Source organism: Neopsephotus bourkii, unplaced genomic scaffold (assembly GCF_033783945.1).
Source record: "Neopsephotus bourkii isolate Nb327-2 ecotype Australia unplaced genomic scaffold, CSIRO-AGI_Nbou_v1 NB_1462, whole genome shotgun sequence".
Classification (NCBI taxonomy): domain Eukaryota; kingdom Metazoa; phylum Chordata; class Aves; order Psittaciformes; family Psittacidae; genus Neopsephotus; species Neopsephotus bourkii.
This window is the reverse complement of record NW_026901939.1, coordinates 341,129-581,613: the sequence shown is the minus strand read 5'-3', so window position 1 is coordinate 581,613 and position 240,485 is coordinate 341,129. Positions and strand designations below refer to the sequence as shown.

At 48.0% G+C, this 240,485-nt stretch overlaps 10 protein-coding genes and 1 long non-coding RNA gene across 19 annotated transcripts; 4 read left to right on the top strand and 7 right to left on the bottom strand.

Moving 5' to 3' along the window:
* Window positions 1-8,424: 8,424 nt before the first annotated feature.
* On the bottom strand, window positions 8,425-20,053 carry ADAM11 (ADAM metallopeptidase domain 11). 2 transcript variants are annotated; one of them, XM_061368912.1, is made up of 27 exons: window positions 19,862-20,053; window positions 18,517-18,698; window positions 17,287-17,363; window positions 16,967-17,033; window positions 15,549-15,634; window positions 15,400-15,466; window positions 15,213-15,261; window positions 15,059-15,126; window positions 14,666-14,740; window positions 14,511-14,582; window positions 14,164-14,330; window positions 13,993-14,077; window positions 13,818-13,908; window positions 13,679-13,730; window positions 13,464-13,563; window positions 13,161-13,232; window positions 12,173-12,265; window positions 11,996-12,076; window positions 11,868-11,918; window positions 11,492-11,555; window positions 11,313-11,412; window positions 11,112-11,231; window positions 9,919-10,087; window positions 9,711-9,825; window positions 9,472-9,562; window positions 9,161-9,178; window positions 8,425-8,827 (listed from the first exon to the last, which is right to left on the bottom strand). In XM_061368912.1, the coding sequence occupies exons 1-27, from the start codon at window positions 19,917-19,919 to the stop codon at window positions 8,812-8,814; spliced, it is 2,286 nt and encodes a 761-aa protein (XP_061224896.1). In that variant the 5' UTR covers window positions 19,920-20,053; the 3' UTR covers window positions 8,425-8,811. The 2 variants fall into 2 exon arrangements, with proteins under 2 accessions (XP_061224896.1, XP_061224895.1); XM_061368911.1 differs by having other exon boundaries at window positions 8,425-9,178; window positions 19,862-20,052.
* A 1,833-nt stretch (window positions 20,054-21,886) lies between these two features.
* DBF4B (DBF4B-CDC7 kinase regulatory subunit) lies at window positions 21,887-32,882 on the bottom strand. Its single transcript, XM_061368920.1, has 11 exons — window positions 32,733-32,882; window positions 31,511-31,702; window positions 30,311-30,361; window positions 29,620-29,689; window positions 28,546-28,616; window positions 27,836-27,872; window positions 25,886-25,928; window positions 24,899-25,015; window positions 24,548-24,674; window positions 23,780-23,889; window positions 21,887-23,225 (listed from the first exon to the last, which is right to left on the bottom strand). The coding sequence occupies exons 1-11, from the start codon at window positions 32,841-32,843 to the stop codon at window positions 21,887-21,889; spliced, it is 2,268 nt and encodes a 755-aa protein (XP_061224904.1). The 5' UTR covers window positions 32,844-32,882.
* A 77-nt stretch (window positions 32,883-32,959) lies between these two features.
* On the top strand, window positions 32,960-39,773 carry CCDC43 (coiled-coil domain containing 43). Its single transcript, XM_061368909.1, has 5 exons — window positions 32,960-33,184; window positions 34,456-34,543; window positions 36,437-36,572; window positions 37,192-37,250; window positions 38,403-39,773. Exons 1-5 carry the CDS (start codon window positions 33,002-33,004, stop codon window positions 38,588-38,590), a joined length of 654 nt encoding a protein of 217 aa, XP_061224893.1. The 5' UTR covers window positions 32,960-33,001; the 3' UTR covers window positions 38,591-39,773.
* Window positions 39,774-41,376: 1,603 nt separating this feature from the next.
* Window positions 41,377-56,546, bottom strand: MEIOC (meiosis specific with coiled-coil domain). Of its 4 annotated transcripts, none has more exons than XM_061368906.1 (9): window positions 56,394-56,521; window positions 55,093-55,199; window positions 54,851-54,976; window positions 54,147-54,304; window positions 53,912-54,016; window positions 50,567-52,421; window positions 48,802-48,936; window positions 44,867-45,047; window positions 41,377-42,597 (listed from the first exon to the last, which is right to left on the bottom strand). In XM_061368906.1, exons 3-9 carry the CDS (start codon window positions 54,890-54,892, stop codon window positions 42,374-42,376), a joined length of 2,700 nt encoding a protein of 899 aa, XP_061224890.1. In that variant the 5' UTR covers window positions 54,893-54,976; window positions 55,093-55,199; window positions 56,394-56,521; the 3' UTR covers window positions 41,377-42,373. The 4 variants fall into 4 exon arrangements, with proteins under 4 accessions (XP_061224890.1, XP_061224891.1, XP_061224889.1 ...); XM_061368907.1 differs by having other exon boundaries at window positions 55,093-55,166; window positions 56,394-56,496; XM_061368905.1 differs by lacking the exon at window positions 55,093-55,199 and having other exon boundaries at window positions 56,394-56,545.
* Window positions 56,547-58,917: 2,371 nt separating this feature from the next.
* LOC133220627 (uncharacterized) lies at window positions 58,918-59,702 on the bottom strand. The gene is made up of 2 exons (XR_009727766.1): window positions 59,482-59,702; window positions 58,918-59,337 (listed from the first exon to the last, which is right to left on the bottom strand). It is a non-coding gene; the product is annotated as an uncharacterized LOC133220627 (long non-coding RNA).
* Window positions 59,703-60,094: 392 nt separating this feature from the next.
* Window positions 60,095-122,493, top strand: NSF (N-ethylmaleimide sensitive factor, vesicle fusing ATPase). 2 transcript variants are annotated; one of them, XM_061368903.1, is made up of 21 exons: window positions 60,095-60,234; window positions 71,313-71,398; window positions 77,529-77,628; window positions 79,579-79,618; window positions 81,941-82,107; window positions 82,714-82,821; window positions 83,167-83,242; window positions 87,650-87,805; window positions 98,620-98,819; window positions 100,660-100,825; window positions 101,371-101,445; window positions 102,590-102,777; window positions 105,995-106,090; window positions 106,700-106,856; window positions 107,527-107,660; window positions 108,856-108,922; window positions 109,071-109,150; window positions 117,338-117,472; window positions 118,613-118,726; window positions 120,337-120,392; window positions 120,996-122,493. In XM_061368903.1, exons 1-21 carry the CDS (start codon window positions 60,223-60,225, stop codon window positions 121,012-121,014), a joined length of 2,232 nt encoding a protein of 743 aa, XP_061224887.1. In that variant the 5' UTR covers window positions 60,095-60,222; the 3' UTR covers window positions 121,015-122,493. The 2 variants fall into 2 exon arrangements, with proteins under 2 accessions (XP_061224887.1, XP_061224888.1); XM_061368904.1 differs by having other exon boundaries at window positions 120,803-122,493.
* Window positions 122,494-125,658: 3,165 nt separating this feature from the next.
* On the bottom strand, window positions 125,659-155,899 carry WNT3 (Wnt family member 3). Of its 2 annotated transcripts, XM_061368902.1 has the most exons (4): window positions 155,559-155,899; window positions 134,640-134,881; window positions 127,283-127,548; window positions 125,659-126,700 (listed from the first exon to the last, which is right to left on the bottom strand). In XM_061368902.1, exons 1-4 carry the CDS (start codon window positions 155,636-155,638, stop codon window positions 126,221-126,223), a joined length of 1,068 nt encoding a protein of 355 aa, XP_061224886.1. In that variant the 5' UTR covers window positions 155,639-155,899; the 3' UTR covers window positions 125,659-126,220. The 2 variants fall into 2 exon arrangements, with proteins under 2 accessions (XP_061224886.1, XP_061224885.1); XM_061368901.1 differs by lacking the exon at window positions 155,559-155,899 and having other exon boundaries at window positions 134,640-135,064.
* A 17,383-nt stretch (window positions 155,900-173,282) lies between these two features.
* WNT9B (Wnt family member 9B) lies at window positions 173,283-189,190 on the top strand. The gene is made up of 4 exons (XM_061368877.1): window positions 173,283-173,395; window positions 181,133-181,389; window positions 186,438-186,703; window positions 187,246-189,190. Exons 1-4 carry the CDS (start codon window positions 173,301-173,303, stop codon window positions 187,720-187,722), a joined length of 1,095 nt encoding a protein of 364 aa, XP_061224861.1. The 5' UTR covers window positions 173,283-173,300; the 3' UTR covers window positions 187,723-189,190.
* Window positions 189,191-211,268: 22,078 nt separating this feature from the next.
* Window positions 211,269-222,877, top strand: GOSR2 (golgi SNAP receptor complex member 2). 2 transcript variants are annotated; one of them, XM_061368894.1, is made up of 6 exons: window positions 211,269-211,326; window positions 212,280-212,344; window positions 214,717-214,825; window positions 215,860-215,992; window positions 218,739-218,879; window positions 220,812-222,877. In XM_061368894.1, exons 1-6 carry the CDS (start codon window positions 211,298-211,300, stop codon window positions 220,971-220,973), a joined length of 639 nt encoding a protein of 212 aa, XP_061224878.1. In that variant the 5' UTR covers window positions 211,269-211,297; the 3' UTR covers window positions 220,974-222,877. The 2 variants fall into 2 exon arrangements, with proteins under 2 accessions (XP_061224878.1, XP_061224879.1); XM_061368895.1 differs by lacking the exon at window positions 218,739-218,879.
* A 3,713-nt stretch (window positions 222,878-226,590) lies between these two features.
* GTSF1 (gametocyte specific factor 1) lies at window positions 226,591-235,000 on the bottom strand. 2 transcript variants are annotated; one of them, XM_061368893.1, is made up of 7 exons: window positions 234,857-235,000; window positions 232,034-232,131; window positions 229,975-230,101; window positions 229,639-229,725; window positions 229,128-229,188; window positions 228,618-228,700; window positions 226,591-227,135 (listed from the first exon to the last, which is right to left on the bottom strand). In XM_061368893.1, coding segments are annotated over exons 1-7 (480 nt in total). In that variant the 5' UTR covers window positions 234,879-235,000; the 3' UTR covers window positions 226,591-227,133. The 2 variants fall into 2 exon arrangements, with proteins under 2 accessions (XP_061224877.1, XP_061224876.1); XM_061368892.1 differs by having other exon boundaries at window positions 226,594-227,135; window positions 228,618-228,706.
* A 3,394-nt stretch (window positions 235,001-238,394) lies between these two features.
* Window positions 238,395-238,849, bottom strand: LOC133220641 (feather keratin 1-like). The gene has a single exon (XM_061368891.1). It carries the CDS (start codon window positions 238,830-238,832, stop codon window positions 238,512-238,514), a length of 321 nt encoding a protein of 106 aa, XP_061224875.1. The 5' UTR covers window positions 238,833-238,849; the 3' UTR covers window positions 238,395-238,511.
* Between the last annotated feature and the right edge of the window lie 1,636 nt (window positions 238,850-240,485).

Sequence of the window (240,485 nt, the reverse complement as noted above, 5' to 3'; positions counted from 1 at the left end):
ACTGCGCTCTGCACCCTGTGCACTTACCATGAAACAGTTCCTGAAAGATGGATCTGATTGCATGACGTACATCAGGGTTTGCTGTTAATGGTACAACCCACCTTTCAACAGCAGGGTGGAAAGGAGCTCAGGGGCTTCTTTCTGCTCCTTCAGGCCTTGCCATTCATTTTCTCTGTATCAGAGGAGACTTCAAATATCACTTCATTATTGCTTGGAAAATGACATTTTGTTTTGTGCAGCGTGACATTAGTGTTGTGTAAATTCCGTGTTGATGGCTGTAAATGCCTTGCAAGGGGGATTTCAGACCATGCTCATTGGTGGTGCATCAGAGCCATGCTCATTGGTGGTGTGGAGAGGTTTCCATACAGTTCAGATTTTGCTGTCCTTCTCCCATTTCTTTTTCTGTGGAACAGGATGTTCTGGTTACTCTTTGGCAAGGGACCTGTCTCCAGATTGTGGACGTGAGCCTGCTGCTTCCCCACGAGCAGGACAGAGTTTGTGACTTCTGCTGCCTCCTGGCCTGGGTTTCCTCTGTGTGGACACAAAGCCTGGGTGAGCAGCAGGAGCTGCAAACCCACTTTCCTTCAGGGATGGCCACAGCCTGGAGTGATGCAGACCTGTAACACATTCTGCCAGGTTAGTCTTGGTGTTCAGTTGGATGGTGGGATCCCAGTCTGGTGTTGAATTGAATTTCTGGTGTCAGGAAGAAAGCAGTGGTGTATTTCAGCTTTGCTGTGAGGATTGGAAAGCATCATGCCAACTTCTCTGCTTTCATCTTGCCCTTACTCAAGGACATGCTGTGACTTGAAGTTACTTTTCCTTTTACCCCTGAGTGCTTCTTATCCTTAGGAAATCAATATTCCCATTTACGAGTTGTTTGCCAGGGATTTTTTATCTTTTTGCCATAAACCTGAAATCCCCTGAAAATCCACTGTCAGGAATCTTGTTTAAAAGCCTGTTCCTGTGTGGAAAATGGTTTTGGTAACACATTGATATTAGCAGATGTCAGGATGCAGGTGTGTAGCCATAGTTCTGGAGCGACCTGGCTCTTATGGCCCCTGACTTCTTGTGCAAAGAAGGGGTTGCTTTCATCTTCCCATTCCACAATTCACAACACCTGAATTTAAATGTGATGGCTCTAAGCTCCGAAACAGAATTCCTCTCTCACTTTCTCCTGCTGATAGCAATATTTCTTTTCCATTCCTCTGAAGCTGGTATTATGGTATTGAGTGGATGGTGTTAACAACAGTGAGTGTGTATTCTCATGTCATATACAAAACATTGAGACTTAATGCATCCTAGACAACCTTGGGAGTGTTTGTATTAACTGGAATTACACCAGAACCCACTGTGGTGAAAAACACTTTGGAAACAGGAAGTTACAAAGAGAAGTCTGTGCCTTGTTTGGAGGCTGATGTGTTTGTGGGCATGTTGGGTGTTCTATAAGCTCTGTAGCCTCCATAAGAGGTGCAGCCCTCTGGAAGGAGCTGGTTTCCACTGAGCTGAAGGTCACTGACCCTCCAGCCCATCCAGAGCCCTTTATGTGACCTGCAAAGCACAAAGGTGGCTGATTTGTCACCCACAGTTGGTAAGAAACCTGTGAGCATTTGAAAAGGTCTTTGAGAAGTCACTGATCACATCAGCTGTGTGCTGCATTTGAGGGCTTGTGGCCCCCGGTGTGAGAGATTAACATGGAGGTGGCCCCTGGGAGTGTATTTTCCATACTGTCCATGAGAAAAGAGCTAACTTTGCTCATACCAACACATGCCACCGTGGAAATGTGCAGTGAAGGTCTCTGCAGATCAGAGCTGGATCGATCTGGTCCATTTGGTGATGAGGTGCATGATTCAGAGTTGAATGTAGATGTTGTGGACATCAGTCACTGCCGTGTTAGGGTGCCACATAACGAGCTTGGCCGGGTAAGATGGGTTATTCTCACAAGCCAGGTGAAGCACACAAGAGAGTGCTCAAGGTGAGGGGATGGTGGGAATGCAGGAGGCAGAATAGGGCATTGCCAGTGTGAACCTGGTCTGCAGACCAAGAGATCAGAATAATGTGGTTTAAATTTTTGGTATTTTTATGTTTTTATCTGTTTTTCCTCCCCTCAAATACCGAATATTCCAATGGAATGTGCAGGAGCCTGGAAGTGAGAGGTGTTCTCTGAAGGTTTGGAGACAGGAACTGCTGTTCTCGGTGCTAAGGGCCTGGCATGACCTGGTGTGCAGTATTCCCCCTCTGAGAGCAGAACGGCTTTTCAGTTCACCTTCCACTGGAGCAGCTTGCTCCAAGCCCCTGTGTCCAACCTGGCCTTGAGCACTGCCAGGGATGGGGCAGCCACAGCTTCTCTGGGCACCCTGTGCCAGCGCCTCAGCACCCTCACAGGGAAGAGCTTCTGCCTAAGAGCTCAGCTCAGTCTCCCCTCGGGCAGGTTCAAGCCATTCCCCTTGGCCTGTCCCTACAGGCCCTTGTCCCAAGCCCCTCTCCAGGTTTCCTGCAGCCCCTTTAGGCACTGGAGCTGCTCTAAGGTCTCCCCTTCAGGAGCCTTCTCTTCTCCAGGCTGCCTCAGCCCAGCTCTCTCAGCCTGGCTCCAGAGCAGAGCTGCTCCAGCCCTCGCAGCCCCTTTGTGGCCCCCTGGCAATCCCACCGGAGGGAAGTCTTTGCTGCTGCATGTGTCACAAAAGCCCTGAGATGCTTCAGGGCAGGCTGGCAACCTGTGGGTAAAAAAATAGCCCAATGTTAGAATGATGTAGGGAGACAGAGGGAAGTGGGAAAGCTTTAAACCTTGGTCACCCAGAGCATGGTGTTCCCACGCAGACTCAAGCTGCCCTGAAGTTTCCTTTGCCAGCACATCTATTAGATCCCTCTGTCACACAGGATCTCTCCCCCATGCACTGGGGGAAGGAGGGCAGCTCATTACTGGGCTGCCACAGAAGGGAGTGAGCTCAGGTAGATGCCACCAGGCTGTGAAGTGAACCCGGTGTAACTGGTGGCTCCAAAATCTGGTTCCTTATCACCTATTGCCTTTTCTTGCTGACTGGCTGCTTGCAGCAGCACTCTTGGATAATGACAAAGTGCGTTCTGATTCCCTTCAGTGTTAGGCCTTTATGCATTTCCTATTTGCATGCACATTGTGATGTCCAGTGAGGAGAGAGAAGATAGCTGTTAAGAAAGGAGGTAAAACCATCAGTAGCTGGTGTAGGGTAAGGAGATAGTTACGTAAAGTGCTCTGACCTGGTGTGCCATGGTACTGCAGATCCCCCGGAGAGGAGAGCTGAGATCTTGAGAGGCTTCAAAGCTGATTTGATAAATTGCTGTTTCGTAGCTTTGAATCTGAATGCTTCAGAAGAAGTAGGAGGAAAAGCTTAGGAGAACCAGGAAAACGGCGCCTTTTCTTTGTCAGATGCCACGTTCACTCCACAGGCTCTGATCCCCAGCTCCTGGAGTTCAGCAGAAGCTCAGGAGGGCTTCACATCGTGCTTGCAGTCCCAGTAGGGGCAGTGATGGAGCGGGAGCCTCGGCGGCTGCCTGGGCGCTGACTGCACTGACAAGGTGAAATGGGCCCACTGGGGCTTCTCAGTTCAGCTCTGCTGACCTGGATTTGAACTGCTGAGCTGTGACACAGCCTGCACCAATGCTGCACGGTGAGCAGCCATCGGGTCTGCCTCTGCCTCAAGGGGTTAAAGCTGCTGGCGGCAGGAATGGGAACTCAGGCGTTCAGGGACTGCTCGTAAAGGAATGACACAGGCTTTGGGCTGGAAAAGGCCTACAAGGCAATGCAGGCAGTGTCCTGGCAGCAGGAGGCTGCTTCTGGAAGGGCTTTTGGGAATTGGTTTGTCTTAGGCATAGCAGCCTCAAGGGATTTGGTTTCCCTCCTTTTCCCCGGGACATTTGTACTCTTCCCGCTGGAGCTGGTGATGGCAAGGCTGAGGTTAAGGCACCCCAAAGCCTTGAGTCAGGCCAGTGGCTCTCTTCTGGGCTAGCAAAAACCCTTCCCTTCCCAGAAAGCTTCATGCACCCCCAGCCCGTGGGCTTCTGTTCCAAGCGAGCTTCCCTTTGTGCAGTGCTTATGGGCAAGGTGGAAACTCAGAGCCTCCCGTTGCTCACCCATGCTGCGGCCTCTGCCACCACCATGTTCCATGGGGGGGGCCTTGAGGATCTTCTTGTGTCATCCCCCCCAAGCAAAGAGCCTCCTTCGATTCCAGTTGGAAAATCCCAGCCAGATGGTCCATCCTCAGCCTCGACAGCCAAAGGAGGGGAGATGTTTCAGGTTCGAGGGCTTCCCGCTGTGCAGGAGCTGCTTTCTTCTTTCTTTGGTTTTGCTGGTAAAGAGGGATTGATTTTCATTGCTGGGGTTTGAGGTTGGCAGGGTCCACTCTGTCTGCAGCAAAAAGAGGGGCAAATTGGAACTGATCCTTGCTAAGTGACAGAGATGCACCCCCAGACCTGCCCAAGCTGTTGCTCCTGCAGTTCCTGCTGTGTTATATGGGGATGTATCCCACTGGGATTAGGGGGAGAGCTCTGCGAGTGACCTTGAGGAACCACAAAGCCGATGCCAGCATCACTGTTGGAGCATCTTAACACCAACAAGCAGTGGGAGGCTGTGGCTGCTCCCGTGGGTGGTGTGGTTCACCTTTAGCACGTGTGAGGAGTGTGGATCGGAGCTGGGCCCGAGGACTGGTGGCTGATATAAAGCTGCTTGAGGACAGGCAGGACCGCTGCAGCACCCAGTCAGCCTGTGCTCTGGTTTGGGGCAGCTCAAGGTGGAGGAGCTGGGTGATGTGATGGAGAGAAGGAGCTGCCTGGGGCGCTGAGCACCTCCGGGCACTGCACCCTGCTGCCTTCTGTAGGTTCTGTGGGCTTTAGGTGTTGGTCAAGGAGCATCTCCTTTGTGCTGGCCATGTCCAACCCCACCGTGGGGTCCCGGTGAGCAGGACCCTGCCCTGAGCAAGCATAGATGCTGTGTGCCCCTGCGGGGTGCAGACCAGAGCTGGGCTGACTGCAGGTCATGGGTTTTGCCCTCCTGACCCTGAAGGCCCTGAATAGCTTCAGATTCAGACCCACTCTGTGCATCTGGCGTATTTCTGGCTCACTCATCGCGCTGGTATCCAGACACGAGTCCAAAATAGCTGCAGCTCCGTTGTGCCTGCTGCGAGTCTGTGGCTAAAGCCCTTGAGGGGCTCATGGTGCTGGGGGCAGAAAGGGCCCTGCTGGCTCCAAGCCTGGCTCCCTGCCACAGCCAGAGGCTCCTCCAGTGTCTTGCCCATCCCACAGCCCTTCTGGTGAGCCTGCAGCCCAGGGGCACGGAGCGAGCAGATGACAGTGATTGCTTTAATAAGAGGGGCTTGACCCTTCTGGAACCAGTAGAGAGGCTCCTGTCTGGGGCTGGGGCTGCCCCTGAGGGAGGCAGCACCCCAAGGTGCTCCTGGGCACCCCAAGTGGGGCAGAGCCAGCAGCGAGCATCCTCATCCCCCCCCTCCCAGCACCCTGCATCGTGTGCACGGGCCCTGGTGCTCAGCATCTTGCCATAAGGAATGATGCCCATCCCTGGCAGTGCTCAAGGCCAGGTTGGACACAGGCTTGGAGCAAGCTTCTCCAAGGGGCACCTTCCCCCTGCCTTATGAAATGGAATGAGCTTTAAGGTCCCTTCAACCCAAACCATTCCACGGTTCTATGGTAAGGAGCTGAACAAGTGTTTTCATGATGCCTGTGTAGGGGTGCTCTGCAGGGCCACCCCTTCCCAGTGGCTTGGTGGCGGTGTGTGCTGTCCTGCATCCCACCCCGTATCCCTGGCTGGCAGAGAAAGGATTCCCCAGGGAAGTGACCCTCCGTGGGCATGGGGATGCTGGGCTGAGGGTGCTGGTAGCAACACTCATGTGGTGCCCCCACCTGCCACCCTCTTTGCCATCAGAGGACCCCAGGCCGTGCCCGTGTCCTCGGGCTCCAAGCGGCCCTGGAGCATCAGGGATGAGCGAGCATCTCCTGCTCCAGCCGGGCATGGGCCGGGCTGGGGGAGCCCTCTCGTGGTGGCCGTGCAGAGCGGTCCGAGCGTGCGGGCTCTCCCCCATGCTCCATCCTCACGGGCCCTTCTGGGAGCTGGGGACCCATCCCCGAGTCCCCCTCTGCCAGGGGGTGCGCACCCCGCTGCAAAGCCGGCCTGAGGGTGGCCCTGGGAGGGGACAGGGACCTGCCCCCATGGTCCTGCAATGGGGTAGTGAGCAGCTTGTGTGTCCCAGAGGGGGGCAAGGGACCAGTCCCATGCTGGGACAGCGAGTGGTGCCCACGGTGGGACAGGGATGGAGCAGCGCCCTCATGCTGGGCCTCACATAGAGCTGAGCATCAATATGGTGGGATGGGGACCAGCCACGTCAGGATCCCCAGCCGGGCAAGAGCTTGGAGGGAGGGAGCTCACCATGTGCCACCGGGTCACAGTATCACAGTATGCTAGAGATTGGAAGGGACCTCAAAAGCTCATCTAGTCCAATCCCCCTGCCGGAGCAGGAACACCTAGATAAGGTTACACAGGAACGTGTCCAGGCGGGTTTTGAATGTCTCCAGAGAAGGAGACTCCACAACCTCCCTGGGCAGCCTGGTCCAGTGTTCTGTCACCTCACTGAGAAGAAGTTTAAGTGGAACCTCTTGTGTTCCAGTTTGTACCCATTGCCCCTTGTCCTATCATTGTTTGCCACTGAGAAGAGCCTGGCTCCATCCTCGGGACACTCCCCCTTTATATATTTATATGCACTAATAAGGTCACCCCTCAATCTCCTCTTCTCCAAACTATAGAGACCCAGCTCCCTCAGTCTCTCCTCATAAGGGAGATGCTCCACTCCCTTCATCATCTCAGTTGCCCTGCGCTGGACTCTCTCCAGCAGGTCCCTGTCCTTCTTAAACTGAGGGTCCATAAGATGGGACCCTGGCTCTGATGCTATGGTTGGGATGGTGCCACCCCTTGTGGATAGGCCAGGGTCGGGTGTGGGGTATGGGTGTGATGGAGAGGACCAGGTCCTGGAGCATCCTCCTGAGGAGATGTGGGGGGGCTGAGGCCCCCCTGGCCCCGTCCCTCCCGCTCCCAGCGCCGGTGCCAAGCACAGCCCCATCCTTTCCCAAACCTTTATTGTAAAGAAGCTGTGGCATCGCAGGAGGCGGCCGGGGCCGGGGCCGGGGCCGGGGCCGGGGCCGGGGCCGGGGCCGGGGCCGGGGCCGGGGCCGGGGCCGGAGCAGGGAACACGCAGCGGCTCCGGCTCCGCAGCACGTGCAAAGCAGGAGCTCGGGATGGGATGGGGGGGCTCGGGGGGGGTGGGGGGGGTGGGGGGGTGGTGTCACCACCCCGCTGTGCGTGGCCCCTGCGGGATTGGGGTGCTGGGGGGGGGTGTGGGGGGGTGTTTGCTCTCTCGGCTCTGGAGCACCGGGTGCAGCCCCTGCCCGAGCCGCTGCCGCCTCCGCGGTGGCACCGCTGGACCTCACAGCGTTCAGATCGTTAAGAAAACCCCATATCTCTCTCTATGTGTGTGTATTGATGCCCCCAAACCCAGGGACACCTGAAACAGAGGCGTCCCCTGGCAGTGGGGACATTGTGGTGACAGTGATGGAGATGGGGGTTGCTTCAGCTCCCCCCTCCCTGTGCCTGTGTTGTGAGCCCATCCCATGAGGAGCTACCCTTCTGTCCCACTGCCACCTGCCATGGCAGTGCCCTATCCCCTATCTTGTGCCACCACAGCCAAGGCACCCATGGGTGCTGAGCGGGGCTGGCACACAACACGGGGACCACCATGTGCATCGGCCATGGCTGGGCTCGGGGACACCCTTGGTCACCCTCTGCCTTCATGGCAAGGGGCCCTATGGCAGGCAGGGACACTGGCCAAGGGAGGACACGGGGGGACACCCCATTGCTATGGGCATGGGGTGTTGTCCCCATTATCCCCTTCCTGAGTGCCACCAGCCGTGTCCCCATACACACACTGTCACTAGAAGCATCCCCCTCATGCTGAGCATCACCAGTGGTTGAAGGGAGCAGTGTGGCCCCCGGTGCTCTGTGGTGCTGTGGGGTGGGTGGCCCCCCCAGAGCCCCCCCCATGCAGGGTGATGTGTGCCATGGGGATGGGGTGACACCTCCCACCCCCCTCCCGGGGGGTCAGGGACACCCAGCAAGTGCAGTGCAACCGCCTGCTATGGGGTGGGGGGGGATGCGTGCCACCCACCAAGGACCCCCGTGTGCCACCAGCCTGGGGCTCACCCTCTAATCCAAGCCCCCCCCCCTGCTGTCACCGACCCTCCCTCCAGCCCCAGTGCCACCAGTTTGGGGTTCATCTGCCTGAGCTGGGGGTGCTGAGGGGGGTCCCTGCCATAGGGGGATGCTTGTCCCCACCACGGGGGACATTGGGGTTTCAATGGCTGGGTGGGTGCAGCCATGACATTGTGGGGGACACACACACACATCTGGGGGTGCAGTCCTGGCCCCCACAGACCCAGACCTGGCACCTGGGGTGGGGGGGACACAACTTCCAGGCCTGGATACATTGGTACTGGGGGGCCACTGGGCCTGTCCTTTGGGGACCCCAGGAAGCTGCTGATGGGGGGCAGAGGAGGGAATGGGGGGCGGGGGGGTCCCTGGCTGCCCCTGCAGGTACATTCATCCCGGTGCCACCAGGCCGGGGGGGGGTGTGGGGGGGCGGTACATTCGTGGCGGTGCAGTGGGGTTCGGGGGGGGTGCTCCCGGGTGTCCCCCCCCCGCTCTCCTCCACGTGCTCCCCGTTTAATTGCTGTTAATGAGGCGCTGGGGAGGGGGGGGGGAGCGGGGCAGAGCCGCTCTGCTCAGCCCCCCCCGGACCTGCAACACAGAAGTGGGGGTGCGTTTAGTGCGGGGCTGTGACATGGGGGGGACACATGGGGGGGACACTGAGCTGAAAAGAGCCAGCAACTGGTGTAGGGGGGGGTGGCTGCTGCCAGTGTCCCCCCCCCCCCATTTCCCTCCTTCAACCCCTGTCTCTTTTCAGCTGCGGGGGGCACAGAGATGGAGACAGCAGGGCCGGACACACAGCGACACGGACAGACGGGCCCGGCCGGGGGGGCTCCCACGCCGTCAGGTGACGGTGACAGTGACGGTGAGGAGGAGGAGACGAGGGGGGGGCACGGTTACACTCCCTGCTGCGCCGGGTCGTACCTTCCGCGGCGGATGTTCCTTGGGGGGGCGGCGGGGGGGAGAGGAGAGGAAAGGAGCGTTAGTGACACCCCGGGTGTGCGGGTGCCCCCCCCCCCATTGGGTCCCTGCTCCCACAGGCAGCAATGTCCAGGCAATGGGGGCAGACAGTGCCACCCCCCCAGTGCCGCATGCAGGCAGGGGGACAGGCAGGGACAAGGAGATGAGGGAGCCCCCAGGGACCCACGGGGGGGGGGGGTGATGCCCAGGGCACGGTGGCAGCGCACAGGAGGGATGTGGCCGGTGAGGACACGAGCCATGCGGCGGCGGCTTACTTAAATCCCCAGCCTGTCCCCCCTAGGACGATGGCAGCCACCAGCACGGCCCCCGCGATGGAGCCGATAATGATATTGGTGCCACTGGGACCTGTGACAGGGAGGAGGGGACATCAGTGGGGGGGAGGATACCCCAGTGATGGAGGGATGGGGCAGGACCCAGTTGTGCCCAGCGGAGCTGCAGCACCGGGGTGAGGGGGACCCCTGGGGACACAGCGGGACGTGGGGAGCGCACGGACCCTTGTAGCGCTCCGTCTCCCCCGTCGGCTTCGGCTCGGGGATGGGGTCGTAGACGCTGCAGTCCTTCCCCGTCCACTCCGCCCGGCAGATGCACTTGCCCTCATTGCTGCAGACCTGCGAGGCGACGGCGTCACCCCCCCCCCCCACCGCCCTGTGACACCCCCGGGGGGGGTCCCCCCCTTCATCCCCCCCCCCCGTGCCCCTCACCCCGTGGTCGTAGCAGATCTTCCCATCCCAGCTCCCGGGGCAGGAGCTGAAGTTAAAGGCTGTGGCTGGAAGGCATCTGCGGTCCAGACAGAGCATCCCGGGCCCGCAGGGGGTCCCGTCCTCCACGTAGCTCAGGTCCGAGCCGTCCACCAGCTGCACGTGGCCCCCCCTGCGCCGGTACGGGGGGAGCCGGTGACCGGGGGGGGTCCCTCCGGGCCATGGGGGCTCCCTCCCTTCCATGGGGGCTCCCTCCCCTCCAAGGGGGCTCCCTCCCTTCCATGGGGGCTCCCTCCTTTCCACGGGGGCTCCCTCCCTTCCATGGGGGCTCCCTCCCCTCCACGGGGGCTCCCTCCCTTCCATGGGGGCTCCCTCCCCTCCACGGGGGCTCCCTCCCCTCCATGGGGGCTCCCTCCCCTCCATGGGGGCTCCCTCCCGGCCATGGGGGCTCCCTCCCTTCCATGGGGGCTCCCTCCCTTCCATGGGGCTCGCTCCTTCCATGCTCCCCTTCCATGGGGGCTCCCTCCCCTCCATGGGGGCTCCCTCCCCTCCATGGGGACTCCCTCCCCTCCATGGGGGCTCCCTCCCGGCCATGGGGGCTCCCTCCCTTCCATGGGGGCTCCCTCCCCTCCATGGGGGCTCCCTCCCCTCCATGGGGGCTCCCTTCCTTCCATGGGGACTCGCTCCTTCCATGGGGACTCGCTCCTTCCATGGGGGCTCCCTCCCCTCCATGGGGGCTCCCTCCTCTCCATGGGGGCTCCCTCCTCTCCATGGGGGCTCCCTCCCCTCCATGGGGGCTCCCTCCCTTCCATGGGGGCTCCCTCCTCTCCATGGGGGCTCCCTCCCCTCCATGGGGGCTCCCTTCCTTCCATGGGGACTCGCTCCTTCCATGGGGACTCGCTCCTTCCATGGGGGCTCCCTCCCCTCCATGGGGGCTCCCTCCCCTCCATGGGGGCTCCCTCCTCTCCATGGGGGCTCCCTCCCCTCCATGGGGGCTCCCTCCCTTCCATGGGGGCTCCCTCCTCTCCATGGGGGCTCCCTCCCCTCCATGGGGGCTCCCTCCTTCCATGGGGGCTCCCTTCCCTCCATGGGGGCTCCCTCCCCTCCATGGGGGCTCCCTCCTTCCATGGGGGCTCCCTCCCTTCCACGGGGGCTCCCTCCCCTCCACGGGGGCTCCCTCCGTGCCCCCTCCCCACCTGCAGTCCACGTAGCGGTTCTGATGGAAGAACGTGGTGGTGGCGACCTCTCCGCTGAGCTCCCCGAGCCGGGGGGGCCCCGAGATGTTGGCGCAGAGCAGGAACCCGCAGAGCACGTCCCTGCCAGGCCCCCCCCGTGTCAGCGGCCGGGTGGGGGGCACCGGGAGGGGACACGGGGGCCATGGGGGGGGGGTCACTCACTGCTTGTTGCACTGCAGCCAGCCCAGGCCCTCGCGCCCGCAGTTGCCCCTCTCGGTCCCCTCCACGTTGAGTTTCTCATAGCAGAAGCGCTCTGCTGAGCCTGGGGGAAGCGAGCATCACCCCCTGCCCCCCCAAACCCACCGTGGTCAAACCCCCCCCCCCCCGGGGCTGACACTCACCACGGCCCCACAGCGCGTTGCACTGCCGGTCTCTGGTCTTGCAGCGCCCGCCATAGCATCGCCCCTGCGGATATGGCCATGGAGGGGGTGCAAGGATAAGGACCCCCCCCAGTGCCAGGCACAGGGAATGGGAGGCCCGTGTGTGCAGGGGATGGGGTTGGAGGTACAGGGAGGGTTTGCTCATCCCATCACTGTGGGTGCGCACAGGAGGGATCCACTGAGGGTTCACCCACCCTGGGGACCCTGGTACCCAAACCCCGCATCCCGCACGTGTGTGGGGCTCAGTGTGGCTGCCATCACCAGCACGCACCAGCACCGGGAGGATGGAGCCCACGGGGACGTTCCCCAGCCCCATAGGGACATTGCTGCGCCTCACCTGCTCGTTCTCACAGAAGTAGCCATCCAGCTTGTGCAGGTTGGGGGGGCACTGTTGGGGGACACAGAAGGGGACGGGTGATGCCCCCCGGCCCCACGCGTGCCACCGCGCCCCCTGCTCCCGCTCACCTGGCTGGAGTCCCCGGTGCAGGTCTCGGGGATGTCGCACTCGTTGACAGCCTCCCGGCAGGACACTCCTCGCGGCTCGTACTGCACCCGGGGACGAAGCCACCGCATCAGGAGCGCACCGGATCGGATCCATCCCTGCGGGATCCGGGATCACCCCCCCTGCCCCCGGCCCCTCACCTTGCAGCCCTTGCAGCAGAGCCCATCGCTGCACATGGCGTCGTGGGTCAGCGTGCACTTCTTGCAGCAGTTCCCCCCGCTCTTGGCGCACTCCTGCCGGGACAGACACCGGGGCGTCACATCATGTCGCAACATGTCACACCATGTCATGACATGTCACATCATGCCACGACATGTCATACCACGTCACATGTCACATCATGTCATACGTCATGACATGTCACATCACGTCACAACGTCACACTACGTCACGATATGTCATGACATGCCACCCCACATCACATGTCACCCCACATCACAACATACCACATCGCATCATGACATGTCACGGCGATGTCGCATCACATCATGACGTGTCACACCACGTCACGACATGTCACACCATGTCACGGCATGTCACCCATGTCACGACATGTCACACAACGTCATGACGTTTCACACGTCACGACATGTCACGTCATGTCACGACATGTCACATCATGTCACATGTCACACCATGTCACGACATGTCATGCCACGTCACGACATGTCACATCACGTCACAACATGTCACACCACATCACGACATGTCACACCACGTCACGACATGTCACGCCACATCACAACATGTCACATCATGTCACGACATGTCATACCACGTCACGACATGTCATACCATGTCACGCCATGTCACATAACATCACAACATGTCACACCCCGTCATGACATGTCACATCATGTCACGACATGTCGCACTATGTTACGACATGTCACACCATGTCACGATATGTCATGACATGTCACCCCGCGTCACATGTCACCCCACATCACAACATGTCACATCACGTTATGACATGTCACACCATGTCACGGTGATGTCACATCATGACATGTCACGACATGTCACATCACGTCACGACATGTCACATCACGTCACGACATGTCACATCACGTCACGACATGTCACACCACATCACCAGGTAATGCTGGCAGCCCCAGGCCCGCTCACCGCCAGCGAGCCGCAGTCGCACTCCTCGCCTGCCTCCACGAAGCCATTGCCGCACTCTGGGGGGTCCAGGAGCTGTCAGAGCCGAGTTGGGGGACACAACAGACACAGGAGATGCTGGGGTTGCCCCGGAGCCCCCCCAAAAGGGCATCGTCCCCAGGGAATATTGGGACCCCCAAAACATCCCCTGCTGGGGACACCGGCTCCGGTGCTGCTGCTGTTACCTTGGACCCCGCAGGAGCCCCTGGGACCCCCAGGACATCGCCCCCCCCTCAAGGATGAGGGGGTCCGGGGGGGGGCTGTTACCTTCAGGGGCTTGTTGAAGAGGCAGCTCCCGCCGCCGTCCTGCAGGAACTGGTTGTACTCATCGATGCTGCAGCGGGAGAACTTCCGCGGGAGGTAGTACCTGTGGGGCCGGGGGCAGCATCACCCCCAGTGCCACCGCGGGGGGGGGGGCAGCACCAGGCTGGGCCCCCGGAGCAGGGCAGGACCTTCAGCAATGCCCCCCCAGGGGCACCCACCCTGTGTCCTCCATGATGCAGCCCAGCCACGAGTCCGGACACCGGCAGTCCCCTGGAGGAGAGCAGAGGGGCTGGGGGGGTGCTGCTGGGGGCACTTGGGGGTCCCCATGGAGCCGTTTGGGGGGGGGGTGCCGGGTACCTGCAGCCGTGCGGTGCTTGTTCCACATCATGCCCACGTTCTGCCCCAGTGTCTGCGCCAGCGTCACCGCCATGGCCGCCACGTTGCCGTACTGCACACGGGAGATATGCGGGGGTCACCGGGTCCCCACTTCCATCCCCCCCCCCTGCTTCCATGGGGGTCCCCCTGCACCCACCTCATTGACCCCCCCGGCACGGGCGGGCGAGCAGATGCCCCCCACGAAAGCGGTGCCGCTGCGGCTGCTCTGGAAGGTCCGGCCCCTGCGGGAGGGAGGGAGGGAGGGGACGGTGGGCACCGGGGCCAGCGGCTCCCGGCTGCGGGGATGCGGCGCGGCCGCGGCGCTCACGAGAAGAGGTGAACGGTGTCGCTGTGCTCGGCCGGGCCCTCCCGCCGGTACTTCACGAACTCCGTCAGCGTCTCCAAGGAGTCTTCCCCCATGCGGATCCGGTCCTCCGAGGCCCACGTCTCCATGGCCACCAGCACGATGCGGGTGTTGAGCTGCTCCTTGTAGATCTGCGGGGACAAGGGGGGGACCGGTGCCGCTCCCTGGGGCAAAGCCATCCGGTACCGGGGACCAACGCGGTGGGGACATCGCCCTCAGGGACAAACCCATCAGACACCAGGGATGGACCCCCTGGGGATGCGCTCCTTGGGGTCACAAACCGACCCCCCCCAGGGCAAAGGGGCTCTCACCATGTCAGCCAGGTTGACCACGGACTTGGCGAAGTTGCTGGTGAGCACCACGGACTTGCGGAGCTGCAAGAACTAAGGGGGGGTACGGACCAGGGGACAGGTTGGGATGTGTGTGTTGGGGTCACCCCGACCCCGCCAGCCCCACCAGCACTCACCAGCTGGTGGTCGTTCACCACGGCCAGCTCGATGTACTTGGTCTCGCTGTGAACCGTGTGCTGGGCTCGGCGGACCTGCCGGTGGGAGCCCGTGGCTGAGATCCCACAGATCCACCCGCCCAGCCCTGGCAATGGGGCTTTGGGATCCCGTTTGTGGCTGCCCATTGGGATGTATGGAGTGGGGAAGCCACCTGGGTCCCCCCTGCTATCGGCAGGGTCCCCAGGGCATCCCTGAGCCTGCAGCAGTGCAGCATCCTGCCAACACACCCCCAGCACCCACAAACCAGCCCGGCTGCGCCCACGGCAGGGCCAGGCTGAGGCCAAGCCAGCACCCAGAGACCAAGGGCTGAGCATCCTTGTCCCCAGCCCCACGTCCCCCCTGTCCCCCCCAACCTGCCGCCGCCGCCGTAGCTTGGGTAACCCGCCCGCGACGCGCTGGTTCCACACAGGGAAGAGGCAGCCTGGAGGGAAGGGACAGAGCCAGTGGGACCCGGGGCCACCAGCACCGCTCCCTGGGGACCGGCACCAGCGCCACGTGAAGGCTCACCCGGTTGGGAGCAGTTGGGGATGCGCTGGACCACGTGCGGTCGAAGGCCCTGCCATGGGGAGACGAGCGTCAGGGCCCCCCGTGGATGCGGCACCACCGCATCCCTGTACCCCCAGGCTGCAGCCGGGGCCGTGATGCTGCGGTGTGGGAGCCGGAGCAGGCCCATGGTGGATCCTGGGGCGCTCACCTGCCCGTGCTCGACGCCCTCCTGGGGCTCGATCAGGAAGGTGGCTCTGCCGTCTGAGAAGACCCCGCTGCAAAGAGCATTGGGGGGTAACGGGGTGCAGGGGGTGCAGCAGCCCCTGCCCCGCACACCGAGGGCTGGGGAGCACTCACCTCAGGCCCTGGCAGCTGGAGAGGGCTGCGAAGGAGTGGGGCTGCCCCCGGAGCCGGCCCTGGTAGTAGCAGTGCTCCCCTGCGCCCTGCCCGAGCAGAGAGGGGGGGGCTGAGCCGGACGGACCCTGCCCTGGTCCCATCCCGCCGGTGCTGTGTGGGGTGCTGACCCCTTCACATGCACCCACCAGCTGGCGGCTCACGGGTTCACTGCCTGCCACCCTTAGGGGTGCACGGTGCCCTGGGCATCACCCGTCACAGGCACCCACCTGGGGTGCAACTTCCCATCGCCCACTGGAGCAGCACCCCAGTGCATGGGGAACCCCAGGGGCAAGGGGGGGGCTGCCTAAGGCCACCCCAGTGGAGACGCTGAGATGCTGGTGGGCTCCTGATGGGTTTATGAGTGAGCCACCGTGACCTCAGAACTGGCACAGCAGGGCTTGGCACAGTGCGATAGAGCATGGCACAGTGTAATAGAGCATGGCACAGCATGGCATGGTATGATAGAGCATGGCACAGTGATAGAGCATGGCACAGCATGGCACAGGGTGATGATAGAGCATGGCACAGCATGGCACAGTGATAGAGCATGGCACAGTGATAGAGCATGGCACAGTGACAGGGCATGGCACAGCATGGCACGGAGTGACAGAGCATGGCACAGAATGGCACAGTGATAGAGCATGGCACAGTGATAGGGCATGGCACAGCATGGCACAGTGATAGAGCATGGCACAGTGTAATAGAGCATGGCACAGCATGGCACAGTGATAGAGCATGGCACAGCATGGCACAGTGATAGAGCATGACACAGTGATAGAGCATGGCACAGTGATAGAGCATGGCACAGCATGGCACAGTGATAGAGCATGACACAGTGATAGAGCATGGCACAGTGTAATAGAGCATGGCACAGCATGGCACAGTGATAGAGCATGGCACAGTGTAATAGAGCATGGCACAGCATGGCACAGTGATAGAGCATGGCACAGTGATAGATCATGGCACAGTGATAGAGCATGGCACAGTGATAGATCATGGCACAGTGATAGAGCATGGCACAGCATGGCACAGTGATAGATAATGGCACAGTGATAGAGCATGGCACAGTGCATGGCACAGCATGGCACAGTGATAGCATGGCACAGCATGGCACATGAAACATGGCACAGTGATAGAGCATGGCACAGTGATAGATCATGGCACAGTGATAGAGCATGGCACAGCATGGCACAGTGATAGAGCATAGCACAGTGATAGGGCATGGCACAGCATGGCACAGTGTGATAGAGCATGGCACAGCATGGCACAGGGTGATGATAGAGCATGGCACAGTGATAGATCATGGCACAGTGATAGGGCATGGCACAGCATGGCAGGGTGCAGTAGAGCACGGCAGTGTCACACGGTGTGCAGCTTACCGTGCTGTGGCTGCCGTTGCTGCCCGCCCCAACGTGCCGCTCCTCGTAGCGGGAGGCGAGGAGGTGGCTGCCGGGGGCAGGAAGGGGGTGAGAGGAGGAAGAGGAGGAAGAGGAGGAAGAGGATGAGGAGTCAGAGACAGCAGCAGCAGGGCCCTGCCTGCAGCGCCCTCATCGCGCACCCCCCCATCCACGTGGCACCACCCCGGTGCGGGACCCCCCGGGTTGGGAGGGTGCTGGCACCCCTGGACCCCTCTCCCCCCCCCCTCGGGGCTCAGCCCCCAGGTGCCCCGCACCCCACTGGGACCACCGGGGCTGCTCACTGGTTCAACCGGAGGTCCAGGGTGAAGGCTGAGCCGAAGGCACGCACCACGAAGCTCACCCGCGCCAGATGCAGCCCCTGCCAGAGAGATGGAGCCGTCACCCCCCCGACAGTTAAACCCCCATCAACCCCCAGACCCGCAGCCTGGAAAGGGCCGCTTTTACTTCTAACCCCCCCAAACCAACATAAAGGGAAACGTTGCAGTTTTGCCCCCCAAATCATGCCTGCTGCAGCGCCGGGAGGGCACCCGCTCCCCATCGCCACCTCCTCGGTGCATCCTGGAGCATCCCCCCCGCCCCGGCCCTGCGGTCCCGTCATTCCTGACCTAATTCCTGCCGGCAGCGCAGGGCTGCGCTCTGCGGCTCCCGCCCGGCACCCGCAAACCGGGCGCACGGTGAGGGTCCGCCACCGGCAGCGCAGCCCTCGGGGGCGCCGGTACCGAGGGGAAATGGCGGCCAAGGAGAACCCAAACCGGTGCCGGGGAGCCCCCTCCCGTCGCTGGGGGCGGTGACACGGGCACAAGGACACATTCGGCACCGCAGGGGGGTCGGGGGGGGATGTCCCAAGCCATGACCGTGCCCATGCGGCCGGGCAGGAGGCCACAGAGGCTCCCCAAGGAGCCAGCCCCGGGGCCCGCACACCCCCTCCAACACCTCCTCCGGTGCCGCCGGCGCCGGTGCCTTCCCTCAACTCCGGGGTTGAAGCGCGGCGGCGGCGGCTCCTCAAGGTCCCCCCCTTTATCCGGTAGGGATGCGGGGATCGATGCGCGCCGCAGCCTTGAAAGCACCGAACCCGATGGGCTCCGATGGGACGCGGGTGCCGGCACCGAACACCGACAGCACCGGGGGGGTTGGGGGGGGCACCGGCCGCAGTGAGCCCGCGGATGGGGGAACGGCTGCGGGTGGGGGTCAGCACCGGGTGGCCCCGCTCGTCCTTCCCGGAGCCGTGAGCCCGTTCACGCTGCAGGATCCCTGCCCGCTCCCATTTCATCTCTCCCAGTGCCCGCACGCGCCGGTATCCAGGTTTAATGGGATTTCATGGCACACATCCATGCAGGGGTAGGGGAAGGCACTGGTGTGGAATCCAAGGGGATGAATGCTCCGGTTTTGGATGCTGGGGGCCATGCACATGCTGGGGTGCAGCCGGGTTGGTGACAGCAGCTCCCTAAGGACCTGCCCACCCAGCGGGGACCCCAGAGGGAGCGGATGGAGAGGGGTTGTGGTTCACTTACAGGGCCTCCTCCTCCTCCAGGCTCATTCCTGACCCTGGTGTCCAGCTGATGCCGCTGGACCTCTCCTCCCGAGCTGTGCCCCACCAGCCTGCTGGGGTGGGTGATCTGGGAGGCGACCCTCCCGTCCTGCCATCCGGCCCGGGGGAGCCTCCGCTGCAGCGAGGGGGCCTGCGTGGCGGGACCTGCGGCCAGGGGACACGTTGGGGGGGTCCAGGGAGGGCTGGGGACAACGCTGGGGGCTGGGGACAGGGAGGGCTGGGGACGAGGAGGGATAGGATGGGGTCAGGGGGTGACCCAAGGGTGGCGCTGCATCCCAAAAGGGATGTCCATGTCCTGGTGGGATGCTCAGGGGACATAGAGGGGGTCGTTGGGACATGTCCCAGGCTGGAGGACCCAGGTGTGGATGCATCCCAGAAGGATGGGCTGGGGGGTGCCCAGGAGAGTGGGGGACCAATTATGGGGACACATCTGGGAGGGGAAGCTCAGGGGGCCTCAGATGTCCTGAAGGGGACACCCAGGGAACATGGGTGGCAGTGAAGTGACACAGGGCAAGCAGGGATGTAGGGGGACCCAGGGACCCGTTGCACCTGGAGGCAGGGGGGATCAGGGCACAGCAGCGCATCCTGGAGGGGACGTGCAGGGGACAGGGAAGGCCGGGACGGGGACACCTCTGAAGGTGTCCAGGGGATACGGTGGCCCAGTATAGGGACACATCCCAGGGGGAGATGGAGGCTGGTGGGGGGACATCTCATGCAGGGGACATGGGGGGGATTTGTGGGGGGGTCACCTCCTGAGGGGATGTGGAGGGCCTCGATGGAGACACCTTGCAGAGGGGACAAGGAGGGGACGGGAGGGCTGGTGCAGGGACACCTCCATAGGGGACACCAAGGGGACACCGGAGATCCGCTATGGGGGCACATCCCAAGGGGACACCGAGATCCGCTATGGGGGCACATCCCAAGGGGACACCGAGAGCCGCTATGGGGGCGTCTGTTGAGGGGCGGGCAGCCAGGGGACAGGAGCCGCTGTGGGGACACGGGGGCTGCTCTGGGGACACCTGGAGCGGGGACACCGGGGGCCGCGATGGGGACACGGGGCCGGTTCGGGGACACGTCTCGGGGAGGGGGACGAGCGGGGGCCCGGGGCTGCGGGAGCCGGGGGGGGGGGGGGGGTGTTCGGGCAAGGCCCCTCCCGGGGCGCTGCGGGGCGGCGCTGCGGAAAAATGTGTCGATGCAGCGAAAAAACCGCAGCGGCGGCGGCGGCGGGGCCGGGAGCGGAGCGGGGCCGGGAGCGGAGCGATGCCGAGGCCGGAGGGAGGATGCCGGATGCGGGGACCGGGACCTACCTGCCCGCGGGGCGGCCGAGAGGAGCAGGGCGAGCAGCCAGCCCCGCAGCGGGCTCATGGCTCCTTCATAATCCGAGCGCGGCCGCACCGGGCCCGCGGAGCCGGGGACCGTCCCGCCCGTCCGCCCGTCCCCCCGCCCCGGGCCGGGCCGGGCAGGGCAGGGAGCGGCCACCGGGCCCGGGAGCGCCGCCCCTGCCCCCCCCCCCCCCCCCCCCCCCTCCCTGCACGCGCACACAGCACCGGCCCCGGCCGCCGGCAGCGGCACCGGCAGCGCCCGCCCCGGGCCCGCCCCGCCCCGCCCGGTACCGTCCCCGTCTCCCCCCCCCCCCAACCCCGGCTGCCGCAGCGCCCCTGGCACCCCCCCGGCTTTGCAGCACCGGAGTCGGTGTCACCTCCCCCCCCCCCCCAGTACCGCGGGTGCGTGCCCCAGCACCCAGCCCTCAGCCGGTACCGGAGTGCACCGGCCCGTACCCGGCCCCCCCAGTGCAGCACAGGACCACGGGTACCGGGTACCCCCAGTCAATGCTGGACCCCGTCCCGTACATCATGCACCAGCATAAGCCCCTCCAATCAGCACAGGACCCAAGCCCCCAGCCGGTTCATGTCTCTGTAACTGGTCCTTGGCACGGGAGCCCCCACCTGGATTCTGGGTCCCCCTCCAGGAACTGAAGCTTCCAGCTGGTACCCGGCCTCCAATTGGTCCCCAGCCAGCACCAGGACCCCCAGCCCTTTGCAGACCCCCCCCCAGTGGGACTGAAGCCCCAAACGAGTACTGAGCCCCCCACAGCTGGTTTGCAGCCTCTCAGCAGCCCTGGGGCCCCAGCTGCTGCCAGTGTTGGCTGTGGGACCCATGCCCTGGATGGAGCCAGGGGTCCTGGGGCAGGATGCTGAACTGTGGGTGCTGGCACCGAAGGAATAGGTCAGTGCTGCACCATCACCCATGGGTGGGCACTGCCACCTGGGGGGTGCTGTGGGGTCACCACCAGACGTAACCCTCAGGAAATACCAAAACAAGGCCCCCTCCTCTTGAGCTGTCCTCATTTCAAGGGGATGCTGCCAGGCCACGTTCCACACCTGGGGGGTAACAGAACCATCTGGGGGCAAGAAAAGCCCCAGCAAACTCCTGTTTACTGCAGCTGTGGGATGGGGGGGAATACAGCACCACGGGAGGGTGATGCTCAGCCCCATTGGTGACCAAAGCCACCACCAGGCACAGGCTCCAGTGCCCCACAAAAGACAAAGCCCAGGTCCTAGGCTGCTTTTAGGTACCCTAAAACCTCCCTTTGGGAAGAGCAGCCAGCCCAGCTCTGATGTCAAGAGTCTCCTCCCAGCTGCTCCCCAGTTTCTCCCCATTGCTCTTTACTGGGGGCCATTCCACACATGGACACCCCTGTGCAGGGCACAAGAGCTTCCCAGAGCCTGCTGAGCACATGGCCCCCATAGCAGGATGGGGGGGATGCTACAGGACCAGAGCCAGTGCTGGTCCATGCCTGATGGCCACTGTCCCCCACCCGTCCTGTCCAGCATCACCCAGCCTCTGCTGCTTGGGCCACCGGGTAAGTCTGACCCCAGGGAGCAGAGCAGGAGCTCAGCTGCTGTTTTATTTCAAAGGTTAAAAGTCTGCTAGAAAAACAGAAATCCCCAAGGAATTCAGTACCAGTTACAGGCATGCACCAACAGGCCAGGGCATGGCAAGAACTCATCGCACCCCCATGGCCCTCTTGTCCTGTGCTTGCACCTCCAAGGACCAGGTGAAGGAAGAACAGGACCTGCCCTCAATCTGGAAGGACAAAGACCATGTGCCTGATGCAAGAGATACTTTCAGAGACCAGCTTGAAGCTGCCCATTGAAACCATCACATCACCCACCAGTTCCCACCTGAAGGTTGTCTGTGGTGTCCGGAGACCACCTCCCTCTGATGGTCTTCACTCCAGCTCACAGCAGTACCTCCTGATCCTTGTTAAATCCCTTTCCAGCCACTTCCCAGCTCCCACCAAGGGCCCATAGAGCAGCCAGGAGGTGGGTTTAGGTGGTCCAGCTGCCAAAACAGGTCTCAAACATGGGGAAAGAGGCCCCCTTGCTCTCAGTGCAGCAGTTCCGGCAGTTCTTGTCCTCTTTGCCTGCCCACACAAGCTCTGACTTCTGCTTCAGGACTGAGCAGAGCTGAGACTCAAACCCACTGTTCCTCACACTGACATGAGCCCTCTGGAGCAAATCCCGGTCCGCAGGCCGAATCCAACCATCCTGGGCACCCGTTAGTGAGGAGAGCAGGGACACTTCCCAGTGGGACTCTGGAGAACTGCTGCTGGAGTCATGCTCAGCCTGAGCGTTACATGGAGGAGGCTGGAGGCCAGGGCATGGACCCTGCTCTTCGCCACAGCCCAGGTCTGGTGCTCTTTGCTCAGCTGCTCCGACACCGAGTGAGCAGCAACATCCAGCTCTGGCCCCAAGCAGGTTTGGAGAAGGCAAGGGGCAGGCGGTCTGGCTCCTTGTGCTCTCCGCATCAGGGCTAAGCACATTTCTGGGTGTGATTCCATTCTCCCCTCGGAGCTGCTCCTCTTTGCAACCCACGTTCCCCCTGCTCCAGCCACTCTCACCAACAGCGCGAGCTGCAGCAGCCTCTGTGGCACCAAAATCCCCAGACACAGCTTCAAGGGGTGATGCAGGGTCCCTGCACAGGCCCAGGTCCAAACCAATGGAGCTACAAGGCCTGCTGAAGAGCTTTGTGCCTAGGGGCAAGCTGCCAGCCCCCACCACACCAGGCAGGCCTGGCTCAGCCGTCTGTCCTGCACCCTGCCCACCCATCCCACCATCCACTGGGCTTGTCTGCTCACATGGGGAGAGGCCACCACCATGCCCCAGCTCCAGCCTGGGCTTCTTTCCCACCTGGGTGCTCCATCTGCAGAGCTGGCGTTTCCTGGAGGCAGGCAGTGCTTGTGGAAGGTGGCTGCCAGGCCCAAGCACTTGCTGTCCATGCAGTTCAGACGAGGAAGCTGCTGTCTCTCTGACATGAGGGTCCTCTATGCAAGCCCCCCAGGCCAGGTCAGGAGCCAAGGCCAAATCTGCATCCCCCAGCACAAACTCCTCCAGGGTGCCATGAGCTGCACAGACCCTTCTGGCGAGCCCTGCTCCAACAGAGCAGGTCTTGAACTCCCCTCCTTCACTGGGGTTACTGAGCCTGTCCCTGGGCAGACGAGAGGAAACTCCCTTGGTCTTCAGGCTGTGATCATGCTCCGTACCAATGAACAGCTCCTGCTCAGGCTGCTCCCTTTCCTTTCCCAGCTCTGCTGTCAGCATCTCAATTTCTCCAGTAACTTGTGCTTGAGGCACTAAGCGTTCATCTGTCAGGCAGGACCGAAGCACCCTGAGAAGAACCATCAGTTAATGCTCACTCTCCCTAGGCCTACAACACCATCCCCGGGGGAGAGGAGGCTTTTTCTGCATTGCAGCATGTTGGAAGCCCTCGCTCAGGAGGCACTAAGAAATCATAGCCTGATGAGGCTCAGCAGTGACACTGCTGCTGGCAGAGATGGGCAGCACAAGGGGGCTCTCAGCCTTTGCACCACCCCAGGGGCTGGGCACAGGAGTGCTACACAGCAGTGGGGTTTGCATCTGACACAGGGACAGAAGAAACGGGCTCAGCTGCCCTTGTTGGTTTACAAGGCACTAGAAGGCCATGGGAGCTCTCTGAAGCCACAGGTTATCTCCCATGGCTCATCCAAACCCTGCCTGGCAGGTGCCAGGTTGAGTTTCTGCAGTCAGCAGCAGCTCTCCCTGGTGGCTGAGTCCCTGGCACAGGACATGAGCTAGGGACCAGTTCCACAGCAGCATGGAGGCTCAGGCCCCGTTCCTGCGAGCGTGCCAAGCTGCACCATGCTGCTTTCCAGCTCCACAGTTCCCAGATTCACACAGACTTACTTGGCTGAGTGCTCCACAAAGCTGCAGCTGAGCTGCGCGATGACATGGTCCACAGGGGCATACTGCGAGTCATCCAGAGCAAAGCGCTTGTGCTGGGGGCTCTGGAGATGCTGGAAGGCAACAGAGACCCTTTTAGCAACAGTTAGCCATTCCCAGGAGGGAAATGTGCTATAACAGCCACTCCCTGTAGCCTTTCCACCCCACAGAGCCATTTGGAAGCAAATTTGGGAAACCCAGGCAATGCCATTACCCCTGCTTGCTTACAGGGAGTATTCTGTTCCCCCCATAGACACCTGAGGATGAGGAGGTTGTGTCTGTATCTAACAGCAGCCTACAGCTTTCCCCAGCAGCTAGTGCAAATGCAGACTCCAAGTATGTACTGCCTATCACCAAAGGCTGGGCTCTGGAAGCCACGTTGTTTGGCACATTCCAGGAGATAAAAACCCCCTCTTCCCACGTTTTCAATCAGCCCATGCCCCCTGACTGCCATGGAATAGGGTTCCCACCTTACAGATGAGGCAATGGGATGATCCTTGAGGCTCTCCTCCCCATGTGTGCTCCAATACTCCCACTGTTTGCCCAGAGCAGGTGAGAGCACAGATATGCTATGGCTATGATCCTCCTAGATCAGCCATAAGGGCTGTGCATCCAGCAGCCTGTCTTCCTTCCAAAAGGGATCATGGTACTAATGGGCACGACATGAGTCATGAAGCTGCTGAGTGGGCCCCTTAACTTTGTCAGGGAACCAGGTCCCAGGGGAACCTTTACCTTCTGTAGCTCCTCAAAGGTCTCTTGGCAGCACTCACAGAATCCCCTCTTTTTCTTCGGCACAGCGACTGGTCTGGACTGGGGGCTCTTCTCCCCCTTGCTGCCTATTGGACAGCCTTCCACAGCCCTGCAAGGTAACAGCAAAGATCTTCCCTGCCCTCATTGACACCACCAGCAGGCACCTGGTACCACCCGAGCTACAGCTCAAGCCACAGCTTCCAGCCAACAGGAACAGGGCTCCTTTTGTCCACATGCAGAAGGGAAGGGGGTCTCTAGATGCCAGGAACCAGCAGGGCAGCAGTCACCGGGAGAGTTGGGTTAAAAACTGGCACAAAAGGAGCTACAACATACCTGGCTCTGCAAGAATTGGAGACACTTTTCAGAGGCTCAAATGGGCTGGAGCTTTTGGGTGCCAGGAAGTTCAGGTCAGGAAAGCTTTTGAACTGGTGATGGAAGGGTCGGAATTGCCTAAAACCAGCAGATCAGGACATCAGACTCCTGGCAGAGCTAGCCTGGTTAGAGCTGTCCTCCCTCAGAGGGGCTCAAGGTGCTGCCCCATGCATGGTGAGACACTGCCCATTGCTGTACTTTCACTTGCCTGTTCCAGAGACTTCTCACTCCTCACTGGAAGTACTAAATCTGATCCCCAGGAACAGCACTGATGGGGGCATCTTTTGGACAGGGGGTGGGCTTGCCTGCCCACCTACTAACCCACCTTTACCTCCAAGGCACATCAGCAGCAGGCAGTGCAGTGCAGTGCTTCCAGCTACACAGCAGCATGGGAAGGTTTTGGTTCTCAGACCACATCTCCCTCTTCATGCTTTGTTGCATGCAGCGTGTAAAACCTAGTATTTGACACTGCAGCTGCCTTAAATGTTGCCTTCAGAATAATTCATTGGCAGTCAGAATACTGTTAGAGTTACAGAGTTGTTGGGAACACCACAGAGATCAGATCCCCTCGTGCTGAATGCTGTAATCAAGTTACAGCCCCTGACTTCGTGTTTCAAACTCCTTCCTCATTTCAGAGAGCTCGAGCAGGTTAAGTGACCTGCTGAGGATCACAGATGGAATCTGAGCAAGGAAACAAACTGTTGTCAAGTCTCATTTAACACCTTCCCCGCCCCATGCCTGACACATGAGCCACCCAGATTGTTTCTCTAAACTCTATTTGCCTTCCTCTAGGAGAGGGTCAGCTTCCCAGTGCACAACAGGGTCTTCAAGGTGGCCAATGCTCTGCCTGCTTGGGCAGAATATTCACTGCTAATAAAACCAGTAAAGGATTCCCTCCCTGGCGCCCCTGAGGTTTTAAGGTGGGATAGTTAGAAAGACCTCATTTACCTGCTCTGGTCTTCAACCTTCAGAAAAGGGGGCTTCAATTTTCCTGTTAGAAAGTGAGCTGGTTAGAAGTTGCTCTGGCCAAATTCCCTACTCATTCATTCATTCATTCATTCATTCCCCAACAATACTGGGCTGCAGAGCCAAGCTCACTGGTACTTCTGCCATTGTGAATGCCAAGTGATGGCTAAAGCACAGCCAAAACAGCTCTTTAGGTAATCAACAGCAGCCCTCACCTGTAGGGTGATGAAACTCCAGAGGCAGCCCAACTGTGGGCTGTTTCCACCTTTAAAAGAACACCCTGCTAAGTTCCTTGCATCTTTCATGTCTCCCCAGTCTTATCAGCGAGTGGCCTCACCCCAAGCCTCTAATTCTGGCTCAGATTCTAAAACCTGCCATGCCTCATCCTCAATATAAAACACGCCACCAAGCATGAGACACGAATTTATGAGAACCATATTGCAGCAGCGGTTGCACAAGCACAGAGCTCGGCATCAACCCTTCCCCATTTACCTTTACACAACAGCCTGGAGTTCAGAACAGCTCAGGCCAGGGCAGTTAACTCAAAGCAGTAAGAGCTGCTGGAGACAAATCAACATGCTGCATAGCCAAGCCTAGCGTGAGAACACTGCTAAAGGGCAATATCTGGCCTCTGCTTGGTCCCTGAGGAGGGTGAACAGCAGCTATGCTTCCTAGAGAGGCATAAGATATATTAAGGGAGCAGGAGAAAGCCTCAGCAGTGCATTCAGGGAAAAGGCTTTCAGGGCCAGGCTGGGAGAAGCAGCTACCAGTTCTCCCTCACAGGTTATGTTCAACTTGCAAGTGATAACATGACACTCGGCCTGGAAATCTGAGTACAGATCTGGTTAAGAACCAAACACACATCAAGGTATTCCCACAGGACATCTGCCTGACCCTGAAACCAAGCCTCTCGTGCCTGCCTTCTGCCTCTGAAGGGCAAGGTGTCTTGTTTTCCTGTGAGCCTGGCACTCAGTGCTATTTTCTCTGAAGAAATGTGAAGCTCACCCTCCAGAAAGGCTGAGTCCACCTGCCCTCACCACTTAGTTCCTCGAGCCTCCACCTGAGCTCGCATCAAATGTGCTGTTATGTCACTAAAGTAGCTATTTAAGTGCAGGATCAATTTTTCCATGTAAATGCTGCCAAATGCTTAGCACTTCTGAGAGCAAGGCCCCATTTAGGGCCCTAGATACAACTCAGAGTGGTGTGAGGGTCCTGAGCTTATGGCAGAGTGCTGAACGGTGACAAACAGCTCAGCTGTCACAAGTCCCCACATAGGGTTTGGAGTGTGCCACAATCTGCCTTCATCCAACAGCTTTTCAAGCCTTTTTTTACCACCTTTCCCCTTCCCAACCTGGAAAATAATCTTCCAAGTGTCACAAACACAATCCAGATTGGAGCCTGCTCTGAGATATTACTGACTGTTCACTCTCTAATGAGTGAAGTCAAACAAGTCACCAAGTAACTTACGCTACTGGTGCCAATCTCAGAACCACAACTGGCTCTCTTGTCTAATTGCAGATGAGAACCTGTTTTTGCCCCCCTTCCCTCCTCGTTTGGAAGTGTTATCCCTAGACTGGTGTCTCAGCAGTACGTTTCAGCCTAACAGAAGTGAGTGGGATGCGAGGAACATGCTCTCCTCTGTAGGATGCATTATTCTTTGAAACATCATTTGAGCCAGTGGGTTCAATGTGCAGTGCCAGCAGCAGAGCTCTCAGGTGTCTTGGGATTCTGGGAGCAAATGGTTTATGGCATTTTAAAAACACTCCCTGAAATAAAAGGCTTATACATCCTTATAAATCCTCGGCTGTGTAAGGATGCTGCAGCTAGACTCAGAGCAGGCATTACAAAACCCATTCAAGAGAAACTGCCTTAACAGTTTGGCATATTTTAGATTACTGAAGCTTCAGATGGATTTTCAAATTCCATGCCTACCTTTGCACATTTTCAATCCAGTTGCAAGGCATTTCACCTGAAGGAGAGATTGAGATATTTAGTATGGGAGCCAGCACAGCCAGAACTGCAGTCACTGACCCCAGAGCAGCAAAGTGAGATTACAGGACTCTCACCCACCACTTCAGGGGCCCTACATCAGAGACTGTATCACCTTACCCTGATATTTTGCCTCCCAGGTTAACTAGATTTAGTTTAGATACAACACACAGGCTGCCACTCTGATCTTAATATTCTACCTTCTCCTTGACCTCTCCAGTGCATTAAAAAGTAGAATCATAGAATACTTAGGGTTGGAAAGGACCTCAAGATCATCAAGTTCCAACCCCCCTGCCATGGGCAGGGACACTTCGCTCTAAACCATATTACCCAAAGTAGTTCAGAAACCTTCAGAAAGCCAGTGTACAGCCACATATGAGCTTTGTTTTACCCTTAGCCCCTTATAAGTCAAAATGAGCATTTGCTGTGCTACAGACGATGCTGATAATTCATGGCTGCCTCATTCTTACCTGGTTTCACCCCCGCTTTTGCTATCTCCACCAATAAACAGAAGCATCAGATTGCCTAGTGTTGGATGAAAAACTAGGAGATGACCCTGCTTTCCAGCCTGTCAGCACTAGAGGAGCTAGGAGAATTGCTTAAAGCTACCAAGGGATCCCGAGTACCTCAAATTGGCTGCAGTTGTCAGTTACCTCTGTCTTCTGGCACTGCTTCCTTGCTTCCGAGACAGCACACAGCAGTTGTTGAGCGTATGACAACATATCTGTGCAGGTGGGATGTTAAAGAGCCACAGCTCAACCAGAGAAGCTTGTTCCCCTTCTGACTGGAGCATAAGTTTAACTCCTGATCCACACCAGGCAAAAGCACACAGCCCCTGAACCAGCCATCACCCGGCAGCATCTGGGTGAACACATGGTTCATCTGCCCAAGGAGCAGCCCAAGAGGAGTGCTGTGAAGGATGGCATCCTGGTTTGCTCTTTAGCAGAGCTGGAGGCTGGCTTTAAGCCTCTGTGGACTTGAGGCACTGTTAGGAGTTGGGCAGCACCCAGGCCAGACCCTGACGCTTGCAGCAGCACTGCGGTTCAGTAGAGCTGGCTGCTCAGGAATATACAAGCAGTGGCTGCCTCCATCACACACCCAGACAGGCTCAGCCACAGCAGTATGTCACTGTCATTAGACACTCAGGAACCTTTTACTCTAGGCCTATTATTAGAATCAGAATTTCACCATCTGTCTTTCCCATCACCCCCTCCCCATTCATCACTGAGATGGGAAGTGCCTTCTAGCACAGAACCAGGAACATCAGCACTTCCTAATTAAAAATGACCAAATCCTGCCATTAGCATGATCTGTACTTCCAGGTCAATTAGTAACAATGGTCTTTTTGGAACAAATTAATGCACTGACCAAGCCATTAACTTTTTCTAATACTACAGCTTCAGTATATTACAGCATTGGCTATTGTAAATGTGATGGTAGCATAGAATGAATCATAGAATGGTTTGGGTTGGAAAGGACCTTAAGATCAATCCACTGCCATCGGCTGGGGCACTTTCCACTGGACCATGAGCATGCTCTAAACAGATAAGTTCATTTGTTTTTTGGAGGGCAGACGTAGGCAGCCATGGTCAGGATGGCATCAGTCACGTATCAGTATTGCTTGCAATTGCTTCCTTCTGTACCACACTCCCTACATCACTTCTGCTCCACCTGCCTCCAAAATCACTCATTACCAGCAGCTAATTTCAGCCTGTAGAGAAGGATACCATCCACGTGCAGGATCTGGACTCCCCACAGGCGAGCGCTGGCGAGGATACTGCTGCCACTGCAGGTGTCCTGTACAGAGAGGTTTGGCAAGGTACAGTTCAAAGCAGAGATGCCTGTGTGAGCACAAGCAGCTCTAAATCTAGTTTAGAGATTTCCTGTTGCCCAATTGACAGACCATTGTGTAGCTGTTATTAAAATCAGCAGAAAAGGTTCAAACTCATGCTTTATCTATCCCAAATTAATAGTAGCACCTACATCAAATTTTTAATCCCTGCTATACCATAAGATTCCAAGTGAGCACCAAGATTCCTTTGGCCACTTGTGATTTCAGTGAAAGGACCTCAGGGAGCCTTTTGTCCCAGCTATATGGCTTTACTTCTTTCTAGGCTAAAAAGTCATCAAATAATGGGTCTTGTATTAATCATTCTCCCGTATGGAGCACCCAGATCACTGGGACAGGCTTTAGAAGTACTAACATGGATGGAAGACATGGCTCATGGTGAAGAACAGCAACCAGGAGCACTGCACAATATTCTGCAGGCCACAAGGAACTGCTTTGTACCTTTACCAGCCCCAGAATATGCTCCCTTCAAGAGGGCAGGGGGTCTGGAGAAGCGGCTGGCACTGGTTCCGCACTGCTCAGCAGCACTTTGAACCTACTCAGCTAAAGCCCATCCACACACAGCTCACCTGATTCTTCATGGCTTTCTGCAGCAGTTCCTTTCCCCTGCTGACCAGGACCTACAGGGAAAGAAGCCAAGTATTGTGTTAAAGCAAAGAGCTAGCAGGCAGCAGCAAGCTGAGGGCAGTGTGGCTGTCCAGCAGGAATGATTTCTAGTGATACCTGCTCTCTGCTGAGGAGAGCCTAGCCAAGACTTCATCTTAAAGGCAGCAAGACTCAGCATTTCCAGGGAGCACGGAGCACAAGCAGCAGAGGCACCACTTAGGTCTACACCAAAGGCTCTGACTGAACAGCAGTGAGTACTCCAGAACAAGCCAAGAGGAAGCAGCAACTTAGCCTGGAATGCCGGCCACATCCCAGTGTGCTTGCAGGGGTTAGGAACAGCCTTGCTAGCCCTTCCTAGGAACAAGCCAATGATTTCAGCATGCAGGTTAAGTTGTTTGTAAGACAAGTGGGTTGTGCTGTGAGCAAGGACAAGGGAACAAACAGTTTGAGGGAGTGAAAGCCAACATCAGCTCAGGCTTCCCACCTGCACGTGGTCCAGGTCCAGCTGACAGATGCCCACGACCTAGACTGGGGTAGGAGGCTCTCCTCACAGTCACAGCTTGCAGCTGACACCAGTGTTCAGCACAGGACGTTTGAGCTTTGGCCACAAGCACTAGTAACCAGAAAGCCCAGAACAGGACCCAGGAGAAATCCTCTGTTGAAGACCTCCCAGGTTACAACAGCCTTGTCCTACCTGTGTGTGTGAGCATGCACCAGACCCTGAGACAGCTTTATCTTGCCTACATGTCCCTGGCTTTTCCAGACACACCTCTGCATCAGGATGATTGCATATGCTGTTGGGAAGGCAGCCAAGCCCTCTATTTCCTCTGCCATTTGAGCAGATACCCTTGTTTACTAGCTCAAGGCTGTGATGTGTGCATTTGAGCTACGATGATGTGCACATACAAGGAACATGAGTACGAATACGAATCACCAGACCAGGGGGAGAAAAAAACCCCAACCCAAACTGAAGACCCAACATGGTTGCTCAGAGCAGGAACAACTTTATATTCCAACACTGGTCTTAGGTTCTACCCCTTCCATCTCTTGCGCCAAACTCTGGGGTTGCCTAAACCTCTATAGACACTTCTACACACTCTATAGACACTTCTACACACTCTATAGACACTTCTACACACTCTATAGACACTTACAGGTCTTACAGTGTCTGAGGGCTTCTGGTGTGGTCTGGGATGGCTCCCTTTGGAGGAAGAAGGCACTAAGCCCGTGGCTCTTGCATCCTCTGAAGCTTCATTGCTGCGCTTCTCAGGCTGAGTCCTGGCTTTGCCTCGTTTGGCTTCTTTGTTGCTGGAAACCACGTAGTTGACTTCTTTGCTAAGGAAGCTTTCGGTCACCTGCAGCAAGAGAGAGAACAGAGCAGCTCTGAGACCGTCCAACTCCGAGCTGCAAGAGACCTGCTAAACAAGAGCTGCCACCTTTAGCTTAACCCCACGCACCGTTCAGGGGCTGCTGAAAGTACCCATCTCTACAAGGAGCTGCTTTTCCCATTCTTTATGCCGTCTCCCAGGAGAGGAGACCCTCAGAGAGCACATGTGCAAATCATCAGCAGAACCTTCAGCTTGAGCCCAGCCCCCATTATCTGCTCCTCAAGCAATGGTTTCAGAGGAAGACCTGAGGAAAAGGCCCTGACATCACACATGAATGGGCAGAGCTCTGTTCTCAGGAGCAGATCCACTACCATTAGCCTTTCTGTTCTCAGGAGAGCAGGACACGGCAGGAAGGGAACTGCTGGGACAAGCAGCTCCACATAGAACAGGGTGATAGGGAATGAGGAAGCCAAAACACACAGAGAAACCTTTTCCCAGGAGCCAGAAACTGGAGGAAGAGGTGGAAACACAAGGCTTGGGATATTCACAATGCACTGAGCCCACTGCAGCCCCATGCCGCAGAGCCCTGGTTAGCACCACACAACCAGCTCCCAGCTCGTGTCCCACAGCCCATGAGGCCGTTACCACTGCCTGGACGGTGCTTCCATTGCCACACAACCAGTTAGCACCTACTGGAAAGCACCCCCACCGCTGCACAACCGGTTACCAACGCCTGGCTGGTGCCTCATGGCCAGGCACCCCGTTGGCATCTACCAGAAGGTGCTACCTGGGTCAGGCACCCAGTTACCCCCGTCCGGACCATGGCCCAGGCAGCTCCCCCGCCCCTCAGGACCAGGCCACCCGGGGGGGTGCAGGAGCCGGGCACAGCAGGAGCCAGCGGGGCTCAGAGAGGGTTGGGGGCGCACCAGGACCGGAGCCGGGACCCCACGTTCCAACCCCAACCCCAACCCCAACCCCAACCCCAACCCCAACCCCAACCCCAACCCCAACCCCAACCCCAACCCCAACCCCAACCCCAACCCCAACGCAGCCTCACCCCGCCGAGGCGCCTGATGGCCACCGCCAGCTCCCGGGCAGCGCGCTCGCTCGGCAGATCCAGGTAGAAGGACTTGCCGCGGAGGGGCCGGGGCGCTCCGGGACCCGCCATGGTGCCTGGGCCGGGAGGCGCCGCCGTTTAAACTCGGGCCCGCCCCGTTCCCAACGGCGGCCGCACAGGGATAACGCCGCGGAGCAGCAACGCCAGAAGTTTGTCCTTGTGCGGCCGCCGTCCCGCATGCGCGGTGGTGGCGGTGCCGCTGGTCCAAGATGGCGGCGCCCGGCAGGGACGAGGCGGCGGTGGGGGGGTTCGCGGCCTGGCTGGCGGCGCGGCTGGAGGCGCTGGGGCTCGACCGGGCCGTGTACGGTGCCTACATCCAGGGGCTGCTCCGAGAGGAGGAGAGCGACGAGGAGCGGCTGGAGGCGCTGCGCGGGGTCCTGGCCGCCTGCCTGGTGAGCGATGGGACGGGACGGGGGGTTCCGCTCACCCCGGAGCGAGGGGCCGGCTCCCCTCGAGGAGGTGAGGGGCAACCGCGGCCTCGCCGTGCCCGGGGAGGTCTGGTGCGGAGAACCGAGGGGACAGGCGGGCATCGCCCCCCTGAAGCCCGGGGATTTCTCCTCAGTATTCATCTACTTTGGGAGCTGTAAGGTTTCTACAGTGTCTTAATCTCAAGGTGTTTCTTGTACCTGACCCTAGCAGATAAAGCATCATCCAGGATCTGCTGTTGTTAAAGGCATGCTGACTTCTTAAGATAGATTCTGAGGTTGGGAATCACAAGCCCTTGGTCCTTCTGCTGTTCCTGTTTGCAGATCACTTCCTCTCACAGCCCCAAATACCCCACACTGGGCCTTGTAGCATCTCCTCCTTCTCCTAGTGGGTGTTCAGCCCTGAGCTGTGCTTAACTGTTGTAGGCTTGGGGCCTTGTGCTTATTGGAGCAAAAGGTGGAGACTTTTGTGTCTGCTTTTATCTCCTTGTCTGGACCCCAGCTGTGGAGAACTCAGTTTTTGCTGTGCCCCATGCAGGTGAGCTTTGCTCTGCTCAATGGGCAGTGTCCTTGGTGATGGTTTGTCCTGGAACTTGAAGGTGGTTTTTGTAGGTGCCCGGGTTTTCAGGTCTTCCTCAGTGGTGAACAATTGTGTGAAGGCACCCACTGCCCCCTCTGGAGTGTGCTCCAGGGAGGCCCAAGGATGTTCCTGCTGGTGGGAGGGGATGGTCTGTCAATCCAACCAGAGCACTTTCAGCTCCCTACCCCTGTTTTATCCAAGCCAGTTTATTTGCCTTAGTGATATTGGTTTGGAGTGGCCTTTGAGTAGCTTCTCTGCAGCCTTGCTTAGAAGAGGGATGATGCTGGGCAGTGCATTTCTAGAGTGGAGACACCCTGATGGCCTTTCCTTGGTGTCTGTGGGGCTGTTGCACCTTGAGAGCCAGTGCCACGAAACTGATGGGTGTTGTTAGAGCTGTATCATGGGACAAGGAGCTCACTGGGGGTGTGTGCCATGTCAGGGTGCTCTCTGGTCAAATAAGTAAGTGCATGGCATTACTTGTGTCGTCCCAGGTTAACCCAACCCTGTGTCTGTATTTAACAAGGAGATGGTATTTGAAAAGCTGTGATTCGAGCTTACTGTGGGGCATTCAGTTTCTTTGCAGCCGTACTTTACATACCTGGCTCATGCTCGTTTAAAGCTTTGCTCCAAGCCTGAGAAGTCTCTTTTCCCTCCCTAGGAAGAAGATCTCTTACACGATGTTTGCAGGGAAGTGGTGGAGAAATGGTCTGAATCTCAGATTGTTGATGCCACAGAGAAAAAAGCAGGTAGTGTCACTGCTCAGTGTGCCCTTCCTCGTGGTGTGAGTGCTTTGCAGGGCCTTGCCAAGATGAGAACTGTGTGCTCGTCCTGCCAGGAGTTAAAACCAACGCTGCTGCTGTGTGTGCTTTGCTTCTCATTGTTATTGCTGCTTATTTACTGTTTGGACTTGAACTGGGAAATGAGTAGTTTCACCTGTGGCTGTCCCTGGCATCCTGCTGCTCTTTGAGTTCAGAATCCTACACATGAAAAGCTCCTTGGGGTTTGTTTTTCATTCCTGAAGGATTTTTTCAGTTTCCTTTCACAAAACAGCCAGGGCTTTCCCTCTGGTCAGTGCTCACTGCAGCCACGGCAGCACTCTGCTGGGAGCTGCAGTTGTGGTGGTGTATAAAGCCTGGGCTGCTTCAGTCTGTGGCAGTTTGGAGAGCCAGTGGCTTTACCCCTGTGCACCAGCGGAGAGCTGGGCTGTCCCCTCTGCTGCTGCTCACCCCAGTACACATCAGGAAAACACCCTTATTTTCCTCTTTCACAATCTTCTAAAGCTGTCCTTTTTTTCCCCATAAATGCTTGTGGGGGATGCTCTGTGAGGCTGCTGTTGCTGTGCTAATGCTGCTCCTCTCCCAGTCACATCGGTAGCCCCACTGTTTCTTTGTGACCTCTCTGAATCCATCTTTTGACTTCAGCTGTCGGCTCAGGAGTGAAGGAAGTTCATCATGGGAGGCTTGTTCTGGTCAGTGGGCAGAGCTCTGGGGTACAATAAAGTCATATGCTGGCAAGATTTAGCTGATTTAAGCACACTCTGTGGATCAGTTAGTAATCCTCCAACTGCCCGTAGCCCGTGACCGTGTCACATCCCTTCTGGCTAAATCCTGCTTTTTGTTTGCTTTGCGTTTTTTGGTTGGTTCTGGTTGCAAGCAGAATATTGTCACTGACTGATGTCCTTCTAGAGTTCTCCCAGTGAGCCCTTATCATGGAATCACAGAATCAACCAGGCTGGAAAAGACCTTTGAGATCATCAAGTCCAGTTGTTCCCCAGCACTGCCAAGGCCACCGCTAACGCGTGGCACTGAGGGCCTCATGTACGTGCTGTGAACTCTTGCAGGGATGGTGCCTGCAGCCCTGCCCTGGGCAGCCTGTTCCAATGCCTGAGCACCCTCTGGGGCAGGAATTGTTCCTCAGCTCCATCTAAACCTGCCCTGGTGCAGCTTGAGGCCGGTTCCTCTTGTCCCATCCCTTGTTCCTTGGGAGCAGAGCCCAGCCCCTCCTGGCTCCATCCTCCTGTCAGGCAGTTGTAGGGAGCGATCAGGTCCCCCCTGAGCCTTCTCTTCTCCAGACTGAATCCCCCAGGTCCCTCAGCCATTCCCCATTACAGTCCAAGTCCTTCACCAGCTTCATGAGGCCTGTGTTTCTATAGCACTTGTCTAAACTTCAGTGTTTCACCAGTCTCGCTCAACTCCTCTGTATAGACAAGGCAGTTGAACTACACATGCAGCAGTCTGTCCCTGGCCTGACCTTGCCTTTTGCCTGGGGACAGGGACAAGTTACACTGTTCTGTGCATTCAGTAAATCCCTCTTTTGAGGACAAGTGATTGGAATTGCTGGAGCTGCTGCTGGACTCCTCCTGCTTATACTATCGGCTACCCGCAGGGCTGGTTTTTCACTTGTCACAGGAAGAAGGCAGCAGTGTGTGTCTAGCTTGTTAGAGGATTGTTGCAAGGATTTAATTACTTCACTGTGGTTCCATGAAAGGATAAATCTGCAATGGAGTCAATATCTACTTAGAATAACAGAATTCTTAGGAGAAGTTGTTAACAAGCTAAACACTTCAGTGGTAGAAGGTAGCTGTGTGTGCACATGGCACATCCTGCCGTGTCTGATGCTCTCACTCCTCTCCTTGCCAGATGAGATCCAAGCCATCGCCAGCATGATGGAGAAGCAGGCCAAGATTGTGGTGAAGCCCAAAGAGGTCTCCCAGGAGGAGAAGCAAAGGAAAGCAGCTCTCCTGGCCCAGTATGCCAATGTGACAGATGAGGAGGAATATCCTTTTCCTGACCCAGCTGAGACTCGGTGCTTTGAAGGATAATGGTTATTGGAGATTTCCTAAAGGAAAACAGTGTCTTTATTGTGAAAATGGGGGAAACTTTTCAATCTTCCTTCTCCATGATAAAATAACTTCCATGGAGAAAAGCATGGAAGCTCCTTGTTTGTGGAGGGCCATGAGTAGATGCTCCTTTGAGGATGCTTGTCTGGGTAAGGTTCCTCCAGTCCAGGTATGTTGCAGAAGAGGGGGTATCGCCTCCTGGTAACTCTGTACATGATAGTTAATGACTTGAATTAATCTATTGCTTTGTAATGAGAAATCTGCTGAAAAAATCCTTTTTAGAGTGGTATAAAGTGGGAGACTTTAAAGTTCACTCTTTGTAATGCTGAAGAACAAGTTCTTCCTTAAAGAGCAAAGTGGAATAGGAAACGGGAAGGAATGGTACCTGGTGCTTGAGCAGCTGGAGGGAGCTGAACATGTGGGGTCTGTGTCTGTGAGTGTTCAGCCGCTTCCTTGTGGCTTGACAGAAGGGTTATTTAGCATGTTTGGAGTCAAGTGTGACTGTCCAGAGGCACAAGGTCATTACTGATGTCCATATTTCCTTAATCATCTCACTGGTGAGGATGAACAGGACGGATCGACTGCAACAGCAGTAAACATGGGGTCAGAAAAATGTATCCTTTGAATTCTGGGTGACCCAGGCTTTATGGAAGGAAGGCAGCTTGCATGGTGAGTTCCCGTTTCCCATCTTTCCTTATCCCTGTTGATGCTTCCCATTGCTTTAGGGGCAACTTCTAAGTCTGGTGATTGTTTTTCTTCTCATGTAGCCTGACCTTGCTCATAATGGGGGAGTGTCACGAGGATGGAGCCAGGCTCTTCTCAGTGGCAAACAATGATAGGACAAGGGGCAATGGGTACAAATTGGAGCACAAGAGGTTCCACTTAAACCTGAGAAGAAACTTCTTCTCAGTGAGGGTGACGGAACACTGGAACAGGCTGCCCAGGGAGGTTGTGGAGTCTCCTTCTTTGGAGACATTCAAAACCCGCCTGGACACGTTCCTGTGTAACCTTATCTAGGTGTTCCTGCTCCGGCAGGGGGATTGGACTAGATGAGCTTTTGAGGTCCCTTCCAATCTCTAACATACTGTGATACTGTGATACTGTGATAATGAGAGTTAGAGTCTCACATGTGCCCTCTGCAAGTGAGACTGATCCTGTCAGTCTCTTTCCTCTGTTCCTGCCTTCCCTCTTCTGCCATCCTTGAAGCTTCATAGAACATGCTTATGAGTAAGAATAATTCTCCTATGAACACAAGCTTAACATTAGCTGGTGTCCAGAGAGGGAAATCACATTGGGAATTATTAAAAGTGCAGCAGAAACAAACCTACATACTGGTCTTAAGAATCTATAGTGACTTGATTTTTCTAGGAACAAATCCTTTCCTAGGCAGTGTGCATTGACTCTGCATGACTTTCCTATTTGGAAAAAGAACAGGTTGGATGGGGCTTGGAGCAACCTGCTCTAGTGGAGGGTGACCCTGCCTGTGGCAGGGGTTGGAGCTGGATGAGCTTTAAGGTCCCTTCCAACCCAAACCAGTCTGGGATTCTTTGAAAAACAAGCAGATTCCTTTTTTCCTTCTCTGTTCCTCATTCTGAAATTCCTTGCCTGCTTGGTGAGGAAGCAGAAGTGGGAGCCAGAAGGTGAGGGGGGAGGTAGAATAAACCACCTCATGTGCTAAAGCTTTGTCTAGTTTAGAGCCCCAAAATAGGGCTGCAGAGTGGAAGCTGCTTCAGCCAGAGCCTCGTCTGCCCTTAACACACCCCCAGCGCTGTTCCGAAACACCAACGTGGAGGATGTGGTGAATGCCAGGAAGCTGGAACGGGAGCTGCTGCGGGATGAGTTCCAGAAGAAAAAAGAGCAAGATAAAGTCCAGCGAGAGAAGGACAAGCTGGCCAAGCAGGAGCGGAAGGAAAAGGAGAAGAAAAGGACACAGAAAGGCGAGCGAAAGCGGTAGCTGTGGTTCCGCAGTCGGACTCTCAAGGGGATAAGAATACTTATGAATATGGTGTGTGTTTAAAAAGCAGCAGAAATTCTGGACACGTGGCTGGCGAGTGGCTCTTTGGAAGCATTTGGAGTTTTTTTCTTTGGTTTAGTTAGAAATTTCAAGCACCTCCTAAACTCGAAGTGTGCCATGTGCTTGTGGTGTCAGTGTCCCAGTCAGTTCTTGTGGCCAGTGTCTGTACCAAAGAACGGTGAAGTGATGATGTCTGTGGTTTTACATTGATTTGTCTTCTTACCACTTCAAGCAAAGCAAACCACAACATAGGAGAGGGCTTCCAAACCGTGTCCTCCTGCCAGCCTTGGTTTGCAGCAACAGTTAGGATTTGAGAACAGAGCAGAGCCCCTTTCTGATATGTAATCAAGGATCTGCTGCTACAGGGCAAATGTGAGTTTATTTACAGTAGCCTTGAAAAATGTATTTGCAAATACATGTATTTCTGCTGCCAAGAACAGCACTAGGTCACACTGTGCCTGTGCTGAGAGCAGGGTTGGAGCTTACCTCGGTGAGGGCAAGTGCTGTTCTGCAGTGAAAGAAAGGGAATGAGGTGAAATCCAGGTGAGCTGTGGCTATGGGATGGCATCACTCACAGGTTTTTGGTCAGGTAAAGGCTTTGGTGCAGTGGTAGCAAATTGGTCAGTTCCTTGTGCTACTTTAAGACTTGATGCCAGTAGCTGGAAAATGGTGCTCCCTGCCACTGCTCCGGCCGTTGCCAGGGTGAGTGGTTGAGCATGGCGCAGTGCTGAGTGGCTGTGAGTTGGATGCACTGGGTTTACAGGCTGGTGGCTTTTGCCAGGCACAGTTACTGCCAGGGCTGAACACTGCTCTCGCCCTCAAAGGGCTTGGTACCTGCTGTTTCCAGCCTTTTCTGTGCTGGTGTCACACGCCTCTGGAGAGGAGAACACTAACTGCTGTAACTGAGCGTGAAAGAGCTGCAGTGTTCTCGGGGTGCGGGGGGAAGTGGCATGCCCAGCGCTTTCTTCTCTGGGTGCCATGTGCTCCTGGCAGTCGCTGGCCCCATCGCCTGCTTTCAGCACCAGTCTGCCTCAATGGCCATGCCTCCTGTTTAACTCGCTGCTGCAAGTGTATCTAACTGCTTTATCTTTGGACTTGAATAATAAAACTGGTTGGCCAAAAACTGGGTTCCTCTGTTAGAATGAAAGTCGTGGCTGGTGGTTGTGTGGTTTGGGGCTCCCATCTGGCCTGTCCTGTGTCCTCACTGTCCCTCACCCAGCAGCAGTGTTTCTGAGGGCTGCCCCAGTGCTGCTTCTCCTGGAGTCACACCATCTCCCAAGGCTGCTGGAGCCCTCTGGTTGTAAACGTCCAGAAGAAAGAGCTGCCTTCACCCCCTCATAACAAGAACTGCCCCCTCTACCCACTGCAGAGCTCAGGAGCCAAGCAAGAACAAACAGCTGTGTTGTGTGTGTCAAAAGTGTACAAGTGATAAGGTCTGTACAGATCCAGGAAGGGTGCAGTCACAAGTGCACTGTGGCAGCTTTTGCAAACAAGCAGATCCCCTCTGGTTCCCCTTCCACCCTGCACCCACAGACAAGTGCAGGTTGGCAGTGGTTTGTTGTGTCTGGCTCCCTGAGACTGCATGCCACTGGTCAGAAAAGCCCTTCTAGGGACAGGGAAAGAACAACAAGGGAAGGCCCAGCCCCACAATGCCCAGCCCACAGCCTTGGGCAGAGCAGGAGCACTACAACCATGCAGCAGTACCCACCACACAGCTCCGCAAGCTTCTGCTGCTGGAAACTGAGGAGTGTGCTGCAGTCTTGTGCAAACACCAAAGCACGTGAACTGGCTGTGCCTGAAGGGTCTCAGCTGCACCCAGCAGCCCAGAACAGGCAGCAGCTCTGCCATGGAGCTGCTAGAGCCCATGGTTTTCACTGCTGACTCAGTGCCTCAAGAGAGCTAAAGGCTGATGCTTGACTGATGCTCGGGACATTCAGGAGTGTGTACTGGCATCAATACCAAGGAATGTATAGAGCAGGAATGCCCCAGACAGGCTCCTTGGATTTCTAGTGCAGACACTGAAATCATTGCATCAGATTCCCCTGGCAATACAGAGCTTGTAACTAGTGAGATACTTGCAGGGAAAATCCACCACTTTGGCTTCCCTGCACTGATATAATTCCCCCCTGGTTTGTCCTGTGTTACAGTCACTTCTCTCTACCCTAGAATAATTTCAGTATCACTATTGCTTTATACCTCCCGACACACTTCAGTAATTAACTGAAAATTACAGTCCCTGTTAATGGCTCAAGTTCTAGGAGCTGAGGCTGTGAAGACAATCACAGAACAAATGCTCTTCAACCAAAGCTAATTTATTTCTTATCAGATAGACTGAAGTCAGTGCAGTGCTGCTTTTAACATCAACATATCCTACAGTGAACCAAACCAAGCTTCATGCAGTGATGTGTGGCAGGAAGGTGGGCTTTGCTCTCTGGCCCCGATAAGCTGCTTGCTCTGGCAGTGCTTTTGGTCATTCGGTGATCAAAAGTGACTCTGGTTCCTGCTGCATCCCCAGTTTGTTTCTTTCTCCCATCATCCTGTGACAATTTATGTGGTGCAATCGCACCTTTTTGCATATCAGGATTTCCAGAAGAACAACAGAGACATGTAAAATAGCAGGGTATCTAGGCAAGGACAGCTGAACAAATCTAATCCACACATTATAAGTGCGATGCTACAAGTGTTAAAACCTCCTCAGCCACATAATACCAGCATTTTGTAATGTATCTCCTCAGCCACATAATACCAGCATTTTGTAGTGGCAAATACGTTACTTATGCTCTGTACGGGTTAAGATATGCAGATAAACAAGTACTCAGAGCTGTCAAAACCACAGAGGTCAGTTAAGAAGTTTAAAATATGACAACCAAATTTCAAGCCAAACTAGTGAAAAGAGTAACTTCAAGAAAACCTACATCTCAGAATGTTGTGATGCCTCTTCCAATTTTCAAGTGACGGTATTAAAAACAGTGCTCATTATTTTTCAGCTGCTGCACAGCTTTTAAAAGGATAATCCTGTGTGCATGCTCTCTTTTGATTAGGTTTAAATACTTTAAAACAGAGGTTTCTTTTGTTTATTCCCCAAGAGCATGCCCAAATGCTTTTGAACACGTTTACTAAATTACATGGTTTCACAACAGCAATTTTGTCATACCAGTAATTTAGTAGAACCTGGTGCATCTCCTTTCACCAACTTAGATCTAAAATCTCAAATTCATAAATATTTCTATTTTAAATATTTAATTTTACATGAATATGGGGTATTCTTCACATTTTTGTCCTCCTGTTTCCAGGTTTTAGTTCGATAAGGAAACCATTTTTACATCACAATCTCATCTGACACTGACCGGACACCCTTTAGACTACAGTCTTTAAGAATCATTATTTTAAAACCTATTTCCTAAAGCAAAACTAAAAGAAGTTATCAGAAGAGTTGTACATCAGGGGTCACCTGCAGAAGTTAAATAATGCCCTGGCTGTCAATTAAGAAATCTGATTACTTTTTAAGTTAACATTCACCTGTTTGGCTTTACAATATTCTGACGCTGCCATGTGAACAGTTTGAAGTAGAACCTGAAAGCCCTTAATGCAAATTCAACTTCTTGTCAAGATACAGCTTTAAATAGGAATATTAGTTCAAAACTTTACAAATAATTAAAAAGAATGAGTGTAGCATCTCTCACACGTACACCCTGTGGCCTGTATTTCTGGGTGCAGTGTTCCTTAGCAGTTGCTCACGTCAGCCCTCTGACTCGCGATGCTGCTGCCATCCAGGTTTTCACAGGCTTTCTCCTCAGGCTGCTCCAGCTCCCAAAGCGCTTTCTCCAGGTCTGGTTTTCCAGCTGCAGGTTTGGGTAAGGTCATGTGGAGCGCACACCACAGAGCCGTACGGGCTTTACGTGTTGTTACGCTCATTTCTTTAATTGCCAAAGCCAGAGCAAACACATCTGCAAGGAGGAAATGGCAGTTTAATCTTTCTCACATAGGTCAGCAGCAAGCACTGTTTGGGTTTGATTCACCCTGGCACTGCTAAGACATTAAAACTTTCAGGCCTTTTTTAGTGTCTGGTTTTGTCTGTCTCTTTGTAAGGTTGTAAAAGTTGAATCTGAGAAAGCACTGACTTTTGTGCCCTCATACAAGGAGGTCTACTTTGTTGCCTCATGGTCAGCTCTGCCTTTGAAAGTGTTCCATGTACACGTGTACTAAAGGCACTGCCCACCCCTTCCTGCCTGAGCGCATTGTGAACCTTCACAGCAACCCCTCCACACCCACACAGTGGATCCTTTGCCCATCTTACCCAAGAAATTATTTAGGCATGGGAAGGAACAACCCATTTACAGCATTTTACTAAAGCCTACAGATCATGTCTTGCAAACGTGTGCCAACCCCCACCACTTTAAAGCAATTGTTAAGGTGGTGCAGTGGTCCATTTATTCAACAGCAATGGCTTCATGCATAGATAATGCTCTGATTTTAATTGCAGGCTCTGTGAAGAAACAAATTCAATGCCCTCTTCTAGGCACTGGAGGTTTCAGCCAGAGTTTGCATGGGTAGGGGCACACTCACCCCCATCAGCTGGGTTGCACTGGGTGGTGTTGTGCTGCACAGAAAGCACACATGCCCTTGACCCCATGGTCAAACACTTCCATGGGATTTGGAAGCAGTGGGAGACTTGAAGTCAAAGTCTGCTTGTGCTCAGCAAGCACGACTGGTTTCATTTTACTGCATAAACCTGGCACCTCCCTTCAACCCATGTTCTTGGAGTCACCATTCCAGGTGAAAGCATGGCCCTCCTGGGGGTTCTCCTCAGAAAAGGGCAGAATTCAGAGGCCTACCCTTATTACCACACCACCCTTCTTCAGTAGCTCATCCTGCTCTCACTCCCTGGGCTGCCTTCTGCAAAACCCATTCTGAGACACTCTCCTTTCATCTGCACAGTGACCACCCATTCCTCTACAGTGAACTGCTAAAACAGCTGGAAGGAGTGGTATAGAAAACTGATTCAGGTGGCTGTGAAGAATCACCATGAAAAGCCCCTTCTCCAACACAAGTGTCAGTCACTCAAAGCATTTCAGAAGGTAGTGTTTGGAAGAGTAACTCCAGACAAATAAAGGACAGAATACAGAGTGGGAAGATGTGATTATCAGGTCCTGTATTTTCAAAATTCCAATTTCCACACCAGGCTTTGTGGAATGAGGAATTCACCACAGGAATGGTGTCATCTGGACTGCCTAGAGAAAGCTAAGAAACAGGTGACCCTCACATAAATGTGAGGCTGTTAAAGCTGTGAGATGTGGTTGCCATTCAGGTCATTACGAGGAAAGAAGGAAAAATCCCACAGTAATAAAGAAGAGTTGTTTTAAAGTCTTTGGCTGAATACAGCACCAGAGAGTTAGAGACATTAAAAGGGTCTTTTCTTCCCTCAGAAAATTACATGAAACATCTGCATCATCCTGAAAGATCCTGAAAAATAATCTGTTTACTAAACAAATTAAATCATCCTCAACCAAGGTAAAGAGAACTAAGAATGATGGTGAACAGGTAAAAAAAAACCCTGCTATATTGTATAAAAACATTCTGATGAGTATATTTTTGTGTATCCATTGAAAGTACAATTTGTATTTTACGCCTGTCTATGACAGAACATGTTTGAAGAGGAAATGCATTTGTAATGCAAGGCCAGCTTGGTCTCACTGCACAGATTCAGGGTGGAGCTACCAAGGAAGTTCTACACATAAATAATGACAGGGTGAGAGGGGTACAAACAGGTACATGAGGGACAGGGAGAAGAAAGTGGCAGTAGCTTAATATCATAATAGCTTTGAGCAACCTAGTCTACTGGAAAGTGTCCCTGCTGTGGTAGGGGTTTGGAACTGGATGAGCTTTAGGTCCTTCCCAACCCAAACCATTCTGTGGTTCTATGATTCTATGCCCATTCTCAATCCTAAACTGCATTACAAAGAAAACCCCACTACATTCTCATCTCTTGCTGATTTATTAGTTGAATAAATGCACTCCAAATTGATTTAACTCACTTATCACTACACCCCGGTTTTAGCATCCTCTCAAAACCATCATCTAAACCCCATGAAGCTGTAGACACTGAAAAATAAATCGCAAGTTTATCAAATAACCCTCACACTTAATTTTTTATACACTTGCAATATGTGCAGAACTTCTCAGCTACCTTATAAAAGTATGTAAGCATAGTTATACCTTTGTCATCCTGGCATCTGGGAGCTCCTTGCCTCTGTCGATTGGAAGCATTTACAATTTCATCTTTTCTACGGGACTGCACTACATGAATTACCTCCAGATGTTTATCAAGAGCAGTGGAAATGTTAGCATGAAGGGGAGAACTGCAAAGGCGCTCCATTTTTCCCAGTAAAGTCACAACCTAATGAACATTTTTACATGTTACAGGAATTCAAACTATACTCATCTAGACTTAAAAGAAAATTAGCTAGAATTAGAAAGAACAGATTAACAATAACCATTATTTTCTTTTGAGAACAGTTCATAAAGTTACAGCTGAACTGGTTTTAAATTCTTACCTAGAGTTTCTTCTCCAGACTTGAAGCTGTAGAATACCTGGGTGTGCACAGCACAACAGCAAAGCTAAAATAGCCAAATATTAGCACATGCAGCTTACTAGTTAATAATAGATATATACAACTTTGAGGCAAACACATGACAGAAGGTGGTTTGTTGACAATGTGCACTCCTCTGACTCAAGACCACTGTGATCCTCCTTTCTCTCAGTACTGCTGCAGTTAACTGGGTGAAAACCAATCACACAAAGGGCAGCCAGTGTTTGCCCAGATGATCTCCTTGTGCCGTTCCAGTCTTGGTTTGGATTTGCTACAGCTGCTGTGGAACCACATGTGTTGGCTGACTTTCAGAATGGATAGATATCCAATACTGAAGGAGCTCTTTTAGAGAATATTGAGCACCAGCATTCAGAAATACTTCAGTTTTGTTTAATCAATTCAAAGTCTGCCTTGGTTTATCTTAAAACAGTAACATTATTATGTATTTCCCATTAATAAGCCATTCCTAAATGATGATTCACAGGCCACTGAGGAACCTGGTTGCTGGTCTGCAGAGAGAGATAAAACTAAAAATTCCAAATTGTAATGTTCCTTGGGCAATGGTCAGCCACAGGTTAAAAAAAGAAGCGCGGTGCAAAGCAAAGTTTTTGATGTTTCCTTGCAGGAGAACAACAGTAGGCTTCTCTAGAAAAATAACTGGCATGGAGGCTTAGAAACCTAAGAAAGGGTGGCTAGAAAGCTGTTTGAAGCAGGACAATTTGCCCAATGTGCCCCAAGTATCCTCAGAGCAGGCTGTTGGCCAAGACAACTACTTTGGTAACAGCATCCACAACAGCAGACCAGAGCAGCCACTCCTTGCTAAGTGCTTTAGAGTGCTCCAGGAGCAAGCTCCCACTGCCAGACCTGTCCTGATCAATCTGAGATCTGGCAAAAGCCAGTGGGGTGGGGAAACACAGGCAGGAATAAAACGCACAAGTTACTGTGAACAACAACCAATACAATAAAAAAGTGACATTCCACATCTGTAAGGAAACTCAGAGTTTAAAAAAGTGCAGAGGGAACTTCACACAAACAGCTGAGGAATCAGTCACTTGGATAGGAAGCTAAAGCAGGTAAGATTTTTTAAAATCCCTAGATTTGTTCCTGGAGAAAAAGCCAGATTTTAAGGACTGGCACAGTAGGATTGCATAAGCAAGTGAAGCAAAGTAAGATGAACCTGACATAATTTTCCAGCCTTGCTTACTAGCACATCCACAGCCACAAAAGGACTTAGGTTCTGAAGACCAGGCTTTCAGGAACCTCAACCTGATCCAGTGGGATCCACAACTGACAGTTAGATGCCTACATTCTTTATACTAAGCCTGGGAGAAGTGCCAGGCAGTTAAAAGCAAAATCTACAGCAGTCAGCAAAGCTCAAACGCTTGCTTTCCCATCCTCTCAGGTTTTCCAGAAGTTTATCCTGCACTCCAAAGAGACCCTTCCTTCCACTCACAACTCAAAAGGAATTAACTGAACCTGCCCTCCTCTTAAAAAGCACAACCGATCCATCCCTTTTGGCTGCCTTGGGGCTTGACAATTTAGGCCCTTCACTGGGAAAAGCATAAAGCTACCAGTGATTCTGAGGCTGACTGCTGGAGGTTCCCAGCCACAGTCCCTGCAATCTGGAAGTGAGCATGCACCATGGGGTAAGGACCGACATTTCAGGCCCAACTCTGATGACTGTTTTCACAAAACTGTATTTGAAGCCGGAACTATATAATGTGCTCCCCAGCCCATAGATACTCTGACTACTAGAAATAAGCTCTGATTTCCTCTCTCTGGTAAAACTCATTTGCTAGTTGAGCATAAGAGCTTTGACACAACAAGCTGAATGTCCAGACTCCGCATCCATCAGTGTGGGACATTCTCCAATTACAATGGAGCTTGGATTTACATCTCCTCAGACACGAGAGAGATGAGATACAATCTATAGAGAGGAGATCCTGGCTTAAAGCTTGTTCTTTGACTATTAAGTGGTTGTAATAGCTACTGATGACACAGTGAAGGAAGCTACTGTCACCTCTCCATCAGCTAGGATTTGCTTTGGAAGTGAAAGCAACGGCAAGTGGAAGCCTCAAATGAGAAAACCAAAGTAAGTGCATGGCCATCAAGAGGGTTTAATTAGATGCTCCACACTACAAAGATTCAGGCAGCTCAACTTCCACTTGAACCTCTGCAGCAGTTTGTCTTTGACTGTCACTAAGTGTTTTGCTGTTAGAATCCATGTCTGACTGCCTCTCTGTGCTTTTGAACATTCTTAAAACTACTTTTCACTTGCTACCTAACAACGGTTTGAGGTTCTATGCCCTGAAGTTTGGTTCCTCAAATGGCCATATATGATTAAGTCCTTTTCAGATGCAGTTTTAAAGTACCAGGACAAGGACAAGCAAGCCTTCTGAAAGTGGAAACTTCGTAACACTGCTCTTCCGGGGTTCATGAAGCAGTAGTTTAGAGTGCACACTAAGCCTATCAGTAAGTCTTTCACCGTACTCTCTACTCAGCTGTACGACCAGAGCCAGGCAATTGCACAGAAGAGATTTCAGCAGGCAGCAAGCAGGCAGGGCTCCCTGGTGTATTTCACCTCTGTGAGATTGGTAGGGAACATGGCCCCTACCAGTGTTGCTCAGGAGCAGCCAAGCTCAGCAGTACTGGCTCCTCCAAGAACTAGCATTCCTCAGAACAACAGCTGCTGCCTTGAATCCTACATCCCCTCACAGGGGCAGGCTCCAGGACTGCGCTTTCAGCCCATGTGTCTCCTCCTCCTGCAGCATAAGCATTCTGGCTCTGGCTTCTCAGCCTCAGAAGAGGCAGATCAGACCCTTGCTGTTTTGCTGGCAGCTCAGCTCCTGCTTGCTTCCTCCCTTCAGCCTCCCTTGCAGGGTTCTGTGCAGGCTGCTGCCTCACAAAGCAGCATGATGCTGCGCACTGGCACTGTCGTTTGGCCACAGAGCCGCAGACAGCTCCAAATACATTGGTCATGTTTGCCCTACAGGTTATAGCTGTTTGGCTTGAGCAGCAAACTAGTAATGTAGAAATTCAGGCTGAAGTTGCATCAAATAACCATTCAGCATAAAAAAAAAAATACAAGACTCTCAAGCAAATATATATATCAAAGTATTATAAACATTAATTAAACTTGCTTTTTCCATCACAAATACCTAGTGTAGCACAGTGCCTACAAATCTAGGGTGACCATTTCTCTGCTGAGCTGCTCAAAACAGAAGAGCTCAAAATGCACAGCATAGAGCTGTGCAAGCAGTTTGGTTAGCCAACTGGATTGTGGCATCTCATGCATGCTCCTGTACTAGAAGCTGCAACCTCCTGGCACGTAGGGCTGTAAACGTGAGCTGCAGTCACTCCGCAGGTTCCCTGGTAACAGCAGCTGTGAACCTGGAGCTGCAGGAATTCTAGCTGGGACTGCTGAAATACTCCCTGCACAGCATTTAAGAAGAAAGCTATTTTGGGAAAAGCGGCTCTGATCATCTCACTTATCTTAAGCTGTACTTTAAGTTCTGTCTGATCAGTTAAATAGATGTTTTTAGTTTGAATCCTACAACTCACTCTGGCTCGTTCACGAAGCTGATCCACAATTAAGCGATCAACTCTTGATGGGTTTGATGTCAGCCTTGGAACTGGAGTGTTGTTAGCACTGGAAATCTTTTTCCCTTGGAAATTCTTAGCAAGAGCTGATTCAGTCTGCAGGAAAACAAAAGAATAACTCCCTAAGAATGTAAGCTGTAATTGTGCTTTTTTACAGAACCAAGAAAAAAATATCAGCTAGACAATTTCTTCCCTTAGGGGTTGGATTTTCTGTTCATTTTTGGTAGCTAAGGAGGATTCAGGCATTTGGGATTTAACCATTTGGTAAGACAATCACCTGTTTTAAGTGAACAACTGCTTTACTGAAAGCAGTTCAACTAAAGTAATGATGCCCAAAGAAGGTGTTTCGGAAGTGCTATGTCTTCTCACACTCTGTACAGCCTGTACTTTAACAAAATGGAGGCAAGTCAGAATTACAAGGCGAGAAAAGATGGAGCATACAGATGTGAACCTCACCCACAAAATTAAAAGCAAATTGTTTAAGTCAGTAATTAACCTAATTTTGGTAGATTAGTCAAGCTACAGAAAGTGTGTTCCTTGTTAAATTCTTAAAATGAAATCATATTTTATTTAGCCATCAGAAAATGACTTTGAGTCCTGACTGCCAGATTTCAGATGCCAGCCTCTCTTACCCCATTGCTCTGTGGCTCTGGAATACCTGGAACAAAACGCAGCTAGCTGAATGGAGTTTAAAACTGCATTTCTTAAGACTGTTTTGTGGTGGTCCACATAAAGCTGCTGCCTAATCATCCCCACCACATCCCCCTACCACACATACAGCAACTCTTTCTCTTTTGCACTTTTCCACCCAAGCCTAGACCCCAGGCTCTCCTCCTGAAGTCAAACTCTCCCTAAGTCTTATATTTAACAGCCAGCCTTTGTCAGGAAACACTCTGGCAACTCCCCTCCAGTGTTACAGCCCCTCACAATGATGGGTTTTTTTAGTGGACCAGCACAAGAGAGCGTCCTCCAAGCAGTCCTCAGCCAAATGCCTGGCCCACTGTTCGCAGGTGCCTTTGCTCCCGCTTCCCTCACAGTTCCAGCTGGCACCGAAATTCAAACTGAGCCGAACTGGGGACATTAAGTCAGCTTTTACATACAACAAGGGTATATGAAGCACTTCCTCTGATGACCAAGAAGGGCAATTGCTCTAAGTAGGGCTTCATATGCAGCTACATGAAACTTTAGTGTTTTAGTATTACCCTTTCTTCAGCTTCAGTTTCTGGGGGAGGGAAAAAGAGCCCCTTCAAACGTATCTTAGGTTTAAAACTTCAGGGAAACAGGAGGTGAGAACTCCTCATACAAAGAATTAAAAGGTGAGGGTCTAAGAAATTTAATCAATTAATTCTTGAAAGGATTAAAGTTTATTCCAATTCAAAATATAACTCCTGGATTTGCTTTCAAAGTTTCCAGATGCACTGTACTTACTGTGTTGCAAACATGGCTTTGTTAGTCATACACACCCCAACTCTGAGACTGAAGAAGTCCCTGAATTCCTGCTTTAAGTGCAACATTCAATACAACATTAGTTATGCTCCCAAACAGGCTACAGACCTTCAAAACTTTTCAGTCCCAAATAGACAGGGAAACAAAGCCTTTAAACTCTGAAGTCCCGTTAAACATTTCAACTCATACGAGTGAGAATTACCTGTGATCTCTAACTGGACTGAGCTGGATGAGATCAACATCAAACATGTGATATGGCATATTAATTCTTATTTCTTACCTTCTTTCTTTCTTTCTCCAAAGCTCTCCACTGCTCGTAACATTCTTCCAGTCTAACATAAAGCTCGCTGGCAGACCCACTACGGCTTTTAAATTGCTTCTGAAATCCAAATGCTGGCACAAACCCAGAGAAAGGACTCTCACCATACACCTTATCGTTAAAGTAAGGGTAGAAACGTTTTAAATCATCACGGGAGAACAGGTCAGGAGATTCCATCAGAGGGACAATGGAATGGCCAAAGAGGCGACCTGATCTCAAGGGGAAGGCACCTGAGCCCAGCTGCTGATTCCTTCTGAAGTCACCCATCATGCAATTGCTGGGAAAGCCTGGAGCCTGCAGGCACATCAGGGGATTTATGGCCTTACTGTCTCCACTCCCCTGCCTGAGATGAAACTGTGCCTGCGGCTCCATGAAATCCTGGTACACATTCTGCAACAGCCCATCTGCACGTTTCTGTCCTTCCAGATCGTAACACTCACTTGGTGGCTTCAACTGGAAACGGTGTTTGTTCATGTTTTCAATGATCCCAAACTGCTGAGGTGCATAATTGTCACAGAATCCATTTGGCTGCTTGAATCTCTTTTCACTTAAATACTCGGCGAGATTCTCTTCTCCACTCCTAATCAGTGCCTCAATGCAAGCACCAGACCGAGCTCGTTCTGCAGCGTTATAACCAAAATCAAGACTTGAAAAAACTGAAGGGTTATCTTGAAAGTACTTGTGAACTAAATTGCTATTTAAAGGGAAATTTGAAGATGGCAACTGTAAAAAATCATTAGAATAACTGGAACTTTTTGGAAAAGCAGGTAAATGATTATTCAGTCTCAGCAAAGGATTCTGAAATGGGGCAGAAGCAGTTGTTTTTGTTGGAATATTCATCCAAGGTGGCCTTACAGTGGTGCCTGCTGAAGGGTTTGCTGCGTGTGGTAACAATGGAAAGGATCTACAGTATTCAGAATTCTGAAGATCAGACTTGGAAAACTGCTGCTTTTCCACACCATTCGCATAATCACTATTCCCTGGACAAGCTGTGAAAGATTTTAGTCCATATTCAAATTTTTGTCCCAAATCAGTGCAGAATGAAGCTTCATTTGCAAATTGTTTTTCTGGGAGAAGTCCTACAGCCTTGGGAAATGTAAGGTTTTGCTGATCTAAAATGGTATCCTCTATTTTTTTCTGAGTTCCTGATTTAACTTGAAATAACTTAGTATAGGGTTCTGTGTCCAGAGGTGGTGCCTCAGTGGTTCCATTTACTAACTTTTTATTTTCTTGGAAGCTACAATTGGCACTCTTGTTAGGCTTTGCTTTACTAGCGTGAGAATATTCAGGGTACATAATATAATCTGTGTTTTCATTATATCTGTGAAGCTGTGGAAGAAATGTTTCCACCCGCTTTTGGTGCAACATGGCATCTGCTCCTTTGGGACATGCCTTCTCCCTTCCGTAAGGATAAGCATCAGCTCCTGAGTCTTTGATTACTTCTGAATACCCAGCTGGGGTTATAAAGGTGTTTTTTATGTATGGATAGTTCTGATACAAGGGTGTTGTCTTCACGTTCTCATTAGTCTGCATGTTGCAACAGTTGGCATGATCGCTCCTTGGAGGGTACAGACTCTGCTCCTCAGGGTCCAGGCCAGGAAATCCATGGTAACATTCATCTGCTTTCTGCTGTGATGCAAGGGTACCACTCTGCAAGTATTGTTTTTCAGCAGCAGATACAGATTCACTACTATAAAAACGCTGCTGTGAAGCAGCTCCAACAACTGGTCTTTTAGTTTCTGGCACAAAGTCATGGTGGTCCACGATTCTGGTTACGTTCATGGGCCATACTGACTTCAAGTTGGAAGGGCAACTCCTTGGAAAACAAGAAACACATTGTTAAATCTTATCTGTGGTGCTCCTCTCCCATTTCCAACTGCAGGAAAAGACTTAAGAACCCAATTCTCCCCTAAATACTTTCTCTCAATTGATTCAAAGACATCTTACTCCAGCTTCTATCCACTACTATCATGTTCAGAGTTACTCTTAACTAGAAGAGAAAAAGGATTCTGCCTTGTCTAAACCCATCCATATAACTTAGGAGCTATGTATGATGCCTTTGAGCTGCAAGTGATGTGTACACACTAAATTACAGCAAATCCTGTCAAGAGATTTATTATCTGTCACCACCAAAATAATCCTGGTTAAGCAACAAGATAATTCTACTTCCCAAACTACCCGCAACCTCTCAAAGCTGTGTCCTAGCAGCCCAGATAAAATGCTTCTCTGTATCATCTTATTGCTCCAGACTTGCCTGTGGCTTACACTGCCTTACACTGCTTCCTGCAGGTACATCAAGGATAAGCACATTTCCTTTCCTTCCTCTAATTACCATCATTAACACAGGACAATCAGTCACTGTCCAGGAAAACTGTAAACAGCTTAAGGAAAAAATGCAATTGTGCCTGGAAGTCATTGCAGTCAATGCCAACCCTGGCAGTACTGGAAATACAAATCCAACCTTAACTGTCTGAAGCAAAGGGATTTGTAAAGCACTCGAGCAAGACTGACTCTGTTTTCCCTCACTCCAGTTACAGAACTCAACACGTGTACAGAAGCCATTTGAATTGCTTGGGAGGACAGAAAGGAAGAGTGGTGTCTGGCTTAAGAACTGGGTTCCCTTTGTTACCTCTTACACCCAGAACACTCAGATTCAAGCAAGAGTGTGAACCCTCCAAGTATCTTGGGGATGCTGCAGCTGAATTATTCTGTGACAAGTAATTGTGACTATCTAATAGTTTCTTCTGGTGTTAGAATGCAGGCATAATAAAACTGACATTTAGATATGTAAATATTGCTTAGGTAGCACTAACACCAAGAAACATTCATTTTGCATGCATGGAATTCTTCTCTCCAGCCAGTTCAGGGAAGCATCAAAGAGTACGATTTTGTGTTTTGTATATTCCTTCTCTGAATTGAAATGAATGAAAAAAGAAACCTAAAATCTGAATTCAATCTTGATCTAAAAAAATATTAAAATAAATAGGCCAAGGCATATATTTCAGATTTATTTGAATACAGCATTTCCATGATGCTTATGAAGGACTTACTTAAAAAATGTCAATTAAAAGTTCTGTAAATACCAGAAGGCCAGAAGTTACCATGTAATTTGCGTACCTAGAGAAAAGCTTTCAAGTATCTCAAGAGAAATATTGGAAGATTAGGAGCAAAGAAAGGAAACCTTGATGAGCATGAGCACTTGCCAACAGCAGATGCAAAGATGACTAAGAGAGCACAGACTGAGATCAGTGAGGGTAGCTTTTAGGGAGAAGAATGCCAACAGTGCTTGCGTGGCAACACACTCACCCCTCAGCACAATATGGCTGCGATTTCTCTTGCTCATCCAAGATGTTAGACACAAGGCCATATAAATCTGCTTCACTGCCATAATCATTCCTTTCAGGCTGAATCCTGAAAACAAATCGCATTAAAACCATGACTTCATTGAAAATATTTCTAAGTTAAAGCAAACAAAAAAACCCCCCAAACAATCCAGCTACTCCATCAACACACACATTCTCACTCTGTCAAAGATGACTACCTGGACTTCACATTACTCTGAGCAGCAGCAGGCTGCTTAGTATCATCTCCACATGTAGACCATGGTACGTATAAAAGGGAAGAGTCCACAGGCGCGGAGTACTCTGACGTTGAAAGGGAAGAACTGTACGTCTGAGGTATCTCTACATTTTCTTCATTCTGCATTTTATATACAATAAACATATAGATTTTAATATTAAACACATCAAATTATCATTTCATCATTCTATGCGGAGTTCACTCTCAGAGTAACCACAGCACGAGGAGCAAGCAAGCCACATACTGTGACACAAGGCTGCAAGTAACTCCTGGTGCTTGTTGCCCAACACATATACACACAGGAGTGAGAATTCCCTGCCTGAAAAGCCTGCAGCAGTTTCTAGCAGATGACCACTGACAGGAATCAGGAGACTTCCCCCTCCTCCCAGTCATTACAGGAAACCTATAGCCAATAACTTTTCTAGAGGAAAGATTTTCTGCCCAGTTTTCAGTGAAAAGGAGCTTGTTTGGTTTAAATATAACATGCCTTTCTCAGCTCTTAAGTGAAAAAAAAAACCTGGTGTTTCTACAGGGTTAAATGCTAAAGATATAAAATATAGTACTTTGTGGAACAACTGCATTAGAAATGGGTTTTGGACAGTTTTGTTTACAAGCAACACAAATTCTTACACAGACATAAAAGGATTCATTTATAAGCAACGGAACCTGTGATTTGTAGCAACCATACAGCGAGGCAGAGCCTGTCATTACACTACTGAGCACATCAGTCAGCCTCCCGCCAGCTTCGGCACTACTCCAGCAGCGACTGCTGCCTCGGAACGCAACTTTAGGCTATAGAAAACAAGAAAAAGAAGTGGTAGAAGGACATAATTATGCACAGAGCTGAGAGCTGCAGATTGAAATCTGGTATGAATACCAACAGGAGCTTCTTTAACATTTTACTTTACCTGTGGATTCTGCTCCACCTGAGTTCTCCAGGAATTATTCTACATATTGACACTGGCACATTTTCATATTTACCCTTAAAATACCCCAGCAAACCACAGAAATTCACCTGGGGTTTGGAGGCAGAAGGTGCAGGTTAGAAGGAAACCAGCCCTCCGGTTACACCTGAGCTGTTCACACTGTTCAGGTGCCGGGAGGCTCCTGAGCCCCCTCAGAAGAGCAAATTACCATCCTTTCATCAGCAACAGCAGAGGAGCCAGTCTGTGCATCGCCAGACACCTCTTGTCCTCTCATCGCTGTGCCGATTCCATCCTGGATGTGCGTTTTCAGACTTCAGGAACTAGAGTTTTGCTGTACCACACATACCAGGAGCTACAGTGGAAATCTGCCCTGTTCTGCAACTATGGGAGAACCAACTTCCACTTTAGAACCACCCCTCTCCCTGTCACCAGTGGGAGCAAGGAACAGAACAGAAGCCAGGTGCCTTTTCTTCCCTTCTGCACAAGGTGAGGTGCATGAAGAAAATTTAAAGCTAAAATAAAATTGACTTGCCAAAAAATCCTTTAGCTCCCAAATTAAAAAGTGAAGTTATTTGTATAATACTTTAAACATTACCACAGCAGCCCATTGAAAATGCTTAATAAAGCCAGAAAAGGTTCAAGTTTCATAAGGACTAGTGTTCTGAAAGTATTCTTAATAAGCACTTGGCCCTAAGATGCTCTTTCACAGCTGAGGAGGAAAACACACTTTACACCTAATGTAGCTCTACAGCACTCATCTTTCTTCTCATCTAAGCTGCAGTCACTCAGATGCACTCATAGAGTTGTTTTTGGCCACGTTTTACACATATGTGAACACACAAAGTCAGAACTACGCTCATTGTGCCACATTTTCTCCTTGTTCAGTAAGGACACCTGCCACCTACATGATTTGTGATCTCAGGGTATGAGGGAACACACAGCACAGTGAGCTGGTCTGGATTCGTGACACCCCCAACCCCCCCCAACCCTTCACACTCCTTTTCCCCACACGGAAGTCTTTCAGGCCACTGGGAATTGCATTCCCGGCACTTCCGAGGTATTTCATAGCACCTCTCACCACAGGCAGGCCCGGGCCGCCCCACAGAGGAGGGCACCGCGGCACCGAGCCCGGTCGCGGCGGCGGAGCAGTGAGGGAAGCCTCCCTCAGCCCCGGTGGGTCACCCGCACCCCAGCCCAGCTCTAACCGTGCCCGCTGTGTTTCTGACAGGAAGAGCCGCACAGCCCAGCCTCTCCCCGGCCCGCGGCCCTGTCTCGCCCCTCACCTCCATGGGCGACCCCCCGGAACAGCGGCTGCACCGGCTATCACCAGCCCGCGGCCATGGCGGGCCGCCTGAGGCGACGGGCGGCCGTTAGCCTCGCGCCCAGCCAACCGTCACCCCGCCCCGCGCTCTCCAAGGGGATTGGCTAACCTCTGAGCGGCTTAACCAATCACGAGCCGCTTCTCTCCGTCACGCCTCCCCGCGCCGCATGACCCTCTGTGTTCTTCACGCGGTTGCCACACACCGAGAGCTCGGAGTCGCTCGCACGGCAACAGAGCTTTATTCCTATTGGCCCTTCTCCGATAACCCCTGGCCAATAACAAATCAACTCGCCCGTCCCTCCTGCCAATGGGGGGCCGCGGGGGCCTGGGTCACCCGGAGACAGTGCCTCCCCCCTACCCCAAACCTCGCCCGAGCCCTCCCCCTTGGGACCCCCGGGACCCCCCGGCGCTGGCGCTGGCACCGGCCCGGCTGCTGCATCGGGACCGAGCCAAGGAGCCCCGGGCCCATCTGGCAGGGCTGCCCTTAGCGCCTGTCCCGAGCCTGCCCGGGGTCCCGCTGCCCCCCGCCCTGCGGTTCTGATCGCGGTGGGCTGAGCCCGTGCGGGGGTCAGCAGTGGGGGGAGCCCCGGAGCTTAGGGCGGCCGGGCTGAAGGGGGAGCCGCAGGGAAGCGGACGGCAGAGGGAGGAGGGCAACCCTGCCGGCCCTGCTTTGTGCTTTCACCTTTGCTGCTGGTTTGGACACTCGTTGTATGAATACCGCTGTTTTCGCTGAAAAAGGAGTAAGGAAAACCCAGAAGCCCTGAAACCCAACCACTGTTTTCACTTCTTGAGATATTTTGCTTGATGCTTCCCAAGCTGTTTATGGAATTTACAGACATAATTTTGGCTGCCACCTCTGTTTGGGTGGATTCAGGCAGTACAGGGGGAACTTCATACAGTTTGTTAGGAATTGATCCATTTCCCAGTTATCCTCCAGCCTCCCTGCTCCTTTCAGCAGCTCCCATCCAGTGGGTTCACAGGGAGGTTAGTGGACAGTGAAGGCATGGGTCCTGCCCAACCTGCCTTCCCAAACCCACCTGCGGTGTGGGGCAGGCTTGCAGGCAATGTTGTGTCTGCTGGGAGCTGGAGGTTTCACTCCAGACCACAGCTGGGTTCAGTAGTGAAGGCCTTCCCCACTCTCACCCCTCATTCCTAGTCCCAGTGAAGGACTGGATGCAGGGCTGAGCTCTGGGACTGGCTGTAGGTTTGAGCTTTGTGCCCAAAGCTGTTTGAGATGCAGCCCAGTCACCAGGAGAACAAGTGGCTGAAGTTCAGGTCTGAGTGGGATGGGCTGGGCTCCCCCTTGGTTCCAGACCCCAAGAGGAACCAGGGCACCCTTGCAACTGGTTTGAGTGAACTTTGTTTTTTCCACCTCTTTGAATAGGTAAAATGTGGGGGAGTGTGACCATTCCCCCTTCCCCCCAGCCATCCCCTCAACCACCTCATTGCAAATTCAGAAGTCCCATTTCCTACATTTGTTTCTGCAGGAGACTTTCAAGGCCACAGGGCAGAGGGATCTGGGAAGCTCAGAACAGTGAGTCTCCAACATGGTGTCAGCCTGAGCCTACTGGTGGGGGTGCAGTGGCAGATGGCTCCTTCATGCCCAACACCTTTACCTGCTCAGAGGAAAACCTCTACAGCCTGGAAATAGAAGAGAAGTTCTTATCTTCTGGAGAAGTTCTGGATCTTAAAGCAGCTTCCAGTGCCTAAGAGGAAAGGGACTGGAAAGGGGTTTTGGACAAGGGCCTGTAGGGACACAAGAAGAGGGAATGGCTTTAACCTGCCAGAGGGGAAACTGAAATGAGCTCTTACGCAGAAGCTCTTCCCTGTAAGGGTGCTGAGGCACTGGCACAGGGTGCCCAGAGAAGCTGTGGCTGCCCCACCCCTGGCAGTGCTCAAGGCCAGGTTGGACACAGGGGCTTGGAGCAAGCTGCTCCAGTGGAAGGGGTCCCTGCCTGTGGCACGGGCTGGAACTGGATGAGCTTTAAGGTCCCTTGCAACACAAATCAGTCTGGGATTCCATGATGAAAACACTGTTTCAGCAGATGCAGGTTTTCACCTGTGGCTCTCACAGCCAATTTCACATGTAACAGAGGTTGGGAAGCAAATCCCCCCGAGCAAGAACCACCTGGCTGTTTCCTGCCCAAAGCTGAGGGGTTATTTGGATATTTAACAATAGCTTTTTGAGGTGTTTTCCCCTTGCAGTGATGTCTGTCCAGGAAGGGATGCAGATGGAGAAACTGCTCAGCTGCTGAGCAAGCAGGAAGAACACAGTCTCACTGTGTGAAACCGAATTTGTGCATCTTTCACATCTGCCCATGCAGCTATCAACCACACTTCTTTATCTACCAGGTCCTGTACTCATGCACTGAGCAATCCACTACTCTTGCCTCTGTGTTAAAATGCCTCCCCTAGTTTTCCATGCACTTGGCGCTCCCCTGGGTTCTAGCTGACATTGCTACCTGCTCAAGGCAGCAAACCAGCAATTAAAGTCAGTATTAATATTTTATTATGTTGCCAAAGCCCTGCGCAGGAAGCCGATGTGACAGGTTGCTAATGCATTAAAGCTTGCTCTCTCAATTGATTTCCAGGCTGTTGAGGTCAGCTTTGGAGCCAGTATCGACCCCTGCTTTGGAGCCCAACTCTTTGCTGCCTTCTTCCCTCAGTCAGGACTAAAGACCGTAATTGGAATTTCATTTTCCCGCAGAACATTACACAGGGGAACACGGCTCTGAAAACTCTGAGCATCAGGCAGCTTATCCAATATGATCCAGTGCTCTTAAGAGTGAAGCAGTGTTGCAACCAAACAACAGGAGTGGGCCCCCATAAAGATCTATATTCTCAGCCTGGCTGCTGTAAGTGCTCAAACTGGACCAGGCTTTACCAGCTCCATATAAAAGTGAGAGCTGTGATGAGCAGAAGACACCCACATCACCAGTGAAGGCTCAGCAACAGGCTTTATAAGCCCCAAGCCTTTTTACCAAAGTATTAGGTTAACTCCAGCCTCTGAAATGTGCTGACAGACAGTGGGAGGTGCAAGGTCTCATTACCTGTAATTTGTAGCACAAAGCACAAACCCATGCCATTGGTACAAACCACAGATGCTGTTGAATGGAAACAAGCAGAAAACAAGGCAAGCCATTGGACATACTACTGGAGGAGGCCACAGCACCATATCTGACATAGCTGCTCTACTGATACACTTCCTTCTGGAGCCTTTTCTCCACAAAGCACTTCAAGCCTGCTCAAGCAGCACTGTTCAGGACTCCACGCAAGGAAGGGCCCAGAGATATGAGGGCACTCCAAGCCCTGACCGACCCCTGCCACTGCCAGCCCTTCTGCTGGCCGTGGTCTGCCTGGAAGCCTGATCCCACTCAACCCTCACAGCGCAGGGCTCAGACCGCACCTTCCCTCCCGGCTAATGCCGGGCCCGTCCCGCTCCCAGGCCGGGGGTAACACCCGGTACCCCCAGCCTTGCCCGACGCCGACTCTCCGGCAGCCGGGCCCATACCCAGAGGCGCCGCAGTCCCTCGCCACCCGCCCGCCGTGAGGAAAACCTCGACTCCTCCCACCCCACCCCGCGCACGGCCCAACCGACCAATCCTAGCACCGCTACTAGCTGACGTTCGGCAGCTAGACCAATGAGAGGGCTGTATAGAGCCTGTGGCCCTCAGGGACCCGCCCAGCCGCGTCTCTGCGCCTGCGCTGCACCGCCCCCTGGTGGCCGCGGGGCGGGACCGTCGCTGCGGCGGGGCTGTCAGGCGGCGCTGCGGGCCGGGCGCAGCGGCAAGATGGCGGGGCGGGTAAGTGGGGGGGGGAGAACGGGGACGGATCCTTCTCGTCCCGCCCTGCCTGGCCCCTCTGCTATTCTCCCTTCTCTGTTTCTGCTGCCCCCTGGGCACCGGGGTGGTTCGGTGGCTTCTGGCTGCCCCCTGCCGGGGTGGTCGTTCAGCCCTGGGGGGTGTGTGGGGTCCTCTGAGAGTGCTGTGACGCTGTGTTGATTCCTCCAGTGGTGTGGGGTCCCCTGAGGGTGTTGTGAGGATGTGGTGACCCCCCCCCCAGTGATGTGGGGGAGCCCTGAGGGTGCTGTGGGGCCGGGTCTCTCTAGGGTCCATCAGGGGTGCTGCGGGGTTTGAGGTGGCTTCTTGGTGATGTGGCAGCCGGGACAGGGCTGTGGGGTTCCCTCAGGAGCGCTGTGAGGCCAGGGTGAGCGCTGTCCTGCGGATGTGAGTCAGGAGTTAGGGTTCTGTGAGGTTACAGTGGCTCTGGGGGATGCAGGGCAGGATTTTAGGGTATCCCAGGGGTGCTGTGAGGCTGTTGCACCCCCTCAGTGCAGTGGGGTGAGCTTCTAGGGCTCCCTCAGGAGCATCGTGAGGCTGGGGTGACCTCTTTCTGTATGGGGTGTGGGGCTGGATTGTGGGGTCCCCTAAGAGTGCTGTGAAGCCCCAGTGAGCTTTTGCTGCCAGGATTTAGGGTTCCCTAAGGCTGCTGTGTCCCTCAGGCCCTGTGGGGAGCAGGGCAGGATTTTAGGGTGCCTGAAGGGTGCTGTGAGGCTGTGGTCGCCCTTCTCTCTGTGGGTTATGTGGCAGGATCCTCTAAGGATGTTGTGTAGAGGGTGGGGTGACCCCTTGGTGCTGTGGGGTTCCATGAGGGGCCTCCATGAGGCTGAGGTGCTCCCTGTCTCCATGGGGGGTTGCGGCAGGATTTTGAAGTCCCCTAAGGATGCCTTGAGGCCCTGGTGACCCCTCGGTGCTGTGGGTTATGGGGCAGGTTTGTAGGGCCTCCTCTGCCCAGTGGGCACGAGCCAAGCAGCATGGTGTGATGTGGGTCCAAATTGCCTTGTGCAATGCTTTTATTCCGTATTTATTAAAAAAAAAAAAAAAAGAATCCCTTATTGGTGATTGCTTAGATAACAGCAAGCGGCCAAAAAGGCCTTAAAATGTGAAGGAACAGTTTTGTCTGTCAAATCACTCCTTGTAGTGCCCTGTATATCCCCTTTGTTTGCAGGTGTCCGTCTGCCAGTGCTGCAAGATGCAGTTGAGGTTGCTCTCATTGCAATATGCTCAGGAATACTTTGCTGCTATCAGCTTGGGCAAGTCACACATTTGATTAATGCCTGCTTCAGGCTGATACCTGCTGTCTTGGGCAAACAGTTCAGTGATTGAGGACTTGGGGAATAGGTTTTCTTATTGGTTTCTTTTCTATTATGGTTTGCCTGGTGGACCCAAGGACAGATGGTGCAGTGGTGTGGTGCAGAGCAATGGGGAGAAATTTGGTGTCACAGATGGGCAGTTCTACTAGAGAGTCACCTCTAAAATGCTGATTAATTGAGAAACCCCCCCATGTTTTGAGGTCTGGCTCTTGTGAAGACTGTCCCTGCTTCAGATGTGTAGTCTCACTTTCTTCCTTGCACCTTTTCATCTCACCCTTTGCAGTTAACCCAGGAGAAATCTGTGGGGTTTTAATAGCTTTGGTTTGGGATGCTGTCATTGTCAATTAACAACTGAACTGCCTGTTCCCTCCAGCTTGCATGTGGGATAGCAACAGCTCTCACAAGGGTGAGCAGGCAGCAGCATCTGCTTTGTATGTGACATTGAAGCTATTGTGATCCTTGTCTGTATAAACAAGGACTAGTAGGTAGGAGAGTGGAGGTGTGTGATATCTCTAGGTATAACAAGTGAGTCTAATAGTGGGACACGGATACTGTTCTGTTGTCAGCATTTTTAAAAGGTGCTTGAACTTGAGAATGAGGAGAGGAAGCTCCTGTGACTACTTCTGGCCTGAAACAATCTCCTGCAGTACAATTTGGAGCTTAATCTCTTTTATTAGACTCACGTGACTGGATTTGTATATGTATGCTTTTACAGAGAAATGAATGGCTTTCCTGAGGTAGGAGAGAGGCAAAATCTTTAATCTTCTAGTAATATTTTAAATAATTTAGACACTTCACAATCCAGCTCTCACCAATTGCTTGCTGCTGTTTCAGGTGGATTCCTCTGCTCCCTTAATTACACTGAGTTTGCTCAGTCGCAAGGAAGAGACAGTGGGTAACAGTGATTGAAGCTTACAGGAAAAGTAGTTTATGAAGATGAGAAATAATGGTTGTTTCTGTAATAATTTGCTCTGTGTCTCTCTGTGCATGGGAATCATCAGGCACACAGAGCACTAGGTCTTGCTCAGACACCAGCCAGCATCTGCTCCAGAAGCAGGAATGGGCTGAAGCTGCCTGTCTGTGTCCTGATCCCTTGGACCAAGACTGTCCCTCTGGGAGTTAACTGGTGCTGTCTGTAGCTAATTGAGTTGAACCTCATTAGGAATTAGTTCTCAAAGAGATGTAGAAAGGCCAGATGATTTCTGTGCCTTGTTCCAGCAGTGTCAAGCTCTTGATCCAGAACAAGCTGTGTCTCTGCTTGCATCAGATTGGAGACTTACACAGAGAAATGGTGTAGTAAATAAAGCAGATCTGTATGGCTGCAACTTTACTCTTGCAAGCTGCAGGAGGTCTGACTTTCCTCAGAGGAACTCTCGTGTGCTGTATGTTGGATGTTGGTGATGAGTCTGATACGTGTTTTTCTTTAAGGAAAATTAGGTTTTGTAATAGCTGCAACTTGTACAGCAGTTCATGGCGATTAGAAATAATGGCTGTTTTATATGGTACAAATGGTTTAAAACCTTGATTTTTCTTTATTTGCTGTTTGGGACTTGTGAAGTGGTATTGCCATTAGCCCAGTGATAGGAAATGCTTGCCTGTTTGCTTCTCAGGAGAGATTCCCATCTGTGTTGGGTTGGAAGTGATACTGGTTTCACTCAGGTACTTATGCTGTTTGCCTTGGGGAACTGTGCTGCATCTCCTCCAGAAGAACCTGTGTCTTGAGCAGATTTACTGTGACATCTGTTGGAATCAACTGTAAAAATTGAGAGTGTAGCAGTAGTGGGAAGGGTAGCGGAGGACAGACTGTACCCCTCGATGTTCCCATGGTGCTTGAGACATCACTGGACTCTTGTGCTCTCTTGTACTCCTTGCAGTCAATCCCAGGACAAGTTTTAGGTTGGGTGGTTTGGTACAAACTTGGAATAATAAGGATTGGCTTTTATGGTTATGGGTTAAGTCTGATTCTGCTGACATATGGAATCAGCCTTTATAGACACAGGCGTCATCAGGCAACTAAAGAAACGTCTGTGAATCAGCTTAGCTCTTCAAGCATCACTTATCTTTTTTTGGTGCTTCCTAATATGTGATATGAAGAAATAGGTATTCAGCAGCGTTTTAGGGAAATGGGAGAAAACTAAATCCAAATCTCTGTTCCTGAGATTACTTCTGCAAACGTGTACGTGTCTTGTGAAATCATCACAAACAGACTTGTATCCTTCTTGGTCACTGCAATATTATTTGGAAGGATGGGCTTCAGAGTGTAGTCTCTACCTGATACAGTCATTCACAAACCTGTCAGGATGCTGGCTCAAATTTGGGAAGTTCTGTGGCAAAGAGCAGATTTTTATGACTAAATTTCCAGATTGGCTGTCTTCAGGAGGGTTTTTGACCTCCAGGAGAAGATCTGTGAGCATTAAAAATCAAGCGAGGAGCACAGTCACTACAGTTCACAGAAATCTTTCAACACAGTATCCCATTATGCTGCATTTGAGGCAACTGGTAGTAACTGCTGCTTGTTAAACCAAGGCTGAATATATAGTTCTTGAGGCACTCTTGCTCAGCTGCTGGCCTGGTCTGCTCTTTCCTGTGTAAGCATGTCAGATACTCGGTTCAGGAAGGTCAGATGTTTGCAGCATAAAAAGATTTAACACATTTCTCTGATCTCCTGGGATGCAATAAAGCAATGACCTTCTATCAAAAAATCTGGAGTAATTTATGCCCTAGAGTTATGTCAAGTCACATGCTTTTTCTGTAGAAAATACAGAAATACTTGTAAGATACTGTGTCTTAAACACAAACTGCTTATAACTGGGTGGTGTTTGGTACATTGGTCAGTGTCCTGGAGAGGTTTGGTGTCAGATGCAGCCCAGCAGTGGTGGGATGAGCTGCAAATCTGCAGGAAAAGCAGCATCTCAGGGTTTCACAAGGCAAATTTCAGTTTAAGGGATATTTTTAACCTTGCTCCTGTTGCCATTGGGTAATTTTCTAAATAAATGGGAAGAAATTTGCATCTATTAGGTGTTCTCACACCGAATGTGTCAAAATCCTGTGACTTCCATCCTAGGCTAACGCCTTGGATGTGTCTGTGTGATGTTTCACTCCTTTTCAGCATTTTAAAAAGAGGTTTAGATGAAACACAACAAGTAGCAATTCCCTGTAATTAAATGGTGGATCATCTTGGCTCATGGCAGAAATGTGAGGCAACAGACACTCCAAAACTGGATGTGTTCATTACAAACACACATATTCTGGGTTATTAACGCTTAATTGGAAGGTGAAGTTGATGTTCTTGCTAAACTGTCAGGAAACAGCTTCCTGGTTATATGGCACAGCAGCACAGGTACAGATGTATCTTCTGAAATCACTTTACTTGATCCTATTATAAAGAACTTGTCTGGAGGATGATGTCTTTCGTGAGAACAACCTGTTTAATTAGATTATAGATGCTGTGTGATACCAGTAGCTTACAGAAGTTCTCCTTCAACACCCTTGTTTCTTCTGCTCTTTTGGATCAGGCAGACCCTTCAGTCTTGGAACTAAACTGTGGTTCTGCTAACATTGCCGAATACTGGCAATAATACAGCCAAATTCCCAAAGCTGTGAGCGTCATCCTAACTGCACTGGGTAAAACAGTGTTGGAGTTAGGAAGCTGCTGTTGGAAGAGCTGAATTGATTTGGCTGTAAAGTTTGGTTACAGACAAAGGGTAAGCAGCAGTCACCACCTGAAAAAGCAGTATCTTGTAGTTGCTAAGATAATAAAAGCCCAGACTGGTTTGGGTTGGAAGGGACCTTAAAGCTCATCCAGTTCCAACCCTTGCCACCGGCAGGGACCCCTTCCACTGGAGCAGCTTGCTCCAAGCCCCTGTGTCCAACCTGGCCTTGAGCACTGCCAGGGATGGGGCAGCCACAGCTTCCTTGGAATTTTCAGGTGGTTTTAGCTGCTGTGTCACTGGCCGCCGGTGTGGTTGTGGTGCAGGTGTGTTCACGTGGGGCCGCCTCAGCCGGCTGAACGAGCACAGGGAGGTGATTCATCCCCGTGGGAGCATCATGTGTGGGGGGCGTGGGAAGGAGGGTGGCATCTCATCCGTCCTTCTTGTCTGGGCTCTGTGTTGAGGCTGTCTCAGAGTCGGCTTGCTTAAAAGCTTTTACAAAAATCTGAATGTGAACTCTGAGATTTTAGCTTTCCCAATATGTTTCTCTTTCAGGAGGAGGAGAAAATTGGTATTTAGGAGCTTGTTATTGAGAGAGAATGCAGCTCCTTCCTGACGAGAATAAAAGGTTCCAGCAAAGTAAGCTAGAGATCAAATGGAGCTGGTGGAAAGGCTGATTCTGAGCAGCCACCCAGGGGCTGTTTGTCCCAGTGCTCAGTGGGCGCAGCAGGGTAGTCTGAGTGACTGTGCATCTGGAAAGGAGGCCTGTCTTCCCAAGCCTAATGTTACTGTAGGTGTTTGCTCTCTTCTTGTAGCCACAGAGCTCTGGGAGCTTTATTTAAGTATTTTTCTGAGATGTCCAGAAAAACCTTCAGTGAACTGGTAACTTACTTAATTTTAGAAACACAGCATTTAGGCCATCTCGGGTTGCTGAATCTGGTCCCTGGTATGGGCATCATGTTGTCAATCCTTTCCTAACTATTACTGAATGCTGCCTCTAAAGGAGTTAGGATTTTGTCTTTACTGTGGGCTATTACAGGTTAGGAACCCATTCTTAACTGCTAGTCAGTGGCTGTGTTAGCCTTCCTGTGGTTTTACATCAATTTCTACTGTCCTTTAGTATAGACTTGTTTTTCCGCTCTGTTACTCAGTTCCATGGTGCATGTGTGCGTGTAGAAAGTCATCATAATCCTCCGGCTTTCCTACGCTGGGAGAGATTGATTTGTTGTCTCCTCTGAGGCTACTGCTGACCCAGCTCTGCTACAGCTCATCTTTTTGCATGATAGTGCTGCTGTTTGTCATCTGTGTGCAGCAGGCTCCTGATATTTTCATGTTCATCAGGGATTCTGTTGCCGCTTGGTCCACTGGATCTTTAGATACAGACTGTATTGGGCAATGCTTCCATCAGGAGCATGGTCCTGAATAACGTGTGGTCTGCAGATCATCACCTCAGTTCCCTGCTTGTCTTCAGGTCTCCTTTAATATCACAATCCTTCCTTACAGTATTCCAACTTCATTTTATTTGCAGTCTCTCAGTGGTGAATGAGTGTTTGACTTGGAGCATCTGTGAGTCAGCCACAGCCACACATCTGCTCACTCCCTAGTAAACAGGGATTAAGCTGCCTTCACAAGAAAACTCCTGCACAAGTTCTTCATTGCCCAGCAACTGTTACAGCAAAGCTTGGATGCTTTTTGGAGTGGAAATCCCCATTTCTACACAGCTGGCATTGGGCTCTGCAGAGGAAACTTAAATGTCTAGTACCTGGGCTTGTCATGTTCCTAATGCTTGTCTGCCAATACCTGCATGATAGAAATCATATATATATACCTGTGCATATAATAAATGCATGTGTATGTCTGTGTCTTCTACACAAAAGAAAATCTTAAACTTTGACAATATTTGTCTTACTCAGACTCTGTAGGAACAGTGCCCAGAACAAACCTGCCTTAGCGTTAGGGCTGTTTTCTAATCTCTCTGGTAGGATTAGTACATGAGATGAGTTCAGCTCTTTCAAGTGAGGAACATCTCTGCCTTAGCATTTAATGGTTCAGCTCTTCTGCTCAGTAACAACTGACAGGTAGCAGCGCAGTTCTGTTATCTACCACCAACTTGCATCCTGTGGAATGAGTAACGGGAAACACATTTTTCTTTAGCTTCCTCCATCATCAGCCTTAACAAGTCACAAATATTAACCGTATTTTTGTACTATGTGCTCACCCGTGCAGCAGTGTAGTATAGTGAGAATGAATAGAATGAATGTGAGTATTCATTCTTTTCCCCAGGCATATTTTAAACCAGCACTGCCTTGCTGTTGCTTTGGATGCTTGTTTTGAAACTCAGAAGGAGAAAAAGTGTTGTTTATAAAAAGCTTGTATAAAAATATTCAAATAGCTTTGTGGGCTCAGCTCCCCTGATGTGCCTGAGCTGGGTTTCCGGTTCTTGTAGAGGAAGACTGGACTCAGAGACTGGAAGTCTCTGAAAGATCAGACATTATGGGGATTGTTTCTGTTATGAAGCTGTTTGGTTTTTGAAGCTCTTTGTTTTTTTGAGCAACTTCTACTACGTAAAGGTAAAATACATCAGTGGTAATGTGTTTAAACTAAACCAATGGAAGTTCAGGATAGATCTAAGGGAAGAAGTTCTTCCCTGTGAGGGTGCTGAGGCGCTGGCACAGGGTGCCCAGAGAAGCTGTGGCTGCCCCATCCCTGGCAGTGCTCAAGGCCAGGTTGGACACAGGGGCGTGGAGCAAGCTGCTCTAGTGGAAGGTGTCCCTGCCCGTGGCAGGGGGTTGGAACTGGATGATCTTAAGGTCCTTTCCAACCCAAGCCATTCCATGGTTCTGTGATCACTGAACCTCCTTGCGCTGGATTTGCTGTTGCTCAGTAGCAGAGGTTTAGAGGCAGCATTACTGCTTTGTCATAAATCCAAAGTGAGGTCCTTCACATTTGTCTTTCTGCAGAGATTTGTCAGTGCATCATGTGGTCTCATTTTGCTCTTGATTAAACAGCAGGAATATTGGAGAAGAGCTCTGCTTAGACATAGATTTAATAGAGGATGCCACAGGACCAGTGATGGATGCCTCTGGCTGAGGATCCTTTAGAGCAAAGGCACTGTCTCTGATGTGAGCTCATCTCCCAGGAACTGTTCTGTCCTTGGAGTCTTCTTGCCTAAACCAGGACAATCACTGGAGGGAGGGAAGACTTCTTTTGCTGCTTTAAGCCCAATGTTGTGGACCTGGGTGTAGCTGCAACCTGTGAAGATGTATGTGGGTCACCTTCAAGCTAGTACTGACAGCAGTGTAACTGCAGCAGATGGCATTCGCTCTCAGCTGCAAGATCTGCTTTGTTACAGCAGAGCTTTTTGTTACCTTGCCTAGTTGCTAGCAGTAACCTGCTAGTTAGCTTAAAATTAGCTTGTGTAAATATACTTGGAGGTTCCTTAGAAATACTCTTAAGGATTTGCTTCCTCTATTCCCTGAGGTGTGGTGTGCAATTGCCCGCAGTAAGAGTGCTGGATGGCAGAGAGGGGACAGGGTGCAGGGAAGCTGGAACCTAAGATGCAAGAGCTTAAATTACTCTTTTGACAGTGCTACCAGTGGCACTCGACAGTCCTCTAGGCTCTGGTGGCTTGTGCTGCAGCTCTAGACTGCTGCATTTATGCCAGAAAACCTTACTCTGGAGCAGCCAGTGCCTGTGTCTTTTCTGCCATAGCTCAGTTGCTCCACAGACAAGAATCCCTGTGAGCAAGGGATATGACTGTTGGGGTGAGGAGAGGTAAGAGAAAGCACCTGCAGTTCACCAAAATGATGTGTTCCTCCTTCCTGTCTGCTGCTTTAGTTTAAGGATCATCTCTTGCATCCAGATTTCCTCAAACAGATGCTCATGAAAACCTGTGTCCATTGAGTCCTTTGCTTGTGTGAGCTGTTAAAAACACTTCTGTATATTGATAATGTATTGAAGTTCTGCAGAATGTTGGCACCTGAGGAGGGCCTGTACTGGAGAGCTGGGAGCTCAGCACAGGTTATAGATGTGCTCTGAACGGTTACTCATTGCCAAGGGAGAAATAGGCTTCTGCCAAGCACCCCAGGAGGAAAATGAGCCAGGCCATGGGATGGTTAGTGCAGTCTGTGCTGATACTGTTATTTCACTTCTCTGATACCCAAGGTTGTTTTATTACACGTCTGTCATCTTGTGGGGCTTGCAAAAGAAGCTCTTGGTGCTGGATTTGAAATGCATTCCTTTATATTTATGCACTTCCATAAAGCAAAATTTGCACATTCCCAAATAGGGACAGGAGTAACAAGGGAGAATGGCAATTTTCACAGGCACTTGCTGTTTACATGCAGGAAGCACTCAGTCTGGAAAGATTAAAAATGCAACTGAGGACTGGTGCTGTAAAAAGGTTTAATCCAGGAGCTCTGTGTTAGTTTTCTCCAGAAATATCCTACCTAATGCGCTTTATCAGGGCATGCCCTGCCCAAAATGATCCCCTAGCAAATGGAAGGAGAAATGATGAAATAGTGAATGCTTTATTTTGTGTGAAGTGGCCAAAGATAGGGAGTCTGAAGAGGTAGGTTTCAGAAGCCCACTGATGGACATGTATTTTTTTATTACAAGAATATTTGAGTCTCTTATGACACTTCAGTTTCAGGTACATAAATCTGTTTCAAGGCTGAAAATGGAATCCTTTTCTGTTGTCACATATGTCAAGGCCAATTGAGCATTATTCAGTAAAAATAATGAATTAGTTCTTTTCTAAAGAGCAAGTACTCTTAGAAGAGTTCCATCCCCATGTGAAATGTTGATTTTGGGCTGGAGGGCAGGCTGGATTCAGACCACATGGAGATGAATGTGCTGTCCTGGCCCAGAGGAAGATTGAGCAGGATGTTAACTCCTGGGAAATGATCTAGATGTGTGTGTTGGGATCAGTGTGTTTCTTTCTCTTGTTGCTAGGATTTAAAGATATCATAAGAGAAAATCCCTTCTGAATTGCTTTTAGCAATAGGTTAACACTGACAAATAGTTTCTGTTGCATTGTCTGCGGATTTGTGTCTGAGAAAGAAAGTAGTTGTGTTTGATTCTAAAAATAACATCTGGGGGTCAAGTGTAGCTTGCCTCCAAATTCAGCCTTTAAGTCTATAGCTAACAATGGAAGCGTCTTTCCTTTTCCATCCTTTTCTCCACTTCTGGAGGCATTTTGAGCCCCAAATTCTTGTTTTGTGAAATACTTCTGTAGAAGCAAATGGGGTTCGGGGTATAGGATGGGCTGAGGTTCCTTTGCCATGCTCTTTCTATAATGCTGCGTGCTGCCTCAGCATGGGGATGCAGCAGCTTGAGCTAAGAGTGGTAGTGTTTAGTTATTTTAGTGGCTGATTCCTGAGTACTAGTGGAGGGGAAAAAATGAGCAGATACTCTTGCAATTGGATTGCTCTTTGGGCTTCTGGGGGGAAAAAAAGAGTGGGGGAGAACACCCCATAAAGTTTGTAGTACTTATTTGAATAGTGATGGGCTGGAACTGACTATTGAACTGAATTTTCTCCTGTTTGTTACTGGTCTGTGATGTTTCCTATAGAGTAGGAAATACTATTTTCATCATGATACTTCTTTTGAGAAGGTTTCTAGAGATTCTGTGGAGCTGGATAGCAGCTTGGGGAGAATTACACCTTCCTGTGGGCTCTCAGTGCTGCCATTGTACTCTGCTGTTTGAAGTATGAGTATCCAGAACGGATGTGCTCAAATTTCACTTTTCTAAGTAATGTCAGGGAAGAAGAAAGGCAACATCTTTATTCCACCCTCTTTTTCCTAGGTAATTTGAAAGTATTTTCCATAGGTATGCTAGGAAATACAAGGTAGAGCATCCTCACAAAATGCGGATCTCTTAGGTACAAATATCCATAACACATAGAAACATTTGGAGAAACCTTGAAGAGGAGCTTGTCAGTGCCAGTGGATTGTGCTTTCAGGGTATGTCAGTGCTCATGAGACCTGTTTTGTTGATTTACAGAAGCTTTGAGGCTTGGCTTATTAAAGGAAAACCAGAATTTATTTGACAGCTTTTTCTTCTCTTTCTTTCTCGTAGTCTATGCAAGCAGCAAGGTGTCCCACTGATGAACTGTCATTAACCAACTGTGTGGTGGTGAATGAGAAGGACTTCCAGTCTGGGCAGTAAGTGTGCACTGTTGCTCTTTCAGCTTTGAACCAAAAAGGAATTGTTTTCAGACTTTGGGCGGGGGTGGAATGAAGTGTCAGCTTTGAGAAGGTGAATACAGGAGGTTAATTAACAAAACCTCTGTGTCTTTAGAGACCAGAGCTTTAAATGTGCCCCTTTCTCAGAACTGAAGATAGTGAAGTGGTAAATTTGCCTCTGAAGCTTTTCTTCCTTGGGATCTGGATCTACTCAACTAATTATAATCAGTATTTTAATGAAGGGCTTCAGGCCTTGATGTGTTTTTTTGGTTTGGTTTGGTTTTAGTTTTGCTGCTGTTCCTATTACACAGCTAGAATATTTGAAGTATTTCAAGTAGACTTTTATCATTTAATAAGGGGAGCATCCTCTCACTTTCACATCATGTTGGAGTGCTGAACAGTCAGTAGAAACTCTTGTTTTTTAGTGCTTTCATGCACAAGAACAAAAGGGGAAGGCAGCCAGAGTGTGGGCACAACAGTTTGGATTCCTTAATTACAGTTTTGGGGTGACTGATAGACTCTGACTCTGGGTTTTACTTCTGTGAGAAAAGTAGAAAACACCTCATTTTTTCAGCTCAGCCCACACAGAAGTGCTTTGTATTAAAAGAAGCCAATTCAAATTAGTTTCCTTGCTTTCCTGCAGCTGTACAGTGTGTCTCTTAAAGCTTTCAATAGTGGATTGTAGACAGAATGAACTAATTGCAGGAGGGTTTGCAAAATGCAGGAAACAAGTTCAAAAACGTACTGAATGATACACTAAGACCCTTAGCATAAAGTGCTTGGCCTATGTGAATTCTGCTAAGGCTGGAGACTGTAGCAGTTCTGAACTGTGGGCATGGAGGGAGAGATGTGCTTAAAGACTTGCCTCTTTTTCTGCTACCAGTCTGCTGTGCTGCTGCCCTGGAGAGCTATCCCAGCCTTTTAGTGATTAACTGTGGATTCACAAGCACAACTTGAGTATAAAATGCCAAATGAAAACAAACCCACCTCCCCTAAAAGATCTAAACGAGCACAACTTGTAGAGTCAGTAGCAGGGAAAAGGATGTACTTGGACAGGTAATGTCCTGGTCTCTTTTAAGTGATGACACTGGGTGGAGTTTTTTTCCCAAAGTAATTGGCTTACAAGAATACCTGCACTGAGCATTGTACCTCATGTATTATTCAAATGTTAATTTCCTCAACTCTGAACATCCTGGAGCTGCCAGAGCTGCAGCACCCTCCTTTTGCTCAAAGAACCCTCATTCATGTTCGTGGAAGCAAGCAGGAAGCAACATCCCAAGGCTTGCCTGGTGAGCAAGCTGGCCATGGGTCTGTCTTTGCTGATTCTCCCTAAAAGAGTTGCCTGTTTCTAGAAATTGGGGCTCATAAAGAAAGCAGCATATGTTTGGTTGTGAGCAGATGCTATAAATTGCTTTGTAAAGCGTAAGCCTGGAGTACAGAGAAACATCACGATATTCAGCTACTACTGAGGGATGTAGTCATTCTGCTGCATTGCAGATACACTGAGCAGGACCATCCCTAGGATCTGCTGCAGTAAGGCACACACAGTCAGCAGTTTTGGTTTGTAGCATCCTAACCATGACTGGCTGCACAGAATGTTTTTTTGGTAATGCTTCCATTTGGGGCTCACAGTGTAGACCTGGGAGTTTGACCTTGGATCATCGAGGTGGTTTATCCCCATGGTGCCACTGTAGATCTTTTCATGCTTCCTTTTCTGCATCCTTGAAGTTGGACAAGTGTGAGTCACTGCTTTGTGACGTGTGAGTTCACGGGATGCAATGCATCAGTGTAGTGCTGTGGTGTTTGATAGCTTGCACCATCTGAAGTTCCTGTGACAGATTTTTTGAGGACTCCCAGTGTATTTTGGAGAGAGAAGCAAGTGCTGGGAACACCCAGGCAGTGAAGGGAAGGCAAGGGCATGTTATCTCAATGACAGTATTTTTAATGTTGAGAACTGGCTATTCTTACCTGTTATGCCTACCTTTTACATGGGAAGACCACCCCTCTTACTTCATGCCAGTTTAGTTACCTGAAGAGCCCTGAGGAGCCTTGCTGAGTAATTAACATGGGTTTCCAAACATGCACGAGAGAAATATCTGCCCATGTTGTTCAACTGCTTCCTGGCATCATTGCATAGATAAAGAGGTTGTCCTCTCCCTTACAGAAGCTATGCTCTTTCTTTACTAATACAAAACCTGATGGATGCACAGGGTCATTTTATTGTCGGTTTGCTCAGCAAACTTACCAGCAGTTTCCTGGGTCTGATCTGGAGTGCTCCTTAAGAACTGACATCACAGCCATGGTTTGGTTCTAATAATTTCAGGCAAGGCTTTACACATGAATTGGAGCAGCAGTTTCATCTCTTCAAGCTATTGGGAGATACATGGCCCTGGTGACTCACTGTTCCTTTTGTTCGTTTTGAAGCAGAGGCAGTTCTGAGGTTGAAATGTCCCTGCTCCCCAGGCTCTCCACGCTCCTTCCTGGTGAACATCAGCGTAGGAAAATGCATTCACTCTTTCCTGCTATTGCCTTATTTTGAACATTCTTAATACTTAGGTTGCTTACAGCCTGTTGGAAAATGCTTGTGCTGCTTGGAGAAGAACCATGGTTGTTCCTGTGCCTTTTGCAGAGTTTTCTCAAAAGAACCTGTCAGGATTTGATGAGATTTTCTCACTTGGCTGGAGGGTTTTTATTCAGAAAGCTGATTTATTTTTGTTTTATTTCTTTTCCTTTTTTTTTCTTTCCTGGCTTCTCTTTGCCTGCTGTCAGGCTCTGCTGTCTTTCTGGTTTGCTGGAAATGGTTTCAGTGAATAGTATGCTCCAATATAGTTAGACCAATTTATATCAAAACTTTGTGGCTACCCCAGCCCAGCAGTATTTTTACCAAGTATCCTCATTTTCTTGCATTTTTCTTTTTTGAAGTGAAAGCCAGCAGTGGTGGAGTTTGTTTTTTCCTGCAGAGATGCTGAATCTATGCACATTAAACTCACTGTTGTGTTTTGAGCCAAACTCAGTGCACTGCTCAGGATCCATCCAGTCTTAAGAAGCTTTAATCCTGGGTCATTTATACTGTCTGATGAGCTGCTTCTAATAGGATGTTATTTGTCATCAGGTGTTACTTCTTGGTGAGGTGTTCGAGTAGCATAGCAGGAACTTGTATTTTGCCTACAGGCATGCTTACCAATACTCTGCAGTGTAATACCTCGCTTTCCAGGTGCCTATGTATTGATCAGGCTTATACACTCTGTGCTGAAAATCTGATTCCAGTCCTGACTTCCTGGACAGCTTCTCTATTTTATCTACTACTCAATTGAAAATGAAACAGTCCTTGGAGCAACAAGGATCATCCTTCCTGCCCTGGTGGCAGTGCTCTTCTTAATGCAGCCAGAGATGATGCTGGCCATCTTTTCTGCAAGGGTGTGTTGCTGGCTTACGTTCAGCTTGTCCACCAGGATCCCAAGTCTTTGTCTGCAAAGCCACTTCCCAGCCAGGTGCCCTACAGCCTGTACTGGTGCACAGGATTGCTGCTCCCTAGGTGGAGAACTTTGCATTTTCCAGTATTCAGCTTGAATGGGATTTGTGTGAGCCCATGTCTCTACCCTGTCAAAGTCCCTCTGCATGGAAGCACAATTGGCAGGTGTGTCATCTGCACTCTGTCCCACCATCCTGGTCATTAGTGGGGAGTTTAAGTAGTTGTGGCTCCTATGGGTGCCTGTAGCTGAGGTTGGTGCCACTGATCACAACCCTCTGAGTGTAGTGGTTCAGGTGGTTTTGAAACCACCACAGTGCCCTTTTACCCAGTTGTATTTCATCAGTTTGTCTGTGAGGATTGTAAAAAGCACTGCAAACATTGAGGTAAACAATACCCACAGCTCTCCCTTCATCCTTAAAGCTCACCATTTCATCCTAGAAAGCTATCATACTGGTCAGGCCTGGTTTTCCTTCATAAATCCATGCTGACTACTCCCAGTCACTTTCTTGTTCTTTAATATGTTTGGCTTACAGGAGTAGTTCCACGACTGTACTAGGCTTGCATCCTCCTTGAAAAAAGGAGTGGCACTTGCTTTCTCCCAGTCCCCAGTACTTCCCTCATCACCACGAAGCACCAGTAAAGGTCTTGCTCTGCCTCTGTAAGATTTACAGGGAACCATACCGCTTGTAACAGGTTTCTGGATTTATGCCTAGGACAGGAGGAGATGGAGAAGGAAGGGGGCCCATCCCTGCAGCTCAGTTTTTAGGCATCTAATGGGTGATTTAAGGCCACAATCAGTGAAGAATCACTGGTCCACCTACCAGAGGATGTATGTATTGCTCTGATGTGTTTAAAATGCTTTGTTATCCTGCTGTGCCATTAAGAGCTAGCAGTTCCTGGCAAGGTTTGCAAGCTTCCCTGCCTGTTTGGGCTAAAGCTGGTATTGTCTAGTGGTTTTAGCTATCCAGGCCACGCATTTCCTCTGGTCTCAAAGAGCCTTATGTTCCTTCCCACCGTGTGGCTGAAGCTGTTATGCACACACGATGTAGCCAGTGATCTGCTTTTGGATGGTGCTGGGTTTGCTGTGCATATGCAAATGGGAATGTATGGAGCATATGTGCCTGTAATGTATTCACTGCCAACGAGGGGGGATGGCCAGGAGCGTGGGCCTTGCCTTTTGGCATAGTTCATCTGGCCTTCAGTTTCTGGCTATGGATAAGAGAGGAACACCACATGAGTTGGTGGGTTCACATATCCTATGAGAAGACAAAGTGCAGGCAGATGTGAAGATGAGGTGAAACCTGATTCAACCATCAACCTTGCCACCAGTGCACACAAATACCATCTTCCTTTTGGTTTGCTTTCTTATGCCAAAAAGAAGTCTGCCTATCAGATGATAACACCTATCAGGCATAGCCTGAGGATAACTATAAGCAGCTTTTGAGTATCTTTGTTCCTGACAGCTTAGATTCTGAGAGTGAGAGACAGACGCATGCAATGGCTGCTGCTCTGTCTGCTCCTGACTGTTTGTATTGTTTTGTTTTTATAGCAGCATTCCTGGTCTTCAAATGCTGTCTCAGATGGAGGTTTGTTGGTCGCTATCAAACAGGAGGAGCAGCCTCCGCAGCCATGTGATTTTACTTTTTGTACAGAAATTCCTTCCATTTTTTCTGCAGTCAAACTTCTAAACAATATATGAAGATCCTTGAATAGGCTTTGCATCTGTTTATTGTTGAAATCACAACTGACGGGTACTGTTTGTATTGGGGTAAAATGTTCATAGGTTCACAGACTGCTTTGAGTTGGAAGGGACCTTAAGATCATCCAGTTCCAACCCCTGCCACAGGCAGGGACCCCTTCCACTGGAGCAGCTTGCTCCAAGCCCTGTCCAGCCTGGCCTTGGACACTGCTAGGGATGGGGCAGCCACAAACCCATTTTGCTTGTAATTAGTCCAGCAAGCAACACTAATGCAAGTGTTCGTGATACGGTTTTGATGCTGTTATTTCTGGAGGAGTTTGGCCTGTGAGAGTGTATTTCTCACCTTTCCAAGGCAGTTTATCCCCAGATCACTGCTCTGCCAAAGCACGATGAAATCCCTGGCTGCCTACTTCCCCTGTGCGTGGAGATCTGTCAGTTTAACACATAGGTGTTTAATTCCAGACTACTGAGTGATCTGATAGTGATACTTTGGTGTTAGATGCTTGAGTTGTGAAACTGATGTTGATTTTTAGATACATCAGCCCTGGTCTTTGTGGTTATAGCTTGATTCTCTTACATTTGTATGGGACAGTTCCTGAAGTAAAGGGCTACTGGGGGGTGGGGGGGAATATAAATAGTAGTTATTAGTACCATGTCTTGCAGTTGGGCTTAGAGATCGTGTTATATCACTGAAGGTGACGGACTGAAAGACTGCTGTATAGACCTGCATCATGGTATAGGTTTGAAGCTTTTGTTTTCTCCTTTAAAGGACCAGAAATAAGCTGGCTGGTTTCTTTTGAGTTCTCAAAAGAGCTCAATGAATGCAAAGTCTTCCTGGCTGTATAGAACCATAGAATAGTTTGGGTTGGAAAGGACCATATGGTGTATATATAATATGCTTCCAATATAGTGAAGTAAAATACTGTTCTCTCTTCTAGACATGTTGTTGTGAAGACTTCTCCCAACCACAAATACATTTTCACACTGAGAACCCACCCCTCAGTTGTTCCTGGCAGCATCGCATTCAGCTTGCCCCAGGTACTGTATAGTTTGACTTACCACTTTGCTATAGAACAGATCTCTTTTGAGATTAGGATTGAAGGTAACTTGTAATTGGAGGGAGATGTCTGCCTAAATGTGTGCTGCAGATTTGATTTCTGACAGCAGAAGTTCAAGAAGACTTTTACTATAACTGATGAAAACTTGCTTGTACTATGTTGATCTACTTTTAGCGCATGGTGGGCTAAAGATACTGAAAAAGGTGTGATTTAACCTTTTAAAAACCCACCAGAAACAAGCTATTTCCAAAAGAAACACCTAAACAATAGCTGCTGTTCCTTGTGAATTTTTATTTTTTCTGATTTTCACTGACTTTAATGGATTTCTTTTGTGGTGTTGATCTTTTAAAGATCTGCTGGAAGTTTTTGACTATATTTAGTCATTGTTAGTATTTTCAGCTGAAAAGTCCAATGGAATGCATAAAATAGATTTAACTTGTTTCCTTAATTAAGTCAAGTTATCACATGTTAAATGATGGTTAGAGTAAATAATCAATACTATCCACTTCTAAATAGAAAATGAATCTTGTAGCTTGTAACTGGCTCACACAGTGAGTCGCATAACACAAAAGTACAACAATGATGGTCACTGATTTAGTGCTTTCTTAGCAGTTACTGCTAGTAACTGGTCTAGAAGCTGAGTCCATGCTGCAAACACAAGACTTCTTTTCCTCAACATATGTCTTGGCATATGCCCCAAAAGGACTTTCTGTTTTTTGATGTGTTGTTCAAACTCAGACTTGTCCGGATGAGTGGGTGAAGAGGATGTTGTGTTGAGCATATGTCTAGCTATGATTTGTGATGCCCAAACTGAAAAGCAGACATCAGTAGAAGATGTTTGCATCACAGGTTTAAAGTAGATGCACTCCTGGTCTAGGGTTGATTTTTGTGGATTCCAGTCATTGTTGTAGAAGCGGGAGAGCTCCCCTGCTAAGGAATGAGGTAGGTTGGTTACCTCTAAAAAGTGACTATGGTTGTGTTATAGCTACTGGTAGATGAATGTTTTAGTTGGATATTCCTGATGCTGGGCTTTAATTTCCAGTATTTCCTGAAGCCTTGGAACTAGTGTTACACAAAATGTGTGCGTACCTTATGTATTCATGGGTGGTCATGTAGTAGACACAGGCTCTGAGATCTCCAAAAGTCTGTTTGTTGTGCATTTAGTATGCATGTAAACTTCCTAAGCACCTTTACTCTATAATAATATTAATTCCTAGGGTTAAAACCCAAAAGCTGTGAAAAGCTTTGTATACTGAAGATCCCAAAAGATGAAGAGCTGCACATTTTGCAATTAGCAAGCCGGAACTGTTGGCACAGTAAAGCTTGTAGGTTGTTGTATTACATAATTATCAAACCATTTCCCACCTGACATGCAGTTCTGTGCTGCACAAATCTTTTACAAGGAATTTGAAGAGACCTAGAGGATTTGAACAGTTTCGTTCTTACTAGTTCTCTAAACAAGTGTTTTAGGTAATATCATTCATTAAAGCACATTACAACCATTTCCTGCAACTAATGTATACAGGTAAGCTTTTAAAATGATCATGGAGCGTGTAACAGCCTTTCTTGCCTCTTGCACTAGCTATTGTGTGATCAGCACCTGAGCTTTGGTAGGAAATGAGCAGAATGACAAAAGCCCTATCCAGGATGTTATCTTCTGCCTTTGAGACAGGGGTGACCAATAGTATGAAGGAGGTTGAACTGAATCAATTCTTAAGGTCAGAAAATAGAATTATTAATAGAAATGATACCATGTTTTCAACTTTTCTCTTAAATTGGGGATTGTTTCTAAGATCCCATTCTGCCCTTTTTTGCTGCTTCTTAAGGTTCTCATGGAGGAGCTGCTTTTCTGAGTAAGGATGCTGTCTCTGAGGGGGTGTTTGTTCTACCAAATGTCAGGATTTGTGAAATTGTTGTCTTGTTTTGACAGAGAAAATGGGCTGGACTCGCCATCGGGCAAGAGATAGATGGTAAGTCAGTCAGCAGCATGATGGTGACCTACCTTTATAAAAGCTGAATTCTCTGTTTCCATACTGAAGCGAAACTGAATTGGAAACATGCTCAGATCTTCAGCCTTTCTTCAGGTAATATGAGGCCTTTGTTAGTGAAAGGGAGTTGCTTTTGTGTCTGCAGGCTTTCTGCTTCTCCATGTTTTCCAGACCTGGAGGGCTGTTTTGACTGATTTTTGTCAGACATTTGCCAGTAGGGGAATCTCACTCCTTGGCTATTTTCCCAGCTCCTTTGGGTTCAGCAAGCTCATGGGCATGGATCTTGACCTTTAAGTCTGATGTCTTTGTCTAGAGTGGATCTTTTTGCTCTTCTACACAAGTAGATGCCTCACAGATCTTGCTTGGAAGCCAGTTCTTTTTGCTAGCTGATTTGGTTTGATTTTTTTATACTGAGGAATAACCCGTAATGAAGTGGGGAGAGCCATATATTTGTTTCTCACCCTTGTTTGTTTACTGGTCAGTAACGTGCCAGCTGCCTTACAGATAAGTGCTGTCTAGTACTGAAGTTATTTGAGGAAGGAAACACTAGTATTCAGCACCATTAGCTGAATACTAAGAGCATTTTAGTGATTGTACTTGTACCAGACCTTGCTATAAACTTACCAACTATGTGGGAACATGTATTCAGAAAAATAATGCAGTAATGTTATGCAGTGACTAAATGTCATATGACTCCCTGCTGAGTGTAAAGGATTTGTAAAGCTATTCTACAGGTAGGGAGAAGTATTCATAAAAGTAGTGATTTACTGGGGCTCTTTCTTTGTCTCGTTCCCTTAATAATGGGAAAACTATGTTTTAAGTGTCAGTTTTAAATGGAGTCCAGTGCTTAGTGGTACAGTGAAGCTGAGTCCCCTTGAGCCTCTAATAACATGGTAAAGGTTTTCCAGGTGAGTGGATAGTGTTAGTTTGCCTTTGTGAAAAGGTTGAGTGCCTGGAGTGGATGTCGTTGTCTTGCCCTGGGGGTGGTTCAGCTTCATCAGGTCCCGTGTTGCAGTTAGAGGTGCACATCTGGAGAAGGGTGCTGACTGCTTCAGCTGCATTCTCCACACTGGGAGGTCACTGGTACCTCCTCAGCATGCCCTTCTGTTTCTAGGATGTTACAGGTTTTTGAGGCTGGTGCTTTCTATTGCTTTCTGTTCTGCATCCCCAGTGGTGCATCACTGCTCTGCTCTGTACCAGACACCCTCAGCATTCAGTGCTTGATGTCAGGACTACTCGTATTCAGTTGGCACCTCCAGTTCTGTTGTTGTGACCAGATTCAAGCAAGAGACAGGCTCTCCCTGTTCTCTTACTTTGAATGAAACGTGTCATAGCATGGTGGATGCGTGTTTTGACATCACATCTTCCCAGGCATCTGCAGGTTTGTTCTGGAACCATTTTACTGCCAAGAGCTTGATAGGAAATATTAATTTCCCTTATTCACTTCATACTGCTTACACTTAACTGTGACTTCTGCATCAGATCAGGCTTTAGACTCAAAGCAGATCTCCTGTAATGTGCCTTAACCTTCTGGAGAAGCATCCCTGTCTGTCCTTTGCTGCAGCAACAGCCCTAAGTGGCCTCTTGTTTTGACTGATGTAGCCGATCACCTCTGTGGGTTAGGTACAGTTGGCAATGTCTTCCATGCCACTTTGCTTTCTGCCCCCTTTCAAGGGCTGTTCAGTTGATTCTGCATTACTGAAGGAAACCTGGGGCACGTTAGGATAGGCCCAAGTGCACCTCTGGGCTAGGGGTTGTTTCCTTTGTGTCAGAGATGAGGGGTAACTGATGCTTTGTTCTGGGCTGTAGAAGCCTGATAGATTATATTACTGTGCTCCTCTGGAGAAGAGCTGGTCAGTGTGTTGCTACAGAAAGCGAGTTTTGACCTCTTGTCATTGATTTTTTTGACAAGACTACTCTTAACACTTTCTTTTAAGCTTTCTAAAGACAGGTACATACAGCTTAGGTGTAGATACTGTAGATACTGTGGTACTACAGCATGTGTGAATTGGCTTTCATTGTCCTCATCCTCCAAAGCTTGTGTGGTGTTTGAGCTGTTTTAAAGGAGACTATTAGAAGTTTTACAGAAATGCAGGGATTTTCAGTGGAGGTACATTGCTGTATTTTTTATCTAATAATAGAACATGAACGTAAGAGGAATAAGGGTCAGAAATAATATATTCAGTTTTATTAAGTGCTCATTCTGAGTGGAAGAACGTGTACTGCCCAACTTAAGAGTATGTTTAATATATTGAAAGGGGGCTGTCCTGTTCTGAAACATGCTGTTTCTTCTTTCTTTAACAGTTTCCTTATACACTTTTGACAAGACTAAGCAGTGTATTGGCACAATGACCATTGAGATCGATTTCCTGCAGAAGAAGAACATTGACTCTAACCCCTATGACACAGACAAGATGGCTGCTGAATTCATCCAGCAGTTCAACAGCCAGGCCTTCTCTGTAGGGCAGCAGGTAGGGGATTGCCTTTGCTTTGGAAGTCTAACATGGTCTTCAATGACATGCACATGCTTTTGTGCTACAGTGATGGAACATATTGGAGAGTGCCTGGGTACCATCTCTGTGCTGCAGAGGACAGCTCATAGGCAGAGATGGTTTGTTGTGGGAATGGTTTCTTTGTAGGAAGTTGAACCAGGATGGCTTTCACTGAGAGCATGAGCAGAGTAGTTTAAAATCTGCCCTTTCCTCATCTAAAGAAATCTGTCTTTGTGAGGAAGATTCCCAAGGCTTGAGCCAGCTGGATTCTCTCTGGTGTGGCCTGGTTGGATATAATCTTGGCAGCTCCTGGAATCTTTCTTGGAAAGAGAATTTTTGTTTGAATTTTTCCTATTGACTTGATCTCCTGCTGCTTTTGGTCTGTTACTCTTAAGTACAAGACATGAATAGCACATGTTCAGTACACCAGAGCTTTACAGGGTAAAATCTACATGGAATCTGTTGGGTGGTAAACTTAGTCTTCAGGCTTTTTTCTCTTCAGAAATCCTTTGTTCTTTTCTCTTGTCAAAATCCTTTTTAGCTTTTGAAAGAATGAAACTCCCCTTCTGTTTTTATTTTCCACAGCTTGTGTTCAGCTTTAATGACAAACTGTTTGGCATGGTGGTAAAGGACATGGAAGCTATGGACCCCAGCATTCTCAAAGGAGAGTCTGGAACAAGCAAAAAGCAAAAGGTAGGCTTACAGGAATTGGTGTTCATTCCCTAGGGACTGCAGAGATCCAGGTACTGATCAGATCTTGCTACCAGGAGGAATTTAGGTTACTTGCCTTTGGAGAAGTTGCACATCTATTTCATCTGGCTGTGCCATTTGCCTCAGAGAAGACAAGGAGCTTCTGCTTTCAGTGATGTTATTTTAGAGAAGGTGGTGCTGGTATTTCACATTCTTCACAGTGGCTTTTGTAATGAAGCCTTTGCTGCTGTTTCTTGCCTTCTGAGATGTGCTTGGAGACACCTAAGGAGCAATCAGAAATTGAGGCTAAGAATTTAATAGAATTATTTGTTTCGCTCCCTTTGGCAGATTGAGGTTGGTTTGATTCTTGGGAACAGTCAAGTTGCCTTTGAGAAAGCTGAGAACTCCTCTCTCAATCTGATTGGTAAGTGCCCCTCTAAATATTGCTTGTAAATATTGCTTGAAAATTGCTGCTTTTCAGGCCTCAAAGACTTGTATGCCTCAAAGTTTGTTTTTCTGGTTATAGCAGGTGACCAAATCCATTGAAAACTGCATCTCAAAATGTCTCCTAAGCATCTGTATGAACTAGCAGGCCATAAATCATAGAATGGTGAAGAAGATGACTGGATTTGATCCTGTAGGAACCGGTCACACTTTTAGAAAGCAGTTTGTAGGTGCTCAGGATTCTCCTGAAAACCACTGCACTGAGGAGACACCACCTCTGCAGCAGACTGGTGCTTCTAAACAATGGCTTGATAAATGTCATTGTCTCCCAGTATAAGCTCCACAAGTGACCAGCATACTAGAACAGTTCCACACATATCACTGTGGGGTATCTAAAACAGAGACAGAGATAGGAGGAAAAATGGTGAGTGTGACTTTTAAGAGGTCCCAACAGTACCAAATTGAGTTGAGTGTGTAGAGAAGTTAACCTGCACTCCTGGGCCTAGAGTAGAAGGGCACAATGGACCAATAGGTCCAGCAGAAGACAGCAGCTAGTTGAAATAGTTTAACTCTTTAAACATCTGAGAACGCTGTTTCTCAGGGACACCAACAAGCCAGCACTGCTCTCATTACATTTAATTAAACCAGCAGGGAAATAGGGAATGAAGAACTTGTTTGGATGTGTAGCCCAAATTTCAAAGTGAGTGCAAAACTGCAATTGCCATCTCTAATGAGATCTCTTCGTCAAGGCAAGGGGCAGCTTCTGAAGAGCACTTGGCTTTTCTTCACTTCTGAAAGTACTGCTCTTCAGAAGCTGGTGGCAGCTGCAAAACACAGCGCAGTGGGTTCATGGGGTGTTTAACTGGCTGTGCAGCAGGATTATGAACAAACCTGAACTTTTTCTACAGAGGCAGTTTCTAAAGCCTCAACAAAACAAACCATGTACCATTTCAGACTTCACTAGCAAAGAAATGGTGGAATAATTGCAGAGTCCTCCACACATTCAATTAGAAGCTGGTGTAGGGCTAGGGAGGGATCTGGTTTGTTCCCATAGAGCCACCGGCTTCGATGATGGGGACCTGGGCCACAGAGTGGGCAGTGGGGGCCCCTTCCCTGGAGTTGGCTTTGTGTGTGCCTGGTGGCTGTCCTGAAGGACTGGTGGATGCCCAGCCAGACTAAATGTTCTCCTAGTCTTGCAGTTCCTTATCAGTGTTGAAAAGGAGGATAGTAACCAAGCATACAGTTGCAAATACCTCCCTTGCTGGTAATATGTCTCTAGGGATTCTTTCCTGGGTGTGATTCAAGTCCTGTACCTGAATCACACTCTTCTTTTTCTTTTTTATGTTGCTCATTTCCTTTCCTATTTTATTCTCTCTTTCTATAATCCATGAGCCAAGAAACTTCTTTTGCTGCTGCTCTTCCACAGATAAGAAGTGGTAGGTGGAGGTTGCCCTAAGGTCCATAGGTTGCATTGTAGATGACTGTAATTAAGCATATTAACCGGCAGGGACACCTTCCACTGGAGCAGCTTGCTCCAAGCCCCTGTGTCCAACCTGGCCTTGAGCACTGCCAGGGATGGGGCAGCCACAGCTTCTCTGGGCACCCTGTGCCAGCGCCTCAGCACCCTCACAGGGAAGAGCTTCTGCCTAAGAGCTCAGCTCAGTCTCCCCTCGGGCAGGTTCAAGCCATTCCCCTTGGCCTGTCCCTACAGGCCCTTGTCCCAAGCCCCTCTCCAGGTTTCTTGCAGCCCCTTTAGGCACTGGAGCTGCTCTAAGGTCTCCCCTTCAGGAGCCTTCTCTTCTCCAGGCTGCCCCAGCCCAGCTCTCTCAGCCTGGCTCCAGAGCAGAGCTGCTCCAGCCCTCGCAGCATCTCCGTGGCCTCCTCTGGACTCGCTGCAGCAGCTCCACATATTTTACTTGGTTGATATTCAAAGTCATATAATGACCTGTGATGTTCCTCCTAGCATGTATAGGTGTGAAGAGTGGTCCTGTGGGAGAGCTGAAAGATTGGAAATAGGAATCCTTCTTGGTGATTCAGTTTCAGTATCTGCAGACAAGACAAGTTTTTCTTATGCCTCAATTTACTTCTGTCAGTTTGGTACTTTATTTAATCTTCTCATTGATCTGAGGCAGAGGTACTTAATGTGCTTTGTTAGTCTCTAGAGAATTGTAAAGCTCTGAATAATTAAATTCTGAGAGAGGAGATAAAAGTCAAGTAAGTGTCATGGAGCACTGCCTTCAATAAAGGGCTTTTCTTTTTTTTTCAATAGAAACGAATTGTAATAATTAAAAGCAAGCCAATTCTATTTCTCCTACTTAGCATGAAATGCTGTGTTCTAAACCCAATGGCTGATGTTTGAATTCAGTCTGCAAGAACTTCATTGTGAACAGATGCAGCCAGAAGGGGGGAGTGTAGGCTAAGCTCCATGGGAAAAGGAACATCCCTGGCCCAGTGGTCTGATCTAAAAGCTGTAGTGCAGCAATGAGGTAATAAACACACAGTAATCAGTGAATTAAATGCTCACTGCTGCCCTGCACAGTGCTGTGTATAGGTGCTGTATGTTATATGTACTACAAAGTTGTCCCTAAGCTGTTAGTAAAAGGCATGTTCTTGTTTGATTTGCTGCACTTTGAACTGAAATACTGATTCCAGGTGTGTTCAGTCTGAGATTAACAGCAGTGTAATTCAGCTAAACCCAAACTTTGGTTTAGTGTAGTTACTGGACTAACTCGTGCTAAACTGTGATCTGCATCAACCTGAAGTATCTGTGGATGAGATTATGGAACAAATCAGCAAAATGCACAGTTGTAATTTGCGCCTACTGGCTTTTTAGGGGAGATAATGTCCATTTTCAAAGCGGTGATCAGAGAGCTACAGATGTTTGAGCCTGAAATCTGTACCGAAGGAATCAATAGAAGCTGTAATAAAGAATTTAACTTGTGAATACCTGAAGGTGCTACACTGGGAATGTCAGCCTTGCCTCATGGTCTGACCAGAGTTCATTATGGAAATCAGAAAGCGCAGGCATAAGGGTTGACACAGGCTGCTTGTTTTGCAAGGCTTTTCCAGCACAGTTCTTTATCAAAGTTTCTTTAACAAGAATCTGAACAAAGATCTGAGAGAGAAGGTCTTGGCATGAGTAGATGAGTGATGAAAGGGTAGAAGTAAATAGCTAGGGCCAGTGGAGTTCAGCATGAATCTCTGCTGGGGCCTTTGCTTTTCCTTATAATTATTGAATAAACTGGAACAGAGAGTGAGTAATGAGGTGACAAAGTTTGCTCTTATGGATCTTGGTGACTAAGAAATCAGATGGCAGAGGGTATTCAATATAAATAAGTATAAAGGGATGTGTGGGAGGAAAAACACTTCTAACCTCGGTCAAAAATGATTGCTGTTTTGGGCCAAGATCCCAGGTCTGGTAGTTTCAAGGAGATGCTGGACCCATGCTCAGTAGCAGCCTGAGCCCTGTTGTCAAGAATTATTACTCACGATTAATAAAAGAACATGAACAAAGCAGAATATAGTTTTTTACCTGTATTTAATTTACAATCAGAGCCCAGTGCTTGCAGTTCCTGTCTGTCAAAGGATGTAGTGGAAATAGAGGGGACTTGAAAGGAGAACAACGGCATGCAAGTATGGAGCAGCTGCTGTGTAAGGAAGGAAGAACAAGTGAGGACTGCTCTGCCTGCAAAAGGCATGACAGAGGAGAACACAGGACAAAGCTGGTATCCTCCCAGGTAGCCTGAAAGAGAGTGGAGGCTGATGTAGAGAAATTGTGGCTGCCCCATCCCTGGCAGTGTTCAAGGCCAGGTTGGACACAGGGGCTTGGAGCAAGCTGCTCTAGTGGAAGGTGTCTCTGCCTGTGACAGCGCTTGAAACTGGATGAGCTTTAAGGTCCCTTCCAACCCAAACCATTCTAGAATTAGTTACTGCCTTTTCAGATACAGGACTTGGGAAATGAAGCTGGTAGGAGCTGGTTCAGAAACATGAAAGGAGGTGTTTGGTTGTGCAGGCAGTGGCAGGCATGGTGAGGTGCTATAGGGCACTCTGGGTTCCAAGTTTACATGGTTCCAAGGGCACCTAGGTGAATTTGTGGCAGAAAAACCTACCATGGATCCTTAAATACATAGGAGCAATACCTGGCTTGTGGAATTCCTGATGTGGACAATTGAAAGGCTGGAAAAACAGTTGACTGACTAAGCAGGAGTCTCTGGTATATTGCCCTTGCATCCTTGTCATAGTGCATCCTCCTGGCTAACATCTGCTAGGACCAGACTTCAAGTTAGCTGGACGTGGGTCTGATCTGGTAGAACTGGTTTGCTGTTTGTACTTCTGTTTGCTGTATTCTGCTGTGCTCTGGGTTTGGACTGATTTCTTGGTTTTGCAGGTAAATCAAAGACCAAGGAGAACCGCCAGTCTATCATCAACCCAGACTGGAACTTTGAGAAAATGGGCATCGGGGGCCTGGACAAAGAATTCTCCGATATTTTCCGGCGAGCTTTTGCTTCTCGAGTTTTTCCACCTGAAATTGTGGAGCAAATGGGTGAGTGTAATCCAGAGAAGTATGGCTGGGTTACACGGTACAGCCTGCTTCTGGTCTGTAAAGACTGGGTATCAACTAACAGCCTTATGATGCTATAACATAGCAGTTTCTTAGGGATCTAGTAGACTGACAATGCCTGTTCTTCCCCTCTTGCTGCTGAATATTTCTTATTCTTGTTTCTTGGCTAGGGAAGGGGACAAAGAAACAACATGAATACTCAACACTGAAGGATTGAGATACATAGTTTAAGTGAATACTTTTCTGTTGGAACTTAAATTCCTTTGGATGCTGCATTTATTTGTAGCAGTGAGACTGAATGCTCCTATTCCTGACTTACTGAGCTGTCCATATAGGTCAAAGGAAATTCTGTCTTATTGATCCTGCTCTCTGTATTAAATATCTGTTGTCCTGGATTGTGTGTCCAGTTGCATTGTAAATCTGTGTCCTTCTCACCTGGGAAGTAGAGCATCTTGTGTGACCTATGCTTGGTCAGATTTGAAGTGCTGGAGAGGATGCACAAGCCGTGGCGTGCCTTGGGGTTTGTGAAATAAAAGCTGAGGTTCTAAATATAACTTTTTGAGGGGGAGGGCTGGGGGAAGGAAAGGCAGTCCCATGACTTTGTAAACATGTGCTGGCAGGTGGCTAAATGGTGCTGGTTTTGATTTGTAGTAAGCAGTATGCAGCTGCAGGTGTCTTATTTTGTCCCATAAAGTGGCTGGGGCTGTTGTAGCTGGTCCTTGTTCTCTGAATATAATCTCTGTGGGTTCATATTTAAACTTGGAACCTGTAGCTGTGCAATTCCTGTGTATGTTTATATTTCTTGATCCCCCTTCCCTCTCCCCACAAACAAAGCAATTGAGCTTTTGATTACAGAGCTGATTTTCATCAGAAGATGGGTCCTGTTTGTGTGTGGCTATTTCCAGTGCTTGTGGAATCGATGTTAAACTTCCCTGTGAAGTGAGTTAGGTCTTTTCTTAGTGATCTGAACACCTGGGGAGAAACCCTGGAGAAACCCTGCAGGCCAAGTCCAGCTGGTGCACAATTCTCTCCTGCCTTTTCACTTCACATTCATCTGATAGCAAAGGCTTTCCAAGGTCTGATCTTGGGTTGCTGGGTTTCTGCAGCTGGAAGCAAGTCATAACTTCTCTGTCTGTGCTTGACAGCATCAATACTTGAATTTCTTGAATATTTATGCAGAGAGAGGAAATGAGAGAAATGGTGTTGGCTGTGGAAAGAAAAGCTTTTACCTAGATATTCTGTTGTGCCCAGTTCAGAAATGCTTCTGACAGCTGGCCTTTGGAAAGAGCAGCATCCCTGGCTTGAAGTATTCTTACCTTTTGAAGCAGTTATCGTATATATTCATGGTAAGTACAGAGTCCTTAGGTGTGACCATATGTTAAGGTAAAAGATGCACACTTTGCTAATTCTCATCAATGTCACTGGGCTGTGATGAGGAAATGTGAGTAGGTTAGAGATAATTAGACCTTGTTTTCATTTTCTGTGGCAGGGTTGGAACTAGGTGATCTCTAAGGTTACTTCCAACCCAAACCATTCTGTGATTCTCTGCTTTGATGGTAGCTTCTCCTGTTCAGCTTCTCTGTCTGTGTGCAATCTGGCAGTACAGCAAGCAGTCATGTGTCAGACTACGATTGCATTCCCTTGGTATTATCATTAGCTGAACTAACCTGTCAGCTGGGCGCTCCTTGGGAGTGATGTGCAGCGGCTACCTTTGCCATGGAGGACCTACATCTCCACCAGGTACCTGTGGAGAAGGTTGGAATCCTCGCTGACAGCAGGTTGTGGAGCTGCTTTGCAGGGTGTGCTGCTCGGATGGTTCCTCCTCTTCATTGGTGTTGCTTAATACAGGAAGACAAAGATTCTCTGAAGGACCACTTGTATTTTGATTACCCTGGGCAATGAATTAAAGGTGTGCCATAGTATTTATATAAATACACAGACCCTTACGTGTGCGTGTTTACACACATACTCCACAAAGCAGCATTTTTCTGGTAAGAAGGTAGGCTCCCAGCAGAGCTCTCAGCTCTGTGATGAACCCCAGGGCTAAAAAGCTTATCTGAAATGTGAAAAAACAAAGCTTTCTGACATTCATTTGCTTTGCCTTGGTTGTAACTTGCTCTTAACTATATTTCAGATCTGAAATGTCAGTGTGACAGCTGTTCACCTTTGTATGTAATTTATTGGGAAAGGAAAAGAAGGAATTTGCTTGCTGTCTGGTGCTCCTCTAGTGCTCACCCAGAGCTGGGTTTTGCCCGGTGCTCACAGACTGCAACTCCCATGCCAAATGCAATAAATATTTCTGTCCCGTAACTACACAGAGGCTCTGTAGACCCTTCAGAGATTACTTACAATTTGTGTGTGGTGTATCTAACTTCCAAGGAATGTGCTGGGTTTGGAGTATGTAAATCAACAGTAGTTAACCAGATCATCCAAGGGTGTAAATGCTACTCTGATGCTACAATCTTTGGTTTATCCAAGCCTTAGCTCAGCTTCAGCTGGTCATTAAACCTTGCCATGGCTCCCTGCTGCCTAAGGGGCAATTTACTTTTCCATACCCACGCTTTTCCCAGCAGAAATGGAAATAAATACATCTGGATGAGGATTGAGGAAGGTGTCTTGAGACAAAAGGGGCTCTTCTGTCTTAGTGCCCTCTGAGGCCTCCCTAGCAGTGATACTTGAACTGAAGGAACTTCACACTTGCAGGGCACTTTCAGCTGGGAAGTGATTTTTCTGATTTGTGGCACATTAGTTGTTGTAAAGGCCACTGGAAAAGCAGATTCTGGATGTACATACCGTTACAGTTCATTAACAGGTATAGAAATCTTTGGTGGTACAGTCCTAAGAGACTGAAATAGAACCAGAAAGCGCCCAAATTCCCCACCCTCTCCTGTTACCATCACTAAGTAGGCTAAGTCAGGCTTTTCCAAGGTGATTTCTGTTTCCTCATAGCCTTTGTGACGTGTCCTCTGATCATTTGGGATCAATTGGTTTCAGAGCTCTGTATTTTTGAGTACAGATCACTGTATAAAAATGAAGTATTGACAAAACACAAGATGAACATTCACTTCAGCAGGTAGTCAGGTATTATTTTCTTCTTGGATTCTGCCTGTGAGGTGGAGGCTTGTCTTTTAAGCTACCTTAAAAATGGGTACATTAATGTTCTTGAAGTAGTCGGATATTATAAGAGAGGAATAATAATGGAAAGGATCTCATGCAGTCTGGTCTTAAAATAGGATCATTTTAATGAAATAATGGGTGTCAGACATGTCTAACCTGTAGCTGAGGTGACAGAAATGGCAGAGGGTCCCAAGGAGGCCTATTGCATTGCTTCCAGGGTCTTCACCATCAGCAGTTTTCAGGTGTCTGTTCTCAGGCTCGCAGCAGTTCATACATTGCTTGTTTCTGTTATGCTTTTGAACGAGGCTTTTATGTATTTGTCTGTGTTTCTCTTCAGTATTCTCAAGGCTGAGATCTCAGATTCTTAAACCATTCTCATAACCTCTGGATCACCAGTCATTGTTGCTTCTGTTCCCTTAGTCATTTCTTCACTGCTTAGAAGCGTGATGACCGAAACAGGGCACAGTAGTTGAAGTGCTCATCATTTCCAGCTCAGTTGGTGGCTTTTGCCTGTGCCTCAGTATATATGCCTCTTTACAATCCTCAGGAGGGTGATTTTTCAGTTTTGCAACATGTATGTAATTATTCCTACCCCAATTTAGAAACTGGTGCATCAAGTTACATTGGTTTTAAGTGAATTTAATCCTGCCCATCAGTTTATTTGTAGATCTTGGTTTTGTAATGTGCAAATGTAACAAGTGTATTCTCTTCCATCTTCCAGGCTATTAATAAAAGCACTGCATACCAGTAAATTCAGGATGGATCCTTTCTCGTTGTGCTTTAAAGTCTGTAGGCTTTTTTCCCATTAACTGTGTTCTTCTTTCAGCTTATGTGTTTCCTACATGCTTACGAAGATTTATAAGACCTATTTATACCTCTTACGAAAGTCTAAATCTCCCTCTATTGCTTTGTTTCCTCATAGAATGGTTAGGGTTGGAAAGGACCTGAAGATCATCTAGTTCCAACCCCTCTGTGTGTGACCTCCTACCCTTTCCTAGAGGGAAGTTGTCTCAGTCTGATCTAAGAAATTCCTTTTGGCTATTTCTTGTATCCTTGTTCTTTTTCTACCTACTTTAAGCAATACTGTGGCAGAATTTTCTAGTAAGTAAGTTAGTGATAAGACCAGATCACACAATCAGTAAATAGTTGAGACTGAAAGGGATCTCTCAAGATTTAGTCCAAGCCCGTGCCTCCCTTCCTTTTCCCTTTATAACATAATGGATGACATCCACTTTCTTCTCCCCCAGTGTCTCACTCACCCTGTCCAAGTCTCAGTGACTTTGAGATGATTTGGCCCACTCTGAGTGCTCTTGGGTGAAGTTCATGTTCAGGTAATCTGCAGATATCTAATATGCTTGAGGGCTGCCTCCTGTTCTTTTCCTACTCCTGTTTCCTATTCCTGGCTGTTTGTCAGTGATCTTCGTAATAGCTGCCACATAACACATGAAGTCTTCATTTGTGCAAAGAAGTATTTAGCAATTTGAACTTAGTATTTTCTTTTGTTAGCTTTCCTTAATTGAGAAGTGTATCAATGCTTCCTCCTGATGAGGTGTTAAAATGAAGTGCTCTACTCACACTGAAGCACATGGCTCCCTGTGGCCAGTGAGGCTGAATCTGGTCACTTAACTCTTCCTCCACATATCTAAAGACCTCTGTGTGCACTTTCTTTGTGGAGGACTGCTGGGCCCACTGTGTAAATCTGTAATCTGTTCACATATTGAATTGCTGAATGCAGTCTTGGCCTTTGTATCAGAAAGTATGCAGTAAAACTGGAAGCGCTTTGGAGGAAGTCATCATGATGGTTGGACCAGAAAAGCTGTGGACTGGCTTGAAGATCTTCAGCCTTGGGAAGAGACCAGTGGGAGAGATATGAGAGAGAGGACTTCAAAACTCTGCATGGCCAGGAAAGAGCAATGTTTGCTCTTTTGACATAGGAAGGTGGAAATGTGTAGGTCTCAGATGGCAGGCTTGGGAGGAAGGGAAGGGGCTTGATACGAAGCGTGCTGCAAGGAATTTCTGTGTTGATGGCCATAGTCAGGTACTGAGAAGACTTTTGCTCTTACTTCACCTGGCTGCAGTTATGGTGTTAGTTAGCAGGCAACATCACTAGTTGGCAATCGCAGTTTTAGTCCAGCTGGAAAACCAGGCCTTGAGACATCCCAGTCACCTTGTTATGTTGGTACTTGTTTATGCTGTAATACTATGTGGGTAAGTGTTCCATAAGGCATTTACCTTGTGGACTTTCTAAGTAGACAGAAGTGATGCAGCTTTATTCCAAAAAGGAGAAAATGCTGGTAAGATTTATGGCTATTAACATCCAGGTGGGAAATGCCTGCAAACATCAGCTGCTATGTTCAGCAATCCATCCAACAGCTCTGCATAATCTTCAGCTTAAAGTAGCTGCATTCTTGTAGCTTCTCTGTTAAGAGGCAGAGGCATTTACTCTTCTGCTACAGTGATGACTTCTTTCAATGATGGGTTTTTTTAGTAGATGCTTTTGTCAGAATCCCCTTTTCTGAGAGTCCTGATTTTGTTTGTGTAGCCAAAGGCATTCAGTTGGGAGCTTCTCTAAAGCTGATTTATTTTCATTTTTATCAGATTCCATCAGAAATTGATAAATGTCCTGCCATTGTCATAAATCTAGTTATTATTTCCTTATATATGCGTGCATTAAACTTCTCACAGCCAAAGCAAGTATCCTGAGAAAGCTATAGGAAGACCTTACTGACTTGGTTGTCTTCTCTTTGCAGTGACAAATGATTTGATAGATCAAGAAACTGGCTATTGAGAGTCCTTTTAAAATAAACCCTTCTGGTTTAGGTATAGCCTTTGCCCTGTCTCAGCTTTGAATTAAAAACACAAACAAGTTACTTGAGTCTTGCTACTTGTCGGTAGCACATAAATCCAACAGGAAGATTAACTGGAGGCTGGAGTAGTTCTGGGTTTACAGGATGAGAGGAGGGGAAAACCCCAATCAGCTATATTTTTGGGGAAATTTTGCCTGTGTGGCAGGTGAAGTCTGGGAACCCTGATCTGACTCAAACCTGCTTGAAGATGAATGTGCAAAGATAAGCATCTCTCCCTGATCTGTGCAGGATCGGTACTTCACATCCCAGCAGTTTCCCCAATAGGTTCATCTCAATGATACAATCACACCAGAATGCTTTGATTTTAATTAAAAGGGGAATTACACTCCCAAGGAGAAAATCCCTGTTATACTAAAACATTCTTCTGATCTCCCCAAGGAAGTGACTAGTGAGAGCTGAACAAATAAACTTGATCCTGTCTTTGGGTAAGTGACATTCTGGTTCAAAATAGCATTTGACTTCTCTGCCCAGGGAGGTTGTGAATGCTCCATCCCTGGCAGTGTTCAAGACTAGGTTGGACGAAGCCTTGGGTGAGGTGGTTTAGTGTGAGGTGTCCCTGCCCATGGCAGGGGGCTTGGAACTAGGTGGTTTTAAGGTCCTTTCCAACCCTAACTATTCTATGATTCTCTTGGTAACACAGGTAACTTTCCCATTCATACCAGGTTTTATGATTTTTTCCCTAATGTTTTGTGCAGAATGTTTCCCATGTTGGTATATTTTAGTTTCTGTTAACGTGTATTCAGCCTCTAACGGTATGTCATTAAATTTCATTATTAAGTATCACATTACAGGAATGACCTTTGATTTGGAGGCCTAAAGGTAAGCTGAAGGAGTTAGAGATGTCTGCACTGCTAATCATTCGTGTTTGGAAGATTCTCATAATAGTATTGACATTTGGGCTGCATTGGTGAAAACAGCAAAGGGGAGATAAACTTAATCAAAATTCCTTTGTGGTGCCCAGGATCCCACTGTGATCTGAGACATCACATTTGTAGTTTGTCATCACCTGCCTATTTTAACAAAGTCCTGCTTGTGTTTAGAACTTATTTAGGCAGGTAAACGCAGCTCTGCAGGGAAATTTCTACTGTAGTGGCTAGTGGCAATTTTATTGGAAGAGGAACGAATTGCCTTCGTTTCAGGAATGTTCTTCCACTTGGCTAAGACCCGGCTCTCAATGTTGCTCATTCAGTGGCGACCAAGTCGTGGAGCAGATGGTCAGTAATGTCCTTGATGTTCAGATGTGGGGGAACTAAAGCCTGAGTGTGAAATACCCAGTGCTGGCTGAGCCAGCAGGTCGAAGGAAGTGATCCTGCCCCTCTACTCTGCTCTTGTGAGACCTCACTTGGAGTATTGTGTGCAGTTCTGGTGTCCTCGACATAAAAAGGACATGGAGCTGTTGGAACAAGTCCAGAGGAGGCCACGAGGGTGATCAGGGGCTGGAGCAGCTCCTGTATGGAGCCAGGCTGAGAAAGTTGGGGCTGTTCAGCCTGGAGAAGAGAAGGCTGCGTGGAGACCTCAGAGCAGCTTCCAGTGTCTGAAGGGGACATACAAGGATGCTGGGGATGGACTCTTCATTAGGGACTGGAGTGATAGGACAAGGGGTAAGGGGTTAAAACTGAAACAGGGGAAGTTTAGATTGGATATAAGGAGGAAATTCTTTCCTGTGAGGGTGGTGAGGCACTGGAATAGGTTGCCCAGGGAGGTTGTGAATGCCCCATCCCTGGCAGTGTTCAAGGCCAGGTTGGATGAGGCCTTGGGTGATATGGTTTAGTGCGAGGTGTCCCTGCCCATGGTTGGAACTGGATGATCTTAAGGTCCTTTCCAACCCAAACTATTCTATGATTCTATGATTTGGTAGCTGTTGAGTTGTCTCTGGGCACCTACTGTGTCCCAGAGCTGGTATTTGTGCTCTGGAGGGGTGAATAGCAAATGGCATTAGAGTATAGATGAAGGCTTGGGCGGCCAGCTGAAGCAGCAGCCAGCCTTTGACCAGCCTTCTTTCTTCCTCCAACAGCTTCTGTCCTTTATTAGGTAAGAGATGATGCTTTCTCATGGTAAGCAAATTTGAATAGGAAGAGGGTGAAAATCCTAAGAGGCTTTCTAAGCAAGTTTATCCAAAGGCCAGGGTGCTCCTGCTGGAACTGCTGCTTTTGCCTTTTACTTGCTATATGCTCCCAATGTGGGACATGAGACAGCCGTAGCCCTTTGCTAAAGCTGTGTTAGCTTGGGTAGAGGAAGGGAATATTGGAGCTTTTCAAGAATTTCATGTTTATGGGGCTGTAGAAGTGAAGCTTCTAGTGGATATAACTGGGTTGTACGTCCTCCTAGAAGAGACAGTGTGGACTGCAGGAGAACTAGGGAAAAAGAAGTAGGGCCAGACTGTGCTTTGTGTTTCTTCTTTGAAAGCATAATAGAGAAAACTAATCCTGCACAGCACGATTTCCCTGCCTCTCTCTAGATGCTCCCAGGCCTGTTTGCATATATGTGCCCTGACTTGCCAGTAGCCTTTTGATAGCCTCTCTGGTTGAGCCCAGCGGAGCTGTCTGAGCATCAGTTTGCTTGGGATTTCCCTTCAAAGCATCACTCATCATCGAAATCCTGCTTTGTGCTGTTTGGCTACAGAGGTGATCATGTTCCCTCACGAAACACGTTAACAATACCTTTCGTGACATTGATTTGACAGGAAGAGCTTTTAATTTATCTACGCCTTGGTCGTTCCTGTGCGAAATTCATCTTTACTGACAGTCCATGGTGTTTATGTACTTGACTCGTAGATGCCTGAACGCTGACTAAGGAATTCTTCTTAGCTGAAGCTCTTGAATTTTGTCTTTTGTAGTAAATATTTTATCTGCAGAGAAGCCCAGAAAAACCTTTCAGCTTTATTCCTGTGCTCATTCAATGCAGCACTAGTGCTCTGTGGGACTTTGGTAGGGATCAGACCCTCCTGATAGCAATGTTCTCATGAATCTTCATGCCAGTGTACAGACGACCTGAAAGTGAGCAGTGCATGTGGGTAATAGAAATTGTTGTGTGTTGAGCAGTTATTCAGGTTGAAGTTAATTCTTTATTGCTTTAATATTCAGGAGTAAATGAAATCACAGTTGAGTATCGGTAAGGTAATACAGGATTAAAGTACTTGTTCTGTAAAGGCAGAAGCTTGCTGTGAGGTCTGTGTAGTTGTGAGGACTCGTGTGCGGTGGACTCTTCATTAGGGACTGTAGTGATAGGACAAGGGGTACCCGGTTAAAACTTAAACAGGGGAAGTTTAGATTGGATCTAAGGAAGAAGTTCTTTACTGTTAGGGTGGTGAGGCACTGGAATGGGTTGCCCAAGGAAGTTGTGATGTTCAAGTCCAGGTTGGACAGAGCCTTGGGTGCCATGGTTTAGTGAGAGGTGTCCCTGCCCATGGCAGGGGGTTGCAACTTGATCTTAAGCTCCTTTCCAACCCTAACTGTTCTATGATTCTAACTTACCACATAGCTGAGACAAGCCAGAAACCAGAAGGGAAGTTATCCTATGTGGGTGACAAGTAACTTCTTGTGCCCAAGCTTGCTGAAGTTTTGATGATGGTAGAAGCTGAACTTGCTTCCTCTAAGGCTGAGCTCTGTGCCATCAGTTTGCTACTTTGTTGGGCTTTGCTTTTAGTGTGTGTCTTAAGCGCTGCAGGACTCTTGTTGGATGGTTTGCATCCTTAACAAAGTCAGACTCCAAGAATGTGGTGTAAAATGAATGCATTGTGAATGTCATCTACAGCATGAAACAGTTTCTACTGATGAAGGTCTTGCTTTCTACCTCAGGCACTTAATACCTCGAGATTTCTAAGGTTTAGGTAAATTTTCTTGAAACAAAATAGGTGGGGTTTTATCTTCAAATAAGCTCCTGTGTTTCCCTAGAGGACAGAACTTAAATGGCAGTGCTCCTGCATAGTGTTCAAAGTCCTGTTATTTGAATGAATGCTTCAGGTCTTCCTGGTTACAGGTCAGGCTTTTGGGGCTGATGGTTCTAGTGGTTCTTAGAAGCCTTTTTGTTTTCTTAGTATTTCTCCTATGAATTTGCAATTATAACTAGGTGTATTGCAGGGAACTCATTAAAGCCCAATAGAGGGGTAAAAAGTTAGGCCATTATTAGATGATACTTCTTGTTTTCCCTTTCAAGAATCAGATTAATGTGTTTGATCCATGTCTACACTAGGAGCTCCCAGTCTGTTGAGTAACTTTGAGAGTCTCATGCTTTGGTTTCCTTACATATGTGAAAATTAAACCCAGTTGGAGCTCCTCTGTGAAGAAAGGCTTCCTTTGTAGGCACTTCTTCCTCTGGAAGAGAGAAACCAACCAGGTGCAATGTATGCCTTTCCTAAATTGCTGGTACACCTTGGCTTGGTATTCAGGGCATGTGGTGATAAAAAGAAGTGTCTGCAGCCCCTCAGCATCCCTAGAGTTGGGTTTTGTTGAACTGAAAAGTTATTCACATGTTTACCAAGTGGTCTCTATTGCTTTGGATTCCTAACCAGAAGTTATAATTCAGGCTTTCAGTCCTTAGCTGTTAACTTTGTGTGCCTAATGCATGCAAGAGCATTCGTACTCTTCTACGGAGTATTTTTCCTGGCCCTTGCCACATCATTGGAACGATTCTGACCCAACTTGGCAGTTCCGTGTTTGAATTTCACTGATAAAGGCACTGAGTAGAGCTAGGACTAATGTATGTTGTAGCCTGATCCCTGTAATAGCACTACTGTAAGCAGCAATTCCCTCTTCCCTATACTGCTCTTTCCATCGTAACCCTACTTTCTAAACATGTGCTCTCTTGTTCTAGGCTGCAAGCATGTGAAAGGCATCCTCTTGTATGGACCTCCAGGCTGTGGTAAAACACTTATGGCGAGACAGATTGGCAAGATGCTGAATGCCAGAGAACCAAAGGTGGTCAATGGGCCAGAAATCCTCAATAAATATGTGGGCGAGTCCGAGGCCAACATCCGCAAGCTGTTTGCTGATGCAGAAGAAGAACAAAGAAGGGTAATGCAAACATAGATAAATGGCATGGTCAGGATGAATGTGCCTAAAGAATGGCCGGAAAAGAGGTTTATAATCAGAAAATTACTGCTTGCATTAAAAGCTTGAGTCACTCCTTAGATTATAGTTATTCCCTGCAAGTCAAGTCAGGGAATATTAGTGTTCTACAGATGGACACACTGGCCGTTGGAAAAGCAGTCTCGGAACCTGACAAGGTAGCTGGTTTTCTAGCTAGCTATGCTGAGGATGGACAGTTAGCTTCAATTCCATGCAGGGTTATTTTCAAGTAATACAGTAGGGCCCATCACGCTGTGCTTTGTATTATGGGATGTCACCCTCTCAAAAAGTGCTGAAAATTTGGATTGCACAAATTTTGCTCTTTTCTCTTTGTTTTGGTGGGGGACACGTAATGTACTTGGGTTTTTTGCTACTAAATTCAGATGGCAGATATCATAGGCTGAATTTCAAATAAGCTTTCGTGGTTCAAGTTTTTGGTTTACAGCCTTATAGGTATATTATAAGCCTTAAAGTGCTGTATCCAATACATCGTTATTTGTCCTCAGCAGAACACTAATGGATGGGGTAATGTCTCAAAACCAGAGAGGACAGATCTTTTAAACTGAAAGTGGAGATGAAGATTCTGTTTTTCTCAAGCTTGGTTTTTTTCTTATAAATTACTTTAATCAGCTGTCAAAAGCCCCATCTTTAGTTTAAGGGTGTAAATACTTATTTCATTTGTGCTATAGTAATTTTTCTGCTGTGGATCACTTCATCTTGATAGATCTTTCTGATAAAGAAAGTACAATGTCAGGCAAGTCACAGTTGAATACAGGGAGGGCTTTTCAGAAGACACTAGCAAAGGACATTGTATCCCTTAATTTTATTTGCACCTAAGAAGGCTGCAGGTTCTGACAGTGGCTTGAAATAACTTCATTTTCTTCTGCAGAAGATGTATTAATCAGTAAGTCAGCTTTGCATGGTGACCCATCCCAATGGGAACAGTCTCTTTTCTCTCTGCTTATTGCAGTCTGACTGAAAGCTGCGAGCTGCTTTTCCTTTGCAATAACACACCTGTTAAAATAGGCTTTATAATGGCTGGAGGGAATGGTCTTGATGACAAGTTGCAAGATTAAAAAGGTCTCGAAAAGGTTGGTATTGTAATGACTTGTGTCTGGGGCAGATTGCCAGGGACAGCACATTTACCCAGCGTTAATATGGTCTCCACTGGCCACAAAAGATGTTTGAGAGGTGGAATTTGAAGGGAAGAAGCTTCATAATACAGTCACAAAAAGTATCCTGTTCTCTTACCAGCTGCAACTGCTTCACCTTTGAGTGAACCTGGAAACAAGCAGTTCTGTTCCTGATTGGCACCGAACAAGTGGGCTCCTTAAAAGTGTTCATAACAAAGCTACTCTGGCAAGGCCTGTATTTACGAACTTTAGTGCAACCAGGAGTATTTCCCACACTGGGTGCATGCCTCCACAGATGTGCTTCGTTCTCCATCTCCCTTTTGGATGGCTTTCCCAGATAGTCAGCACTGTGACACTGTGTCTGAGCTGTGTGTTCCAGCTTTGGGCTTGTGCTTTTCCCATTCAGCCTAGTCCTCTTCCTTGGATGTCAGCTGTGAAGCCGTATGTTTGGGCAAAGCCTGCCAACCGTCCCATTTTGGAGGATGGCACGATGTCATTCTGGGAAGGGGTCACACATAACGTGATACTAAAAGCCCTTAGAGGTATCGATGTTCTGTACCTGTGGGGCTGAGCTTGTTGAGAAGTTACTGTTTTGTTTGGATGGCTTTCAGTGATGACATGTGGCATTCCTGACATGTTTTTCTCTCCACTAGCTTGGAGCAAACAGCGGTGTGCATATCATCATTTTTGATGAGATTGATGCAATCTGCAAGCAGAGAGGAAGCATGGCGGGGAGCACTGGAGTTCATGATACTGTTGTAAACCAGTTGCTGTCTAAAATTGATGGCGTAGAACAGCTCAATAACATCCTAGTGATTGGTATGATGGTGCTTACTTTTCTCTGTTACAGTGTTCTGGTTGAAAACTGCTGATACTTTCCTCATTGCAAGTCAACTAAATTATCATTAGTGGTATTAGATCTGTTTAGACTAATCCAGACTGAATGGCTGCTATTTGCCAAGCATCAGGAGCAGATTTAAAGGGAGATAGCACTCAAATTGGCTGATACTGCTGCTTTCAAAAACTTCCTTCTTTTGCTTTTGATAACAAGTGATTCATAGTCTAAGAAAACTTGCAAGGAATGATATGTATTGGCATATGAAGGACTGGGGCTTCTCTAGCTGTGTTGTCTAGTTGACCTGGTGCCAAGAGCCTTGCAGATACAGTCACAAGTACAGGCTTGATTCCTATTGACTCTGCTTCAGGGCATGACTTTTCCTGTATTTCTGAAGATGGGGATGTTTTGCCTGTTTACTTGAGATTCTTTGGGGTATCTTCTTAACTCTGTGGGCTGTGTTCAGGAGTTGGAGACCCTCTTAGTAAGCTCAAGTAATGCTGATTTTGGTTTTTAACTTTGAATTTAGGAATGACCAACAGACCTGACCTGATTGATGAGGCTTTGCTGAGACCAGGGAGGCTGGAGGTGAAAATGGAGATTGGTAAGCAAGTTAGCATAGTGCAATGCATAAGCTCACATGTACTTAATAATAAAGCAAATATTTATCATAATGTGAACAGTTAACCAGGATGGAAGAGGTGCTAAATTTCATGCAGCTCCCTCCATAGCATTACAGGTTTAGTACCTGCATCTTTAGTTGGCAAAACTAAGCAAGGCATTAGGAGAAATGATGGGATGATGAGGACTGACCACTGCTGGGGACTATGGACAGTTTAAAATGTCTTTCACATACCCTCAGCACAAATAGTAATCAGTGCAAATTATCAGACCATTGGACCCAACAAGATGCATCCCAGGATGATGTAGTCACTGAGCTGCTCTCCACTGTATTTGAAAGGTCATAGCAGGAAGACAAAGTCCACAGACTGGAGAAAAGGGAATGTTGCACGTGCTTGATAAAAGAGGAGTAAGGTGCCTCCTAGGAGCTCCTGACCAGTTAGCCTCACCTCAGTGCCCAGCAGGATCATAGAACATCCTCCTGGAAGATATGCTGAAACACATGGAGGACAAGGAGGTGATTAGAGACTGCAGACATGGCTTTACAAAGGGTAAATTGTGCCTGACTAATCTAGTGGCCTTTTATAGTGGAGTAACTGCGCTGGTGGATAAATTGATGAGCTACATTCACATCTGTAGGGCCTTTGATAAGGTGCCCCACAGCATTACTGCCCCTGAATAGGAGAAATTGGAGTTTGATGGATGAAGCGTTAGATGAGGAATCGGCTGGATGCCATGTCCAAAGAGTTGTAGTCGACGGCTCAATGGCAGGGCAGTTCCCAACATCAGCCTGGAGGGCAGATGCATGAATTGATGGCAGCCCTGTGGAGAAAGACTTTGGGATACTGGGGGTTGAAAAATTGGACATGAAGCAGCACTGTGCAGTTACAGTTCAGAAAGCCAATTGTACCCAGGGCCTCATCCAAAGCAGCATGGCCAGCAGGTCGAGGGAGGTGATTCTGCAATTAGTGTAATTGAATGTTCTCAAACAAAAAGCACTGTCGAATACTCTGCTTGTAAGGTTGAATTGCTCATGGTGAGAAAGAGCCTGTTGAGGAGCAGGAAGGGCTTTGCTGCAGTTGCTGTGCTGAGGTGCTGATTGACATGTGTTGTCTTTAAAATCTCAGGCTTGCCGGATGAGAAGGGTCGATTTCAGATTCTTCATATCCACACGGTTCGGATGCGGGAGCACCAGCTGCTGGCTGAAGACGTGGACATTGCAGAACTGGCAGTGGAGACTAAAAACTTCAGTGGTGCTGAATTGGAAGGGTTAGTTCGAGCTGCTCAGTCTACTGCTATGAACAGACACATTAAGGTCAGTCCTGTCATCTCTCACTGGGGCAGAAAAGGGGAAAATAATTATGGTTGGGATCTTTTCTTGAGTGTTTACTTCCAAATGGTATCTCAGCCTACCTTAGGAGAGGGAATTCATACAGACACTAATATCTCATTGTGCTTCTACGTGGTTCTGAATTACCTCTTTCATCTAAGCCCCTTTCATTAAGCCACTTGACCTCCGAGAAGCTCTTGCATAGCTCAGTAGGGATGGAAGGTGATTGTCCATATATTTTGATAAAAACTGAAAGTAAAGTCTTGAGTTCAGTGATATGGATTGGACCCAGGAGTCAAGAGATGGAAGTGAGAACAGCCAGTCATATAGGAAAGATCTCTGCTGGACCCTGTCTTCCATTTCAAATAAGTATTCACTTGATGATATCCATAAGAGACTTATAATATTCACAGCTCCTTCCATTCCAGAGGAACATTGCCTTGCTTCCCCGTGCTTGCTGATTATCTGAGGTCAGTGTATCTTTAACTAGAAAGCAGTTAAAGACCGTGAAATGTCAGGTTTTATTAATCCAGATGCAAACCACAGTATTTGATGGTGTTGAAATATGAGATGATTAGTTCGTGAAGAAGGCAGCTGAAGGGCACAGCCCCTTTGCTTTAGTGGCCAAGAACGGGGGTTACTGCAGAGAAAAGCCTTTGACAGCAATTCCACAGCACTGGTCTAGGATTTTTAACTGAAAAGTCGTCCAAACTTGAATGTGAGGGAAGTACATCATGCTTTTATTTAAGTGAGAGAAATCATTTGGTTATTTAGACGTTTGTGTCTCGTGGGAGCATTCTCTAAAGGAAAAGTGGTTCTTTCTGCTCATTTTTCTTGTGTAGCCATAATACTTGAAAAGTTACTGTTTCCTGTAGCAAAACCCCACAAACACCAACAGTTTCTCATTTTCTTGTGTTCTGTCTCAAAACAAAAATAAAAATCAGGCCTTCTCATGCAAAACATTTTCCTGAAAGAAGTAATTTTACTTATAGCTGCTGTTTTTTCCAAGTGCTTGAATTTTGTGTGGCTTTGGGGACTGTAAGTGTTTTGATATATTCCCTGTTGTACCAGAATGTGACAGTGGAAGCAGAGAAAATGGCAACACATAAATGTAAGAGTGCAGTCCCCTCCTTTAGGTTCATATGTGATTGACGTCTTTATGTATGTGGGTATATTCCAAATGGGAAGTGGCCACACTTTGGTTTTCTTTTCAAACACTTGGATATAGTATTTTTGGCTAATCTGATTGTTTGTTCTGAAGCTGTCTTCAGGCAGGTGATCCACTAAAAAGCCAGAAATACACTAAAGTGTTTTGTTCTCTCCTACAAGTACTGCAAAATTTCAAATCTCCATCAAAAGCCTGACCTAGTTTTCAGAAGCAAGAGCACAAATTGAAAATCAAGGGGTATTATTCTTCTAAATCATTTAAACTCTGCTGATAAACTCTCAAAGTATGTGTGTGTGTCTCTAACTCATTTAAGGCTAGGAAAGAAAGACACCAAACACCCCCATCCCCAGCCCCCTGGTTTTTAAGTATACAAACAACTTCAGGAATATATTAATAGAGTTTTAAGTACTTTCATTTCTGTCTGCAAAGTAGACTAGTGATCAACTTGTACTAAAGATCCACTCAGTTGGTATGTTTGGCATCCTGTATTGCTGCTTGGTGGGTGCTTTTGGGGGAAGGGACTCTCAGCCATCCTTTGGTTAACGTTATTTCTTTGGCACAGTGGGGGTTCCTGAGGTTGCTGTCTAGAGGCTGCATTTGCTACTCTACAAGGCAAGCATAATGTGGTTATTTTTATTCCTTTTTTTTCCTTCCCATGCTCAAGTGCACTCCCTGTTCTTGTAGAGCACAGAATCATAGAATAGTTTGGGTTGGAAAGGACCTTAAGGTCATCCAGTTCCAACACCCTGCCATGGGCAGGGATGCCTCAGAGTAGACAGTGTTGCCCAAGATTATGTCCAGCCTGGCCTTGAACGCTGCCAGGGATGGAACATTTAGAGGATGCCTCTGAGACACATCTGTAAAGGTTAAAGTTATTTTACTCATCCATCACCTTGGTCTTAGGCAAAGGTGATAGAGGTTGCTTCCAAGAACCCCCTTGAAATCCCCTATTTCTGAGCTATCAGATCATGTAGGGCTGTTCAGTTCTCGGGTAGAAGCAGGTGGTATTCTACAGACTCATGCTTTGGAATCTGGAGCAATTAGTTATGGTGGAACATCTGCTGTGGTACCCAGGAACACATCTCCAACTGGCTTTAAAGGCTGCAGGCGTCAGAGTAAAGTTTTCAGCTTTAAAGGCTGCTCACAAGTTGTTTTCAAGAATTAAAACCCCTTCTGGCTCCAGTGTGAGCAGCTTTGGGTCACCTCCTAGGTGGTACCTTCAGCTGAGAAATGGTTGACAAGAGAAGGTCATGGTAGTGCTGTTTCTACTCTGTGTGTTTGCTTCCAGTCTTCAGCTTTTAAATGTTGCTGGCTGGTTTGGGAATGGCAGAAGGGGAAAAAGGTGATGCTTTTCATTTAGAAAGGCGTGCAGTGTGAGCTGAGTTAACTGCACCCTATTTATTCCAAGTAGTACTGATAGCACTGCCTTGGGAAGATTCATGGCTTTGGTCGAACTGAAGCAAATAAAGGCAAAGCAGAAAGAAATCTAATATTTACCAATCCCCTTAAAAACTTTCTTGTGTGGAGAGGAAAGTACATGGCTTGAATAGAGAACGCAAACCTCCTGAAATAGATGTGTGTGAAGAATACTTATTTTTGGCTTAGTTGCCAAAGATGGGGTGGGTAGATTGAGACTTGGGTTAAACCAAACTGTGTCTTTCTGAGAAAAATCACACAGTGGGGGAGGCTTCATCCCCTTCTAATCCAGCACCCAGAACATAATGAAGAGTTTTTTCTACAGCTTCTAAATGGAATGGTTAGTTCCCTACTCTGCAGGGTTATGGCCATACTCTCCACTTCAGCTTTCCACCCAGTGGAGTGGAACAGCTACTACTTTGTGAGGCTGGAACATGGATGTGGCTGTGTGAAGATGATGATGGCTCCACTGGTGTTCAGCATATGTCCAACAAATGTCCTGTTAAGAAGCATTTTTCTTATTGACATAGACCATCTACAGGATTAGGTCCATGGATGGAAGTTGATAAGGGTTTGTGTGTGGTACTGCTGTACCTCAGTGTCTTTTGCATTTATTAGGCCAGCAACAAAGTGGAGGTGGATATGGAGAAGGCAGAGAGCTTGCGTGTGACAAGAGGAGACTTCTTTGCATCCTTGGAGAACGACATCAAACCAGTAAGTAGGCAGTGAGTAACTCCTGTAATAGTCACACAGTGCAATTAATGACATGAGGTAACAACTTCCTTCTGGGATCAGACAGACAGTAGTGCACCATGGGCTGACATACTGTGTCCTGTGTTGTCAGAATGAAATTAGGGAGTCTCTTTCTGCTAAGGCTGTTTTGTACCATTTGTTTGCGTGCAAGAATCATACAAAGGGATAGAAGAAATAAAGAGAGCAGCTTGGAATTTCTTCTTGCTGTATGTACGCTCCCTAATTTTGGCTACTTCAGTCAATGGATGCCAGCTTCACTGTGGTCTGTAGTGGGAGGTTTAAGCCTCGTTTTTGAGAATTGCATTTAAAGGGTGTGGATTCAGAACCCACGGACAACTTGCACTGATTGGAATTTGTTTTGAGGGTGCATGAAAAATATGTTTTTACATGTGCACTGTCTCCATCAGTGTTCAGTTCCTTGAACTGGAATGTTGTGTGTCACCAATGGGTCTCACTTAAGCATCTTCCAGAGTCTTGGTTCGGGTCACTTTGGTGATGTGTAATTGTTTCTTGGTTTTCTGATGTGATGCAAAACTGCTCACTAAATAAATGTTCCTTCTTTTAATACAGGCGTTTGGAACCAACCAGGAAGACTATGCAAGCTACATCATGAATGGTATTATTAAGTGGGGTGATCCAGTAACGAGGGTATTGGATGATGGGGAGCTGCTTGTTCAACAGACGAAGAACAGTGACCGCACTCCTTTGGTCAGCGTTCTTCTAGAAGGTAAATTTAAGGAAAAAAGCCCAAAAGAACCCCAAAACCCTCGAGTGAATTTTGCAAACTATTCCTGTCAGTTGCCCAAGTGGTCGTCTGGTACATCCTGCAACTGGACATAAAAGAAACGCATGAGAGGAAAAACAGAACTGTAAAAAACTGAGAAAAAGAATTATGTGGCCATGTATATGCAATCCCTTCTGCCTCTCTGTAACTGAATTGTATTGGATGTATAGACTACGATGTGTCTTTGTCTCTGAATTGGTCTGGTTCAGGCAAATAACAAGCTATCTTTGTCAGTATTTACTTGGCATTCATGGTATTGACATGTTATTTGTCACAGTACCTGCAGAAATCATATTTAGAAGAGGCATACATATGTTTCAAGAAGTGTCTCCAAATACAAGCACATGGTGGCTTTGGTGCCAGTCCTATAAAATGTGTGGCATACTCTTTTGTGTTTGTTTTGTGGCAAATCACTCTGCATGTTCTCAAACAGCTGCATCCATTTCCTTCATGTGGGGGACTGCACTGTACTGGGAGTTAGTGTGTTCCTTCTGCAAGTAGAAGAAAAGGTCATTTGGGGATGACAGTCTAAACACACTGAAGAGATCCATGCTGGGCCTTACCAAAGCTGTTTTCTCCCTTGTTTTTTCATGACGTTTGTCCTGTGTTTCAGGTCCCCCCCACAGTGGGAAGACTGCTTTAGCAGCAAAAATAGCAGAAGAATCCAGCTTTCCCTTTATCAAGATCTGTTCTCCTGATAAGATGATTGGATTTTCTGAAACTGCCAAGTGCCAAGCTATGAAGAAGGTACTCGTGCCCTACTCCTTTGCTTGATTACAGTCCAGTTCTATGTTCTCTGGTGGATAGAAAAAGGAATTATCCTTGTGATTGTGTTTTCTACTCTCTGTGGGTCCTAAATTCCTGTGCATATGTTTATTTATGAAGTTCAGTGAATGTTTTCGTGGTACTGACACTAAGTGACTTGGAGAATTTCAGGGTTCTGTCCAAATTGGGTCTGATACGTAATTGTGACTGACAGTGGAACAAAACACCTGATCTGTGGTGAACTAGAGCTCTGCCTGCAACGATGAAGGCAAGGAAGGGCTTAGGGTTGCACTGAGAATAGATTCTGACTGAATGAGACTAAGAGCAGTTTGGAGGGGGCAATGTTAAGAGTTTTAGCAACTTGGGAAGCTGGGGGAATGCAGATAAGTTGTACAGCATAAATCACTTCAAGTAGCCAGGTGGAAGGAAGGAAGATTTCATTCACTGAAGCAAGCCAGCACTTACTCTTCTAGCTGAATGGTACTGAATGAAGCATTTAAGTGGAACGTTGCTCTAAGGTCAGTTTGTTGCAGGATTGGATAGTTTCTAAGAGAAGCAATGTGCTCATAGCTGGAAGCCCAGTTTGTAATTGAGATTCAAAAAGGAGTTTTCTGGACTTCACTTGAATCAGTGGATGCTGGAGGCAGGCTTGCAGCACCACTGGTGTCCTTAGTGCAACTTAGTGTTTAAATCCAAAGCTTTGCAGGACACTGGTTTGCTGCTCTAAAGGGTGATGTGGAGTCTTAATCCATACCTGAGCAGGTCTGTTCTCCCTGCAGTGTGCTCTAAGGAAAAGTAACCAGTATCCAGCTTGGGTAGGAATCTTCATAATTGCATTGCAGTTGTGGGGGATTTGTGTAGTTTTATATGATCAGTATTGTTCCAGCTCCATAAAACAGAGGAAATGTGCTCAATTTTGTCCATTCTTACAATGAAACACAGAGCAGCTAGCTTTTTTGTGTATGGGGTAAGCAAAACTGAGCTTTGAATTGGTTGACATGGCAGTGTTCTATTAAATGAAGGTAGAGTCTAGTCTCTTGGTCCTTGACTTTTCCATTCTTTGTTTATTCCTCTGCATACTGTTGTGTTTGGCTACAAACAGGTCATTGGCTTCTGTCGTGACTGTTGTAGTTTTGGTGCTGAGATGTAACAATGGGTCATTTTGCTGTTTTTTTAGATCTTTGATGATGCATACAAGTCCCAGCTCAGCTGCGTTGTTGTGGATGACATTGAGAGACTGCTGGGTAAGTTCAAATAACAGAAATGTTGAAATATGGCAAACTGGGAATGATCAGGAACTGCTTCCTTTGAGAGCCTTGAACTGGCTCACACATTGACGTGGCTTAAATGTGCATCTGCTTAGTGAGCATTAAAATGCATTTTTCCTTTCAGATTATGTCCCAATTGGACCACGATTCTCTAATCTGGTGTTGCAAGCCCTTCTTGTGCTGCTAAAGAAGCCCCCCCCTCAGGTAAGACAGTAATTGAGGGGCGAGATGCCCTGTTCCTGTAATAATTTTGACAGTGGAGAGCTTTGTGTCTTGCTGATAGCTGCTGTGCTGCCAGTGGTATTAGTGCTATTGTCTCTTGATTCAGTCAAGTTAATCCTAGCCTGCTGCTGCTCATTCAGTGAGACATTTCTAGGATAACCTCAAAGGATTCAACTTCAATTATCTAATTACTTAAGGCTGAATCTTCTGCAGTTAGCCCCAGAAATACTGACTAAGGAAACAAGTTTAACCTTCACCATGTAAAACTTAAACATGCAAGCTGTCTGCTTGCTGATTGAGGAACTGCTCAGTCCAAATCAATCCCTGGCTCAACCACGTGTGCCCTTCTTATTTAGAAATCAATTTCTAAGTAACGTATGATTGTGGGTGTCAGGGTTTTAATTTGTTCTTAACTTGAAATTATCAGGTGTTAATTACAATGGGTAAGGAAAGCTTAAGATCTTACATCTCATGCTGATCCTGTCTGTTTGCACTTTCTGGCTTGATGAGATTTAAGACCATCACAAGTGATAACGTTTCTGAAACTTGTGCTGAAAAAGGCAGGCAGGGACCCTTCTCTTTTCCTGTTTGCCATTTTTCCTGTCGTTTGCTGGAATTCTGCTGTGTGTGTGAAAGGATCTGCATGAACAAATAACATACCAACAGGAAAATGTTCAAAGGTGGTGTCAGGAAAAGGCACAGTAGCACTGCCTTGGTGAACTCAATTTTCTGTCATTTTTAAGATGCTGGAAACAGTGATGTATGCGTGAGTATTGTTTTCATTAGAGAGTTTGGTGAAAAGACCTTTCAAATACAGAACTTTGAACTAAACTCTAATGCCACAGGCCCTGAAATTCCTCTCATGACTGTCAACCTGGGAGAACAAAGATTTTTCCCCAGTGAGCTTTCTAGGACACATGAAGTCACTAATGTAAAACTGGGATTCTGTTATCACATACATCGGGTCAGAAAGGCTTGCAACAGTACAACCAGTTTTGATCATCATATTCTCATGTAATCATTGACCTATTGCTGGGTATTTGCACAGCACAAGGACATGTTTATTCCCATAAATCAGTAGGGCAAAATAGACCAGGATTTGGCTCAGTTGTCAAAAGAACTCAAAATATTAAATTCTGCAGTTTATCATTGCATCCTCTGAATGTGTTTTGCTGCATAAATGCACTTTTGTTGGCATCTGAGTCTCTCAGAAAACAGGATGCAGGGCTTGAAGCTCTCAGATATTTGCCAAGTTTATGCATGTTACTGGAGATTTGTACTTTGCAATGTTTGAAATGCCCTTGAGGCTGGAAGACTTTGGGTTGACAGCCAATATTATGGTGACTTAAGCCATAAATTGTTGGAGGGTAGAGAGAGTGTTTTCTGAGGAAATGTCACCATTTGATTGATGATGTGTGTGTGGTTTTTTGTTTCCTAAGTGTCCACTATTGGCTACTGTGGAAATCAGGACACTGGGTTAGATGGCCCCTTTGGGCTGTGACCTACTTTGGCTGTTCCGATGATACGGTTCTTCAGAGTGGTTTTTTTTCCTTGTGAGTTCCCTGTGATAGTCATGGCATATGGGGATTTTTATCATTAAAAAAAGCAAAACAGCATATAAGAGGTTGTGTTATGCAGGAAGAGGCCTTTTCTGCTGTGTTTACTATGAAAGGGATTGAATTTGGGCTTGGAGACTCTTGGGGTTTTTCAGCTCAAGTGAGAAACCCACAAGGGTGATAATAACACCGGTTAATCCACACCCTTCCAATTTCCCTCTGAGATGACTAGTTCCCTTGGGGGGCAATTTATTTGGAACTAATGGCTGGTTTCAGGGGGTTGTTGTAATTTGAGATGCAGATACATGCTTTAAATGTTCATGAGTAGCATCAGTGGTACTAACCTGCTCCATGAGGTCAAACCAGAATGAATGTCAGTGGGATTAGGATCATGGGTTTAGGTTCATTCCTTGTAAAAGTGGAGTGTTCCGGGACACACCAGGCATATCCTTGTGCTGAGAGAAATCATTGACAAGATGCCGGGGTGACAATGTCTGTTACTGCTCTCAGATAGGCTCTTTATTGTGCCACGAGTCAGAGGGGCCCAAAATACAGAGCTGATTTGAAAAGCTTCCAACCAAGAACATTGAAGCAGTTGAAACTGCAGGCAAGGAATGAGTGGGAAGCACATTTCAGCAGCACAGCTCTGCTGCTCCCATCTCTGTGGCCCAGATTATGTATTCACACGGTGTTGTCACATCACTTGCAGGGAGTATACTTAATGTGCAGGCAGCTTCCTACAATCACTGTAGGCTATGTGTGCAAGAGGAGCATTTCTGGGATGAAATCTTATTAATTATGCATTGAGGTATATGTCTCTGTTGAACTGGCTTATGAAAGCTGCCTCCCAGACTCCCCTCTTCCTATTGAGGCTGTTATTTTAACATGGTGTGGGAAGGACAAATCATTCAAGCTTCTCGTTTTGTGGGCTTCCTGGCTCCTTTTGTCCTTTGCAGAAGTTTTGAGGGTAAACACATTAGACTTTAAAGAAACTAGAAACATCTCTGAGTTTGCTTTAAATTCCTGCTCACAGCCCATGCTTGCTTGTTCCACTCACCAATGCTTAAATAGTGGTATCTGTTTCTACCAGTTCAAGACGACTCAGAACCATGATGTTTCGTTTAGCATCTTTTTTTTAGCCAACTAAAAATCTTTTCTAAAACAGATTGAAGAGAAGAAAATAAACCATGTTCTCTTGGGTCTTTATTTCAATCGAGTTTCCCTGTGTTGTGCAGGAGAGGAGACTGGGGAGGGGCGGGGGGGGGGGATAGAAAGACTGAAAAGGGCTGTCGCAGCAGGGAGCCAAGCGGGAGAAAAGGACTTCTCTGAGAACTAAGCAGCAGCAGCTCCGAAAGCCGAAGCTGCTTCATCTACATGCAGAGTCACACAAGGCATGGAGAGACTCACCAGCCCCACAGAGGTTTCACATGTGCTTCCCTGCTGGTTCCTGTGAAAAGCTAACAATTGGCTCAAAGGGTGAAAGACCATTGCAGCATCCCTGCGCTAAGCTGGACGTACAATCTGTGCAGTGTTAGGAAATGGCTGGCTTAGCAAGATGCTCTCCACCACTCTTGTGGATGCCCTTCCACTGCTCCCAGAGGCCCCCAACCCCTTTCCTCTCCAGGACACTGGATGGGAAGAAAAGGGGGAATAATCTCCTTGTTTGATATAATCCCAGATGCATTCCTGATTCCATAGCACTTGGTGTGAATTGGAACTCCAGTCAACAGTGAGGTTACTTTTGTACTTGCAAACCTGGGGAATTATGTTTTGTCCCTTTATAGAAGAATTGTTGATTTCCCAAAACCAGATATAGGGTCCAAAGTTGAGTGAAGAGCTGGTGAGTGAACTTGACAGAGGCACTTCAGTGTCCACCAGTATTTTGTTATAGCAAAGCTTGAGTTCCCTTCAGCTCCCCTTGCCTAGGGCTGGCTAGATCTGCTGACATTTGAGACTCCCCTGACGTGATGAGACTCCATTTGCTTGTAGCAGAGTCCATGTGATTCTTTTATGTTCTGGTTTGTCTTGCATAGTCAATGCAATAATATGGTGCCCCTTAGGAAGTGAATAATGGGGTAGAAAAATCAATCTCATAATGCTTGAAAATATGATTGTTTAAAATTGCTTCTCATTTGATCTTTGGGTCCCAGCACTCTGCATGATGATACCCTTTATTCAGGTGAAGTCCCACAGGGAGGTGAAGTCTGGGATTATCCCACTTCTAGAAGGCACGGGGGCAAGACATGCACCTTTGTTGGGTATCCACCGATCAGCATAGAGGGACCTTGGGCTCCAACGGGGGAACTTTTGTTGCCTAAAAACGGGCAAGGTGAGTCTAGACTTTAGTGACGTACCCATATCTTGTCCCTTTTGATGGAAGAACTGGGTCCAGAATGGCCCTGGTAATGAGTCTGACACCAAATGATCTTCAGCTGTTGAAAATCCAAGTTCCTTCTTACTTGGTGCTTACTCTCTTGTTATGGCTGATTTTTGGAAGTTCAGCTGGAGCCCTGCTCTCCTGTGGGCTCAGTATGGGGCACGTTGCTTTTGCAAGGGCTTCTGTGGAAATTAAGGATCAAAAATGTGAGTAGTTCTGAAAATGGGGGCCATGAACAGTACGTTTCCCAAGAGCAGGAATAAACCCAGTGATGTCCTGTGGTGGGTGTCACTGCGGAGTAGTTGGATGAGGGCAGCTTTTCCAGCTCGGCTTTTGATGGCTTTTCATGCTTTTGTGGTAAAGCCTGGGGCAAACCATTCCTGACTCTGGAGGTTTTCCCCTTGTTTGCTGAGCAAGTTGCCTGAAACTTTGAGAAGTACAAGGGACTCCTGACAGTTCATTCTCTTTTAGTAACTGATCCAGCAGAGATGATGCTTGTTTTAAGGCAGCGGGTTTTCCAGTGGGTCAGGTTTAACGGGAGCAAGCTTAGGCACATAGCTTCTTTTGAAGAAAGCAGGGAAAGAATCAGAATGTTTTAAGGGGGAGCTGTGAAAACGTTTTAAACAGTGTTTTGCAGCATAGCCATCTGTTCTTAGGAGGTTTCAACCCTTCAGGGTCCTGACCATGGGTCCTAACAGAGATATCTAAAAGCTGCTGATGGATCTGACCTCTACTAACTTTTCCTGTTGCTTTGAGTCTTGTTAAGCTTTTGCCAGTCATAGTGTGGTGCTTGCTTGAGTTCAGCTGAGCTGTCTGGTGAAAGCAAGCACCCTTTTGTTCATTTAAAACTGATACTGATCATTTCAGGTCATGCTCTCTAGCATTTCTTTTGAAAAACAGCTTTCCCCCTCATCTCCTCTCCTAACAGACCATGAATCTATTTCGGAACAGATTCATGTGTCCCCACCCCCCCGACAGACCATGAACCTATTTTGGGAAGTCATTTCATATATCTGACCACCCCCAGTGCTTTCCTCTGATTTCTCCAACTCTGTTGGATTTGAAATGGTGTTTGAAATGGCTGGGGTTGCCTACTGAGAGCACCCTGGGTTCATCCTTTAGGATACTGACTTTTGTTATACTCTTTTCCACTCTAAAAATGCCTGAGTGTTTGCATTTTGGGTGAGGTTTAGCATCGAGCTGGTGTTTTCACAGAACTAGCCACAATGACCCATTCCAGTGGCTTTCCTAAATGGCAATAAGGCCCTGAGAGTCATTTCTGTGTGTGTAGTAATTGCCCGCTGGCCTGATTTACAGCAAGTTTGGGATTCATCTGACTAAATGTGGCTGTCAGCGGTTTGGTTTTGTACAACTGTTTAGAAACTAGTTTGCTGAGTCCGCAGTGTAGGCAGCTTCTCTGGGAGGAGGTTCGTGTCAGCTGGGCTCCATTAGCAAAGGAGGAAGTTAAGGGAATGAGACCATCCCTGGACACCTGAAGTTGCAGGAGGTAAAACTCAACCCCACTCATTCCATTTCTGTGCTGCTTGCCTCCTGTCCTAGTGAGACCTTTTAGTCTGGGGCGAAATCCCAAATGAGACTGCATTTTTATTGCAGTCAGGCATGGACTTCTCCCATGTGGAACCTGTTCAGGTGGCATCCTTCAAGGCTGCAGGTTGTTATTCCCTTGATTGATGTCTTTGCTGCTGGGCCAGACACTGTATACATACTGTTAGGTGTATTTTGGGAACACTTCCTGCCTCGTCGGCTGCATTTGAGTGGGGTTTTTTCCCCTAAAATCCTCATAATTCGTAGGAAAACATCATTATCCCAACCCCTTACCCAGGTGGCCTGGATTTTGAGTGTTACATACAGTAACAATGAACAGTTTAAAAGAATTGCATTAGCTTGTGAAGCAGATCAGGCTTGGTGGTGTGGCATGGCATGGATTTGTGCTTGCAGGAGGGTTGGTTTGGAGGGCTCAGTCCTGTTCAAGAGTCTTTGGCTTCCTTTGTACCCTAGCACCTTACCTGTATAACGAGAAAACTCTTTGAAGGGGCCTAACAGCATGTACCTGACTTGTTCAAATGTTGTGAATAAGGCAGCAGAAGTTCTTACAGGGCTTATACTTTTTCCTGAGTTAGAGCATGTATAACATCAGGTACATCAGTGTTACTATTGAATTGAACAAAAGGCCACCGAGGACAATGTGTTGAAGAAATAGAGAGCAGCTATGAAAGCGAAGTGAATCAGAATCCAGATGAAATTTTCTCAATCAGATCTGCTGATAATCCCTGTCTCTGCCTTCTGAAGGCTTTGAGCACGCATCAGCTCTGCTCTCACGTGTGCTGTTATCCTAGCTTTATCTTGGCAAGTTGAAGGCACCTTTTAACCTTGTCCTTGGGTGGTAACTTCAGAGCAGAGGTATTTGTAGCAGACTTCTGTGGCTCATGAGCAGGTGATGGGTCAAGTGTTCTTGGGGAACTCATTTCACACAGCTTGCAAGCCTGCGTTTCAGTCTGTTTTACCACCCCCTCCCAAAGATGAAGACCACTGAAAGTTTGTCTTTAGGCAGGCAAAAAGCTTTTGTGTTGCTGAGCATCACTGAGTTCTCTTGGTCTATGAAGTGCTTTAGCTGAAAATGAGCACCTGAGGGAGCTTTCTGAATTCCTTGTAGGCGTGAGGATCAAATGCTCTTCACTTACTCTGAGCGCATTGGTTTTTCCTCTTTACCTGCAAGATCTTACCGAATTGTTCAGATTTAGCTCAGACTCATAAAATGAGAAAATATTTTCCTGGCCTTGCTACACAGTGACCTGATGGTCAGAAAGGAAATGAATAACGTGCAGTGGGCATGCAGAGCACAGTGGAAGCAGCAGCCTACGGAGTAGTTGTATTTAGGTGGACAGTGCATGCCCTTCTCAGGGCTACTAAAGGCATTTGTAGACGCTCAGACCTTTTTCAGCTTGCTGTGGGCTGCCAGTAAGTGAGTTTTGTCTAGGAATAAAGCATTCCCACTCCCACTGCGGTGCTAAACCTGGCATTCCTGTCATCAGTTTGGGAATTGACTGCTTCCCATTCAATTGTCTACTAGGTTTCTGGGGATTTGCCCCTCTAAAGAGGTGATGGAGGTCCTGAGTGTGGTGCCTCCTGAGGTGCAGGCAGTGATAAATACACAGGAGGGTCAGCACATCGTTGCCTTTGGGTGAAGCTCATGACCTGGGGCATGTTCTGGTTCCAGCCTGCTAGGCATCACCTCCTTGTGCTGTTTTATGCTAAAACCAAACCTGAAGTGAGCCCTCGAGTGTGTTACCAGCTCTGGTGCTTTTTCATTGTCCATCACCCAAAGCAGGAGTATGATCTGTTCAAACACAGGCTGTGGAGGAATACGATGGCACTTGGGAAATGGAAACAAATACTGTGAAGACACAGCATCTTCATCAAAGACTTACTAAGTTTAAATAGGTTTTCATCCTTTGTCAGAGGAATGCAAAGCACTTCAATGAATTCTGGCTGCTCTGGGGATAGATTTTTGTTTGTTTTATCATCATTATTAAAGAAATAAACCAAGTTTAGTTTCACGAAGTTGAAGTTTAGAACGTTACTCTTTGAGCATCAGCTAAACCTCTGTACAGCAAATGAGGAGGACACAGAAGCCAGGCTTCTGGTCAACCCATGGCCTCCTTGTCCCTTGCATTGGAAAAGGGACTGATCGCAGCTGGTAAACCCAAGAGCTCTTTTGATGTAGCCACCAGCCAGCATTGATGAGTGTCTGAACACTGCAAGTGACATACAACTACGACTGAAATAGCATTTGCAACATGAACTAAAAGTTGATTTTCACTGGCAGTTGATGTTTTCCATTCATTGCTGTGTTATTTACAAACCCTGTTATTGCTCAGGTCAACTCAGAATTGGTGTATGTGCACTGTTGGTTTGAACTCAGAGACTGCCAGACGTGGTACTGTCCTTGTACACAACCACACTGACAATGGGAACTCTTAGAGACTTACAAGAACCTCTGCTCTTCAAATGTGACCTGTAAAACCATTGCAACTGTCTGCACAGTGGCAGAGAATTCTCTAGATGACTTCAGTTACTGACAGATTGAATCCTATTAGTTCTACTTTAAGTCATGTTTTTACATGGCCATTTTTCATATGTAGATAGCTGAAACTTCCCAAAGCTGATTCCTCTCTTGTTTTGCCTTTCTTGACACTTCCTCCATTGTGTGGACAGGGTCGCAAGCTTCTCATCATTGGAACCACCAGTCGCAAAGATGTCCTGCAGGAAATGGAAATGCTGAATGCTTTCAGCACTACAATTCACGTGCCCAACATTGCAACAGGGGAGCAGCTGATGGAGGCTTTGGAGGTAAGAAAAGGTTCAATGATGACAAACAAGCTCAAAATGTGTTGGAAAGGAGTAATTTTGCAGTAGGTCTGTGTTTGGGAGCACTGTTCCACTTTATGTCATAATCTAACAGTTCTACGGCTTCTTTGAATTACTTTTTCATACACTTAAATTAAGGGAGAATGAGAGAATAGTAGGTTTAGGGGAAAAGTTTGTGGAGCGGATTGAAGGATTCCAAGGGCATGGAATTGGGTAATGAATATAGCTAGGACACTTAAAATTGATGTTCCTTGAGGGTGCCAAGCTCTAGGAATAACACTGGATGAAGGTGTTTGGTGCTGAAGAGATTATAGGTTCTGTATAAATGCATGCACTTAATGGCTTCTTATTCTGTGTCATAGTGGAAATTGTAGTGAATATTGAAAGCTGTTAAAATAAATTGCAGACAGATCTCTCATGCCAACTTGCAGAATTGTCACAGTGATAATAGAATCATAGAATCCCAGACTGGTTTGGGTTGGAAAGGACCTTAAGATCATCCTGTTCCAACCCCCCTGCCATGGGCAGGGATGTCACACACTAAACCATGTTGCCCAAGGCTCTGTCCAGCCTGGCCTGGAACACTGCCAGGGATGGAGCATTTACCACTTCTTCAGGTAACCTGTGCCAGTACCTCAGCACCCTCACAGGGAAGAGCTTCTTCCTTGTATCTAACCTGAACTTCCCCTGTTTTACTTTAAACCCATCACCCCTTGTCCTATTGCTGCAGTCCCTGATGAAGAGTCCCTCTCCAGCATCCTTTTAGGCCCCCTTCAGACAGTAGCACCAAAGCCTGAAAAACACAGATGCTCTAGCAGCTGTTTTGAAAACTCACTTTAGCTTGAGCCACTGTGTTCCTTCTACAGTCTAATCTGGATAAAAACTGAAATGCATCATAAAAGAGACTGACTGTTTGATTGGAGATGTTATGAGAAGAACTATTATCAAATAAAATGTGTTTTGCCTTGTCTAGATGTATTGCAACAAATTTTCTTTCCAAGCTAGAAAATGCTTTCTAGCTTCTCATTTTCTTTTTCCTGAGTTAGGTAGGATGCGTTATTCCTACTGACAATCTCCTCTTGTTGATTATTTGTTTTACTGTATTTTATTCCCCCCTCCCAGCTCCTGGGTAACTTCAAAGACAAGGAACGCAGCACTATTGCACAGAATGTCAAAGGAAAGCCGGTTTGGATTGGTATCAAGAAGCTGCTGATGCTGATAGAAATGTCATTACAAGTAAGAATGTTTCTGGTCCAGGAAGGACTGGGGTAAATGGGAGCAGTCTTAGAGGTTCCCACTTCTCTGCCGACCCCTGCTTTAGCTGTGTGTGGGGAGCCTTTGAATTGGTTTGAGAAAAGAGCTACAGTGAGAACAAATGTTCTGAACAAAGAAATCACCAGGTCTTGGTCCATGGAGAGGTCTTTAAAACCCACAGTGCCTATAAGCTGTTCAGAGCTGCACTTCAGAGAAGAGCATCTGGCAACTGGCGGGATTGGATTAACTTACCTTTCATGGAATGTCTTCTCTACACCCAGCATGTTAAGATTGCAGATAGCAATCACTTAGGATCCTTCTATTTTTCTTTTCAAGACGAAGGTGCCTGTGCAGGTGTATGTGCTCTCTCCCTGAAGAAGATAAATCTGTCAGGCTGTTCAGCTGCTCTTCTCTTGATTTTCCACTTTCAGCACTTTAAAGAAAATAATTGCAGAGGGTAGAAATATGTAGCTCTTAACCCTCCCCCGCAGCCATCATCCATGCCTGCGAGCAGCCATCAAGCTTGTGCTCGACAGTGTATGCACGCTAAAAATGAGAGGGTGTAACGTGCAGCCCTAATCCTCCACGCTGACATCCCAGCGCCCTTCGGAGTCCTTCCCCCCTTCACACACACACTCTCTTTTCACATCAAATGGATTTAGTGCAGCTGAGTGAACTGTCCTTAGATCTTCCTAGGAGAGGCTGAGCATAAGCTAAGAGGCATGTAGTTTAGCAGCATATAAGTCATGTATCCCTCCGTTCACTATTCACAATTCTGTTAAAACTTGCACAGCACTAAGGATATGCTCTGACTGGATGTCACCTCAGGGAATAAAGTCATTTATCTAGATTACTTTTTCCTCTTCTTCCTTGGCTTTTAATTCCATACCTACAGGCAAGTCAGTAAGTCATTGCTCACATGTATTAAATGTATTTAAAGGGTGCAGGCCTTCGGGGACTGCCTGGCTCTGTTGCAGTCCATTTCACTCAGTCTTGACAATGGATTCCTTCTTCTGACACAGGACATTTTCTGCTTTAACCTTCAGCATTGGTTCTTTTCAAACCTGAAGGCAAAGGTTATGTAAATCATGGGCAGTTCTGAATCTGGAGGTGGGTGGAAATGCTCACCCTTGCCTTGTTCACAACATCGCCCCGTGGCTGCACACCTATGATGCTGTAGACAGGGGGGCTTCATGCTGCCCTAAACTGTGCAGACAGATAAACGTGTGTGTTGTTTTGTTGGGGTTTTTGAAACAGAACACTGGGGAGAGGCAGGACTGATCTTTAGGGGATGTTCCTGGTGGATGGAGCCAAACCACACATTGGTGCTGCTGGTTCTGGAAGCCTTGTGCTGAGATTCAGCTTTCCCTTATGTGCTAACCCACCACGTGCAGCTCCTCTCCTGCGCTACTGCAGCTGTACAGGAGGTGAGGAAGACGGAGGATGTATGAGGACATACTTAGTCAGGCTGATCCCTGGCTAGGCCAATGTATGGGCAAAGCAAACACACATCTCCAGCTATCTCTGTGACTTCATTTTCCTGCTGTAAGATTGCATCACGTTAATGGAGATCTGTTTTGTTTGATGTTTAGATGGATCCTGAGTACCGGGTGAAAAAGTTCTTGGCTCTTCTGAGAGAAGAAGGAACGTAAGTACTTTTATTTTAAAGCATTGCTTAAAATCCTTTTCTCTGCTCAGAAACAAGCATCTCCTTGAGGGGAAGCTGCAGTGCAGTGTAACTGATCTCAGTGGTGGCCTCTCCTCTGTTTATAGAGCTCTATACCAGCTCAGGTCTCCTTGCAGCTATGTGCCAGTTGATCTGGGAGGGGGGAGGTCCTGACAACTTTTTGAGAACCTGCATGCCTGAGTTCTCTGCATTTCTTAATTTACCTGTGCCTTTAAATGAGATGTTGGACCACGATTTAGCATTCTTGAGCTAAAGTAAATCAGAGGAGGCTCTGCTAGAGTGAAAATCCAGCTGTTTGTCTAAAATCTGGAACGTTGATTTGTTGTGTTTCTCCTGTCTGAGAAAAGGATGTCGTACTCTTTCCCCTGTAGGTATCACAGGGAATAGTTGAGCCCAGTCTTGACAGTGGCATCTCCTAGAAAATGACTAATACCTGTAGGGCAGTACCTGTGCTGGGGAAACACACCAGTAACTATCCTGGCTCCATGTGAGTGGGTTCCAGTGTGTGCTTGATGCTTTCATACATGTGCATGCTTTCTTGACGGGTTTGGCTTCTTTTGCAAGAGTTCCTTGCCTAGACTGAAGGTGGACCAAGTGCAAGATCAACAGCTGGAAAAGTGACCAACCTGGAGAATACACACTGGGCTCTTTACTCTTCTGTGTTGCACATACTGGACAAACTGAAATGCTCCCTTGTTTCCGAGAACCCAATGTGGAATCTGCATGTTTAGTGCAATACAGTATCTTTATTCTTTGTCTTTAATATCCTCATACCATGTGGAAGTGTCTCCTAGAACACTGTGCTTCTGTCTCTGTGCAGGCAAGGCTGCATTCTCATTTGGTTTGAGCATGAAGGAAATTCCCTGTAAGTTTTGAAGCTAATGCTCACTTGTGTCCAGCATCCAGTTGCTCCTTATAGGAAAAACCCCTGACCTCTAATAAAACCTGACAGTCTGTGGTGAAGACTCTATCCTGATCTGGTGTTATGTCATACTATGCCTCATTGAACACGGAGCCAGGCTGATTACCTAAAGACAGTGCCCATAGTAATTCAATTGCAAAATTGCCTAAATGCTGGTACCTGCTTTCTTTTATATTCAGGTATTTTGTGGCCCTATGAAAGAGACTGGCTAGTGGCATTAGGGACTAGAAGGAGGCAGGGGAGTATGTTGATCAGAGTAGAATAAACTTACAGATCCAGTATTGAAGGCATCAAAGTTTGTTGTTAATTTGACAGCTTCAGAGATGCTGATTCCAGCCTGACAACTCTTCACGAGTGCAGTGTAGATGGCAGCTTTGGTATTAGCCAGCTGCATTGTATCTCATTTTCTGGCCAAGTTACCAAAGTTGCAATTCCTCCTTAGAGAAAAAGAGGAAGCCAAGCCCTGCAGATGCACGAGATAATAAATTGCCATGATTTTGCACTGAAATTAAGGAATGTATCAAACTTTGCTACGTGGTCCTTCCCCAGTAGTCATCTCACGTCAATAGGATGCTGTCGATGATGACTGTATGAGGCTACTCCCCTCTGGTTCTTTGGCTCCACACGTTTAATAAGGTTTATGGAACATACCTCAATTTGGTGGGGCATGAAATCAAAGCCATTTATGGGATCTTAGTCATTGTAGCTTCCTAAACTTGACCAGACATGCTGCTGAGGGTTAGCAGCTTGTACCCAAAGTGGTGTTCCCAGGGAAAGAGGGTGCTTTACGTTCTTTCAGCCCCAAAGGTGAAGGTACTGTAGTCCTTAGTGCACATTTACAGCAGCTGGAGTATTTTAGTCACTCCACTCTGCTTTCCTTTCCTTTGGCAGTGCTGTTGTATTGTGATGACATGGCGAGTCCCAGTGGTTATTATTCCCTCTCATTTTGTGTATGATCTTGTGAATTTATTTGTTCCTTTCCTCTGCTAGTCCTAGTGACAGCAGCACACATTAACTTATATTTCAGAGCAAATGATGTAAACCTTATTGTGTCTTTGTCCAGAACTATATTGATGAATAAATATCTGGTTTAATTGCACATTCAGTGGATTCAATAAAAAGCACAACAACTTGTGATGATCTAGGAGACGTCTGTGTCTTTGGTGCTTGTTGAACAGAGGTGTATATATGGAATGCTGATGTATGGTGTGAAGACAGCAAAGCTATTCTCAGGCTGCTGATAGCCAGAGGGATGCTCAATTTCTACCTAAGCATGGGTGGATTGACTATATATTCCCAGCCTGGACAGCTTAACCACAGGTAGTCTTAAAGGAATTGGCTGAGAAGACCTCTGGTCCAACCCATCCTAGAGTTTTCTGGGCCTTGCAGTGCTGAGGAAGCCCCAGAGATTCATGCATGTGTGTGCAGGGGTATCACACTTGAAGAAGGCCATGTTGAAAAAACAGGGCAAAATGCTGGGTGTGATATTCCACCTATTCCAACCTATTCTGAGATCTCCATCCAAAGTGTTTCCTGCAGGTGGCAGAAGAGAATGACTCCTGGCAGCATTTTTCCACCACATTTTCTCTACTACCTGGGCAAGAGTGGCTTTACGGTGAGAACTGTATTGCTTTAAACAGTAATGGCCAAATTCTTTATCCCCTTTTTTTCCCCTGTTACTGCTTTTTCCTGAACTTTCTAGAAGTGTAATTGTCTCTGAATTGGCTTTGTTAACCAAAGGCAAATGTATTTCAAAGTGTTGGGATGGGGTTTGGAGGGCAGTGTGGTGGAGAATAGCTTGGGATGGTGGGCAGGCATACAGATAGCTTGCACTCACAATGCTGTTAAGCTCAAAACACTCCATGAGGCTGCACTTTTTGGTGGTCTGGTTTGTTGGTGACATGTTGTTGGTGTTCGTGTCACTTTGAAGGCATTGTTGCTGCTACCCAGCAGGAGATGGCTCAGGTAGAAGCATGTGGCTGCCCCATCCCTGGCAGTGTTCAAGGCCAGGTTGGACACAGGGGCTTGGAGAGAGCTGCTCCAGTAGAAGGTGTCCCTGCCCGTGGCAGGGGTTGGGATTGGATGGGCTTTAAGGTCCCTTCCAACACAAACCAGTCTATGTTTCCATGCTGTTTGTGACATGGACCAGTCAAACAGAGTTGGGCATCATTCACATACAAAGCAGCACCATGTTTCAGGCAGCACTCTGCCAGAAGGCAGATGTAATTGGGTATAAATTTGGTGCAGGAAAAGAGTGCAGGATCAATGCAGGAAAAGAGAACAATCTTGTTATTTCTGTGTCCTTTGGATAGGTATATTTGAGGCCAGATCTGTGTAAAATTGTGTGCACTTAATGGCATCGTTAATGTATGGGAGGTGTTGCAGAAACCCCCACAGAATTATTCATGAACAGGAGAAAACTTGAATCTTCAGTGGTCCAAACCATCAAAAGGTGATTCAGTGACAGCCTGAAAGAACATTGATGGGGGTGAATATGAAGTCTAAAGTCTCTTTTAATCCAGTAATCTCATGTTTTAGGCACACTTAGTGTTCAGCTGTAAAATCTCCTCTATTTGCTATATTTTACCATTGTCTTGCATTCATATGACTGTGCATAAGAGGCTAGATGAAGAACCACCATTCCCATAGCTGGTCTTCAGCAGGACTTAAAGGACCTTCAGAGGCAAACCACACAAGCTGGCAAGTGCATGTTTTTAGTTTTTTACCTTCTCTTTAATGACGTAGCACAAAAAAAAAGCAAGTTGAAATAGATTTTTCTCCAAATATATATATTTATATAATATATAATCTTAGTTAACTCAAGTATATACATTGTATAATAAATAATGCTTATAAAAAGAGACATTTTCTGAATATAAAATAAAAAAAATCGACCTCTACAACTTTATACAAAACTTTGGATACAGCAAATTGATGGAAAAAAGGTCTTCCATTCAGTGCTAGAATACCTGGCTACAGTAAAATCATTACAAGGCAATAAATGTTCTATTTAATATTAAATACCTTTTCTTGATTAAAAAAAAACCAAACAACCAAACAAGGGATTTTCTTTAAAGTCAGGTACTTGGAGTCTTTCCAGACACAGGATTTCATATTGGAAGAGGGCTTATTTCGGAACTGGGGAGGTGCCTTAGAGCTCTCCTGGGATCTGTAAGTTTAGAAAGCTGATGCTTTTCCTGCTGGATGAATCCAGGAGCTCCTCATCATGCTCTCCAGAGGGTAGATTGAGAATTGTGCTCTCGTTCTCTCCAGCCACAGGTTTGAGTGCCAAGGCCATGGAGGGGTCTTCCACCCATTTTATTGCTCTGTGCAGTACTGCATACTGCTGTTCCCCGTGGATGAAGAAGAGAGTGGAGTAGAAGATGCAGCTTTAATGGTTGGGACATATCTCTATGTTAAATCACTGGTGCTTGAGAAATGGTGGTGGAACACGGTTATTGGTCCTCATCGGCTGCAGAGGAGCCCACCAGGACACAGATAATATGTATTTTTTAATTTCTAGGGTCAATATACCATGAAAACAAGCCCAAAATGAAGGGGCATGTGGTCAAGAGGGGGGGATAGGGCCTGGGGAGCAGGTGGAGGGACAAACGCTGATTCTTCTGCACTGAGATGGGTCATGGGATGTGTGTGGCCACTCTTGGGGCCCAGATCCCTGCTAGTGGTAACATAGCATCTGTGCTTGGTGAGGGCCCCTCATCAAGCTCCCAAACTGCTATGGGAAGGAAAGGTCCTGCCTGGGGTTGTGCTGTTCAGTAAATGTCTACTTTTCCATCTGCCTTTACCTCTCTTTGCTGGATGAAATGGTTTGAACAGGTTTGCCTGGTGGGGGAAGGCTGAGGAAAAGGCTTGGACAGCACTTTCTTCTTGCCATAGCTTCTGTCTCCCCATCATTACTGATGTTCAGAGCTGGTGTAGCAGCTCCCCCTGTGCCTGGGGAGATGCTCTGAGCTTGCTCTGGGGTATAAAGTCATATTAGGGAATGCTTAGTAAATGGGTGCATCATCTGGCTGGAACTGCCTGGGTCCTTCACAGTCTCCCTTGGGCAGCTGCATGGCGAGGAGGCTGCTGGAGTAGTGATGTGCACTCTGCTCTTACCCTGCCCACGTGCCAGAGGATCAGCTCTGGGCTCTGCTTTCCTGCTGTCCTCCTCGGGGGGATTATAGGAAATGATCTGGGGCTGTGGGAGTTAGTAAGCGCAAATGGGAGGTGGAAGGAGAGGCTGGCTGTAAGGCTCAGACAGGTTTGCTTCTCCAACCTCATCTCCTTGGAGCAGGAAGGAAGGAAGGAACCTGCCTACTGTGGGGAATTCGTTCCTTTCCTCCTCCTTACCACATCTGCTGAGACCAGGATGGCCATGCCAGCAGGCAGGGGAGCCTTGAGTTGTTCAACTGTCACTGTGAAACTCATTTCCACCTGAATTCCTTGTATTAGCATCTATGTGGGCCTGACCTCCGGAGGAGGACAGAGCTGGAAGCTCTGCATGCTGTGTCAGCAGCACACTGGCTGGTGTGGCTGTGCCTCCCTTCAGCTTTTGCTGTCCCTGCTTCTCCCCGGTTAGTCCATCATGCCAAACAGCACACGAGAAGGCAGCGGATCAGTGATGGAGCTCGTCTGCAGCACCAGGTCTTACTTTGGGCTGCCTTGTGTGGGTGAGATGCTGAGAGCCCCCTCTGCAGCACTGGTGCTGGCGGGGTAAGGGTGCCTGCCCTGGCCCAGGGCATTAGGGTTTATTAATGCCATCCTCTGAAGTGTGAGGCCAGCACATGGGGGCTGATCACAGGGTTGCCGGACCCCATGGCCTTGCTCTGGAGCAACCTCCCATCAGCTGGAGACCTACCTATGTTTACTTGCAGGTGTGGACATCATAGACACGTATGCACTCCTGGCAGCTCACGTAGCAGCACCAGTGGAAGATGCAGTGACACTTCTCCTTCCGTTTCTCAGTCCTGGTGTTGTGGCCACGACCGCAGCACAGCAGGTCACAGCCGTCGATCCCATGGGAGGTGACGTTGCATGTTCTGTCCCTTGTCCCAAAGGAGCCCGTCTCTGGGTTGGGCTCACAGAAATTGGGGGAGTTCTCATAGTAGACCAGATCCCGCTCCGTCGGCGGCTTGAAAAGAGCGTACTTGGCCCTCAGAGTTTCTACCCAGCCCCGAGACTCGCGGTGCTTTTCCACCACCATCTCGGAGGCACTGTCGTATTTGTCCTTCAGGTAGTCCCCAATAGCCCGGAAATCAGGCTGGGCCCACCAGCACGTCTTGACCTCGCAGCTTCCCGAGAGACCGTGGCACTTGCACTTGAGGTGCATGTGGTCCAGGATGGTCTGTCCAGGGGAGAGACAACAAACTGGTCAGCAGTGGATTGGGATGCCCAGGGCGTGATCACCTGCCTTTGCTACCGGGGTTTAAACATCTGATGTGAGCTTGGTCTGGAGAGCATGGGCTGGTTGTGAATGTGGGGAGATCTGGGGGGTGGCAGAAACATCCCACTGAAAAAGCACATCTGATTTGGGCAGCTGCTCTGATCCCCTCTGTCTGACCCAATCTAACCCCAAGGTCCAATCATAGAATCCCAGCCTGGTTTGTGTTGAAGGGACCTTAAAGCTCACCCAGTTCCAACCCCTGCCATGGGCAGGGACCCCTTCCACTGGAGCAGCTTGCTCCAAGCCCCTGTGTCCAACCTGGCCTTGAGCACTGCCAGGGATGGGGCAGCCACAGCTTCCCTGGGCACCCTGTGCCAGTGCCTCAGCACCCTCATTTTAGCTCTTCTTAACCCCCGGCTGCCTCTTTGGGGAGAGTGGAAGTGCTGTGCCCTGGAAAATAACCCTGGAGAGCTGTGGTCCCATGACACCAAGGGGAGTCACACATGGGGCATGATGCGAGCTCTGGACCCGCTGAGCACTCACCGTCCTGCCGGCCTCGTTGTTGTGCCTGTTCATGGCTGAGCGTGCGTCCGGCCGGTTCTCTCTGGCATCAGCGAATTCCCGGGACACCAGCACGCCGAAGTCAGCATCCTCGCTGCATCCCCCCCATTTCCAGCCCTCTCCTGGAGGTCCTTTGTGATGGGAGTCACAGCCGCAGATGGTGGACGTGCCCTCAGCACAGGAGCGGGTCACAGCGAAGGCCACCCCTGCCGATGCGATGGCGTGGACAAAGGCAGACTCCCGGGTAGCTGGGAATAAATAGAGTCCATGGGATTATCGGTCAACGTCACACTTGGGTTTTCCTTCCTAACCTCCTTCAGCATCATAGAACCACAGAACTCTAGATTGGTTTGGGTTGGAAGGGGCCATAAAGCTCCTCCAGCTCCAACCCCTGCCACAGGCAGGGACCCCTTCCACTGGAGCAGCTTGCTCCAAGCCCCTGTGTCCAACCTGGCCTTGAGCACTGCCAGGGATGGGGCAGCCACAGCTTCTCTGGGCACCCTGTGCCAAGGCCTTACCCAAATCTCATCTAAATTTCATTAAAAAGTAAAAATCTATTTTATTACTCTTTAAATGACGTGGGTCAAGTGCTGCTGGAGACACCTGAAGCACACAGGCAGCAGCAGGCAGAAGTGTGACTCCTGAGTCTGCAGCAGTGACCTGGCTCTTCAGCTACAGAGCTCTGCTTGGGTGTTCTTAAAGGCTCTTGGGGTGTTCTTGGAATCATAGAACCATAGAATAGTTAGGGCTGGGAAGGACCTTAAGATCATCAAGATCCAACCCCCTGCCATGGGCAGGGACACCTCACATTCTCCTCAGTTTGAAATCAACCAGAGCTCGACCGTTGACTTCACGAAGGCTGCACTAAAGACAGACACTCCAAGCACAGCCAAAGTAGTGTCTCAGTCTCAGCTTTCTCCTTGAGGACATGTTTTGGTTGACATCTCTCAGCTTTGCCACAGGCTGCATAAGTGCAGCACCCTTGTGGATGATGCTTGAGTGCTTTGACCCTATGTGCCACCTTATGAAGACGGAGACCTGAGGCCTCTACATCCAGAGTAGATGTTAGAGTCAATCCAAGCTCATCCCCGATGTGCAGGAGCCCAGGAGGGTGCTGAAGGCAGGTGTCTGGGCACCATTGTTGGTGGATGATGCCCCTGGCTGCAGGAGTTGTTTCCAGCTGCCTCATGGGTGTAGCTGGACCAAATGATCAAGATGGTCCCCAGTGGATGCAGGATGAAGTCAGGGGTTTCTGCTGGCTCAGATGACCTTGGAGCCCATCCCCTGCTTCCACAGCAGGAGCCAGGAACCATCTCTCAGCTGCCCCATGCATCCCTCACTGCTCCTGCCATCTGCCCTGGGGAGGTCTTTGCTGCACCAGGTCTTGCTCCTGGCCTGCAGGCTTCTCTGCAGAGGCGGGGTAGAGCTTCCAACAGTCGGGCAGCTCAGACTGGGCTGATGTCAGCCTGTGCAGGTGGTTGGAAGGGGCAGCTCGTGGCTATGTGCCTGCTGTGGAAATGCACATCTCTGCTGCAGCGCAGAGAGGTCAGATCCAGGTGCCAAACGTGCTCCTAAACCAGGGCTGCTCAATCCCATGGGACCATGCTGTGGGTTTCGCTTTCTTTAATTCACTCTTCCCTTCCTTGCCCTTCCCACCTCTGATAACACCAGCAGAGATCCAGCCTCTACCTGCTGCAGTTTTCCTTGCATACCTTTCACCAGCTGCTTATACTGGGACCACTGGGGCCAATGGGTTGAAGATCCCTGCTTCAAGTGGAGTGGTTCAGCCTGACAAAGGCTATTTGGGTGGCCTGTGATCTACAGCAGATCAGATTAGAGGAGCTAGCGAGCCCTTCTGGCCTCAGACCAGGACAGCTCCGGGGCAGAGGGGGAGAACACGAGCCGCCCTCCGTGCTGATGTGCCTTTGCTTCCCACCCCGGGGAGGGGGATGAGAAAGGGATGGCAATGGGATGGAGAGGCACCGCGTGTCAGTGCGTCCGCATGGATGCTGGGCTGGGGGCCGGGCTGGGGCTGGTGCTGCCATGGCCAGGCAGCGGTGGGATGCAAACCACCCCGTGTGCCCCACGCGTGGTGCAGGGCAGGGAGGAAGAGCTGCGAACACGAGCGCTTGGCCTTGAAATCCAACCCCGGGTCCGAGCGAGGAGCTGGGGAGAATTTCCCAGCGATGAAATGCGGGCAGAGCGTTCCCAGAACCAGGGGAGGGGCTGGCCAGAGAGGATTAGAGCCGCCTTGACAGTGCACGACTGCGACTGTCTCCCAGCCAGGCCCGTTACCTGCTGGGACACTCAATTTGCCATTGTTCCCGCGGTGTCACACTGTATTACCAGCATAATGCAGAATGTTTCCGCCGGGCCAGCGTACCCACGGCACAGAGCACTGGCATTCCCCAGGAGCACCTCGTAGCAACGGGGCAATGTTCCCCCTGTCCTGCCGTCACCCTCCAATCCCGCCGGCCCGGCTGGGAAATCCCTATTGATGGCGCTCCCCAGCCCCCCGCCACCGGATCAGAATGGCTAAAGGGCGTGTGAATGCTGCAGTGATTTGAAACGACCGCAGCGCTGGGATGGTATCGCTCGCCCGGCCTCACAGTAGGGGAGGAAGCTTAGCTCTTTCTCATCGGTATAAGCTTATTTTTCTCTCTCCCTCTTCTCCTTTTCCCTCCCCCTTTTCCCTTTAAGCTGCTGAGTTTATATCAAGACGGCCCCTGATCCCACACACCCCTTGTTTAGATGCAAATGACTGCAAGTGTCATGGCTGAGAAAAGCCATGGGTTATCTCAGCGCGGGGCTGGCTTTTCACAGCTCGTGGCAGGGGCTTAGATGAGCACACAAGGACCCCCAAAGGCAGCCCAGGCCCAGCTGCCCTCTCTGCACCTGGCTCCTCGCACCGCGAGGCACTGCCCTGCCCGGTGCCATTGGCAAGAGGATTGAGCCCGACCATGGCTGAGGAGGAGAGGACCCTTCTGGAGCACCGGTGGCACCTTCCTGGACAAGGAGAGCGCACAAAGGGCAGCGGCGGTGCGAGGAGGCAGGGGAAGAGCCATTCCCCCATTGCGGGCGGTGATGCAGGAGCTTGCTCCTGCCAACCTCCCTCCTGCATCCCGTCCTGCCTGCGGCTCAGAGACCTCTCCTCCATCCCCGGAGTTGCTCTCCAGATGCCTCTGGGGCCTTCCTGCCTCCTGCCCTCACAACCAGCCCATCCCAGGCACGATGCTTGAACCAACATCATGGCCTTTCTCACCTCCTCACTGCTCGCCCTCCCGGAGCAGCAGGAAGTCACCCGGCTTTGGGGCAGGGCTTGGCTGCAGGAGCCCTTGTCTTTTAATAAGAGCTGACCTTATTTTAAGCAGAAAAGGGAGGGAGAAGAGAGGGGAGGGAAAAGCAGGTTTTTCTTCCCTCCTTGTCCCAGACTGCACACCTGCAGTATAAATCATCTTGGGGAATTTGCTTGTAAAAACACGATCTTACCCCACGTCCTGGGGTTGGGTTGGGTTTAGGGGTTGGGTTTTTTTTAATTAGAGCCCAGGTTAGAAAAAACAACGTCCAAAAACAGAAGAAGAAGAAGAAAACTTGCAGGCAAATGATCAGCGTGGCCCTGGGGAACCAACCGGCTGCAGAGGGGGAATGGTGAAGCTGGAGCGAAGCGATGGAGACTGTGGGTTGACCTGGTGGCCGGAGCCTGCTGGGCCATTTCAGGGAGGGATGTGCTATGCTCCCACACTGACACCAGCACTCAAAGCCTGGACGATGAGCCCAGAAGGAGCAACCAAGAATGGCTTGAGCATGTGGGCTACAGAGGGTCCATGCAGCCCAACCACTGCAAGCTTTCCCCACTGCCTTGCTCCTCAGACTAAGCTCTCCGTGAATGGAGCCAACCCTGATTAACATTTTTGCAGCTCCTTTAAACTGAAATTATCCTCAATTTCTTTTTTAGGCTGTATTAGAAGTGATTTTCTATGCTATTGTAATGAGAAAGGCACCTTTGAAGTTTTTTCCATAATAGCTTCAATCTACTTAAGGGAGTAGTAGATGAGATTAACCTAAATATTGCTCTTTGATACTTAGAGGTGATTTCATCCAGGTAGTTATCATAGCTTAAATGATGGCTATTTTGGGCTTAGTATTTAATGCCTGTTGGCCTAATGCACAGCCCAAGCTGCAGTAGTGATTGTTGTCTGGTTTGAACCTTGGTTTGTGGGGTGACACCCCTCTGTGGTCCTGGAAGTCAACAGGAATGGAGCACAGCAATAGCAGTCACAGATGCTCAGGGCCAGATATGAAACCCAGCTGGCAACAGCTGCAGATCTCAGTTCAGTTTATGGGCTCAAAACTCTTGGTTTCTCTTGGTGCTGCATCTAAGGAAAATGGGACAAGAGCCTGGGAGAAGGTGATGCTGTGAAGACAACAGATGTGTTCAGCAACACTATCCACAGTGCCGCTGGCAGTGATGAGCAGGGTTGGTTCCCAGATTCATCACTGCTAATGAGATCTATCAGGGCAGGACAAAAGCCTTTTTATTGCCAACGTTGTCTCTTCCTTCGGCTGAGAAAGCAGTGGCTGGAAAGGTTGTGTTTGTATAGAGCCATAGGATCCCAGCGTGGTTTGTCTTGGAAGGGACCTTAAAGCTCCTCCAGCTCCAACCCCTGCCACGGGCAGGGACCCCTTCCACTGGAGCAGCTTGCTCCAAGCCCCTGTGTCCAACCTGGCCTTGAACACTGCCAGGGATGGGGCAGCCACAGCTTCTCTGGGCACCCTGTGCCAGCGCCTCAGCACCCTCACAGGGAAGAGCTTCTGCCTAAGAGCTCAGCTCAGTCTCCCCTCGGGCAGGTTCAAGCCATTCCCCTTGGCCTGTCCCTGTGGTTCAAGAGTGGGACTACTGACATTGCCAACATCATCGCTACATGGATGAAATGAGCCCCATCCCTTCTCCTCCTGCTGATTTTCAAGGGAGCAGTGAGAAGACATCAGCACGGTTGAAGATGCCAATAATAACCCCAACCAAGCGGGTTGGACTTTGATGTACCGTTATCTGCAGATGATGCTGTGTATTTTTAACTGTTCTCCTTACAGGTTGGTGAGACACCAGGATAACCACACATTGCAAGCTCAGAGCCTGGCCGTGCTCTCTAGGAGGTATCGATGCATCAGGGTTTGATTGGGGAGAGCTGATAACGAATGTGCTCAATAGTTCTTCCCCATCTGTCAGAGGAGTTTCAGAGCTAGGGGTGATATTTGACTGTGTCAGCTGGGGGGCGTTGGGGCATGTCCACACAGGAGGTTCTGCTCGAGTCCCTGCAGAATCCTTGCATATTCTCCATGAATTCAAAGTTCACTTTGCTTATTAGGAGGAGGATGGGTCAGACCCGATTTTCAAGCACTTTCCTGCTGACAGCAATGGTGGTGGGAGATTTTCAGCGCCTGAATGCTCTAACAGCTCTTTTCCAATGTGTTTCAAGTGTTTTTTTTATGACAGTTTTTAAGAACATTCAAACTTTCTGCTCTTGTAAGAGCTGAAGTTCAGGCCGTGCTTTTATCAGGCACCAAGCTATAGCGTGGCAAGCCTCGATGACAAGTTACTTGACAGGAGATACAGCAGCTACCCCAAAATACATCCTGGCAAACCAGGAGGGGATTGAACCTCATGGTTCCTCTTGGCGAGGGATCACACTTCAACCCAGGCGAGTTCCTTCCGCTGACACAAGCTGCCGCTCTTCCGGGAGGCTGTGCCAAGGCTGGCAAAAGATGGCATCAAGTGTTTCTGGGTGGAATACTGGAGCTTTGTAGGGAAGAGTGTGAGACCTCACCTGGAGCACTGTGTGCAGTGCTGGTGTCCTCAACATGAACAGGACATGGAGCTGTTGGAACAAGTCCAGAGGAGGCCACAAGGATGCTCAGGGGCTGGAGCACCTCCTGTATGGAGCCAGGCTGAGAAAGTTGGGGCTGTTCAGCCTGGAGAAGAGAAGCTGCGTGGAGACCTCAGAGCAGCTTCCAGTATCTGAAGGGGGCCTATAGGGATGCTGGGGATGGACTCTTCATTAGGGACTGTAGTGATAGGACAAGGGGTGATGGGTTCAAACTGAAGCAGGGGAAGTTTAGATTGGATCTAAGGAGGGAATTCTTTCCTGTGAGGGTGCTGAGGCACTGGAATGGGTGCCCAGGGAGGTTGTGAATGCTCCATCCCTGGCAGTGTTCAAGGCCAGGTTGGATGAGGCCTTGGGTGCCATGGTTTAGTGTGAGGTGTCCCTGCCCATGGCAGGGGGGTTGGAACTGAATGATGCTAAGGTCCTTTCCAACCCAAACCAGTCTCGGATTCTATGATACCAGTGAAGCTTTGGGAATGGTTTTGGTTACATACACGAAGCTGTGGAGCCAAGACATGTCTGAACTCAGCGTGGAGTCAACAAAATCCATGGGGTGAGTTGGAGAGAAGGGGAGGTTTTTATCCACCATTTGGTTCAGTTTCATGGGAATGCTTTTTGACCTAAGGTCTTGGATTGCTAACTGGACATGGGATCTGTCACCAAAGTCCTCCAGCACCTTCCTATGAGGCTGGATTTGGCTGCAGGGCAGAGGTGCAGGTCCCCATCTGTCTTGAGGACCAGCTTCTCAGGTTTCCCAGTGTAATGCCCAGGTTGTGACCTCATTGGGAATCCGGACTTCATGGTGCCTTATCAATGAGCTTCCAATGTGCCAGATCCACACCAGTGGGTCTAGAAAGGTGGTCTTTCAGGAGGAAGTGATGAAAGGGAGCAAGTGTAAGTGTTTGGAGACAGGAGAGGGAAAATACATTTCCTCTCCCTCTTCTTGCTCCCAGCCCTGACCATTTTGGTTGAAATCCCAACTAAGCCCTATCAGAACCTTGGTTTTCCACCATGGTTTCTCACTGGCCTCCTGGGGTAGACAATGCTTCAAAGGGCATGCCTTGACCCCAAGCAGCTTGACCCCAACCCTCTTCCTTGGCTCTTTCCCTGTTGTTTGGAAGTGCTGCATGCCCTGGGCAGGGAGGATGGAGCCCATGATCCTGAAACCTACGTGCATGTTTGAGGCAAGGCCTTCCCCTTCCTGTACTTTGTCTGCTGAGAGCTCCTGGGAGGGGAATGGGCCCTTCCCTTGTGACTTCTTTTGATGGAACATTCCAAAAGAAAACTGGGGAAAAGAAACTGGAGAACTGAAAGCTGGGATGGCTCTTCCCAGAATGTGCTCCCAGTAGGTGCTGGGATCCTTGGTGCATCCAAAGCCAAAGGGAGATGTGACTCTCTAACCTCCCCCCCCCCACACCAAACCTATTTGCCCGCAGCCCCCCGGCTCTGCTGGTTACCTTTGTCCAGGACTGGCCCGAAGATGGCCAGGCTGTCATCGATGGTGGTGCAGTTCCAGCGCCGGCCCCGGAACTGGTGCTGGCATTCCTGGATGCCCAACTTCACCCCCTCGGCCACACTGGGCATGATCTCGATGTAGTTGCGGCAGAAGCGGAGCTGCTTGGGGACGAGGCCGGGGATGGAGCCGCAGAGGATGGGCTGGGACCCCAGCGAGCTGTACTGCTGACCTAGTGCGAGGGACCTGCAGGGACAGAGGACAGCGTAGGGTTGGGAAACCAACTGGTACCGCTCTGCTGCCCACAGCTTTACCCACAGAAGGGGACAGACGCGTTTTCCCAGCATCAACTCGTAACCCAGGCGCTCACACTCAAGGGCAGGACCACAAAAGCCCTGCTGGGCTGGGAGGCTCCCGTTCATCACTGGGTGTACAGATGGATGTGCACATAAAGGAGGGGTTTGTGTGTGTGTGAGCGCAGTGCACAGCACGAGGAGCTTGAGTGCCTGTGGCAAACGCAGGGGAATCTGTTTCTCTGCTTAATCCCTTAAATCCCCCAGGAGTCCCGACACTGTCAGGCCAGTGGCTCCTTTTCTTCCCATCTGATAGTGCTAGACATAGAAAAGCTGTGGATCCAGCAGTTTCAAGTTGACTCTGTGTGATTCCCCTTGGTCTGGGATGAAATAAATGCAGATCCTCTTACTGCAATTTCTGGTGGGCACATCCTTGCATCCTTGAAGAGGTTGGAATTATCTCCTCATTGCCTTAGCAGGGGAGACACTGTGCCCACCTTCTCAATTTCATCCTTCCTACAGAGATGGCCAGCGAATCCATCTTCTCTTTGGGCCACTGGTTGGGGAGACACATGGTATCCAGAGAAATTAGACCTAGTAGTATTTGAAAGTGGCAGAGTTTGGCCGGATTAGATATATGGAAAGGAGGTACATGGATAGATACGTGTCCAAGGTACATGAAAAAGAGTTTTTAGGGTGAACTAAATAAGGGTTTCCTGCCAGTGAGAGCAAAAGCTGCTGGGACATTTCTTCTTTCCCCTCTGCCTACGGGACATGTAGGTTTGGAAGTACCAGACTTCCTTTGGCTCTGAGTCTTGGGCAATGTGGTCTAGTGCGAGGTGTCCCTGCCCATGGCAGGGGTTGGAACTGGTTGATCTTAAGGTCCTTTCCAACCCAAACCATTCTGTGATTCTTTTACTCTTTGTGAGTGCTGGGGAGCCTCAACGCTGTCATCTTTTCCCTTTGTCTCAGCATCAACTCAGTACAGCTCCTCTTGCCAACACCTCAAGAGCCACGACCAGCAGCGGTGCTTGAGGGCTCCAAGGACCTGGTAGAAATGAGACCCTTAAAACACAGCATTTCCCCCCCCTGCATCTCAGGTCACTGCTTCACCGTGTTGCAAGGCAAACATCCTGCCTGCCTGGGCCCTCTAATGCCTTGTCAATGCCCCGTATCGATCCCTGCAACTCTCATAGCGCACAACCCAGGATCAGCAGGACACAACCAGGTCCCAGCTGAGCTCTCGTTTGCCACCCGTTGTCCTGGAGGAAAACTTCCTCTTCCCGGAGGTTTCTCTTTGTGCTGTTTTTAGACATTTGGCATTTTCCAGTTCTGGGCCATGTTCTGCTTTAAAGGGACGATTGTAGAGGCTGGGACCCCCCCGTTTGCAGTGCTGGGAGGCCATAGGGTGATGCATTGAAACACACATTGGGGTCCAGGAGTTTTCCTGCTGGCTCCTTCTCTCCATTTAGTGCTGTATAAGCCCTTCCCAGCTCTCACCAGTTTTGCCCTTTTCCCCTTCCTAGCAGAGGCCTCCTCACCTTGTGTTACAGGTAACTAAAGGCTTGTGCAAAATCAGTGCAAGCGGAGGCGTGGGGTCCGCACCAACCTTCCAACCCTGTTGGTTTTGTCTTGGTGCATTGGGGCTGTGTACCTCAGCCTGATGCACTGCTCAAGGGGTCTTTACCAAGTGGCAGACGTCCACTTTAAGCTCAGAGATTGTGAATTCACCCCAACTTTGCTGCAGAGAGGTACCTGCAGGTGCTAGCTCCGACCTCTGAAGGGGGGTTATAGCTGGTATAATATTCATATCTTTTAATTCTTACAATTTGCTGACAGCAGCCCTTTGTGAACAGGGCAAGACACAAATTCTTGGGTTTGCCCGAAGATCAAGAGAAGCAAGAGGGAAACTGTTGCAAGTCAAAGCATGCAATATATATACACATAGGAGCTTGAGAAATGCCAGGTCTTGACTGAATATGGAGAACAAAAGGATGGCAGAGTTCAAATAAGGAACGTCGCAGCTGAGTCGGGAACTGGAGAGCTTTAATGAACCCCAAGCCTTTGCTCATAAATCACCCACTACTGAATCTCTGCTGACTGTGTCTTGGGTTTCGAGCTTCTCTGTGGAATGGGCGCTTGTGTCCCCATTGTGAGATGCCACCGCTGCCATAAACTCCCCACCAGACTTTGCAATCCTATGAAAACAGGTAGGAAATCCATTCTTTTCATAAGAATAAAGTGCCAAAGCATCAGAGGCCGATCCCTTGGGCACGGGTGAGTCCCATGGCCGTCAGCCTGCATGTAGGGATGTATTTCTCTGTTACTGCCCTGCAAAGTCTCTATAGACTTCACACCCTGGTGTGATGTGACCTCCTGAACAGAGGAGGCTGTTTTTCCTTTTCCAGCTGGTGTGTTTGAAAACCACCTCCTTCTGTGGGTATAAATGCCATGATTTGCCCAAAATCCAGCAGCCCACAGAGCCAGGTTCTCCCCAGTTAAGATTCTCCCTTCATTTACTCACACCTAAGGGCTAGAAACCTTTCTAAAACCTTCACAAAGGCCAAAGTCCATCTGGGAATCCCTGTGGCTGCTTTGAACTAGGTTAAGCATCCTTCCGAGAGCCCTCCCAGAGGGACAGCTCAGGGTAGTTCAGTGCCTCTAGGTCCTGGGTGACTTCTTTATTGTCCCCATGTAGATGAGGCCCCTCAGTGCCATGGGTTAGTGGTGGCCCCGGCAGTGCTGGGGAGCAGTTGGATTGGATGAGCTTAGCTTTCCAACCCAGTTGATTCTGTGATTGATGCAACACGGTGGTGCCTCCATCCATGAGCTCTGTCCTATCTACAGCCCTCTTCCAGCAACCTCTGCTAGGAGGGCTTAATCCCTCCTCCAGGCACTGCAGGACACGAGCATCTTCCCAGAGATGGGCAGTGCCCCAGGAGAGGACCTTGGGAAGACCAAGGGTGGTCAACCTGTGTTGTTCCGGAGCACACGGCACCAGCTGGTTGGGTATTTGGTACCCTGCTCTGATGGTGGAGGAACGTCGGTTATTTCCAGAAGGAACCAAGGAGAAAGCACTTAATGAAATGATCCTTTGGTGAGTGCTCCGAGGGTTGGACAGCGTGTACCCTGCCTGTAATCCCAGATGAAGGGAGGGGTGCTTTTGTTGCATGTGCTCCTATTTTGACAGATGAGAATGATGATTTCTCAGGTATAGCTGAAAAATGAATGCTACAAAGGGATGCTGAAGAGCTGCTTAGGGTCTGAGGAATGACAGGGAGGTGCTGGTGTTGTTTTATTTTAGCCTCCAATCCACACTGATGCTGAAGTAGCTACTGAAACACATCCCAGGCTAAATCTGCATTAAGTCAAATGAAAAGCCCTATGTCCTGAGCTTGTTCAGCCTGGAGAAGAGAAGGCTCCTTAAGGGGAGACCTTAGAGCAGCTCCAGTGCCTAAAGGGGCTGCAGGAAACCTGGAGAGGGGCTTGGGACAAGGGATGTAGGGACAGGCCAAGGGGAATGGCTTGAACCTGCCCGAGGGGAGACTGAGCTGAGCTCTGAGGCAGAAGCTCTTCCCTGTGAGGGTGCTGAGGCGCTGGCACAGGTCAGCCTTTAGGAGCAGAGAGGCCGATTTCTTCTGAGGTCCCTGAGATGAGACCTCAGCCACTTTCCTAAGGGCTCAACAAGCCCTGTCCCACATCGTTGCTAACTGGGCATTGAAGGAGGGTAGTGAGCCTGGCAGAGACACCGCAGCAGGAAAAGAAAGTGCCAGTGAGTAGATGGATGGCAGAGAAGGCAAGAAGAAGCTTGCCCTGTAGACAGACTGGCAGAGGATGGATTACTCTAAGCTGTGAGCATTTAATCCCAGGGAGACATGAATGGGAAGGAGGTTAATGGGTGCAGTGATACAGCAAAAAGGGAAAGCCAGAGAAGGAAGAAGCCAGGATGAGGCTCAAGGGAGTGTGTTGGATAAGTGTTGGAAGGAGGAGGCTGGGGAGGAGGTTGTCCTGCTCAGGGTGGGCTCTGTGGGTGTTTACACTGGGGAATATGGGCCATCACTTTATGTACTTCTCATTCTGCAATGTCAACCATTCAAAGGATTGCCAGAACAGAGCATCCCTCCTACAAAGGAGCAGCCTGTTTGTCGTTCACGCTCTTCCCCCACTCTAAAACCAGAAGTCACTGTTGTCAGTGGGATGTGGGTTCTCTCATCCCCTGTGCACCCTGGGCCCATGTAGAGTCACTGTAGAGGAGTGGAACCACACTGCAGAGGAGCTCCAGTGACTCCACAGGGAGTTAGAGAAGGACTCCTCAAGTTAGGTCAGTTGAACCTGCCCCCAACTCCCAGACCACGCCATGCACAGGGGCTTTACTGGGTGAAGGTTGGCTACAGAGAAGGGCAGAGCACCTCCAGGGTCTGAGCAAGGGCAGACGGTTTGTGGTGAGACTTCTGCTGCATGAACTGAATTCAATCTTGGTTTATTCCACCTTGTTTTTCCTTATCTCCTTTGGTCCTGTAGGCCTGACATGAGCTGCACCCCCGTGTATGGACCTGCACCCATCACCCGCATGCCCGCATCCACTGTTTTTACAGTGCAGGTTGCAGCTGGGCTGTGATAGAATGAAATCAAATGTCTCAGCTGCCCTGCACCAGTGCTCCCCTGACACTGACTCTAGTTTGGGTTTTCTGAGTTTAGCAAGTCCCATTGGATTTGGCTTTGATCAAAAGAGATGCCTGAACAGACACAAGTGAATGGGGGCAAGTGCTTGGCAGGGAGGATAAGGTGCTGGCAAAGGGAAGAGAGATGGAGTGGCTGGTCTGCTCTCTTCTTTTGGTCTGTTCTCTTCTGAGAGGGGTAAACTGTTGCACTGATTTTGCTCTATCAAGTGCCTTTTCCCTGGGTGGAAATGAGCTGAGTTTGGTTGAAGAAATGTAAATCCCCTAGAGTACACCTGAAGCGTGTCTCTTAGGTACCACAGTTGTAGTTTGGAACATGGGAAGCACAGGAATGCCTATTGAAAATGAAAGTAGAGGATGCCAAAGGATAAAGTTCTTCAAGAATGACCATCCTGGTGCTCACCTGGGCAGTCAAAGCCTTCTGTGGCACTTTCCCATTGCCCTGAGAATACCTGTTTTATCCCTTAGTGCCATGGGATGGGTGGGATGAACTGAAATAGGAAGTGCCCAGCTCCAAGATGAGTCACGAGCCAGAAACAGGCTCTAAAACACCATCATGACCCCGTGTCACTGAGTAAACCCACAGGCAGCAGCTCTGCTGGTACCGCTGGTGCCTGGCTTGCAGCTTCCACCAAAGGACACCCTCTCTGCTATGTCTGATGGTACAAGAGCATCTCCTCAAGCCTGCAGTGTACAGGTACTGCTGGGGCACGTGAAAGCCTGATCACAGATGTGGCATCTCTAACAGCAGCCACACAGTGCTTTAATGAAGCTTGCATAGCTGCGAGTCCTAGCCATCTACAATGGTATCTCCATGAGAATGCAACCATCCCCTTTGACATTCAGCAAAGTTAAATAAGACATCCCAGGGGAAAGAGGACAGAGCCATGTTTATGAAATTGGATTACCCAGCTCCCAGGCTCTGAGGGTTGCCTACACCTTCCCTCCTGGACACATTAAGGATAGCTTTGTCCCCCTCTTGCCTTCATTGAGTTCTGGCCAAGTGTGTGCTCTCTTGTCCAGTCAAGAGCACATGATGCTGCAAGCCGTTACTGCAGAAAGTGGAGTGGTTTAACCCTCCTCCTTGTTGTAAATAGGCTGTTAAACATGGAAAGGGGACAAAGGAGCAATAGCAGTGAGCTGAGGCAGTGGCTTATGTTGACAGTTTGATTAGTCTATTGGAAAGACTTCTGAGAGATTATTTAGTTACAGTGAGAAGAAGGGGAAGATTAAGACTTTGTGTCCTGCAGAAGAGGGCAGGACAATGGCTGGGGAGTGGGAATTCAGACCAGCAAAATGCAAAGGCACAAGTGTCAAAGGAAAAGACAAACGTCCAACGCTTGCTGCAGGTTCTCTGACACTGTCTTCAAATGCAGCCTGTGCTTGTCTGAAAGAGCCGCTTGAGCCAATACAAATGAATTCCTCACCCTTGGGGTAAAAGGATCAAATCCAGTGATTGCAGTGCACAGCCCTGCCTGGCTTTGCAAGGAGAATTCTTTTTTCCCCCTGTCCTCTGGGTTTTGAAGAGGGAGAGCCCATATGGCCCGTGTCCTGCTGTTATTTCTGCCATAATAGTCCTCGGCACGTATCGATAGTGGCTGCACTGACAGAGGCAGCAAAAGGAGGTGGATATGCTTGGGCAGCACTGGAGGAGCTTGGATCCAGCTGTAGTGTATGGGGGGCTGCTGGGAAATCCATATTATTCCTTATTTCCTCTCTAAACAAAGGTTGACTCTTCCATCAGGTTTCAGTATCAGGTGATACACACGGAAGGACATGGGGGTACTGTATGGAACAAGTTTAAGTCAATTGAAATAACATTATAAGTGCAGCTCACGAATGAATCCAAGTCCCTGGTGCAGGGGGTGGAGGAAGGATACTGGCTTCCCCAAATGGCTGCACTGGTTACGCTCCCAATGCGATAGCCTGTGATGCTGAAATAGTGCCCTCGAGCTCAAAGAGCACTGAGGAAAGTTCCTCTGTCCCCTGCAGATTATTTCTGGGTCTGGATCTGCTCTGTCCCTTTGTGATCAAGAGATCAGCTTTAAGTAGTTTCCAAGTGCTCTGCCTGCAACTCATTTTGCAGAAGCCTCCACAGTCGGCAAATGCCAATGGAAACCTGGGAGCTGCTCCCACCACCCCAAGCAACCGGCGAGTTCCCCCCCATGCCCTGCAGTGTCTGCCTTCGGAGCACCTCTTCCATAGCCTCAGCTGGGATTTGAGTCCTTATGGTTCAAGAGCAGACACAGATTCTGGTACCCAGAGCAGTTGTGCACGTCAAGCTGCGCCAGTAGCTCCTTCAGCAGCAGTAAGTGTAGTGTCGCCGGACCAAACATGGATCAGTTTAATGATCCATCATAGGCTTCCTGCATACCCTTTGCTTCTCTCTGTCCCCCATCCTTATCAGAGATAATATACCCTGGAGATAGCATCCTTGTCAGGCATTCCCAAAACTGTGTATTTGCTACCAGCATGGATCCTGCCCTGCACACCTGATCTGCACAGCAAAAGCTCTTTGTGTTGGAGATTGATGTCTTTTAGGTCAGGACTTGGATTGCCTCCTCTTAGCTCATGTGGACCATGGTGGAGCACAGAGCCAGAAGTGCATGGCTATGAGTTGCCTTGGCTCTCCTATGAGCAGTCCAGGCATCTGTATGTGTTGGAACAACAACCCATCACTGATGTTGGTGGAGATGTGAGGAAGAGCCATGCTGTTTCTGGATCTCCTGTCAGAGAAGCAGACATTCCTTTCTCACAAGAGGATGGAGAGCACCAGGCATTATGACTGAGAAAGGATTAAGGTAAAATTATGTTGTGGGCTCCCTGGGACAGGCAGCCCCATCGACATACAGCCTCTTATTCCCAGCTTGGGCCTGGATTTCTCTCCTGAGTTATTTGATGTGCTTCAACCCCAGTGTCCTGCCCACACCCTTGAAGGGACAGCCTGGCCCCGTGTCCTGTGCCAGTATCCACTCTCTTTGCAGTCCCTACGTCACCTTTAGGGTTGAACCTGCTGGTGACACAAGCGATTGCTATGGAGGGATCCAGGACCTGGATGCTCCTCAGATCAGATGTGATCCTTGTCCCTCTCCCAGCCCAGCCAGCGAAGGGAGCTTGGTCAGGTCCCTCTTGCTCCATTTGTGGGATTGAGAGTGGGGTCAGACCTGAGCCATTCACCTGCACTGGGGCCGGTTCCCTCCAATGTCAGAAGCCCTTTTCCTGAGGAGTCCTCACAACAGCAAAGGGCTTCGTACCAGAGCAAGCAGATCCCTCGAGATTACTCCAGTTTCCCCTTGTCTGAGCATGAGCAAACGAATCTGCTGTTGCATCCCTTCCATTATCCCTCTGCCCACTGGCGTGTGGATTAGTGTTGCTGCAGCAACAGCACTTTTGTGAGATGAGCCCATTCTGGGAGAGCTGCTCCAGTTTGGGTGACTCAGGGCTCTGTCATGGGCCTGAAAGTGATTTGGCATCTGCTTCCACCCCTTTGTCTTGGCATCTCACACGGTTTGGCTCTGACTTATTTGACAGCAAATGCTGGAAGGATGGGAATGGGGGTGGGCAGGGCTTGGGAGCTGGAATCTGCTTCTCTTCCTAATGAATGCAGCCTGAATAAAGTTGGTGACAAGGGTTTGTGTCCAGGAACTGGGCTCCTCTATTGTCTTGTGCATCAGATATAAATGTTATGTTCAGTAATGCCTGGTCAAAGCAATGTCACTCTCAGTTTAGAAAACACAATCAAGTGATTTGCCATGGGAGAGAATCTATTCTGCAGGGACTGTGATAATATTCTCCCCTGAATTTACATAAATGCATGTGATTTGCATATGCAAATGAAGGCTTCCAGGCTGTGACTGCAATAAACACAGCAAGATTTTCAGCACTGCAAGCCCTTGCCTCCAAAGAGAGCCACTGAGAGACCTGCTTGCTCCAAATCAGTGCATGCTGGCAGTGCTGTGGATCTGCGTGTGCCCAGTGTGTGCCCACAGCCTCCACATCAGTTGGTGCTGCTGCCCCATCCCACTGCCAGTCCTGCCCGCGAGGTGTTCCCAGCAAAGCAATAGCCCAACACTTGGATTCACCTTCCTTTCCCACCTCCTTCCCCAGTGCTGGCACTGATGGAGGGGCATTTCCTGCTAGGGAGGGAATGGGAGTGATGGGACACTCCATCCGCACATCAAAGGAAGGAAAAGACACCTCTCCACTCGGACCAATGGAGATACTGGTCATCCCCTGTTGGTCAGTCCATGGGCCTCCAGTTTGGGGTGTTACCTTGGGAGGCTTTGGTGGTAGCTGACCTCAGCAGTGGTCAGTGTCAGCTGTCTGGAAATCACCCACTGTGAGCCACCAGCTTTGGCATTGAGGAGCATCTGTTCAGTTCTCAGATACTATGGGAACATCCAGTTCAACTGGGAACATCCAGTTGAAAACCTTGGATGAGAATTGCTACATCCACCTCACTGCCCCATAACCTGGGGTGTGATCTATGATGGGCTGCCTGTCTTTGGAAAGCCCTTCATTGTACCCTGAGATCAGGATTGAAGATACCAGGGGTGATTCTGCTCCTATAAACAGCCTGAGGGTACCCAAAAAGGATGCGTTTTGCCCAAGAGGAGACAGTGGATGCCATGGTCTTGTACGGAGCGTGGCTCTGGCCACTCTGGGCAGTGTAGCTGAGACTAAGGCACCCCGTTCTGCTGCAGCTGAATGGACTGGATCTTAAAGTGCTTTCTGTCAGATACAAAATGGAAAAGCTGAGTTGGCTCTTCTGTAAACCAGATCTAGAATTGGTTCAGATGGTTTATGGTAGTGAAGAATTGCACCTCTGCTATCCCATTTCCATGGAGCAGCACTCAGAGTGGTTGGGTGCTGGGCTCTAGAAAGATGTGGGGGACAAACTACTATAGACATTGCAGATAATGTTGAACTGGCTAATGCACTGGGTCTGCTCCAAAGGTCAATGTGGCCGCTGTTCCACTTCCTTCACAAGTAGTCTCGGTTATGTAGGTGTCATGGTTGAAACCCAGCCAGCAACTAAATACCAAGGGAAACACCATGAGAAATAAGGCAAGGGTAAAAGGTGGCTTTGCCCAGTCTATGCAGGTTCCAGTATTAAGCCAGGCCTCCTGCACTGGGCTAAGCAAGTTAGTTATTGCAGTGTGGGTAGGTGGAGAAGCACTGGTACTAGTGGTATGGTGGGGAGATGCCACCATGGCAATGCGTGCCTGCCTCAGCTCTGGGAACAGAAGCTCTGGAAACAGCAGTGCTGAATGGAATGCTATCATTCCTGAACATCTGGGAAGCCTCATCTGTGAGCTCTGGAGATAAAAAGCTGGTTTTCAAGACCTAGACTATTTAGTCTGTGTAGATCACGGCGCTATCACCAGTGTCTCCCTATTGTCTGGCTGTTCCTAATTCTCCTTGTAGTGCCTTTGTGCAAGCTCATTTATCTGATCAAAGGTTGAGTAAAGGTTGCCCCCAAGGTACAAGACCACTATTCATAATAAGGCTGTGAAGACTGCAGACAAGGCCCCAGCAGACATGGGTTAAGACTCCTTCGGGGAGTTTGGTAGAGCTTAATTCCCTAAAACTGTGATCCTGACCATTGTACCACTGTTGCCTTAGTTAGAGGCAAAGGCTCCCTTTTTGTAAGGTCTTATGTCAGCTCCCAGGCTCTTTAAGCTTTCTCAAGCAAACAGAAGCAACAAGCCATGCCCCACAGAAGCCCCAAAGGAGATTTTCATTTGTTGAGGTCTTATTTTCAGGAGATTTACAGGAAAAAAAATGAGCAAACTGAAAAGAACAGTGAAAATGCACAGGTAACCATCACTTGGTGTAACCACATAAAACAGAAACTGGATGGATTTAATAAAAAACACATTAAAGGTGAGTTTAAGATAATGAGGCCAGAGCACATACAATGCAATAGTTAATTCTAAAAGGCAATTGAAAGTCTTTTGCACCAATGAAGAAACCCAAACCAAGCATCGTTTTGAGAGCATCAGCAGTATTAGGAGATCAGGTGAAAACCGAATCAGTGAGGAGGGAACCGCACAGCTGAGGCATGGGATAGCTGTGGTGTCCCCATGCTGGGATCTGGGCTGGAGGCTGAAGTGGTAAGCCCTACAAGACAAGAAATCATTGTGTGAGGCTTGCAGGTAAGCCTGGAGCTGTCTGTGTTGTACATGCAGCTGATGGGAGCCATCTGATGGACTGCAGGTGTTTCAGCTGAGACCATTGGCCTGCTCTGCCACATAGAGCTCTGCATGTAAACCCCAATCCGCTAATGTAAGGCAGTAGCTAAGATGAAGCTACGTGCACTGCATCTACCCAGTGGGTGGAGAGGAGCAAGGAGTAGGGGTTTGAGTAGCACTTGTTAGGACTCCTTTGGAGCTGTGAAAAGCCCTGGTGACATTTATCAAGGAACTTACTTACAATTCTTCACTATTTCTAGAAAATCACTGCAGGAAAACCGGATGAGTGTGAGACGCAGAAACGGGGTTGGAATAAAGAAGCAAACTGAGATTTTTATCACCTAACACGAACCCCTTCCGTTCCAAACTTGGAGGGTCAATTTGTTGAGAAGGTGGAGGAAGATCTCTGGTGTCTGAGGCAGTGCAGTGCTAGAAGGGCTCAGGAAAAGTGTTTCTCATTCAGAAGTGCAAGATGCAAGTACTGGGAAAGGTGCCAGGAGAACCTGATTAGATTTGTCAGGTTAATTAAAACCCCACGGGTTCAGAGAATGGTGAAAAAGACAAATTAGCAAATCAGGAAACCCATCTTTAGCAAAGGAGTTCGAAAGCTTTTTTATCAGAGCAGATTTGCTTATCAAAACATGCTTCTTTCATGCTCTCAGAGGTGGGAAAGGAGCTACCCTGACAGGCATGGTGCTCACGTTTTTGTTGTTCCACTTCTCAAGCTTGTGCAACGGAAGCCCTTTTAGCCAAGGGTCTCTCACAGTTTCTTAGGTGCCAGTGAGGTTTCCTTCACTAACCTGCAGCAGCACTAACCTGTCTCTCTACTTCGTGTGCTGCAGGTATGATCTGGAAACAGGGTAATGCGTTAGACAAGGGAGATGAGATACTCGTGTAAAGGATCATTGCCTGACCCAGTGCTTTGCAAATACCTTCTGGTTTGGGGTTGGTTCGGCATTTTTAAGGAGTCCTGGCTGTACTAGTCAGAGTAAATGATAAACCAAGGGTTCCTGGGCTGGAAGAGGTGGGGACTCTCAAGGTACTCCTAGTCCTAAGCTTTCTTTTCATAGGTATTATCATAGGAAAAACTAAATCATATGCAGTCGATGCACAGATAGTGTGAAAAAAGCTCTAAGTGTTAATCCCAACACAGTGTTTCTCAGCCTATGCCCCATCAGATATGGCCTTTATCCTGAAAGCTTCAACTGAACAACCTGAAGTAATACAGCCTGATATCAGAAGCTTTCCATTACATCCAGTATTGTTCTAATATTACCTGCAAACTGGAGTGATATTAAATCACTTCAGTTTGTAGAGACAAAATGAACTTCAAGTCAGCAAAAAGAACATTGCATCTGCCACCAGAATTAAAATTAAACTTGGAGTAATTTAAGGAACATGAGCTATAATTGCTTATCCATGTCCTATGTAAATTATAGAGCCAAGTTCCTGATGACTCCTTCCCATTGCAGAGCCTTCAGGATAATCATTGATGCACTGAGAGGTATTGGGAACTGAAGAGTGAGATTATGGATACAAGCACGAGCTGGTGAACATCAAATTTGTCTCATTCCAGCAACAGCCAGTGGGAAATAGGTGTCCTGTCTGCAGTCATGAGGTCGCTCTGGCTACCAACGGAGGGAAGAAACCAGATCATCAGACCTACAATAGACTTTCTGGAGGTCTATCTTATAGATAGGTAGCAGCAGACCATGCTTTGGTGATTTGCACGTAGTAGGATCCTGCCTTTCTGGGATAGAATTCCCATTGCAATCTTCTTGCTATAAATTAGGATATTTAGATGTAGTTTAATAACATTTCAGAGCTATGTTTTTAGGCTGAGCACAGTTTCCATTACAAGCCTCATACAGAGTCATTGCCTTTAGGAAACTGAGAGCACGAGTGTGCTCAAATAGGGAAAGAATGCCAGCCTCCTGGGTTTTTATTTCCAGGTCTGACTGTATCTCTAAGCCATGATGTCCACAAGATGTCATACCCATTTGAACACAAATAATAGCCACAACTCCACCTTCAAAAAGCCTCTGGTATGAGCATTATAACGTTGAAAAAGTGGTAATAGCTACTAAGAAGCATTTCTTGAACGGACAAAGGCTGTGACTTTCACCAAGGACTCTGGATATGTCCACATGGCTGAATGGCTGGGCTCTGAATCCAGAATTCCTTCTATTTTAATGCTCAGGAATGTTCCATATTTGAGATGCTGTCACATATTAAACCCAGCCAAACATGGGTCAGTGGGAAGATGGCAACTCGTAGCTGTTAAGGCTCCTGCTAGACCTGCCCTGGGTGTTCCATTCAGGCCTGGCAAACCTTCCAAAACAGGCTCCCGTTGAGCCAAATTGCCATAGATACCACTATGGCTCAACCCAAGTCATGCAACTCAGTTCTGCAATGCTGAAAGTGTTTACAGTGAGACTGACCTAAACAAGCACCACTGCTAACCCAACCAACTACGGTATCTCTATGTTAAGCATACACTGATTGAAGCAGCTTGGTTCTCACGCTGCAGGAGGGTACCGCGCTCTTGTTCACATGGGGGTTTCTGTCCCACAGAGTGTCAGCTACATGGTGAACGTGTAATTTAAGAGTTAGAAGTGATTTAGGGATCTTAGAGCCTCCGAGGGCTCCGACTGCCCAGGTCTGTGCAGGGATGGAGGGAGGGCTGGAGGCATTCTTACACCTCTCCTTGGCTCACACACCCAGTAGAGCAGTGACTGCACTACAGAACCTGGAGACCAACAGAGCCAAGACAGAAGCAGCAAGAAAGCATTAACTAAAGACCTGTTGGAGTGGCAATGGCTCATTTCTGGGCACAGAAGATGTGTAGACATAGCAGGGGTGACGAGTGACCATCAAGTTTCTCCTTGGCATGTGTGTTGGGCTGTATTTTGCCATTGTAAGCCTTGGGCTGTCACATGGATGAGAGCTGCTTGATTGCTTGGTCTTTGTGCAGTGGAGGTCTGCCAAGGTCCAAGGGCAGCAGCTCCTCACCTCCATGAGAACCTGGCTTAGGGCACACCACCCTGAGAAAGGAGGGTGCAGTCCTGCAATAATGAAGTCCCAGCTTGTGGCAATTGTCCCTTTATATATTGTTTGGTGCTACAGAACAAAGATTGGCTCTCATATTTGTAAGAGCCTTTCAAGAAGCCACAGGGTGCTGTTGAACTGCCCTCAGCATCCTCTTGGCCAGCTTAAATAAGCCCAGGTCCCACCACTTTTCCTGGTGAGCCATGTATCCCAAATCCTTTACCGTCTTGGAAGCACCCATTGGCCTCTCTCCAGTTTCTCTACATCCCTCTTGAGCTAATGCAGGACACTCCTCAACGCAGTATTACAGGTGCCAAATGCCAAGCAGGCAAAGATGCTGCCCTCAATCCTGCCAGTGCAGCCCAGCACATGGCTCAATGTGTCTGAGATGAGCCCAGCTGTGAGTTCGTGTTCCTGTGGGTAACCACCATCACCAGTTCTCTGCCTGCTCACACACGCGGCTGTATCAGTGGGGTGTGAAGTTTCTACCTGACCACATCAAGGTGAGTGTTGCTGTATAGCTGGGAAACGAGCCAGGTGAATCCCCTGGCTGGCAGCCTCCAGCAGCCCCAACACCCCTCAGCCAAGAGTAAGGGGTGGCCAGAAATAACCCCTGAATTCCCAATGCTCTTACATGGGGTGCTTCACTTTGTCAAGAGTTGCTTTTAATGAAAGATTCAAATGAAAAGCAACCAGTTCACAATTAAACTGTCCCCTAAAAGCTCTTTGGGACCACTTGCATTTACTTCTGAGTTTAGTTACAAGGATGGTAACTGCTCTAGTGGAAGGTGTCCGTGCCTGTGAGAGGGGTTTAGAAGTGGATGAGCTTTAAGGTCCCTTCCAGCCCAAACCAAGCTGGGATTCTGTAATCTCTGTCTTAAGGGCAGAAACACTTTTAAGTCTTTATGTGAGTCAGAGCCCATCTCCCTGTGTTCATCTGCCTCCGGGATTGTGTTGGCACTGCAGGGCGGAGTGGATCAATGGGGCTGGGGCATTCCTGGGTTATGTTTTGAGGGAACAACACTTCCTGATACTTAGGGGAGCGAACACTTTTCTCATTGCTCTGTGCTGTTTTTTCTAGGATCATTTTGAAGCTGTTACTGAGCCCAGGACTCCATCACACTGCACTCTGCCAGGCATGGGAGAGTGGAAACTAAGAGATGCTGCCTGCCCATGCTAACACTCTGTCAAGACCCGGGTCCGCAAGGAGAGGTGAGGGTTCACAATGCTGAGGTTCACAAGGCTGTATGTCTTCAAAAGCTCTCCTCTGGAAGTGATTGGGGCTGCCATACATGTCTGCTGTGCAGTACATGCAGCATGAATCTGACTTCCAGCTTGTAATGTTCTTTCTTTCATGGCATGGACTAACCATGGATTCCCACTAGCCATGCCTAACTATGGAAAAATCATAGAATCCCAGCCTGGTTTGTGTTGGAAGGGACCTCAAACTCCTCCAGTCCCAACCTCTGCCATGGGCAGGGACCCCTTCCACTGGAGCAGCTTGCTCCAAGCCCCTGTGTCCAACCTGGCCTTGAGCACTGCCAGGGATGGGGCAGCCACAGCTTCTCTGGGCACCCTGTGCCAGCGCCTCAGCACCCTCACAGGGAAGAGCTTCCTCCTTGTCTCCAACCTGAACCTTTAAACCCACAGGAATGCCTGTGGCTGTTATGTATTGACAGCTCTGTTCGGGAGCTGGGCATCACCCCAGCATCTCTCCCCATTACCGCCGGCATCACCACAATTCCCAAGTAGCTTCAGACAGGCTTTGGCACATGCAGGGGCAGCAGAGTGCAGCCACCGGCGGGTGCGAGCACCCCTCAGCAGCGTCAGCAGGAGAGGACGTGTGGGTTGTGTGTCAGCCTTTCCAGGTCGGAGGCTCATGTGCCAGGACAGGCTGCTGGTGGAGGTGCTTTGGCTCCGTTCACCAGACCAGGAGCCCAAGCACCACCTCTGGGCTTGCGTGGCAAGCGCTGTCATCTCCATCCCTGACAGACCCCACCACTGTCTTAGTCATTTTTCCCTAGAACTGAATGCATTTTAAGCCTTAGGAAGTTTATACAAGGGGTTGTTTTCCTCCTGTGTGGTGCTACAGCAGCTGGATTTGCAACAGGAAACCCACTCTCATGTTCTGATGCTATTTTGCTCCTTTGGAACAAAGCATTAAGGGCCACATGCCTATAGCAAAACACAGGCTCCAGGATATATATGTTCTGAACCTTCAGAGAATGAAAAAACCCCAAGACTGCCAAGAGAATGAAGGCTCCCATTCATCCCAGCAAGGTGAGACGCTGAAAGCTAAAGCAGACAAGTTACGTGTCACCTCAGACTACTTCTGCATGCAAATGGTTTGCACTTAGAGGGTTTTCTTAATGAGGAAGCAACTCTGGGGCCAGTGAGAACATGTTTTTAAGTTTCTATCTGCCTCTTCCTAGGGGCCCAAGGCCACTGGGATCCTCGGCCAGCTGCCAAAGCCTTCAGCTTCCCCTGAAAGGATTTCCAAGGGATAGAAATAAGATTTAATAACATGACAGCCAAAGCCATCCATTCTTTCAAGTCATCCGCTTAGAGGCTACCGAATGCTGGATGGGAAGATGCACGATGAGAGTCGCAGTTATAGGCAGTGACCTGTTACTACTCTGGCTTGAGGAACCAGGAGAGGAGTAGGGCTGATTTTTTACTCCCTGTTTACATCAATGTCTCCAAATCAGGCTCCTTCCTCCAGACAAGGGACACGCTGGAGGGTTTCAAGATTTCTTGGTGAATGATGCTCATGGAAGAGGGAAGCATTTGGTGTTTCTTCTCAGTCTATGGGTGGAGTTTTATCCCTTATTGTCTTTTGCAACCCCTGCCCGTGTATTGGCATCCTAGGAGTGGTTTCTAGTTGTTTCTTGGGCCATAATATCTCTGTTATCCTGCACTGACATGGGTATGACCATGGGCTATATTTTCATCTGAATTCTCTCAGGATGTTACCAGAAAGCTCTGGGTCCATCCATCAGTCCATCTAAATGCTGGACCCCCAATGACTCAGATATGTTCTATTGTCCATGCTGCCATTGGAGTACTTGGGACTAAAAACATGACCTCAAGTGTGATTAGTGTCACTACCATCCCTTCTGCTGGCATCTAACAAGGCTTTTGACATGACCCATGGTTGTGATACTAACCACTGCCCCTCTGCCCACTTTGGTTCCATTCGTGCCGTTCCTGAAGGATCAGGAAGAGCAGCAGTTCCCATCTCCACGGCCTCACTACATCTCTCCATCTCTTCCTTCCTTGCCTGTCTTTTAGCAGCAGCAACCCAGACCAAGTGTGTGGGACACAGATCAGAGAAAGCTTTTGTTGGCTTCAGCTCCTCTTGTCAGCACTCTCACAGGCAGCATTTAGGTGACCTTTTCCCATCTGTGCCCCATTTGTTCCTTTTCACTGCTGTAATAGGATGAAAGCACATGAAGAAGTGCTGGACCTGTGGCAAAATACCACTGCTGCTCACTGGAGGTTACATCTACAGTCCATGATACCCCTGGACCCTGCTCAGGTGTTGACTGGGGAAACGCCAGTTGGTTGGGGACAGGATGGCAGGGAGCTGTTAGCAATCCATCAGGCTGGACTGATGGGCTTTGCAGCCCAATGGCTCCACCTTCCTGCTCTCACCAGCCTGGACACTGCAGATCTGTATTCGCACCACAACGTTCTTCCCTTTTCATGCCGTCCATCCTGCCTCCTCCCTGTGCCAAAAGCCTCACTGCCTTGCACATAACGTTTCACCACTGAGGCCAGTGGCCTCATGACAGCGTCAAGCTGGAGGGCTGCTGTTGGGTTGAGCTCTAGATAACACAACCAGATGTCCAGCATCCTTCCATGGCTCCTTAGTAAAAACACAACTCAGAGCAAACCCTCAGCAGCACCATCTTTGTGCTTTTATCCCTTCCACCATACTGTCACTGGTGTCGTGCTTCCTGGCATTGTCTGACTGCACTGTGGAGCAGCTGGATTATTTCAGCCGCCCCTAAACCCATTTACAAGGTGATGAGGCTTCGTTCTCACTTCATTCACTTTTCCTTGTGCACATTCAGATGCTTCCTCATCTCTGCGGTTTTTCCCAGTTGTCCCAAATCAGGAATGAGCTGTTTTGATTTTGCTGCCAAAATATTTCCTATACAATAGACAAATACCCAGGAAGGTTGCACCAGCAGGACCAAGCACTATCTGTCAGCAGTCTTGGGTCCTGCAAGATGAGCAGTCTTCCTGAAGGTCCTGTACTCAGCAGAGATGGGTTTAGCTGAGGGTAAGGAAGTACTGGTGAGCTCTAGTCCAGTCTGGCCTGGAGGGGTGCAGGAGCCCAGTGCAGGGGACTGGGCTGATGCTCTACCTCGTCTTTGCTTACTTCCTCCTGTTTTGGGGCATATTGAACCCTGCAAGAGGGATTCATCCCCCGAAGTCAGCTCCGTGCCTGCCTATAGATCAGAGGATCAGCAAGACAACTGGAAAAGGATGCTTTCTGAAAGAGTATTTATCATGCTAGAGCACAGTGCACATAAGACCCCGGACCCACAGAGCTGTGATTCAAAGCTTACAGTAAGACTGAAGGAGATATTTAATTCTGTGTGCTATGGGAAGCATTGTCTCTGCCTGAGCAGTCAGGGAGCCCTGGCCCAGATATTTCTGCTCTTCAGCTCCCTCAGCTTTCAAAACCCTTCTAAAACCCTATGAAAGGCCCTCAACCCTATGTGGGGCATCTCATCACATCTTTTCAGTGCCGCAGAGACTCTCTGGCACTTTGATATTGCCAGAATCTCCAAAAACCATGCATGATGCAGATCTATTGAATGGAATTCTGCAGACAGCTTGTTCGACTCCCTCCTTTCCCATGGATACTGCTTGCCATGCCCCCGGTCTTTCTGTCTTACATGTCCTCTGTATTGTTCATTTGGGCTGAACTTGGAGGGATTTTGGAGAAGGCCAGGACATGGGGCAGCCACCTGCCTGCAGCATCTTCTCCTGAAAACAGGGAGAGACATTTTGTTCATGGGGATGATTTTGCTTCATGGGGAAAAACCCAAATCTTTTCATCAAGATTTCGGTTCCTCACCCTATGAGTCAAACCCCTCCTTGATTCAGGCATTAAATCCTGTGTTATATCAAAGCCTGAGGCAGGGCAGGAGCTGGTGAGACCCTGGGAGAGCTGATGTCACGGCAAGGTATCATTGCCCCATGCAGATTCTTGCCTTTAGATCCAGCCATGCAATCTTGACCTGGTCTACAACCCACCGCGTGCCCCCGTTCAGCCATGCCGGTCCCCAGATGAAGGAGAAAAGGAATGGAAGGAATCAAAGTGATGCTGCCCCTATTTCAGTAGGCTCCCCTGCCCCAGGCTTAGGTCCTGAAGTTAGGCAGCCACAGGCAGGGCGAGAAAATTATTTCATTCTTCAGGAAAACCTGCTGTGATTTAGCCATTTCATCAACCTGCATAGCTTTTAAACGCTTCCTGAGCATGGACTTCTCATTGTATTCCCAGTCTTTCCCTACTGGAAATGCACATTTTCATTCTCAAAAGCCACGGTAATAAGTAGATTATTAAGAAAAAAAATCAGCTTTTCCCTTTTGCTTTCTAAATACTCCCAGACATGGCAGTCCATTCCCAAGTTCACTCCCACCTACTTCTTGCCATCTCCATGTTGGCACTGAAAGGATCTAATTCAGTGATAATTCAGTGATAATAGAAAAGGCTTTTCTGGAAAGGTGAAAATAGCCCAAGAGTCTTAGTTCCCAAATTCCAGAATCTCCCTCTTTGCCATAATAGATCATTAGGCTACAGCCCCTACCTGGCACATACAGAAACTTAATGAGATATATTCCAATGAGAAATCCTACATGAGAAACAGAGAAATTAACTGAAATCTTCTGTTATGCAACTCGCTGTCTGCTGTGTTTCAATGACCTGAAATATTTGGTTCTGAATTTTTTTGTTCTGATTACATTTTGTTCATATATTTATGCATCGAGTGTTATCTCTATTTGCAAAATAACTAACTCAGGTTACTTATCAAGCCCATTATAAGATAGAGCCAGTTCTTTTAAAGATGATTTTTATTGTTGGTGCAAGGGGCGAAGTGACAATTCCATCATTCAAAAGAACAAAATCCATCTTGGAGGAATTTTACTAAGGAATATTTTCTTCAGGTGCCATTTGCGTTCTCAGCTTATTTGCCGGACTAAATTCACATGACAGAATACAACAAAAGAAGAAAAAGAAGTCCAAAAACTGTAGCAGCCAAAAAGAATATAGAATTAATGTGGGTTTTTTTTAAAGGATTGATTGCAATTGAAGGGAATTAAGAAAATCCCTGCTACGCAGTCATACGACAGCCAAAATTCCTATTGCACGAGAAAATAAAACCGCATCCTTTTACACCCGAAACAAATGTCTATGGCTACAGGGACGAAAATGGAGAAATTAAAGAGTGGTGGGGAAGACTCCATTTGTGCAAAGGGAAAGCTAAACCTTGCCCTTTCGAAATAACCCCCAAACTTTCCATTCTTTACCAAATTGGAAGAAATTATGCTTAGAATCAAACATGCAGTTGTGGCCAGCTCAGCAGGGCAAAGGGTGGGAAGGAAGGAACACGCATCCACACAGACCCCATAGCTAATAATTCATTAATTCATTAATCAAAGAGGGAAGGGGGGGGGGGGGGAGAAATCTTACCACCAAATTGGGTAACCGGCTAAGACCTTTGTGCCATTGAAGAGAAAAGACAGAATTAGTCCAAGCAGGTGGTAATCCATTAGTCCAGGCTGGTGCAAGGGGTGAATCTCAGCGAAGTTTTCAGCAAAACATGAAGTGTGAAAATGAAGAATCCCCCTCCTCCCAGGAAAAAAAACAAACACCCAATAGAAATCAATTCAAACCACAAGAGTTAAAGCAAGTCCCTGGTAGTGCGGGTGACTTTCTGCCTTGTCAGAAACACACCTCTCCAAGCCTTTTCCCTGTAGATCATCCAAAAGCGTCTATTAAAAAGTGCAGGGCTTGGGGATGTCAGCAGGCAGCCAATCAGACCGCATGGCCCAAGGTAAGGGATGAGTCTCAGCTCAGGGCTGTCAATCACGCTCTCCTCCCCCTCCACCCCACAACTTTGTTCCTCGCTTCCACAGACAAACCCTCTTTGCAAGAGACTTTTCTGGGGCACTCAGATTTTGGGTGTTGGGTTGGGTTGCTTTGGGTTTTTTGTTGTTGGTTTTTAATTTTTACTTTTTTTTTAATTTCTGGTTTTGATTTCACTTTGAAACCCGATTTTTTGCTTTTAATTTCACTTAGAAACCCAGGATGCACCGACTTTGCTTCTGGTTTGGCGTGCCAAGACTTTGCAAGGTAAGGATGAAGGGTGACTGCGATTGCACTTAATCTCACGGTGGGGGTGAGATAGACAACTTGTTCTTTAGATGGCAAGGGAGGTGAACATTAACCCTTGCAGGAGGCAGAGCTAATGCGAGCACTGAAGAGGCAGAATAACACCCTGATAGCGTTGATGTGAGCAAATCTGGTCCTAAATGTAAACGAAATATGCACTGCTCAGGTTTATTTGTGTGGGTGGGATGGATGGAGGGGGAAGCAGTGGCAGCCTGGGTTTCTATTGATAAGATGTTCCAATGCATGGCAAGAGTGGAGCAGGCAGATGGGAAGATGTCCCGTTGATGAATTTCTTGTGAAGTACATCTCTGGATGCAGAAAGATGGAAACATGATCCAAAGCCCACCTGTATAATTAAAAAGGAAATCACAAGCAGTATCACCTTTCTAAAGAGGTTGTGTGTTGCAGATAGACCCAACAGAGATTCTCCTTGAAAATCCTTGTTATGGCATAGAGACACTGTTTTTACAGGAGCTGGTATGTCAGAGTAGTGGATCAAGGGGCTGACCAACAGAATGGGACAAAGAAATGGGAGAAGTCAAAGACGTTGCTTTTGCTCCTAAAGCATCCTCAGCAATCACAGCTGCATTGCCTGCAGTGGAGCTGCCCAGTTTGTAAGATGGAGATTAGGAGCTTTAGGAGTAGCCAACATAGCAATTTATTGCAGAGGAATGGCTATAACAGAAGTCCAAGGTCCTATCTTGGGCAGCCCAATATAGCTCCTGATATTAAGGCTCTGGGTATAAATGCACTCCTTGATGCTATTTAATCACCAGGGTGCACCTGCCTCATGCCTCTGTCTTTTTTGATTCCCAGTTCTTATGGATTTTAGTGTATTTGCACACTGATTAGTGGAGAGCTGTTCTCATAAGTGGTAATTTGTTTCCTGGCCATCATACATCCAAGAGAGGAGATCCACCAGACGTTCGCTCTGCACCTTACCTCTTCATCAGACCCTGAATCTGCTGCAAGGACTATGAAGCCAAGCTTCTCCAGGCTTAATCTGATCGGTTTTCCAGCTGCTTATGACCCATCATAGATGTTAAATATGGCCTGCTCCTCTCGTGTGACTTCAGATCCCAAAGGATATATTGGGTGTAGTCTACCCTGGCAAATCTCTCACCTGGCATCCAGCTGTGTTTTATTGAATGCAATCACTTGGGTTTAAGAATGCAATGATTTTCAAGTGAGAATTGGAGATACGTGGATTTAATAGGATCCACTAAATTAAACACTGCCTGGGAATCTTCCCCAGATCCTGAACTATATTGTGTGTGTTTTCAGCTATGAAGCATGGATCCTTGCATGGGCCTGATGTCGCCAACCTGCAAAGCCTTGAAGAGATTTGAGTCACAATTTGGGATTAGTGTGGAACAGGAACTATTCCAAACAGCCCCTTAAGATGTGATCTTTCTCTTCTGGGGGTTAAATGAGTTTAGCAGGATGGATTACGGTGCTCCTGTGTCCCAGTCTCTCTGGTTCCAGTGCCAGGGAATGGTCACGGGCACTTTTAACTTACTAGGTAAAGTAAGCCATGGAGTACCCGAATTGCCACTAAGTAGCCTGTAAGTCTAAATAGCAAAAGCAGACCTGAAATTCTTATACAGGTTTGTACCTCTATTGGGGGATGTTTTGGAGCCTCACAAACTTAAGAAGGGTTAAAAGTACAGAGCAAGATTCTGTGGTTAAAATGTCAAACTATTAAAGAAGCAGCAAAAGGAGAGACTGAAGGGAGCTATCTCAGGTGATGTTACAGATGACTGACATCCCATGGAAGAGGCTTAAAAATCCTGACCACTGCAGGAATCAAACTGAGGACAGCTTTTGAAATTCCAAATTGAATGTTTGGTTGGAGACCATCACCAAGGTCTGGGTGGTTGGGATGTTCCTGTCCCTCAGACATTGGGGAACAATACCAGGTGCTGTTATATTGTGCTTCTTGATGCTAGGATTGATAGATCAAGCCAATAACTAGCAACAAAATGCTTCTTCTCCAGGGAACCAAGTGGGGAAAAGGGACCAAAGACCCAAATCCCAGAGACTTTGCTGGTGTGTGTTGGGCAGAGATCTCAGTTTTGTGCTTGGAAAGGCTGCATTGCAAAAGCAGTAGACATGCTAAAGCACCCACCCACACCCCAGTAACTGCCCATCATCACCTTGGTGAGGCCACAGACAGGTTTTGAAAGATGTTGTTAGATTTGATCCCAAAACACTAAAATCAAGGGAAAGCTCTCTATAAACTTTGACAGATTTCTTATGAAGTTTTTCAGGTCACTTCGTGTCCTCTCATATCTTTTAATTTGTTCCATCCATTGCTGCCTTTGTCTGCTCTGATCATGGACTGTACCAGCAACACGAGGAATTCATGTTCCCCTTTGGGAACTGTGTTTCAAGCATGCCTGCAGTTGCTTTGGCTTGGAGATCCTGTGAGGTCCTGTGAGTAGAAGGTCCTCACTGCCCCTAACCCTGCTCACATGTGACTTGTAGTGATTCCTGCCTCCAAGTTTCTCCCACTGGAATGACTGATAGAGCAATGGCAGGTTTCAGTAGTGCCTTTGGTTGTATCATCCTGGATCCCCAAGCCCTTGAAAAGGCAGGCACGTCCCACCAAGGAGTATGATATGACCTGTCTCACAGGGAAGAAGACTATGTTGTCTGTGAAATGAACAGACTCGCTCTCAGTCTTCTCTGCTGTGAAATGAAAATCTGATGCTTTCACACTAAAATTACCCTGGGGATATTTCATGCTGCCCTGGACAAATATTTAGAAGTTCTACAGCAAACATTAATTTTAAATGTAATTTCTAAAAGCAAATGAGATTTATCCAAAAGAGTACAATTTCAAATTTTCACTTATAGATACCTCCTTGTGCTGCTGACTGACAGTTTTATTGACTGAGAGTCTTTGCAATTCTACCGGCCTGTCTGGTTTGGCAAAACTGACTCTTGGAGACCACTTTCAGTGTGTCCAGAAATGAGAAAGTGGAAGAATCTGGAGGTTTGGCTGCTCAAGAAATGCCCTGTTGCCTTTACAATGTCACTACAAAGGTCCTTCTGTATAGTGCTAACATCGGGGTACTGCAAACCCATCCACTGTAGGTGCCAAGGCATCTAAAGGGATCCTTGGGTTTATTCTAACAGCATTCCAGGAAAGGAGCATTGCAACCCCATGGAAAACATGCCTCTCCTTCCCTTCAGTGCTCTGACTTTTGCAGCTTCTCCTTCTTTTAGCTTTACTTCCTTTCTCTAACAGAATCTACCAGCAAGAAGAAACCAAGTGCCTGGGGAAGGTGACAGGACCATGGAGTCTCCTGAGTTTGTTCTCAGCATGTGTTTCAGCACACCAAGACACTGACGAGTGAGACACCAGAAACTCAGCCCTTCCTGGTGCAGTTCAGCTGCCCTAGGTGGAATTATCCCATGGTCAGTGTGAGAGGAAGAGGATGACTCAAAATGCACAGGGAAGGCCAAGAGATGGGTGAGCTGGGATGACCCGACAGAGGGGGTTCAGATGCCCGATTTGGTGTGTTGCAGAAGGCAAGGAACATACAAGACCTGTGATCCATGGTGCAGCACTAAGGGGTGGCATCAGCATGCTTGATTTGTCAGTCCGATCTAGTTCAGTGGAGGGTGGCTTAGCTGGGTGCCATGTGTTGAATTGCACACCTGGGCACTCCTGGGCAGAGCCAGAAACAGAAACTGAGAAGGTGGGTCCCTAGGGAACATGATCTTTTAAGGGGTTTCAAGTCTTAGAAGGAAATGAGTTGTTTTGAAGACCTTGATTTTGGTCTTAGTATGCAAAGTGGAGTTAACACAGCAAACTACTTCTTTGATGGCTCTTGCCATCACTCCTAAAGTAAATAATTACTAACAAGTCTGTAAAGAGAAATCCTTTCAAAGCATGGATGAGCTGATTGAGTCCCTTCCATCCTCAACTACTGGAATTCTGTGTGTTCTGAGCACTGTTTGCTGCTAACCTGTGATTGGTAACTTAACATCTCTACACTTACCTGTTCCTCAGTTTTCTTGGCCAAATCTGCTCTCTCCTAGATCCAATGTTCCCTCTGGCTCTAACAGACTGTCCTCTGCTATTTCGTGTTCTTCATATCAGCTGGGCACCCCAAGGGAGTCATTACCTGGAAACAGCAATCCTGTATTAACACCTGACCAGAGTGATTTAAAGAAGAGCCTCAATGGTTTTTACATCAATTCTAATCTTTGGACAGGAACATCTTTAATATTTCCATGCATCTTCTGGATGTGCTCTGCTGCCAGGGATGCTGAGTGATGCTGTGATGCGCAGTGATACTGAGGGGTGCACTCCATCATGTTGACATCGCATTGGCTGACCTAGCACATCCCTCACTCCTGTTAGGTGCTTCATTTCCATGTTCGCTCCAGGAAAGCATTAATGGTACCTCCAAGTAATCCCATAGCTTATGTGGGGTTGCAGAGTTGCCTTTCATGTTTGCCTGCCTGATACATCCACTGAAGCACTGACTGCAGTTGATGTACAAAGCTGTGAGGTGCTTACAGGTGAGTTAGCCACATGGGAAATGCATCTGCTGCTACAGGATAATGGATCTTCACATGCTCAGAGAAGCACCATGATGTTGTTTCTACCTGATAGTTTTTGGAATCTTCCCTTTGCTGAAGACACAGGTATGAAGCAGAGGGAAGTTGGGATTTAGCTGCTGAGGTGATGGTAATAGAAAGCTCAGAGTTTAGCAAAGCCCTTTAACCATTGTCTTTAGTGTTTTAGGAATAACCTTATGGCTTACAAACAGCCTTACCTCACTCCATTCTTTACAACCTATTCTGAGTTCCTGGTATAGAAATCTTGCACTTATTTGTCTTCCAGTGATGGCAGAAACACGTTTGAACCAAACTTTTGCTGCAGTATCACAGCTCTGGTTGGATTTTTAGATCTTTCCTCTATCGTGCCATAGAGAAGGTGAGACAAAAAGTGACCTAATGAAGTCCTAAGACACATGAGCTTTTAGTGACTATAACAACTTGGGGCAAAGAGGGCTGGCAATGAGGCCCATCTCAAACTTCAGTAAATACAAGGACATAAATACCATCTTTGATTGGCACAGTCTTGCCTGAAATTATGTTGGCCCACATTGCCTCATGTGGGGACACTGCTTCAGCAATGGGTTTAGAAAGGGGCAGTATGTGTGATGATGCTTTAAAGTCTTCTGATCTCCCCAGGTCATCCCACATGAAGGTAGATCTGAGTCTGGTCGAGTAGGACACTTGTCCCATCAGCTATCGGTTGTTAGTGAGAAAACTATTTCCAGGTAACATTTAGGGTTCTGCTCAGTCTTCATCTGAGCCACGTTGGGCAGGCCAATGCCCAGCACAAAAGGCCTCAGAGAGATTTCTTGCACAATGACGTGATTTTGAAGCAGTAGCTCAGGATACAGAAGAGAGACTACCGTGATGGCTGAGTGTGTGTAGAGCTCTGACTGCAGAAGTGTAGGTTTATGGTCTTCTCGCAGGTTAACGTGAGCAAGCATGGATGGCTGAGAGTGGCTGAGCGTGTGTGGATCAGTGGTTATAGGCACCTAATGCCTTGCTTCTGGGGAAGCAGCCTCAAAGCAAGTCCCAGAGATTTCTGGGGAACACATCTGAAGGGGGGGCCTATAAGGATGCTGGAGAGGGGCTTTTCATTAGGGTCTGTAGTGATGGGACAAGGGGTGATGGGTTCAAACTGAAACAGGGGAAGTTTAGATTGGATAGAAGGAAGAAGTTCTTTCCTGTGAGGGTGGTGAGGCACTGGAATGGGTTGCCCAAGGAAGTTGTGAATGCTGCATCCCTGGTGGTGTTCAAGGCCAGGTTGGACAAAGCCTTGGGTGCCATGGTTTAGTGTGAGGTATCCCTGCCCATGGCAGGGGGCTTCGAACTGGATGATCTTAAGGTCCTTTCCAACCCGAACTGTTCTATGGTTCTATAAAAGGCTCTGTAAGGCAAGCAGATGTTGTTTCTGAAGCTGTCTAGAGAAGGGCAGTTCTACACCTTGTCTGTCTGAGGGCAGGCTTGTTCCCTGGGAGAGGCTGAGCTGCCTTTCACAGCTGCAGTAAATCTGACTAATTGCACTAGCTGAGCAGATGAAGAAACTGTGCCCCAGGTCTTGGGCTTGTTTGAAGACAGCTCTGTCTACCTTGACACCTGGAGGAATGCATCCCAGGGATGGGGGGAAGGGAGGGAGGGCAAAGGGAGCAGAGTCATTCCTCTCTCTCCCTTCCTTCCTTCCTTCCTCAGGACTCCAGCCCAGCAATATCCCGGAGGCTGGAGGATACCCGGTAAAACTGAAGCCAGCTATTTTCTTGCTGCAGGCTGTGACTTTGCGTTATGTTGTAGTTGGAAAACATGGGGCTTACATGAGGTGTAAGAAGATGAAATACTGGGAAGGGATGAAGGAGTGGGGGGAGAAGGGAGCGGGACAAATATCCCGATGGGAAACTGGGCTGGCGCTGAGTTCGGACTGGACTTTGCTGGCCCAGAGATGGGAAAAGGCAAGGGCAGCTGGGCTGGAGGCGGGCAGGAGCTCTGGAGCGGTGCCTGGTGCGGATTCAACCCGGGAAGTTTTAATGCCACCACAACAACAACAACAACAAAAGAGGAAAGGGGGGAAAGGAAGAAAAGGCTCCTGCGGGGCTGGTTGCCACGGAGACCCCGAGGAAGTTTGAACCAGTCCTGCTCTTTTCACAGCCGCCTTTGAGCCAAGGAGGGAATTATGGCTGGCGATAAAAGGAGACATGTGGCCCTTTGCTCACAGGGACCGGCCTCTGCAGTTACGAGCCTTTGGCTCATTTTCTCCCTTGTCCCCTCCTGCAATTGTACATTCGGAGCTCAGGGAAAAGAAATCTAGGACAAGCCGTGCACCCTTTGCCCTAGGGACCCGTCCCTGCGGGGCAGACCCCTGCCTCTTTCAGCCCATTATTCCTCCCGTGATGCGCCACCCCGTTTCCTCAGTACTTGGGGGATTCAGAGCTGATAAACAGCTCACGCCGGCTGTCATCACACCAGCGCCTGCACTGAGACAGCCTCCACCAGGAAGAGGGGCTGAAGACAGCATCATAGAATAGTTAGCATTGGAAAGGACCTTATGATCATTCAGTTCCAACCCCCTGCAAGATCTTTTGCAATGGAGCTGGAGACAGTTTTCCTCCTTGGTTTTGGGAGGGATTTGGCTGAGCAAGTGACAGGAATTACAGTGAAAGGGGGAAATTCAGCTCTGTGTTGCCTTACCCTGATTTCTCCAGTGACACTATCGTAACACAAGACCCAGTTGCTCAGGTTTTGCCCTGACTTCTCATTGGGGGGTTAGAGCTGGATACTTGCACTTCTAAGTGTGATGTGCTGTAAAAAGTCCTCCTCAGGCCTATTTGGTGTTATACACAAGGGGCAAAATGGCAAAGTGGAAGGCAGAGGTGCCAGCAAAAGAAGTGAGTCTTCTACAGGCATAGAACAGCACTGGGAGCAAAGCATACCTTAGGATCATATAATAGTTTGGATTGGAAGGGGCCTTAAAGATCCCATGGGCAGGGATATCTCAGCTTGCAGCTCACACCTCTTGGCCAGCTGAGTTAACAGAGCCCAATTCTCTTTTTCAGGGGTATTCAGGTCTTCTTGGACCTTTGGTGCTGAGGGTGTCATGACGAGCTATGAAAGAGGAGGTATGGCTGGGGACATGGGGTAGTGACCGAGGCTGGGATCTCCCAACCCTCAGAACACTACTCCAGAGCCCATTTCTTTTATTGTGCTGGACTGTGGTGCAGACTTCAGTTTGTTTCCATCAGCTTCTTGGGTTTCTTTTTAAAGCCAGAACTGTGTTAGAAGGGTTCTCACTACCTGGAGAGGCTGTGGGATATCCATCCTTGGAGGTTCTGGAAGACAAAACCATAGGAAACCTTATGGCATTAGTCTTGCTTTCTGCAGGAGGTTCTTTCCCACCAGTACTTCTATGGGTTGATGATGATGCTCTATTGCTTTACAAGTTAATTAACTATATTGTCTTGGGTTTGTGCATGAGAATAATATGAAACACCTCAATAGTCCAGAACACCTTCACAGGAGCCATCCAAATGATGGGTTACAAAGCCAAGGTCCATGCAGCACACAAAGCCTGTGGCTGGCCAGCTAAGCACTGTGCATGGTGCAAGCAGAATTGTGTCCCCTGGAAGCTGTCCTGAAAGTGGGCACAGTCCTGGGATCGCAATAGATCATTCAGACATGGACCCTGCCTGCTCACCAGAAGCTGAACGATGTCTGGTCGCTCACCCCATTCCCAGTAATGAACCTCTCTGCTTAGGAGGAGCCTACCTTTACTGGAGGGATGTTAATTATCATTCAATGAAGAGCAGCTCCAGGCGTTGAGAATTGCTTGGATGAGTGTTTGTAGATGTGCCTTTGCCAAGTTTTACTGTTCTGGGTAACTCTGTCTTCCATTCCCATGCTGTTCCCTGAACACAACCCCATGAACCTCATCCTCCTAAATGGGCCTTTAATTCTCAGCTCCTACCATGGTCCTGCTTTGCAGAGCAGCCAACAATTTCCGGGCGCTCAGGATCTCTGCAGTGCCTGAGGACACTCTTGCCTCTTGTATTAAGGTGAAAATAAAAGGAACAGCACCCATCAGAGGTGTGTGAGCAGCATCTTTCCTGTCGAGCAGCTTGGCAAGTGGGCCAGCCTTGGAGATCTTATTGCTAGGGGAAGCTGGAGCTGAAAAGTTACTGGAGCTTCACTTTTGATCCCTGTACATCCACTTCTGTTCCACAGCAAGGCAAGAAGGCCCTATGGAGCATCCCTCAGCTGGTGTGTGGTCCTCTCTGTACCCACCCCACAGTGCTCCCTGTGCACATAAAGTGATGAAGGCTCCTCTGGTTCTCTTTGGGGACTCCTCTGCCTTCAATCTTCCTATTGCAGTGTCACCACAGCCACATGTTCCCCTCCTGGGATTACCCCCTCCGTTATCCAGGTATCCTGTTTGTGGGGCTAAGTGGTGACTCACAGCTGGGGGGGGGAATAATCTTTATTTACATCAGTGTCACCTTCATACAGTTTTCCTTTTGTTTTGTTACCCCGTTTTTTATGGAAGATGCATACAGGACTGTGTAGATTTTCTGTGTGTTGGAGCAGGATTGCTGTTTCTATGACCATGAGATTGTATTTTTGTGGATCAGGACCGGAATGTCCGGCACACTGTGTCCTGCTCCTACTTTTGCAACCAGCAGGTATCTCTCAATTACCAGAGTTTCTCAAAGACCATCTTTACTTTAAAGGAAGGGGGTTCTAAAACGCAGTGTAGGTGCTGATGACCCCACAGACCGGCTGCATCACACCTGTGCTCTGTGATCCCGGGAATGAGCATGATAGGATGGGGACCACTTGCCAGGAGAGCTTGGGAGTGTGGTACACAGTGCCATCCAGTGGACCTGCCACTGCTGACCATGCAGCGGTAGGAGGTAAGGTCCTTTCGTGATGTAGTTTGAGGCACTGAGCTGTATACGATGCTTTCCCAGTCCCACTTCAGACAAAACTGGGCTGTTCAAGCAGAGCCCAGGTAGCAAGATTATACCCCTGAAAACGTCTTCCCCAAGGCCTTGAGTACTTGGCGGTGTCCATCCCAGCTAAGAGGATGCAGAACCACACATCAGGACTAGCCCATCGCATCTCATCTCCCCCAGCTCTCGGGGATGGAAGTGGTCCAAGTGATGGAGGGGAAGCAAAATCCAAGTTTACACTCACTTGCGTGGTTAATGCCACCGAGGAGTGATAAGAGCATCCCCTGCAAGCAGACCCCCATGTGCTGCTCATGCCTCACCTCAGGAGCACAGGGCAAGTGTTTTGGGCAGAGGAAGGCTACAAGAGGAGCCTAGGGTGAGCAGGTAGGGCAGAGAAACACAGCGAACACCTTTCCCAATTGTTTGGAACAGGATTTCTCCTGGAAAAGCCTCGCTCCTTGTGCGATCCTTGGGGGCACAGTACCACCTGCTGGCAATGAGGCGGCAGCATAGCAAGGGATGGGACACAGGGGGAAAACCCAGCCCTGGCAGTTCGCTCCTCTCTAGGATTAGGGCAGGACTCACGTTTGCTCTTCATTGAGTCCGGTTTGAAATAGTTAGGTTGAAAATTTAACCTTTTCATCCTTGCGAGGGAGAGATGCCCCCCTCGGGCAGTCAGAATCACCCATGTTCATGCTGCCAGGTTTTTCCACCTGCAAAGGGGAGGCAATGGGAATCCCAGAGCAGAGCCCAGTTTACCAAATCTGGGTAAATGTTTGTTTTCTTAGTAAGCTGTAGCTTAAATAGTAATGTTTTCAACCCTCTTCTTCCCTGGGCTGTGCATTACCTCCACACTTCCTACCCAAACTTCGAACCATAGAATAGTTAGGGTTGGAAAGGACCTTAAGATCATTCAGTTCCAACCCCAATGCCATGGGCAGGGACACCTCACACTAAACCATATCACCCAAGGCTCTGTGCAACCTGGCATTGACAGTGCCACGGGTGGAACATTCAAAACCTCCCTGGGCAACCCATTCCAGTGCCTCACCACCCTCACAGTAAAGAACTATTTCCTTGTATCCAATCTAAACTTCTATTTCAGTTTTAACCGAGTACCCCTTGTCCTATCACTACAGTTCCTAATGAAGAGTCCATCCCCAGCATCCCTATAGCCCCCCTTCAGATACTGGAAGGCTGCTCTGAGGTCTCCAAGCAGCCTTCTCTTCTCCAGGCTGAACTCATCTTTGTTCTGCTTTCCCTACTCATCACAGTGTTTAGCCTCCAAGTCTCCCAGGCTCTACCCCACTTTAATTTATGTGCCTAAGAAATAGCAGATGATTGATTTGAGGCTGCCAATAATTCATTCCTGCTCTCAGAACCCTCAGGTCCTGCAGCCACTTTTGCTCTTTCTTCCCTCTTCATGGTTTTCTTGCTCCTGTGCGTTGCTCTTTGTCTTCCTTGGTCGTTTCACTGAGCAGTTTCTGGAGTGTGCAGCAAAAGGAAGCTCTGTGCTCTTAGCTCCTATCCCACACAATCTGGCCAGGAAGCTGTGGTTTAAAGCAAACCCAGAGGATTCAAAACACAACTCCTGAAAGCATCTGCTAAGCTACATGGGTACAAATATATCTAGGACTTGATCCCATTCTTGGAATGTGGTCCCACTGGTTGAGGATGGGTAAGGAGCAGAATTTGGTTGTCCTAAACCTGACTCACCTATCAGAATGCACCTGACTGATGGGATGTGTGTTAAGGTCTTTGGAAATAACTGGTTTTTCATACCTGCAGGATGATCAGCATGTCCCAGTGCAGCACCAGGAGCTGCAGGCACACCAGGGTAACTGGGAAAAGGACCAAACTGGAGATTATGGAGTTGAACTCAAGGCACTTTGGTAAGGTTCAGCTCACCCAAGCTGAGATGCTGACAGTGCAGGGCTCAGTCCAAGCAGGGGTCTAACACCTAGCTCGTGCTGTGGCTAAAGGGTTTGGCTACCAGGCCACATGTGGGTCTGCGACGATTTGGAACCAGCTTGGTGCCCACAGAGCTCTCCATGGACTGATTCAGCTCATTGATTACGCAGAACATGGCAAAAAAGAGCTTGTGTAAAAGGGTGGTCAGGTCTGCTGCTGGGGGCAGAGAGGGGAGAATAAAGGAAGGAAGAGTGATTCCTCTTCAGGCAGCACCAAGCTTTTAGACTGGTTCAATTCATCGTTTGTTGGCATCCTCAGATTTCCCTGTTAGAGCCCAGCAACTCTTCATAGACTGCTTGAATATGAATTCTCATCATATTCTCTCCATCCATCCAAGACACCTCATTGGAGGCCCCTGTGAGCTGTTGGCCTTTTCCTAGGACCTTAGCAAGACTGACTGTTGGCGTGACCAGGCTGAGCTCCACTGGGTCCTCCAGGGTACAAGAACTACTTTGACCCTGCTCTTGTCTCTTACCTTGAACAGTCACAGATTCATAGAATCATTTGGGTTGGAAGGGAACTTCAAAGGTTCCCTTTAAACGTAGTTCACTCCCTTTGCAATGAGCAGGGCCATCTTCAACTAGATCAGGTTGCTCAGATCCACATCCAACCTGACCTTGCAGGGATGGAACATCTACCACCTCTATGGACAACCTGTGCCAGTGTTCCACCACCCTCGTTGTGAAGGTGTCTTCCTTATACCTAGTCTGAATCTCCCCTCTTTCAAGTTTAAAACCATCACCCATTGTCCTCCTGCTTTGCAGGCTGTGCTGGCCCTTTATTTTGACTCTGAATGCTTCATCATTGGACTTCAGTCTCACCAGCCTTCCTGGGTAGCCCTACACACCATTTTATCTGGATGAGTAACACCAAGATGGCTCACTTCAAACTGGGTCTGAAGAACATCTGATCATTCCATCTCCTTTTCTTGGATCGCTGCACAGACATAGAGTGCTGGGGCCTTTTACTAGCAAAGGAAGTGGAAATTCAGGATTTCAGTTTATTTCAGTTTATATCAGGTCCAGACTGGGGTCTAGGTTGGAAAATCCACCCTAGCATGGTGAAGGTGGCTGTGCTCACACTGCAGTTCAAAGCACCCCTCACAAAGCTGTTGTGGTGACAGGCAGACCCTGATGTCTTGTAGTTCAAGACTGCAGATGTCCTTCAGGTCCTCTAGAGACTCCTGCTGATGCTTCTCACTTTTACCTCTACCCATCTCACATGAGGGCCCACAGGGTGACTGGATTCCTCAGCAGTGTCACCCTGCTCTGGCCAAGCTTCTGTCCATTGTGCAAGTGGGTAGATGTAGCTACTACCTGCCACTAGAGGTGATTGTGGACCCAGCTACTAGACCTTGATCCCTTGATCCTATTGTCTCTCCAGGTAAGACTACGCTAGGGAGCCATCACCAGCTGCTTGGATCCATCAGGGAGCAGCGAACATTTCCAAAGGAGTTTTCATCAGGTTCCTTTCTGCCTTTTTTCTTCCCAGTTTTGCATACTTCTGATGCTTTGATACGTCCCTTGCTTTCATTTCTGCCATCTTTGTAATTTGAGTTTTCTTTTGATCCATTCCCCAATTTTCCCAATTTTCTGTTTAGATTTTCCAGTTTGGCTCATGCCCAGCAGCGACGCTGTGCAAAGGCAGATTCCTTGGGCAAAGCACAAGAACAGAATGTGCACGTAGAGGCTCACCTCCTGAAAAACGTCCCAGACACCAAGAATTCACAGCTTAGGGACTTCCCCAGCCCAAGGTGGTGTTGATGGGTTTAGTAACACTGAGGGGTTTTTCTTCTTCCATAAATCTACTTGGTTTCTCCTTAAATTGCATGCAAACATCTGGCTTCTGTGACATGGTGTAGCCTGCAGTCCCACAGCTCCTGGTGAGAGCATTTTGGCTGTGTGAAGAGTGCCATCCAGGGCATTTTGGGGTTGGTTTTGTTATTTTTAAAGCCACCAGCTGGCTTGATTTAATGCCCCAATAACTGTAAGTTCTTGTCCACCCTCTATCAGCCACTTGGTCTGCAAGACCTCTGGTGTATCCCCATCAGTTGTCTCTTTTCCAAAGTGAAGTATCCCAGCTTACTCAGTAGCTCCTGCTACAGATGCCCGTCTCTGTCGTTGATCAGTATTGCTGTAATTCTCCAACCCTTTCCTAGTTCTATTGTATTCCTACCTGGATCTCAGCTTAAAGTTCCATGAAATCACACTGCTTATAGACAACAGTTGCTGTTTCTTGCCACTCCTGCTGGCATAAGCTAAGGAGGAACATAAATCTTCCATAAGGGATCAGTTGAGTGTTAGTAAAGCAACAAAGCAATGCTTGGGTCAAGATCAGAAGCAGTCAGTGCTCCAGAGTATTACCTGTGGTGAGCTGAGGATTTATTTACTCCTTAACCTAAAGCTGGTGGGAAACCCACCATTTTCCCAGGATATTGCAACACAATGGGGCATGGGAGGAGAGACCTGTCTCACGATAGGAGGATGTCTACAGTGTGATTGTCTATATCTGAGCTAAGTTCCCACTTTCTCTTTGTGGACAGTGAGTTTCCAATCGACAATAAGCATTTAATTAAGTACAGCCTTCTACAAAAATATGACCTCAGATCTCCTGCATGGTCACAGTGGAGAGCAGGACATCAGGAATCACTGCAAGAGATCAAGACAGGAAACATATCTGGTATACGTGCTATTCTGTTCTCCTCATTGACAATGAAGGAGAATCAGAGCAGGGAAACGTGATGAAGGTAACCAAAGGTGGCATGCCTAAAGGAGGGCATGGAAGTTCTCTGGTCTGTCAAAGGGATGAATGCAATTCTTACTCAGGCAGTTGCCAAGCTGCCCATGGCTGTGATTCCTAACCACAGGCAGGGATCACTCGCTACTTGAGCAGTCCAGGCACACTCAACACATGCCATGGGCTGGAGTTAGGATGTTTGATGCGGTCCAGGTAAGCCGACTGACACTGCTGTAAGAGAGGAGTCCTTTGGTTCTCTTGAATCCCTTAAAATATCTTTCCTCCAAAATCTTACAATATACGGCTTTTTCTTGTGAATTAAATAAAGTTGGGTGGCAATTCAGTTAAAAGCTCCTTGAAATGTCATAGATAAAAAGACTATGTAAACTATGGGTATGAAATAATAGATACTTGGCCAAACGGCTATAGGAGGGTGAACAGAGCAAAAAGCAGTTGACCCAGAAAACTATTCGGTTTAGCAGAAATATGGCCATTGTGGCAAATGTCCCTAAAAGTGCTTTCAAAACAGCACAGATCAAATCAGCTCTGAAATAAATGAATGTAACTAGAGCAGGGTCTACAATGTCAAGTCCTGAAGCATCCCTACCAGGAACTGGGATAACGTAACATAGAATCATAGAATAGTTCAGGTTGGAAAGGACCATAAGATCATCCAGTTTCAACCCCCCTGCCATGGGCAGGGACACCTCACACTAAACCATCTCACCCAAGGCTTCGTCCAATCTGGCCTTGAACACTGCCAGGGATGGAGCATTCACAACTTCCCTGCGCAACCCATTCCAGTGCCTCAGCACCCTCACAGGAAAGAATTTCCTCCTTAGATCCAATCTAAACTTCCCCTGTTTAAGTTTTAACCCATTACCCCTTGTCCTATCACTACAGTCCCTAATGAAGAGTCCCTCCCCAGCATCCCTATAGGCCCCATTCAGATACTGGAAGCTGCTCTGAGGTCTCCACGCAGCTTCTCTTCTCCAGACTGAACAGCCCCAACTCCATGAACTCCATGACAAAGCCTAATCCTGGGCCTTGCACTGTGCAGTGGAGCAAGCAGAGCTGTTAAACAGTCTTCTCACCATACAGGTCTCAAGTGCCCTTGCTGCTCTCCCACTTTCAAGTACTTTCCCTTCCACTGATGTATTAAGCCCTGCTCCTCCAAAGTCCTCAACACATCCGAGCCTCAGCCCTGCCTCTGGCAAAGCATTTTCCACTCCTGCTGTCAGCACAAAGCATTACCTGACCCATGTGCTAAGGCACCTATATCCCTGCTTCATGGCTTGTTTCCTGCCCACCTCCACAACCAGCTTGTCTTGGTCAGCATCTCTCCTGACACCTTCCTCTCTGCTTCAGACACCAGGGAAAAGGCCCTGCTACAGTGGCTCCCCAATAAGCCAAGAAGGAAGAGAGGTCTGGGGTCAAGATGACCACTCGTGTTGTCCCCTGTGCTGAAGGCTTAATGCCCTTGTGGCAGGGTTGTGCAGGCAGGAGGTGGGACAGCTCAGCTCCATCATCCAGGCAGGTTATAGAGATGCCCTACCCTGGGAAAGTGCCATGTGTAGGAAAATAAGCAGCAGCAGCCCAAGCACACCCTGGAGAACAACACCGGTGTCGGTAACAGAGAGCAGCTCTCAGTGTACCCTCCCCATCAGGAGACGTTTGAGGATGCAGCTGCAGGATGGGAGCACTTACAGGTCCACTTGGAGTTCCCTAAGTGTGACTGGGAAGTGCTGCGTTTCACAACCTTGCACACACCTCTACACTGTTTGCAAGGCAAACCTTATGAAGGAGGGTGTGAAAGGCAGCAGTGCACCACCAGCTCAGCAAAACTGCCATTCTCACTTATTCCTTGGGTGGGTTGGCTTCTTTGGTTACCTGCCTGTCTGGAGCCCTATCACGTATGTGTCTCCATAGTCCTGTGATTTTATGGGAGTGTTTTCAGAGCACGGGGATTAAACCTTGCTAACATTTGTCTCAATGGACACTGGGTTCTGGTTATTTGTTGCTGAGTTCCTCTGTGGAAGTGTGTGTAATTGCACTGGAGAGGATCAGGCTGGGCATTAAACAGTGCCTACCCTGCAGGGTCATGCATCCATAGAACAAGTGCCCAGAAAGGTCTGGACATCTGCATCCTTGGAGGTCTTGCAGGACAAAGACACAACCATCCTCATCTAGGTTTGACAGCAACCTGCCTCGGGACAGGAAGATGGTCCAGAGACCTCCAAAGGGTCCTTCCCACCGATATTTCTAGGAGATGTCTGCTTGTGCAGTGCATGTTTGGTTATATGTGCCTGTGAGAGCATGCTCTGTGCATGGGATCTCCCTGGTATGTCCACGAACATTAGAGCAGTGAGCCCAGGCAGAAGCAGAACTGGATCAGGTGTGTGCTGGGTGCCCAGGCACTGCAGGTGCCTCTTTAGTTTTTTCCTTAACCCACCAGTTTAGCTGTATAACCGGGTGCCCGCAGCTGTCAAAGGCAGCAGTAAACTTTGGCAGCAGGATATTCCCTATATACTATTCCATATGGCACCGTCGAGCATCCCGGAGCTGCCATGGGGACTGCCAATGCTCGTCCCCGCGCCCCGCAAGGATGGAGGGACCTGGTGGGACGCGACCCAGCACGGAGACCCTGAGGGCTCTGGGGGCCAGCGGGTCCTCAGGGAGCCCCGGGGGTGCCCGGCGGCTGTGGGACGGGACGGGACGGGACGGGACGGGACGGGAGGAGGGGGCCGCCCCGCCTCCCGCTTAAAGAGCCGCGGCGCCGGGCGGCCGCGCAGTGAGCTGCGGAACGGCACCGCCCGGCACCATGCCCTGCGCCTTCGGCCGCATCCTCCTCATCGTCATCCTCCTCCTTCCCATCCTCCTCCTCCTGCCGCCGCCGCCCGCCGCCGCCTACTTCGGGTCAGCACCGCCCGCGGGGATCGGCCCCTGGCGCCGCCTCCGCGCAGGGACCCGGGGAGGGAGCGCGGAGGGTCCGCGGGACAGCGCCGGGATGGGGGGGAGCGCGGAGGGTCGGTGGATGCTGCGCTGGGGGAAGGCTCGGAGGGTCCGCGGCTGCTGCGCCCTTGCGCGGGTGCCGGTGAGCGGTGCCTGGAGCTGTGGAGCTTGAAAGGGATGGGGTAAAGGGTGCTGGGTGTGAGCACGGCGGAGAAACGGGGCGAGGAAAGACCAAGGTGTGGGCAGCGGTGCGCAGGGGCGGGCTGGAAGATGCTGGGAGCACCCGGGATCAAGCTTACTTGCTTGAACCGCGCTCCGTTTCCGTTCAGGATGCGAATTAGCCCCGGCTGGTTGCAGGCTGTGACACCCCGCTCCACGCTGCTTCCCTGGAGGGAAGGAGGTGGGAGAAGGAAGGCCGGGCTCAGCAGAGAGGTCTGGGTGGCATGTGGGTGCTGCGGGGCTCCAAGCCAGCCCAGGGCCAGAGGGTGCGCAGGGAGGCAGAACTGATGCTTCAGCCTGGATACGGTGCAGGATAAACCTGGGCACGACTGCCCCTGGGTGCGTGTCATCCCCTCACATTTCAGTTTGTTTGGGTTAAAGGCAAAGGTGGGGTCTTAATAGACTTGGTCAATGCAGAACTTCCTGTGGAGATGGGTTTTGGTTTGTTTTCTCAGTGAGCTGCTTCTCAGGGAGGTTTTTCAGACTCTCCTGTGCTAAGCAGGGCTGTTAGTGCTCATCTCCCAGGGAGGGTAGAGGAGCCGCAAATACCAATGCATTCAGACACTGCTGCGAGTGATGGTAACACCCAAGACAGATCTGGAGGGTCTTGGTCCCTCTCTACTGATCCTCCCATCAGGTGGCAGACACTTCTTACAGTTGCTGGCAAGTATCTGCAGGCTTGGCACTGCTTACATAGGGCAATGATTGGTATTTCATTCCTGAATCAAAGCTTCCTTAAAACAGATGGATTTTAAGTTAATTAATTGTATTGTTTAGCCTAACTCGTATCTAAGCACCTGCTGCCAGGGGAGGACCCTACCTTTCTTGGTCATTCATGGTGTGTATGTACACATGCTCTACAAAGGAGCTGGGTTGTGGTGTTTGGCTTTTCAGCTATGGGGACACGTGCACAGGGTTGTCCTTAGTGGAAGTGAATGTCCCTGTGCCTTCCTTTCAGATAACTAACACAAAGCGGTCACTGAGTATTGCTCAAGCTCTTAAAGCAACCTGACTGATTCTTTATCTTGTGACAAGGATCTGTTTGATAGAAGCTGCTTCCTGGGCATTAAATCTGGGTGCGCTGCCTCTTGATGGTGCCTAGCTCAGGATCTGAGGCTGCAGTTCCACTTCTGGAAGGTGTTTTCCTTGAGGGGTTTGTCACAGGGCTGCCCTGCGTATTCTCACCTCTCCATTGAAAAACTGCAAGAAGGAAAACAAAGTCTAAGAACCATTGGGTGCTTGGTAGCGATGGATAATGTGATCCATGGGTGCTTACTTTAAGCCCATAGACACAGAGGAACTCTAGTATCCAGAAGTCCTGATGTGAATGCCTGATACAGCTTGGTTTGGAAGTATCTCACATCTGAATTACTACTGAATGAGAAGGGACCTTAGGCCCTGGTGCAGCAGGCAACCTCTAAGTTCTGCTGAATAGGAGAGACTTATGCACAGGAGCCAGATCTTTGCTTTCCAAACACTTAATTGAGGAAACCTCCGAAGATGTAATGAAAGGTGCAGGGGGCTTTTGGGTGCCAATCTGCAAAGAGAGGACCTGAGCCCTTTCTGTTGCTTACAGTGGCTTTGGCAAAGGTGAGACACTGCTGTTTGAAAGCAGTGAAAATGCCAAGTTTGACTCCATCAGGACCAAGGTAAGGCAAGAAGTGCCTGGGGTAGTCCAGCAGAAGTGGTCCAAGGGCCCAGCAAAGATGAAGATAACCTATAAATACACAAGATCAAGCTTTGCCATACTTAGCAGAGCCTTACACTGGAGAAATACTGGCAGCTGTGGGCAGACCTTGGAAGAGCACATTCCCATCACCTGGGGTTGTTGGCTATCTGATGTCAGCACACTGGCTGTGCTTGGGCAGACCTTGAATTGCTAACGCTGGTTCCACAGAGGGGTACATTGGAGCCTACAGGAGAGGGGAGAAAATAAGCTTTGCATAAAGTGTGGTCCAGCTGTTGTTCAGGTGATGTTGGGCTTGCCTGGCTCATTAGATGCAGGAACCCAGGGGTGGCTGTTTCCCTGGTACACAGGCAGTGTACACCCCTTGACTTCCTTCGTGCTTGTTTTGTTTCCACCTTTGCTTCAATGTCCCCCATGCTCCAGCCCCTCTAAGGTACTCCCTCCTCATCCTAGCCGTGCATTTGCTTTCAGGATGTACAGCTCCTTGGGTGGGAATCTCTCTACACCTCCCTAAAAGCTCTCAGCTCTTGTTGCCTTCTTAGGGGCTGGGTTTCACAAAGTGGGAAGTAGTTCAGGCTGTGCTGGAGGGCAAAGAGCTCCTCAGAGGGTGTAAGAGGGTCTCTTCCTAGAGTTAGGGCAGAATTCAGAAGAGACCCAGCTCAGGTAGGTTGTTGTTGGATGGGCGGGAGCCACAGACTTGGTTAAAGCCTTCTCCTGGAGAGACCTCCATGGAGCAAGCTGCAACACATGTCTCATTCATGGCTCAGTTTGGCCTGTGCAATGTGGGCAGCCAGGTCTGCTGGAGCCTTCCTTTATAACTCGTCCTTGAATACCTGTGCTAGGTACAGAGGTGCTAGGCTTCCATGTACTGCCTGCCTTCACAGCTCCTCTTAATTCAGCCTACCTGTGTCCTCTGGAGCTAGTTCTGCTCCCATCAAAGTCAGTGACACAAGTGTTGCTCATTTCATGCTGGAAGGGGCCCTTAGAAAGTTAGAACAACACATGACTTGTGGGTGTATTAGGTTTGCATAGTTCTGAAAAGAGTTTAGTATGTCAAATGACATCTTAATGTGAATAAGGGTACCTTCAAAAATGCTGTGCTCACCTGTATGCCCCTGGTATACAAGATAGAAGGATACCCCTGCATCCTTCTGTCTGTCCCCTGTATCCTTCTAGAGATGTTGAGTAAGCTTTGGGTTTCATCTTTAGCCCAGTTACCTACATTCTTATGTTTGCTTTGGTAACTGTTATTGAAGCATGTCCCTGATGAATCTACTACCTACAGGGATTCTCCTGTCCAGTTCTGACCCTGGAAAGATTTCTGAAGATGTTTCTGATAAAACAAATGCTTATATTACTTCCAGGCTGAATAATCCTTCCTCAAAGTACAGTGTATCAGGAGGGTTTGTTACAGCATCTTCCTTTGCATTCCCAGACACACAGAATGCTGGGGTATTTAAAAAGTGTATTAGCAGAAAGAGAGCAGAAATGGAGAAGGAAGGCAGCTTTCAGATGAGACTTGAAAAGATGGAGTCTGTAGTGACTGTCACAGCAGAGATGATGTGTGGCTACAGAGGCATTGAATAGGTAAAGGCTTTTCACAGGTGCTTTTTGCTTACCTTCCATTCCCAGATTCTCTTTAGTCACTGTATCAGGGTATCAGACTTCCTATAAAATTGCCCCATTGAATGTTGAGTGTTTCATGTAAGGAGCGTGGCCAGCCCAGAGTTAGACTCAGTTAGATCTCCCATGTAATGATCAACCAGACTGCTGGAATGCACTGCCCTGAAATCAGGAGCTACATGGAGATGTTTCAGTGACTGAGGCAAGAGGGGAAGGATATAAACCAAGTATGTCCATCCTGTGGGAGCACAGAGCAGGTAAGGATGAAGAACCCAGTGCAGTTAGAGTGAACTGGTGCATAGGCACTGATTGCAATAGTTCCCAGCTAAATCCTCATGCCATACTTCTCGTCCCAAAACAGCCATCTCTTCCAATGGAGGATATGCTGTTCCCTGTGGAGTTTCAGGAGAATTGCCCTTTTTTAAACAGAGGCTATATCTGGACACATTATCTGTTGCTGTTCCCAAAAAGGGTTCACAGCAAGCAGAAAAGCTCATTGCAAAGGATTCCAACTCGTAACCTCATGTAAACCTCACTTGAGATTTTAATTCAAGCCATTTTTCTTTGTGAGGAGCAGAAAGCTTGACAGAAAACTTGGAGGGCTGCAGGTATAAAGAGGGTCTGAAATGACAACTCTGATGGAGAAAGGTAAAACACCTTTGAGAGCAATAGTTTATCCCAAGATGCTTCTTTAGGGATTTCTGCCACCTCCTCTGTAGACAGCGGGTGGTACAAAGCATGGAAGATCCTTCCCTACAGTCAAGGCACTACAACACTGCTGCTGGCCATCCATTTGTACAGGGATGAATATTGAGGATGAAATAATGTTGCTTCTGAAAGGATTAAAACTCTCTTCCATTGAGTTGCCAGGGAGAAAGGAGAGCTGAGGACCTATTGTGCACTGCAGTGGCCTTGATTTGATCTGTCATTGTCCCATATTCTCTTTCACCTCTCCTGAATGCTTGTTGCAGTTATCTGTGGGGTGTAGATATTTCTGTGGAACATGAAAGGCCCATGAAATCAGATATGGAGGACTGTTGTGGCTCCCTTTGATTTTTCTCCTGACTTGGGAGAGGTAGAAAAGGCATATTTTTAGGGATTTTTAAGATCTTTCAGATCCAGAGGACACTGGGCATTGCACAGGAACAGGCTCTCATTAAAAGTTTCTTAAGCAGCTGGAATGTGGCTGGAAGGAGATTAAAGGAAATAGATGAATTTAGCAAAGTGCTTAGACAGAAAAGGAGGGAGAAATAAAAGTTGGAGATCCTTATTGTTCTTTCAGATTGCTAGCAGGTGTGCATTAATTCAAAGAGTTTATTTTCCTTTTTTGCCATACGATCTGTAGATAATAAACTCTAAATCATCTAAAATCAATGTGCAGTTTGCTTAACTGCAAATTTCTGCATATTTTCTATTTAATCTTGTAAGAATGTTCTCATACTGTGATCCTGATCTGATCCCATGGTAGTTTTACCGTAACGAAACACATTTACAGTCAGAGTTTGCAAGGATTTGCTGTTATGGGTAATTTTAGCTGTGCTTGTTGGGACTTTGAGAGTGGCTTCTGCTCCCAGCTTTGCCACTGGACCTTACAATAATAGAATAGTTTGGATTGGAAAGGACCCCAAGATCATCCAGTTCCAACTCCACTGCCATGGGCAGGGACACCTCACACTAAACCATCTCACCCAAGGCTCGATACAACCTGGCCTTGAACACTGCCAGGGATGGAGCATTCACAACCTCCCTGGACAACCCATTCCAGTGCCTCACCACCCTTACAGTAAGGAACTTCCTCCTTATATCCAATCCAAACTTCCCCTGTTTAAGCAATCTTGGGCAACTCCTGTTATTTCTCTGCCTCCTGACCTAAATTGAAAGTTACCTGAGCCACTGGTTTTGAGAGCTGTGTCTGTGTGCTGATCTGATGGAATGAATCCTGATCTCTGTAGGAACTTGTTCCTAATTATGGACGTGTGAGTGCATCTGGGGGTTGTAGGCTACTGCGAGAGTGAAGGCAGAAGTGTTGTGAGGTTAGGTCAGCTGAATTGTGCTATAATCCCCATGCCTGAGGAGACTGTATTGACTGCAGAGAGATCTAGACATCTAACTCAGAATTAATGTTTAAAATATAAAGTATGTGGAGGACTAAAACTGTAGCTGCAGTGCTTGTACTGTGAAAGTGCCATGCTTTTATAAGGAACCCAATAATGGTGCAGAGGTGAAGAATCTCACTTCCTACACTGCTGTGGGGAACTGCTTGCTTGGCATTGTACCAGTTTGCTACCTCGTGTCCATCTCCATCTGGCTGGGTTTGCTCAAGCACTGAAGGCGATGGGGAGTCCCTGCACCGCTGGTGGGGATGCCACAGCCAGGTGGTCTTTGTAGATATGCTCCAGAGATTGCTCCTGCTTGCATCCCTCCCTATCCACCCTTCCTGGTCTGACTCCCACAGTCACTTTGAGGAGCAGTATAGCCCAGTTTTCCTGACTGGGAGAGAACAAGAAAGAACTGGGTCATCAGCTTGTCCATGTTGAAGTGCTGGTGGACTTGCAAAGAAAACAGCAAGGCTTGGAGAAGGGAGGGCGTAGTCTGAAAATGCTCATATTAGGGCTGAGATGTGTCCAAAAGCAGAGGTTTTAGGATGTTTCCATTTCTCTATTTATTTTCAGGATGGGGGTTGAGGCACTCTCCAATTCTTACCTGTTTGGTAATAAGGAGAGGCACTCCTGATCAGTGTTGTGCAAATGCAGGACTGTTCCCAGGTTGTTTGCATCAGAGTAAATTAATTTATCTGTATTTTCAAGCAGCCCAAAGATATTAAGGGAGATAAATTTTGCAAGAAAAATATTCTCTTGCCATGAACAATGAAACCATTTATCTCAAGTTCGTGACATTTTTCAGCTGAATTACATATAAACACATACACATGCATTGCTGTGGCATTTAGAGACATATTTTTAGTTGAGCTTTCCCTTATTTTTTTCAGTACAAAAATGTTTTCCAGCAAAAGATGTATTTGCCCTAGAAAGTTGGTCATTGATCAAGTCTCCTTGTTGGTCTTAGAATCATAGAACAGTTAGGGTTGGAAAGGACCAGTTCCAAGCTCCCTGCCATGGTCAAGGACACCTTACAATAAACCATCTCACCCAAGGCTCTGTCCAACCAGGCCTTGAACACCACCAGGGATGGAGCATTCACAACTTCCTTGGGCAACCCATTCCAGTGCCTCACCACCCTTACACTAAAGAACTTCTTCTTTATATCCAATCTAAACTTCCCTTGTTTAAGTTTGAACCCATTACTCCCTGTCCTATTACTACAGTCCCTAATGAAGTCTTCTGTAGTTGTGTCTAGTAGCATGGTACCTGTGCCCACCAAACCCTGGTAGGATGCAGTTAATGCTTTAAGGAGTTAGCACAGAGGTGTAGCACTACTGAACAAACCAAATCTCTGCATGAGACAGTGAATGTACTGAGAAAGGAACAAAGCTGCAGGGTGTGAATGTGTCCTCTTCATGGAGTCAAGAAAACTTCCCAACAGAGGCTGCTGGTGACAACACAAGTGCATTTTCTCTTTCTCCCCACAGTGTTAATCTTTGGCTTGGTGTGTGGTGGAGACGGGATAGTAGATCTAGTCAATCTGTATTGGTTAATCTTCTGGTAAAGAACCCTGAACATCAGCTTTCTGAATATCCTTCCCCCCGATCACCTTTTTCCTTCTAGGAAGATCGGCTGAGAAAGTTGGGGCTGTTCAGCCTGGAGAAGAGAAGCTGCGTGGAGACCTCAGAGCAGCCTTCCAGTATCTGAAGGGGGCCTATAGGGATGCTGGGGATGGACTCTTCATTAGGGACTGTAGTGGTAGGACAAGGGGTAATGGGTTAAAACTGAAACAGGGGAAGTTTAGATTGGATCTAAGGAGGAAATTCTTTCCTGTTAGGGTAGTGAGGCACTGGAATGGGTTGCCCAGGGAGGTTGTGAATGCTTCATCCCTGGCAGTGTTCAAGGCCAGGTTGGACAAGGCCTTGGGTGAGATGGTTTAGAGCGAGGTGCCCCTGCCCATGGCAGGGGTGTTGGAACTTGATGATCTTAAGGTCCTTTGCAACCTGAACTATTCTATGATTCTATGATTGCCGTCCTCCATCACCCACTGCCTTTTCTGCTTCCTTTCAGCTTGACCGGGAAAGAAGCTCTGACCCACTTCCCATCCCTGGGACCCTCCACAAACACTGCCCAGGGGAAGGTCCACATGAAGCAGTGTGACTTGCTGAAGCTGTCCCGCAAGCAGAAGAGGCTGTGCCGGAGGGAGCCTGGCTTGGCAGAGACCTTGCGGGATGCCATCCGGCTCGGAGTCATGGAGTGCCAGTACCAGTTCCGCAGCGAGCGCTGGAACTGCAGCCTGGAGGGACGGACCAGCCTGCTGAAGCGAGGTACAAGGTAGTCTTTTGTTTGCAGTATAAAATCCCACTTGGTGCTGTGGCTGCCCCATCCCTGGCAGTGCTCAAGGCCAGATTGGACACAGGGGCTTGGAGCAAGCTGCTCCACTGGAAGGTGTCCCTGCCTATGACAGGGGTTGGAGCTGGAAGAGCTTTAAGGTCCCTTCAACCCAAACCAGTCTGGGATCCTATGACCTCAAATTAAGCAACATGGGGCAGAAACCAGGGAGTGCAGAGCATCTGTTTTTCCTAAGAATGGCAGCTGTACAGTTTGGGCCCTTTGGTAACAAAATATGTCTTATCCTCATCTTTCCTGCACAGTTTATCACAGATTGAAAAGTAAAAGGAAATTCACAGCCTTGGCTTGTGGATTTTGTTTCAAGGCCAGTGTTTCCTAGACTTGCTGTCTTCCTTCGTTGTCAAATGTGGATGAAACTGAAAAAATAAGGGTTCATGCTTTACATCAAGGGTCATTTTAAGAGAAGACTCTTCTTAGCTCTCAGGATATCACTGTATGTAAATCTTCGCTGTTCTCAGATACAGAATTTAATCCTAATTTTCTGTTAGAAAAAGCTATTTATCAGCATTGAGGCATTTCAGTGCATGTTCACAAATATCTCCTAAGACTTTCACACTGATTTGGAGTTTCTGCAGAAGTTCAGCCAGACTGGGCAGAAAATCCACTGACTTTTCTCCACCAAATGCTTTAGAGGAATGAAATGTCCTACAAATTCTCTATTTGAGGTAGGAGGGAGCATAATAAATCCTTCAAATTCTGAGAACTTGAGAAAAATGGAATGAAGACAGACCCTGAAATAATTCCTTAATGCAAGCTCTCAGAGCATGCAGATGCACTTTGCTAAGCCTGTCTACATCCAAACAACGCCTGGCTGCCTGTTACCATTTCTGCTCTTCGTTAATGCTTAGTAGCATTTACTGTTACAGTCTTCAGTATTAATGGAGTTTCAGACCTTTGATAATGTTTAGCAGCTTAGTTTTTTCAAAAAGGGGCTGAATAAGCCAATATTAACTTTAATGAAATGAAAATATTAATTTTAATTAGCATCGGGATTGCAACTTTTTAACATTTCCATTTTAAATTATCAGATTTTCTTAAATACTACATTTATATTTTAGTAAACCAGCACATACAACATCAAATTTACTTCATTGCAGGGCTCTATTGTGGCTTTTTTAGTGCGCTGTGGAAGAAGCCGTTCGTGATCATGTTGAGTGTCTTTCTGACATCTGTACCTTCATCAACCTCAAAGAACTTGAAAATGACAATTGAATAATCCTCATCTTCAAATAGCTGGAAAACATTTCATTATCTCCTGGTGGCATGCCTTAACATTTCCAGGGACTCCTGACTGACAAAATAAAATATCACCTGTAATTTAAAACCTGTTTTGGCAGATGAGGAGAAGGGTTTGAAAACTTTTATTACACAATCTTAAGGATCAAATGATGATTTAATACAGAAAAGTATGCTGTGTGCATTTCCTATATGAGAGGGCAGTTGGCTGGAAGCAATTACTAGCTCTCGTTTTCCATTACCTTGCAAACAGGATGGTTTCACAAAGAATATGAACGTTTTCAGCTAACACTTTTGATCTGTTCCTCACATATTCCTACTGCTGTCTTGCTGCTGCCTTGGAAATTGTTGGTTGGACAATGGACTATGCTCCTTTCACACAAAGAGTGATGGAGAGTTTTAAAAATGATTAAATCATGCGATATTGCCATGGTGTTGGAGAAACCGTGAGGAAAACCACACATTTTTTAATTGTCTTTGATAGTTTTATGAGGGCAAGAGGGGAAAAAAGATCATGCTCAGTGAGATGGTTCATTTTTGTAGTAGGTGAAAACTTAACTTGCAGTCAGAACTGAAGCACTGGGATATCTGATTCGGATCACAAATGCTTTTCCTGCTTCTAGAGATGCCACCATATTTTTTCTCCTATTTAAATATTTCTAGTAAGAAAATAAGGAAAAAAAGCCAGACTTTCTGGGTTTTGAAATGCCAACTTCGTTATTTTCACATTTCTTGTTTTATACTGACACTCCTCTAGATAGAATTGAAAACTCCTTTTCCACAACCTACAATCCTTCTGTGACTGAAGGATATTACTCTTCACTGATTCATGCAAAATTGCCCCGTGTTTCTTCTCCACTGCTTTAAAAGTCCATGGAAATAGATTGAAATGTATTCTGGAAAGACATTTCAAGCCATCTTGTTGCACAGTGGTGGCTGGTGTCTTTATAAAAAGCAGTGGTGATTTTTTGTTTCCAAGGTGTGTCAGAAAGGCAGTCGATTGCTGCTAGAGTCAGGTAAGAAGTATTTAATCTCAAACAACATGGATATTTGGGGGAAATAAATACCTATAATAAAGACAGCTCAAATCCAGACACTCAGAAAAAAGTCCTTCTGGAGAGGTGAGCAATCCTTCCATTCATTAATCCATTTCTTCCCTTCACGTTGGTTAGATTCTTTGACCTTCAAGCAGTGATTTCTTTGATGTGATGAAGAATCTAGGAGTGGTACAAAGCAAGGCCACTGACACACAGATGGAGAGCTTCCATTCGTGGAGATATTGAGAACTCACCTGGACACAGCCCTGAGCAACTTTGGTATTGGAGCTAGCCCTGCTTTGAGCAGGAGGTGGTACTAAAGACCTTGAGAAGGCCTCTGGGCTCCCCTGTTTTGGTTGGGTTTGGATTTTTGTTCCTATTTCTCTTCTTATTTTTCTCCTTTTTTTAATTCCCCAGAGATGTCTCTTCCACTTGGTCTGAAATGCTTACACAGTCTAGTGCAGCATTGTAAAATCTTTGCCCTTGAGCATCTTTCCTTTGGCAGAATCACCATATGGCTAAGCTCCTTCTATTCTAGTTTTCCTTGTGGTCTAGATCACACCACACCACAGAACAGTGTCTTGCCATTGCAGCAAACATCCTTCTGTATTTATAGGCAGCTGAGCTAAGAAGTAATTCCAGAGAGCTCAGGGGAAGACTTGGACATGTGCAAGGTCCTACCAGAGGGAGCTGGTTTGCTTCAGCATCTTGAAATTCAACTCTGATGGATGTTTGCAACTGAAGTGCCCAGGAAAGTCATCTGCATTTGGAAGTTCTCCCCTTCCACTGAATATTTAGGATTTCGTTTAGTCACTATCAACACAGTCAATGGGGAGTGACTCATCCCTAAAACAGACCCTGAGAGCCTGGGAATCCACGCCAAGCTCCACTGGCTGTGGTGGCAAGATCTCCGTTGATACGCAGGACTCATGGAGAAACCTCTATTTAGATCCTCTCAAACCATGCTTGTTGAAGCTGATTGCTGCTCATTTGTGCTATGTCCTACTAAAAATCCAGCTTCAATAGCTGCTCTGCTGCTCACTGTTACCCCACAAGGACCATTCAGTGTTTCCTTTACTCATGTGGTTTGTGAATTAAACAATTAAATGGTGGCCAATCCCTTACGAAGAAGTAGAAGGAATCATCTTAGACTTTTCAGACAAGCATTTGGCAGCCTGGTGACATTGACCCTTTGCCATAAAAGGAGGTTTGATGGGAGGAGAAGAAGGAGACTATTTGGAAGTATGCTTGTTATCTTCAGTTACTGCTGTCTGCAGTGGCCTGACCACAAGCAGTGGTCTCTGATTTCAAGTGGGTTGAAACCTGACCAGCAATTACATGGAGTGCCACAGGAGAAACCAAACCATCACTGCTCAGAAATAGCAGAAGCAGTGTGGTATTCCACAAAGTCAGATTTAGCAGAGTATGTGGAGCTGACTGGTACTGCTAGCTTTATATGGTATGGGAAAGAGTTTCAGTTTCCAAATGCTCTCCTCTCTTTTGGTATGATTTAGTGACATTTTTTCATCATTCTTCCAGTACCCCAGGAGATCTTATAGAGAATCATCAACCAGAGAGCTTAGTTGCAAGTTACTTGTCCCAGTGAAACAGCAACTAAAATGGTGAGGCAGGAAGCAGTTTTATTGATCTCCTTGACCGCCACCTTTTCTTGACTCATCCACATCCATACTGTTGCTAGATCTTTCCTCTAAAACTCTGCAATTCCAAAGAGCTCCTGTGAAGTCTATTTTGACGTTCCTAATGCAGCCTCTCCATTGTGTTCATGATTAGTCAATTTTTCATTCTTCTTACTGATAGCCATCAGAACTCTTTGTCCTGTTCTCTGCTCAGATTTATGGTGACCTCACTCAGATCTCAGCAGTCAGTGGTCTCATCTATTATTACAGCTGGATGGGAATTCTTTGAGGGAACAGAATGATGGAAAGATTTGATGTTGGACTGGATGAATTCTAGAAGTGCCTTCCAACCTCTGCTCAGAGGGCTAACTGCAAGACTAGATCAGATCTCTGTGGTTTCCGATGTGGAATTTTCCAATGTGGAATGTTCTTTCGCTTCAATGTGTTTTCTTCCCTGCAACATACATGCAGGAGAGTTGTCCTTCTTGCCCATGATATCCTTCAACATGGAACCTTCCCAGTCAAACTACTTTGCTAGTGTAGTTTGTGTAGTGCTTTTTCCATATGAAATGCTAGCACAGTCTCAATTACAAATATTCTAAATAACAGGTCAGATTTTTAACATATTTTTCAGTCTCTTCTAAGTATTTCCCAATTTTAAGGCCCAACATGGTGTCAATGTCCGTCTTCACACCTATCAGCTCTGTGGTGAGCATGAGGACAAACGGAGTTTCATGACTGCTGCTTTTTGCAGTTGAATGTTCTCCCAAGACTATGTGGCTGCTGCCACCCATCCCTTCATTCATGAGTGGTCTCCTGTCGTCGTATTGAATCAGTCACAGCCACCGGGTGAGGCTACATCAGCTACTTCAAACATGATGTTCAGTTTCTCTGCTAGGAATGGTGGGCAGTTAATGGAAGAGTTTTGTCTCTTTGTGTTTCTAAGTCTTGTTCTTGATTTTTGCTCATAGACTAAGGAGGACCGGTGGGGTGGATGAACACCTTATTTTGCCTTTTCTGCTCCTACCTTCTCCTAATCCTTCTCCTGTGCAGGTTTTAAGGAGACTGCCTTCCTCTACGCTGTATCCTCTGCTGCTCTCACCCACTCCTTGGCCAGAGCGTGTAGCGCTGGGCGCATGGAGCGCTGCACCTGCGATGACTCCCCAGACCTGGAGAACCGCAAGGCCTGGCAATGGGGAGTCTGTGGAGACAACCTCAAATACAGCACCAAGTTCCTGAAGAAGTTCTTGGGGCAGAAGAGGATTGGCAAAGACCTGCGGGCCAAGGTGGACATCCACAACACCAACGTTGGCATCAAGGTGAGGAGCTGCACTAGCAGGGCTAGAATGAAGTTAGGACTTGGTGCAAGTCTTCTAAGCCATTATCAGCCAAGGCTGTTAGTGAGAGGGCTGTTCATGGCCCCTACTCACAAACCAGACCTGCCTACCTCTGTGCCATGGACCTTACAACACTGAGGGCTCCCTGGAAAGACTTCTGTACTCTGGGGTGAAGAGTTGCATGTCGAGTGGTAGAGTAGCATCCTGTATCCTCTAGTGGCATCAGGGGCTGAGTGACAGCAATGCACAGCGTGGTAACAGCTGTAAAACTCAATGGCTGAGTTAATTCATGGACACAGGGAGTTTTGGGAACAGCTAAAGCTTCAGAGATGGTGAAGTTGATACTCTTGAGATCAGATCTGAGTTTGTTTTTTCCTCCATAAAATAGGAATAATAATAAATACTGAATAATACCAATAAAACTGAGGTACTTCCAGTCTGTCTGCAATCGAAGGTATTGCCTCTACCCAGAACTAGGCTTATGGTCCTGGCAGATAATGACTACCCTTTCCATTCCTCATCAGGCTGTGAAAAATGGTCTCAAAACCACATGCAAGTGCCACGGTGTCTCTGGCTCATGTGCTGTCCGGACATGCTGGAAGCAGCTTTCTCCTTTCCATGAGATTGGACGACTGCTGAAGCTGCGCTATGATGATGCCGTCAAGGTCTTTAGCACCACCAACGACGCTGTGGGACACTCAGAGCTGGCTGGCCCACAGAGACACAGCCATTCGCTCAAGCACCCTGCTTCACCCCGCTCTACTGACCTGGTGTATGTGGAAGATTCCCCTAGTTTCTGTCGTCCCAGCAAATACTCCTTGGGAACTGCTGGGAGGACCTGCTCAAGGGAAGGCAACTGTGACAGCATGTGCTGTGGACGAGGCTATAACACCCAGAGCCGGCTGGTTACCTTCTCTTGCCACTGTCAAGTGCAGTGGTGTTGCTATGTTGAATGCCAACAGTGCATGCAGGAAGAGGTTGTCTACAGCTGCAAGCAGTAAAGACAGTGCTAGAGGGTCAAGACAAGTCCTAGAGCACAAGGAAGCAGTAGGGAGGGAGAGATGGGATTCTCTGCTGTAGGGTGAGGGCAAAGGCAAGCACCAAAAATGTCCAGTGCTCCTGTTATCTCAATGCTGAGATCCTCCAGTCTGGGGAGGACTCCCATATGAGGGGTGAAAACCAGAGGTTTTGTGAGCTATCACATCAGGAAGCAGGGTCAGAGTGTGGGGGTAACGTGGGAACAGCAGAAACACTGAAGCAGTCAAAAATATCTCTCATGAGCTAAAATTTGTACTCTGGTCTGCAGGAACATCCCTCCTCCATCTCTAACTTGCACTTATGTAAATGCATTGGGGTGGTGAAACTGAAATTCTGAGGGCTTGAATTAGGGGCCCAGGGAAGGAACTAACCAGAGGCTGGATCCTGATGTAGCAGAACCAGCTGTGTTCCTGCACCAAGGCAAAATGACTCTGGCAGCAGAGATTTGCAGTGCTGTTCTCCGGCTGCTGATTGAACCCTTTCTTCTTTGAAGTCAAAGACACGCTGTTGAGTAATCTCATCTCGATGCAAGAATTATGCCTCAGAAATACCAGTTTACAGACAAATGGAGCTCATGTCCATCATCTCCCAGGGCGAAGTTTGGATGTGAGACTCCAAGTGCACGTTAACCATGTTTTAATCTTGCTGTACACAGGAGACCTGGAATTGCCTCTGTTACAGTACACATACTGCAGGAACTCAGACGAGGTCTGGGAAGTGATCCCTCTGCAGCATGCTGCCTCACAGGGAGTTATTTATGGTGGTGGATCCAGGGTGATGGTGCCAATTATTCGTCTTTCCCCCTCCCTCCCTTGCCTTGTCCCAGCCAAACCTTTTTGTCTCTTCACCTTTTTGTCTCGTGTGTACCAACCACTCTGCCCTGGTGCCCAAGGTGCATCCCATCCCACAGTTCTGCCCTGTGCTAATGGCAGGGAACATTTCTAGAAAGGGAATGAGGAACCACAGGAACTGGGACATCTTATAAATTGCGAGTCACAGGTGACAATCTCTGCACAGGGGAGTTAGATATATCCAGATACTGCAGGCACCTGGCAAGAGAGAAGGTGACCTGGGGGAAAAGAGCACAGTCCATTACACAGTTGTGATGCCCTGGCTTTGAGTTGTACTTACCTAGTTCACTTTCAACTGAACACAACATAAGCAACCTGTTTTGTTTCTTTTGGCTGTGTCTTGGGAATGGCATTCACTGCCCGGCCACCCAGTACACACAGATATGTGCAGCACAAACTGGGTGTTGAACTCTGTTACAGTGCTTGGCAATGTATTTGACTTCTCCAGAGCTTGTCCTGGTTAATTCTATAGCAGCAGTCAGAGTGTTTTTATTGTGAACAGCTCTGGAGTGCCTCTGAGATAAGAAAGCTGCTGTATTTATCCGATGTTGGTAATGGCTGTAAACCAGGGAGCAGGATGCCTGTGTGGAGATGGGCTGGTGCTGGAAAGAATACTTAGATCCTTAAACCTAGACCAAAATTCATTGGCAATGTCATGGATGAAGATGCTGGGGTGGGCTGCTTAGATGGACTCACCCATAGGCTGAATTGGACAAGTTTTCAAGGTGATCAAGCTCTCCTAACGAGAGGTAGGATCTCACCTGTTTTCTCCAGCTCTTGAGTACGGATCTCCATTCATTTACTGTGCTTTGGACAATCACATTGCAGTGAGGAGTGTGAACTTACACTCTCTTTGTCTTCACCTTGTTGCCCTGTTGGGTTATTTTTACAACTATTTTTGATTTCTGCTTCATAAAAGGATGGAGGAGAACTGCCTCAGAGCAGATCTAGCCATTAACTGGCTCTTTAAAGGCCACTACAACCTTCCCTTTGGCTACCTACAGGTCTTTTAATGGGCTTATTCCTTTTTATCCCGTTTCTGGCTCAAGTTAACTTGAACTGAATTAAAGTGTTTATGACAGGCATAGTACTGCAAATAGGGCTAATTGGCCTGATTTTTGCTCTACCTCCTAAATACCTAAGAACTTAATATTGAACAGACCATTATTTACATGGTGGCTTTAATCCTTTTAGAGTTGAAATCTTCCCATGAGTCTCAATGTTGAGCACTCAATGAAAAAGCATGCAAGTAAGTTAAAATTGGCATCATTGGTGACATGACAAAGGAACTAGCTCTGCTCTACACTTCTGATCCCAAGCCATACGGCTACTGCCTTGTTCCATCAGAGAGGATGGATATATCACATCATGGGAGGGATATCTGGGGATCCCATGCCGTCACACAGGGCATTCTCATTTAATGAGGGGCTGGGACTCAGTAAAAGGAGGAGGGAAGCAGAGGGGATCCTCCAGTGGAGGAGGTACCTCTCTGTCCTCTTGCTTTTCTCAAAGCTGCACTTGTCAGTTGCCCACTTGCCAGTAGTTCCTGGGCATCCACAGTCCATTCTCCACACCCAGATGTTATAATCTGAGGGCAACTAGAATGAATGCTCCTAGATGGTGGAAACTTCTCTTGATGGTCTCACGTTTCAAAGTGAAGCTTTTTGGCTTGCTCAGACTCACTCTTCTGTCCTATTCCTGTAAAAAACAGACGAGAAAAGCACACAGGAACAGGTACGTTAGGGAAGTCTTTTAGTCTTCTCCAATGACCTGGTCCCGCACTGAGCATGGAAGGAAATATATGTTGCTAACAGCTTTCATTTTCCTATGAAGAGCATTTCAAATCTGTAGGCTAGTTCTCCCATCCACATGGCAAAAAAGTGTTATTTTAATAATACCTTTTATCTGGCTCCAAATGCTGCAATGCTTAGAGCAGTAGGTAAATGGATTTTGGAGGCATGTGAAGTGTTTTGCACAACATACTCAAAACCAAGACCAGAAGAATGGTGAGATGACCAGATATCTTTATTTAGGCAGCTCAATGAAGCCCTTTCACTGTGGATAATTTGAACTAAACCGGTCCTTTGGCACTCTTTCAGGCAAAGAAGGCACATTTAAAGCAGGATTAGATACTGCTTTGCAGCACTTGAAAACGATCTTGGGTTATTTTGTGTGTGTGGTCCATGTCATATGGACTTTGAGGCAGCGTCCCCAAGTCCCTTACCACTGGTGTCTGTGAAATGTGAAGGGATCACTTCTAGTTAATGTTTCCTTGGGGAATCAAGACCAAGCATCCTCTTGAGCAAAGCTATTCTGCCACCTCCTGGAAACATGGGATGTGAGGACCTGGACCTCCATTTGGTCTGTGTATGAGCTGTGTACTTACAAATCCAGCAGATGTGCTGCCTCTTGGTGCAAAGAAGCTACTGGAATGAGAGGCTGGAGTTATAAAGGGATCTGACTTAAGCCTTTACATGGGAATCTTTCCAGCAGCAAAGGTGAAAGCTTCTGCCCTGGCTATAAAAGAATCCTTTCCCAAGTGCAAATGTATCTCAACATGCCCAACAATGGTAAAAATCTGAGCTGCATATGCTTTCCTGTATAGTTTTTTGATTCAGGATGAAACCATTCCTATGATGTACCTAAGATCCAAGTAACCTGAGAATGGCAATAGCTATATATTTAGGATAATACTCCTAAACTGGCTGGGACCCTCACTACCCACACCAAGGCTACTCTGCAGACACAGGTTAGTGCCTGGCCCTGTGTGTACTTCCTAGGCTACTTCTTATTGCCTCTCCTGGTGTGTTGTGGTGCTGGGCTTGGTAGCAGTGGATCCAGGATGATTACTGCATCCGTCAGAAAAGCTTTATAGAAGTGTGTGAAGTGGTGGTATGGAGGGGCCCCACCATCCCCAAATAAAGAGCTGAACCTGCTTGGGAAGGAATCACATATCTGGAGGCTGCTGGGTGAAATGGTTACACACCAGTATTCCTTGTGGTGTAAGCAGATTCACACAGCACTTATTTGCTGTGATGGAAGGGCAGTGCAATGCTGGGGTCAGGAGTGTTTTATTAGGTTAACAGATATGGCCATGGAAGCCAAGAAACGCTAATGAGCAGAGTAACAAACCCCACTTCTACACCTTGTGTAAGACTGGAAAGACAGTTTGTGACAACAGAGTATGTCACTTGAAATCAAAATAAGGCTGGGCTTTAAGGGAAACAAAACATTTGTCTACCTCAAGATGTACAACTTTACTGACAAGAAATATGGATGTTATTTATATATTTTTATATACCCTCTAGAGAGAAAATGGTGCTATGGGGTTTAAGTTGCATTACAGTCCTGCTTGTATGTTGTCCTCATTTTTATATAATCCTCTTGATTATAACGTGTATCTGTGTAGCTGGCTGTGTTGTCCAGTATTGCACTAGTGTCTGCTCTGCTAGTGTTCTTGTCAGTCAATAAATACATAAAAAGTTCTCTTCTAAGAATGTAATTTCTGCCTTTCAAGGGACATCCCCTGGAAATAGCTTGGAATAACTCCACTTCTCCATTGCCACATTGACATTATTCCTCTAGTTCTGCCTTACCTGCACCCTCTCCAGAAGACAGGAAGAAATGTCCATTTCTGCCCACTCAGCAATAGGGGTTGAGCTCAGGTATGTCTGTGTTAAGGAGATGTGACACTAAGGGAGCCAAATGAATCATGAAATAGTTAGGGTTGGAAAGGACCGGAAGATCATTCAGTTCCAACCCCCCTGCTATGGACAGGGACACCCAACCTGTAGCTGTGTCTGGGATTGCTCCCACCCAGGTGTAGGACCTTACACTTGGCAGGGTTAAACTTCATGAGGTTGGCATCTGCCCACCTCACAAGCGTGTCAAGGTCCCTCTGGATGGCATTCCTTCCCTCCAGCGGATCAACCCAACCACACAGCTTGGTGTCATCGGCAAACTTGCTGAGGGTGCACTCAATCCCAATGTCCACATCAGCAACAAAGATGTTGAGCGAGACCTGCATGACTCTTACTTCCAGCACGTTGTCCCAAGGCTTTGATTAGGAACCTGAGTTGGCAGTGTTGGATGCTATCATCTCTGTCAGCTCCAAGCAAAACTACCCATTCCTATTGGCATCCCATGCTAAACAGTAAGTTTTAAATATTAATGTCTACAGATAAGATATTTTGGCAACTATAGCAGGTAGAAACCACCCAACAAAATAGAAATTTGGAAACTTTTGTATCCCTTTTGTTTGTGGATTGAGATATCCCATAGTTTTCTGTACTTACTGATACTCCTCATTTCCAATCAAGGTGCATATTTCCCCCCTGAACTTACATTTCTCTGCTGTTGTTTAACCCAGTGTCACAAATGTTTTCCAGAGCATTCTGGAGATTCTTCTTCTCTTGGTTAGTGGAATATGAGGTCTGCCACTGTTGATGCCTTGGATCTATCAGATGTTGATGATATTGTCAATATCTGTTGGGAAAACATTCTGGATGCAGAAGTAAGTCCCAAGACTACATGGGAAAGGTCCCTTACCAAAGGTATGTTAAAACTGCTCAGCTGCTAGCCCTGTTTTAGCAGCCTTTCAGAACCAGGATATAGTACCTACAGGGATGCTTTTAACAGAATGGACAGCAGGGCACTTAGATTTTGTCACCTTTGCTCTATCTGCTGCCAGCTGCTTTCCTATATCATTGCAAGCAGATGGGAATTGATATTTAGATGTCAGATCATGTGTTGAACTGTAAGACATTTGCTTTAGTGCCAGGTGCAGTATCATGTGTAGAGGCATGTGTGTTCTCACATTTCAACTGCTTTGCACCTTAATAGACCCCTGCTTATGTAGAGAAATTGTAGATGTCTGTGCAAAACTCTGCTCAACAGCTTTGTTGCACCCTCCTCTCCCCCCCACTCCCCAAAACACCTCCCCAGATCCCAGCTATAACACTGCTCCAGGTGTTCGTTCCTGGGAGCTCTGCAGGTCTCCTCTCTGACACTGATCAGTGTCATCAGTTATCAGGCTGATGACACAACTCTGTGGATGGACAGGATGAAGAAGCTGACCAAGATAAGCCTTTGCGCTGCTGAAACCTCCCCAGAAGGAGGTCTTCTTGGTTTCAGGTCCTACTTATTAAATCAGTGACCTTCTGAGTCACCTGCTGGCCCTTGGAAGGGCTCTGCTGTGAATCTAAGCTTGCCTGCTCCTGTTGTAGACACAAATCCATACTCTCTAGCTGCTTTGATACCCCCCTTCTTGCCTGCTGCCTGACCCAATGTGCTGGCCTTCCTCCAATGTCCCTTACCCCACTTTGCTTTTGATTCACTTTCTTTTCCCTATCCCATCCCTGGTACAACCCAGATTCTTTCTCCTTCCCTCCATGCTGCTCTTGCCAAACCCTACTTGGCTCTTCCATTTCTCCATTCCCTCTTGTTCTCGGGAGGAAAGTTATTCATGGCATTGCACTGCCCCAGGCAAGCTCCAGTGCAAAAATACCTTGGGAGCATGGGGGCATGGCTGGGGTTAGCAGGGTAAGCAGGGCCAAATCCAGCCATACATGTATAGAGGCTGCTCAACCATAGAATCATAGAATGCTGGTAAAGTACATTATATGTGGAAAGGGAGCACAGCTGTTGGTCCTCCAGCTCCCTGCATGGCTACAGCTGGGGTTTATACCCATCTGTAGGGCATAGTCCCATCTTTTGGGACTAGTGTTTTGTCCTGAGAAAAGCTGTCATCAGGGTGTGAGTGGGAGTGCTCATACAATCACTCCAGTTCCCATCAGAAAGTCACCTGGTCTGGAAGAACTGGGAGATGCCAACAGGTCCTTGTCCCTTGAGTGTATCTCAGTTACAGCCCCAAATCAGGGGTTGTTTTGATTTTCCTCTCTTTTAATGCTGGGGCAATTTCTTCTGGTGTTTGATCATTTCACCCCTGCCTGATTTATGCAGGTCTAGAGGAAAGGAAAAAAGAGCAGCAACAAGCTCTTCCCTGTGAGGGTGCTGAGGCGCTGGCACAGGGTGCCCAGAGAAGCTGTGGCTGCCCCATCCCTGGCAGTGCTCAAGGCCAGGTTGGACACAGGGGCTTGGAGCAAGCTGCTCCAGTGGAAGGGGTCCCTGCCTGTGGCAGGGGTTGGAGCTGGATGGGCTTTAAGGTCCCTTCAACCCAAACCACTCTGTGATTCTAAGAACATGGCTAAAACCTGCAGCAACACCCAGCTTGAGCACAAGCGACCCACGGGGAGAGCAGAAGCCAGGAGACAAGTGTAGATGAGGTGGGAAACCCTTTCCCAACCATGTTTGCAGCAGATGCTTGCCTGTTTGCTGATAAGCCCAGCATCATGTAAGACACAGATCTTGCACTGATCCAGGTGGTGATTGTTGTGTTGCTGACTTAGGAGAGGGGAAGAATGAACCCCTCCCTGCTATCCAACACCCCCCCCCCCCCCGAGGTCACCTGAAGCCACCTACTTATATCAAATACCTAAAATCTCCTTAAACGTGTTTTCCCCTCTCTGCTGAGCTGCTCTCTGGCTTACCCTGTGTGCCCAGAGGCTCTGAGAGCCACAGCCATGCAGGTGCTGTGGAGGACGGAGGGCTCTTCTCCTACCCCGGCTTTGGGAAGGATGGGGGAATTGCTGAAGGGGGAGGGTGACACACATCAGGAGCCAGAGCTGCCAGCATTCCGTCTCACGTTTCCCCCAGCTCGGGCTGTAGAAAGAGCTGGGTCAGGTCTGAACAGGAGCCTTAGTCTGGGGCTCATAGCCCAAGGTCAAATGAGATTTCTGCAAGACAGCGGCGTGTTGTATTAGGCTTCCTCAGCCCCCAGCATCCAAGATAGGTTCCAAGGGGAACAGAGCAGCATGGCCACCTTCTGATGCATGACGGCAGCATCATGTTCCTAGCTCTGTTGTTGATGTGTGTGTGACCGTGGGCAGCTCCCCCATGCCTTAAGTAGTCTATTTGGGCAGCACATTATAAAGATGCCCAGGCTGATGCTAGGCCTCCAGGCTTCCAGAGGGACTGAAGAGATTTCTATTGGGAAATGTCCTGGGTTTGGCTGGGAGAGAGTTAATTCTCTTCCTAGTGGCTGGTGCAATGTGGGGACTGATGTGTTTTCCTCTAGGCCAGAGGCTCTGCAACCCATCCCCAGTGCCCAGAACTACCTGGGAGCCCCCTTCCAACATGATGCCATCTCTTAGATCTCTGAACAATCTGCTCTGCACAGCCTCTTCTTCACTGATTATTAATGTTGCTGTCAGTTTGGATTACAGCCCTCTACTTTCTTTGTCTCAGCTTAAAATACTTGCGGTTTCGTATTCTGTCAGAAGAGATATACAAGAGAAGAGCTTTGCTCAAAGTGCAGATGATGATGGAAAAGGAATGTGCTGCTATGTATTCCTGCAGAAGTTTCTAATGGATTCCTTAGGACTTACTTGTTTGGAAGAGACAGTCAGATACAGGAGGAGCTATCCAGCTATCTTCTAAGCTCCCTTATCTCTTGATTTTCTTTCTGCTTTCTTCTCCCACAGTTAGGTTTCCATTGTCCCCAAGTGCTCCTTTTGTTCATTAGTCAGAGAGAAGTTCCCTTATTTCATGTGTTGGCCTTAAATTCTGTTTCTTTTGCTATTGTCTATTGCCTTTTCCGGTCTGAGTTTCAACACTGTTGTCAGCAACACCACCTTTTGTGATATATGAAGATGCTTGACCTTAGATCTTGGGTTGCTCCAGCTTTGAACAAGTTCCTCTATGCTAGGGGCCAGATCTCCTGATCCTTTTCCCTCCCTGTGTGCATTTCCATTCTAGCAGTGTCTTTCATCAAAACTGAGCATAGATGTTGGAGGTGGGTGCAGTGAAATGCAGTTGTCTCCAGATTTGCAACTGGAATTTCTGGGGTTTTGTGTTAGTGCCTGGGAAGACATCAGGGGTTGTAGACAGGTTGTAGATAGGAGAGTTCCCTTGTTAGTGAAGAGCTGTTTTTTTATGGCACAGGCTGGGTATCACAGGAAGAAAAAGACCAAGGCAAGCACCAAAGGAGCTATGAACAGGATACACTTGGTCATCCCTCCCCCACTGATTATTACACTAGGTATCTTAGGATGATGAGGCACTGGAATGGGTTGCCCAAGGAAGTTGTGAATGCTCTATCCCTGGTGGTGTTCAAGGCCAGGTTGGCCAGAGTTGTGGGTGGCATGGTTTAGTGTGAGGTGTCCCTATCCATGGCAGGGGGGTTGGAACTGTATGATCTTAAGGTCCTTTCCAACCCAAACTGTTCTATGATTCTATGATCTAAGAATAGCCAAACTGAGAGTCAGGGGAGCAAGAACAGGTAGGACAGGTCTGCTGTGCCTGTGGCTTTTTCATGTGCCTACAGCCAGCAGAACGAGGCACTGCATGCCCCTCCATCGTAAGCTGCTGCTAATGATTCCTTCTGCCTGGAGGACACGGTCGGGATCGATGGAGGGTCAGCCGTTAGACACACATTTCCCAATGCCCAACATAGCGCGCAGGGTCAGGGGGCTAATCATCACTCCTATCTCACCTGCCCTGCTGCGGTGTCCAGCCTAGGGCGATTGGAGGTGCATTAAAGATTAAACAAGAGGTGGGGGGTCTAGTGAGTGTGTTGGAGCAATTCCAGGGTGGGTGGGCAGTGCTTGGCCCAAGCAAGTGGATTTTTGCTGCAGCGGCCCCTACTTTAGATCTTTCAGCCGAACAAACCGGCGGCATCTCTGTTGAGACAAAAAACTGCCTCTAGCTAAAATTCCACTATCTGACCTCAGAAGGGCTCCAGCTGTTTCTGCCACCAACACAGCAGCTAGAAGAAGAGTTGCAAAGAGGTTGGCCATGCTGAAAGAGAACCGCACATCTTCAGAGAGCCTGCAGGATAGATAGAGCTGTCCTCTTCCTCACTCACCCCTTTCAGCGTAAGTGCAACCACAGGGTGGCCTGAGTGTTGGCTGTTCTCAGATGAGTGTCTGTCACTTGACAGCATCATGCCATGTAGATTTACTGGAATCATAGAATCATAGAATAGTTCGGGTTGGAAAGGACCTTAAGATCATCCAGTTCCAACCCCCCTGCCATGGGCATCTCACCCAAGGCTCTGTCCAACCTGGCCTTGAACACCACCAGGGATGCAGCATTCACATCCATTGCCCTTGGGCAACCCATTCCAGTGCCTCACCACCCTCACAAGTAAAGGACTTCTTCCTTATATCCAGTCTAAATTTCCCCTGTTTAAGTTTGAACCCATTACACCTTGTCCTGTCACTACAGTCCCTAATGAAGAGTCCCTCCCCAGCATCCCTATAGGCCCCCTTCAGATACTGGAAGACCCTGACATCTCCTCTAAGGTGGGAAGACCAGACGATGCCTTGCCTTGCCATTCCTAATGGCCCCAACCTCTAAAATCAGTAGACTGCAACTCCCATCCCTACTGAAATAAGAATATTTCCATGGGATTAGGAAAGCACCTTCTATCTGAGGTGTGCTTAGTGGCACAGGGGCTCATCCCATAGATCTGCATATATCAGTGTCAGCCTTGGAGATGACTTAGGCAGGCAGTTCACACACCTTCCTCCTTTGCAAGGCTAATCAGCATGTTGTGTGTTAGTATCCAGTGTTAACATGTCTTTTCTGGCTCCTGTGGTCATGGGACTGCATTCATATCTGCTTGGGTGCCTATGAGATGTCCCCAGTATCTGTGACTCTTGAGGATGACTGTAAATCTCCGGAGGCAGGAAAATGGTATGTGCAGCACATGGTGATGCTCTCTGGAGCTGTGTCATCCTGCAGCCCCTCAGATTCACAGCCATCATTGTGTAATTCGCCAGGGATAAGCAGAGGACTCTCATTAATGCAGAGTAACGTCCTAAGCCAGAGTTACAGCCATGAGGCAAAGGTGGGACTCCCCATTCCTCCTGGGAAGCATTAAAACTGTCTGCTTCCAGGATAGTAATTTTCAACACTCGCCATTTAGTCAATGATCCTTCCTAAGGCATCTTGACATGGTGAGGGCTGTCAGAGCTTCCTCTGCTAATAATTCAATATCCCAACCTCAACTAGTTACTCTGTGCTCCCTTATGACCAGTGGAAGAATCAAGCCCTTAAACGACGGATGCTAAGGACCAGATGAATTGCACTGAGCCTTTTTTCTTCACTAAGCATGAGCAGAGCCCCAGGTGACTGGTTTGCACTTGATGTCTCAGTGTCCAGCTCCAGAATGGAGATGAATCCCATTCCGTCCAGTCTCAAACCCTGGACAATCACCTCCATGCTCTTCTTGCTGCCTGTGGGTAACATTTTCAATGGCATTAATGCCATTAATCAAAGCATTTTTCAGTTGTGCTGATCACCTGGGCTTGCTTTTGAGCATGGGGCTTCATGCTCTTCAGCTAGACTGGTTGTAAAGCTTCAGCTCCACAGGCTCCCGCCCAGGTTTGCCATTGCCGGAAGAACACGGGTTGCAGTCACTGTTCTTACAAATGGAGCATTATGTATTTTGTGTGATACAAGGGAATTGTTATTCATTTACTGGAATTATCCTTTTATCAAGTCAGTTTCCTATTGCATTTCACCCTTCACTGCTCTGGCAGTTCATTCTTTTAACAAGGCTGTTTCTATTCTTGGAAGTATATTTAAGAGGTTTTGTAATTTCACTGTGAAATAGAGAGCATTTCCTTCTCTTTCAAGAAATCTGTTCCAAGCATTCCTAAATTCTGGAGAACTTGGAACAATGAACAAACCTATCATGAAATTAAGATACAACAAACTAACAGGGCCTCAAAAGAACATTACCTAAAATGGTCATAGAAAATAATGGTGTTGTATTTTAATTTTAAGCACTTTCCACATGGGAGATGTTTTCTTTTTCCTGTTGTAGCCTTTGTTTCCCCAGTCCTGACTGGTGCTGCAAATCTGCTCCTGAGTCCTTTTGTAAACTTCTAGTGAGGCTCATGAGAGGGATTCAAGCAGTGGCAACCAAACTGTGCAATGATCAATTCCAGGTATCCAGTCACGCACAACCCGGAGTACAACATTAGTGAGGACTGGATTACCTACAAAGCAGGATAGCATGGGGCTGCTAATCATGACAAGGGCCTGTAGGGACAGGCCAAGGGGAATGGCTTGAACCTGCCAGAGGGGAGACTGAGCTGAGCTCTTAGGCAGAAGCTCTTCCCTGTGAGGGTGCTGAGGCGCTGGCACAGGGTGCCCAGAGAAGCTGTGGCTGCCCCATCCCTGGCAGTGCTCAAGGCCAGGTTGGACACAGGGGTTTGGAGCAAGCTGCTCCAGTGGAAGGGGTCCCTGCCTGTGGCAGGGGTTGGAGCTGGATGAGCTTTAAGGTCCCTTCAACCCAAACCAGTCTGGGATTCTAGGATTCTATGGAATAGCTGTCTTGCTGCTGAGGCATTGAAAGAGAATGGATTTAAAAAATATAAAATCTGTGATGTAGTTCAGCAAACAAAAGCAGGGGTCAGATGACATATATTCCACTTGGTCTAAGTAAGAGTGAATAGCAAGTTGGCAATGATAGTGAAAGACAGACAAGTCCTACTGAATTGTATCAAAAATTAAGAGTTAAAGAGAAAGTAAGTTCTTAGACAGCAAGACAAATTGAAGATCCCACATCTACATTTCAAAGACTTCGTTGTCCCAAGGCTGTCCCAAGGCAAGAAAACAAAATGGTATTTGCATATTCAATGACACTGGAAGAGTATCTGAAGGCATCAGTCAAATGAGAGAAACTGAGAGAAGGGAGGTAAAATTAGCCTACCTTCGAATTGAAAGATGAGATGGAAAGAACAGGAGGGGAAGCTCCTAAGAGGGTCCTTTGACGCTTGGTTTGTGTGCTGTACATGGGGAAGCTGTGATTTAAAGCTGCAGTTCAGTGATATGCTAAATCTAACTGGAGGGCTTTGAGCGCTCCAGCTTTGCTGCACGACAGCCTCATGAGTCAATGTGTTGATCTGGAATAAACTTTTTGTGCCGACTTAGATTTGTTCCAATAGGGCTGATTGGTTAACTCTGTGCCAGCATATTTCATGTCAGATACACTACCAGTATGCAAACAGAAGTAGTGTTTTCTGGGACCCCTCTCAGCTCGTCTGTAGGCCTCTTCATCAGTCTCACTCTCTTCCAACCCAAGTCAGTTGTCTCCATGCATCACACACCCTCCATATGGAGCTCAGTGCCTTAAGAGTTTCTTTCCACCTTGGACATTCAGCATCTTCGTGATATATCATTATGGAATACGATGTATTCTTTCCTACTCCCTTATCCCTAATGAACCAAGAACACATCCCTTTCTGTAGAATATCCTGAAATTCCTAGTAGAAGATACTGGAAGAAAATACTCCTAGTAGAAGATACTGGACAGAAAGCCATGGACACCGCTGTCCTCTCAGTCCTTAAGTCAGACCAGCCATGAGCATAATAAACGGAGACATCATTGCTCCATCGGTACAGTGCATGGCAGTAAGAATGAACACTCATTTTCTAGCAATGGCTTTGCCCAAGGTTATTGGAATGATTTTTGGTAAGCTGAAAGTCTCTTAAATCTTTAAAGAGGGAAGAACTGAAATGTCTGGAATGGAAGAGCAGTGAAGAAAGCACTGAAATACAGCTGCTCTGAGTAATATTTTACATGGGGGCTCCAGAAGTTTGAAAGAAAAACAAACCTGAAACCCAACAAATCCTTCTGCAAATTTCTGCAGGGAATATTGTGAATATTTTCAGGAAATGGGCACACGTGTCTATGCTGAACATCCTCAAGTGTGAGATTCTTGGAGGAATTTGAGCCCAGTGGGATATGCTAAGAACACAGAAAGCAGAATGTCTTCATTCACTGCTTCGTCAGGAAGACCAAGACACAGTCCAAGTCCTAGACACTTCGTGGCTATCCTATCCTTGCCAGAGCAGATAAAGCTACAGGCAATGCCCAGGGCTGAAACAGATCTGACTCCTTTGAAAAATTAGGGGAAAAACCCCATTTTTGGAAACATCCAAAGGTATTTTTGCATCTTCAACTCAGCAGTGATGCTCTGGACTGCTTTGATGGTTTTACACAACAAGTACCATCCAAATCCAGGTCTAACCCCCTCGCTACTTGCTCAGTTACCACTTGACAGGCAGCAGAGCTCGCTGGGGGTTAAGCAGTGAGGTTTGACAGTGATTGTTCACTAAAGTGAGCAGCAGAGCCTAATGCGGGGTCATTCATTAGGGACTTTCTGACCGGTCAGCTGCCGTATTAAAGCTGGTCAAAGGTCTCTCCAAACATTTACCATCCATTAAAAGCTAACCTTTCAGTGTGGATGTTTGAGCTTTGAGTTCTTCAATAGCTGCGGGCTATGCATAAGACTTGGTGCTTCTCCGGGGGTCTATTACACTGTCAAACACAGCTCAGCCTTCCTAAACACCCCAGCAGCATTCCTGAAGTGGATTCTCCCTCCCCACCTCCCATCACTCCTCCGGGAGGCTGAAAGCTGTGAACAGCCTGCTGGCAGCTGGACATTCCTTATGGGCACTGTCAAGTTTGCTGGTCTTCTCCCTGCGAAAATAAACAGCAAAACATCTTTGGGATCAGAGCTTAGGAGGAAATGGATTTCTTTCCTTCCCAGGGCGTTTTCAAGGATTTGGAATTGTTCCCATCATGTATTGTGATCAAAGTGAAAACTGGAGTCTCAGGGCAAGCTGGCAGCCTCATGTTTCAGTGGGGTTAATCAGGATTCTCATTTTGGGAACATTTTAAATGGAATTATGAGAACTTCACTTCCAAACTTCGATACGTGCTGGTTTAGGGACAGTGGCTTTAACAAAGCTTCCAGACCCTCAGATGACACTTGACTGTCGATGCTGTGTGCCAGAGCCAGGCAATTCTCATCCCTTTCTCCAAGTCCAAAGTTTCCTGTGGAAAAGCCAGCAGCCGCAGATTCATCTCTCCTCATTCACGCGCTCTGCACTTAGCTTTGCATTGGTTTAAATCCTGCACCTACTTTTGCTTCACAAAGGCAATGTTTTAAGTCTTTCAATTTCTTGTTTTCCAGTTCTTCCTCATTTAAGCATCTCTTTCCTACCTCAAGGTTTTGTTGATGCTTGTGGCATCATTCATGTGCCTTACTTTGCAGCAGACTCGCATCACCTGGGATTTCACGGCTTCTACCTTGGAGCCAGCTTGCATTTGGTGATTCTGGTTTTAAGTGTTGGCATAATGAGCTGGCATTTGCTGAAAATAAAGTGTAATATATCTTTAGGAGCTCTTACATGTGAGAAAAGGGAGATTTTTCACAGCATTTCCTAGTGCTCAAATTATGGCTACCTTGGGAGGGACCAGGATAGCACGAATAAACACTCTATCTGGTGTGCAGTGATTTTCTTATCTAGGTATCCCTCAGACCCTGAGGAATGGGTTTGGGTCTGAATTAATTTTTTCCTGGCTTTCATAAACTTTTTGACTTAAAGAACTTACATCAATGAATAGGTACAGAAACAATGCATTCGAGTTTCAAAGCTGCTGAATGACTGCTCCTCGCACTGCTCCTACTAGTTTGACCATTATAAGGGGAGAAGACTTGCACACCAAATTCTTCAGGTTTATGTTAGTATTGCGCCAGATGAAGTGAAGTATAAGAGTTTAAAAGAGGACAAACACAGGCAATGGAAAGTGAGGGGAACAGAAAGCTTTTCCCTATGGAGGAAGGTTCTTCCAAAGGACTTGCACCTTGAATAAGGAGGCATCAGCCAGCATTAGGATCTCACCAGGGTCTGGCCAGGAGAGATCAGCAGAGTTCAACTGCAGGGACAACCAAGACAGCCACACCATTAAATCCCACTCACCAAACAAGTAGAAAGTATCTCAGAATATCCCATCAAAGCCTAATTATCCACTGAAGACTTAGACATGAGAGAATTTTCTTTGTCTATTTAATTTCATGCTTATCATCAAACAAGTCATTAAATGGCTGAGTATTAGGGGAAAAATTAAAGGCTTTCTGGTCTGTCTTGTTTAATCCTTCAGCCCCTCCCTCCCCTCCTTCATGTCCCACTTTCTCTCTGGCATAGTCAGGCAATGGGAAAAGAGGCAGGGTGCTATGCTGGGCAGTGCAGCACAGTCTCTGCACTGTGGTCTTGAAATGGGCAGGATGTGAGGGTGAATAATCCCAGGTAAAGGTTTGAATGGAAAAGCAGTGCCACATCAGAGCTCAGCAGCACTCTGCATCCCACGGGATGCAGCACAGCTGCAGAGGCCTCTGATCATTATAAGGTAAATTAATTGTGAGTCAGCTAAATAGTTAAAACCACAACTAAAATGATGAAGCAGCAAATGATACTGGGCTTTGCTGTCTCCTAACATATCACTGGGGGATATTACACGAAACTGGAAAAGAAAATCATTTCCGCTACTGAATTAGGGTGAATCGAGGATGTAAAAATTGCTGCCTTGGGTTATCTTTGAAATGAGGGGCATAGAAACATTGCAGTAGAGGTCAGCTATTTAAACTGGTGCCAGCACTATCCCCTGGGATGAATTACTGCCTTAGGTCTCGGCTGCTTTGCAGGTAGACTGTTTGGAGGCAACAGGGGAGGGATACAGCCTGGAGCAGACACTTGCACCCTCATTTGAACAACCTTGTTGTGGTCACGGCAGGATTTTGGCTTCGCTAGACCAGGACCCACCAGTGAGGCAATTCCTCCCTTCACAAGTACTTATGGCAGTGTCTTGTCTACTTCCTCAGTGCGATGTATTTCCTTCTGAGGGGGCATCATTGCAATAATCACTGCCCACTAAGGCTGCACAGCAAGGCAGTCCCATCAAAAGCATCTTTGATTGAGCATTTTGCCTTGATGCCAGGTTGGTCTTTGGTTTGCATCTGCAGTTTGGTTTCTAACGCCCAGGAGGAACCATTTCCCCAACTGCAGGCTCCAAGCTGTAAACTTTTGACCTGAGCTAATTACTGAATTCACTTTATAGAAGTAATGAGGTTCTGAGCCTCTGCAATGCCTTGGAGGCTCTAGAGAGTCCGAGCCAAAACCTGAGCTCCCTAATCAGTTCTGACTCCGTGTTTCTATTCATTTACTGAGTGCCCTGAGGCACTGCCGCTCCTTGAGGTCTCTGGGAGGAGCTGCAGTGCTGCTTCTCCCCAGCCTGCAAGTGGGCAAAACAACCCAGTTCAGGGCTGCAGGTACACTGGGAGGGGATGATACCAGTGGGGACCAGCGGTCAGAGATGCAGGGAAAACGAGTCGTGCTCTGGTTTTTGCTGAAGTCAACCATTAGACAACCTGGGTCTCCTTCTTCCTCAAATTCTCCCACAAAGAAACTGATAGCACTTTGATATCTGTGGGTAGTATAATGATAAAAGCAGGTGAAGTGTTGCTATACAGGACCATACATGGACACTGGCAGGAACAGGCTCCCACGCTGCAGAAATGTGCTCTGCATCCCCATGTTGTGGCCAACTTGTGCCGTTACCATCTCCCTCCTTTTGCTGAGTTATTCCCACTCAGTATAGACAGACCTTAACCAGTGGTTCAAAACCAATCCCATCCCATCTTTCACTGGGGACATGAAGGAGCTGAAGAAGAGCTGGAGGCCTGTGCTGAGCCCCTCAGTCTCTAAGTCCATCGCTGGTCTCCAGCTGCTTGCAGAGCTCATGGTCCTGGCTTCCCCTCTCAAAGGATTCCTCTCACCCTTGTGCTTGCTCTGTTTCTCACTCCAGCTCTTATAAACAACAGCACCCACAGGGCTGAGAGCTTACTGAGTGGCAGAAGGTGATTGTGTCACCCAGGTAAGGATGCTGCTGACCACATTCTAGCTCCAGCAAGCATCTTCCCACTCTGGGGCAGTATGACAAGAAGAGAGTCCCCAATTCCCAAGAGGGTGATGGAGAGAAGAAGTCATGCTGTCATGGGCTACACTCATGACCATCTTGAGGGAAGACATACCTAGTAGTTCTGCAGGCAAATGTGAGCTCCTGATGCCAAGTCAGACAACTGACTCGTCACACATTGCCATGGTGGTGTCCTGCTGACCCTCAGTGAGCCTTGTCAATGGGCAGTGTAGGGCCCCAAGGTGAGGTAGGCTGTTTTACAACTGCTATAGCAGAAAAGTGAAGCAGGTTTGGGGATGAAAAAGTGATTCTCCCAAGCAGCTTGTGGTACGGACACCGGGGAGAAGAGTCTTGGCAGATGGAAAGCCTTTTGCTATCAGTATGGGTGATTTTGCATCACTTGCTGTGAACAAAGAACTTGCCTGGTTTGGAGGCTGCAGGGAAGTGATGCAGAAAGAGCTGTGACTGGACAGGTAGAGATAAGCTGTGAGTGCCTGTTACCAACACAAATTTATGATATTCTACAGATATAGTATATAATTTATAATATTAGATAATTTTATGATTCATCCAGTTAAAACTGCATCTTTGGAAATTCAGATCCACAAGGATAATAAGCTACTAGGAAGGTGAGCACCCTGGCTAGACTCATGAGACATCAGTTTACCAGGGACTAAAGTGATCGTGGATTCCTCCCAATGTGGGCAATCCAAAACCACTTGAGTGCAGCAAATCCTGGAGCTCTTGAGCCACCCCTCATAGCCCCAGCTGCTGCACCTGATGATGCTTTGGTCACCAGAACAGTGCTGGGAAACTTGAAGGAGTGATAAAGTGAACCCATTTCATTAAAACAGGGGGGACTGGCTGGTGTAATTTTGTACTGGGGCAAACAAACCCCTGCTGCCAGTGCAACAGTGGCCAAATGCAGCTGAACCTGGAAGACTGAACTGTAACATAGAGGCGCAAGGCTGGCTGCTGGAGGGAGATTGTTTTGCAGTGAGACCATCCAGCCTGGTCCAAAGGAGCAGATAAGCTTTAGGGAAAACAAGCCCTTCTTTGAATGTGAAATAGAAGCAGCAAATTGACAGCAAGCTCGGGATAGTGAACAGAGCAGTACAGCAGGACCCAGTTAATCACTGGAGATAGGATCTCCAACACAATGATGGGATAATCAGCCCAACAGCTCCTGCTGGGGCACCTTCCCTCTCCCTGCAGACATCCTGGCAAGTGGGTAAATGCCACCACACCGATGGGATGACCTGACTTCCAAGGGGACACCTGCAGCTCCAGTTGCCTGCATCAGAACCTGGTGATGGCGATGGAAATGGCAATGGGAAACTGCCCCCCCCAAAATGGAAATGGGGAATGGAAAATAGCCTGAAAAGCACCACATTGCTGTAATTACATTCATTTTGAGCAATGCCCAAGCAAGCTGGCTGCTCTGGCTTTCTGGCACCAGGCTGGACTGAATGGCAAATGGCACCTTTTCAGTCTGCCTTCAGTCCCAGCCTCTGTTAATGGCAAAAGACTTGGCAAGGTTTTGCTCCGATTACTGGAGAAGGTTTTAGAAGCATTCCTCTATGACATTCCTCCCCTCACCCATACGGACAATCCAGTTTTCCCTCTTGGGGGTCTCCATCTGGATTGACAGAAGAAGACATCTATCCTGTGGGTGCATGCAGCTCCTGGGGCCTCTTTGTGTCAGGCTGTTTTAACAACAAGCACAGCCCAGCCCCTGGAGCAGGCACTCCAGCGTGTGAGAAGCCCAGCACGTCCATCTCTTTATGCCTGGATTAATCAGTTGATGAAATACGGATTATGGTGATTTTTACCTGTTTTTTTTGGGTGGATTGGTGGGGTTTTTTGTGTTTTAAGGTCCCCCATATTGACAAAACGTGAGCGTGAGGCAGGCTGATGTCAGGATTTGACTTGGAAAAGCACCTCAGGATTGACCTATGAAACTCATGATGTCCTTATCTGCACTGGTTTGCCAAAACTCGAGCTGGCAGATGGGTGTTTGTTCAGTGGAAGCGAGGAGCACACCAAAGAGCGATGCCTCCGACTGCCCTAAGCAGATGATGATTTTGTCTGATTCTGATGGAATTCTGAACCCGACACCTTGCAGAGAGACTGCCAGGGAAGTGACCCTGGGAAAGCCACGATAATAGCACACGGGTTTGCCCAGATACTTTAAGATTTGCCTATGTAAGTGTTAAATTATGCATACACTTCAGAGCTAAATGAATCTGAATTCATCTACTGACACATTCATGTACCAGAGGGCTGCCAAGGAGATACATTCAGATTTCCAAAGCTAGAGCTTTTCAGGCAGAGATTGAAATGGGATTTGGGATTAAAGGGGAATGCCGTCTCACTAGAAAGCTCCTAACAAGGTGTCCTGATGCTGGAAGCAAGGTGGTACGTTTCTGTCAGGGATATTGTAATTTCATCTGTTCATTGACTGAGGAAGACAAAGTCATTTCTTGCCCCTTCTGTATCCTTGGCTTTGTTGGAGGAGGCTCTTCTGTTCCTGACTTCTGAATGTCATTGATAAGGTTAAACTGAGCCACGATTTGCAGGGCAAAGGCATCAGGAACTCAGTTCTGCATGGAGAACTGAGTCAGATTTAATCCTTGTTATGATAATATAACACATTATACTGCAGTGGAGACGTGGAGGTACCAAACACACCCAGTGTACTACATGTACCCAAACCCCATTGAGGTCAGTATTGCATCTCCAGCAGTCATCTGCGGCTGTCACCCAGGGAATAGCAAAAAGCATGATGCAAATATGCCCAGGATGCTCCAAACCTCCAGCCATTTGTGCCCCAAAGCTCCCTAAGGCTGGGGGATGCTGCAGTGCATCTCCTCCCTGGGTGATTTCTGTTTCCTTTCTATTCCTATCATTTTCCTAGAAGGGCCTGACCTTCCCCACCCTTGCTGTATCCCTTCACCTGGCACGTTTATTAAGAAGGGAATGATGCTCCAAGCATCTGTGACTCCTGACCAGAGATCAGTCTCAAAACTGACCAAACCATGACAGTAGTGCAGAAATGCTCTACACTGGGGAAGGTGAGCAGGAAGGTGCAATGTGTCTTTAAAAAGCTTCCTGCCCAGGAAGACCTGGTCCAGCACCTCGCCCAGCAGCCCAAAATATGTGATCGATGAGGCTTCAACATTCTTGTCATGTCTCCCCTTCCCTTTGCCTCCACTTCCACAGCCTCAGAGGCGTGCTGTGAGGTCTGGCTTGTGTAAAGGCAGTCTGTCAGAGCTGGGACACGCAGCCCCATGGCCTGCAGCTGGACTAAGTGAGGAGTCTCCATCAAGCATCCATCTAAATGTCTTGCCTCCGCGGCATGCCCTCGGGTTCGGCACTCCTTTGTTTTTAAAGCCAGAGTTATTAGAACCAAGAAAGCATGCAAAGAGCTGGGAATACTTTGTGTGCCCGAAATAAAGGAGGGAGGGAGGAGGGGGAAAGAGTTTCTGTACCTGTTGGGATCATGCTTAGGGAAATAGGGAGAGACCCATTATTAGGGTCTGGTTTTAAAGAGAGCATCAGGGTCTGTTTTTAAACAGGGAGAACAAAGTCCCATGGCTGTGAGGGGAAAGCAGGGAGGTGTAGGCAGAACAAAGGAGCCCCTACAAGGACCCAGCTTTCCCTTTGGTGCTGCAAGGCTTTAAACTACAAGCCAGAGGAGAGCGATGGGGAATGCACCGATGGGGGTTTGAACGCACAGGGTGTCTGCAGATTGTTTGATAGAGAAAATCCCCACCGTTGGCTTGGGCTTTCTAAGTGAGCGGTGAATGTGAAATCCTTTTTCTCCAGTAGGTGCTACACAGGAATGACCTGGGGACACATCAGACATTGATAAGTGACTCTCTCCATCCCCTTTTATCCTGTTTACAATACAGAGGCTTTCCTTGAACAAAACCCTTTCTTTCCCCCTCCATGCTCCTGGCTGTTGTGTCTAAAGGAGCCAATTTGCTGAAGGACTCCTCCTGGAAGGACTTGAAGTCTAACAGCAACAGACGCTCCTCTTGTTTCTGGCAAACCCCAATGTCTTTACAAAGGAACAGAATCCATTCCTGTATCTCAGTACCTGCCGCTTCATCAAACTTGTTCTGATACTTCCTAAAGCCTTGGCCAGGAGAGAAATCCTGGCATCTATCTTCATTCAACATCTCTATTTCCAGAAAGTGTTTGAAAACGGGGTGTAATGGCTCAGATAAGGGAGAGCGAAGAACAAGGAGTGAAGGGATTTGTCCCTGCTGCTAACTGACGCAATGCTTCTTACTGATGTGCTGTTTATTCTTAGGCTGATGTGATTTCTGTGGCTTGAGTTATTAGATATCAGAGGATGATCTTTTGTCAGAGACCTGGCTTGCTGCATGGCAGGGCAGGGCAGGTAAAGTGTAATCCATCAAAGGATGGGTATGTAGAATCATAGAATAGTGAGGGCTGGAAAGGACCTTAAGATCAAGTTCCAACCCCCCTGCCATGGGCAGGGACACCTCACACTAAACCATGGCACCCAAGGCTCTGTCCAACCTGGCCTTGAACACTGCCAGGGATGAGGCATTCACAACCTCCCTGGGCAACCCATTCCAGTGCCTCAGCACCCTCACAGGAAAGAATTTCCTCCTTATATCCAATCTAAACTTCCCCTGTTTCAGTTTTAACCCATTACCCCTTGTCCTATCACTACAGTCCCTAATGAAGAGTCCATCCCCAGCATCCCTATAGGCCCCCTTCAGACACTGGAAGCTGCTCTGAGGTCTCCACGCAGCTTCTCTTCTCCAGGCTGAACAGCCCCAACTTTCTCAGCCTGGCTCCATACAGGAGCTGCTCCAGCCCCTGAGCATCCTCGTGGCCTCCTCTGGACTTGTTCCAACAGCTCCATGTCCTTTTTATGTTGAGGACACCAGAACTGCACACAGTGCTGCAGGTGAGGTCTCACGAGAGCAGAGCAGAGGGGCAGGATCACCCCCATCAACCTGCTGGTCAAGCTCCTTCGGATGCAGCCCAGGTTATGGTTGCTTTCTGGGCTGCAAGCGCACACTGGCGCTGGCTCATGTTCAGTTTCTCATCGACCAACATGAGAACAAGAATCTCTCACTGATTAAAGATACATACTTGTTTCACATGTGTGTGATGCTCAGTGACTTGCTCTTACGTGATTAGCCTATATGCTTAACTGACACAACCTTAACTGTAAATGAGCGGCAGCAGAAGAAATCAACACTTTGGAGACTGTTCCCATCTCAAGGTATCAGATGATGACCAGAGAGCCTTAAGCTCTCCCACCTCTGAAAGTACTTTCTCATAGCGTCCCAGCCTGGTTTGGGTTGGAGGGACCTTAAAGCCCATCCAGCTCCAACCCCTGCCATGGGCAGGGACCTCTTCCACTGGAGCAGCTTGCTCCAAGCCCCTGTGTCCAACCTGGCCTTGAGCACTGCCAGGGATGGGGCAGCCACAGCTTCTCTGTTCGGGTGCGGTTCACGCCCCCCCCCGGGACGATCCCCGCGGCATCCGGAGCCTGGGCGCGATGCGGGGACTCGCAGGGGGGTGCGGACACGGGTGCGGGAGCTGCCCGCAGGGGACACCCCGGCTCCGGGGTCCCCGCTGGCTCCAGAGGCAGGGACCCGAGCCCAGGCGGAGCCGGCCGCAGCCCCCGGCGCTCCCAACCCCGCTCCCGCACCGCGGTGCTGCAGTGCCCCCTGGCGGCCGCGCAGGCGCCTTGCAGGGAGGTGGGAAAGCGGAAGCGGAAGAGTCGGCGGGGCCGGAAGCGGACGGGGGTGACGTGGGCAGCGGCGGAGCGGCGGCGGCGGGGCGCGGGGAGCTGCCGGCGGCATGGAGGGGCTGTACCAGCACACCAACAAGTGCGTGAGCCCGCGGGTAGCGCGGCCCGGCCCGGCCGCAGCGCCGAGCATCAGGGCCGTGGGGAAGGGGACGGGCTGAGGGGCGGGTGTGGGGCCTGCGGCCCAGTGCTCTCATTGCGCCTCTTGGTGAGCTCTGAGGCAGAAGCGCTTCCCTGTGAGGGTGCTGAGGCGCTGGCACAGGGTGCCCAGAGAAGCTGTGGCTGCCCCATCCCTGGCAGTGCTCAAGGCCAGGTTGGATTCAGGGGCTTGTAGCAAGCTGCTCCAGTGGAAAGGGTCCCTGCCCGTGGCAGGGGTTGGAGCTGGAGGAGCTTTAAGGTCCCTTCCAACCCAAACCAGTCTGGGATTCCTTAGAAACAAGTGTGTCTGTGTTAGCAGCTATCCATACGTTAAGGCATACTGATTTAGCAGGATTTTATGGCAGCAGGGGTTGGAGATGTCTGACGGACACAAATTAGATCCCTTTGGGAAATGTGTGACCCCTGTGCCGCTGTGTCACAGATAAAGGTGATCTGGGGAGGGAGGAGCGGGGTCAGATCTTCCCTCTGCTGTGCTCAGCACTGACCAGGTCCTGCTGTGAACCGGAACTCTTGACTTCGTGGTTAGTGTGGATTGGGTTGAAGTGGTGGATTTCAGCGTGCCAGGTGTGGGGGAGCCAGTTCAGGTTATAAATACAGAAAGGGAGCTACAAGTGAAGTGGGAACGTGAAGCCTTTTCACCTCCATTTTTGGTTTTAAGCTTATTTTGTAGATGCACATTGAGAACACAGCTTTCTCCATCCTGAAGAATGGGGTTGGGGTTTTTATGCTCAGTGATGCACTGAATGTAGCTCATTCCTTTTCTGTTTGAAAAAAGCACTTTTAAGTAAAAGAAGCTGAATACTGAGGCTTTGACAAATGATTTGATTTCACAGCTGTCAACTGACTTCTGTTCATTTGCTCCTTGTCTTTTGAAAGGCAAGTCCATGAGGTCCAGTCTTACATGGGGCGCCTGGAGACTTCAGACAAAGAGTCAGTGCACTGTAAGTAGTTAATTGGTGAGACAAGTCCCATTCCAGTAGTGGTTTGATTTAGCTTTCATCATTAACCTGGGTGCTTTATCATGGGATGTACAAATCGGGCTTTCCAGTTGTGATCAGCTGGTGAGACACATCAGCAGTTGGAAATGCATTAGAATTACTTTGCTGTTTCACTTCAATAAGGTGATGTTTTATGTGAAGGGCAGAGCAGAAAAGATAGAGCAAGACTTTGCTTCAGATCATCTTCCTGTTCTAAGTCCTTCATTGACAGGTAGTGCTTACTGTGGCTGCTTCTGCAGTGCCTTGAGATGGGAATGCCAGGTACTTTTTGATGCTGTTAAATGTTGAAACTCATTGTCAGGGTCTGCTGTGGAGGCCTTCAACATAAACAGGTTATAAAACCCCGCAGTGATGCAGTCATGGAGGTTTAATGAACACATGGATGTGGATGTAACTGCAAATTCAGTTTGATAGAAGCTCAGAATGCTGAGAAATGTGATTATGTGTCTGTTTTGTCATTTTACTATTCCTCAAGCGTCCACTAATTGGCAGTCTTTCCCAAAATATGCTTGGTCCAGTTTCTGGGGAAGATGCCATGATTTGGAGTGCAGGAATTTAAGCAGGTTGATTGTTTTTCCATCAGAACAAGAACCTGTAATTTCATCTGCTGATGAGAAATACATAGAACAAGTAGGTTTGAAATTGCTTCAATGAATTCAGACCATAAGCCTGTGCTAATAAAATGACTGTAATAAAACACTGTGATATTTTCTGGCAGGACTTTGGCAAGTGTATTTTGGACCTGTGTTTGAAACTCCAGTTTCTGTATAAGTAATTGCTAATGGGCCTCCTCAGGAAGTTCTGCAGGGGAAGGACACTGCTAGGATTGTGTACCATTTCACACAGACAATAAATGAACATACTGTTTCACTAGATATATACTTAAGGACGGATATGTGCTCTAGACATTAGCATTTCAGAATTTATAGGAAAAAGGATTATGTTTTGGCTGGAGAGCAGGAATAAAAGCCACGAAATCAAACTTTCTGTTAGTTTTCCAACTGTGGGCGAATAATCCTTCTTGCTCAGAAATGCATGTGATGACCAAGATAATAATATTAGTGTTTGGACTAGTGAAAGCTAACATAAGTCTGTCTGCTCTCCTGATTGCTTTTCTGTTAACTTTAGCTGTACTAAATGATGGAGAGATGAATTAGGACACTTCGATTGATTTGTGTCTATATATGTAAGCTAGTTACTGTTGGTGTGAGATCAAAGGGCAAAGAAGAGGCATTGTAGGTGCTCTTTGCTTCTCTGGGTTCTGCTGTATGGGATTCTCTGAGGAGTCCTGAGGTACTGTGGAATAGCTGGCAGTTAATAATGCTTTTCTGAGTACCTCTTGAGTCTAAATGCAATAAGAACAAATGGTGCCTGTAGGATTTGGTGGTGATTTATAGCAGGTCTGAGCCTGCAGGACTCTCCTTGTGACTGCACAGACGTGACAGTGCCTCTGTCCTCTGGATAGCCTGGACGTGCTCTGGAGGGTGTGTACCTGCAGCCCTACAGCTCACCTTCAAACCCACCTGGCGGGTGATTAATACTGCTCCTGTCTTTTGCCCTTCTGTGCAATTCTCTTGGGTTGTGAAATGCTGGCTTGTGACATGGTTAAATGCAGTTGTCAAATAAGAAGGGGGATGTGGCTTGTACTGAGTTTTGCTGTGCAGTGTAACTGAAAGCGTATGACTCTTGCCCCAGTTGTATCCATTTCCCACCTCATTAAAGTGCGTGAGTTTGCACTGTGTACTATTGTCCCTTTGCTATTTCTACACAGGTTAACAGAAGCAATTGCAATATAGATGATTGCAGAGGCAATTATGGTGGCCTTGTTTTCTCCCTTGAAAGGGCTTTGGCCAGGTCTTCCTGAGCTATTTGTCTAGTCTACCAGTTCCTGAATCCTTCCCATGCTCTGTCAATCTCCCCTGCTGCAGGCATTGATGATGTGTATTAACTCTCTGTTAACAGTTTGCCATTAAACTGCCATTGTTGTGAGAATCATTTTGGCTATTGGCTCCTGTGAGCGAATCAGTCCAAGGGAACAGGGAGAGGATGAAGGGGAGAATGTGGGATCTTTAAATCCTAATACATGGAGCTGATAGGAAAAGAGGCTCAGATACCTTAAAAGAGCAGGGGGTTTCCTTGCTCCTTCCTCAGAGAAGGTGGAGGGAAAGGCAAGAGTCTCAAATTATTGTGGTAAAGAAGTGGCTTCTTATGATATCTGGAGTTCTTGGTTATTGATGATTTTTTCTTGTCTGGTAAGGATTTGCATCTGTCAGGTTTTAAACCCTGGTTTGAGTGCTTTTTTAATTCCCTTGCAGTGGTAGAAAATGAAATTCAGGCCAGAATAGACAATATCTTCAGCAACCTGGAACGTCTGGAAATCCTGTCCAGCAAAGAACCTCCCAATAAGCGACAGAATGCTAAACTGTAAGTCCACCTTCTTTGCTATGATAGTGTAGTCTTTGGTATTATTTTAATTACATTCATTGAAGCCCTTTGCCTTTTCATTAGAGTGAAAACTTTATACTTTGTGTAACTTATTTCTGTGCTCTACGCTAGCAAAGTTGAGGCACAGAGGGCAAAACTGCTTTCCTGTGTTTAACCATAAACTGGTGATGGAGCTGGATTCGTGGCTCTGTTCTGAGATGATCAGAACATATCACTTGGATGCTTAAATTTCTTCTTTATATGGCATTTGCTTTTAATGGCATTTGTGGATGTAAGGAGTGGAATTACTTCAGTTGGTATAATTTTCTCTGGACCATTTTCCTACCTGTTGGTGACTAAAATAAGGGGGTTTCTAAAGCGAGCACTGGTTTGAGAAGGAGGTTGAACCAAAGAGCTCAGGGCCTTCAGTTCTACTTTATTCTGTGACTCTGCTCTTAATGTTTGGTCCTAATATGTCTTTGTTGATACTAGGGGAGGATTTCACATCAGCTGTATTATAGAGGTCAGTATCTGAAATAGTCATCTAGGCTTTCTTTATATAATCAAAAATTTAAGTAGAGACCACAGAGTTCTGGATGTCATTTGTTTTAGCCTAATGGAGAGGTCTCTTCTATTGCCTGCTGACTTTGAAGCTAATTAATGAAACCTGAAAGCTTCATCTTTTATGGAAAGGGGGTCATGAAATAGAAACCCTACAAATCCTACTGTCTTTCCAGATCTGTGTTAAATGAGGAATATACATATATAACTCCTGAAGAGATAGGATGTCCAATTGTGTCATTTAGCCCCAGTTAAATAATCACCTGTTTAGTAGAAAAATGAGGCATGGAAGATCTAAGCCTGGAATACAGGCCTAAGCTTGAATGACTTTTATCTATTAGATAAGTAGAACCCATTATTCTTTATTATTTGTCACTGTTAATTCATAATGCTCCACTATTCCTATTAAGAACACTGGAAAAGAATGGTATTTTTATCCCTGGGAATGTTTTGCTGCTGTTGATCTTTTCTAGCCGAGTTGACCAGCTCAAGTATGATGTTCAGCACCTGCAGACAGCTCTGAGGAACTTCCAGCACCGCCGTTACATCCGGGAGCAGCAGGAGCGACAGCGAGAGGAGTTGCTTGCACGCACATTCACTACTAATGTAAATAGTCTTTGCTTTAGCTCTTTGGGTTCTGGAAGCTCTAGGCTTGCAGAGGAGTTTTGGGCAAGACATAGGTGTGACTCTTATGCTGCTGTGAGATGTAAGTGGAATAAAGATAGAAAAGAATAACAATGTGTGCTGAAAAAGTACAACTCTCACGAGGGACTCTTGAGCCATTCAGAGGCAGTAGTAAAAGACTCCAGAAGCTGCTGCTCCTGTTTTATCCAGTGCCTGATTTTATCTGGTAGTTGCAAAGGGGAAAATGAGTTAGGTACCAAATTTGACTTGGATTTGTGTCCAATGTCTTTGTCAAGTCCTGACATCTGTAAACTGTCTGAGTTACACACCCTGCTCTCAGTAGATGTCAGCAAGCTTTAATTTGTCCAAATCACACAGATGGAAAAAAACCCAAACCCTTGCTTTTTATCTGTAAATGATTTAAAAGTTTTTAATAACAGGGATGTGTTTCCACCTGTTCTTGTTAATTCTTGGCTCCTCCACTGGGAAGTTCCCCAGTGCAAATTCCTTTGCTTAAATAATGTAGGTTTGCTTTCGGCTTTCATTTTGCTGTGACTCAAAAGCTAGTCTTTGCTTTGTTTTTTGTGGGTTTCTTTTTTTTTAATTTATCTTTCTTTTTTCTTTCTTGTTAATTGCATATAACCCATCATTCCTTATCTATGTTGTCGTTATCTTATCATTCCTTATCTGTGTTGTTAGGGCAAGGAAGAATCGGGGTGAATGGTCTTATGTTCCTGAGATTGGGAAGTTCAGTGCACTTCTGAAAGCCTGACATAAAGCTGAGCCTGAGCTTTAGGTTGGCTATTTTGAAGTTATAAACAAGATTTGAAAGGAACCCTGAAACCTGATCTGGTTTTAAAACCCTGTGGTGTTTCTCTGAAAATACGGAGACGTTTTCCTACAGGAAAAATTGTCCAGAAATAAAACACGTTAAGTGGAACAGTTTTGAAGAGCAGTAGCTCTGCAAGTACAAAATAAATGGCAAATTGGGGTTTTTTCTCCTTTAGATGTTGAAAGGTGCCTCAAGATGAAAGGAAAAACACTCCAAACCATTATTATTTTGTATGTCTTTCAACTCATAATAAAATTGTGACTTTTAGAGTGACCCTTTAATAGGAAACCGATGATTGATTTGTCTGCTGTTGGCCTATCTATTGTGGTTAGAAGTTCACACGTTTCTATTTATACACTACCCTATTAAATAGAAATGACAGCTGAGTGTGTAAGCATCCTGAGTAAATGACTGTAACATACAGAACAGCTTTGGAAAGCTGTAGCAGTGTCTGAACAATCTGCTTAATTCAAAGAGAAATACGGTCTAAGGCCTTCCCTTGTACCATTCTGGAGAAAACCTCTTAACAGCAAGTGAAAGAGATGATGCCATCGAGTCTCCCTGTGAGGAGGGTCAAATCTTTGGTAGTTTTCTTCCTCTTGGGGTGTATGATAAAACCCTACAAGCTCCTCATTTAGGAAATCAAATCCTTGCTGATTTGAAGTCTTATACATACCTGAAATAACAGCTGCAAATCCAAGTGCTCCTGCTCTGCAGGCTCATGTAAGACAAGACACTTGTTTCAACCTTAGTGCTTCATTGACATTTGATCAGAGATGTGTGTGCTGACACAGGTTCTTCATCCACTGACTTTGACCCTGTGCCTGCTAACAACTCTTGTCCTTTATGCACTCTTACAGTCAGCAGTATATCCCTTGATGCTGTACAACATCTGACAGTGGATCATACATGTCATTCCCATATTAACTTCTATAATAATCACCAGAGTCTCCTCAGAGCAAGTTTGATGATGTTATATGCATGTAACCTACAGCCAGCAGTCAGATGCAGGGTATAAACCATCTTTTGCCTAAATATGAATGTTGGTAGCTCTTGTACTGAGTACGTGGGAGCAGGCAGGCCAGTGGTTCTGTGCTTACCTCTTACCAGTATCATGATTCCTGTTCCTAAACCAGGGTGGGAGTGATGAGCTGTTACCTTGACTCTGAGGATCAAAAGGTGTCCAGAGAAGATTAAACTGGAGGCCTTTGAAAGCCAAAAGCGATCACATCCTCCAGTCTCTTGTGCAATCCAGATTACTGAGTTTTATCTAGTTATTTCCATTTCAAGATGCATACTTGAGCTAATACATCTTTTCTGGAAAAAATGTTACTTTTTAATGGTTTCAGGTTCTTTTCAAGACTAGGCCTTGGGTGCTGAGTGAATCAAATCTTCAGGGAGCAAGGTCAATGTCTTTTTGCCCTCCTCAGAAATACACACCATGTTGTTAACTTACAGAGTGTCCTGCAGGCCTTTTGTCACTTAGAAATGTGATATTAAATCAAAGTCTCTCACTTGCAGGGATCACATGACTCCTTGTTAAACACCTTCTGCTACTTCTGATGTTCTCTCTTGTAATACCCTTTCCTACATCAGTCTATAAGAAATTCTCCACTTTTAATCTGACTTTTTAGCCTTTGAGAACTAATTGCAGTTGAACACACCTGATAAACTTTGCCTTTTGGCTTGCTTCCCATAGGCTTCTCTTACGTTTTTCCACTCAAATATGAATGTATTTTGTATTTGTATGAAAACCTATTTAAAACATAATCCTTCAAGTCCTGTCAAGGTTTTCTTGCCACATTTGTCTCTGCATGTTCTTTTTGTGGATCTGACTATGTGTGGACTGTGTGCTTGAGCAGGCAAGGTAACCAAGACCCTGCATTTCCCCCACAGGACTCTGACACCACCATACCGATCGACGAAACATTACAGTTTAATGAATCCCTCCAGAATGCCCATCGTGGCATGGATGATCTTATTGGCAGTGGGACCAACATCCTTCAGGGCCTGAGGGACCAGAGAGTGACATTAAAGGTGGGGGCATCCTGTTTTACCAAAAAGACCCCACATTTTTCTGTGTTTGTGATGACTTAAGTAGAACAAATACATGATTTTCTTCCATTACACTGCTTCAAGCTGAGAATGCTTGAAGGCCAAAACTCCCATTTAAGCTAAACCTGAAATCTTTACATTTTATAATCCTATTAGGAACATCTTTAAGCTCTTTTGGGAGCTGGATGGCCTAACAATCTTCACCTGCATGGTACTTGGTATCTGGAGTGATTAACATTATGTTCTGCTCCCTTTTGTTCTGTTTTGTTTGTGTTTAAGAATGGGTTGCTGTGAATTCTGTTCTTTTGGAAGCATCAGGTCCTTATGTTTTCAGAGGGATTTATCTTCTCACTCACAGATGAGGAAATAGCTGTTCATATTCCTTTTCCCCTTAGCTTAGCTGTTTTTACATACCAAAGACTTTGTTGCCCATTTACAAATCTGGCAGAAGCAGTCAGCCTGGAGACCGCTCACAAAGATCAGTGGGTTAATTTGGAAGCTTATTATTCCATGTAACTTCTTGGGTATTGGATATAAGTGTGTATGAACCAAGTATTCCTAACTTATTGCAAAGCTTTAATTGTTCTGGCTGTACAATTCCACTGTTCCACTGACTGCAAGACTCAAAGAGTCTTCACTTTCCTATTGTTTGCTTTGGTTTTAAGGCTTCCTATTTGGTTTCTGTTCTCCAAGCAAGTTTTTCTTCCGTTGTGAACTAGTGTGGAAACATTGCTGCAGAGACAGAAGTGCTGAACTTGAAAGCAGAGTATCCAGGGTTTGATGTGAGGGGTATGAAATGAGGTGAAAAATGTGATTATGTCTAACTAACAAAGACATAATCTGATTTCAGCAAAGGGCCTTCCACAGAAGAAACTGGTTATCTCACTTGGTACTGCGATTCTGTGTATTTTATGGATTGAGAAACTGTTTGTACATGTATGTCCAATATAGTTGACACAGACTCGGTCCTTAAAGAGCTTTTCTGATCTTAAATCAGATTTATACTCAAAGCCATTGCAAAATTTTACCTTTTCAGTCTCCTGCAAGCACAGATTCAGTGGACTGGGAGAACAGAAGGCAGAGGATTTATTTGGAGGTAGTAGAGCGCTGTGATGGGAATCTGCTATTGCCCCTGCTCAGAGAAGACACAACTAAGTCTTAAGGCTTTCTGAAGCAGAGTGTGCTCTTAAAGACTTGGTCCCAGAAGGCATTTTGAGACACTAGGTCCATTATCATTACCATGGTGTGACAAGGGTGTTTGCTGCCTCCTGTCCTCCAGCTCACTGTGTTTACCTCTCATGTGCTTACTGCTTATGATGTGGAAACTGGTGGCATCCCCATTCTGAATAATACTAACTGCTTCAGCAGTGAAACACAACTGAGGTGTGGGCCTGTCTGCACCCTTTCTTCAGTGCTTTTCTTTTGAAATCACAGTAACTACACTTTTATATGCCTTTTCATTGCACTCTACCATTAGCCTTACAGGTTTCTAGACCCACAGCTTCTTGTTGGTATGAACTGTGCCCCAGCAGGAGGGAAGTTGTACAAGAAAGGTTGTCTGATGAAGGAACTTCAAGCTCTTATTGGACTGTGTCTGAAAAAGGACCAGAAAACTCTTAATGCCTCTGTGGGGAGTGCATGTTCTCTGAGATGCTCTTCATGATGTCTCCATTTGGACAGATTGTTCTGTATCTTTAATCACGTTCTTGTTCATGTGTGTGAATTAATTAGTCTCATCATTCAGCTATTTCCAAGGTCCTGGTCTTAGATTGTAGGAGCTGTTGGCTAAGAGCAAGTTCCACTGATCAGAATTCATCGCTTGCCACCCATGGTGAAATACTCTTGGACTGTGTGGAATAAGAAGTGTTGGACCATGAGGTTAACTGTTTCTCTTTACTGTCTTTTTATTCTTAGGGTACTCATAAGAAGATCCTGGACGTGGCCAACATGTTGGGCTTATCCAACACAGTGATGCGGCTGATCGAGAAGCGAGCCTTTCAAGATAAATACTTCATGATTGGGGGAATGATTCTGACTTGTGTCATTATGTTTCTCGTCGTGCAGTATCTGACATGAGCTACTGAACTGTATTATCAGAGGTGATGGTCTTTTGGAGCAAGATGGACTGTCCTCCAAAGGGTACTGCTTTGGATAAGCCCCTCCTGTGAACTCCAGTGTTCACAAATCACACTCATGCGGGAAGCACACAGGGAAACAAATTTCTGTGGGGACACTGTAGTTGAGAATGGCCCTATAAAAAATAACCCCATCCTCTCCTGCTCTCACCTCATTGTCTGCAAGTTTAAGGATCTGTTAAGTAGGAAGCAGCAGTGAAAACTTTACCCAGCTGTATTGCAAGGTAGGAGTGTCCTTTTGGATAGGGATAGGTAGGGATAAGAGGATTCAAAGGCAGAGCATAAGATGTAATGAGCCTTTCCTGTGCTAGCTAGAAGGGACCCTGATCACTGTATTTTGCCATGAAAGAATGCCTCTGAGGAGAATTTGCACCAATTATAGCACACTGCTGGGGAGCCAGTGTGTGGAAAGATGGGAAGTAAAGGATTCCCATCTGCAAACTCACTGTTTTGCTTGGAGGGAGATGGATTGGTGGGGAAAGGTTTAAAGCACAGTTATGACCTCAGCTAACTTTTTTGTTTACACATACAGTATTAACGAGCACAAGTATTGCTGTTTTAGGCTGAAATGCTTCTCCTCTGAGGTATGTTTTGGTACCTCTTTATGCCCTGCAGCTTCCCAGTGGAAGCTGAATACTGTACTGCCTGCTTTCAGTTAGATGCACATCCAGCCTGTGTCATCCCACTGTGCCTAGTACCAAATATAACCTCTAAGACATTTTTAATGCTAGTGCACATCACATTTTGGTGAGTTGCTTTCACTTTCTGAGGTGGTTGGTTGGGGTTTTGTGCTCTGTGGCTGGTACTTTTTGAGTCTATGAAGCAGGCAAGTCCTCACTGTGCTCAAATTGAGGTTTCTGATTTTTATGTTCATAGAGCTGGAATGGGCTCTCTGTGCTGTTCAGAATAACAGTGGGATCAGGGCAACAGACCATTCACTTAAAATGAGCTGTGTCAAAAGAGTTTCCTGAAGTACGTGCCTTGGGATGCTAAAAACATCCCTCACGCTTGGGAAGGGTGTTCTCTGTGTTAACCTTTGTACCTGCAGAATTACTGTGAAAGATTCCCATACACATCATCTCACAGAGGTGAGGACAGCCAGCTTAGGTGTATCTATCTCCTCACAGTTATGAAATGCCTCATTGTTTAAATATGGCACTTTCCCTGCAGACTGGGGGGCTTCCATTGGAATGGCCTTCCTGAGATTTTGGGCATCATCCATTTCAATGAGCCTTCAGATACATTCCCATCCCAATGTGTGTACAAATCTGGAGCATTTCCAGACGTCCAACACAGAAAGGTCATATTCAGATGATGTGGCACAATGATGGCAATTCCTTGGGGTTTTTTCTGCCTGGAATGGTTTTGAGTCTCTTACTTAGTAACAGATTACGAGTTCTGTCATTCTGTCTTTGATGTAATGAGCTTTGCTTTTATTACGCAGTCTGGAGAAATGGTATTAATAACTGTACAAAGTGAATTTGGGTTAATATGGGCAAGTGAAGCAGCGTTTAGCTGTTGTTTATGCAGCTTTTTTACAGGTGTGTAACTGAAGTACTTCCTGACCTAAGTGCTGTGATACAGCTTTATGCCCAGATGAGAGAACCCAGCTTGATCTGCTGTTATAGGCCAGTCAGGTTCATACTTGGAACACAGGGCAGGAGAAGAGCCAGGGCTCAGAGCACTGGCTGGCTCCTGCAGATGCAGAAATGAAGGCCAGGCTGCTGTCAGTGCCTAGATAATGCTCTCAAGTGGTTCAGCAGAAGAAAGCCTCGATGCTTGTTACATACCCAGCGTGCAGCACACCTTCTGGTTGTCCATTTTCTGCTTCTCAGTGTGCTCCGTGCTCCTCAGCCCACCAGGCCTTCCCAAGGAAGCACGTTAGCAGACCAAGTACAGTTATTTGAGGGACGAGGGAATTAAAAGGAGAGGAAGTCTGCAGTGATAAATCACTTGCCTTACTGTATCTTTAATCTAAATCCTGTACCTAAATCCACCTTACATTTATTTTAAATCTGAAATCTGATAGACTCAGATACTGTGCACTTGAGAGATCCTCTTGTCTGAGATCAGTTGGGCACCTCTTAAGGGATCCCTGGCATATCGTTGTTCCCATAAACTGGTCCAATTCCACCTTGATTTTACAACTTCATGGTCCTCTGATGGTGTGTCAAGTTCATGTAGTTGTGACCTGGCGTAGCAGCATTTGTCTTCTACCAAGGTGGGACTTCAGCCAATTTGTTTCCTATATTTGGCTTGTAGTAGGAGCCATAAAATAATTGGAACTGGATTTTTTGTTTCCTGGTTTTGAAACTGTGTTGTCATTTTACTACATTTCTCTGTTTATTTTGCCCTTTTCGGGTCTCCATCTACTCGTGTAGGCCGATTTCCCCTTTGTAAGCAGTGTCCTTGCTATTCACTGTCTAGAGGTGGTGTGGGGCTTGAAGGAACTAGCTGGGTAACTGGATTTGATGACTTCAACAGATCTGTACTACATTTTAAGTCCAAAATGATGTACAAGGGCATCTGTGCTGTGTCAGACATGTAAAACCCTCAAAGCTTCTGTCAGTACAGCAGGAGCACAGATAGGCTCAGGATGCCTGCTAACATGAAATAAGACAGAGCTGAAACCCTTGTATCTTTACAGATACTGCTGCTGTGGCTCTCTGTAGTTTTCTTTCTCCCTGAAGACCACATTTCCCTCAACAGAGTTGTTTCTGAACTCATGTGGCATGGCAAGTATCCCAGCTGTTGGATGAACTGTTCTCATGAGAGGATACTGGAAATTAACTTGCCTCTGGAAAAAAACAGCCCTTTTTACCAGTATTTTATATGTGAAGGGGCAAGGGTGGGACATGATGTGATTCATGTGATGGGAATAAAGATGATCTCTTTTCAACCAAATGGAGGTTTTTACCTTGGCTAACATGCAATGTGCTCAGGTACCTCAACAAGCTGGACACATCCCAGTATTCCTGGTATTGAGACAGGTAGGCATAAGCTGCCTTGGCCAAGTGAGGAACCCCTGCCTGAGCTCAGATGTGAAGAGGAAGTTTTACAGGAAGTGGGAATGGGATCAGCTCCCCTTGGAGGAATGGATAATGAAGGACAAAGCTCAGCTGACACTGAAACTAGTGAGGGATAAGAAGGGCTTGTATAAGCACATTGGCAGCAAAAGGAAGGAAAACCTCCAGCCAAAGGGGACACTAGAGGAGGCAGCTGAGTGACCCAAGTCTTTCCTCCTGCTATCTCTCCCACTGTTTGCCCGTCCAGGAAGGTGTGTAGTGGCAGACACTGAAGCCTCCACCAAAGGGAGAGGTGGCTGTTTTGGTTACCATGAGGAGGGGGAGTGTGGAACCAGATGGAAACATGCAGGGAGGCATAAACCAGGAATGTCCTGCATATGGAGGGAGAAAGTGTGCAATGAGGAGAATGGAGATAGGAAATGCAGGGTTGATTTCCTTCCCAGTTCACTGAGAATGGACGGAGAGAAGAGGGGGCTCTGCAGAGAAGGCACCAGCAGGGAAAGGGTTCATGTGGAGTAGCCCAGGTTGCATCTTTTAGTATGGAAGGTGTGGAAGATCATCTTTCTCTTGCAATTTATGTTTTGGGTTGCAGTCATTCAAGTTCCCCACAGCTACAAACCACTTATTAAATGCCAAAACATCCAGCAAAGAATGCAAAAAGCAACATCTGTAGCATGAGGCAAAACCAGTAGTAACACTACCTGTTACTATAGTAATCAAATGTCTCAACAGTAGAAGAAAAATACCTCTTTGTAAGCTGTGACATAATGCAAAGGTGACGGTGTCATGTCTTCACAGTAATACTGTGTAAGAATTTTATCATGGAATCACTGAATGGTTTGTGTTGGAATGTCAAAGCTCATCCAGTTCCAACCCTCTGCCACAGGCAGGGTCACCTTCCACTAGAGCAGGTTGCTCCAAAGCCCTGTCCAACCTGACTTTCAACACTTACTTTAAAATATTATTTATAATATATTAGAATGTATTTTATATATATTATATATTATACATAGTATATAATGTATATATTATTTATGTTAAAATACACATATTACTATTTCTGTGGAAAGCCCACATTTCCATATTCTGAGAGGCAGCCAGAGGAAGACATGGGTGCCCTGTGCTGCCTGTGGGGTACACATCATGGAGCCAGACCTGTCTTCTTCCATCCTTTCTGCTCTGCCCCTCTTTCTGCACAGGCTGTTAGCACATTTAGGATTTGGTTACACAGTAGTCTGAACAAACCTAAGAGGGTACCAGGAGCAACAACAAGGAATTCCAGTGTGTCCAGGAATCTGTGCCTCAAGGGAAAAAATGCCTCTTCTCTGAGTCACAAGTGACAGCTGCTGACAACCATTCCTATCTCAGATATCCATAGGCATTTCTAGTCAGACCAGCCCTGTTGCCACAACACTGGTAGCCCAGACAAGGCAGAAATGGCCCAGCAGGCAGGATGCACTCACCGAAGTGCTCAGAGCAAGCACAGGCACTGCTGAGCTTCCAAGAAACTGAGGTTGAAGTAAGTACATGCTCCAAACCCCTCCCTGGCAGACCAGAAGGGGCTGGTAATTCCCTGCATCCCATGAACTTCTCCTGGCAAGGGCCACATCTAGCCTCTAGGGAAGGGGGTAAAGGTTCCAGCACCACCCAGCCTACCCATCACTAGAGCCTAACACAGGAATATTGTGGCTGTGACCATAGTGATAGTCACATGAAAGTCCTCACTCTGCCACCTTGGAGTAGCTGCTGTTTGGCATACTGCTGAAAATATTCCTTGTCCTGTGGTGAATACGAAACAAGCAGAAGGAGCTGACAGCCCAGTGATACACAATATTGGGGTTTTACATAGTCATAATGCTGGAGGAGGGTCATCTCTGTGTTTTACACCCTTGAAGCCTGTTAATCACTTTCCCCAACCCTCCCAAATAACTGCAGGGAACAGTAAAATGATAGGTTTCCTGCTCTTCAAAGGCAGCAGCACATGCAGGACATGCTTAAGGAGATTGAGAATATGGGATTTCAGATCTCAGAGCTCTATCATGTGTTGGTAGCACCCACCTTACAAGACAAATCCACTTCTTGTGGTCCCTATCCCCCAATTACTACGGCCAGGGGATGTTGTGCAGTCACAACCATGACCTTCCAAGCCCTTCTCTGCACTTCCTCTGCAGTGCAGACCCAACCAAAAGCAGGTAGTTACTGCACTAAGCCCTTCACCAACTGGCAATTAAATGAGATTAGGATAATGGAGCCCAATTATGGCATCTATCTAAAATTACAATGCTCTGGCCCACAAATCCTGCAAATAAGCTACTGCAGCCAATCCAGAAGCTGACATTTGCCACCACTTTCATTTGAAGTGGCAAAAGGAAAATCAAATAAAGGCTGAGTGGAAGGTTTACTGTGGAGGCATTTCTTTATTCAGCAGAACAAAGAGTCTAACAAAGCACTGCAGATGAATTTTAGAATGAGTCCAAGAGTATTCATAACCTTTTTATTCTAAATTACCAACAAGAACCTCAATAGAACTGAACTTTAAAATAAAATAAGCCTGATTTTGTACATTCTGTTCCACATGTGTTGTGTTACACTGGTAGGAATACAAATGGGAAAAATCCAGTACTTTCAGGAACATACTTTTCAAAATCTGAAAAGCATTTCTTGCTCAACAAACACCAGATGTAGTTTCTTAATTCTTTGTATATTTAGATCCCGTTTTTAACTTTGCATCTGCTTTTAGAAATACACTGCTTAAGCCAAACATTTACACAGACCCAGATAAGTATTCTGAGTGACTTAAACTATTCCTGCCTCCACCCTCCCCAACAGAGACCGGTTATGTTAGAACCTCAAACATGTTTTATGTGTTAGAAAACTTTAAAACTCTAATGGAAACTAGATGAGTACTTAGGTGTACTCTTTAAACTTCCCCTGCTTGGTATTACTCATATTGTAAAGAAGTCACAGAGGGTTCCCATTAACATATGACCTGAAGCACCACGGGCTCACTTGTGACAAAGTCAAGGCCTGAAGCTTCAAAGGCGTGATCAGGATGTTTTCAACGAAGGCAGAAGTCTCTGTAAATGACAATGTAGTTTAAAACCCAAACTACGCACTTCCCATACCCTATGTGGACAAACTCAGATGCTGACAAAATAACAAGCAAAAAGTGCATGCGCAGGCAAAAAAACTCTTCCAGCTTTGGCCGATCCAGATGGTTTTAATTCAACATTACACAGTAGGAAGTCTCAGCCTCCTTGCAGGCTGAAGAAGCTCTCAGAACTCTATGGTCTCCAGGCTGCAACAGGCCCTCAAATGACTACATGTTATGACATTAGAAAGCCTCCTGCAGAGAAAGCTTTCTGCACCTCCCCAGCAAACAACCAAATGTTCTCAGGTATGTCCAGTAGAAGTCCCACAGAAACCACGCTTGGCACCATACACTCCTGAGAACAGCAGCAGAGAGTGTTGCTTTGCAGATGCAAGACATGCTTATGGGTGCAGGGTAGAAATTCCTGCAAATCACTGTTGTGTGGTTCATGACTTCCATCAAAATAGGACTCCAATAGTTCCTGCTGTGCCAAGGCCTGAATTCACACATACCTGCCACTTTTGCAGGGCATTTCCTCTCTCCCCTTTGGCCCAGCATAATTACAGCCTCTCTTTTACAATTAGCACAAAACACAACTCTGAAAGGGCCTCTTTTCAAACACACACTTGTTTTAAAGCATCAAGCTAAGGGGCAAGATTTTAGGGATATGTGCAACCCCCTTGTACTGTTCTGTTTCCCACTGTCAGTTCTTTGATTAGGAACTTAATCAGACCCTACCTCCTCTACTTAAACTCCCACCTCCTGAAATCTATCACCACTTCACAAGAGTTCTGCTTTTTCCAAATCACTGGAACAACTTCACAGTTAACTACTGCTAACTACTCACTGCAGTCAGAGGAGGGAAGGGCTCTGAACTGGTGATGGGTAAATTTATCAGTCCATCTACTCAGTAACAGTCACCAAATGAAGATGAAGGTAACTTACAAAACAAATACTTGGAGGAAGATCTGGCAACCAAGGACAGTTATCTACAAGTGACATTCCAGTTTGGTTTGGCAGATTCAGCCTGACACTATGGCAACTGGAGTCACTGACTTCTGCAGAAGCCATGCTTACAAAGCCCCCCAGGTACCAGGTTTAGTTAGCTGCTCCAAGTAGGAAACAAGACAGCCACTCCCCAAAGCATCTTTAAGCTTCTGCTTTGTAGTTAATAGCAAATAACCGTCTGTGACTTCAGCATCAGACACTAAAACAGGGGAAGCTCCTTCCCACTTCCAGATGCAATTTGTTCCCACACCCTCTCACCAAGTAGTCCTGGTTTAAGCAGTCTTAGTTTTACCCTGCTCTGAGTTACTGCCTGGGCTTGAACAACGACACACCAGATTCTCTCAGGATTTGCTCTCAAGAAGGCAAGTGTTATACACTACCCCTCCTGCCCACGCAGCACTACTGCAGCCAGAGATTACAGCAACTGTCACCATCTACAGAATTAACGGATAATACTTACAGACTTTCCATGATACAGCGTATGGGAAGGACTCAGGGGCACGTACTCTTGAAGGCAAGCAATTCTTTTGCTCAGAGGTGGTCCTGGAACTGAAATACTACAGTTACTTCTCCTGACAGATGATCAAATGTATGCATTTTACAACAGCATGGAGGAGAGCAGGGACATAAGGGGATGGTACTTTGTCACTTGGAGGTGGTGGTGCTTAGAAGAATATATGCTTATATTAATATATATATATATGCTCTGAACACTAGGAAGTTTTCCAAGAAGTGCAACAAGTGAAACCAGGTAGAACTGTTGTCACCCTTTAGGGAAGGAGAGACAGATCATGGTTGAGCTCGTACAGACCTGCAGAGCTGTCAAGTGCATTACTGTTGCTGCACAGTGGCTTAGACAAACACTAAGCAAAGTCAGCCCACGTCATATCATCAAAGCTGGATTGGGAGCAGGCTGCAATATCCCTCTATAGAAAACATTATTGTAAGGAATCAAACTCATATTCCCTACCTGTTTATGCCAGAGTTGCACAAGCCCCAAATAAAAGGAGACTCCGACTGCTCCAGCAATTCTGCAAAAGGGAACAGATATCATGGCTCAGAACTAAAACTCCAGCAACCACCCTCAGACCAGGAATATCTGTCATATTTCTACATGTTCAAGAGGGAGCAAAGGTTGATCTAATGATGAATGTGTCTGCTTCACAGTCATTTAACTGAGGAGCATAAAGGTTATCAAGTTTCCATTATCATCACTGCACATAAGATACAAAACCTTAGGAGGCTGAGAAGGAGCAGAGGTTTGGAAATATATCAGTTATGGCAGGTATGTTGAATAGTTCTCTACACCAAGAAAAGCCTGCTGGGTGAAGAGACGCATGAGTTTAAGAAAGAGCATAAGCAAGGTGTCCTACAAGTGAGACCCAAGTGAACAGCATCTCTAGTTTCACACTGTCACAAGTAGAGCTGAAGGACAGGACCAAGGAGAAGGCAGAGGTGTGGCAGATGGGGAAGTTCCTCACCTGCTTCCCAGTCTTCATCACACGGAGGTGCCTGCCACATGCTCACAGCATTCATCTGATCCTTCTTGAAGTCAGAGGACTGATTCACTTCAGGAAGAGAGAAAACTCAGTGACTAGCAGTCAGTCCTGCTTTAGAGGCATTAAATGCTTTGGATCAAGTTGTAAAACACCTCTTGGCTTTAGACTCAAGTTTTCCCAAAGCTGCTGTGCCACACAAAACTATGGGCAATAATTTGACTTCCACTTTCTGGTCTTTCTATGAGCTGTCCTTACAAACAAGAGACTTTTATGTCCCCAGGATGACCAAACTTCTCTAAGCTCAAGTGGTTCTCTTACCTACATCTTGCTCAATGAACCCTCTGTCATTGCACTTCGTTATATGATCGCTGAGGTCAGCTCGAGGAACTAGATGGCGAGCGTTGAAGGGGCACGTGGCCAATTCTTTTGCAACTTTGGGGTAGCTCTAGAGAAGAGAAAACCAAAATCATGTGCCATATCTCTCAAGTTCATTTATCTCTTGCTAATCCATAGAAAAAAAAAACCACACCTCAAGGATATTTGTGATGTTGCTTTTAAAAGAAATAAAAAATAAAGACTAAACAAGGAAGGGGGAATTAACATGACTGTTCTTTAAAACACAATTCACTGAGAAACTGAGCCACCATTGAGTTGACTGAAATGAAACATACCCTCAGCTAAACTTCCTAGAGTTTGCTGCAATGCTGGCAATATGTCTGCACGGTTTAAAGCACAGATGAAACTATTTTCATAACAGTAGGGGAGAGATGCTCTGCTGGTCAGGGAACAGGCTTTCACCCAAGGCAGATAAGGAGGCAGAAGTGCCTTGTGCTGATGCTGCTCCAGGCAGTGTCTCCTCACTACCACCAATACGTGACTGCAGCACAAGCTGCAGGCACATCCAAGGTGTCTGTCATTACCCAGCCAATACAGCCAGGGTTGCTATGTCTTCATGTGCCCATCATTTGCTTCAATTAGCTTGAGCAAGCTATTCTTGCCACGCAGCCAAAGCTTTTCAATGCTAATGTAGTTCAAACTGAAAGGATTCAACTTGCTCTGCTTGGAGTGTCCCCATTTGTGTGGCATGTCTACATTCTGCACAAGCAATGGGAAGCTGAGGCAGTTGGAAACACCTAATTAGATTTTATGCATGGAGCATGCAAAGGAAATTCAACCAGCTACCAAGTAAGAAGGCCAATCTCCACCCAGACGCTTGCCACTACAAAGAAAACAGTAGCATCTTCAGATGGATCAGATGATAATCCCTCAGCCCTTCTTCTGCTAATTACTGAGCCACCTACTGTGTCTGACTGGTGACCACTATCCCACATCGTCCTCCTAACTAGGTAAGCTTGCCAAAACTGTCTGCTCAGCAGTTATGGAACACAAGGACAAACCCACCGGGGTTCAAAGTTCCCTTGCCAACACTGTTCACCTAAGTCACATGCACATTTCTGCCAAAATCTTCAGGGGATCAACAAGGAAAATTTCAGCCCCCTTTACTGGTTGGAATGATGGAGGTACTTGCCACTTAGTTCTGTCCCCCGCTTTCACTAGTTAGTTAATATTTTTTAAGGCTGTAGTTTCACAAAAATGAATTGTTTATAAGTATTGATACCAGGACATCTCCCAAACAACTATACCTTAACTGCAAGACACAGCACTGTTACACTATTTTAAAAACACATTGTCAAGGTTACATTGGTAAACCTAACAAGGAACAATTGGGTTTTGAAAGGTATCAGCAAAACCTCATGCTCAGTCAGATGCCAGAACTTGCAGGTTTAAAGTAAATAAGCCATGAGGACAACAGAGGAGAAGAGAGGAAGGAATGTTTCCTATTAAATGATTTCTATTTAAATTCTGGCTAAAAGATGGGAAGGGGAAAAGCCCTCTCCCATATGTGCTAAGCTCAGGAAGTACAGTTTCTGACAGATGCACTTAAATAGTTACTAGCAAGACAAAAAAAATCCTAACCCTGTTCGCAGCTGCATTTCCAGCACTTCAAGAGTGAATTTCAACATCACAACACTTCCACTCCAATGAGCCAGAAGCAGGTCACATAACTCAGACCGAGTTCTCTCTTCAGCTTAGAGGAAAAATGTATCTAACCTCCATGTGAGCTGCTGGAAGAGAGCAGAGTTTCCTCCTTGACCTGACCATGAAGAATCTCTACCTCCTTTCAACAAAGCCACACTGGTCATGGGTAAATTAACACGTGCTTGAAGCTATTACTAATCAAATATGTTATGAAACAAAGGCTAAACAAGGCTATTTGTCAGAAACTTACAGCAGCCAGCAAGAAAATGCAATAAGAATCAGAACATGCACGTCATATTCACAGGCACAGAATTACAGGTCTGGCAGTCCAGCTTACCTTCCTACACTTTACCAGGTGATAGGGAAACCGACAGGCTCTGATTTGATGATGCTTATTATATGGACATTGTATTAATCTCTCTGGATCCAAAACATCTAGTAGAATGGAAGAGGAGAAAAAAAAAATGGTTAGGAAGAAAAGATTTAGGGTCACTAACACAGCAAAGTGGGGAAAAAACATACCATCACCTCAGGGCTGTGATCTTAAGGAGTTAAACCGGTTGTTCTTAGTTTGAAATCATTCATTAAGGCAGGCACCTGTTTTGCATAACCAAATTCATTTTGAAGTTTCTGTGACTGGGATGTTAGTCAAAACAGAGAGAGAACAGTCTGTCACTGAGCACTGAGCATAACAACCCTTTAAGTTACCATATTAGGCAGGTAACCACACTTACTCAAAGCAAATGAAAACAGCACTACTTTTCCAGCTATCTTAGAGGAGAATCAGTAGGATGACGACATGCCCTCCAGGAGCACTGTCAGCCTGAAACAACTTTCTGCTGGATGAAGAACACCCGGAAATTTTGTTTCATTTCCAAGGAAGCAGTGTGCCTCATGTGGGGCATGGGCCTTGTAAAGGAACTTCTTCAGAAGTCATGCAATTATTTAGGAGCTGAAATGCTACTAAAGCAACTAAATACCTAAGAACGCAGATACTGAACAGTGAAGCAGCGTGAGTGCAGGCATACATGATACAGATTTTTATCTATCTCTAGATAAAATATATTCACAGAACCCTAGAATTACTTGAGACCTTAAAGTTCATCCAGTTCCAACCCCCTGTCATGAGCAGGGGTGCCTTCCACTAGACCAGGTTGCTCCAAGCCCTGTCCAACCTGGCCTTGAATACTTAAATTAAAATATAAATATTAATATATCTATGGAAAGAACACATTTCCATGTTCTTAGTGGAGAAGAGGGGCAACCAGAAGGAAACATAAGTGCCTTTTGCTGCCTGTGGGTCTGCTTGAGGGGTACACACCAGGGAAACAGACCTGGCTTCTTCCATCATTTCTCCTCTGGCACTCTTTTTGCACAGTGCTTTTAGCACACTTAGGATTTGCTCACCTGGTATCTTAAACAGACCCAAGTACAGCCTGCTGCTGTTTAGCCTCTTCCCTGCCATCACATCCCCTTCTCTTACACATGCATTGGTGCTCAGTTGTCTCAACAGCCAGGTCAGGGAACTGTTATCAGCCTACAGGCTGACAGCCAGTTAAGATCATAGAATCTTAGAATGGTTTGTGTTGGAAGAGACCTTAAAGATCATCTAGTTCCAACCCGTCTCCCATGGGCAGGGAAGATGCTGCTTCACCAGTCACAATGCGCAGACTTTCTGTTGTGAGCCACAAGATAAAAGTTGTAAGCCTGAGCCAGTACAAAGGAAGGACAGACCCAATCCTTCTTTCCATCTCAGCTGTGCAGTCCTGCTGCAGCCAGCTCTGCTACCTGTGAGCACCTCTCATTTCTATTAGCCACTTCAGGTCATTGAGAACAGCTGAAAGCTAAAGATTCCACCATTCAGAAGGACTGACAAGCTGTGTGCTGATTCCACTGTCCCTGGAAGAGCAATCAGAAGTGGTTTCTGTCTTGAAGCAGCTCAACACAAATCAGACCAAGTGCACTACCAGGAAAAGGAAGGAGATACAGACAAGTGTAAGAGGAAAAGGAAAGCTTTCACCATATTACATAAAACACACACAAAAACAAGCAAAGGAGTTGGCCTGATGAGGTAAAGAGATGCAATTAACACAAGGCTGTAAATGAGCAGAGCCTCTCCAGCACCACAGCAATGCCATGATTGAAGGGGATACCTGCTCCTAACCCTATTGCCTGCACACCCAAATCCACAACAATCCTAAAAATGTGTCTGGAGTCAGCTGAGACCACAGCACAGATGGGAGCAATGCTTTAACCAAATTAAGTCACTTTGTCCAGATACTTCCTTAAGTCTACACCTGAAGCATGGATTACCAGTATTACATGGCTACCAGAGTGGTAACCACATATAAGACTGCCCTAGGTAAAATAATCAACAACCCACTGGAGCCTACTTGGCTCCACACAAAGCCCAGCTGATGCAGAGGGTTGACCAATGTACAAGAGGGTTGTACAAGGGTGTCAGAGGAATTCGCTTGCTTAAACAAAGTATTGTCTGTACCTATCATGCCTACTAATCAGAACAAAGGCACTAACTATTGATAAGGAAAAGCAAACACCTGGTTCTATTGACAATGAAAAGCAGACACCTGAATCTACTGATAAGGGGGAGAAGCAGATGGTTTATGGCTGGGACACCGACCAAACTCTAAGGCCATACATGAAGACTAAAAGGTGAAAAGTTCAAGAAGAGGAAGGCTCATTTACTTCATCTTGAAGACCCCGACCCACAGGGGAAAGGCTCGTTTACTTCATCTTGAGACTCCTCCCCATGACCAGAGGGGGCACTGCGCAGGCGCAAAGAACCTTCTAGCTCATTATAATATGAAGCGTGGGTAGGGTATGAATATGCATAAGCGAATTGCGCAACCTTACCAATATATATAGAGAATAAATGTAGAGGGAAACAACACTTAAGTACACATGACTTTGAGGAATTATCCCCGTGCGTCTCATCGCTGAATAAAAAGCATACCTACAACTGTAACGAGTTGTGGAGGCAACCCACGTATCACGGCGACAAACCCAGAGCTACCTGCACAGGGCAGGGCCGGGCCGGACCAGTCGGGGCCGGGCTGGGGCCTGCACACAGTGAACAGCCGCCACCTTCCCCTTCTTTCCCCTTCCCTTTCCCCTTGCAAGATCCCATCCCGAGCCTCACCGAAGTCATCCTCCAGCTCCATGGGGAAGAGATGCTGAGAGCGCGGAGCACACGCGGCCAGACCAGAAGCGCGCCTCAGGCCCCGCAGCTTCGCGCCTTTCGCTGCCTTCGCGCCTGCGCGCTTGATTCCTAGCAACGGCGCCGGGCCCCTCCCGCCGTACAGCGGTTGCCGTCGCAACGCCGTGGTTTGCGTCTGTGCCCGGCGGCGGCACCGTACCCGGGCCAGGCCGTGAGGGGAGAAACAGCTCCTCCCGACCCAACCTCGCCACCGGCGCCCCAAATAGGGGCCGAAAACTCGAAACTGCTTCTCAGGGTACGGGACTGTGTCCGTGCCGCTGAGGGTGAGCTGGAAGGTGGCCGAGGGTGGAGCCGTGCCTCCTGCAACCCTGCTGAGCACCATTGCTTCGGAGCAATGGTTTCTGTTCCCACAGGTCTCCTGCCTCAAAGGCTCTAAGCAAAGAGACAGCTTTAAACAGAGACCGCGTTTTTATACCCTACTCACAGGTACAGGCGGTGCAGGTGATAAAAACCAGAGGTTTTTCTGTCAAATGAAAACAGAGATCCCTGCTGCTTCCTCTCCACATTGCTGGGTTCAAAAGCACTTGCTTCTACCTCACGATTGCCTCATTTTGCAGCCAAAAAAAGACATGTTCAGTGGATGCAGAAATGGATGGTTTTGTTTTGAAGCAGAAGGTTGGTGATGCAGGGATCTGGATCTGCAAACCACGGCACACGTCCCTTCAGTTTGGAGTCATAGCATGGAATGGTTTGGGTTGGAGGGGACCTTAAAGCTCCCCCGGCTCCAACCCCTGCCACAGGCAGGGACCCCTTCCACTGGAGCAGCTTGCTCCAAGCCCCTGTGTCCAACCTGGCCTTGCACACTGCCAGGGATGGGGCAGCCACAGCTTCTCTGGGCACCCTGTGCCAGCGCCTCAGCACCCTCACAGGGAAGAGCTTCGGCCTTAGATCTAAGCTGAACTTCCCCTGTTTCAGCTTGAACCCATCACCCCTTGTCCTATCACTACAGACCCTGATGAAGAGTCCCTTTCCAGCATCCCTGTACCCTCCTTCAGACACTGGAAGCTGCTCTGAGGTCTTCACTGCAGGCTGGCAATGCACAGTTTGCTGGCAGGAGATCCTGCCCTGTGGAGATGATGTTCTCACGGGAGAATGGATAATTGGTGCAAAACCTGAATAATCCTGAAAGATACAGCAAGGCCGTGAGAGGCCCGAGGAAGCTTAAGCAAGCAAGATAAGAAGTTGTAATTCACTGAGTTAATGAGAACTGTGGACTGTTGGCAAGCTTTTGAGGTCAAGTTATCACCCCTGTGCTTAACCAATTATGTGTTAGTCACTAAGGGTCTTCAAGACATGTATCCAATCATAATATGCCAAATCACTGTAAGTGCCTGTAAGAAATGGTATATAAGGAGTTAAAGCTTTGTAATAAATTGGCATTCGCTGATCACATTGATCGTTCCTGCGTTGTCCGTGACTCCCGTGTCGACACTGCCCTGCCTAGTTTCATTTCAAGAGGTAACTGAAGACATTACCTATGTTCTCTGGTGGTAACAACAGCAGAATCATCATCAGATGCAAGTGGTAGTATGTTTATAGAGTCATAACAGGACACCAGCAGAACAGTAAAGGCTTGAATGGAGATATTAGAGACAGACATTCTCAACCACAGGCAGAGGCTTGCCTCTGCATGTCCTTTTATATGCAAAACTATGTAAAACCTTAAACTCTTTTCAGGAGGCTGAGATGGGCTAAATCTGTCAAAGGACTGAGATGTCTCCCTGCATGCATGATCTTGTAGTGGAGTATTTCTCATGTGCACTAATGCAGATCATAACCCAACTCTGACCATTATGTAAACCCAAGGGTTTATACACAGGAATGACCCTTTTCATCCCCATTTCCAGAGTGTTCCCCAGTCAGGGAGTGATTGACATGTGTCTTAGATGCTCATCCTGAGCTGTCTGTTGGGCTGCAGGATCTAAAGTGGACATTGCTGATACAAGGGTGGGCGATGGTGACAGGGCGTGGGGCACATGACACACGACTTCTGCCGAGCTCACCCTGTGTAGCAGTGCATCTTGCCTTGCTTTCTGCTTTCTTGTTTCCACATATGATCTTCACCTCATTTTTCTTGAAGCAAAAGCAAGCAGAAGGAAAGCAGCTCCTCATTTGCTGACAGCTGAATGCTGTGACTGCTCTCCAACCATGGTGACAGAGAAAAGATTCGGCCAAATTCCGGGCTATGTGTTGTGAATTCAAAAGACATCATGACCATGGCCATCTTTTTTGGCAAGGAAGCTGAGCTATGTGTGTCTGTTCCCTCTTTAGACTGATTAGCACCTGCCCAACAGCAAACTCTTATTCCAACAGGATGATCTCCCCAGTGGGGAACACATTTGTATTGTTGTTCTCCAGCAGAACTCATTTTCCTGACTTGCATTTGAGCTTTTGCTAGCAAAGGGCTCGAAGATGTGTGTGGAGAAAGCTGCCAGTGTCTCTGTTGCTGATTAGGGCTCTGGGAGGTTCCTGCATCATGTTCAGGAATGTCCTGAAGCAGTTCAGCAGCCCCCTTCCTCAGCTGCAACCTTCTGTGCAGTCTCCTAATAGTGACAGCAGTGCTTTAGAGAACTTCTTAAAGAACGATTGCCCACAACCGCCTGCTTCTCTCCAGAGACTTTCCCCAGGAAACCCACAGCAGAGATGGCAGTAGGATGCTGACGTACATTGTGAGCTGAATCACCTCATTCTTACTCCTGCTGTTCTCTGGAAGCATTTTCTACCTGAGCCTTTGCTCCCCACCCAGTAAAGCAGCATCCACTCCTCAAGTCCCTATTGGGTCATTGCCCTCCCAGGGCCTTCCACAGCCCAGGGTCCTCAACTAAGCTTGGGAGTTGCCACACACCCCTTCTGCAGCGTGTGCACCAAGCCCAAGAGGCCATTTTTGAGCAAAGGCTTAACAAAGCTAGGCCTGATGGACAGTGACTCTGGAGGAGTCATGGATGCCTCCCTCACCTGCAAGTGACAGTGCCTGAAGAGAGCCCACTACACAGTGTCCAGCCCTCCCCTCCTTTGGGGAGGGTGAAGGCTCTCCATGTGCTCCCCCCAGTGCCAACTAATAACCCTGGAGAAACACCCATCCTTCTGACTGTGGGTATCTGGAGTGTCAACAGAGGGAAGGACCATGCAGTGGCAGGTAACAATCATTCTGTTAACAACTATAGCACAAGCATCCCCAAAAACTCCCTCCCAGAACCAGCCCTGAGAACATGTATCTCACTGGGCATCTTGGGAGATAGTCTGTAGGGCAAAGGATGACAGAGAGGCATGGGTTGGGATGCAGCAGATCTTTAATGAGGCAAAAACGGGAAACAAGAACACTGTGAGTGGAGATCTTGGTGCATTGAGCATCAGGGGCAGAGAGGAGTCTGTGCTCCACGGCTCTGGGGAGAAAGAGTGGCAGAGGGAAAAAGCAGCATGGGCCATGCTGTGTGAGAGCACAAGGCTGGCCCCATCCTTGTGCAAGTGGTGCTGGGGTTGCTCAGCTGCTCTGGAAGCAACAACCCAAGGCCCTGTCCCCAGTGCGGTGCCATCTTCTGGGTTCCTGGGCCCTTCCCCAGGGCCACCACCAGCAGCTTTAGCAGGGGAGGCACCTCCTGCCGCAGAAGCGGCTGCCCAAGCCAGAGAGGCCCAAGCCAGAGAGGCCAAAGCCCCCGGAGTTGATGGGCACTCCCTCGGAGCTGAGGATGCTGCCAACGGCAGCAGAGGTGGAGGAGCCCACAACAGTGTTCTGTGGGAAGGAGGTGAGGATGGGTCCGGGCAGGGTCACCACCACAGGGGAGGGCTGGATGGCGACGGTGGAGTCCTGGCACTGCCTGACACAGGGCTCATTGCAGCTGTTGGCCAGCGGGGTCGGGCCGCAGGGCTGGCAGGGCACGCAGGGGCTGTAGCAGGACATGTCTGGATGGTAGAGCTTCACCTAGGGACAGGGCAGGGGCAAGCAGAGCAGGGACATTTATCAGTAGCAGTTTCTCACACCACCACAAGGACTTCAAGGCAAGCCAATTTTGAGACAAGAGCTGGAGGTTTTGTAGGGACACCCATAGACTTCAACTTCCCCTCAGCCCCAAAGTGCTCCTTCAAGAGTGGCCAAGCCCAGAGAGATCCCACCTAGCCCATAGCTCAGAATGCACATCAGCCAAGATCCAGCCTTCTCTGTGCTAGACCGTCTTCCTCCTTCCTTCTTCTATGGCAAGGACCTCCAAGTCCTGCTGTGGCATGATGGAGCAGGCATCTGCTGATGTGTCTGTTGGTCTGAGATCTCAGCCTGTGGAAGGATGAGAAGCAGAAAGGGCTCTAGACTCACCTGGGTCCCAAGGAGAGCAGGGTAAGAGAAGTGGATGAGAGAACAAGGCTTTGGGGTTACTTTTATACTGCTCTTGCGCTGCCCCCAGCCCTGAGGCTGCCTCTGTGCAGGCAGTAATTTTCCAACAGACTCATCTTTAATGGAAAGTATCCTTCCTAATCACGCAGCTTGTAATTTTGTTTCCTTCTTTGACTCCTCTTTATTTCCTCATTTCTGACATGCCCTTTGTGCCAGAGACGCTCCTACCAAATGCTGGAATGAGGGTCAAGCACTTCCGAGGCAGGAATGCAGAAGTGCTGGGGACAGCACTCAAGTGCTGAAGGCTTCCCATGCAACCAGGGGACCCCAGCTTGGGGTTCCTTGGTGGGCTCTCTTGTAACTCTTTTTTCAGGAAGGGTCACAGGTACTCCAAGTGTTGCAGTCCCCGGCTGTCTACACATGGGTTCCCGTGCAGAAGGACTTGCTCTGTCCTCTCGCCCTCTACCCCAGCTCACTCTAACAGTCAGCTCAGACTGACAGCTCACTCCTCAGGCTGGTGGGCCATGCTTCTAGTTTCAGCCGTCTTTCTCCTTATATTGCTTAGTTTGAGGAGAAATTTTCCCCCTTTCTTGGCCTTCTCTCCTCTAGGTGTGCAACCCAGCCTGCACATCTAAGTGGGTGTAGCACCCGGAAGTCACAGAATTCCCACTTCCGTAACTCAGGGACTGGCTAAAATGTCTTGGAAATGGAATCAGCAGAGTGAGAACCTGCCTCTTGGACCTTCTCAGCATCCCAGAGCCAATGCTTCTTAGCTGTGTCAAGGTGTGTGCACAGATGTGGCCAGGGGTATTGAGGGGCCATGGAGGAATAGCATAAGAGAGGATGCAGTCACAGGCAGAGAATTTGTCTCTGCTTTTGCACACTCCACTGCTACGAGGAAGCACCACTGTGCAGTGATTAGAGAGGTTGAAAAGCCTGGCTGCAAGAGAGGAAGCAAGTTAGAGAGGAACAGCCCAAAGTGAAATGCAGAGTTTCTTGCAGAAACAGTTTTCGATAGAGAGAACCTTTCCCCTCTTCTGCAGTACCTTTTCTTTCACTAACAACAGTCTCTGAGGTAAGGAGTTCTTGTCCTAACACTCCTCATAGGGGTAGCAGCAGCGTTTGGAGAGTGTGGTGATGAATCAGACAGTCCTTCCCTTCCAGGCAGTTCCTGGCAGAACAGGACTTCAGTGTGGGACACAGAAGCTCTGTGTGATTGAAGACCAA

What these genes read in the sequence shown, in the direction of transcription:
- NSF (XM_061368903.1), top strand. An exon ending in AAGGACTTCCAGTCTGGGCA is followed by an intron (nt 71,399 to 77,528) that starts GTAAGTGTGCAC and finishes TCTCTCTTCTAG; the next exon opens with ACATGTTGTTGTGAAGACTT. An exon ending in CAATAACATCCTAGTGATTG is followed by an intron (nt 100,826 to 101,370) that starts GTATGATGGTGC and finishes CTTTGAATTTAG; the next exon opens with GAATGACCAACAGACCTGAC.
- CCDC43 (XM_061368909.1), top strand. Translation starts at nt 33,002, where the DNA reads ATGGCGGCGCCCGGCAGGGACGAGGCGGCGGTGGGGGGGTTCGCGGCC. An exon ending in TGCCACAGAGAAAAAAGCAG is followed by an intron (nt 34,544 to 36,436) that starts GTAGTGTCACTG and finishes TCTCCTTGCCAG; the next exon opens with ATGAGATCCAAGCCATCGCC. An exon ending in AAACATGGGGTCAGAAAAAT is followed by an intron (nt 37,251 to 38,402) that starts GTATCCTTTGAA and finishes ACACACCCCCAG; the next exon opens with CGCTGTTCCGAAACACCAAC.
- GTSF1 (XM_061368892.1), bottom strand. Translation starts at nt 234,878, where the DNA reads ATGGAGCTGGAGGATGACTTCG. An exon ending in GGAGCTGGAGGATGACTTCG is followed by an intron (nt 232,132 to 234,856) that starts GTGAGGCTCGGG and finishes CCATTCTACTAG; the next exon opens with ATGTTTTGGATCCAGAGAGA. An exon ending in ACCTGGTAAAGTGTAGGAAG is followed by an intron (nt 230,102 to 232,033) that starts GTAAGCTGGACT and finishes TCTCTTCTCTAG; the next exon opens with AGCTACCCCAAAGTTGCAAA.
- DBF4B (XM_061368920.1), bottom strand. Translation starts at nt 32,843, where the DNA reads ATGGCGGGTCCCGGAGCGCCCCGGCCCCTCCGCGGCAAGTCCTTCTAC. An exon ending in ACCAGAAGCCCTCAGACACT is followed by an intron (nt 30,362 to 31,510) that starts GTAAGACCTGTA and finishes CTTTCCCTGTAG; the next exon opens with GTCCTGGTCAGCAGGGGAAA. An exon ending in TTTGTGGAGCACTCAGCCAA is followed by an intron (nt 23,226 to 23,779) that starts GTAAGTCTGTGT and finishes GGTTCTTCTCAG; the next exon opens with GGTGCTTCGGTCCTGCCTGA.
- LOC133220641 (XM_061368891.1), bottom strand. Translation starts at nt 238,832, where the DNA reads ATGTCCTGCTACAGCCCCTGCGTGCCCTGCCAGCCCTGCGGCCCGACC.
- WNT3 (XM_061368901.1), bottom strand. Translation starts at nt 135,057, where the DNA reads ATGAACGGGAGCCTCCCAGCCCAGCAGGGCTTTTGTGGTCCTGCCCTT. An exon ending in CGGGCCAGTCCTGGACAAAG is followed by an intron (nt 127,549 to 134,639) that starts GTAACCAGCAGA and finishes ATTTATTCCCAG; the next exon opens with CTACCCGGGAGTCTGCCTTT. An exon ending in ACAACGAGGCCGGCAGGACG is followed by an intron (nt 126,701 to 127,282) that starts GTGAGTGCTCAG and finishes TCCCCTGGACAG; the next exon opens with ACCATCCTGGACCACATGCA.
- GOSR2 (XM_061368894.1), top strand. Translation starts at nt 211,298, where the DNA reads ATGGAGGGGCTGTACCAGCACACCAACAA. An exon ending in CTGTACCAGCACACCAACAA is followed by an intron (nt 211,327 to 212,279) that starts GTGCGTGAGCCC and finishes GTCTTTTGAAAG; the next exon opens with GCAAGTCCATGAGGTCCAGT. An exon ending in AAGCGACAGAATGCTAAACT is followed by an intron (nt 214,826 to 215,859) that starts GTAAGTCCACCT and finishes GATCTTTTCTAG; the next exon opens with CCGAGTTGACCAGCTCAAGT.
- WNT9B (XM_061368877.1), top strand. Translation starts at nt 173,301, where the DNA reads ATGCCCTGCGCCTTCGGCCGCATCCTCCTCATCGTCATCCTCCTCCTT. An exon ending in CCCGCCGCCGCCTACTTCGG is followed by an intron (nt 173,396 to 181,132) that starts GTCAGCACCGCC and finishes GCTTCCTTTCAG; the next exon opens with CTTGACCGGGAAAGAAGCTC. An exon ending in ACACCAACGTTGGCATCAAG is followed by an intron (nt 186,704 to 187,245) that starts GTGAGGAGCTGC and finishes ATTCCTCATCAG; the next exon opens with GCTGTGAAAAATGGTCTCAA.
- ADAM11 (XM_061368911.1), bottom strand. Translation starts at nt 19,919, where the DNA reads ATGAGCCCGCTGCGGGGCTGGCTGCTCGCCCTGCTCCTCTCGGCCGCC. An exon ending in AGGGCGTCGAGCACGGGCAG is followed by an intron (nt 15,262 to 15,399) that starts GTGAGCGCCCCA and finishes TCCCCATGGCAG; the next exon opens with GGCCTTCGACCGCACGTGGT. An exon ending in ACTTCTGTGAGAACGAGCAG is followed by an intron (nt 11,556 to 11,867) that starts GTGAGGCGCAGC and finishes CCATATCCGCAG; the next exon opens with GGGCGATGCTATGGCGGGCG.
- MEIOC (XM_061368905.1), bottom strand. An exon ending in CAGAGTAATGTGAAGTCCAG is followed by an intron (nt 54,017 to 54,146) that starts GTAGTCATCTTT and finishes ATTTGTTTTCAG; the next exon opens with GATTCAGCCTGAAAGGAATG. An exon ending in CAGATGCCAGGATGACAAAG is followed by an intron (nt 42,598 to 44,866) that starts GTATAACTATGC and finishes TCCTCCTTGCAG; the next exon opens with ATGTGTTTGCTCTGGCTTTG.